General features: G+C 44.7%; 1 protein-coding gene across 1 annotated transcript; it reads right to left on the bottom strand.

Annotated features, from left to right (window-relative positions):
* Positions 1-5780: 5780 nt before the first annotated feature.
* NPFFR2 (neuropeptide FF receptor 2) lies at positions 5781-217665 on the bottom strand. Its single transcript, XM_085640853.1, has 3 exons — positions 217341-217665; positions 126132-126231; positions 5781-6663 (listed from the first exon to the last, which is right to left on the bottom strand). Exons 1-3 carry the CDS (start codon positions 217663-217665, stop codon positions 5808-5810), a joined length of 1281 nt encoding a protein of 426 aa, XP_085496979.1. The 3' UTR covers positions 5781-5807.
* Positions 217666-288358: the final 70693 nt, after the last annotated feature.

Below are 288358 nucleotides of genomic sequence, written 5' to 3' on the forward strand. Positions count from 1 at the left end.
TCATCAGCATAAGATATAATTTTGGCACCCAGCCCTTCCGCCAGATAAATCAGTGGAGTCATGTAAACATTGAAATGTAGAGGGCTCAGCGTTGAGCCCTGAGGAACACCTGTAGTAATACTTCTTGGTGTAGACGAAAAAGACGGTACACACACTTGTGATCTGTTGGCCAAAAAGGATTTGATCCAGTCCCACACCTGGCCTGAAATACCAATGATAGACAGGCGAGCTAAGAGCTGCCGGTGTGGAACCGTATCAAATGCGGCAGAAAGGTCCAGTAAAACCAGGGCCGCTCTGTTACCAGAGTCACAGCAATCCTTAATAGCCTCTGTTATCTCGGCTAAAGCAGTCTCTGTGCTTTATGAGGCTCTCAAACCGGACTGAGCCGGGTGAAGAGCACCAGACGTTTTGATAAACGCGGACAGCTGTTTGAAGACTGCCTTCTCGTATACCTTCGCCACAGGTGGTAGGAGTGAGATTGGTCGATAGCTAGCCAGGATGTCTGGGTTCAGTGAGGGTTTTTTTAACAGGGGTAGTAGCTTAGCTTGTTTCCATTCCTCAGGTACCGTGGCGGACTGCAGGGACAAGTTAATGACATTATTAACTTCGGGGTTGACTACTGTCGCCACTGTTGCCAGCTGCCTGGTGAGACAAGGGTCTGCCGGGGATCAGGATTTAAGTGCTTTAAGAATAGCCGGGGTATCGTCCAACGGAATGGGCGTAAATACTGTCAAAGTCGTGTGGGTGCAATCAGGCCCACGGACAACCTGGGACGTGTATTCTGTCAGGCCCAAGCCAACTGGCCCCAGGCTATCCTGAATTGCTTGTGTTTTATTGATAAAAGAGTCAGAAAGTTGCTCGCACCAGGGATTAGAGGAGGGGGCCACCTTACGATCTGCAACCGGCTTCAGAAAGCTCTGGACAATCGAAAAGATTTCCTTTGAGTTATTCCTGGATTGAGCAATGCGCTCCGCATAAAACTGACCTTTGGCGCTCTTAATTGCGTCATAGTAGCAATTCTGACATTTCCTAAGTGCTACTTTGGCCAGAGGGCAATAAGCTTGTCGCCAGCTGCGTTCTAAGGGGCAGATTTATGTTGCACTTGCGGCACTTTTGCGCCGCCATTGCGTCACTATTGTGACGCAGCAGCGGCGCAAATCCTGCGCCATGGAGCGGGGCATTTACAAACGTGACGCATCTCCCAGATGCGTCACGTTGTAAAGCCCTGCGCCACATGTAGGCGTTCCAGGGCAGGTGGGGGCGTTCCGGCGCAGGAACGCCTCCTAAAAGTGGCTGAGTGAAATCTACAAGATTTCACTCAGTCACTTTTAGGCCCATGCTGCGTCAAAACCCTGCGCCTGCTTGAAGCAGGCGTAAGGATTGACGCAGCATTGTACAGATAGGGCCCCCCAGATCATTGCTGGAGCTGCGTTGCGCTTGCGACGCAACTCCAGCAATGCGCCACTTTTCGGCACAGATGCGTCACGCATCTGTGCCGTTTTTGCCCCATGGTGCGCCGCATTATAAATGCGGCGCATCCATGGTGGCGCAGCTGTGGCGCATAATAACTGGTGCATCCCTGCTGATATGCAGGGATGCGCCAGTCGTCATAAATCTGCCCCTCAATTTTTACACGCTTTTTTCTGTTCTTTAAGTTCATTAGAGAACCAGGGTTTGGACGGGGTCATTCTTAGTCTCTTGTGGTCCTGAGGTGTAGACAGTTGATCCACTGCTCTCACAATCCAATTGTGAAAGCTTCCTACTGCATCTGACAGTCCCTCCCCAGCCAGTGGACATAATTCCATCAGAACCGTGCCAAAAGCTACCGGCTCTAGGCGAGGGGTAGGTCTGCCCTCAGTTAGCCTCAAGGGCGGATCTGGAGATGTAATCGACCAAGAAAAATGGATTAGAGAGTGATCAGACCATGTAACCGAAAGCTACCACACTTTCACAGAAGTCCTCGTAAAAGTCAGAAAAGTATTTTTTTTAAAAGATGTGGAGTATGTGGGTATAGGAATACATTCCCATTGTGTTTGTAAATCAGGCTGTGCTATGAGCTTCGCTCCGGTTACGGAGTTTTCCACACTCCGTGGTGCACGCAGAGTTCTGAAAAACTCAGCTCCCCAATATAAGACCACCTCCCAGCAAAATTTCTCAATACGGGCGGTCGCAGATGGTCAAAAGTGCTGCGATTATGCCGTTTGCGCTGATTTTGCAGCGCGGGAAAAACACTCAGCGCTAAAAATCAGCGTGAACGGCACGGCCTCACACTCTGCTGCTTGCCGAGTTCCACGCGGCAGATTTTTTTGGTCACTTCGTGGAGTTCCCGTGTAGCAGAACTTGTAGGGTAACTCAGCGAGCCCCGCCCAGGCCAACTAAAAATAAACAATTTTCTGTCACTTTCTAAATTCACAGTTCACTCTCTTTCCACGTTGTGAATGTTGGAAATGTTTTTCCCTTAGCAGCCTTAAACCGATTTCAAACGAAACGACCAGCATAAAGTGTTCCTATTATGAAACTTTGATGCCAAATGTTGAATGGGCGTGTGCTTTGAGTGTCATGTACTCAAAGAAACTTAAATATTACTGTGTGTTACAAAACACATGCCCCTCCTGAAGTGAGCTTGCACTTGTCCTGAGAGTTTTTGAAATGATCACCATGTGACATCAGACAAATGAAGGCCCAGATGTACCCAGGGCTGTCGGGTACTTGTGGGGAGCTGCAACATTTTACACTGAACCCGCAGGACTTTTTAATGATAAATCCATGCAATGATGTTCATTGCTTTCCACCACATGAGCACATGTGAAAAACTGTGCAAGCAAATAACAACCCACTATACGTCACCTCAGCTGGGGTTGGCGGCTCAGTGGACTAATGAAACCCCTTCAGATACCTGATTTCTGCTGCCAACAGCTTTTCATCCTTCTGAGTTCGATAAAAGGAGTGCCATTGAGCGGCGTAATAATAACACCCGTTAACAGTCCGTAGCGCCATGAAACCTCCAGGGGGTTAATGTTACTCTGCAAGTGCAGCTGCTATGCTCCCTGCCTTCTAAGCGCTTTAGGTATAAGCCTCTTTCTACTGTTGCAGATCGATACTGGTTACTTTCTCCCTTTAGACTATCAACATGCCTCCTTGCCATTGTATGTGTTTAGCTGAATTAAAAAGCTCCACAAGTTATCATGCCAATACTCTATACAAAGATGAACGGGTTTATTTATGGTACTCCTTTGAAGGGCTTTGCTATGCAGAGTTATTTTAAAACTTGAAACGTTTATTAACACCTCCGAGTGAACTTTTTCAGAAACCACTATGCTGATATAAATGTGGCCTCTCCCACCTTTCTCGGTGCCTGACACACAATAACAGCTCCCCAAAGCATTCAGGTTAAACATATTGTAAAGATCACGAACACTACCATACCCTTCCTCAAACGTTTCTATGATTTTTTTTATACCAAGAGGGAAATTCCACCTCCTAGATTATGTGACAAAAAAACAAATAACAACCGTTCAAATAAGCAGGGTAGTTGGAAATATTTGTCATTGATAGATTTATACCTGCATTTTGAGGAACATTTTATTTTTTTCTTAGATTTCCTGTATGTCGAGGGCGATTTAATTAATCTTATATATGAGGCAAACATTAAAACCACACAGTCCTTTAGAAGGATGTCATGTGAAACAGTGGAGCCATGCAGCAGCTGACTCACTATGCAACCATTTAAAAAAAGAGGTGCACAGGATGTGTACAAGTAACATAAAGGCCCTCATTACGAGTGATCTCCTAGGGACATATTATCAAGACAGGCGATAAAATTATCGCCGCTTTAGCGGCAGAAAACTGCCGCTAAAACGGCGATAATGGGCTTGATAATATGCTCTATGGAATTCCAATTGAAACCCATGTTAGATGTGAAGGACGTCTAACATGGGCTTTAATTGGAATTCCATAGAGCATATTATCAAGCCCATTATCGCCGTTTTAGCTGCAGTTTTCTGCCGCTAAAGCGGCGATAATTTTATCGCCTGGCTTGTTAATATGCCCCCTAATTTGGTGGAGCCAGCAGTTACCGACCCCCTTGGAGTTATACATCTCATTTCACCCACACAGAAAGGAGGAAGAGAAAAAAGGCAAACAGGCAGCCTTGACATTCCATTACTTCTTATTCAGCAGCTCCAGCAGCAGGCTCCAAATAAAGACTCAGGGTCAGATTCACAGAACTAATTTAGGACTAAATCCTAAACGTACTACCATTTTGGTATTCACAGAAGGCACTTACGCATTTCGGTATTCACAGAAGTTAGGAGTCCTAACTTTACTACTCCTAAACTGAGAAAAATCCTAACTTTAAGACTTTCGGTATTCACAGAAGGCATTTAGGAGTCCTAAAGTTAGGAGTCCTAACTTTACTACTCTTAAACTGAGAAAAATCCTAACTTTAAGACTTTCGGTATTCACAGAAGGCATTTAGGGGTCCTAAAGTTAGGAGTCCTAACTTTACTACTCTTAAACTGAGAAAAATCCTAACTTTAAGACTTTCGGTATTCACAGAAGGCATTTAGGAGTCCTAAAGTTAGGAGTCCTAACTTTACTACTCTTAAACTGAGAAAAATCCTAACTTTAGACTTTCGGTATTCACAGAAGGCATTTAGGAGTCCTAACTTCTGTGAATACCGAAATGAGTAAGTGCCTTCTGTGAATTTCAAAATGAGTAAGTGCCTTCTGTGAATACCAAAATGGTAGTACGTTTAGGATTTTGTCTTAAATTACTTCTGTGAATCGGGCCCTCACTAATTAAGCAGATGAGGGTGTAGTATTATGTATCTTTTGTAATAGTGTCTATGTATTGTGATCCTCTCTTTTTCCTCACACTTAATTATGAAAAGTCCGCAATAATGTCCAGGCGCTAAAACAGTGATATTTTACAACAGTTAGTGGGATAAATTAAAAAAGAACTGAATGGCCATATGTACAATGTACAATGTAAATCTACCTCCTTCTTGGGTTTTCAAATGTCAATCCAGGATTACCTCAATGCAGCATTACCTCAATGCAGCATGGCCAATCCGGAAGAGGAACGGGATACCCCACAGCCATGAGAATGCTGCTTTTCTGGTCTAAGCCTATGCAATTTGTTTGAGAGTTTTTGGGGTACTCTACATTGCCAAATGCAACAAAGGGGGTGATGCAATTGAGGCAGTTTTATTGGAGGAACACCTTGTGACTGTATCTACTGGGTGGCGACATTTCTAATCCGTGATCAGAGAACAGCGAGGTAAGTGAATAGACCATCCAGAAATTATGTTAATTGTCTAAAGTATTAGGGGCGTCCAAATGTACCTTAAATATTATATTGTCAGTATGTAACAACTTCCTTAATTGAAACCAGGCAGAATAAAACCTTTTCCACTCTTCCCTTTCATTTATACTTTTTTCATCTTGTGATATTTTTTGCCACAGTTTTTAGAAAAAGGAACCTGGTGTAGCCCTTTACTCTCATTGCATACCTTATAATTTAAATGTTGGGGAACTTCCTCTTTAGAAACTTTTACACACAGTACATGTTAACATCTGGTCAATACATGAGACACAGTGAGTAACTCTTCACCAATTAAAAGATTGTCAATTTACAAAAGCAAATATATATATATATATATATATATTTATATTGCAAAACAAATGACTGAATGGTTCATAATGTCTGATTTATTTTTCTTTTTTATGATAGTTTAAAAATGACAACTTATCCATGAAAAAAGGTTCATTTTGTGAAATTGTTTGTACGTTTCTGTAGAAATTCTTCAAGGCAGATCCTTCTGGGTTCCATTATTGGTGGAAAGCTTTTCTAGATCTTCCATCTTTAAGCTTTGCTCCTCCATGCCAGTACTTTTTTGGAGCAGATTCTCTTCATGATTGGTGTTTTGAGGAACTCGATCTGGTGCTACTTGACTATGGTTTCTGGTTGGTAAAATGGCATTACCAGTGGCTCTGTGAGAGTAGGTCTGCCTGGGACCTAATTCCCCAAAGCAGAGGTGAAGCTTGAAAGCTGCTTGAAAGCCACGACGGAAATTCTCATTAAAGAAGCCATAGATGATTGGGTTGACGCTACTGTTAAAAAAAGCCAACCAGTGTGCGAATGGGTAGATATAAATATTGATGATCTGAGACTGGTCCACTGTTAGATTGGCGTAGTCGGACAGCATCATCAAAGTCCACAGTGGAAGCCATGAGAGAATGAAGAGCAGAGCAATGATGATCAGCATCTTGATTACTTTCTGCTTCTTTTTGGGCACACCTTGGCGATGATCTTGGCCTCGCATGCTTCCAGATGGTCCAGCACTCTTGAAGAGAGCAATTCCAATACGAGCATACATGATAACGATGAGGGAGAGTGGAGCAAGGTAGATGTTGGCAAAAAGCACAGTTGTGTAGATTCTTCGCATTTCTGGATTCGGCCAATCTTCCCGGCACCAGTATATTGGTCCAGTTTTGTTGTGGTATCCCAGGATTACCCGAAAATTATTATCCTCTATCACATGGGACATGACTGCAGAAGGGCACATAATTGCAATCGCCAGAACCCAGATCACTGCAATGATCACGATTGCCGTGGTTATGGTAAGTTTCTGCTTAAATGGGTACACAATACATCGAAACCTGCAATGAGAAACATAATGTTAATATATTGCTTAATTATTCTCCACCTACAACAAAGAACCGACATGTAACTCCATTTGTTAAGTAACATTTTTAGCAAGGTATGAAATATTGCATATAATATATACAGAGGATTAATTTATCTTAGGATGAGCTGCAATCATCATTGTGCTGCAGCTTGCTAAGTGAGACGTGCTCAAACATCCAGACTACACAATCAACATTTTTGTGACACAGGTCCATATGTACCATTAAAAAATCTGAACGTTTCTAGTCTTTCTTGTTTGCTCACCAGACTCTATTTTTAAGGGTGTTCTGATAAAGTCTCATTTTAAATGAAGGTAGAGAACATGTTTGTTTTTGGCCCTGTGGAAAGGTTTGCCAATCACTGTGGGCCTGTAATTTTAGGACCTAAAAACACTAATGGGCAGATTGATCAATATTTCACGTGACACAATGCAGCAAGACAACTTGCTGGTCTGCGTTGTGCTGCATGAAAGGATGAGGGCAGGAATTAACCATATTTAACATTATATGGCGCATTCATGTCCTCTAATTGAACTGGTGCACTTTTGACTGCCTGGCGCCAATGCAGGCGCATTACATCATGGGGCAAGGGTGCCCGACTTGCAGGCAGGATTGTTTGTGTGCAGGAAGGGGCACCTTCCTGCACAAAAACAATCCTCTGAGGCGTTTTCCTCTCTCTATGTGTGCTGCAGAATATAGCATAAGTAGAAAGTGGGAAAATGGGGATAAATAGTGATGTCTCCTCATTACTCTTTCCTTTGGAAGGAGTAGCATTTTGATGCATTCCCGGGTCTACCACTCATGGTAAATCTGGGAATGCTCCAGAATACTATGAGTGGATGCATGGGAACACCCACGCTCTACACATGGAATGCCTCACTTGGGCAGAGTAACGCAAGGCAGTGACTTGTGCTGCCTTGTGTTACTCCAGTTTTACAAGCAACCCAGGGCCATGCAAGGTGGTACCTTGGTAAATCTGACTTTAGTGTTGCATTGGTCTTGTGTTACCTTGTGTAATGCAAGAGCGGTGCAGCACTTTGAGAAATCTGACCTTAACTTTTAAAGTAACTTTACTATTATATCACTTCAAAAGTTAAATAATATCAACATTTATTATGTACCATAGCAGAACATAGTTTTCTAAATACAGTCCCGCAAAAACATAGGAGACAAAATATTGACTACCACAATATTGTGAAGCTGTGTCTATAAGTAAGTATAACTGTGAAGTTGTTAAATTCTTAACTCCATATCTATGCACTTTGAAAAAACTGTGTTGTTATAGTTAGGTTAGAGTTTCCACAGACAGAGCATATTTTGTTTTGCTAATAACTTTGGGGCCATTTTACAAATCTGCACAAAATGTTCCCAAAAAAGGTCATCCGATTTGGCTCCCTTGTGGAAAGTTTTGTGTCAATCCATCAAGCACGGAGGGGGTTGTAAGAAAAATGGGTGAGCCCAAAAATCTTGATTTTCAAGGTAAATTCCCATTGTAAGCTTTACTGTTCGATAAAGATGAACAGGTAAACTGAATAAATCCATATTAGGCAAAAAGTTAGAGCTTTAGTCAGATAGTGTGCTTTTTGTGATTTGGTGTAAATGTGTTCAGATATTTTTGAGAATTTAACATTAAAAGAGGTGCTCGTGTTGGGCGTGAAGGTTAGGTATATCCAGTCGGTTGGTGCTTTGGGGGTCCAGGGGTATTGAAAATGTCATCAGTAGGGCATTCTCATTGGCCAAGCAAAATATTTCTTCAGTCAGTCATTTTGTTACCACTGGATTGCTACCAGTTCTGCGGTGCCTAGCAATCTTATGTCTGCTCGCAACTGATAAAAAAAATGTCGGCGCAGTAGCCAGGGCAGCTAACTCCAGAGCGCAGGGCTTGCAAGTCGATCCCCAGCGCCGGAAGCAGATCAGATCAGCTTATGTGACTCTGGGCATAGCTCACTTAGGGGCATATTAACAAGCCAGGCGATAAAATTATCGCCGCTTTAGCGGCAGAAAACTGCCGCTAAAACGGCGATAATGGGCTTGATAATATGCTCTATGGAATTCCAATTGAAGCCCATGTTAGATGCCCTTCACATCTAACATGGGTTTCAATTGGAATTCCATAGAGCATATTATCAAGCCCATTATCGCCGTTTTAGCGGCGGTTTTCTGCCGCTAACGCGGCGATAATTTTATTGCCTGGCTTGTTAATATGCCCCTTAATCTCCCCGTCAGACTCTAGTTCCTCGAGACCCTTACGGGTGATTAGTTTGTGCTTTACAAATACTGGGTTTACAAAATACTGGGTTTTACAAACGTTTTGAAACTGAAAGCCACAGCCTAATTTGAAATTTTCCTCTGCAACCCACATCAGATGCACTAAGCCTTTACCTTGGTTAACATGGAGTACTACTTGCACCCCAAATTTGACTGATTTATAAATGGTGAATATAAGTTGTATTTTGCACAAACACTTTTGACTCTAGGACATATGCTATTTCCATTCTATGCAGCCATATGGATACACACAGTTAAGTCTATGCTGTATATTGCTATAGGCTCCTTGTTAACAACTTTCTTCTTAAATTGATGTAACGGTTTATGGGGTAATGAGAGTAGCAATATCATGGATGATGGCAATTGAGATGACAAGGGGACAACTTAAAGTTAGTTTGTGAAAATAAAACTGGAGAGTTTTAGTGTTTTTTTCATTTCTAAAAGTTACTTCTCGTCTCATTTCAACACTGAAATGCAATCTCACGTTAACTCATCACCAAAACCACATTTTCATAGGAAATACATCTTTTGGATTGCTAATAACTTTAGTGCCCTTTGATAAATCTTCATCAAACATTTGCAAAAAAGCCTCCTCCACCTCAGCTCATTTATGGAAAGTTTTGGTGTGATTCATCAAGCAGGGGCCGAGAAAAAAGGGGGGTAAAACGTGTTTTCACCATCAATTTTCCATTGGAAAACTGAACAGCACTACAGAAAAAAGGATAAATGGAATCACTCCAAATTTGGCATAAAGCGAGCTCTTTACTCAAAAATCATGCTTTTTGTGATTTAGTGTAAATCAATTCAGTAGATTTTGGAGAAATTGGGGCTCAAAATTGTAGGAAATTGGGTTATTAGTTGTGTGGCCTGCACAAGTAATAGGTCCACAATCACCTTACTAGCAACCAAGCAACCCATTATAGCACTTGACTCTCTCAGAGTAGTGAGGCAGAGCAGTCCAAGGCCTACTCATGGGAGGTGGTATAGGCTAGTAATCCCCTATTCACTGACATACAATGATAACGCTCAATAAATGATTGTCCAGTCAGTTCTTTTTCTTTAGATTACACTACTAAATACTATACACTAATTTACAAATATCTATATTGGCAGATGGAAAATACCATATATGACGTTGTATAATCAATCAATTTCTTTATTCAGCAATTATGCCATGAAAGCACGTATAAAGTAAAAACTTCAGTACAAAAAAAACATTTAAAATCATCTCAGAGAATCATTTTAAAACGAATCGATGCAATAGCAGCACGACTATTAAAGTGGAAACATTATCCCTGGTGTTAACAAGCTTCACTACAAATCTGAGCTCAAAGTGAATAATAGACATAAAATTCATACAGTATCAGTCTGGTTACAAAGATACAAGCACTGGGTGCATTATAATCCCCAAACTTAGCCTAAAAATAACATTTGGCCATATTAACCCTTGCACAACTACACAATGCCAACTCTGTGACCAGTCAACTCGACATTCAGGGATAATTCCTTTCTGCCTGCGTCTCCACATATATAACAGGAAACTGGAAACAGCAAACACAATTGCAATGCTGTGTTGGATCTAAGAATCCTAGAAGCTGTACCAAAATCTATAGTCCCCATGTTACAGCACAGCAGCAGTATCCATTCCCTCCAATAGGCGTGATAGTGGGGGCAGAAAAAAACAACATGGTCGATATATTCTTTTACATCTGGGCAGAAGGGACAAGTCATGTCAAGTTCAGCAGCGGGATGTTGCAATTTGACGGTGACTGAATGAAGCAGCAAGGTCCAAATCTGAAATTTGATATGCAGGGCTTTGGTGAGGGTGGGCTCAATCACATCCAAATTCTCTCCAAAGGAGTGACATCTCTGAACTCAAGGAAGGTCAAGGAGCCCACCCTCCCTGTCCCGTGTAGCCCACCACCCACATGCCTCTAGTAGATCTTCTTAAAAAGCGACTTTGATATTCTGCATGCAGTCTCTGGATTCGTCCAAAGCTTCTCACACCCAAGCTCAGTCAAGAGGGATTTTATTAAACCAAACCATGGGATCCTAGCAGCCCCAGGGAGTTTTAGTATCTCATCTAGACCCACCCAAGGGTGGCTCTAAGTCTGCTGAGGCCCAGACCCTTCTCCAGTACAGCAGGGTTCCAAGACCTGCTCTATGTGCGAGGGGTCTGTGGCCTAATTCTAACTGGAGGGGAATGAAGGGGGTACTACGGGCAGGCTAGGGAGGAGTCATGAAAAACGATTCGCCACCAGCTCCATGTTGTTAACGTTCCCATGTCCCCATAGTTCACCTCCGTATAATGTCCCCCAAGTGCTTGTAACTTGTAAATTTGGATGGCCAGAGATATTGGCTGGCAACTGCAGCCCTAGAAGGCCCTCAGGAGGTCTACTGTGTAGTGCTCCAACCTGAGTTTGCACTTCTGTATCCATGATGCCCAACCAAAATGCTCCATGAGAGTGTACCCTAAATATTCAAATGCACAAACTCTCTCCAGTTGGACACCGTTTAGAGCCGTGTGTGGACAGGTCGTATGACAGGGGTTCAAGACCATATACTTTGTTTTGTTAAGATTAATCTTGAGCACTCTCTGGTTGCAGAAAACACCAAACTGGTCTAACAGATTTTGCATACCAATGGTGGAATATTGAGACCAGCAAGATGTAATCCGCAAACATGTTCTCCAGGACCTTCCTATTGGCCAAACTTGTGGCATCATGCTTACACAGCTCTAGTTGGGTCACCAAGTCATTAATATATTAAAGAAACAAATTTGGTGCAAGGAAGTATCCTTGTCTTACTCCCTGAGTAACTGGGATGAGCGCTGTCAATTCCCCAATGGAGCCACATCTGACCTGTGCATAGATATTCAAGTGGAGCCTACTGGTGCCATCTACAAGATATTTGGGGGCTCCCAAGCCAGTCCACAGGGCCTCCCTTGGGACAAGATCAAAAGCTGACTGAAGGTCGATGAAGTCTACGTAAAGACGACCACCTCCCATAGTGACATATTTCCAGTAAAGTAATTGCAATTGAAATACTTGGCTGGTGGTACTAGTCCCCCGCCCTAAACCCTGCTTGCAAGGGAGACAACAAGCCCACGTCCTCAATCCAATTGTGTAGTCTGTCCAGAATACTGGTAAAATACAGGACAAAATATGGACCCTGGATATCCTATCTGCTTTAAACAAATCACCTGGAACCTTGTCCCACCCTGTTGCTTTCTCTGGGGTACTCCAGCCTCTTCATTTGGCAACTTCACTGGCAGATATAGGACAAATATTCTAATAATCCTATCTGGACAAGGCCGTTCCATGTAGTACACTGTCCACACGGCTGACCACTGCTGAATCCATTGGCACAGCCGTGACCCAATCATTACAAGGAATGACATCAGTCACCCCATTCATTGTACATGCAACATTTCCTATGGCTTGCAGTTCCTCCATTACACATTCATGGTGGTCCCCCCATGTCACATGCATAGAGCCCCGAGAAATTGTCGAACCAAGTAGCTGCAGTAATGTTAAAAGTTAATGAAGCAGCGTGTTACATGCTGCTACTGGCTAAAATTTGCCAATAGAAACAATGGTCTTTCCCTTTAACTGTCATTAACAGGGCTTCCCATTTGGCTATTTCATACTCCTGCTTGGCCTTTGCTATTATAGCTTTATCAGAGGCCTTGGCTTCCTGAATTAAGGCTCTGTACCCACCTCTAATAGCATCCGTCAGGGTGCAACTGCTTAACCTACAAGCCTTGGTGTACCATGGAGCCACTTTGGTCCTTTTTGGGAGAGACAGAGGGCCATATTATCAAGGAACGGCGATAACATTATCGCCACTTTAGCGGCAGGAAACTGCTGCTAAAGCGGCGATAATGGGCTTGATAATATGCCCTTGTGAATTTCCACAGAAGCCCATGTTGACACCAGAACCAGGCTTTAGTGGCCGTTTCCGGCCGTTATAGCGGCGATAATGTTATCGCCGTTCCTTGATAATATGGCCCCTAGACTTCACCATAAACAGCTCTTTGAAGTAATAGAACATAAAATTGATAAATGCCGTTATAATCCACGCAAGAGGAAGCTACAAGTGAGTTCTCTCCCAAGGCCAACACAGGGCAGTAGCGAGTACCACATACAACTGCATCTGGATGGCCAGGGTGACTGTAATTACACTCCATCTCAACCTGTGGTGGTTACTAGTAGGTATGAGCCTTCTGTCAAATGGTTCATTGTAGTGGGATAAGATGTTAGGATACAATGGGCTCAATTTGAGATCCAGGGTGCTGTGCTTACTCTCCTGCTGCAGGATCAACTCCATATCTACTAATTGGGACCATAACCTAAAATACATAAGTATTTAGTTAATACAACTGGTACCTCCCTGACAATTAAAAGTATCCCTCCTCTCCTTATCTGAAGTTGTTCTCGCATTACCGGCTCCCAGCCCGTTGTTGAGGGCAAAGGTGTTTAATTGAAAATTCGCACCAGACCATTTTCTAATGAGCAAAGAGAGAGCCCTGGAACTGCCCACAGTTCGTCCTCTTCTCCACTGAGGATACCAGACAAAATGATGGATAGGTTGGCCTTATGTCCTTCATGTCTGCAATTATACAAACATAACGAACCCCCAAAGGAAAACTGCAAAACAATATCATTTACTTCAGATGTACAAGCCAGGGTGCTTTTAATCGAGGTTACAAGACACCCTGATGGCCGGAATTTCCCAGATGAGAAAGCTAGTCGATCAAAACTAGCTAACCCAGATCGAAATTGAGAAGTAACAGCTCCTGGAACATACAAATATCGAGTTGATCCACAAACTTACACCAATCACAGCAAGCAAGTTCATTCATAATGCCCGCAAAATTTTAGGAAATAAACTTGGCATGGATTGTGGCATAAGTCAAGTGGTTACCACTAGCAGACATACAAGGGACGGCATTCGCAGGAAATTGAGGGCCATCAACTGGGGCGTGTTGTAATATATTACCAATAACAGAAACGTTATGACCATCAAGAGCTGGGTGGAGGGGGCCATCCACTTCAAGGGGCAGAGGAGCATCAGCACGAGTACTTCCATAGCCCTTACCGAGTCAGTCGCCCTGAGCTGGACCAGGAGAGAGAGAGTCAAGGGTGAATATCTATTATCAGTGCAAACAAAACAATCTCTTGGAGCATTCTATCGGTATCATAGAATCCTTCTCCCACTCAACTGATTAGGGGGATTGGGTCTATAGAAATAACTTAGGGGCATATTATCAAGACAGGCGATAAAATTATGTACTTCTCATCTAACCTGAGCTTCAATTGGAATTCCATAGAGCATATTATCAAGCCCATTATCGCCGTTTTAGCTGCAGTTTTCTGCCGCTAAAGGGGCGATAATTTTATTGCCTGTCTTGTTAATATGCCCCCAAGAGAGACAATACCAGCAGCTGATTCAAGGTTGCCAGGCCTGCACCAGATTAAATGAGGTGAAAAGTCATGCACCTGCAATTTATTATCCTCCTCACCAGTAATATATCATCATACTCGGAAATGGAAAAGTCAATGTTCCATGCGAGCCAATGGCAAACTTTAGTCTTCAATTTCAGGTATTGGTATGATTCATCCTTACCAAAGGATAGTGGCTATATTCCAACCAAGACCGCCAAATAGGGACAACAGTCAGGAGGCAGAGTCAAGTCCAGCTGGGAGTGAGTGAGTGGAATTATGTTGTGAGTTTTGCTGTGACCTTTGCTCCTGTGAACGGAGTCTATTTACGCAATTGACACCGGCGTGTCCTTGTTCCGCGAAACCAACGGAACCACATCTTATTATGGGCAAGGGCCCTACCCCATGGATTGGAGTGGATGGATTTGCGGTCGAAGCAGGTGGCTCGGTGGGCAACAGTGATCTCCGTTCTGCCAGTCAGTTTGTGTTAATGTGTCTGACCCCAGCGTTGGAGGATAGTTAACCAAGGGGTTGCATGGGTGCGGGGGGTGCCAGAAGAAGATTTAACTTAGAAGTTAATATCCGAATGTCCTCTTCCAGGGCACATACCTGTCCACTAGAGGTGCAATTAAAGAAGTCACAATAGATTTGACTTGAACCATGGCGTTTTCTCAAACCAAATTAGTGCTCCATCTCTTTCACTATAGCTGGTCATTAGTGACATCTCAGCCTGCGGTGGACTTGGGCCTGTTAGTTTGCATGAGCTGGTAGAGGAATGAGCGGTAGACACCTGCTTGTTGGAGTGGCCAAGGACGGACCCTTGCTTGGTTTTCCTCTTCTTATGGCTGACGATTCAGAAAGACTAATGTTCGCATGCACATACAAGGAGGGCAACCTATCTATGGTCGGCAGGCAAACTAAACTAGTGACCCCGGGGTGGATGAACTGCAACAACTTCCAGAGGCCATCTCAGGGGATTCTAACGGCTGTGGTGACCCACTCGGTGTGAGGATGCTATGCCCCACCCCATATCAAGGGACAGGCGCCTCTCCATCAAATCAATTTCCTTGGCACCTACGCTCACTGACCAGGCCAGAAACGAGTCCAACATATTGGCAATTTGGGGTTTGCCAGTGGTGCTGTTCTTCCCTCCAACCAGTTTACTCTTGCCATTGGCTCTTAACCAAGTAGTAACAAGAGGGACAGTCCCTGACACCAAAATAGTGCAGTCAGAATAAACTCACCAGGATTGATGAGGATCAGCATTCCAAAAAACCAAATGGGATGGCCCAGTGCAGCTTCTTCCAAGTGATGATGGGCAAAGACGGGTCCAGTCTTGGTCCGGTCTTCTCCCAGGCAAAAACCTAGGTGTGTTCTGCGCTGTGGGAAGCGGTCCACACAAATGAGTCTGTCAGGAAGTCTCTTGCCCCACCTAGCACCACCGGCAATCTTAGGGATGAAATTCCACTCCAACACCACCAAATGCCAAAGGGAAGTGCAAGCAGGGAACCGCCAACTGAGGAACCTGTGCTGCGGGAAGCAGCGCTAATACGTGTGTCAGGTAGCCTTCTGCTCTGCCTAGAAATGAATGGAAATCTGGGAAAGAAAGTCCCTCACCAGTGCTACCAAATATCAAAGTGAAGTGCGGGTAGGAAACCTCCAACTGAGGAACTAAAAGGGTCACACAAACATATCAAGTGAGTCTATGTGTTTTGTCAGGGTTCAAGATCAACAAACCACATGTTAAGATAATCATCTTGTACTTAAATCATATTTTCAAAAATAATAATCCTACATGAATGCACGTATTAATACTAATAAAACATATATAATGGGAGCAGTAATCATTAGAAGAACCAGTACATTGTTTATAAGGAGTAAAATCTGTGATTATGTATTTATTTTGTACATTGTTATCCATTAATCCTTAATTATAAAAGCAACCCCAAGACAACATTACATTGTAATTCACTGAGCCATTGGAGAGCACTTCATGACATTTATTTGTCTTAACCACCTTCGGGCTTCCAAGCCATAAAGACTGTAACCATATACATAGCCCCTAGGAGAAACAGCACTGATACCTGTAGAGAAAAATCTCCAGCCTCAGTAGTGCTTACAAATGGGATGCAAATACTGGGGAATTGAATGTTTTGGAGTCCTCCCCAACTTAGGGTGGAGACTACTCAAAGCTATCTTAGGGAAAGCTACATCTTTCCCGATATTGTTGGTTGTGACCTCACCGTCTGGGGGCCACCGCAAGGGGAGAAACAACCAGAATAAAGCATAAACAATCAGGCCCACAGTACATTATGAGGTGCTCCTTCAGGAGTAGTGAATATTTTATTATTAGCTGTCCCGCTTAGCCGGGGGAGCCGCAGTTGTGGTTTTCTTGTTTTAAGGAGTGCCCGGTACCAGCTGGGTACCCCGCACCTGGTTCATGTTGGGGGGGGGTAGCCCAGAGAGTCCAAGCCTGTATGCCCATCCTGCTCCCTGCTCAGACCACACTCTCCTGTGCAGCTACGGGAGCCGGAAAGGTCTATCTGCCTGCCCGCTTCTGTGGGCAGGCGCTGGAGTCTGTGGCAGCCTCCTGCTCCCCCAGACACAGGCATGGGGAGTGGGGCAGGCTGTCCATGGCTGGGGCGAGCGATGGTGCTCCCCCCATCATTTTAGCATGCCCAGGTCAGGGATGGGGTCCAGGCCCCTTCAAGAAGTGCGCCCAGCGGATGGGGTCCCTGGGCACTTGAAAGGGTAAAGGAAGGGAGCACCATGCACAACCCCTCCCTGGTGCATGAATATAAAAATATCTTGGCGCCACCCCGTGGGCCCTGCCCCACCTCCGGGGAAAATGAAGAAATGGCAGGAGAGCCCCATGCGCTTTGTTGCCAGAGAAGGGTCGCCAAACTTCAAAATGCCATAACTCAGGCCTGTTGGGCCGATTTGGATGATCCTGGGCTCATTTTACTCCAGGTGGTGAACTCTGTCCACCAGTGGCAGCTGCAGCCACCCTCAACCTCCAAAGTGGTGCAGTCCTCAAGGATCTGGTTCTCCAGGCTCCATGCTCCAGCTCTCTTCCTGATCTTGGTTTCTGGGTGCAAGTAGTCCAGGGCTTTCCACCAACTGATCCTCAGGGCAGATAAGGGGGTCAGCCTCACTAGCCCTTGGGGAGACCCACAGGTCCTTGGGTCAACTGGGCAACATTCTTCGTCCTAAGTGGGGTTTAAGGGCTTCCTTCATCCAGTTCTCCATGGTGGTCCAAATATCCAGCATAAAAAGTCACTGGCAAGAGAGAGTCTCCCCCTTGTGCACAAGTTTCTATGGGTGAAAGGAAGGTTCCAGAAGTCAGAAAGCCCTGGCCAATCCTAGGGGGCTTTGTCACCTCTCCACCCCTATCCCAACCTTCCTTCACGACATGCTGGGACAGTTCAAAGCGATGTCATCCAGGAGTCAATGGTCATATCTGCCCCTGGGATCTCAGCTTCGCCCCACACTTGACATCACTGCCAGGGCCGTGCACACCAAAAGATCAAAGGAAGCCCCCCCCCCCCCGGGTTTGCTCCAGTTGTCTGGGCACACACTGTTTTCAGTGGGCTTTGGCAGGCCCATCTCTGGTACAGTGACAGCTGAGTTATTGATGCAGATCATTTCGCCCACTACTACTACAGGAGCTGGGTGAAGTGCTGTTAATTGCTCTTTTTCTGTAGGGAGGATTTTGTTCCTGGTGCTGGAGAGAAATGCAAATAACTGGGCACAGCAAGGTGACAAAATGCCTGGGCTCTGATCCTGAGATGAGCCAGAGAAATAAAAAAACTCTAGATGACCCATAAAGTGCACAGATATCATTTTGGAAGTTACATAATTTATTTTCTCACACCCCAATTTGCCGTCCGCACACATGTAAAAAGCCAAGTGCCCCTTACCCTTGCTGCGGCAGTATCTTAAAAGTGAGACACTGGTGCTAAACAGGCACAGTCCGTTTGCCAGACAATTTCGGTGGGTGAGTCACCTGTAGTTAGACTCAGCCACAGTAAAAAAAATGTCCAAAACCAGGCAATCCAAAAAGCAAAAAATCCAGGTATAGTGAATGGGTGGAACCCAATTGTAAAACAAAATGTATGTACATTTCAGGCTACGGAGAATCTGCAGACCCAACAGATCAACGGATTAGATCCAATTAGCTATGGTCAACATCAACAAAGATATTGAGGCAGCTATTTTAGGACTCGGTGACTCAGTCCCCTGTCTTTAAAAAACATATAGGAAGGCAAGGTAGGGCTTTCTGGACTCTCCAGGCCTGGTGGGGGTCCCAGAGAGACAACCATTTAGCCAAATGTAATTTCTTTTCTAACACGTGGAGCCAAGGTTTTGTGGTAAAAAATAAAAACAAGGGCGGACTCCCGCCCTTTTTAATGATCATCTCCCTGGGATGGTGGTATGCCAGGGGGGTCTGTGCATTGGTAATTAATTTTACCACTCTCCTGAAGCCACCCAATAGCCACTGGGACCCCATCTGCTGGGGCTCATCATATGGTTTACTGGGTTTTTGAGTGGGGAGTGTGGGGCCCAGGGCCTGATGCATACAAGTGGCATGCAGACCTCATCCCCTAGGACACTATATTTCCCTGTCTGCCAGAGTGCGGGCAGGGAAAGTGTCATTGCTCCCACAGTGTGGGTGGGAGCATAAAAGTATCACCATGCACTGCTTAATATGACCTCACATATTACATCAATCATGATATGTTCTATGACATCATTGATAACATTACTGATGATATCTGAATTTACATCATTGATGACAGCGCTATGCATGGCAGGGTGCATGTGAGATGTGAGGGCTATGACAGGATCCTCACACACTCTACTCCAAGTGCCCTTTTAAGATATGGTGCTGTGTGCAGGTGGGAAAAGGCAGCAAAGGTAAGTGCTAATATGCACAGCCAGTATTCAGAGAACTTCAGGCAGCCATGGGAAGATATCACTGTGCTGGTCAGTAAGTAATTTTCTGAGTCTCCTTCATTTGCCATGGAATTCTGCTGCCAAAATTATTCTGCTATCATTGTTTCCCTTACTTAGCTAGAATGAAATGTTCATTCATTTTGAGAAATTGTGCCTTTTCAACATTGAGCCAATTGCATTAAAATTGAAATTATATTATTTGTATTCAGTAATGTGCAATATCCTTTAAGTGCTTCTAATGCCATACTATATTATGAATTGAAACATTAGTTGCTTCTAAGCTGGCAGGACACCTTAACTTTGACCCTGAAGTAATTTGCATAATCATTGATTTGGGAAATTCATCTAAGGAGAGTGGAGTATATTTCATCTCCTGAGTCATCCCTGACAGTTGGAGTGCCATTTTGGACCCGAAGTCAATCAACACAGTTTTTTTCAGATTCCACAGTCTTTTCCATATACATTTATCACCTGCTCTGAGCAGGTGAAAACTGTCTGCAGATTTCTCAGTGGCTTTGCCTGGTGCATTTTAGCACCTGGAAATCCAGGCCTGGAGTTTCCAATTGGTAATACTGGCTGCAGGAAAACTGCGTTACTTAGAAACACCCCAGGCCTATTGACGTACTTGTAATGCAGTGCAGTGCAGCAAGCTATCTTTTTGCGCTACATGACAGGTACAGGGCAGGAATGTGCCATTTTAAAGGCAATATCGCACGTTCCAGCCTTTTCACCTGCACTGGCGCCCTTTTCGCAGCCTAGCCAGAGACATCTTAAGAGTTTTGGGGGCCCGGGGCAAATGTGTTTTGGGGGCCTCTGTTTGGAACAGCATTACATTTATGATCCCATTTCAGCTCTTTCAAGCCCTCTGTGGCCAGGTCACTAAGCGAGCACAGCCAAATTCTAAATGTGTTTACATCTAATATTTGGGGATAGTGACGTGTTTTCAATATTGTAACACAGCAGCAACTCACTAACACTACTACAAATAATCTCTGTGACACTCTTCCATTTCTTAAATGTGAGGTACCTTTTTAAGCTAAAAGAATTTTTTTATGGATTTTGCATTAAACAAACACATTTCTCTGCAAAATGTCTGTAGTAGACTCTCTCACATCACCCACATTAAAAAAATTAAGTAAATCAACATTTAAAACAATCTTTTTAAGAACTATTAAATGTCATCAAGGAAAGATTATCTGCAGAACAGAGATGGTTCTATCAGGGGGCCCCCAGAAAGGTTGAAGTACTGGGCCAGAGTCCACTTTGCCCATGCCTTAAAACGTCTACGAGCCTAGCGCCAAAGCAGGCACCCTTGCACCATGATGCAAGGGTGCCTGCAGGATTGTTTTTGTGCAGGAAGGTACTTCACAAAAACATTCCTGAGAGGCATATTCCTCTTTTTATGTACGTTGCAGAATGCAATATACATAGAAAAAAAAGGAAACAAGAAGAAATAAAGATATTTCTCCTCGTTACGCCTTACCTGAGAAGGCGCATCGTTTTGGGGCATTCCGAGGTCTACCAGTTCTGTTAAATCTGGGAATGCATCAAAATCCATAGGAGTTCTGTGGGAACACCCACTATACATGGAAAGCCTTCCCAAGGCTGAATAAGGCAACACAGTGCTGCGTTGCCTTACTCCAGATTTATGGAGCCATTCAGGGCAACGCAAATAATCACTTATAAGGTTTTCATTCTTGCACCACGACACATGGTGCAGGAGCGAACCAAACCTTCTTATAAATAGGCCCCCCTTAAGTGATATTAATGGAGGACTGCACTCTATCAACTTGCAATGAGGGCCACAGACATCTGTAGTCCTGCTATTGTACTGCAAACAATCATTCCAAGCAAGATTAGAAATGTAGGAGTGTTTTAGATATGAATATGATTTCAGACAAAAGTGTGGAAAGCAGTGGTTCATTTTCAGCTTCTGCGTTCATTGCAAACAGAGCAAAAGAGATTAAATCATCGGCATCCAGCATCCAGCATTTCAGCAATAGACTCACAATCAACCAATAGTCAGTAAAAATACCCCAGGAAAAAAAAGGTTGAAAATAATGAAGAAGAAATGTAAACAACGGAATGTAATGTGTTTGAAAAATGTTGTGCAAAATCCTGTAATGTTATTAAAAAGTAATGCCCAAAGGGAGTTCAATCTAAACCTGAGGGCCATTTCCGAAGTAAGGGGCATATTATCAAGCATGGCGTTACAATTATCGCCGCTTTAGCTAAAGCGGCGATAATGGGCTTGAAAATATGCCGCAGAGAATTCCAATAGAAGCCCATGTTGACACCAGAACATGGGCTTCTAAGGGAACTTCAAAATGCCATAACTCAGGCCTGTTGGGCCGATTTGGATGATCCTGGGCTCATTTTACTCCAGGTGGTGAACTCTGTCCACCAGTGGCAGCTGCAGCCACCCTCAACCTCCAAAGTGGTGCAGTCCTCAAGGATCTGGTTCTCCAGGCTCCATGCTCCAGCTCTCTTCCTGATCTTGGTTTCTGGGTGCAAGTAGTCCAGGGCTTTCCACCAACTGATCCTCAGGGCAGATAAGGGGGTCAGCCTCACTAGCCCTTGGGGAGACCCACAGGTCCTTGGGTCAACTGGGCAACATTCTTCGTCCTAAGTGGGGGTTAAGGGCTTCCTTCATCCAGTTCTCCATGGTGGTCCAAATATCCAGCATAAAAAGTCACTGGCAAGAGAGAGTCTCCCCCTTGTGCACAAGTTTCTATGGGTGAAAGGAAGGTTCCAGAAGTCAGAAAGCCCTGGCCAATCCTAGGGGGCTTTGTCACCTCTCCACCCCTATCCCAACCTTCCTTCACGACATGCTGGGACAGTTCAAAGCGATGTCATCCAGGAGTCAATGGTCATATCTGCCCCTGGGATCTCAGCTTCGCCCCACACTTGACATCACTGCCAGGGCCGTGCACACCAAAAGATCAAAGGAAGCCCCCCCCCCCCCGGGTTTGCTCCAGTTGTCTGGGCACACACTGTTTTCAGTGGGCTTTGGCAGGCCCATCTCTGGTACAGTGACAGCTGAGTTATTGATGCAGATCATTTCGCCCACTACTACTACAGGAGCTGGGTGAAGTGCTGTTAATTGCTCTTTTTCTGTAGGGAGGATTTTGTTCCTGGTGCTGGAGAGAAATGCAAATAACTGGGCACAGCAAGGTGACAAAATGCCTGGGCTCTGATCCTGAGATGAGCCAGAGAAATAAAAATTCTAGATGACCCATAAAGTGCACAGATATCATTTTGGAAGTTACATAATTTATTTTCTCACACCCCAATTTGCCGTCCGCACACATGTAAAAAGCCAAGTGCCCCTTACCCTTGCTGCGGCAGTATCTTAAAAGTGAGACACTGGTGCTAAACAGGCACAGTCCGTTTGCCATACAATTTCGGTGGGTGAGTCACCTGTAGTTAGACTCAGCCACAGTAAAAAAAATGTCCAAAACCAGGCAATCCAAAAAGCAAAAAATCCAGGTATACTGAATGGGTGGAACCCAATTGTAAAACAAAATGTATGTACATTTCAGGCTACGGAGAATCTGCAGACCCAACAGATCAACGGATTAGATCCAATTAGCTATGGTCAACATCAACAAAGATATTGCGGCAGCTATTTTAGGACTCGGTGACTCAGTCCCCTGTCTTTAAAAAACATATAGGAAGGCAAGGTAGGGCTTTCTGGACTCTCCAGGCCTGGTGGGGGTCCCAGAGAGACAACCATTTAGCCAAATGTAATTTCTTTTCTAACACGTGGAGCCAAGGTTTTGTGGTAAAAAATAAAAACAAGGGCGGACTCCCGCCCTTTTTAATGATCATCTCCCTGGGATGGTGGTATGCCAGGGGGGTCTGTGCATTGGTAATTAATTTTACCACTCTCCTGAAGCCACCCAATAGCCACTGGGACCCCATCTGCTGGGGCTCATCATATGGTTTACTGGGTTTTTGAGTGGGGAGTGTGGGGCCCAGGGCCTGATGCATACAAGTGGCATGCAGACCTCATCCCCTAGGACACTATATTTCCCTGTCTGCCAGAGTGCGGGCAGGGAAAGTGTCATTGCTCCCACAGTGTGGGTGGGAGCATAAAAGTATCACCATGCACTGCTTAATATGACCTCACATATTACATCAATCATGATATGTTCTATGACATCATTGATAACATTACTGATGATATCTGAATTTACATCATTGATGACAGCGCTATGCATGGCAGGGTGCATGTGAGATGTGAGGGCTATGACAGGATCCTCACACACTCTACTCCAAGTGCCCTTTTAAGATATGGTGCTGTGTGCAGGTGGGAAAAGGCAGCAAAGGTAAGTGCTAATATGCACAGCCAGTATTCAGAGAACTTCAGGCAGCCATGGGAAGATATCACTGTGCTGGTCAGTAAGTAATTTTCTGAGTCTCCTTCATTTGCCATGGAATTCTGCTGGCAAAATTATTCTGCTATCATTGTTTCCCTTACTTAGCTAGAATGAAATGTTCATTCATTTTGAGAAATTGTGCCTTTTCAACATTGAGCCAATTGCATTAAAATTGAAATTATATTATTTGTATTCAGTAATGTGCAATATCCTTTAAGTGCTTCTAATGCCATACTATATTATGAATTGAAACATTAGTTGCTTCTAAGCTGGCAGGACACCTTAACTTTGACCCTGAAGTAACTTGCATAATCATTGATTTGGGAAATTCATCTAAGGAGAGTGGAGTATATTTCATCTCCTGAGTCATCCCTGACAGTTGGAGTGCCATTTTGGACCCGAAGTCAATCAACACAGTTTTTTTCAGATTCCACAGTCTTTTCCATATACATTTATCAACTGCTCTGAGCAGGTGAAAACTGTCTGCAGAATTCTCAGTGGCTTTGCCTGGTGCATTTTAGCACCTGGAAATCCAGGCCTGGAGTTTCCAATTGGTAATACTGGCTGCGGGAAAACTGCGCAACTTAGAAACACCCCAGGCCTATTGACGTACTTGTAATGCAGTACAGTGCAGCAAGCTATCTTTTTGCGCTGCACTGCATGACAGGTACAGGGCAGGAATGTGCCATTTTAAAGGCAATATCGCACGTTCCTGCCTTTTCACCTGCACTGGCGCCCTTTTCGCAGCCTAGCCAGGGACATCTTAATAGTTTTGGGGACCCGGGGCAAATGTGTTTTGGGGGCCTCTGTTTGGAACAGCATTACATTTATGATCCCATTTCAGCTCTTTCAAGCCCTCTGTGGCCAGGTCACTAAGCGAGAACAGTCAAATTCTAAATGTGTTTACATCTAATATTTGGGGATAGTGACGTGTTTTCAATATTGTAACACAGCAGCAACTCACTAACACTACTACAAATAATCTCTGTGACACTCTTCCATTTCTTAAATGTGAGGTACCTTTTTAAGCTAAAAGAATTTTTTTAATGGATTTTGATTTAAACAAAATAAAGTTAATCAACATTTAAAACAATCTTTTTAAGAACTATTAAATGTCATCAAGGAAAGATTATCTGCAGAACAGAGATGGTTCTATCAGGGGGCCCCCAGAAAGGTTGGGGTCCTGGGCCAGAGTCCACTTTGCCCATGCCTTAAAACGTCTACGAGCCTAGCGCCAAAGCAGGCACCCTTGCACCATGATGCAAGGGCGCCTGCAGGATTGTTTTTGTGCAGGAAGGTACTTCACAAAAACATTCCTGAGAGACATATTCCTCTTTTTATGTACGTTGCAGAATGCAATATACATAGAAAAAAAAGGAAACAAGAAGAAATAAAGGGGCAGATTTATGAGCCCCTAGTGCCTCATTTACGCCGCCGTTGCGTCACTTTTGTGACGCAGCGGCGGCGCAAATCCTGCGCCATGATACGGGGTATTTACAACGTGACGCATCTGGGAGATGCGTCACGTTGTAAAGCCCTGCGCCAGCAGTAGGCGTACCTGTGCAGGGGGGGGCGTTCCGTCGCAGGAACGCCTCCTAAAAGTGGCTGAGTGAAATCACTTTTAAGCCCATGCTGCGTCAAAACCCTGCGCCTGCTTGAAGCAGGTGTAAGGATTGACGCAGCATTGTAATGATAGGGCACCCCCGAGCCTTGCTGGAGCTGCGTCGCGCTTGCGACGCAACTCCAGCAATGTGCTGCCTTTCCGACAGGAGATGCGTCACGCATCTGCCCATCCGAGTGCCACGGTGTGCCGCATTGTAAATGCGGCGCATCAATGGTGGCGCACGGGTGGGCAGATGCGTCGCAACTCTTCTGGCGCATCTCTGCTGATTAGCAGAGATGCGCCAGACGTCATAAATCTGCCCCAAAGATATTTCTCCTTGTTACGCCTTACCTGAGAAGGCGCATCATTTTGGGGCATTCCGAGGTCTACTAGTTCTGTTAAATCTGGGAATGCATCAAAATCCATAGGAGTTCTGTGGGAACACCCACTATACGCACATGGAAAGCCTTCCCAAGGCTGAATAAGGCAACACAGTGCTGCGTTGCCTTACTCCAGATTTATGGAGCCATTCAGGGCAACGCAAATGGCCTTGCGTGGCTTTAATAATCACTTATAAGGTTTTCATTCTTGCACCACGTCACATGGTGCAGGAGCGAACCAAACCTTCTTATAAATAGGCCCCCCTTAAGTGATATTAATGGAGGACTGCACTCTATCAAATTGCAATGAGGGCCACAGACATCTGTAGTCCTGCTATTGTACTGCAAACAATCATTCCAAGCAAGATTAGAAATGTAGGAGTGTTTTAGATATGATTTCAGACAAAAGTGTGGAAAGCAGTGGTTCATTTTCAGCTTCGGCGTTCATTGCAAACAGAGCAAAAGAGATTAAATCATCAGCATCCAGCATTTCAGCAATAGACTAACAATCAACCAATAGTCAGTAAAAATATCCCAGGAAAAAAAAGGTTGAAAATAATGAAGAAGAAATGTAAACAACGGAATGTAATGTGTTTGAAAAATGTTGTGCAAAATCCTGTAATGTTATTAAAAAGAAATGCCCAATGGCAGTTCAGTCTAAACCTGAGGGCCATTTCCGAAGTAAGGGGCATATGATCAAGCACGGCGTTAAAATTATCGCCGCTTTAGCGGCAGAAAACTGCAGCTAAAGCGGCGATAATGGGCTTGATAATATGCCGCAGAGAATTCCAATAGAAGCCCATGTTGACACCAGGAAATGGGCTTCTATGGAATTCTCAAGGGCATATTATCAAACCCATTAGCAGTTTTCTGCAGCTAAAGCGGCAATAATTTTAACGTAGTTTCTTGCTAATATGCCCCCAAAAGCCGCTGGTGGGGGCTTTTTTCTCAAAATGCCATTTCCCCAGGAGGAGGGAGCCCAGGTGAGCAGAGCAATGCGGAGACTGGTGGGAATGTTACTGTAAAGTCGAACGGTCAGCAGATTTTTCAAAATAATTTACCTCCTTTGGGGCATATTTATAATAACTGACGCATCTCTGCAAATCAGCAGGGATGCGCCAGTTATTTTGCGCCCCAGCTCCGCCATCATGGATGCGCCGCATTTATAATGCGGCGCACCATGGGGCAAAAACGGCACAGATGCGTCACGCATCTGTGCCGTAAAAGTGGCGCATTGCTGGAGTGCTCTGGGGGGCCCTATCTGCACAATGCTGCGTCAATCCTTACACCTGCTTCAAGCAGGCGCAGGGTTTTGACGCAGCATGGGCTCAAAAGTGACTGAGTGAAATCTTGTAGATTTCACTCAGCCACTTTTAGGAGTCGTTCCTGCGCCGGAACACCCCCACCTGCCCTGGAACGCCTACATGTGGCGCAGGGTTTTACAACATGACGCATCTCCCAGATGCGTCACGTTGTAAATACCCAGCACCATGGCGCAGGATTTGCGCTGCTGCTGCGTCACAAAAGTGACGAAACGGCAGCGTAAATGAGGCGCAAGTCAAACATAAATCTGCCCCTTTGTTTTTAAGTAAAGACACATATGAAGTGCAGTATGCCAGCAAGTGTGCATCAGTAGTATAAAAGCAGGGGAAAACATGTTTTACTTTTTCCATATAAAATGGACATTACTGTATTTGAGGCATTTCAGGGGATATAATGGGATGGGGCAAAATACAAAGAACAGTATTGTTGTAATCTTTCACCTTTGTTGGAATTTATATATCTATAGTTGCTAACTTTATTATTATGTGTCCTAATGGTATGTTCCGTGCTCCCTGTATTATTAGAACAATGGTTCCTTTCAGAACCCTGGGGAGTGTGCGATAGAATGTTGGGGAAGAGACTGAGGGAACTTGGACATGGCAGTTGGGAATCCTCTCTACTAAATAAATCTACGCTTGAACTTCTTGATGCTCCTACGGTCGTTATTTACTTCAAATATTTTCAAGGTTTAAGAATAATTTTGTGGAAAACATCCGGTTTTTTATTATTAATATGCGTGCCTAATTTAGACTAATCTAAATATGATTTGTGTATTAAGTTGATTAAGGTGCTTTCTTTTTACCCATGTTGTTTATCTCTAAGATATTTTTATACAGATCCAAACTTATCATGAGCCTGCAAATGCGTAGCCTGGAAAAAGCAGGCAATATGCATTGTGTTTCCTACTATATCACTAATGATATTGAACTCACTATCTTCTGCCAAGAAACCCTCTTCAAAATGTCCAGGAAGTGTTCATTATTTAGCACTGCAGCTGTTTTGATGATGCCTGCCTGCACCAAAGCGTTGTACACAGCGAGCCTCAGTTCAGAAGAAATACAGCGCAGGTGCTAAATTGCCGCTCTGACACTATCTCCACTCCAGTGTGTGACAATCCTGACAGTTTTGGAATTCTCTACTATTATTGTTTTTGTCACAATTTGGTCATGGCTACAATTTGAAATATATTATATCTAACAAAAAGGCATTTCTGCAACAGTTCAAATAGAAGTACTTGAGCTATTTTTAGAGTGTACGTACCTTCTTTCAAAATCAGTTCTTGACTCTATTTACCTCAGGGGACAAATTACTACTGACGATTTCTTTACTCCCTCAAAGAATGCATGTCGAAAATATGGACTACAGAAACATAATGGGGCAGATTTATGACGTCTTGCGCATCTCTGCTAATCAGCTGAGATGCGCCAGAAGAGTTGCGACGCATCTGCCCACCCGTGCGCCACCATTGATGCGCCGCATTTACAATGCGGCGCACCGTGGCACTCGGATGGGCAGATGCGTGACGCATCTCCTGTCGGAAAGGCGGCGCATTGCTGGAGTTGCGTCGCAAGCGCGACGCAGCTCCAGCAAGGCTCGGGGTGCCCTATCCCTTACATGCTATGTCAATCCTTACGCCTGCTTCAAGCAGGCGCAGGGTTTTGACGCAGCATGGCCTTAAAAGTGACACAGTGAAATCTTGTAGATTTCACTCAGCCACTTTTAGGAGGCGTTCCTACGCCGGAATGCCCCCCCCTCTGCTCCAGAACGCCTACATGTGGCGCAGGGCTTTACAACGTGACGCATCTGCCAGATGCGTCACGTTGTAAATACCCCGCAGCATGGCGCAGGATTTGCGCCGCCGCTGCGTCACAAAAGGGACACAACGGCGGCATAAATGACGCGCAAGGGGCTCATAAATCTGCCCCAATGTTACTAAAATACTGACGCCAAATTTCGAGAACGAAATTATCGACTATGTAAGTGCATATAGGGAAGTGTTGGACTTGGCCCTTTTTCAGGGTCATCCCTGAACTTTTTGTCTTCCTCCTAGCCTTTCCTGACATGGTGTTGGTGGTTTTAGGACTCTGGGCACTTTAGCACTGCTGTCCAGTGTAAAGGTGCATGTGCTCTCTGTGTTACTTATGGTAAGATTGGTCTACACCTGTTTGGCATATTTAATTTTCCTGTCAGTCCCTTGTAAAGTGGTATCTCAGATACCCGGGCCCGGTAAATTAAATGCTTGCAGCTCTGATTGCGCCAACCACCAAAGTAGCCTTTCAAACCTGTCTCAGGCCTCTGCCATTGCATGGCCTGTGTGCTCAGTGTTACTGCCACTGTGATGTGGCACCTAAAGTGTGTGCCTTGTCTGTGACCCCCCTTTTACTACATGTCAGTCACCCCTAAGGTAGGCCCTAGCTGGCCCTATGGGAAGGGTGTATTGTAGATAAAAGGTAGGACATTCACCTTAAGTGTGGGACATGTTCTGGTAGTGTCAAACTGCCATTTTGGTTTCTCACTGCTGAGAGGCTGCCCTCCCATAGGAATGCATTGGGGATTCCCTGATAAGTGTTTTAGTGGTAATTCCTGATATGAGAGGAGCAGCGTGGTCAAGTTTGGTATATTTGGAATAGTGATAACAAATGCTACACAATGGTGAGCGCAGATTTATTATAACTATTTTAGAAATGCCACTTTTAGAAGCTGGAATTTCTGTGTGCTATGTGTCTGCCTGCCTGATGTGGATTGTATGTCTGGCTTTGGAGTGACAGAGGCTGGTGAGGGTTGTTTGTGGCTCCAGGGAGGGCAGGGTGAGTCAGCGCTAGGCTGAATAGGGGATCTGCATTTGGAGTAGTGGGAGTAGTAGTCCCCTGACCCTGAATAGGTCTGTGCCTGCCTGGTTGAATGCCCCCCTGTGGTGTGTCTGATGACGAGCCCTCACTTGACAATAGGGAAGAGGTGCTGTGTAAACAGAGCTCCAGAAAAAAACAGAACCAGAACCAGAAGTCAGGAGTGGTCCCGGGGCAGGAGGATCTTCCAAGGCACATTGTTGGTGCATTTCCCCTGCAACCGGAGGAGTCCCGAAGAGCCCCAGAGAGTGGGGGGGCTGACCTGAGAGGATTGTTTTGTGCTTCCGAGGCACGTTTAGTGCCAGTGCCTTGATTGTTCATCCCAGCTGCACCGCAGTTGCGGGCAGCTACAACGTTTAGGCAATGTGTTGATAGGAGTCCCGGAGCGGGGCTCCGGAGACACCAATGGTGCTGGTGCTCATTTTGTTTGCCACAGCTGCACTGCGAGAGACAGCAGGCAGCTGCAACACGGGGGCATTTTGTTCATGATAAGAAATGAGTGAAATACAAGCCCCCACCCCCTGGTGCATTGCACACCTTGGCTATGCTGCTTTGGCAGCCAGAGGGCTAATTGAGAAGCCCTATCTTTGTTCCCTGACTTTCTGGACAGAGGGCATTTTGAGCCCCAGTGAAAGGCCCGTTGGCCTGGTGTCATTCTTTTTGGTGAGGCCTAATGAGAGGTATAGTATGTGATTTGTGCATAATGTGTTTATGCTTGTGATGCCTATGACATAATGTGCTTATGCTTAGGATAATTATGCATACTGTGGTCTATGCCTAATGCTAATGTGATATAATGCTGAGGTCATTACTGTGCCAGTAGTTACTGGTCTAAATTTCCTGACAGTGGCCCGATTGGCCCTGTCCTGTGTATATAGTCCCCTGTGAATATTGCCTAGTGCCAGTTCGCACAGTGCACATTGTGTGATTATGATTCTAATGTGTTTTGGATAATATGAAGGCAATTTTTTTATATAACATTTTTTGGAGTTTCTTTTGTAGTGTGTTGCTGCTGCGTGTGTATGTTGCGCAAATGCTTTACACATTGACTCTGGGATAAGCCTGACTGCACGTGCCAAGCTACCAAGGGGGTGAGCAGGGGTTATCATGAGCGTGTAACTCCCTTGCCCTGACTAGAGTGGTGATTTCTGCCTGGCTTAGGCACAAGGCCTAACCAACCAGAAATCCCATATCCAACAGGAAGCATTTATGAACTATTTTTAACTCTACATCTATGTACCTTGACGATGTATACCGTCAAGACACATAACTGTGAAGTTAGGAAAAGTAAACCAATTCTTACCGATATATGATGGAATAAAGCACCAAACTGTGACTGCCAAAAATTGTATTCTTAGTGATGTCACTTAGTCAGAACATAATTGAAAGTCATGCCTTGTTGAAGGAAAAGCTTTTTTTTTTAAAGAATGCCAACCGGGATATCACACATTATTTAGCGTAACTGTTCATTTTTAATGAAGAAGAACTAAATGAAATAGCAAGTATTTCAGTTTTGCCTTACCATTCATCCGAGCTCCTCTTTCATACTTTTTACGATAAATATACCTCTGTTTCAATGCTTGAGTGGCGCAGTTTTTTTTTATTTTTGCAGATTTATATAGCGCGAACTCGACCCAAAGCTATTGGAGCGCTTTACATGAGCATCAGTTACGTTACACAAGGATACTTTTGTTGCAACTCTGGACTTTTGCTGTTATCCTTCCTATGTATGTTGCCTGCTGACAAACAATCTCGGAGACTTCCCTTCTCCTGTTGTGATGGCTTTTAATTTTGCTAATCTGTCTGCAGGAATCACTAGGGGGCATATCAACAACAACCGGCGATAATTATCGCTCAGCGCTCTTAGCGTGAGGATAATTATCGCCGGCTAGCGTGAATTTTTATCGCTGAGATAGCGTGCTATTAGCAACGCTTATCTCAATAGCGATAAAAATCTACACGCTAACAGGCTAACGTGAGATTATCGCTGGAAACCCAGCGATAATCTCACGTTACCTTGTTGATAGGGACAGGCAAACTTAGCCATGATATCCTCCTTCCATAGGTTATCATGGCTAAGTCTGAAAATTAGCAGACGTAAAAAAGCAGCGTTAACCGCGATTAGCGCTGCTTTTTTTGTCTCTAACAGGGTTAGCGACATTCTTGATAATAGGAGAAATGTCACTTAGCGACATTTCTCCTATTATTTTACTCTGGAACGCCCCCTTTGCATCTCATTAGAGATGCAAGGGGAAGCGTAGAGTAAAAGGGTGCTAACATGCAAATTCGCGTGTTAGCACCCTGTTGTTGATAGGGCGCTAGTTTTATCTCTGCTTTTTTGGCTTTTAAAGCCAAAAAAGCAGAGATAAAGCCCTTGTTGATATGCCCCTAGGTTTTTTACTCCCAATGACTGACTGCACTGGCGATGGGCAATCATGGCTAATGTACTACGTCTCGTGCCTGCTTCCTTCATCAATAACCTGGGAGCCTACAGTGCAATACATGTTCAACTGAGATAGCTATAACGATGCTTTCAAACGGTTGTATGTTAGAAACGTTTGGACAAAAATATAGCCCTCCATTAGTATCTTAGCCTGAAACATCACTTTCAGAAATATCGTCCCATTGGGTGTAGATTTTCTATTATTACCTAAAATGTGGCAATATCTTGACCACAGTATCCCAGTATTGCGTTTATCTGTGAGCTGCAAGTGAGGAGGAGCACAAATTACTCCGACTTTACCACAAAGCGTTCAATAAAAGCTAATACTACTGGGCAACAAAGATGAAATGTTTCTTTTCTGAAGATCACCTTTGTGGTGATACTTTCATACCCACACACAGTGATTCAAGAAGGTAAAGTCAAAACTTACCCTTTATCTTCTGATAATCGATCTGGGAATTTCCAGTGGCCGCCTGTGCAGGTAAGCGCGGAAGGGCAGGGTGGGGGCAGGGGTGTGGGAGTGGAAGTGACAAACAACAGAATAGAGAAAATAAAATAAATACATAAAACCACACACCTTGCGTTGGCCACATTGCCGAGTCGACGATGCGGCTAGTGCAAGTTAAGTGGTTTTCAGTATTTATTTAATTAATTTTCCCTATTTCGTCATTAGTCACTTTCAACCCCACACCCCTATTCCGCCCGTCTCGTCTCACCGCCCTGCCATGCTTACCTGCACGGGCAACCACTGAGAATTGCATTGGAAATATCACAGGAAGACATGTGTCTTGAGCTGTTTGCTGTCCTTAAGGCTGAACATGACATACACATTTGGGATGGCTACTTCTGGCTTAGTGGGATTGATTTATTCTGCTCTGTGATGGCACAGTTCCGGTGAGTAAATTGAGGGATGTACTGGTCAGAGGCTCTCTTACCAGTAGTTAAGAGGTGAATATGGGCTTAGATGGATAGTAGCTGCTTTGGGGCTTGTTATACTGACATTTTACATGTGTGGAAACATTATTTGCGTCCAACATGCAATACATTTGATATTTAGAGTAAAGGAGAATGTGTTTAATGTAGTTTGGTCTCATTTATAAATCTCCAAAACTCTTCTCACCTGAATAATATTCAGATTATTTTTTGCAATTCTTAACTTCTTTCTACTTAGTTTTGTATTTTGTAACTTAAATGTATATATCTATTTATACGGTGCACCTGAACTCGTTGGTATTATGGCGCTTTACGTTGCAACATAATTTAACAAGCAGGCATTACTCAGAAATTGGGAAAGGGTTGATAAAGACAGTAGAAAAATATTTAGCTAATTGAATTTTATATTCGCAATTGGAGTCCGGTGAATAGATATTAAATTAGTTTTGAATCGCCTCAGAACATGATTTTGAGTTGCTGGCGGAACACTGGGAGTGGGGTCAATGTTCTGAGTTTGGAAGACAGAGGGGGATATTCTCAAGAATGTGTGATAATTATCGCAAAAATAGCTTAGCGCAACTCTGCACATCGCAGTCTGTTGCGGGAAAATAACGCCGCGTTAAAGTTGTATTCTCAACCCAGTGGCACCACGCGATAATGCGCCAAATGACCGCATTATAAGTAACGTGACACGAAACATGAACGTGAAAAAAGTTGCAATGTGGCCAATCGCGATACAAAAATCAGCGATAACCAGCGACTGGCCTGCAATTCCACGGGTCATGCATGAAAATGCACTATAAAAACACTGAAAAACACATTCAAAATAATTTAAACTGCGTAGCACCATGGAGGAAGCCGAAGCAAGTACAGAGGATGACCAGAACCCCACAAACCCCCAGGAGGACCAGCCTGGGACCTCAGGCTCACGGAAAGGCAAGGAGAAGAAGACGAGGAAGACGAGGTTCAGTTCGCAGGAAAACAGGATCATCATCACGGAGGTGATAGAACACCACCAACAACTGTTCGTCGCCACCAACGTGTCATTGGCAAATAAAAATACAATATGGCAGACCATCCTGGACAAGGTGAATGCATTCGGAGTGAGGAGGAGGACAATTGGAGAGGTCAAGAGGCGCTGGAATGATGTGAAGCGCAAAACCAAGAAGAAACTCGCTGACAACCATCAGGCAGCAATGCAGACTGGAGGTGGCAGTACAGCGGAACACCAGGAGCTGGATGAGATGGAGGAAATGGTGTCCACAGTCATCAGTGGGGATACGGTGGCAGGAGTTGGGGGTCCGGACACTGCTCGACATGACCTGACACAACAGCACTAGGATGAGTACCCAACAGGGACTGGGAGGGACGGGGGAGATGGGCACAATGGCACACATGCACAATTAAGTAGCGCACACTGCACACCCAAAATGACTATGGATCATGACCCTCATCCCCTTGGTACACTGCAGCACACATACAAACAGAAAGTAGGCCCCTGTTCACTATGGGTAGAAAGGGGTCCCTCCCCACACAGAACTAATCTTACAACCAACCCATGCACACGTGTGAAACCAGCAAAGCTGCGTGTCTGTGAGCCACACTGACAATGCAAGTGACACTGCATGACGATTAGCATGGCTGCAGTCCAATTATCATGACATGGTGCACGCCACGACACTGAGGTGGCTGAGTGTGGAACCCATCCGGAATGGGGCAGGTCACACTCTGACACATCCACGTGCACATACAACCTCTGGCGGCAACAACACATCTGCAGATAAACCATGCCCAAGAGTCCCAACTCCCAACAAAAGCCAAAATTAGCCAAGTCTGCAACATCTCAGCACTGTAGAAACACAGAAGTCAAAGGCACACTGCCTCAAAGGGATAGGGGGCAGCAAAATCACAGCTGCAGGGGCGACTCACCACAATGCAGCACACACACATAGCAACAACAGCACCTCAACATTGACGAAAATGTGGTACAAAGTGCAACACTTACACTGCCGAACAGAGGACACAACTGGTTCCGCTTGTGCGTAGAAACTGGCCAATCCCATCTAACATGGCAGGAAACTGTGACATGAGAATGTGCAACCTCGCATCCATGATGTAGTTCAAATGTCCACTGTCCCGCATCAAATATCCAGCTCCTCCAAAACAGTCACAATGTACATTGTTATGCAGTCTGTATGTAAACTTGAACAATGCGTCAACATACATGTCAACACAATGTTAAAATGCAGCTCCCCTTCACATTGCAGAGGGACAATAAACACTTCCTGCAGACCAGACTAGACAACTCATCAGTGATGATGAGGAGGACCTCCACACCTTCGACACCGACACCCCACAACAGCTCATAGAGAGCTACGGCAAACCACCTCCAGGAGCAGGGCAGCCCAGCTGCATCAAAGAGACCCCATCCCCTGCACAGACCACACAGCAGGAAACACCCACCACCACGGCTGGCTCCCAGCACCTCACCCAAGAACACATGGCATTCCAAGGCCAGGTGTTACACTGCCAGAAGGAGATGGCTGAACAGGTGCGGGTGTGGTTCAACCACATGGCAGCCAAACTGGATGACATACCTGGGGTCTAAGTCACATCAGGGACCACTCACACTCACTAACGGACACCCACAGTTTGCTCCATGGTATTCAACAATCCATGCCTGACACAGCTGAAGTCATGCCTTTGAGAGGAGAACAACTGTCTAGTCAGAGTGGCCTCAGCAATGTCAGCCGAGAGTTGGCACAGATGCTGAGAATAATGGAGAACATGGAGCGGATGCATGCAGAAAGAATGGCTGCCAAGGATGCACACCAGCGAAAAGGTTTTGGGATCTTCCATGCCCTGCAGATCCTCATCATTGCATTGCTGCTACTAAGGCAGTCGATGATGAATGCTGCTGGTACTTCCACAACCACATCTCCGGCCCCTGATGTGTCAGTGGCACACAGTGCTGCAGACCAAACATCAGCACCCAAATGTCAGACAGATGACAGAGAGGACGAAGATGTGATTCCACCTGTGTAAGAAGGAGGCAGTAGCAATCCTCTCCGCCATATGCCCTGTTTCAGCTTGGTGCTACCCCCTGCATCATGCCCTGTAACAACACCTCCCACTGTCCCCCGAAACACTCCGCGACACTCACCTTGGACCTCGACATGGACTGCCATATTCTGTTTGCTTAACAATGACACAGCAATCACTGTGCGGACTCTACTCTATCTCTTCCGATGTACTTGTCAATCCCTAAATGACTCTGGCTGGCCCTACACTGGTCTACAAAGTAAAGTGGGGTTTGCATGGCCATGTATTGCTCCAGCTCCGACACTCCACCGAATGTGAATAAAATATTAAAATTGACACAGATGTGTCATGTCCATAATCAATCAAGTATGAAAGCATGGATGAATGTAAGGACATTGATTGCACAAAAAGGTACACCCTGGGAAATGAAAGCAATGCGCATGTGTGACCGTGAAACACATTGGCAGTGAGATGACTAGGAATGTGTGCACTAGCTGTGGCCTCATTGCTCTGAAACAACAATCGTGCAATTTCACAACTTTGCCGCACGCAATCTTAGGAATAGGGCTGTGTATGAAATATCAAAGTCGTTGGCAGGCCTAAAGTAGTGTCCCCCATCACATTTGACAACAGAACATCTCTTCGTATCCTTACTCACACTCAACTGGGTGGACACAGCCTGTAGTGATGGATCACATTGATCCACATGGCAAGAAGTTGGACACCATACTCACATTGATGAAGACATGTAAGACATGTAAGAGCACAGGTCTATCAGCAACTATCCCCACCACAATGTCTGGCTCATCATCTGCTATGGTATCACTCTCAGGGGGTGCCTGCCGCATGCAAGACCAAGGTCGGAGGGGCAGATGTCCTTCCGCCTTATGTATTGAGACAAATGTGCTTTTATCCCTAATGTTAGTCTGACTACTGCTTGCATTCTGGAAATGTGATGTGGCTTTTGCGCTGCAAATGAGGCTAGTCCACCAATAGCGATACACACACAACAGTTGGCATGTATGAGCTAAGAACCCGAGCGGTCTTGCGCTCCTTGTGCAATACATTTGTGCGCGACCACCCTCCGGGTGCATGCAACATTGCAACATTGTCGATTGCAGGCCGTGTGGTGCCGACACTGCGATGGAGACACACACATCAGTTGGTTTCCGGTCCAGCCCAGATATTAACCATGCCCAGAGCCCAGGGATAATTATTCACACCAATACACTGACCTGGCGTACGCCAACCCAGCCTACTCGGCTTACGAATAAAGGGAAGGACGACGTTGCTACATTTCCCAGTTCTTCCCCACTGCCGGAGGTGACATGGCTGCGTCCGTCTGGTATATCACGAGACTCAATCATAAAGGGTCCATGACTTGCATTGCACAGACTTGGTGGCACAGGATATACTGCGGCTGGCACAGGCCTACGGCCTCGGGACAGTGACTTTCGGAGGTAGGGGCACCTTAAGTGCAGAGCGGGTGTGCAGCCTGCGATGATTCGCCATCCTGGCGGTCCGGACTAGTAAGGATTTGTGTGGGCCCTGCTGGACCGCAGTGTAAGCCTGAGCCAGGGGACAGCGTGGGCCTACTGCCATGTGGCGTTGCCTCGTGGTTCACAGAGTTAGTGGCACCTAAAGAGCTGGGCGGGTGTGCAGCCTGCGACGATGCCATGTGCACTGATATGATCTCTGCCATTGCAAAATCAAGACCCAAAATCATGTGTGTGACCTTTTGGCCCGCAGTGCAGGGCTGCATGATGTGGAGACTGCCAAGGTTGCGGGCCCCAGGCTTGGAGATTGCACCGGCACGTGGTGGGCCCTCTTGGAACAAGCTGGTGGTGGAAGGTGAGGAGTGAGGCACGTGTGCGCAAGGGCAGGCAAGCAATGATGGAGTGTGCAATGATATAAACTCTGCCTTTCATTAATCTGGACTCTATTTCAGATAACGGACCTGGTGGACTGCAGTGTATACCGGCACATGGTTGGAGACACACCGGTGGCAGCAGGTGAGCAGTGGGGCCTGGGTCCACAGTGTCTGCACTCTCTCTCCCTCTCCCCTTTTCACTGTTTCTCTCTCTCTCTCATTCTCACTCTTTCTCTCTCTCTCCCTCTCTTCCTTTCACTGTCTCTCTATTTCTCTTTCTTTCTCTCTCTTTATCTCTCTCTCCCTCTCTTCCTTTCACTGTCTCTCTCTTTCTCTCTCTGTCTCTCTTTCTCTCTCTTCTCTCTCTCTCTCTCTCTCTCTCTCCCTCTCTTCCTTTCACTCTCTCTCTCTCTCCCTTTCTTGCTCTCTCCCTTTCTTGCTCTCTCTCTTTCTCTCTCTCTCTGTCCTTTGATGAGGGCATGACACACCTTCTTATCTTGAATTTTGTCTTGCAGGCTGTGACTTACAGATAGTCCAGAGAAGACCCGCCATGACTCTTCCAAATAGTTGTATTGAGTTTAATTTGAATAAAATATTTTGTTTGGAAATTCAAAGATGAATGAATGATTCTCCTTTTTCAGACTACACATGAATGGTATTTATTGTAATGTGCGACATCAGGCGAATTGTTTTGATCATGATTCCGTAAAGTTGATGTGAAATATCTTCGTCCGGTGGGGGGGAGGCAGAGATCCTGGGGGTGGTAGCGATGGGTGTTGTGGCCCTCTTGTGGCTCCGAGCTGCATGATCAGTGGCTCCAAGGCATCTGTTGTTCTTCAGGTGTGTCTCTGGGCTGGGCTCCCTTTTCTGGTGCAGGTTGTCGTCCGACTTAACACCAGGTAAGAGCAGGTGTTAAATCCCTGCTGCCAACGTGCCTTATCACATGTTTTGGGATCTTATCGCCGATCTGGCTAGTCGTTGAAAATGTTGCGAAGTGGTGTTGTCGTGGCTTTTTGCACGGGAACGCCTACTCTGCATCTCATTAGCATTATTTGCCAGTGTCATCTGTGGCGATGTTTTTTGTGGCTGCTATCGCAGGAACACTGGTGATATCGGCTGTTAGCACCAGCTTGTGAATAGGGCGATACATTTATCGCCACTTTTGCTGCGATAAAGTGCCCTTAACTCGGCGATAAGTCCTTGAGAATATGCCCCAGAGATTTTCAAGCTCTAGTGCCAACCTCGAAAAATTATTGTTTCTGTGCTGCAGCTGTTCTGACTTAAGAAGGTTCGAGAATTTTTATGACCCCCTAATACTCTTTGAGGAACCATAGATGTTGAGAAGGTTTAGTTACGCAAGAAGTGATGACTTCTTCAATGACTTTAAGGCAGGATAGCACATTTTAAAGGTGTTGCTAGCTGCGATGGGTAAACAATGGAGATCTCAAAGTATAGGGGTAATGTGGTAGAAACTAGCAACAAAGTGAACAACTCTCACAGCTTAGAACAGCTCTAAATAGAACAAGGAGTGTCTGTGAAGCTCCAGTTAAAGTGGCACTTCCAAAGTTTATCCTTAATGTTGAAGTTATACTTTATTGTCTCTGCCTTCACTCATGTTTCTATTATTCAATTACTTTTATTTTGAAATGTTCTATATAAAGCACTGCAATTACTCTTTATATTGCATGTTCTGAAATAATAATACAAATTATGATGAAAAAAGAAGTTTACATGGGTGGATTCCATTGTAGTTGATTATTCTGACTGCCAATATTGGGTAATCACTTTGAAAAGAGTATCACTGATGAAAACATTTAAGCAGCGGATTTCAGATTTTAATTATTTTACTGTAAAAAACTCTGTCGTTGGATGACTGGGGTGTGAGCCCTGGTCAATCAGAAACCACAATCCTTGTCAGGATAAGGCACAAGCAAACCCCAAATTAACTTGTGCTCAACTCGCTGGTTGCTTGGCACAAAACAGTCAGGCTTAACTTAGAGGTAATGTGTCATGTATTTGTGCAACACTTCAAGTAACACAGTGAAAACACACAGCAAAAGGAGCCCACAGCAGATCTATAAATATAGAACTTGATTTAATAGATAAAACAAGACCAGAATAATGGAAATCCAATCAGTAGAACCGGAGATATTGAATTTGAAAGTCTTTAGAAAAATAGCACCAAAAGGCATAAAGTGCCAACTGTGGGTATCTGAAAAAAGAACAATTAATGGATGGAATGCAGAACATTGTCATACATTTACCCCAGTACAGATATCTGGGCCTAAACCCATGATTTTTTTGCACACATGTCATTCCAGTTTAGACCCAGCCATATGCAAATCAGTCTTGACCCTGCTGCCAAAGAGAACAGTTCAGCCCGAGCTACCAAGCCAGGTTCTCCCTGAACCAGAAACAAGCATCCTGGGACCAGTTTCAGAGTATCACCCCTCATCAGCCAGGTTAGCTTTGTGGTAAATTTAAATTACCTGTACTATTTTTATGCGGTAAAATTCAATAAGAATAACTCAGTAAAATAAGAGGCAGAATCCGTGGTATTCGAGGGTATAATAGGGTATTTATTCCTTACAAAGGAATGATGGTTCGAACCAGGCAATCGAGTTCCGTCACCACGAAGGTTCAGGAAGGGATCAGCAATACATTATTGACAAATTGGCATATTTATATTAAAGTGCATTACAGTAAAGACATATGCAGAAGGCGTAACAGCTGATAAGAATACACATACGTAATGAAAAAGGCGTTATAATAGGCGTGCATAGAGGCGTATACTAAAAACGTCATTATGATGGTGACACAAATGGGTGGATCCATAAAAGAATCCTGCAAAGTCAGCAAAAATACATGGCAGAGATGCGCGCGCAGCCGCATGACGTGTGATTGACGTGTAACTAGAGGGTGAAAGGAACTTGACATTTAGCCCTACATGAGGAGACAGAAGTCTGGGGTGTCAGGACAACCTAGTCCTAAATCATATCTAATATCTTGTGTTTAAAGAACTATATTATCTAGAAGGGAAGGTCTTCTTGGACAGATCCTATTCTATACTGACTGCTAGTGCGTGTACAAGCGTCTAAGTGTCTACATGAGATGCGAGGGGGCATGGGCCTACCATGGTAACGAGAGTCATGAATTACTTGCACGGAGACAGTAAGGCCGGGCCTTTTGTCCTGCAGCTAGAGGGATGTTTACCTAAGCTACTTAGACAGGAATGTATTTCTTGAGGAACGGAGCAGATAACTTGAAGGCTGAATACAATTTTGGCAGGCAACAGGCCGGGCTAGGCACCGTTAGCCGCGCAGGAAGTAAGACAAAGTTCATGGATACAGATGCAGGTCCAGGCTGGAGCATTCAGAGGCAGAAGCAGGAAAAGGCTTGATGGCAGAATTCAGGGCCTACCTTGCCAGAGCTGGAAAACGTGAAAAGTATACCATATAAAGACGGTGGCAAGGCATACTTAGGAACGGAATATCTGGCCCATTCATGGCAGATATGAAAGAGTACATATTAACGTTGGACACAATTGTATTTGCGTCTTCATAGCTTGAAGTGGAGGGAACATACATGTACTTGTAGCATGTACATGGAGCCGTTGGGGTCTAGATAGGGGACACAATTGACCATAAAAATTCATATTTCCTCATTCCCTCCTTGTCCCCTACGGACCCTCATGAAATGTCAATCTTCAGGAATCCATCAATCTGTTCATGTAACATCATTTGTTCTTCTTTCTTCTTCCGGGATCTTGAATGAAAACTTGAACGTGGAATACACGATGTGGCACACAGGCCGCAAATCGCTGGTCCACATTGTAGACATAGGCAGCAACTGAATACTATGAGAAGGCCAATACCTAGGAAGGATAGGACTTTCCATCCCCAGGCTGACAACACGCTCCAGAACCAACCGGACCATGTCCAGGTGCCTGCATTCTGATGTATCTGGTTTGCAATCTTGTGAAGACGAGTTATGGCTTTATATACGGATGGCGCGTTTTCTGGGATGAAAACACAGCAACTTGATCCGATGACCCTACAAGCTCCGCCCCTATCTGCTAGGATGACGTCAAGGACAAGACGATTTTGGAGAACAACAATCCGCATCGCAGACTGCTCCTCTGTTAAGTTGCCTAGGGCAGAGGTAGTTTCATTCACTACTGCTTCAAGGGTTCTGGTTAATCTACGTATCAGTTTACTGTTTGAGACAACACCTATGTAAGGGAAGAGACCTTTATTGAAGTCTGTATATTGTTCCCATGCTGTTTCGGTGTAGTCAACAATCGGGATATCTCTCTGGGGTCTATGGTGTACTAGATTGGTATTTCTATGATAATCAGGAGGGGCTAGGAAAACAGGTGGCAGAAGGAATGCAATGTAACAGGTACCATCCCAATCTAGGGGTAGGCGTATATATGCGGTGTGGCCACAGATGAAGTAGGAGTGACGGGAAGCTCTAAATATAGACTTGCCTTTATCACTGAATTCGATCACGGTAGTACATTTACTATGACCCAGGTGTACTGAACCATTCTTTCTTACACATAATTCACCTTTGACTGGTAATACGGACATAGCAGGCAAGACTATTGTAGTTTCAGATTCAACATTTAGGATCATGAGGTTAAGTGTAAAGTTACCTAATCCATATACTTCATTTTCTAGGTCAGTTCCTGTTCTTTTGGGAAGTCCCTCTTTGTTAGGATAACAGGCTTTAAGCAAAACTAAGTTCAGGTTTCCCCCTACCCAGTTGCTCTGGTATACTACAGTGTTTGAATCTAAAGAGTTAATCAAACTAAACCATGCTCCACAGGAACCATTGTGTGTAAACGGATACGGAAAGAGAGGCAGAACTCCTTTGTATTTCTGATAGGGAGGGAGTCGGCCACATATCCAACAATTTGTAGCGTTGCTGGTCTGATGGGAATGATGTAACATACTAATGAATGTGTTGTTGCGCAGCGCAAATCTATAGGACAACTCATGTGGAGGTAGTTCACTAAAAGAATGTTCGGCAGTAACATTGTAAGCACGCTTGAAAATAGGATAGTACATATGTAACAGTATACTTACAGCAATAATAAAAAGACTTAGGAAAAACATAATCAACAATGTCACTATACAGTGACTATGAAGTGATTTACAGTATGCATGTTTCTTGAGCTGTTTCTGTCTATTTTTCTCTCTCATACGGTCTAGAGGATACATGTCAAAGACTTTAATTCAACCGATTTACCTTGGAGAGGACTTAAACAATCGAATTGTCTGACTTGCTAGACCTTAGTTTCAATTTATAGTTCTCTTTTTCTGACTTTTCAACCAGGGGGAGTTTTGAGTCAGTCGGTGAGGGAATGCAGGGCTGGACGTTTAAATCCGATGGTAGTCCATGAAATTTCTTGATATGACTCGAGTGTAACCACCCCTTGCGACCCTCAATCTTCACGGCTGTCCTTGTGGTGAGAAGAACGAGCTTGGGTGACTGCCAACGAGGCTCCAGCGGGCTCCTCCTGTCGAAATTTCTCACAAGCACTAGGTCGCCTGGAACCACGTCATGGGGCTTCACCTCAGTGTTATCGGGAAAAGCTGCAGCTACCTGTGAACGACAAGATTGTAGTGCAGACATCAAGGAAGCCAGGTAATCTGTCAGCATATTACAATCAACATCAGTTATTTTACGAGGTATAGGCGTCCCCCACATATTTGGTGGCCTACCGAAGACCACCTCGTACGGGGATAGCCCTGTGCGAGAATGTGCTACCATTCTCATGTAAAATAGTGCAACCGGTAAAGCTACTATCCAGTCGACACCTTTCTCTCTACAGATTTTGGAAAGCCGTATTTTCAGGGTCTGATTATGACGTTCCACGAGACCTGCTGCCTCGGGATGTCGGACACAGTGGAATTTCCATTGATAGCCTAACAAGAGTGAAATGTGTTTCATTAGCTCGGATGAGAACGGCTGGCCATTATCTGAGTACACGATACGGGGCAAACCATACCGTGGGAAGAATTCACGAACTAATTGTTTGGCAGTAGTCGGGGCAGTGTAATCTGAGACGGGATACGCCTCTGTCCAACGGGAAAGAGCGCATACAACTACGAGGACATATTTGAATCCTCGACATCGTTCCATCTGGATATAATCCATCTGGAGGACTTCAAAAGGGTGATCGGGAGGTTGGAATCCACCCTGTTCTACAGGTACGCCTTTACCTGGATTGAACTGACAACAAATCATACAAGTTCGGACTTTCTGTTTGGCTGCAGCTCGTAAGTGTTTGTTGAACCAAATGTGTTGAATACTGTCTAACATGGCTTTTTCTCCTAGATGTGCTGGACTATGTATTGTGTTAATGATAACTTGAACCATTGAGTCGGGGAGAAACCAGATAGATTTTCCCTTCGTCATCCATCCCTGATCGGTTTGGATCCCTCCTAATTCAGTCCATTTCTTTATTTCCTCTGGTGTAGCATGTGTCTGTATGTCAATTACATCAAGAGCGGGATCCTTAACTGTCATGCAGTGTGTCGGCGTTGGAACTATTGTCTTTGTCAAGTCAGTTGCATGAGTCTGATTCTGTGCTGTTTGCTTAGCTGTTCGGTCTGCTAGGTCGTTACCCTGGGAAATAATATCGGTGACTTTTGTATGGGCTTTGCACTTCATGATAGATATTGAAGTAGGTAGATGTATTGCATCTAATAGAGCTTGAATGAGGGGACCATGTTGAATGTTGGCACCGTGAGAAGTCAAATAACCTCTCTCTCGCCAAAGGACTCCGAAGTCGTGTACGACTCCGAAAGCATAACGTGAATCTGTGTATATGTTAACTTTTCTATTCTTGGCTTGAACACAGGCTTGTGTCAGAGCAATAAGCTCTGCTGCTTGAGCTGATAATGTGTCGATACAATTTGTTTCAATGACTTCGGTGTCTGTCGTGACTGCATAGGCGGCCACTAACTTTCCTGTACTTGTTCTCATACATGAACCATCTACATAAAGTGTCAGGTCTGGATCTGGTAATGGGACGTCTGTCAAGTCTTGTCTGGGTTTCGTCGTAATAGTAATGACTTCAATACAATCATGTGCCAGTGGGTCTGTTCCACTTAATGGCAAAAGTGTGGCAGGATTTAATGTACTACAACGTCTGATTTCTATGTGTGGCTGAAACAATGTGAGTTCGTAACCAGTCAATCGTGCTATAGTCAAGTGTTGTGTCTGTGTCCGGTTCAAGAGAACCTCTACTGCGTGTGGTACTTGTACTGTCAGTTGATGTCCTAATACTATTGAATCGCTTTGTCTAATCGCTAGAGCTGTCGCTGCAACTGATTTCAGACACGCAGGAAGAGCCTGAGCTACGGGATCTAATGTGCTAGAAAAGTAAGCACATGGCTTGTGTGATCCTGCTTGTTCCTGCGAGAGTACTGACAAAGCAGTACCTTCACGTTCTGTAACAAAGAGTGTAAAAGGCTTACTGTAACATGGTGTCGCTAAAACAGGTGCTTGGCATAAAGCTTTCTTTAAGTCTTCAAAAGCTTGTGTATGTTCTGGAGTCCAAGGGAGGACAGTCGTTGTCGCTGCCTCCTGGGTTGTCAATTGAATGAGTGGTTTTGCTAAAAATGCATATTGGGGGATCCACTGCCTGCAGTACGAAGTGAGGCCTATGAAGGCCCGTACCTCCTTTTGTGTCTTGGGTGGTGGCATGTTTACAATTAACTGGATACGATCAGGTGTGAGCTGTCTCCCCCATTTGGACAGCAAGTGCCCTAGGTACACAACTTGCTGGGCACAAAATTGCAGCTTTGAAGGGGACACCTTGTGCCCCTTGTCGGCTAGGAAATGTAAAACCGTCAGTGATGCTTTTTCACATTCGGGTTCGCTTCGGGCGGTGATCAGCAGATCATCGACATACTGAAGCAGTGCAGTGTTAGCAGGCATGTGGATACTGTCAAGTTGTCTTTTAAGTGCTTGGCTGTAGATGCTAGGACTTTCTGTAAATCCTTGAGGTGCGTGTGCGAATTTAAAACTACATCCATTTAAACTGAATCCGAACAAATATTGGCTTTCCGGATCGATTGGGACGCTGAAGAAGGCGTTCTTGAGGTCAATTACAGTAAAGAACGTTGCCTCTGAATCAATAGCTGTCAGTAATGAAGAGATATCTGGGACCACGGGGTATTGTGGTACAATACATTTATTTAATTCTCGCAGATCAATAACTAATCGATATACTGGGGGTGCTTTTGGATCAGTTCGTTTAAGAATCGGAATAATCGGAGAATTACATACATTGGAGTCGGTTTCTACAACCACTCCTTGTGCAATGAGCTCGTCAATGATTTGCAGTAAAGCCACTACAGCATCTGGCGGTAACTTGTATTGTCGCATTCGTGGTAGTACCACTCCTGTTTTGAGTGTGACTCGATATGGTGTAATGTGCATGCAACCTACATCAGTGGGGCCTTGCGCCCATAAATGTGCAGGTAGATTCTGTAACCGGTGATCCATGTCTCTAGACACGTAGTGACCTTTAAAGTCACGCAAAAATAGTCGTACTCCGTCCGGAGAACAACATATTATAGCTCCTAGAGCTTTCAATGTTTTAATACCTAACAAGTTTTCTGGGCATGATTTCGTAAGCAATAGATCTGTAGTCCGTGTTAATGGACCGACTGTAAATGCAAGTGGTTGCGATACTTCGTTAATAGTGGGCTTTCCTGAAAAACCAAGGGAAATATTTTGTGAGCCTGAGAGGGGTGCCCCTGGAACTTCATCGTGACTTATAGTTGTTCTGCTTGCCCCGGTATCGAGTAGAAACTTTCTGTCTTTCCCTAATACTTGACTCTGCACATAGGGACCCTCTTGATCTACAGGAACCTCAATAAGGGGTAAGCCAACTTCCCTCTCCAGGCTATTTCATGTGTAGCGCTGATACTCTGGATAGTCATTTTGTGCATACTGGTACATCTGTTGTGTCGTGTTTTGTGTTGCGGCAATAGGCTGTGGCTGTTGTTGTGGTACGGTCTGTTGTGCAGCTTGCATAGGCTGTATATTCTGAGGTACTTGTTGTTGGATCTGATCCTGTCTAGGCGGACGTGGTCTCTCCTTGGTTTTACCCGTGGAGATATTATGTTTCAGAACTGCACAATCGTTTATATAATGACCTGGCTGTTTACAATAGTTGCATGTCCCTTTAACGGGAACCGCTGAATTACTGGACTGTGTCGCACCCTTTTTATGACCGTCAGCTGGAACTGACTGAGCGACAAGCATTTTCATTTTCGTGTCTTTCATACGCCTTTGTTCGTGTTCTTGTTCTTCTCTAATTCTATTCTGGTGATACTGTAACATTTGTAACATTTGTGAAGGAGTGTTAGCTTGCCAAGTGCTCTCAACTTTCAATACTCTGTTTTTAACCTGTGGCAGGGAATTCTCGACTAGTTTTGTTACAAAAAGGTGTGGATATGACTCACTATTTGCTTTCAGGCCGCTATTAATACCAAAACATTTTTCAAATCGGGAATAAAAATCACTAGTGTCTTCATCGGGTTTCTGTTTACAGGCTGAGATTGCTCCCCAATCTTCCTTTTTCGTAGTTAACAAATGTGGCAAGACTTGTACCAATAGACCTGGTAATGCTTTTGTTTTGCCCCCAAGCCCTACGCCTGCAGTTCTGCTATTTTCTTCAGTTTCCAATGCGGTCCAATCAATCTTTTGGTCTCCCACCTCCCATTCTTTTTCCTTGAGTTTCTCATAAATACCGGCAGGCAATAATACTTTCAATATTTTCATAATGTCAGGATAGGTATAATCACCCATGAGTAACATGTCCTTTAGTTCACGGTGAAAACCTGCTGGATCTTTGTCATGGCTGGGCACTAATTTTTTCATTTCCAATAGTTCTATTTTGGTTATGGGCGTGTACACAAACACGCGTCTAAACGTATTATCATCATTTCTGACTGGGTGTACTTCGCGTAAGGGGTTCTGTCTGTCTATGTGATACGTTTTTCTTTCCACGGTGGGAACTGAAACATGTTCTGGGCATACGAAGACAATGTACTGGTGCCGATATTCTAGAATTTCTTTAATTAAATCAGTACCTGAACCTCTCCATTTATTCATGAGTAATTCTGTCAGGATATCAGGTAGGGGACCAGGATCGGAGTGTTGGCTTCTATACAATATAAGGAGGTGTTGTATCATGTATATACCAGCTAAACGCTGTTCGTCTGGGGTAAGATTCAGAAACGTGTGTGCTAGCGCATCATCACTGTATTTTTCAGAACTGTCAGCACATTGTACTGCTGACCTGGCTAATTCTTGTTCGTCCATAGAATCGAGCATATGATATCCCCTTCGGTCTCGGAGTAATTTATCAGCAGCCTGGAATAGGTGTTCAGGGGACCTCGTATTTAACATAGGGGCTTGAAAATTTCTGTTACATTCTGGACGTATCGGACGTATTGGATCATTAAAGTATCTGGTATTGTTAAAAGATCTTCCCCTACCTACATAAGCTATCGTTTCTAATTGTCCCGTGGACATTTCTGATTCTTCCTCCTCCTCTCCCTCTGATTCAGTTTTGTCTGCCTCTAATCTGATTTTATGTATTCGTTCTATTTCTTTGCGGATCTTTCGGCACATAGCTACTATACACTTCTGCTTATCATGTTTCCCTTCTGATATATTCTGACCCCATCTGGTAAGCACTTGCATTTCATCCTGATCTACCTCAGGCCTATCTCTGTTTCTGATCAAACAGTTTATGAGGAAGCTTAACAGTAGTTTCTGTATATCTACTTTCTGGTATTCCATGGCCTTGTCAATACTTTCAGGGCCTCGCCCTGATTGGACAAAGTGATATATATTGTCCAGATGAGCAACCATTCCTGGTAGTGTCATTAAATATGTGGACGCTCGTCGTATACGTAGTGATGACAGCAGCATTCTGTCATTTTTACCGGGCACTGGATCATATCTACAATCCACAAGATGTTCCTTAAACATATCGGATCTTGCTGTTTGAGGTGTACGTTGGTTTGCTAAATCTCTGAAGGACAATTTATTTCCTTGCGGTGGCGTGGAAAAAATCGCTGTCGCACCTCCTGTTGCACCTTCTGAGGTGCTAGGCGCGAAAGGATTTGTTGAATGTAAGGTAGAGACGGTAGATGTAGGAAAAGTGGTAGGAACAGATGAAACTGTTGGAATGTGAGGAGGAGTTTGTTGTTGCGGAGTTGAGGGCGGATGATCTTGGGGTTGAGCACCATCGACAGGTGGTGTGTGTGGTGGAACATTAACATATTCGGGAGCTACATCGTCTAAATAGGAAGAGAGGAAAATGTCTTTTGCGGTCTTGGGATGTACTTTAATCGGGAGTAACGGAGGTGGCAGATCTTTCGGTATTTCCGGAGTGGCCTTAGGTAAACCTTCGGCCAGAAGAGGATACATACCACTCATAAGAGTGTTTCGTTGTCTGTCTACTTGTTCCGATTTTACTCGGGTACCTTCGTCAATTAATATGTTTTCTCGGGCTTTTTCTGAATCTTCCCTACTTTTCTCTTCCTTTCTGAGCGCTTTCTCTGTGCGCCTATGCGATTCTTTACGCCATAGTTCAATGGCATCTTTCTGTGACTGTCTGGCTTTCTTTTTCCACAACGCTTCTTCTATTCTCATGATGCAATCTGCATCCCATGTCCCAGCAGCGGGCCATCTCTGACTCTCTGCCAAATCCTTGGTGTAGTCCACCCATAGATCAAGATATAATACGGCATCTAGGCCATGTTTATGGTACATAAAGTACCCTGGAGTGTCCCTAGGTGGGATAGGAACAGCTTCCTCGAGTATCCCTTTTCTAGTTTTTATCTGTCTTAATTTTGAAAATAACGGCATCTTGAACCTTGTTACTTAATTCTTACTTGGTTTTTGAACACAATAATTACAATAAACACAATAATGAAGATCGAACAATCACTCATACCACGACATTTAAAACATATCAAAACATTTTAGAACGAACAATAATAATTAGAATAAAACTAGTTAATTGCATAATACTAAATATACTGTATGTACTGCTAAACAGTACAGATACACTGCTAAAACAGTGCAGACCAGGTCTGTGTACCCAGACCCGTCTTGACCGGCACAAACTAATGCGCACGTCTAGATGCGTCCCCAGCAACGGTACTCACCGGGAAGCACGGAACGGAAGGCCTCGGAAGTCTGGACTGGACTAGACCAAACTGGACTGGACTCGACTCATGACTTAGATACTTCGGAACTTCGGAACCTGGTGGGCCTCTGTATACCTCGGATCTTGCTCTCTCAGCTAGGCTCTGGTCGGGATTCTCCGCACTCCTCACCGCCTCGTCTGGGTGTTGATCGCAGCCTCAGTCGCCCCCGTTGGCCTGAGGGAGATACAGGAAATCCTGCGGGTACGCGTAATTGTCCATCCGGCTGTGGCAGAAGACTGGGTCTGCAACGCACCTCCGGCGCGTGGGGTGTGAGAGGTGTCCCTGTTCGGGCGCCAATTATGTGGTAAATTTAAATTACCTGTACTATTTTTATGCGGTAAAATTCAATAAGAATAACTCAGTAAAATAAGAGGCAGAATCCGTGGTATTCGAGGGTATAATAGGGTATTTATTCCTTACAAAGGAATGATGGTTCGAACCAGGCAATCGAGTTCCGTCACCACGAAGGTTCAGGAAGGGATCAGCAATACATTATTGACAAATTGGCATATTTATATTAAAGTGCATTACAGTAAAGACATATGCAGAAGGCGTAACAGCTGATAAGAATACACATACGTAATGAAAAAGGCGTTATAATAGGCGTGCATAGAGGCGTATACTAAAAACGTCATTATGATGGTGACACAAATGGGTGGATCCATAAAAGAATCCTGCAAAGTCAGCAAAAATACATGGCAGAGATGCGCGCGCAGCCGCATGACGTGTGATTGACGTGTAACTAGAGGGTGAAAGGAACTTGACATTTAGCCCTACATGAGGAGACAGAAGTCTGGGGTGTCAGGACAACCTAGTCCTAAATCATATCTAATATCTTGTGTTTAAAGAACTATATTATCTAGAAGGGAAGGTCTTCTTGGACAGATCCTATTCTATACTGACTGCTAGTGCGTGTACAAGCGTCTAAGTGTCTACATGAGATGCGAGGGGGCATGGGCCTACCATGGTAACGAGAGTCATGAATTACTTGCACGGAGACAGTAAGGCCGGGCCTTTTGCTCTGCAGCTAGAGGGATGTTTACCTAAGCTACTTAGACAGGAATGTATTTCTTGAGGAACGGAGCAGATAACTTGAAGGCTGAATACAATTTTGGCAGGCAACAGGCCGGGCTAGGCACCGTTAGCCGCGCAGGAAGTAAGACAAAGTTCATGGATACAGATGCAGGTCCAGGCTGGAGCATTCAGAGGCAGAAGCAGGAAAAGGCTTGATGGCAGAATTCAGGGCCTACCTTGCCAGAGCTGGAAAACGTGAAAAGTATACCATATAAAGACGGTGGCAAGGCATACTTAGGAACGGAATATCTGGCCCATTCATGGCAGATATGAAAGAGTACATATTAACGTTGGACACAATTGTATTTGCGTCTTCATAGCTTGAAGTGGAGGGAACATACATGTACTTGTAGCATGTACATGGAGCCGTTGGGGTCTAGATAGGGGACACAATTGACCATAAAAATTCATATTTCCTCAGCTTGACTCCAGTGGCATGGTTAGCACGGGACCCGCGTCTGGGCATACCGTTCCCATTAAGGGCGACAAATGCAAAAGAAAAAAAAACAATTGATGTACAGAATGCTGAAACAATGTCAAACATTCACACCCAATACAGAGATCTGGGCTTAAACCCATAGTTTTTTTGCACACCATGTCATTCCAGTTTTGGCCCACCCATTTGCAAATCAGTCTTGACCCTCTTTCCCATGGGAATAGTCCAGCGCGAAATGCCTGGTCAGGTTCTTCTTGGACCAGAAACAAGCATCATGGAACTACTTTCAGGGTATCACCCCTCATCAGCCAGGCTCGGTTGACTTCAGTGGCATTGGTGAGCACGGGACCCACTTCTGGGAATACCCTTCCCACTTGGGGCAACAAATGCAAAAAGAACAATTGATGGGCAACATGCTGAAACATTGTCAAACATTCACCCTCAGTATAGAGATCTGGGTCTAAAGCCATCGTTTCTTTGTACACCATATCATTCTAGTTTAGACCAACCCTTATGCAAATCAGTCGTGACCCTGCTCCCCATGGGAAAAGTCCAGCCCAAAGTGCCAGACCAGGTCCTCCCGCGACCTGAAACAAGCATCCTGGGACTGGTTTCAGGATAACAAACAAAAGGAGTATGCAGTTCCTAAGGGGGGTGAACAAACATGGGGCGGGATCCAATAGTGGCTAATGAGAGGGAGGATGAGGAATCCTCCTTTTCAGAATAAGGGCCTTCACACACCCAGCCCGCTGGGTGTCATGCTTCATCTCCGGGCATGCGCCTCGAAGGGTCGCCACTGAAATACACGAAGGGCACCCTCAGTGGGGGCTCTTTTTTTTTTTTAAACACTTTTTATTTTCATCAAAATTGCATCGGAACATAGCATTTTCATAGCCGTATCAGTGCTCCCAATACATCCACATAATATTGAGCAAAGTTTACATAATTTTGCTGCTTCTGGTTAGTGTCTAACCAACTGTGTAATACTTCACTAAGCTAAGGAACTACATACCGTGGTAAAATGAGATGATTGAGGCTAAGCGGACATATCCCCTCTAGCTTGCCATTGAAGAGGACTCAACTATTTCTGTTACCTGGGCCATCAGTGTTTGCCTTTCACGCCGCAGCTATATAGTCGGGGAGATGCAGATGTCCCCCCTGTATTTATTCCACTTTCCCCATTTATGATCCCATTTCCTGGGGCATCCTCATCCCTTGAACACTGCCTTCTCTGCAATCATTGCGCTATCTATGTCCTTTGCCCAATCACTTAAAAGCGGGACCGTGTCCACCCCCCATTTCTGTGCGATGTTGCATTTTGCGATGATCCAGCCCATCGAGGCCCACGCCTGCTTCGTCTGGAAGAGGTCAGTAGCCTCCCATATATTAAGGAGGCAGAGTTGGGGAGCTGGCTTTAGGGGTTTGTCACATGTCCTTTCAATTTGGCGAATGACTTTTTCCCAATAGTGCTGAATTTGTGGGCATTCCCATAGTATGTGAACAAAGGTGCCAGTTTGATTACACTGCCTGAGACAGAGCAGATCAGGTCGCCTACCCAGCCTAAACAGGAGCTTAGCATCAAAATTGACCCGGTGGAGGATTTTCAGCAGGATGAGCTGTAGCCGCATGGGAATGGCTACTTCCCTGGGGGAGGCCAGCGTGTCTCGCCAGTCTTCGTCATCTATACTTCCCAGGTCTGTTCCCAACGCACCCGTATTTTCTGCATCAGATCTGCATGGTTATTTACCAATTTCTTATAAGTGAGGGATATGGCCTTGTGGTCCATGGGGTCTAATAACAATTGGTCTTTTAGAGGTGGAGATTCAGGGAGAGGGATCCCTTTTGACAGGGCAGCCGAAATAGCGTGACTGATTTCGAGGTATCTAAAGATCTACGAGTCTGTCAATTGGTACTTTGTCTGGAGGTCAGCAAATGAGGCCAGCTTCCCTTTCACCCACATGTCCCCTACCATGGATATCCCTATTGTGTCCCATTTATCAAATCCAGTCCATTTACTAAGTTGGCCCAGTATATCAGGTTCCCAAAGTGAAGTTGCCTTAGACAGACGGTTATGCCAACCCAACTTTCTTGTGACTCCATGCCAAACCTCAACTGTATGGGCCATGGGGCCAGTCAAGTTAAGTTTACGGAGATTAGAATATAGTGCCCTATTATAGCCGCCCTGCCCCATGAGCCAGTGGTCTGTACGGAAATTGGGATCGTCATGCGGGCCAAACACCCATCTATTGATTGCTGTCAGTTGGGAAGCTTGATAATAGAGTCGTATGTCTGGTGACCCTATGCCCCCGTCGTACCATCCCATGGTGAGTTTGTTCATAGCAATTCATGGCGGACGGTCCTCCCACAGTAGTCCCCGAACGACGCTATCAATTTGGGAGAAGTAGGAGTCTGGGATAGGATTGGGAGCGTTCTGCAATTCATAAAGAAAGCGCGGAAGCGCGAGCATCTTAAACAGGGACCCCTGCCCCAGGAGAGTGGGAGGGAGAGATCGCCAGTGCAGGGCGTCAGATTTGAGACGTTGAAGAGGCCCCAACAGGTTCTGTTCGAAGAAGAGGTTAACATCTGGGGTGACGAAAATGCCCAGGTAGCGAAAGCCCTGGGATGCCACTGATATCTCATATCCCTGTGGATTGGATGGGGATTCGCCCCATAACACATACATCTGAGATTCGGACCCTGAGTGTGAGCCAAATATATGGAATTTGTGGAGCACCCGCCACAGAGAGCGTGCTGGAGAGGCCAAATAAAGAAGAATATCATCCGCGTATAGCGAGATGCGGCCCTCATGGTCCATTGTCCATTTAAGCCCCCGTATTTCTGGATCTCCCCTAACCCAAATAGCCAGTGGCTCTAATACCAGGGCGAAGAGGAGCGGGGACAACGGGCAACCTTGTCTCATACCCTGATGGAGGGGAAAAGTGGCTGAGCGGTGATTGTTGACGGTGACGTGCGCGGTGGGTTGTTTATACAGTAGCCCAATCCATCTTATCCATCTTATCACCTTGGGTCCAAATCCCATGCGCGCCAACACGGCAAAGAGAAAATCCCATTCAATTGTGTCAAATGCCATGGTGGCATCTAAAGATAACAGGATCGCTTCTTCCCCGATGGTACCAAGTCCCCCAAGGGCCCCGTTCACCCGTCGCAGGTTGCGGGCCGTGTTTCTTCCCGGCATGAATCCAGACTGGTCTGGGTGAATTACTGCGGTGATATAAGGAAGGAGTCAGTTGGCCAGGAGTTTGGCCAGAATCTTAGCCTCGATGGTAAGAAGGGAGATGGGGCGGTATGATTCACAGTCTTTTGCTGGTTTATGCGCAACTACTTAAGCGGCAGTGCGGATATCGGCTGGAAGGAGTCCAGTTCCAGTAGCAAGGTCCCTACGTCTACGTCACGTAGTGTCAGTCGCTGTAACCCTGGGGGGGGCATATACGGAGACTACATTAAGAACACGTCCCTCCCAGGTGCCCGTGACAGCTGAGTACCTACCCTGAACGTCGGTCCAGGTATTGTGGATTATATATGGACAGCCTTTTCGGAGGAGGATCCCCATCCCCCTGGAGCCTGAGGTGAATCCGGAGTGAACTACAATTCGATACCCCTTTCTGTTCAGAACCCCACGTGAGTTTCCTACTAGGTGCGTCTCTTGCAGCATCACAATATCACGCTCCTACCATTTGATATAGTGTAGTACAATACTCCTCTTAATCTTGTCACTAAGACCATTAACATTCCATGTAGATAAGTTAAGTACTAAGCCAGGTGCCATCAAATTGTTTAGTTGGGAAAAGTGAACAGCCCGATGGATCCGTCTGTTAGGGGGTCCCCAGAGCCCCCCTCCATTGTAAAATAGAGTCCATTTGGTGGCCAGAAACAGCTTAAGTGGATGTCAAATTCACAAGAGACATTGGGACCAGGTGTGAAACTGGAGAAACAAGCATTGTGATGTACCGATACAGAGAACAATTAAAAACATAATTAACAAACCTCTCCCTCCTCCCAAATTGGACCCCCCACCCCCACCCTGCCTCCCTGCACAACGGGTCTGAAACCACCCGCCACCCCCAACTTGCAGAGTGCCTGTTGCCTACCCTTGTCAACTTCGGGAACGTGAACAACCCCACTCCCAAGGGCAACAAGCTAAAATTCTAATAGCTAGCCCCAGCCACTAAGCCCCAAGGGCGAAACATACGTAAATGAATTTCAGATTATACAAAACAAAGACAGAGTATAGATATCAGATATATCCGGACATCTGAGGATCAAATAGCAAAAATCAAGTCCATCAGGCAATACACAAATAAACTACAGCTGGAGTACAACTGCTATTACCAGCAGAATGTGAAAGGCAAAGCGATTACCAGACAGTCCCTTTTATTAGCCCAGTGTTTGTAGTCACCCCACAGGGCTCTGAGAATCTGAATCAGAATGAGGAGGGGACCGTCTCTTTTAGTGCCAGTCGCTGGTTCCGCCGTCTACAGGTGTAGTTTTGTGTGATTTCTTACCAACTGTACACCAGCCATCAAGCCAGTCCCAGGCGTCCTCGGGTCTAGTGAAGAACCACAGCTTGCCATCTGATTCCACTCGGAGTTTTGCTGGGGACAACATGGCATATTTGATTTCCTAGTCTCTGAGAACCCGTTTCACTTCCAGGAAGTTACAACGTCGTTTCTGGACCCTTAAGGTGAAATCCAGGAAGAAGGACACCTTACTGTTTTCGAATGTCAATGGGGGGCCGCCTGCACAGTCTGAAGGATCACATCGCAGTCGCGAAAATTAAATACTCAGGCAAGAAGCGGTCGGAGGGGGCACCCGGCTTAGGCCTGACCCCATGTACACGATGAGCTCTTTCAATGGAAAAACACTTAAACAGGCCTCGTGGCTGAAGACGTTGTAGGATCAGCTCCTCTACGAACAGTTTGGCTGCCTGCCCCTCCGCTCGTTCCGGAATGCCAAGAATCCGAACGTTATTGTGCCTCATTCTGCCTTCATACTCATCCAGTTGTATGGTCATTGCCTCGTGAGAAGTTCGCAGTTCAGTCACCTGTTTTTAAGGAGGGTTGTATCAGTCATCAGTTCTGTAGTTGTGTTCTCAACTGTACTCACGCGATCCTCCATTTTCCTCATGTCTTACCTAATTAGGGCCACTTACGCGGCGACTGCATCGATCAAAGTTTCGAGAGAGGTCCGTACAGTGGTTATCACCGCTAGGATATCTTTGTTCGTAGGCTCCGAGCTCTCACTTTGGGTTGCGGCAGTGCTCTGGCCTTCCTCCTGATTTTTCTGCCACGCAAATTTGTACAGTTTGGCCTGCGTTGCTGTTCGCCTGCTGCGCCCGTCGCCATGTTTGCTCCTTCGAAGGGGTGATGATGGAAAGCCGGGATGCAACAGCTACTCACCGCCGCCTGCAGTGGGACTCCCCACACGGCCTGTCGGTTTTGGCATGTGGCACCCCAACCCCGAGCCAATGAATCACTAGTTAGTACCCCGCAGAAGCGCAGGTTGCTCTGGTCACCAACCACGACGTGGTGTCTGGAGGTCCCGACTCATTTTGCGATCAGTGAGTCACAGGTCTGATATCCCCCCCTCTGACAGGCACAAGGAATTCCCTTTGTGGTCCAGCCCCAGGACTGATCACCAGCTGGAATATCAATTCATATCCTCCCCTCTTGAGGTATATAATGGCAGCCTCCGCCGCACCTTCAACCGCTAGAGAAGGCCGCAAACGTCGCTGGACCCCACTGAGTATTTACGCTGGGGCAATGGAACTTGACGGGCAGCAAGCAGGTTGTTGTGGCCCCTCTGGACGATCAGCGCCTCGTGATGGGCACCGCGTACGATTGAGTAGCTATGAGGTCCTCTGGGGGTTCCGCGCATGACCGGGCCTCCATGTCGGCAGTGTCGACGGTCCTCAGGAACGCTTGTAAAGGTAGAGAGGAGGGCAGGATATTGATTGCGTTGGGTAAAGGGGCTGCGGGAAAAGCCCTTTCCGGGTCTCCAAGGCTCGTGCCACTGTGGGTAATAGCAGCAATGTGGGGGGTCAGCTTCAGCCTGCGTCAGATTTTTTCCCCCTCCCCAGCATCCACCAACCTGCCAGGATGCACCGCTGGACATCACCTGCGAGTCAGACTTTTCCTAGGGTGAGGGTGCCACTCGATCGCCTCCTCAGACACCAATCACGGCCCAGGCCTCAGCCGCGGTGTTATGTAGCTCTCGGATGCCGCGGAGCGACACTCTCCTCTGGCGCAGTGTCGCTGGGTTGCGCCGGCGTCTGGAGCAGCCCCACAGGGGTCCTCTCGATTGCTCTCAAATTTCACTTGCACACTGGGCAGCAGCAACGACCCTCAGTAAGACCCTCAAGAAGGAGAGTTGGCCAGGGCGTATCAGTTCATCCAGATATTTTGGGAGTGGTGCAGCGGAGCTCGGCTACCGTGCAGCCATTCCTGTCGACAGTTGGCCATGCCCCTCTCGCTGTGGGCTCTTTGGCGGAGATCTTTTATTCCTTGCCGTTTGGTGCAGTGTGTGTGAGGGACCCTAAAGTGTAGAAGTGCAGTGATGTGGGTTCTAGTAGACCATGTGAATTAAAACAGGGAAATAGGAGGATCAGGGAAACAAATTTTAATGATCCTGCCTCCCACCATGATTAAAATCAATGTGGTAACTGTCCACAGTAATGTTGCAGGCAGTTGCATTAGGATTTACTCGGTCAACATGTTTATTGCCTATATAGTCAGAGAGATCTGGCGGCAATTCTTCAGGACCTAACTAAGAAGAAAAATCTACACTCAATTCATTGGTAATATGGTGTATTGACCTAGTTTTACCAGTTTAGTTGCACCAGTGGCATGTGGTGTCCGTAGATCTAAAATCTAGTCAAGACTGGCCCCATCGGATTTCGGCATAGAATGGACTTGTTAAAGTCATGATTGTCGTTGTATCGTGCCCACTCGGCGAGCACCTACCCTGCGGTACCGGATCCTGGTTTTAGGGTATCACCCCCCATCAGCCAGGCATGCTTGACTTCAGTGATATGGTGAGCAAGGGACCCACATCTGAGCATACCCTTCCCACTTAGGGTGACAAATGCAAATAGAACAATTGAGGGAAGGAATGCTGAATCAATGTCAAACATCCATCCCCAGTACAGATATCTGGGCAAAAATCAATTGTTTTTTTGCACACCATATCATTCCAGTTTGGATGCAGCCATATGCAAATCAGTCTTGACCCTGCTCCCAATGGGGACAGTACAGCCCTAACGGCCAGGCCAGGTCCTCGTTGGACTGGAAAGAAACATCCTTGGACCAGTTTTGGGGTTTCACTCCACATCAGCCAGGCTTGCTTGACTCCAGTGACATGGTGAGCAAGGGACCCACGTATGGGCATACCCTTCCAGCTTAGGGTGAGAAACGCAAATAGGACAATTGAGGGACATAATGCAGAACAATGTCATAGTTTTACCCCGGTACAGAGATCTGGGCCTAAATCCATAGTTCTTTTGCACACCACGTCATTCCAGTTTGGACCCAGCCATATACAAATCAGTCTTGACCCTGCGCCCAATGGGAAAAGTTCAGCCTGAACAGCCAAGTCAGGTCCTCCCTGGATTGGAAACAAGCATTCGAGGACCAGCTTCGGGTTTTCACCCTTCATCAGCCAGGATAGCTTGACTCCAGTGGCATGGAGAGAACGGGACCCACGTCTGGGCATAGCCGTTCCACTCGGGGTGACAAATGCAAAAAGAGCAATTGATGGACAGAATGCAGAACAATGTCATACATTCACCCCAGTACAGAGATCTGGGCCTAACTCCATAGTTTTTTTTGTTCAATATGCCATTCCAGTGTGGACCCAACCATTTGCACATCAGTCTTGATCCTGCGCTCACTTGCAACAGTTCAGCCCGAACTGCTAGACCAGGTCCTCCCTGGACTGGAAACAGGCATCCTAGGACCAGTGTTGGGGTTTCACCCCTCATCAGCCAGGATAGCTTGACTCTAGTGGCATGGAGAGCACAGGACCCATGTCTGAGCATACCCGTCCGACTTGGGGTGACATATGCAAAAAGAAAAATTGTTGGACAGTATGCAGAACAATGTCATGCATTCACCCTAGTCCAGAGATCTGGGCCTAAAATCATTGGTTTTTGCTCACCATGCCATTCCAGTTTGGACCCAGCCATATGCAAATCAGTCTTGATCCTGCACCTAACGGGAACAGTCCAGCCTGAACTGCCAGGCCAGGTCCTTCCTGGACTGGAAACAAGCATGAAAGTTTGCATTGTCCAGCATTCCGTCCATCAAATTAGGCATACCCTTCCCTAAGTGGGAATGGTATGCCCAGACGTGGTTCCTGTGCTCACTACACCACTGGACTCAAGCTAGCCTGACTGATGAAGGGTAATGCCATGAAACCGGTCCCAGGATGCTTGTTTCTAGTTCAGGGAGGACCTGGCTTGGCAGTTCGGGCTAGACTGTTCCCACAAGGGACATGGCCAAGACTGATTTGCATATAGCTGGGTCCACAGTGGAGTGGTGTGGTGAGCAAAAGAATGATAGATTTAATCCAGATCCTTGTGACTGAGGGTGAATGTTTGCATTGCCCAGCATTCGTTCATCATTTGCTTCTTTTGCATATGTTGCCATAAGTTGGAAGGGTATGTCCAGACATGGGTCCCGTGCTCACTAAACCACTGGATACATGTTAGGCTGGCTGATGAAGGGTGATGCCCTGAAACCGGTCCCGGAATACTTGTTTCCGGTCCAGGGAGGACCTGGCTTGGCAGTTCGGGCTGGACTGTTCCCACAAAGAACAGGGTCAAAACTGATTTGCATATGGCTGGGTCCAAACTGGGGTAGTGTGGAGAGCAAAAGAATAATGGATTTAAGCCAGAACATTGTGACTGGGGGTGAATGATTGCATTGTCCAGCATTCTGTCCATCAATTGTTTCTTTTGCATATTGTGCCTTAAGTGGGAAGGGTATGCCAAGACATGGGTCCCGTGCTCACTACACCACTGGATTCAAGCTAGTCTGGCTTATGAAGGGGTGATGCTCTGAAACTAGTCCCTGGATGCTTGTTGCCGGTACAGGGAGGACCTGGCTTGGCAGTTTGGGCTGGACTGTTCCCACAAGGAACAAGTTCAAGACTGATTTGCATATGTCTGGGTCCAAACTGGGGTGGTGTGGTGAGCAAAAGAATGATGGATTTAACCTAGATCCTTGTGACTGGGGGTGAATGTCTGCATTGTTCAGCATTCCATTTATCAATTGTTTCTTTTGCATATGTCCCCCTAAGTGGGAAGGGCATGCCCAGACATGGGTCACATGCTCACTACACCACTGGATTCAAGCTAGCCTGGCTTATGAAGGGTGACACCGTGAAACCGGTCCCAGGATGCTTGTTTTTGGTCCAGGGAGGACTTGGCTTGGCAGTTGGGGCTAGACTGTTCCCACAAGAAGCAGGGTCAAGACTGATTTGCATATGGCTGGGTCCAAACTGGGGTGGTGTGGTGAGGTGAGCAAAAGAATGATGGATTTAACCCAGATCCTTGTGACTGGGGGTGAATGTCTGCATTGTCCAGCATTCCGTCCATCAATTATTTATTTTACATATGTTGCCCTAACTGGGAAGGGTATGCCTAGACATGGGTCCCGTGCTCACAGGATTCAAGCTAGCCTGGCTGATGAAGGGTGATGCTCTGAAACCGGTCCCAGAATGCTTGTTGTCAGTCCAGGGAGGACTTGTCTTGGCAGTTTGGGCTGGATTGTTCACACAGGAACAGGTTCAAGACTGATTTGCATATGGTGGGGTCTAAACTGGGGTGGTGTGGTGAGCAAAATAATGGTTGATTTAACCAAGATCCTTGTGCCTGGGGGTGAATGTTTGCATTGTCCAGCATTCCGGCCATCAATTGTATCTTTTGCATTACTAGTGATGACAACATTAAATACTAGTTCATTTTAATAGCCTCTACAGGTTTTGCATTATTATGTTTTTTGTATTCAAGGTATTGTTCTAGTTACTCTTTTCAGTAGCTTTCTTGCTCATGCTGTTCTTTCTTTCTCCTTCTTTCCACATTATCTCTTTATAAAATACAAGGGCTGGACTGGCCTTTTATTCCACTCGGCATTTCCCCAGTGGGCTGGAGCTCTAGGAGGATGGTTTTAAAAGTCAGGGCTGCTCCTGAGCCTCTGTCACTTTCCTCAACTCCCAAAGGTTAATTGCAGCAGACATGGAAAGGCTTCAAGAGAGAGAGAAGAAGGGAGGGGTAAGGTAGAAAGATAGCATTCAGAGAGGGAAAAAAGGGGAGAGGGGAAGAAGGGAGTGAGAACATGGATGTACAAAAGAGAGAGCTTATATAAGGAGATTATGGGAGTTGGGCTAGTTTCAGTATTTTTGCCATGGTTGCTTTCAGTTCCCCATTCTGGCAATGATCAAATAAATCATATTTGAGACTTCTAATCAGAGGAGAGTGTTGTATGTAAACACTCTAAGTCTCCCATGAGTGAGCATTGGGATTGAGGCATGTCTGATTACATGTAATGTTTTTTATGCTCTACTTGGGACCAGATCCTTAACTAATGCCTTTTTAATTATTAATATATCAGCTCCCCTATGATCCATCGACTCCAAGCATGACTTCCTACAACTTCAGATTTTAGTATCTCAAATATCTTTCTACATCCCAGGCTGCTGACCTGACCTTGGGGTTTAAAGAGAAATGCAGCTCCAGCAAGAGTAACTTTACCAACCTCCACGTGAAAGCCACAGTTTGAGAGAGTTTTAGTGACTTATAAGGTTCATTTAATTAGGTCATCATAGCCCAACTCTAAACGAGGATGAAAATTATGTTGGTTGTGCTTTAAGGCTTCCTTCAGACATCTTACTAAGGCCTTATCGCTTGCTTCCAGTTCTTGGTTTAGAACAAACACATGGGAGCAATACTATAAAACTTGAGGGCAGAAAATCCTAACTTAAAAAATCTTGCTATGGGACACACAAAATATAAATACCCCAACGGCTTTTCTGCATTTGATTACAGTTTGAGCTGTCCAAATATGTGAGCAACTGCTAGGGCCATGGATGCCAGCATGCACAACCTCAGAAATTGCTGACATGAGTGAATGATGGCAGTATGTGTAGAAGGAGAGTGGGGAAGTGTCGTCTGCAGCCAAGGTCTTACTCCCTGCCTTTTGTTTGGTAAGGTAGAGGGAGAGGGAGAGAGAGGCCCAGTGGAGGTTCCCTCTTTCTCTGAGTATGTGGATATATAGGCCTCGGATGAGGCACACCACAATTTTACATTAGAAATCAATCCTTAGCACACGTTATGATTATATATAGCTGGTAAGTATAGTGTGTTAGCACATGTAGACATATACATAAAACAGAAATTGGTCTTTCTTCTTCTCAGTAGTTCTTTTATTTGTGTGCGACTCTCCTTAGTCAGTCTTTAGCAGCCACAAGCCAACACGTGTTTCGTCGCTTGAAGGGAAAGTAGTCCCGCGACTTTTTCAAGGCTGTGTTACATGAAATAAAATAAAGAAATAAAAATAGTATATGTATTGTTTAACGCTGTGTACTATAAACAGAAAGTTCACAGCTCCCAAGTGATGAGCAAACACCCTTAAAAAAGGGGGCGTCTAGAAACTGTAACTATCTAGTTACAAACAGTGTATCATTTGTAAGGGTAAAACGATAGAACATACGTTGAAAATCCGTGAACAAATAAGGTAAGTCTATGATCCTAATAGAGATGGAGAGAGCTGGTAGTAGTGGTTGTGGTGTGAGGTGTTGAGCTATAAACATCGTTAAGAGTGATACGTAGTGGGTCATTGATAGTAGCAACAACAAGTGAAGTGCCACGTTTGTGTGTGTTCAAACGGCCCGAAGTGAGTGATTAAACGACTATGGTCAGGTGTGGCATTCCTTCCCGGTGTTTGTGTAACCACCATAATTTGATCGATATATATCTACCTATTTTCAGATTTGATGTATCATCTGAAAACATATAAAACACAAAGTTGGAAAAACGTCAGATGAAAAAACTAAAAGTGTCACCTGTTTTTACATATATGTAGTATTATTGGCTAAAATTAACATACTTAGTAAGCATGATACTTCCAAACCGCAGATTGTTTACGTATTGGCGGCGTCACTCTGTAAAACTCTCGTTATCTTCACTCAGTGCTAGAAATAAACATAAATGGGGCCCCATTTAATGCGTGGTTGGTAGCATATCTATATGAAAAGAATGAATTTAAAATGGCCAATAACTCGTAATTCGTAATGTCTGTTACTAACGAGGAAGGTATATAATTTTCACACCATCTATGAAAACAATTTTTATTTCGATAGTGGTTGACAATGCTAGAAACTATACCGTTCTAATAACTAAGTCCCAACTTAAAACTCTAATCTAATTTTCCAAAGGTATTTGATATGCGGTTCCCACTTTATAGAACGGCTCAGGTCTCCCTCATGGAATATATTGGTGACTCCCATTGATCGTTTAACTTTAAAAGAGCCCCAAACGTAACGACTCCGTTTACAAGTGCAATATTTGTCTACTGTCTTCAACCTTACTTAAATAAAGGATATATTCTAACAAAGTGCTCACCTTATTCCACCGTAGTGCATATATATGCGTGACGCCTGTAAATAGTGCCCGTAGTCGAGTGCGCTAATTCGCGTTTAGTTGCTTCCGTATTTAAAGTTAGTGAACGAGACCGAGTAATCTCGTTTGTGTTGAAATCCCGTTATCTGGTTTACCAGTAAAAAGAACAAAGGACTAGGAATGTCTAACGGTAATTTGGTGGCCATCTTGGAACGTATAATATAAAGAGTAAATACATCATTAATCAGATATTCTACAATGGTATGGATCAAAAGAAAAGTATTTCCAGTGCCTGGTGAACGTAGGTGAATACTTTGAATCGACCGGTCTCTCCATCAATTAGATTCATTACAATAAGGAGCTTAAAAACATTATCATGACGCATTAGTAATTAAAACCTACTAATCGTATCATTCACATATAGAATTGAATAAGAGAATGCGAAAGCAAAGGTTGCCAATTCGAAAGGACATTGAACATCACCTATGTTTTAAACAAAATATTATCATCAAATCCTTTTCACAGTGTTAGTTTGACTCGAAATGTCTGTCAACTGGGTTCAATAAAGTTATAAACATTCTCATGGATTGCAGTTCAAAAACTTAAGTGTCTCTAAATTTATCTATCTATTAATCATAATATGAATTCTATTTGGTAATAAGTACAAAGAATTTGAATACAACGTATTAAAAATATGTCATTTTTTTCCGAAAGAGCAGGAATCAGTATGTTGTGATACGTAAATCTTGTCAGAAAGCTATCATACAAAACATATTACTTCCCCAAGAAATAGTGTAGTTCATGGTCTATATTGAGTCCCTGTTCCACACTGTGAAGTTTGAGAATCCAAAGGGCCTCTTTCTGTCTCAATGTAAGTTCCCTGTTGCCTCCCCTCGGGTTGCTAGGGACATGTTCTATTCCGTAAAATTTGAAATTGCGAATTGTAGAATGGGCCGAGCAGATTGACATGTGTGCTGCTAGTGGATATCTCATGTCTCCCTGTTTGACCGCTCTTAAATGTTCACCTATTCTTTCTTTTTAATGGTCTAATCGTGCTTCCAATATATTGTTTTAGGCATTTGCATTCGATTATGTATATTACAAATTTGGTCTGGCAGTTGATGTTAGTTTTAATTTTGAATTTTTTGTCCCCTGGCCCTACAAACTCTGTCTTTTTGTCATCAGCCCATTTGCATGAACTGCAGTGTCCACATATGTAGAAACCCTCTGTGCGTTTACTCAACCAATTAGTTTTCTTAATAGGTTTGGGGTAACTGGGGCTGAGTACGTTCCTCAAAGAAACCCCTCTTCTGAATGTTATGTGAGGTTTGTCCGTAATAAATTCTTTGAGAGTGCTATCTGACTTGTAAATGCCAGTGCTTGTTCAGGCTCTTTCTCAAAATTACAGACCAGTTGTTATAGCCTGTGACTAGTCTGATTTTCTCATCTTGTTTTTTCTGTTTGGGTTTCTCTTTTTTCTGTGTTACTTTGTCAATTTTCTGCTCAGCTTTGGTTAGTAATTTCTTGCCGTAACCTCTTTTCTCAAATCTAGTCAAAACCCCTTTTTTATAGATTTGAAATTCTTCTTCATTGCTACAGTTACGCCTGGTTCTCGTTAGTTCTCCGTATGGGATTGAGCGTATTTGATGATACGGGTGTGCACTACTTGCATGTAGCAAGGAGTTGCATGCTGTTGCTTTTCTATATAGTCTACTATGTATCTTGTTATCGTGTATATAGAATTCCACGTCTAGAAAGGAAATGTTAGTTTTACTGAATTCCATAGTAAATCTGATGTTATATTCATTGTTATTGAGGAATTCCAAGAAACCCAACAGTTTTGACTGTGTACCCGTCCATATCATAATGCAATCATCTATGTATCGACCCCAGAACAGAATTGAGTCATTCCATTTTGAGCCTGATGGGCCCCAGATTTCCATCTCCTCGAACCAACCCATGAAAAGGTTGGCATACGAGGGTGAAAATCTGGAGCCCATCGCTACTCCTTGTTTTTGTCTGTACCATTGTTCCTTATAAAGGAACACATTATTATCTAGTATTAGTTCAACCATCTCTATTAGCATCTCAGTGTGAGTCCAGGAGCTAGCTGCCCTTCTGTTTAACATCCTCCTCACTGCTGTTATGCCAATGTCGCTTGTGGCTGCTAAAGACTGACTAAGGAGAGTCGCACACAAATAAAAGAACTACTGAGGAGAAGAAAGACCAATTTCTGTTTTATGTATATGTCTACATGTGCTAACACACTATAATTACCAGCTATATATAATCATAACGTGGCCTAAGGATTGATTTCCATTGTTTACTGCCTTTGCCCATAAGTCTGGGAAGTCCGGTGCTTCTTCCTACCTTTTAGCATCGTCAAAGAAGAAATTCAGAACACTGTATATGTGAATATTCTCTTGGCGCCGTTTACCTATAACTAATACCACCGTAGAGTCTTCTTAGCCACAATTTTACATGTTCACATTTAAAGTTGACATCTTTCTTAAGCCCTTCAGCGCGGCGCGGATTTCCGCGCCACGCTGAAGGTTCTGAGCGCGGGTGGGGCCATGACGGAACGGTTCCGTCATAAGCACAGCCCAACCGACGTGCATGACGGAACCGTTCCGTCATCGGCGTCGAAGGGGTTAAAAGGGGACTCGACATACATTTGCATACACTCGCATATAGGATAATATTGTTTGAAAGGGATTTGCTTAGATTTACACTTCTCCATAGGCATTCTGTATCATACTTAAGTTCACAGCGCAAAATGTTGATGTTTGTTGTTTTCCGCTTGAGGACAGCCGTGTAAGGGTAGAATCAATAATGATGACCTGACTGGGGCTGTGGTCTGGTAACACGGGTGAAGTTTATTAAATAAACAACCCCTTTTAGACAGAGGAGCATTTTTCTGTCATTGTAGAGGTCACCACATGCTAGAATTCCCGCCCAGAAGAACCCTATTTACCTTCCTGAGAGGATGATAGCCTGCCCTGCACAAGACTGTGCTCCCAGACGAAACATACCCACAGGTAACTGTGGAATTAGATCACCCTAAGGTATTCTGGCAGATTTGCACCCCCAAAGCCCACCAGGTTAGGAAGCGCTAGGTAGGAGTATATATATGATTATACATGTATGCTTATAATCAATGTAAAGGCACGATGCTTGGATTGTTCATCTTCTTTATGATTTTAGTAATGTTGATTATTCTGTTTTGTTTCCTTTTATTAATCATTGCAGTACACGTATTTTACTGAAGAATTACAATGCTTCAATAAATGATTGAAAAGCCTGTTCAAGTATTCCTTTGGACTCCCTTTGGGCTTGCATGAGTTACTTACAAAGGCGACTGATCTGCTACCACAATTTCCTCAGGGAGTCAGAGTTGTCATGCTCTAAGGTTGCACACTCTGGTGTCTTGAAAGGTTGAGAGGTCCAGAGGGGGCCCTGTGAGCTAGTCAGGAGTAAGGCAAACATATCCTGATGATGTGTGGAGACTCAGTCTTGCACAGTTTTGATGTTTATGTTGTCCAAACGCATAGTTTTACTGATAGAGTAGGAACCGTTCGACATTTATTTCCATGGCAACAACTATCACTTTGTCTGCAAACAAGTGACAGTATCAGCCACAGAAGGAAGGTGGGGAAAGACTGGTCTTTTCCTTTGACCATGGCATTCTGTTTCTCGTACTCCCTTTGCAACTCCATCCAGACTAAGTAGAGGCAGAGGAAAGAGAGAAACAAAGGATATGGGTTAAGACACTGAAATGTGGATAAACCTATGTTACAGTCCGCTGTCACTCTGTTGTCTTTCAGTGTTCCATTGTTCTATTGTAGCCTTTGATACCACAGTATATGCTAGCCATTAAAGCCTGCTCCAGTGAGGTAGGTCTGAACGAAAGGAGCACACCAATAAAAAGGAAGCATGACTTTATTGGCTCCCATAGACAACTGATAAGTCTATTAGGCTTTTTGAACATCCCATCCCATGAGGACTGAATATCCTAATTAAAATTTAAAAGTCTCTGAACTGGTCAGGGGTTTTAAAACCACTGTAACTCTCATCACTTTCTTCCTTCTCTTATCCACAGTTTCTATAGTCCATTGTTTCAGTTACTTCCACTTCTTTGGCTCCAGTAGTAAATAACAAACATGAAAAGCAGAGGATTTGAGGGAAGTTTTAACTGCCTCTGTATTTCTCTGTTTTCGTTTTGCAAGGGAGCGGGAGAAACATGGGCTGTGGTGGCTTCCCCCCACTCTCCTTCATTAAGTTTTGTCTATTACATTTATAGGGTGGGTAGTGAAATGGGGAGGTAGAAGCATCTTCTCTTTCCTCTCATACACTGTTTCTGCATCTCTCTCCCCTATGTAATGCTAGATTCTGAGGAGAGGGAGAGGTAGAGGGAAAAGGATGTGGATTAGGGCATTAAAACGTGGATAGCTGTGGATCCTTCCATGTGATTACACTCTGCTGCTGTTTCATTGGAGCTTTCAACATTCCAATTTTCTACCTAGAATTGTCAGTGCGAAGTAGGCCAGTTACATCCATGCATGCACAGCTTTAACCCTGCTGGAAGTAAAACTCAAGATTGTGCAACTCCATTTTTGGCAACTTTCCCTAGATGAAACTTCATTTAGCGAATAGTGTAAATTATAGTCTAGCAAATAGACTTCCTTCAATTACCAAATGTCCAGAGTCCTGGGTGTGTTCTCATTTCTAGAGCTGTTAAGGCTCTCCACTGCTGTGCGCTGCGCTTTGGTTCTTAGGCGCTTTATTATATTTTCAAAACTACCTGTTTTGTCTTTGAGTTTATTTTATTTATAAACGTTTCCCCTGTTTTTAAATCCCTGGCCACTCACTTGCATTTTAATTGTGCCCCTCACCGCGGTTTCAGCGGGTTCGTTCCAGCGCGTCTCTCACTTTCCTGTAATATTGGCGCCATCTTGGGGGAGGTAGGGGACGCTGATAGGACGCCATTGCAGGGAGCGCTCTAGCAGTCAGGTTGACTCGCTAGAGCCCTATATAGGCTTGATATGCAGGCGCGCAGCGTGTGCGCGCGGCGTGTGTGCCGTAGTGACGCCGGAGTCACGCCAGAGTCCAGCCCGTCTGCGCCCGTCCGCGCTAAGGACGGGCTGGATGGCGGGGAGACTGGATACTCTGACGGTGTGAACATAGGGATTAGGTATTCCTGGCTAGATTTAATCACTCTCAAGCCGCCTAAACTACCCTGTCATCATAGGAATGACCCGGAGTCGTTGCAGTCCTTTCTGGGCTGCCATTGTTTCCGGTCCTCCTCTCTGGTATCGGCTCCTGCTGCTGCCGCTACACGGGTTGGTCTGAGCAATATATCAAACACGAGCCGTAGAAGTGATAGAGGGTTTCTTATTAATGCGAGGTCATTGATTAGGAACAATCTCGCTTTTAAAGATTTTGTGTTGGCTAGAAAACCTGCCTGGGTTTTCATTACGGAAACCTGGGCCAAAGACTCCTCTGGACCTGACTTGGTTGAGGCGGTACCAGAAGGTTACACGCTGGTGAGGATGGACAGAGTAGGTCGCATGGGAGGAGGGCTGGGTATCCTGCATAGAGACTGCTTTTCCTGCCATGTTATCCCTATGTCGGAACCTCAACACCCCTTTCAGGCCCTCCAGTTTTCCATGAAAGGATCATATGTAGTACCATTTACGGGTCTTCTTATTTATAGACCACCGGGGACCAGAACAGAGTTTTGTCATCAGATGCTCAACATCTTAGAGTCATATTTTGGCCATGAGCATCTCACTGTTCTAGGGGACCTGAATTTCCATTTGGAAAATAGGGAATCCACTGATACACTATCTTTGTTGGATATTTTCTTGGGCTGCGGGTTGAAACAGTTGGTTAAGGGTCCCACTCATCTGGCGGGTCATACGTTGGATGGAGTCTTCTCTAATGACACCCGTCTGACCATTGAGACTCCCATCCCTCTCTCTTGGTCGGACCACTTTGCGATCCCCATAGAATTTTTGATTACTACCGTCAGTAGCAGGGGTAACGAGCCCAGTAAGATGGAACTAAGACGCAATCTCAAAAACATCACCAATGATGTGCTCGCCCCCAGGCTACTCAGTCTGGCGATCTCCCCTGAGGAGGACGTTGGCTCTGCAGTAATGAGGATGGACAGTGCCATTAGGACAGCGATTGATGAACTGGCTCCTGCCTCACTGCGCTATTCCGCGAGGAAAAGGCTTTCAGCCCCGTGGTTCTCGGAATCACTAAGACTTCTTAGGCAGGGGGTACGGAGACAGGAGCGTCTTTGGAGGACTAGTTGGGACTGGCATGAGAGGGACAATCACAAAACTCTTTTAATTAATTATAAGAAGGAGGTGATAAGAACCAAGCAAGAGTATTTTACCTCTCTTACCTCCTCACTCTCTTCGCCGAAAGAGCTGTTTAAGATAGTAGACACGCTCACATCACTGAAGATGCCTGATCCTGTTGTTAGTTCACAGCAGCTCTGCAATGATGTTGCCCAATTTTTTCAATCCAAAATTGTGGATATATACTCGGCATTAGAGCTTCAGAGGTCAGTACTTCCTACCTCTATTTGTCGATCTGTCTTATTGCCATCTTCACCTGAGGAGGTTTTCGTAGGGCATCTGTCCAGCTTTCCACCTCTTTCCCTCCAGGAACTTGAAGTCCTCTTGAATAATACCAGGTCGGGGTCTCCCCTAGACCCTCGTCCCTTGAAACTCCTCAAACAATGTAAGGAGACTCTCCTGCCTCCGCTACTGGATATTATGAACAAGGTTATGGAGGAGGGGACCTTCCCCCTACAATGGAAAAGAGCGGTGGTTAAACCTCTGCTAAAAAAAAAACACTTTAGACCCGGGGGTTCTTAAAAACTTCCGCCCCATCTCGCTGCTCCCAGCCCCGGCAAAGATGCTGGAAACTCATCTTAACCAGCACCTTGCAGTCTTTCTGGAAATCTCTGGCCTATTAGATCACTCGCAACACAGCTTTCGGAGAGAGCATAGTACGGAGTCGGCCCTCACCATCGTGCTTGATAGTATTCGCACTAGGGTTGATAAGGGCCAGATCACTCTCCTTATCCTGTTAGACCTTACGGCTGCATTTGATACCCTGTCTCCCTCAGTGTTAACATCCAGGCTGAGGGAGATAGGGGTGGAAGGGTCCGCACTTAGTTTGCTGACTTCCTTTCTTGGCCAGAGGGAACAGAGGGTTAAACTGGGGGAGTTTCTATCTCCATCCCTCCCTGTGCATTGTGGGGTCCCCCAGGGTTCGGCACTAAGTCCGACCCTTTTCAACATCTATGTGACCCCACTTGCCAGGCTTATTAGATCTTTTGGGATGGAGGTAGTCTCCTATGCAGACGATATGCAGATACTGATGTCTTTCGCCCAACCTGTCATTTCCGCTGCCTCCAATTTTAGACTCTGTATGGAGGCAGTTGCTCAATGGATGGTTTGCAATTCATTGAAGCTCAACGGCGATAAGACAGAAATTCTGATCTTCGGTGGAAAGGAGGATATCTGGTCGGCGGAATGGTGGCCGTCCTCGTTGGGCGTGTGTCCGACTCCCACCACCCTGGCCAGGAACTTAGGAGTCATGATTGACCCTAGGCTGGGGATGGACCAACAAGTAACTATCTCAACTTGTTGGGGCTTATTGAATATACTGCGGAAGATCAAACATTATTTGTCCCCCCAAGCCAGAAAACAAATTGTAATTGCATTGATAGGCTCAAGACTTGATTATTGCAATGCCTTATATTTAGGCATTAAAAAGGGTCTGTTAATGCGACTTCAAATGGTGCAGAATGCCGCTGCCAAATTTGTTTTGGATTTGCCCAAGCGGGCTTCTGCGTCGGCAGCTAGAAAGATTCTGCACTGGCTCCCAATTGAGGCTAGAATTTCATTTAAGTCCCTCTGTCTGATCTATGGGGCTCTGTCCTCAATTAGTCCTGGAGGCCTAAGGGATCTTTTGGTCCCTTACACCCCCTCCAGACATTTGCGTTCCGCTAATAAATTTTTGCTGTCAGTCCCCCGTGTTCGTAGAGCTAGGTGGGGTGGCAGAGCTTTTTCAACCCTGGCTCCGAAGCTGTGGAACACTCTGCCCATTGTGATCAAATCCCTTCCGTCAAAACAAGTTTTTAGGAAGACCCTCAAGACGTGGCTATTTGCCTAAGCCTATCCTTAGCTCTGGATTTGCCTTTTTTATGATTTTCTTTGTTAGGCGCCTTGATGCCTCCGGGCTTAGTTGCGCGTTTATAAATTTTATTTCATTCATTCATTTCATTCATTCAGGTGTATGAAAGTGGCTTGGCTGCCGGATAGAAGACAATGGGGCAAATTATCAAGCACGGTGTTAAAATTATCGCCGCTTTAGCGGCAGAAAAATGCCTCTAAAGCGGCGATAATGGGCTTGATAATATGCCGCAGAGAATTCCCATAGAAGCCCATGTTGACACCCGAACATGGGCTTCTATGGGAATTCTTAAGGGCATATTATCAAGCCCATTATCACCGCTTTAGCTGCAGTTTTCAGCCGCTAAAGCGGCAATAATTTTAACGCAGTTTCTTGATAATATGCCCCAATGTTGCTTCTATCTATTATATCGGCTGGAAATGGCAATAGTAGTAGTCATTGGTGAGTTGAAGATAATGAATGCAGACAGCTAAGCATCTTGTTGATATTGCTGGACATATTGACAGCATTCGGTACCATGAATCACTGAACCCACTTAAAGAAATGTGCATCAGTAGCTGTGGTGGCAACAGAGGATCACTGCTCATTCAGATCTTTCCCTGAGAACTGCTCACTCAAAAGGCTGCTGGGTTCTATGGCCTTTAATCCTGATGCCTTGAAATATTAGGTGCTGCAATGTAAGCAATGTCCATATAATTTTCCAGCATCCATGCATGCAAAATCTCGAAAATGTATAGCTATTGCTATATCTTCCTCTGCTATCTTTACAGCTGTTGGCTTCGATCAGAAAAGGCCCCTGAGGTGCATATTCAGTTGAACAATGTTCTGGCAGTAAAATAATTTGGAGTCTTGTGTTTTGGATTCAACATAGGTCTTGTTTGTGTCGGGTGAGAATGTTCATTCCTTCAGAGGCAGGTTACTTACAAGTGATCAGTTAATTGTCTATCATTTCTAAAATGTCTGTCTGTTGTGGTGGTCCCGCACCCATTTGTTTTTCTGACATGCCTAATTGAAAGGAACTTGTGTGGAGTGACTAAAGCTTTTTGTGCCTGTGGGCTTACAACTTTTTCGAGGTGACCTGATGCCCATTTTCACTGAAGTTAGTCTATTCTGCGTATCCCCACTGTCTGTCAGCAAGATTTACCCTTTTTGCAGCAACCAACCCATGAGTACGTTTATCTGTCAGGACACAGTAAATTCACCTTCCAAACTCCAATACACTGTCAGCTTCTTTTGAATGAATGGGATTTTTGTTTAGCTGTTTGTAAACAGTAAAAACTGCTGATTCATTGCATCGTTGAGCACAACATTGAGCATCCCCCATTTCTGATGTCATCATGAACATTGAGGTGCCGATCACGATCCTGTAAAAACCGGGTACGAACCGTCGGACGGAGCATATTCTCCGTCCGACGCGTACCCGGTCGTCAAAATCTACCAACATGGAATTACGATTCGCACGGAAACACCATTTCCGTACGAATCGTACAAAACCCCGACCGACCAAAATAAACATACAAATGCGATCCGGGAAAGCGCCGACCTGACGTCGGGACGCACGCAGCCTGCCATTCACGAACCAGGAATTACGATTCGCACCGACGTCATCCCGCACGGTGAATATTTTCCGGCAGCCAAAAACTGCCGGGAAATCAGGACGATGCGAACACGGAGTACCAGTACGCGATGGACAGACAGGACGACGCGAACAAGGAGTACCCGTACGCGACGGACAGACATGGACCCGAACCTACGTGTCATCCCGGCCCTCATAGCAGTCGACCTCCTCTACAGGTTACGACGCAGACGCCGCAGAAGGTCAGAACAACTAAGGGAGGGGGGAAAGGGGGGGGGGGGGGTGGCAGGACCAGGGCAGGCCACAAAACCCCCACCAAAGTCACACAGCACACATGCCCTGGACATACCTGACTCCCAGGCCCTGGTCACTACGAGGGGGTGGGGGCGTGTCCAGCTAAGCCAGCGACCGCCACAACGGAAGTTCTTCACGACGCGAACCTGCAACATAACCAGACAGGTACGTCCCGTACCCACGCCTTAAGAGCGTGGGTACGAGTCGTACCACACCCACACCTACGTCACCCCAACAATGGCAGGACGGCTCGTACCCACGTGGCAAAGGCCTGGGTACGGGCCGCACAAGCATCACATAGCGTGGGGACGGATATGTACGGACCGTACCCCCACCCCGTATGCATGGAGCGTACCCCCAACCCCAACAGTGTAAGTACGACACGTACCCCCACCCGCGTATGCAAGGAGCGTACCCCCCATGCCAACAGTGTAAGTACGAAGGGGGGTGGCCTAGTATGAAATTAACTAGGACTGCAATATGCACTGCTGTGAAGTTATTTCAAGCATTTAATTCATTTCACATCAAATTAACACTAATCATATTCAATTTTTTCATATGAGTTTCCACAATATACATAGACATTCAATATGTATACATTTGTTCAGTGATAGACACAAGTAACAAATTAAATAACGTTCCAAACACCCAATGCATTTCGGGACATTTGTGGTCCCTTCGTCAGGGGTAAACTGTTGAAGAAGAAAGGAGAGTATATGTCAGAATCTGCACGTCGCGTGGTCAGAAAGTAGTATTTTGAACTTAAAGTGAGGTATACGGTACCCTTGGGTAGTTCGCATATGTTACATGTTCATGCTCTAGGGAAAGAGTTCAAAAGAATAAAAGGTGAGGGGAGCTGGTCTCTCTATTGATTAGTAGAAATTAAAAATGCAAGGAACCCCGATGTCGTACCTGATCAATTGTGTCGTTCTATAAGATTTTCATGTTGCAACGAAAAATAATAAAGTCTGCAGAAATAAAAACTGAGTGTTAACTGCGCTGTGTGAGACATTGTATTTGAGTACGCTAATGGTTAAAGCGAAGCTCACCTTGATAACGGAAGTTCAGGTGGCGGTAAAAGCCGTGACTGAAGTTAAGTGTTACCAATCTGAAAATAAAGGACAAAACCTTATATTTCAGTCGAATCTGCAAGTAGAAGCCCATAAAAACGGGACCAGATGAAAGAGTTTGCTTACCGATTCGGAAAAAGATTCGTTGCGAAAATATGTTTCCACGAGCGCTCTCGGTCGCGGTTTGTAGCTCGTCAATTTCAGACGAGTTTATTGTCACGCTGCGAGCGTGGACATAGAGACTGAAAAAAGACTGGGAGCAAACATAATCTTGAAGAGAGACTCAAGTGCTGCCTGTAGCAGCGATACGAGTCTACAAAATATAAATAGTGTTTTGAGAAGTTTGTGTATAATCCGATTGTGAAATTAAATGAAAGTAGAACCATATAAATAATTTCCGGGGTAAAATGAAGGCGCACTAAGCGAGCTAGATGTGCGCGAGACCTTTGTCAATAAAGTTATGAAAAAATAAAGCCTCAACAAATGGTGTTGATGAATGTAATTGTGGGAAATAGTGTTTGATGGGTGAGTTGTCAGATTGTGTGACCACCAGAGTGTAGATTACCTGGTAACATTCAACAACAATATATAAGCGCTAGGCGTCATCAAATGATGTAAGTTAGTGGTCGTCTGAACATAGATTACATAATGAATTTCAGCAACAATATATGAGTTCGGAACGTAATCAAATAATGCAGGTCATATAATTTGTATAATCAATTTCAACATCAGCAATTTGATACGAAACATCATCATAAACAAAGATCAAGTTCTGTATTCTATTGCTTTGGGGGTTCTAACAAAAGATGCATGTGTGTGTAAAAGTACGCGTGTGTGTAATGACAGGTAAGAAATAATCGTGGGTTGAATGCATTGTAGGTATGAATGCTTTCAAGTTGAGTCGGGATCCCGAGGTGGAGTACGAGTATCAAATGTAGGTGTTAATTTAGAGAAAGCAAGCCATCTCAAATTTATCATTAAGTCCGTGCGGAGTAAGAGTTTTGAGCTTCTTGATCCAGAATGCCTCTCTTTGTAAAAGGTACTTTGAATTATCACGATCTGTGTGTTTTGGTACTTCTTCGATGATTTGGAATTTCAGTTGGGCAATTTGGTGTCGTGATTCCTCCCAGTGTGTCGCTATACTAGACGTCGTGCTTTTGGTGCGTATTTTGCTTTTATGTTCCGTCAGTCTAATTTTCATTTTCCTCTCAGTTTTGCCGACGTATAGTAGCCCACAGGGGCATTTGATGGTATAAATAACATTTTCTGAGTTGCATGTTGTGTTGCTGTGAATTTTAATTTTTTGACCCGTAGATGGATGCAATAAGATATCACCTGTGATTACGTTGTTGCAATGTGTACAGTTCCAGCATTTTTGTGTGCCTTTACTTGGTTCAAGAGTCCTTGTCGGTTTTTGTTTTTTGGATAGTAATTCTTTCAAGTTTTGGGCTCTTGTGAAGGCGAATAGTGGTTTCTCTTTGAAAAGATTTTTGAAATCAGTTTCCAATTGAAGTAAATTCCAATGTTTATTAATAGTTTGTTTGATCTTCCTGGATGCCGTAGAGTATTTAGAAACGAAGACTTACCCCTGACGAAGGGACCACAAATGTCCCGAAATGCATTGGGTGTTTGGAACGTTATTTAATTTGTTACTTGTGTCTATCACTGAACAAATGTATACATATTGAATGTCTATGTATATTGTGGAAACTCATATGAAAAAATTGAATATGATTATTGTTAATTTGATGTGAAATGAATTAAATGCTTGAAATAACTTCACAGCAGTGCATATTGCAGTCCTAGTTAATTTCATACTAGGCCACCCCCCTTCATTCATACCACGTGCCACGCAAGCATAAGGCAATATTGCACGCCTACCGTAAAAATCTCATCCCACCATCTAAAAGAAACGAGTGCGCCCACCACCCATCTTAACAGTGTAAGTACGACACGTACCCCCACCCGCGTATGCAAGGAGCGTACCCCCCACCCCAACAGTGTAAGTACGACCCGTACCCCCACCCGTGTACGTATGGAGCGTACCCCCACCCCAACAGTGTAAGTACGACCCGTACCCCCACCCGCGAATGCAAGGAGCTACCCCCCATGCCAACAGTGTAAGTACGACACGTACCCCCACCCGCGTATGCAAGGAGCGTACCCCCCACCCCAACAGTGTAAGTATGACCCGTACCCCCACCCACGTACGTATGGAGCGTACCCCCACCCCAACAGTGTAAGTACGACCCTTACCCTCACCTCGAATGCATGGAGCGTACCCCTCATGCCAACAGTGTAAGTACGACACGTACCCCCACCCGCGTATGCAAGGAGCGTACCCCCAACCCCAACAGTGTAAGAACGACCCGTACCCCCACCCGCGTATGCAAGGAGCGTACCCCCATGCCAACAGTGTAAGTACGACACGTACCCCCACCCGCGTATGCAAGGAGCGTACCCCCCACCCCAACAGTGTAAGTACGACACGTCCCACCACCCGCGTACGTATGGAGCGTACCCCCCACCCCAACAGTGTAAGTACGACCCGTACCCTCACCCACGGACGTATGGAGCGTACCCCCCACCCCATCAGTGTAAGTACGACACGTACCCCCACCTCGAATGCATGGAGCGTACCCCCCACCCCAACAGTGTAAGTATGACACGTACCCCCACCCACGAATGCAAGGAGCTACCCCCCATGCCAACAGTGTAAGTACGACACGTCCCCCCACCCGCGTACGTATGGAGCGTACCCCCCACCCCAACAGTGTAAGTACGACACGTACCCCCACCTCGAATGCATGGAGCGTACCCGCCACCCCAACAGTGTAAGTACGACACGTACCCCCACCCACGAATGCAAGGAGCTACCCCCATGCCAACAGTGTAAGTACGACACGTCCCCCCACCCGCGTACGTATGGAGCGTACCCCCCACCCCAACAGTGTAAGTACGACACGTACCCCCACCTCGAATGTGCATGGAGCGTACCCACATCTGTGTATGTCATGAGCGTACATATTGTGAAATTGGAGAGGTGGGTGCAGAGTCCTCCCAGCAGTGCCCTGAGACAGGAGGGGTGGGTGCCTAACACTCCCAGCAGTGCCCTGAGACAGGAGGGGTGGGGGTCCATCACTCCCAGCAGTGCCCTGAGACAGGAGGGGTGGGTGCCTAACACTCCCAGCAGTGCCCTGAGACAGGAGGGGTGGGGGTCCATCACTCCCAGCAGTGCCCTGAGACAGGAGGGGTGGGGGCCTATCACTCCCAGCAGTGCCCTGAGACAGGAGGGGTGGGGGCCTAACACTCCCAGCAGTGCCCAGTCACAGGAGGGGTGGGTGCAGATTCCTCCCAGCAGTGCCCTGAGACAGGAGGGGTGGGGGTCCATCACTCCCAGCAGTGCCCTGAGACAGGAGGGGTGGGGGCCTAACACTCCCAGCAGTGCCCAGTCACAGGAGGGGTGGGTGCAGAGTCCTCCCAGCAGTGCCCTGAGACAGGAGGGGTGGGTGCCTATCACTCCCAGCAGTGCTCTGAGACAGGAGGGGTGGGTGCAGAGTCCTCCCTGCAGTGCCCTGAGACAGGAGGGGTGGGTGCCTAACACTCCCAGCAGTGCCATGAGACAGGAGGGGTGGGTGCCTATCACTCCCAGCAGTGCCCTGAGACAGGAGGGGTGGGTGCCTATCACTCCCAGCAGTGCCCTGAGACAGGAGGGGTGGGTGCCTAACACTCCCAGCACTGCCCTGAGACAGGAGGGGTGGGGGCCTATCACTCCCAGCAGTGCCCTGAGACAGGAGGGGTGGGGGCCTATCACTCCCAGCAGTGCCCTGAGACAGGAGGGGTGGGGGCCTAACACTCCCAGCAGTGCCCTGAGACAGGAGGGGTGGGGGCCTATCACTCCCAGCAGTGCCCTGAGACAGGAGGGGTGGGTGCCTAACACTCCCAGCAGTGCCCAGTCACAGGAGGGGTGGGTGCAGAGTCCTCCCAGCAGTGCCCTGAGATAGGAGGGGTGGGTGCCTATCACTCCCAGCAGTGCCCTGAGACAGGAGGGGTGGGTGCCTAACACTCCCAGCAGTGCCCTGAGACAGGAGGGGTGGGTGCCTAACACTCCCAGCAGTGCCCATGGAACGCAAAGGGTGGAGTAGCCACAGATACCATGCCCACAAATGTCAGTCAGGTGCACAAAGACCCTGCAGTACATGTACCACATGTGTGCGAGGCTGGGAGTATACGCATGCATAGGGCCAAAAAGAAAACATGTACACATGAAGTCATGTCAATAATCCACATACACAAGTACAATGACTACCAAGGATGCCACGAATGATGCAGGTGGAGAATGGCTCAGCATGCATGTGCAAAGTTGAAGGAGTCCGTCACACACCAAGCTAATGTACACACAGCTCGGCGCTAAATATTGGGAACACCCTGCAGGGAAGAAGTCAGGGTACACAGAGGAAGGAAAACACCTTGGGACAATTGCAACATGCAGCAACTGCTTACATGAATTGAGAAAGCTAGCTAACACTGTGTGATGGCACACAGATCCCATGGTCCCCCCTATGAGCAGCACACTACTACATTTCCCACGCACCCAACACATGAACACCACCCACAACCATGTAGCAGCCCCACCGAGAGCAATGTCAGCAAAGCAGGAGTGTTCCAAGGGCAAAAAATAAATAGCTTTATTCAGCATGATCCAAAAACTGGTATGTAGGAAGTTCAATATTTACAAAGCCCATAGGGCAGTCCAGGAGTCACAGCTGGATGGGGGACACAGTGGGATGCGTGTCCCCTAGCTTGCCTGCACAGTTACAAGCCGTTGTCTTCCACAGGGGTGAGGGCATCAAGTGGGAAGGAACGAACAGGCACCGCAGGGACAGGAGGGTGAAGGGTAGGTGACGTGGGTGCAGGGATGGAGGACTCCACCACAGGGGGTGGGGCAGGGCCAAAGGTGGATTCTAGGAGCGCGCTGCACACCTCGGCAAGGTCCTCCAGGGACTCCCCTGCACCCAAAGGAACCACAGGCCCCAAGGAGGGGGGGGGGGGTCAGAGGGATGGGTCGCAGCGCCACTGGGGGAGGGTGTGGACAGGGGGGGGACTCAAGCACCCTGACCGTGGACTTCCTTGACCGCTTGCGGGGTGGTGTCACTGTGGGGCTCAGGGACAGAGCGGCCATGAAGGAGTCTTTGGGGGAGATGTGGCCAGGAGAGCTGAGGGGAGGGGATTTGGAGGGAGTGGATTGGGTGGAATGCGGACTCCCACTCTGGCTGCGTGTCACACGTTTGCCCCACGACCCAGTGGGTGTGCCTACTTCACCCTGTGTGTGCGTGTCAGGAGGTGTGCGGCGGACCTTCCCTGCTGGTGTGGTGCCTGTGTCTGTTGTGGTGGGTGCATGCTTACGTCTGTGTGTATGTGGGACAGGCATGGGAGTGGGAAGTGTGGAAGGGGCAGGGGTAGGGGGTGGGACGTAGCGCTGCAGGAGACCCACTGCTGTAGTCAGTGTGGAGTCTATGGACCTCAGCAAGTTGCGTTGGTCAGCCTGCGATGAATGAATGCCCTCCAAGTATGCCGCCATGTTGTTGAGGACCTGGCTGTGGGCATGGAGGACATTAAGGATCGCAGTCTGACCAATCTGCAACTGCCGCTGGATGTCCACAGACTCAGCATTGGCGGCAGCAGTGGAGACAGGGGCAGGGGGTGCGGTGCCTGGCAGGAAGGAGACATGTGGTGACCGGGCACATTGGGAAGGGGCACGAGCAAGTGGGAGGCGGCTGATGCCAATGGAGGGGGCGGTGCGAGATGTAGGGCTGCTGTCAGATGGTGGTGCAGCCACCGCCCACTCGGAGAGATCATCCTCGGACCCGTCAGCTTCATACTCTGTTGTGCCAGTCGACAGGTCCCCGGGTTCACTCTCCTCCGCCTCAGTCCCACTCGAAGTGCCAGGCTCGATGTCACCGCTGGCACTGGTGCTCGGTCCCTCCGCGCCGTCTGTGTCCATGTCTCCCTCCATGTCCCCCGACGATGCTGTGGGCAGGGTGAAGAGACAGAAATTAATCATACACCTGTATACATATGTCACATGAGTCAAATCTACTTAGGTCACAGTGCATAGCCTGAAACAAAGGAAGAGTTACAACTACAAAACAAGGTACAAATGTAGGCCCTGCAAGACACAGTTGTGTGACCCACCATGGCATGGAAAAACTATGGAGAGCATGACACAATAGCAAATGAGATTACATGGAATTTTGACTGAGGAGCAAGGCCCTGGGGACAATCCAGCACTGCATCTGCACCACACAGCGTGGCAGGCAATAGGGATGAGCAGGGACCACATCCAGGAACTAGAGGCACATGCAGCATAGGTAATACTGATAACATGGCCACCCTGACTGGCACAATGCACCATGAGTGTATGTCCAGACAAACATCACACACTGGCCAGTCCTAGCAAGGAGATGACAGGTTTTGACATGTAGGCCATGCCCGCACCACTCACCCCCTACATGAGACAAATCTGTGGAGACACAGGAAGCACTTACATCTCTTAGTCTGGGTGAAATACACATGGGATGCAAAAATTCAATATTGCACACAAACTACCCAAGTGCGCCTGTCCAAATAATCATGTACAAATTGGCATCATCAGATGATTGCAACAAGACACAAAGGCAATGGCCACCGTGAGTATGTAATTGGAAAATCAGGTCATGCTGGACAGTGGACACTTGTAATACATCTCACGTCAATATACATGGTGCCAGGGGACAATGGCACAGAGCACAACCTATGCTGTAGACACGGAGATTGTCGACATTCTCGGATTACACACATGATACCTAGGAAAAGATGCCCCTGGGGACAGTAGTGGCCACACAACTCCATGCTCCTGAATGGGAATGACTGCAACACACGCTAACATCCCTGCACTATGCGTAACGCACAATCATGCACATCATGTCACAGGCCACCACATGGGACATGCCTGCTGGAAGGCCTCGCACTCGAGAGATTAACTTCCATGTCTGGAATCAGCATTAGTGCCAACTGACATGGAACCCACAAGTCCAGAACTGGACAGGGCACAGGCAAGGTCACTAAACCTGTTACACACCACCCCCACACATGATGCTGCAGGCATTGTACACTTGGAGAAGGTGTCAGGCTACATAACCTTGTGATGGAGTGACTACACACAGACCAGGGAACACATTGCAAGGAGGGGAAGGGAGGCAGGAGAGCCCTGCAATACTGTGGGTAACAGGATCTGCACAGCACCATAAACCATGGAAGTGTATCCATGGAACAGTGCACTTACAAATGCTGGTGAAACACAACAAACACACACATGTACCTACCCCCTTCCGGCTGCTGCATCTCCTGTAGGCGCCTGTCCAAGTCAGGAAAGACCACCGCCAGCACACGTTTCTGGATGTGGGAGAGACGGCGGCGCCCGCGGTTCTTATGGCTCTCAGGTGAGTCCCCCAGCAGGACCCGTGCGATCCTCCGCATCCAGCACCGGATATCCTGCCAGCGTTTCCTCACCTGGGACAGGCGCCGCTTCCGACCATCCGCACTCCTCACGGCGCTGACGGCATCCAGCCATAACTTCTCCTTGGCAGAGGCGTCTACCTGTGAGGAGGGACAAGTGACACTACATCAATACACCTGGCACATGTCACAGGGACACAGATTAGAACACATTTGCTGTTTACAACAAGGCATAGTATGCATCCAACGCATTGCACCTTTGTCATAGGGACATGATCCTCGGGGGGAAGGCCAAAAGCAGTACGTGCCATTGAAAGGACACAGGTGGAATGAGGGCAACTACACAATCAATGATCCAGGCTCACACTGTGCATCACACCCACCCCTCCTGTCTCTGGGCACTGCTGGGAGGACTCTGCACCCACCCCTCCTGTCTCAGGGCACTGCTGGGAGTGATAGGCACCCACCCCTCCTGTCTCAGGGCACTGCTGGGAGGACTCTGCACCCACCCCTCCTGTCTCAGGGCACTGCTGGGAGGACTGTGCACCCACCCCTCCTGTCTCAGGGCACTGCTGGGAGTGATAGGCACCCACCCCTCCTGTCTCAGGGCACTGCTGGGAGTGATAGGCACCCACCCCTCCTGTCTCAGGGCACTGCTGGGAGACATCAGGCATTCCCCCCCCTGGGACCCTCCCTACAGTACATTGCATGTGTCTCACACCTGGACACAATGGCAGAAGTCACAGTCACAATAAAGGGACACAGTCTGTGCCAGTGGACACTGCACTCACCTGATAACCTGGTCGCCCATACAGCATGGGGTACCGTGGGAGGATCACATCCACCAAAGCCATGTTCTCCTCCAGGGTGAATGGCTGTGACCTCTCCACAGCCCTTGACATGGTTCCAGGGAATCAGTAGCAGCAGCTGGGTCGTGGAATACAGAGATGTGCAGGCAAGTGCTCCCTCATGGGACCTGGCTGCCTTATATCTGCCTTGCTGGCCCATCTCATGCACAGGAGTACAGAGTGATTGGTCACTCACATTTGCATCCTATGTTTCCTCCAATCCCTTCAAACCTAGCAGTCTGTGGGTTCTCAATCTGTTTTTTTCTCCTGCATGATGTCAGCCCCACTAACACATTGCAACAAAGTAGATTCATTCCAACTGACTTCTGCCGTGCAGCTTCCTGAACAAATTCAAAATTTGAACTTGGTCTCCATGACAACCAGCATGCATGTAGGCCTTAATACTTGTCCCTCATGTGTCCCCTATGGAATTTGGAGCTTCACACACAGGTACGGTGCATTCCGGGGCCCTAGGGCACCCCAAATGCATAGCAACGGCTCGTACACGCGTGCCTACGTTCACTATCACTATGGGTGTCCTCGCGTATGCGTACTCGTAGTGGTACGGGCCTTACACTCGCCTGTACACTCCCTATCACTACGTGTACGCATACGCGAGAACACCCATAGTGATATGGAGCGTACAGGCGTGTGTACGGTCCGTACCACTACGAGTACGCATACGCAAGAACACCCATAGTGGTAGGGCCGTACACGCGCCTGTACGCTCCCTATCACTGCGTGTACGCATACGTGAAAACACCCATAGTGATATGGAGCGTACAGGCGTGTGTACGGTCCGTACCACTACGAGTACGCATACGCAAGAACACCCATAGTGGTAGGGCCGTACACGCGCCTGTACGCTCCATATCACTATGGGTGTTCTCGCGTATGTGTACACGTAGTGATAGGGAGCGTACAGGCGCGTGTACGGCCCGTACCACTACGTGTACGCATACGCGAGGACACCCATAGTGATAGGGAGCGTACAGGCGCGTGTACGGCCCGTACCACTACGAGTACGCATACGCGAGGACACCCATACTGATAGGGAGCGTACAGGCGCGTGTACGGCCCTACCACTAAGGGTGTTCTTGCGTATGGGTACTCGTAGTGGTACGGACCGTACACATGCCTGTACGCTCACCATCACGATGGGTACACATACGGCAGCACTCCCAGTGATATTGGAACGTACACAGGCCCTCTTAGCAGCAGTACGGCGGTTTTCACACATCACAGTGGTGACAGGCAGCACACAGGAAGGAATAGGGCGGACATACTTGTCCATGGATGGACATCAAGGCATTGTCTGTGCATTACTACATGTGTGGGGCACAGGTGTGACAGGCTGTGATGTGGAACATTACTCCTGAGTCGAGAAGGCACCAGATGTATGATGAGATGTGTACAGATGTAATGTGTGACGGTGCAATGTGTGCCAGGCATGCCCTTGACTCCTTTGACATGTGTGCATGTCGTACTGCACACTTGGGATGAGCGTCACTGGCATGGCACGGACACCAACACACGGAAGTGTCCCCTGATGCCCGGTACAGGGGTTACCACACCTGACTTGTCACTACCCATGGTGCACGATGTGACTATGTCATGTATGTGTGGGGGCTTCCCATTAGGTTGATGTTGGAGCACCCTCAAAAGCTGCAGCTGTTGCAGCAACCAACATGTGTCTGTGTGTAGATTGACATTGCACACTGTTCCGCACACCATGCCACATGTGGTATCGGATGTGAGGTGCGTATGTATGCATGGGACACGGAGTAGCGTAACAAGGACATGTCTGCATCCTATCAATGAATGTGTGGTGAGTCATGACATGTGCACCTTCATGGCAAGGTGTGTGGGCTGTCCTAGTGTAATGTCATGTGACCTGTGGCTCTAGTGTTCCGCTACCAGTCTCTGCAATCGGCATCCTACTTCTGCTGATGTGTGGGTGTATGTCACTCCTGTGTTGCGTCTGGCTGTTCACTTGCACTGGGACACAGCTAATCCCATGGCATGGCATGTGGAGGTTCTCAATCTCCGTGTGTAGCTGGGTCTTGGTAGGAGTGTCAGCTGCCAGCCATACGTGTCCAGGACATGTGGCACATACCTGACTCCGTATGTAGCATATGTGTATAGACGGATTAACATGTGCTCAGTACAAATTATTTGTTGTTGTGGTGCACTCACTCTTCCTTGTCACTTCCAAATTACTGCAGAGTGCCGCCTCTTCCCCGAGCAATTCCGGACTTGGCTGCCATGCGGGAGAATGATCGTATCCGGTGCTACCGCTTCCCACAACGGTTGGTTCTGGAGTTGACGGCGAGACTGGCAGCACACCTGCAACCGCTGCACAGGTATCCTACGGCACTGACACCCAAGCTGAAGGTAATGGCAGCCCTACATTTTCTAGCCACGGGTACCTTTCAAAATACCATAGCTCATGTTGGTGGCATGTCCCAGAGCATGTTCTGCCGTGTGCTGCATGATTTCTTAGAGGCCATGTTGATTCACCTGGATGACTTCATCAAGTTCCCAACCCCTGAACAGTTGACTGGGGTCAAGCGTGGATTCTATGCCCTGGGAGGGATGCCCCATGTCATTGGGTCCATAGATGGGACACATGTTGCCTTGGTACCACCACACGCACAGGAGGTAGCGTACCGCAATCGGAAGCACTACCACTCCATCAATGCCCTTGTGGTGTGTCTGTCCAACATGGTGATTTCACATGTCTGTGCTCGTTTTCCAGGATCAGCATACGATGCCTACATCATGAGGCGTAGCAGGGTGCCTGAAATGATGACGCAGCTGCGCAACGAACGAGCATGTGTTGTTGGTGGGTACAGTCTGTCTGTCCTGTATTTTGCATAGCCTACCAGCACGACCGCTTCACCAGTTCTAACGATGTCCATGTGCTTCCCATGTAGGGGACGCTGGCTATCCCAACATGCCATGGCTGCTCACACCTCTCCGCAACCCCATCACGCCGGCCCAGCTCCGCTACAACACCGCCCATGGCCGGACAAGGCGAGTGATAGAGAGGACGTTTGGCCTGCTGAAGAGCCGATTTAGGTGCCTACACAAGACTGGCGGCGTGCTCCCATATGCCCCTGCGAAGGTCTGCAAAATCTTCATGGTCTGCTGCATGCTGCACAACATGGCAGTTGAGAAAGCTGTGCCACTCATCCTGGATCAAGATGACCAGGACCATCCACCCGTGGAGGACGAAGGGCTTGGCAATGGGGCTAGTGATGTGGAGGATGTGGAGCCGCAAGAGGACATCCGGACTCGGCTCATACGCGACTTCTTTGCTTAGTGGTGAGTACCAGTGTCTGAGTGTGCACACATTGCTCCACGTGTGGCATGTGTTGTGATGTGTGTCTCCACCTGCATGTATGGCACGTGAGTCAGAGGTGTGTGTGGGTGTGTCACTGGAGTGATGGTGGCAGTGATGGTTGTATTTCCCCAGTCATAATTGTGAACTAGCATGTTGTCATCCATACATGTGTCGAGTACATGCACATGCAAGTGGCTGTGCTTTTTGTGGCTGACTTCTTGTGTGTCTCTCATCCCCAGGTACTTGCGCATGCCGTCTGCTGGTTGCATTGTTGTGGCACTGCTATTCCTCATGGACACGTCATCGTGTGCTGACTCAGCGTTACACGCACGGACAAGTTTGGGAGTCTCCTTAGGGTAAGGGATGCATCAGGGGTGTATTGGGTGTGGCAGTTGTTCACGATGTATGCACACTGCCCCTGTCGATGTTTGGTTCCTCTGCAGCCATGTAGCATCACCATGGGACACGACATGCAGCTGTGTACACCTGAATAGATGGTCTGACTGGTTGAGAGTCATCAGTGATGGGATAGTGGATTGTGATGATGGCATCAATGTGTGTAACACTGCCCTCGGACACATACGGTTTGCATTGGCTTGACATGGTGTGGGACTTCTACATCAGCGGATCAATGGTGTATGGCAGTCTCTCCGTGAGCAGCTGTGGGTGTTTAGCTGTTGGCCGACAATTGTATGCCAGTTCCTTGGCTATCACGCATTTGTGCTGCAGAAGGGGGGTGCCAGTGTTGGACCCACATGTTACTCCACATGAAGTGTTCATGTGTACTTCAAGTTGCCTCTGCAATACCGACAACATGACTAATAAAGGTGTCCCTATGCCTCCAAGGTGCCTCTTCTCAGTCAATGCTGGTGTGTTGCCACGGTGCATCCAGCATGTCTGGCATGGTTTTCCCTGATAGTGGCTATGTGTCTATATGTCGAGTAGCAAGATGCAAGCTGTGTGTGTGGGCTGAGACTGTGTATTGTGCATCATGTCCATGACTGTGTGGGTATTGTGACATGTGCCATCGCCATGCATCCAACGTTGGCCAGGCCCCCATTCTCTGCATCCACCGGACTCATGCTTGCAGGACATGGTTCTGCCACCTGTCTACACATACCTGGGTGCCCCCCAGGACACTGGACTGGATCCCTGACCTCTGCGCATGACTGTTGCTGTACTCAATGTGTCTGTCAGCACGGTTGTGCGGCCACCCCCTCAGCTGGTTGGGCCCATCACGGGTGTGTATGGTGCTCCATGTCTGTCTTGCCTAATACACTGTGACCTGTGTGTCCTGTGCCAGACTCAGGCCCCAGGGTGTGGATGGTTGAAGTTAAAAGAGAACTCAGGCATGTTTAGACTTTACAAGACACATGTAAGGTAATAATGCAACCAGCAGGCATCTTCTCTTCATGGTGTGAATCTTTTATTTTGGGGGGGGGGGGTATGACGTGAGGGGCTTTCCGGGAGTTTGGAATCCAAAGTTCAGTAGGGGAGTTGGTGTCCTTGCCATTGGAAGTCCTCAGAGTCCATGCCACAGTCTTTGTCAACATTGGTCAGACAGTGACCAGCAAGGCCATGTGGTAGAGAATGTCTCTTGGTGCTGTGATGCTGTTGCTCCAGTGGGCCAGGTGCCAGGCCAGGTGTCCTGGGAGATGGTGATATAGCGCCGACCCTCACGGTCTTTTCCGTGGACGACCCGCCCTCCTGCGGGGACCCTCAGAAGCAGGCCGTGACGACGTCTGGGATGCTCCATCGGATGTTTCCTCCTCCTCCTCCTGATCCCTCCCTGTGGGTGGTGATGTTCTCCGCCTTCTGGCACAGGGAGGGTCGGCCATGTTGTCGGCCATCCGACGGAGTGTATCGTGAATTCCCGTGTACGCCGTCACGAGCTCAGCCTGTCCGTCCTCCATCCTCCGTTGGTGTTGCAGTAGACAGGCATGTAGCTCCGCATGTTGCTGGGCCTGCTGGGTCTTGATCCCCTCGAGGACAGACACAACCTGGGCCAGGCCCGTGGTGTCCTGCCGGTATGTGTCCAGGATGTTTCGGACATGGGAATACACCGGTTCCACAGCCAACTGGTCAGGCTGGCGCCTCCGCCATCCTCCACTTCCACCACCCCTGCCCACTTGCACCTGGCCTGCCCTTGTGGGCACATCGGGTCTCCGGGACCCCTGAGGGGTGGCATTGGCGTTGTCGCCTGCCTCCTCCTGGGTGCCCGGGACACCGTGTCCCTCCTGGCCAGCCTGGCTGCTTTGTGGTGGTGGGGCAGGGATCCTGGGTGTCTCCTGGGATGTGGCAGGAGTGGGGGTGGTGGTTGGCCCCGTTGTACCTGACGCAGGTGCTGCAGGTGGTTGGACACCAGAGGGGCCAGGTTGGTTGGGGTCGTCCACAGAGTGGTGAGAGTCGTCGCTGCCGGTGGGATCGGCCTGCCGCAGATCCGGGTCCTGTGAGTCTTCCCCCCCAGTGTTGGGGGGTGAACCACGAGGTTGACCTGTGTGTGAGAGAGACAATGTTAATTTTGGTCCATGCAACATCCATGTTTCATCAGTTTCAAAGTTGGCACATTTCCTCTTGGAATTAGGATCTGTCTTGCATTCCACTCACAGTGCACTTGTGCATGGTTGTGTCCCTTGGGCACCACTTTGGCCCCTTTAACTATGTGTGGCACAGTCTTACTTGCTGCGTCAAGTTTGACGGCAGTCAGCAGTGGAGTGGGCAGGTGTGGCAAGCCATGCATTGGCGCCTTCCGTGTAGCACTGTACATGTGCACATGGAGTGGATCCACACACTTATATAATGCAGGTAGCTGTCGTTGTGCTCGTGCACAGGTTGTGACATGGCCCTGTGTTTTGCCATGGAGAAGAGGGGGGGTTCTGGCACTGGCCACCCTTGGCTACATGCACGCAGTCTACCTGCTGACGAGCAGACATTCCCACACACCACAAGGCTGATTTGCTCTCCCTGTGTCTCCCTCCCTCTCTGTCCCCCTCTCCCTCCCTCTGTGTGTCAGCCTCCTCCTCTGTCCGTCTCCCTGTGTCTCCCTCCCTCTCTGTCCCCCTCTCCCTCCCTCCGTGTGTCAGCCTCCTCCCTCTGTCCATGTCCCTGTGTCTCCCTCCCTCTCTGTCCCCCTCTCCCTCCCTCCGTGTGTCAGCCTCCACCCTCTGTCCGTGTCCCTGTGTCTCCCTCCCTCTCTGTCCCCCTCTCCCTCCCTCAGTGTGTCAGCCTCCTCCCTCTGTCCGAGTCCCTGTGTCTCCCTCCCTCTCTGTCCCCCTCTCCCTCCCTCTCTGTCCCCCTCTCCTCCCTCTCTATCCCCCTCTCCCTCCCTCTGTGTGTCAGCCTCCTCCCTCTGTCCGTCTCCCCGTGTCTCCCTCCCTCTCTGTCCCCCTCTCCCTCCCTCCGTGTGTCACCCTCTGTCACCTCAGCCCAGCTTCCTGGGCACACACTGTTAGCAGATCTTTGAATGGCCCTTGGCTTGTTGATGTGAGTTTGTTTCTGATCTCCAGGCACCCATTGGGTGTAGTGTCTGTGTCTGCGCTGCTGCTGTGGTGGTGTGTGCTGCCACTCTTTCACAGTGTTGGCTGTTCATTAGCTGCTGTCATGTGCAAAAACGTGCCTTCACCCCCATGTGTTAATGCAAGGCGTCCGCCATTTGCTGGTGAGTCTTTCCTGTGTGGGGACACAGTGTTAGTCTGGCTGTGACCTAGGCCATATGGGCAGAGGGCATTGTTGTCTGCTTCTGAGTTGCACTATGTGATTTTTGGGGCCCACCCTCCCGCCATCCAGCTTATTGTGTCATGTGTTGGTGTCTTCTGTGGCCTGTGACTTGACATTGTCCAGCTGGGTGCATGGGGCATGGTGGTGCCAGTGGCATGTGCGTGTTCATGGAGTGTGGTTGAGTCATGCGATAGCTTGGGGTGGTTGCGTGCCTGTTTGTGGGTTTGGTTGTGGATGACGTTCCCCCCATGTGAGGTGCGTTGTTTGTGTACTCACCCGGGTCTCGGAGTCCTCCTAATCCCTCCACTGTCTCCACCGGCAGTATGGCCATCACCCTCTCCTCCCAGGGATGGTAGTGTACGGGTCTGCGGGACGGCCCTCCTCCAGTGACGTTGGCCTGGTTGTGTTCGTCCGTCATCTTGGCTCGGACCCTCCTCCGCAGATCGTACCACCTGGCTTGGCATTCCTGCTTGTTCCTTCTGGTGTCCGCAACAGCATTCACAGCATCGACGATGGTCTGCCACATGGCTGTTTTTGCTGCAATGCTGGTCTGTCTGACCAATGTTCCAAAGAGCTGTGGCTCGACTCTGAGGATTTCATCGACAAGGACCTCCAACTCTCGGTTACTGAACTTTGGATTCTTGTTGGTGGGCATGGTGAGGGGTGTGGGTGTGGATGGTGAGGGGGGTGTGTGGATGGTTGTGGGTGTGTGGGTGTGGTTGTGCAGGTTTGTGTGTGTGTGTGTGAATGTGATGAGGGGGTGTTTGTGAAGGTGGTTGTGTGAAGGTGTGCAAGTGTAAGGTGTGGTGAAGCTTGTAGTATGGTGCTGTAGGTTGTCTGTGGTGTCTGGCAGCAGTGAGTCTGTTGCAAAGGCTCATGGTTTGTGTGTGGGGGCCCTTTTTATTGGTCCATTGGTGGGTGTGGCTGTGTTTGAAGTTTGGGTGGGTGTGTTATAAGGAGTGGTGGTGTTTTGGGCCTCTGTTTGTTTTTGGCAGTTGCAGGTCAGTGAATGTGTTTTTTAAGTGGTTGTTGGACATGTTTTGTGGCTTTGTGCCATTCGAATGGTGTATTCTTGTGTTGTTTTGGTTTGTCCTGGTTGTGTACGTGCGTTTTTAGCGTGTGTACGGTGTGTACATGGGCCATTTGGTTGTACAGTGCTGTCCTTGTGTGTGGCTTGGTACGACTCGTACATGCGGTTGTGATGTTGGGGCCTGGGGTACGCTCCGTACTTAGGAGGTTGTGGTGGGGGTGCGACTCTGACGTACACGGGTGTACATACAGGGGGGTACGACACGTACAGGGGTGTACATACACGGGGTACGACACGTACAGGGGTGGGGGTACGACTCGAACGTACAGGGGTGTACATACACGGGGGTGGGACACGTACAGGGGTGGGGGTACGACTCGAACGTACAGGGGTGTACATACACGGGGGTACGACACGTACAGGGGTTTACATACACGGGGGTGGGACACGTACACGGGTGGGGGTACGACTCGAACGTACAGGGGTGTACATACACGGGGGTAGGACACGTACAGGGGTAGGGGTACGATTTGAACCTACAGGGGTGTACATACACGGGGGTGGGACACGTACACGGGTGGGGGTACGACTCGAACGTACAGGGGTGTACATACACGGGGGTACGACACGTACAGGGGTGGGGGTACGACTCGAACGTACAGGGGTGTACATACACGGGGGTAGGACACGTACAGGGGTGGGGGTACGATTTGAACCTACAGGGGTGTACATACACGGGGGTGGGACACATACACGGGTGGGGGTACGACTCGAACGTACAGGGGTGTACATACATGGGGGTACGACACGTACAGGGGTGGGGGTACGACTCGAACGTACAGGGGTGTACATACACGGGGGTAGGACACGTACAGGGGTGGGGGTACGACTCGAACGTACAGGGGTGTACATACATGGGGGTAGGACACGTACAGGGGTGGGGGTACGACTCGAACCTACAGGGGTGTACATACACAGGGGTGGGACACGTACACGGGTGGGGGTACGACTCGAACGTACAGGGGTGTACATACACGGGGGTACGACATGTACAGGGGTGGGGGTACGACTCAAACGTACAGGGGTGTACATACACGGGGTAGGACACGTACAGGGGTGGGGGTACGACTTGAACCTACAGGGGTGTACATACACGGGGGTGGGACACGTACACGGGTGGGGGTACGACTCGAACGTACAGGGGTGTACATACACGGGGGTACGACACGTACAGGAGTGGGGGTACGACTCGAACGTACAGGGGTGTACATACAGGGGGGTACGACACATACAGGGGTGTACATACACGGGGGTACGACACGTACAGGGGTGGGGGTACGACTCGAACGTACAGGGGTGTACATACAGGGGGGTACGACACGTACAGGGGTGTACATACATGGGGGTACGACACGTACAGGGGTGGGGGTACGACTCGAACGTACAGGGGTGTACATACAGGGGGGTACGACACGTACAGGGGTGTACATACACGGGTGGGGGTGTACATACACGGGGGTACGTCTCGGACATACGGGGGCTGGGGGGAGTGTTGGGCGCGTATGCGGGCACATGTCTCCATGGTTGCTATGGGAGTTCGGTGCGGACGGTGTTTTTTCCATACGGTTGTGACATCGGACGCACGGGATGGATCGTGATTACTCGGTCGGACTTGACTTTTCACATTTGTACGGTAAATCTTCCGAGGACGTGTCAGACACATTTTCCGACCCGAGGACGTGTGGGGAATAATTCCCAAGGCGGTTCGTATGGACTTTTTACCATGCGAATCGTAATTGGCAGTTTGTACGGCACTTGTATGATTCGTACGGTAAAAAGACCGGATACGAGTCGTACGGGGAATTTTTTTACCGGATCGTAATTGGCACCTGAATGTTTAGAAATACTGCTTAACCTCACCAACGCTTCCAAAACCTAGTTGTAGTGGAAGTGGATTCTGTTTTTCAGGATTGTGTCAAAATTCACAATTATATACATCACTTATCATTTAAAGATGTAAAAAAAATATGCAGCGTGCTTACCTGGAAGGTGGGGGAGGTTTTACTACTATTTTGTGTTACATTATCATCTATTGTGCTCTGGGTCGTGTTCTATTTAAATTCCCATTTGCGCTCTAAAAGGTTTCTATATATTCTTGATATTTTCTTTAAGTTCTCAAAACTGTAGCTCGACATTCCCTTCTTTATTTCACCTCTGTCTATTGCGTCTACTGTACCCAGACTTCCCCTACTTCCCCTCCTATGAGATCCGCCTTGACTGCTTGTCCATGTCTATCCACAGAGTCAAGGAGACGCAGGTGCCTACTTTACAACACAACCCAAGTCCCATCTGCCCTATTTAGTAGGGACCATCACGTAATAGCAGTAATAGAGCCTATCATGCAATGTAATAAGTGAAAAGCTGTCTTTTGCCCTCTTAGCCCCACCATGAGGAGAAGATGACACAATTTCCAAAAGTCAGACGAAACAGTGAGAACGTTTTTACCTGTGTGACCACAACACCCAATCACATCATTTCTACATGCTCTTCCAGCACCCGGGCCCTCTCCAGTTGCTTCACTTAACCTAATAATGTAGTAGATACAAATTCCACCCACCTGCATACCTGATTTTGTTGCCAGAGTAACTTGTGTAAATTTCTTTATTCGGTTACGTTCATAACCATAAAATAAAATAGAAACATAATACACATATAACAAGCATAAAATCAGCATCCACATAATATAAATGCAGAATAAACGTAAAATAATAAAATCTCAGATCGAATATCAAAAACATGAGAGCCAACACTAGCAGCAACAGTTTCAATCAGGCCTACAATGCCTCGATCCTAACACGGGGGCATATTTACAAGGGCTTTATCTCCACTTTTTTTGCTTACAAAGCCAAAAAAGCGGAGATAAAACCAGCGCCCTATTTGCAAAAGGGTGCTAACATGCATATTCGCATGTTAGCACCCTTTTTCCTAACGCCTCCCTTTGCATCTCTAATGAGATGCAAAGTGGGCGTCACTGAGTGTACCCCAGATGGACTACCTTGTAAATATCGCTGATGTTTACATCACGATATTTATAAGGCAACCCACATGATTTTAGCACACATTAGATTTTGGCAAAAACGGCCGTTTTCGCCAAAATCTAACGTCTGCTAAAATCCTGACTGCGCCATCCCTAACATAGGGGGTGGATTATGCTGATACGACTTGTGGGTCGTATCAGCAAGGTTATCGCCCTTTTGCAGGGAACATCGCTGGAAAACCAGCGATGTTCCCTGCAAAACGGCGATAACCTCACTATCTCTGGATTTTTTATCGCCCTGGAGTAACGCGTTGTTAATAACGCGCTACCAGGGCGATAAATGCCAGAAATAGCCTGCAATAATAAAATTATCGCTAAGCACTGCCAGCGATGATTATCGCTGGCCGTTGTTAATATGCCCCTTGGTTCTTAGAAAGGAGGATTCTGAGAATGTAATATTGTCCTTAGATAGGAGCTGGAGGAACAGGAAGGCAGGTCGAACCTGCATATAATTCAAAGATTTCAGCAGAGGCATAATAAATATTCTCCTAGGTGAGCTAAATTATCCTCAAAACATTATAAAATGTAAGGTGTCATGAGGAGAGACATCATCGCAGCCGCAAGGACCTAAAGAGCCAGGCGAGCTCCAACCACTAGGAGAACCCAGCAGGTGATGCAACAAATTAAATCTAAATCTGGTCAGCAGAAATCTGTCCCAATCACTAGTAACAATGGATAGGTATGGTCCCATGCCCTGGACTGTTTTTTAGAGCATATGTCCCCAAACCATGTGTTTCATCAGTTCTGTCTGCTCTCTTTGTAGGGATTTATATTCCAAAAACTGATCCCTCACCCACTTCAACTGTGAAGCGCGCATGGACTCAGGGCTATAAAATAAATACTCCACACACAAGCTATTGAAGGTGGCCTTGAGATATGCAATCCATGGGGTCTTGTCCACGTGGTCAAGGGCTGGCCAATCAGTGAGGATCAGCCCATTCAACTGAGATTCCTCCCTCCTCCAGACCTTAGTCCAACATAACAGTGGTCTGAGGGCAATTTTGTCTCCTATATGTTTACCCCAAGATCATTGTGCTAATAAAACGCCTGGGTGCCATGGGAGACACATAACACATGCGTTAAAAACAGGTTTTTAACAGTCTGGATATTATCAGCTTTCATGTATCCCCAGACTTCACTACCATATAGGGTCTTAGAAGCTCATTTAGCCTGGTAAACCTTGGTTAGAATTCTAGAGGGCATGGAACCCAACCTCTGGGCAAAACCAGCTACAGCACCGGTGGCATTGATAGCTCTGCTTTTTTTGCACCAATCAGGGGCTTTCGATTCATATTAGAGTCAGCCAGGGCCCTGAGATAGGAAAAAGCCAGAACTTTTGCCAACGTATGGTTTCCCACCTTGAATGTTTCAGATCTGGTGGACTAAGGGTTTTGCCAGTAGAAATGTTAATTTTGTTTTTTTTCCCCCAAGGAAAACACTGTAAGTGGTAATCTATATTTACTGGGGGACCCTGACCTGAATTGCATCATTCACTCATTCTAAAGTTTCTAGATTTCTTTTTGTATTTGACTTGCCATTCCTACCTTCAAACTGCTCAAGTATTAGCCGAACCTCAGGCCGCTATTCGAAGATATCACTGTACTGGTAAGTGATTTTCATCCTTTAAGTGCAGTGCTTCTAATTGCACACTATAACATGAACTGAATCATTAGCTTTTTCTAAGTTGGCAGGACACCTTAACTGTGACCCTGAAGTGATTTGCATAACTATTCATTTGGGAAATTCATCTAGTGAGAGTGGAGTATATTCTATCCCCTGGGTCATACCTGACCTTTGCAGTTCAACAGGGTCACCCACTGCACCACTGATAATTAACATCTACAGATTTCTTTTCTTCCTGGTCGTTTATGGATTTGGGTTAGTCTGCCACTCCTTTGTGGACAACATCCAGCTTTGTTTTATGTGTTGCCTGGGCCTGGCTGCTAAGTTGCCTTAAAATCCCAGCAATTTAGCTGTTTGAGGGAGAGCTTGTTGTAGCTCAGTGCTGCATATCAAAAGAAATAAACAAAGTCAAGCCTTTCACTGTTTTACATTCATGATGACTTCCACTGAGTGTGTTACATCCTTGTCTCTCTCAGAGTACTCTGCATCGATGCTAGGCCCTTTAGCAGTCCCAAATGTCAGCATGTAGTAGAAAAACGAATTTTTACACCTAAATGGTTCTCCAATAAGATGGAACTACAGAACCCTGTGTGTGCAATATCCAGCCCACCAGTACAAGAACTTCACTAGATGTTGGAGGGGAAGCAGACACACTTTGCAAAAAGTCACAAATGCTTCACATCTTTGCATACATTATGTGTATGTCATATGGTATTTATTACTGCTGACAAGCATCTGTGTTCTCTATGGTTCCATAGACAACAATTTCTGCACTTTATCAATGTAATGAGAAGCCAAGACTATAATCAGTTGTGACCTATGGGAACACATTATGATTGTGTACACTGCCCTTTCCATACCGAGGATGCAGTTATTGCAATGTGTGGTAGGATTGAGGACATTTCTGAGGATTAGCCATGTTTAAGGGTTGTTGGCACCATGGGAAGGGTAATCTGTTGTATAACTCGTGACACAATGGTCTGGAGAATAAATCCATTGGCTACCAAATCATCCCATGGGATCCCCACCTCTCTCAGCTGTTTCACACATTTAAGTGCTAGTAAGACATGGGGAATTGATAGCCCAGGGCTATGAGTGTGTCTCCTCTTGGTGTCAGGCCTCTAACCTCACATGCTACAACTGGACATTTGCTTGGTGTTAGCTCTACCACTATGCTAATGTCGGTGTGTCTACTAAATCAGGTGTATTTTGTGCTGGGAACCCTGGTCGTATGGTGGGTGGCAAGGCCTAAGGTAAAGTTGAGGTGATGCCTAGTCCCAAGTTTAAAGAAAGCCCCAATTAATGTAGTGTACACCAGGTAGCAGAAAAGTACAACCACACCTCTACCAAACTCAACAGTTATTAATACTTAAAATTGGGGATGACATATGTCTGTAAGGCATAAACATTTGGAGATTATATATTTAGTTCTTGTGACTGCAATCTGCAGCACACATAGAAAGAGGAAAAAGACTCTCAGGATTGTTTTTGCGCTGGACGGTGCCCCTTCCTGCACAAAAACAATTCCTTAATGCAACGCAGGCACCCTTGCACCATGGTGCAAGGGTGCCTGTGTTGGCACTAGGGAACCCATTGTGTGCCAGTGCATGGAAAAGGACAGGAATGCACTTTGTTACTTTAAATATGGCACATTCCTGCCTTTTCCCACTGACAGTGCAGTGACTTGCTGCGCAGGGCCTCTTTTTCAGAAATACGGACCCAAATATATATTGAGACAAATGGTTAACCTGTGCAATGTCAAATGGCTTTGCATGTCTGCTTATGAAAGTAAGCAGGATTAAAAGGGTGGGAACACTGCTTTATATGGGGGGCCATATTTATGGCCAAAGTCATGCAGTAAAGCGCAGCACAGCAAGCCGCCTTGCTGCGCTGCACTGCATGACAGGGAAAGTGCAGGAATGTGCCATATTTAAGGCAATTAGGCACGTTCCTGCCTTTTCCCCTGTGCTGGCATCCATGTGGCAGCCTAGCACCAATGCAGGCACCTTTTCACCATGGTGCAAGGGTGCCTGTGTTGTGAAGAAGATTGTTTTTGTGCAGGAAGGGGCAAACAATCCCCTGAGGCTGTTTCGTCTTTAAATGTGTGCATAGAGAAATTCAGACATTTCTCTTCGTTCAGCCTCACTTGAGGAGGTGTAGGTTTGCGGGGCATCCCCAGGTCTACCACTTCTGATAAATCTGGAAATGTGTCAAAATGCATGAATGTTGCGTGGGAACACCCATGGAAATGCCTCCCTGGTGCAGAGTAATGCAACACAGTGATTTGCGCTGGGTTGCATTACTTGAGATTAATGAAGCCACTCAGGGTCCCACAATTTGGCCTTGCGTGGCTTCATATATCTCATTTTTTGCATGGTTCAAGAGCGACGCAAAGGGACTCGAAAATATGTCTCAAAATGTTGAGAATTTCAGAAACTGCAACCTGCTGTTCAGACTCAATGAATGATTGCATCTCGGAATTATATTTAAAGTAAACATTAGGTAGAAAATGCATTCAGATGTCATGGTTCAAGAGCTTGGTTGCTGACTTTAACTGCTTGTTACAACTTGCCTCCATGGTTGTTATTTTATTATTTGTGTGAAAGCATTTCATTTTCTATATTAGAAAAAACATTTTATATCATTACTGCTGTCGGAGGCCTAACAGTGCTTAATTTGAGCCGGTGCTTTCCGGTGCTAAGCACCAGCACTTAATTGGTATCCGGTGCTCGGCACTGACACCTAATTGTCAAAACCATACGTAGAACAGTCTACCACATGGTGGCACTGCTCATCTAATTTAGAGATGGGCAGAACAACGGTTGTTTAGGAATACAATATACATCAAAATTGCAAATACCTGCCACCCCAGCCATTCCTTTAGCTTTGGGGACCTGGAATAATCTGAACTGTCACATTTACATGTAAGAGAGCTGATGAGTAGTTTTGACAGCGATGACAAGGGCGATGGGTGGTGCAAGCTGAAGTGGCCTCCCGGTCAGAGCCCTGGCACCTCATTTTTACAAATTAAGCACTGCCTAAACATGTAATATTGTTCTAACCTATCTGCACTCTGGTCCTACATCCCCAAAGGAATTCAATTGCAAAAAGGCTCCAATAGTCTATTGGATGTATTTACCACTATTGAATGATGGCATGTGCCTATGAGATTTGTCTAACTTTTAATTTTCCTACACTGCCCCTTCCAACTGGATTCTCAAGCATAACATATAAAGCACATGACTAAAAATCTATTTGGAAAGGTTTCATAAAAAAATTAAATGGAAAAAGATGTCATATGTTGATGTGTTTGGAATGGGAAACAGCATAACCAGTGTTTTAATATCCTGTAATACATAGACTTTTTTGGCTAATTGTTAGGGATATTGTACTGACAAATTCACTATTGTGCACAATGTATTCAAAGATTTCTATCAGAGAAAAGCATCAATAATTCCTCAAAGAGTTATGCCTGCCTTGCACATCACAAAATTATTGGAACTTTTCATTATTGCACCTTCAGAATCTCTGAATTTATGTTTATGTTTAGGTGCAGACAGTGCTGTAAAATTTAGCAGTAGACACTTAAAAAAAAAAGTTCTTTGGAAAAAGATCCACTACCTCAGTGCTTAATTTGTAAACAAATAAGTGCCAGGACTCTCGTCATTGCCCTTGCTATGCTGCCATTATTAGTAACAACACAACTACTAACATCACACTCTTGCAAGTGTGACAATTCGGACTATTTCAGGCCTCCAAAGCTATAAGAATGGCTTGGACAGCAAGTAATAGTCATGGGTAATGTATATTAAATTAATAATTAGCTGTTATTGTGGTCATCTCTAAATTAGCCAGACAGCGCCACCTTGTGTCAAACTGTCACAAGTACTGGTGTTGACAATTAAGTGCCGGTGCCGAGCACCGGAAACCATCTGCACAAATTAAGCACTGCAATCCCTTGAATCCTCTTAAAACATTTTCGGTTTTACCCACTATGCTTGTACTCCAGTCCTATCTGAGTCAAACTTTAAAAGCCTTTTCAACTCAAAAGTTCAACTGCCGTCATTGCCTAGAGGTGGGCATGATGCTAGCACCGAAGGCAGTGGGCATTGCATACGATGGCACTGGAGCCACCAGTGATGGAAGTCCAGAACTCCAATAGTGCCACAGATTGGTGTCCTTATACGAAAAATGTTGGGTACTGGCACTTATTTATTAATTCAGTTATTTATTCTGTTATGTATTAATTAAAAAATTAAGCACTTGGTTCAGACTGCAATGACGTTATCTCATTGTTTATCTGTGGGCAGTAGTTATACAAACGTCTCGACTGCGGTCTGGTGTGTTCAGAGATGTTCCGATGCATAGTACTCTTTGCTTTATCTGAACAATGCAGACTCACGTTGGACATGTAATTGTAAATGTATTTATATAGCTCTTACCAACCCCTGATGAAGCATTGCATCACTTTTTCTTCAAGTAGTATGCTACTCTGGAACCCAAGATAGTAGTTAGTAGGTTAGTATAATTTTCTTTTGTTTTGTTTTTTCTTGTGCATTAGTTGTGTTAGGATTGGGCTCTTGAATTCTTGTGTATTTAGTAGAGTTTTGGATAGGGATTAAATGATAGGAGTGCATTTGAAAAGTAGTGAGCTGTTTTCTAAGTAATGATCATGTATGCGAATGGCACGGCTAACCTGGAGGGGCAAAAGATTAACAAGGATGTTAGGAGTTCATAATAGTCAGAAGGTTTGGTATTTGTCAGGTGGAATGGGGTGGTATGGATGAAAGGCTTTTTTTTATAATAGCAAAATGTGAATAATTTACACGCACACATATATAAATACATGTTGCCTTCTGGCAGTCACCAGTAGGTAGTTATAGTTAGGACCTAGTTTCCCTAGGAAGAGAATTATTCGTTTTGCTATTATCTTTGGTGCCATTTGACAAATCCTTGCAAAAATTTCAAAAGGAATATGACACACACTTTAGTTAGAATCTTCAAAGTTTCATGGTGATCCTTCAAGTGGTGCCCAAGAAAAAGGGATGGTCCCAAAATGCATTTTCCTCATGTTAATTCCCATAGAGATTTTAGACATGACTACAGCCCGTACTGCTGAACGGAATTCCACCAAATTTGGCAGAAAGGTATCTGTTGGTACAGAAATGCAGCCTTTTGTAAATTGGTGTAAATGTGTTCAGTAGTTTTGGAACTATTAAGAAAAATCCAAACTTGTATATATAGGGACGCCGATCCTTTGAGGATCTGATAGTCCCCATGCTCAAATCTGATTGGCTGCCAACACTTGAAACCGAGAAGTGTTGACAGCTATCTTGAGACTCGGCTTCAGCAGAGTTCCCCCCAAAAATAATTTTTTTAAAGGAGCATGGGGCAGGGTATCAATATCCTGACCCCCTAGGCCTCTTGGGGGCATGGAGAAAGCATTTAAAAATAAATTCAGTGAGAGTCGTGCTGGATCCATGGCTCCCACTAACATTTTTTATAAAAAGGAGCGCAGGATCCCGCTCTTCTCTATTATTTAGCCCCTGGGTGGACCAGTTCCCAGGGGCATGTGGGCTTAAATTAAATGTAAAGGAGGGGGGTGCGCTGGGCCCCCGTCCTTGTGGCCCAAGGACTGCCACCTCCCTGGGGCTAATTGAAAAGAAATAGGGGGTCTTGTTAACCCCCGTGACCTGGTGACCACCACCTCACCAGGGCTAATTTGTTTGTTATGGGGGACCTCTCAGACCCCCCCCCCCAAGCTCCGGGGACCACCAGCTACCTGGGGCTAAATGCTATTTTTAAAATAGGAGGGGGTAGAGCTGCACCCCTCCAGGCCTGTTCTGCGCCCTGGGGACCGCCACCTTCCCGAGGCAGGCCCAACTGAATTAAAGGAGGTAACATAACATAACACGTGTATTTCTAAAGCGCGCGTTCACCACTACGGGTATCTTGGCGCTGAATAACAGATGTTTATTGTTACCCAACTCAATGGTACTCATTTTATCGACCTCAGATGGATGAAAGGCTGAGTGGACCCGCCGGGATTTGAACCTGTGACCATGAGGTCGAACACAGGCCCCTGCAGCAGACGCATTATTTCACTGAGCCACCAGACCCGGCTCCCGCAAGAGGCAAGAAGCCAGCAGGGACCGTGGGGGACTTCAGATGCAATACAGGCTGGGTGCCCTGGGAACACCCAGAAAACCATGGCCAGGCCCCGGGAGATGGGGTCCCCAGGGCCGAAATTGGTCAGGGTGGGAGGCAGGCTGCGCAGCCCCCCTCAATGGGTATATGAGTTTCTGAGTGAGTGTCTGAGTCACTGAGAGAGTCTGTGAGTCGGCGGTGGAGTCTCTGAGCAGATCTGTGAGTGATTGACAGAGAGTATGAGTGATTCTGTAAGTGGGTGCATGAGTATCCGACTGTGAGTGGGTGTACGTGTCTGAGTTTGTCTGTGAATGGGTGCATGAGTGAATGGGTCTCTTAGTGTCTCTGAGAATGTCGGAGATGTTCTATGAATGGGTGCCTGACTGCCTGGGTGGGTTCTGCTCATTTTCTTCCTTTTTTCTGCTCACTTCTGACCTTTATTTTCCCTCTTTCAGCTTGTTGTTGACTTTTATTTTTCCTCTTTCGGCTCATATCTAACCTGTATTTTGCCTCTTTCTGCTAGTTTCTGACATTTATTTTGCCTGTTTATGCTCATTTCTGACCTTTATCTTGCTTTTTTCTGAACTTTATTGTGCCTATTTCTACTCGGTTCTGAGCTTTATTCTGCAACTTCCTGCTCATTTCTGAACTCTTTTTTGCCTCTTCCTGCTACTTTCTGACCTTTATTTTGCCTCGTTCTGCTCGTTTCTGACCTCTAGTTTGCCTTTTCTTCTCATTTCTTGCCTATATTATGCCACTTTCTGCTTGTTTCTAATCTCTATTCTGACTCTTTCTGCTAATTTTTCACCATTATTTTGCCTCTTTCTGCTTGTTGCTGACCTTTATTCTTCCTCTTTCTGCGCGTTTCTCACCTTTTTTCCCTCTCTTTTTTCCTCCTTTCTCCTACCTCTCCCCCGTTGGGGACCGTGAGGGAGCCTCAATGCCCCCAGGGTCCCTGGCATTGCTCATCCGCACAGGGACCTGGTTTAAATAGATGCTTGTATTCATCTGTTTCCCTGCACACATATTTGCATGCAATGGAACTGATGAAAACTCAGCTTTCTGCAATCCTGAACTGTTTGACAGCTTCAGCTTGCAGAAAGCTATCTTAATCCTACTGAGGTGGTGGTCCCCGGGGCTACCATAAGCCCTATGAGAGGGACCGTGCGCTCCTACTTTTTTCAGCCCCCAATGCCCCCAGGACCTGACACATCTAGAGGCAAAGTAAAGGAACTGTGGGAGAACACATTTAAAAAAAATATTTAAAAAATCGCTGAAAAATCTGCTGATCCATGCATAGTTATTTCCAAGAGAATTTTTTTAAGAAAAGCTTTTTAGCCATGGCATATTGCTGGGTGGGGGACCACTGCACCATGAATAGGGGCTCAAGATGTCCCTACCCTGACCCTTTCTCTTTTTTATCTGTTTTTTCTGGTACTTTGCTCAAGCCAAGTTTCAAGATGGCTGCCAGCACTTCCAGGTTGAAGTATTGGCAGCCAATCAGATTACAGCACGGGACTGTTGGATCTGTGGAGGATCCACATTCCTCTATATCTATAATATTTTACCTTTAATACCTCTAAAACTACTAAATGTATTTATACCAAGTCACAAAATGCATGATCTGTGCAACCAAATCTACATTTCTACCAAATTTAGTATAATTCCGTTCTGCAGTTCGGGCTGCAGTCATGTTCAAATGTCCCATGGGAAAATGCCGTCGAAAAATGCATTTTGGGGTCTCACCTGTTTTTCAGCCCCCACTTGACATATCACTCCAACATTTTCAACTCAGCAGCAGAACTGACCAAAGTAGATTTTTGGAAAATTTCATGAAGGTTTGTCAAGTAGTGACAATATTATGGACAAAACTAAAACGCTATGGAAACTGGGTTCTACCTATAACTAGCCACTGGCGACCACCAATAGGAAACAGATACACACACACACACACACACACACACACACACAAGCACACACACAGCCATGATGCTTGTTAAAGATGGGTTTGCTTGATTAAACCTCTCTGTATAATATCTATTGGTACATTGATGCAGCAATGTTTACATGGTCTGCTGCCTTGTTTCTCATGTGGTATATTTGTAATGGTTTCAAATACCTGTTTATATATACATAAATATAAACAAGGCACTTATTGTATATATTGTTAGTAGGCGTAAGCCTTTATGTGGGCACCCATATGTACATAGAAGCAACTATTTTGATATGGTCTGGTATACGCATGTATCCTGTGGTGTAATCTATAATTTCTCTTATGGAAATGTATATGCTTTTACAGGAGGCATAGTGACATGCAGTTCTATAACAACAGCTCTTTTCCATATTGTGAGAAGTATAGTTTGTCATGTCTGAGAATACTGTTGTGGTACAGCCTTGAGTTGTGATTATAGTCATCATGTGGGGAAGAGACAGCTTATGACTAGTCTTCCTACCTTTACAGGTAAGGAAACCCATAGTTTGGCTGATTGAAAAGAGAAAAAGGTTCCAACCATGTTTTATTTATTTGTGGCAATTATGAGGCAGGGAGCTATTCATTTGTTGTATGTATATGTTGCTTTTCTTTCTGAAGAAGTGTGGTCCTTTACCATGTATTTCTTTGTGTATGAGGAAAAGCAACTTGAAGAAGTATCTTCTGGCAACTGGTAACCAGTATACCACCCTCTAGGCAGCAGAGATGTGTGCGTGTGGCTTTACATGTCGGAGGAGTCTAACTGCAGTGTTCTGAATTCTTTGTAGTCTTTCTATGGTGTTTGGACAATATATCGATGTAAAAATATCTTGAGGCAGAAATATCAGAAAAAAAATGTCGTGAAATACAAATATCATGATGCACAAATATCGTTGACAAGAATATTGTTTTTTTAGGTAACTAATATCATTTTAAATAATATAGATGTTTTTGTTATCATGTTCAAGAATCTTGTGGTTAAAAATTTTGTTTTTTAATTATTTGAATGTTTTTTGGTTGATATATTAATTCTATGTGCTACTATTGTTTTTATAAAGTTTTTTTTTAAAATGTAGCTTGTAATTTTAAATGATTTAGAATTTTTTATTGAATGTTTTATAGTAATTTTGTTGTAGTGGATTGTTGGGTTTATGGGGGATAGGGTGGGAAGTTAATTAATTTATAATTGAATAGCAATTATTTATTAGTTGAAATTGCTTATTTTATCTATCTATATATATATATATATATATATATATGTGTGTGTGTGTGTGTGTTACTTAAAAATGTTCATATTAACAGTTTAATCTTTTTCTGCATTCATGGTGTTGCTTAAATATGTAATGTGTTTGAAGTAAATTATTTTCCCTACTCTTGATTAGACTGCATTTGTAATAGTAAATTTGACACTTTGTCTGCTATTGCACTGTTTTGTGAGGAACTAGTAAATTGCAACTCTCCAAAATTCAACACTTTCCCTACTGTTTCACGGACTGGAGTGGGAATAGTAAATTTTACCCCTCCAACGTCCAACACTTTCTCTACTGTTGCACCTTTTTTCAAGCGACTAAAGGTTCCGCCTCCCCCACATCCTGATGAAGATCCTCTGAGATGGTTTCAAACTGCCACTAATGTCTGGGCCAAAACGTCAACAATATTTGTTGCCTGTATCAAAGCAATAAGCACCCTTGAACTTCTAAGAAACGTCTAGAACTCCTCATGGATGACCATTCTTTCATTTTCTTTTAGGCAGTCAGCTTACAGGCTGCTGTAGCATTGCAGTGCATGACTTATTGCATTTTACGTGTACAGCAGTTTATCACTGACATGTTCACTCCACACAAGCACTTGTGTCACTTTGTTCCCCCTTTTTGGAGCAACCTTTAATCCATTGTCCATTGCTATCTTCATGTACCAGTGGTAAAATATACAAAAATACATGCATTGTTGCAAATAATTGATTTTCCTTGATTGTGTTTTCTTTCTTCTTATGTGCTGTTTTTGATTGGATCTAAGTTTGACCATGAGATTTATTTATGCAACTGATTACCTACAGGATTTTTGTTTCTACTAATCATTCAACAGTAGGCAGTGTAAATAATCTCTTTTGGAGGTGAAGAGAGATTGTGCTGCAGGAGGGTGAGTATTGCCTATTGAAGTTGTGGGAGGTGTGATATTGTTGTTGGTGTTAACTGTAGGGAGAGAGAGGGAGTGTTGTTAATGGTTTTCATTGTTTTCTTACAAAAAGCTGAGGAGAAATTTGTTTTAGGTCTGGTTGTATGGGTGGTGGTGAGGGTGTTTGAAATGTGTGTTTGAAATGATGCAGAAGTATTTTTCTACAGAATTAGAGCGAAAATAGAATGAAGTGAATTTGCAAAAGTTGAGTGTGGTATGAATACTGCTTGCACTATTTAATAATAATCAATGCAAAAAATATGCAAACCGATGAGTCATGCCTCCTTGCACCAATGCCAAGTGCCTGTAAAATAGCCTCTAAATGTGGACTGAAAGGGGGTGAAGAGAAGGGAAGCAGCTCAAAAAATAAAAGAAGTGTTGGGAGCACTCAAATAACATAATATAATATAAACATGCAACTACTTTGTGGATATGGAAAGTACTTCAGTGATATGCGCTCTCAGGAGAAAGAAAATTACCCAATTACACTAGTGATTAATAGGAACTGGTACATTTAAATGAAATAGATTGATTTCAATTTCAGGGATCATTAGCAGTTAAGACTGTTTTTAAATTGATTTGAGGATGACATCCAAATCAATAAGGACAGCAAATGAGAATGTGCTTTTATATTATGTGGATGCTGACCTGTTTCTATTTAAATATTTGAGAGTAAAGTAGGCAAGAAACTATGGAGCCATATTTAGATCTAAAAAATATTCGTTATAGAAAGTGAACACGAAACTAAGCCACAATAATTCATAACAAATCTCAAATTACAGGAGTAATCAAGTTATTCTCTGTATCCATAAAAATGTTATTGGCCATAACATTGCTTTTAACCAGAAAGCAGGAGGAAGAAATGTATGGAATGCTGTTCAATACTAAAACAGAACTAAAACTGAAAAAAGAGAAGACACGCAAATTAACTTCATATAAGGCGCAAGGGAAGGGGGTGCTGGACACGAAGCGCAGTGCGCTAGGCCATGAGAGGGCGATCAGCGACAGTGCAGGCAGATCGATCACTGAAATTATGCCTGAGTGATTGGCACTGTGGCCCCTACCAGTCGGCAGAGAGGCTGTGCAACAGATGTGCAGGTGATGCCCCTGCTGCACAGCGCAAAGTAGAGGGCATGTCAGAGTGCATGGCCACAGGGACACCCTGTAAGTAAGGGAAAGTGAGCTGTGCTGCTGGGGCCCCTTCACACGCACACTGAACCGAATACGCCTTTCTTGATTCCCCCTGATCTACTGTGGGAGAGGGGGTTCACGTGGGGGTCTCCTATCAATCGAATGAGCCTTTGTGATGTTGAGGAATTTCTGCTGGCTGTCCCTGCTTGCTGCTGCTATGTGGAAATGACTGCCTCCCTCCCCATTGGGAAACGCTGTCTTTGGACTTGTACCTCATGCCTCGTCCAACATGCTCCTCATAAACACTGGCTGTTTCTGCCTGCCTGGGCCTACAGCAAATTCTTGGACCCCTGCAGACTGCTCTCAAGGTTGTGTCACTGAGGTGGATAGGGGTGCGTTATTACCTTTTCGTAGGTGGGGCTCTCTTGGGTCTGAAAGAGGATGACCAGTCGCCAGGCCTGCTGATGGTACCAGGTTCTGAGGCAGCTTCTTCAGACATGTATTAGAGGCTCTGGGGTGCCCCACTACAACTGTTCTGATGGACAAATCCAGGGGCAAGGAGGTGGGTGCTTACCTGAATCCGCAGGGGACATCCATATTGTATGCCACACCTACAGGAAATTATCCGGACAGCATGCCCCAAGCACTTCAACAGATGCTAGATAAAATCCTGTTGGCGATTGGGAATTCAAAGGCCTCCCTACAATTGCAGATTGGTTCTGTTGTGGAGGAAGTGAGCCTCTTGACACCTGACCATCGCAAACTCACAAAGTTAAAGAAATGGAAATAGTGGCAGGAGAACTTGAACCAGCACAATGACTCTTGCAGACTCAGCTGACAGACCTCACTGCTACCATAAAGGTACTGAAACATAGAGTGGAAGACACCAAAGACTACAACAGAAGGAATAATGTACGCATTTTGGATCTACCTTACGGGACTGAGGGTGCCGATATGGTCACTTACTTGAAAGAATGGATGAAAACTCAAATGGCTCCTACTGAACTCTTTCCCTTCCTTGCACTAGACCACGCATACAAGGTCCCAGCATGGCCTCCTGCCCCTGGATGCCCCCCTCACCTAGTGGTCGCCTGGTTGTTGCATTATAAAGACTGTGACATCCTGTTGCAGATGGCTGGCACAGCTGGCCCCTTTTACATAGACAATATGAGAGTGACGTTGTTTCTGGACTTCACTGCGGCTGTCCAGGCCAAATAAGCATCCTTTCTTGAAACTAAAAACAAACTGCGGGATATTGGAATCCGGTGTTCCTTGATGTAACCTGATGGGAGTGCTGGCTAGCATCTGACATAGGATTGGTTTTGGTCACATCCCCACATGGGCTTATGAACCATTGATTGGTATGCGATACGCTTGTAGTATTTGTTTCTCCACTTTGTTCTGTCCAAATCTGGACAGCTGACCATTGTCAGTCTACCTTGGGGTCAAGGAATTCTGGGTTTTCTTATTATTATGTGTATTCCAAGGCTGGGTTTGATCTCTATCTTGAAAGTGGAGGGGGCAAGATCCTGAGAAGGTTGTTTTCGATTTTCCCACACAACATGACAAGACCAATGATTCAGACAAGGGGAAATTACTCACCTGGAACATACAAGGAATGGGTAGAGCTGCACGAGGCCACAAAATATATATGTTTCTTAAACTTCGGTCTGAGCGCATAGCTCTCCTACATGAGCCACATGTCACTATTGAAGAAGCGCATCATCTACTGCAGTGCTGGAGGTGTGAGGTGTTTGCCACTGGTTATTCAGCCTATTCCACAGTTGCCTTGATTTGTGTTAGTGCGAGTGTACCCTTTGAGGCTCTACAGTCACATGTTGATAGAGATGGTACAAATATTCTGGTGGAGAGGAGGCTGGATGGGAGACCACTGACCCTGGGTGGCATCTATGGCCCCAATCAGCACTATTTGGCATTTTTCACCTGCTTATCTGCTCAGCTGCGGGGGTATTACAACTGTGTTGCTGATACATCGTTGGCCCATTCAGCCCTTCCTTTACCAGGGGCTTTAGCTCATAGAGTGATTGGGAATTCTGGGATTCAATTGTGTGCTGGCATCTAGAAGATGTATGGAGGGTACAGCATGTTGAAGACAAGGTTTACTCCTTCAGCTCGAGTCTCTATGCTTTTCATATTTACTTAGATAAGGTCAAGTGTTCCGCGTCTTTCTACCACTCTAAGACACCTGGGTCGCACCATTTTGGACCATAATCCACTTCTCTCAGGCATCTGGTTGGGTACCCCCAGGCCAATGATACCCATGTGGAGGCTTTTCCCTTTGGCTGTGGAATAAGCCTGGGCAAAGCACTATGCTACGCTCGCGTAGTTTGCGAAGTTTGCGCTACTTCGCACTATGCGAATGGCATGTAGCAAAGTGCAAACACGCGTAGCGTAGTGCAGCGGTCATTTTTTGCTTTTCCTCAACGTCAAGTTGGCGACCGTGAGCAAGCAAAATGACATCCCGGCGAGACTTTTTCCTCGTTCGCGATCAGCAATATCAAGTTGCTGATCGCGAGCTGGGAAAATAAACCTCCTGGCGAGATTCTCAACGCGGGGAGGTCAGGTTTCTCATTGCGAGTGGTCGCGACCGCTATCGATGAGAAACTACCAGCCCGCGTTGGGAAAGCTGCCGCTCGAGTAAAAATCTACTCGAGTGGCAGAAAACTACAACTCGCACTGTGCAAGATGCCGTTTTCAATGATTGCACAGTGCCGGATGCTTGTCCGCACTGTGCAATCATTGAAAGCAACATCTTGCACAGGGCGAACAGGGTATTACCCAGTTCGCGAAGTGCTACGCACAGCTCGCGTAGTGCGAAGTGCACTTTGCGAAGCTATGCGTAGCGCTACTTCGCGAACTACGCCCAGGGTTACTGTGGAAGATAACACATATCAGGATGGCCTTCAGGTGACCATCTCAGACTATTTTGAGTGTAATGCAGATACTGCCTCTGATTGCCTTGTTGAGTGGGAAGCATTTAAAGTGGTCATCCAGGGGCATTTCATGGGCTCATCTTTGGGGATTCAAAGGAACCTGGATCGAGAGCTGGAGTTTTTAGATGGGACTATACATGACCTAGGTAATCAAATTTACACTGGCCCAAATGTGATGGCAAAATTCACTGACGCCTGAGAACTTTACAAAGTCTTGTTGGAGAAACTCAGGTGTCACAATTACAAGGCCAACGTTGCCAGGGCCAATGAAGAGGAAGGTGAGGTGGGCAAGCTGCTGGGCTGATTGGTTCATCCCGATTCTTGCAGGAACCCTATAGTACCAGTGATGACTCTGAATGGGCTACAGGTCTATTCCCAGGTAGAGATAAACAGGATATTTTGTGACTATTATATACAGCTCTGCGGGGAGTGCCCAGGTTCCCCGTATCATAGGATTATGGCCTTTCTTGACCGAGACAGTTGGGGACTCTACCCCTCCCCATGCTCGAGTGTTTGGGGGGCCTATCACACCTCAGTAGGTCAATGGTGCAATCAGGGACAAGGCCCAGGGCAAAACATTGGACCTTGATTGACTCCCTGAATTTTCTTCTGATATCGCTGCGTGGCTAGCCCCACGCTTGGCAACTATGATCAATAAGGCCCTGAGTATTGTGGAACTTCTGGCTACTACAAGGGGCACAGTTTTTGTTCCTCTTCTCAAGATGGCTGCAAAGGGTGCACCCACCATGGCATACCTCCCCCTATCATTGTTGGAAATACATTTTAAAATATTGAGCAATGTATTGGGTGTGCGTCTTCTTCCCCATTGCGAACACTGATCCATCCCGACTGATGTGGTTTCATCTCCCATTTTAAGCACTTCTCTTAATCTCCGTTGCCTCTATTCCATGTTGTTTGCTGCCCAATCCATGGTGAAGCCCATGGTTGGCTTATTGGCAGTGGACCTGGAGAAAGCATTTGACACTGTCAGTTTGGAATATCTCATTACAGTCATGACTAGGATGAAACTAGGGGTGTCATGGGTGGCCTGTGTGCACCTTCTATATACTAAACCCACAGCCAGAGTCTGTACAAGCCAGGTCGTATCATCCTCTTATGATGTCTGCAGGGGGATTAGACAGGGGTTTCCTATGTCCTGTCTCATGTTTGACCTTGCCATAGCACCACTGGTGGCATACTGCCTGCTTCGAGGATGGGGGCGAGGTATCGGGGTGAAAGATACCGAACATCTGAACTGCATCTATGCGGACGACCTCCATCTTTATGTTTCCAATATGGACACGGATGTTCCATTAATGCTTCAATTGCTCCATTTTTTGGGTGAACTTTTGGGCTTAAGGCTGAACCTGGCATTTTTCCGGTGACACCCACCATGCCAGGTCTGGGCTTTCTGCCCCTTGATTTCGGTTGGGCCCCATCAACATTTTCATATCAGAGCATGCAGGTTCAACACACCTTAGATGATCTACGAGAGGGAAATCTTGGAGTAGTGGTACGGTCACTTAGGCGATGTGTCACCTTCTGCTGTTCCTTTTGACTTCCTATAATGGGCGTATAGCACTGGCAAAGATGATCATGCTGCCTCGCTTACTGTATTATTTTCCAACCTATTGGTTTGGTTACCACTCTCCTGGTTTAAACCACTAGATGCCTTGTTGCAGGAGCTTATTTGGGATTGAGGCCAACACAGAGTTTCCTTGGGCACACTTCAACGACACATTTTGGAGGAGGGCCTAGGAGCACCTGACTTTGAGCTTTATTATACGGCTGCTCAACTTCAATGAATTGCTTACTGCTTGGATGGTGTGAACCTGGCTGAACTGGGCTGCAATGGCAGCTCACTGATGAGGTTGCATTATTGGCCTTATTGCTTCGATACATGTCTGGGAGGAAGTTTGATGGAACACTCTTAGACACCAAGCTTCTATGTTGGCGGTTTTGTGTGACCCGGACTCGAGAGTGTCCCCTATTTGCCTCCTCGCTACCCATGGTGGGACTACCCATGGTGACCACCTCATGCTTTTCTCTGCGGCCCAGTTGACACACTAGATGGAGGCTAGTCTCTTTATTGTGGGTGACTGGTATGAAGCCGTAACACTGACGCCGTTCAATGTCTTGGTTGATACTAAAGGCCTGCCTCCTGGACAGTTTCTTGATTAGAAGTCCCTAGTTAGGGTGTTTGGAGATATATGGGGTGGAGGAGTGACTCAACCACAGCCGCATCCAGTTTTGGAACTGCTGCTAACATTGGGCAGAGACCGCCATTTGGTCAGGTGGTTATAGGGGGCTCTCAATGGGCTGGTTTGGAAATCCCTGACTGCTCTCCACCACAGATGGGAGACCACGCTGGGCCTTGTCGGATAGAGATTGGGCCCGGATGTTAGCCTCTCTGCATAAGATATCCTGCAATGCTCAATTTAAGGTTATCCAATCTAATTATTTGTATCAGACGTACCTCACCCTGAAGAGAGTGATTACTATTTATGGGGGCACGCCTCGGTGCTGTCCACACTCGCTTTTCAGAATGTGGATTTCTGTCACATGACATGGTCCTGTCCTGATGTGCTGGTGTTTTTTATGGCAGTGAATGATACACTACACTGGAATTTTCCCTGCACTTTAAAGGTTTGTCCGCTAGGCCTGTTTCCGCACTCTGGGCCCAAGAAAGTGGGTAATATGTTTCCGGATCTAGAATTTATAGTAGCTAAGAGGCTCATTGGTTGGAAAGCAGCCGCTGGGCCAGTGCTGGGCAGATGGGAATCGGCAGTACTGAACTGGGCAAAGGCAGAGGACCAGGTGCTGCTTTGGGAAGAAGCACAGAGCGTTCATAGACTCCCCATTGTGCCTTTGTGGGTGGAGGTGTTGGAAGCATTTGATAGTCTGGGAGATCCTGAGGGATCTTCTTCGGAGGCATCGATATCTGGGAGTGGGGATGAGGCACGTCCAGCTGTACCATAATGGGCAGTAGACATGGCTGCTGACTGTCAGGGCCCTGATAAGTTTGCCTTTTAAGGTGGTGAGAGTGCCATGCTATAGTGATATCAATGTATGTCTTATCCTGATCTAACTGTCTGCGCAGTGTACCTGCGGTGCCACCATGGGGTGGTCCTGACTCATAACTCTCCAGTCCCCTTTCTCCCCTCCTCATTACTTGGTCTCCTGTTTTCCTACTTTAAGGACTCAACCACTTAGTACTCGCTGTTTGTTTACTATTTATATTATTTTTATTTGTGTTATGCTTTCTTTGTTTTCTGGTACTTTTGTATTTAATTCTACTCAGGCAGCCACACAGCTATATTCCTGCCCTGTATATATTGAATTCACCGTATGTTTAATAGTATACAATGTGTACTGCATTTTGTGCTACTGTTTGAAGGATTCTGTGTTGCATCACTGTGTTCTGAGTTTCTTCTACCAACGATCAAACTTGGAAGGACCAAAACTCAATCAGATACAATGTTGTTATGTGTAGGATTGTACCTGTTTTGCTATTATTAAAAATGTTAATAAACATATTTAAAAAAAAGAAAATGGGGCAATGCTGTTCCTTTATGGAAACCTGTCCCGCTGGAAGTTGGAATAGTATAATTAACTGTTCCAACTCCAGTGTGTGCAACAGTAGGGATTGGAAGGTGTTGTAGTTAAATCCAACACCTTCTACCCCCTGCAACAAGCCATCTGTGTTGTACCGACATGCGGGGCAATGGCATGCGTTGTAACGCATGCGTTGTAACAGTTGTTTCCTCTCTTCACCAGATATCATTGGTTTCACCAGTGTGCTAGCAGGCTTAATAATAGGGCATCTCTTGATCAAGTTTGCAGTACTGCCCAGAGAGCCATGGTGTTAAGCTGTGTGACTCTAATATTCCAGATCGTGTGCCACCGCTATGGGATATAACGCTGCCCCAAACTGCCCTACCTAAAATCTGTTGAAGAACAGGTAGATATCCCAGCTGGGCATAATCAGTCAGCTACTTGTCACCCTCTTGTTTATGCTACTGACATGAGGGTTCTGATCCAAGCCATGTGCCACCACACAGTAGTTGTGCACCCTCTATGGTAATGTTGGGCCCTGCTCTGAATAGCCTCATTTTTGGCACAGTGCCTCCCCATCAATGTACACGAAAAGTGGATGGTGTTCATGGAGCAGGTCCAAAATGTGTTCAAAAGTCATGGATAGCACTGCTTCAGTCTATGGCGGAGAAGGTAAACCATATGTTCTAGGTGGCCCCCAGCGTAAAGTCAGAGATGGCCTACCTGCGAGAGTAGACCCATTCACTACTCACTACTATCCTCAGAGGGAGAATGAATGAGAGAGATTGCCATGGCACTTTCTGGGGACCATCTCAAAAGCCATCTCAGGCTCCCCTAACTGTTGTGTGTCCGGTCGCATTACTCTCTAGTGCCTCTGTTTCACTGTGCTAGCAAATGTTGCGGGGAGAGATTATCTGCTGCCAGCAGTACCTCTTTCTGCCATTCGATGCAAAAACCGCTTCATGAGTGCGCAACATGTGGAGCCATGTAGGTCCACGTGGGCAGGAACATTGTAACTCTGTGCAGCCGATTTGGACTCTACCTGTATGTTAAAGGGCCACGGCTAACTCCTCCCCTTACTGTTATCCAGAGCCTTGGCATTTTATTGGTGCAGTTTTGATGTCCAGCTGCTGCGTTATTTCGGGGTTCCGCGATTGGTATCAGTTTTTGATAGAGATAAGTGCACCAAGTCTCAAGATAATCTGGATGTTTTTTCACGACCAAGTGGGAAACAAAGCAACATGTGTAAGGTGACGGATCCAGATGAGGAGGTGGAAGCTCATATCAAACAGGCCTGCACCTCTTTCAAACTGTTTCAGCTCTTTGAGGGAGAGGGGGGCACATGCCCGTGAAGAAAATCCAGAAGCAAAGGAAGCTTGTGAGATCTGTCATGAGTCAGAACCATGCACAGTGAGTTGGCCCTTCCCACTGCTAAGGGAAAGGAAGAGGCTGTTGGCTTTTCTTGGCTGGGCCATTAGCTCTGGTATATCTGGGCTGTAATGCCCAAGAAGACTGCACCTCCATGTACAGCTTGGTTTTAGTGGCACTGTATGCATGGGACCCACATCTGGGAGTACCCGTCCCACTTAGGGCACACACGCTAAAGTATACAAAAAAGTGATGGATAGAATGTTGAATTAATCTCAGCTACTGGTAGTCACCCAGAGCCAAATCACAAACTATTGTTCTTTTGCACACCATGCCACCTCAGTTTGGACTCATACATATGCAAATCAGCTTTAACCATACTCCAATAGGAACAGTTAAGCACAAACTTCCAGGCCATGTCCCCCCCTTAACTGATCCACAATCAACTACCTGATAAAGGGGTCGGATTGGTGATTGTTTCCTTGCCGCCTGCCTTCTCCTGCCCTTTACAGGTTTCACCAGACCCGAAGGAGTCGTGGGAATGCAGATGGCACTAATGTGCTGCCAAACTGGCTCTCCTGACACTCACAGTAGCCAGCAGGGGGTTGGAGTCAATGCTGGCAGCCTGACAGTAGTTCTCATAGAACCACTATCAGCTTACTAGCACCTCTCAGCTCTTGCACTCAGGGCAGAGAGCTCAGATTCAAGTGGGAATGGGATCTTAGGCAAAACTGGTGAGGGAGGCATGGCAGGACGTCAGATACCTCAGATATTTCGGGGCATATTATCAAGGAAAGTTTCGCTGCTTTTCGGGCACATATCGCCGGGAAAGCAGTGATTTTCCTATCGCATTATCACCCAGGACTCGCTAACATGCGTTAGCGCTAGTATCCTTGCGATAGCTGCTGTTTATCCTGCGGCTTTGCATGTCAGCAATATTTATCGCTAATGATATGCAAAGTAGGCTTTCCTTACTAAAATAAAATGAAAACTGTCGCTATCACAACTTCCCTCTATTATCAATCTGGCCCTGGACCCGCATAGCGATAATAAAAGTAGCGCTAAGCGCGAATATCCCTGGTTTTTGAATGCCTGATTGAAACCTGACTTAGCCATCTTGTCAATGGGAGGTGGATGGTCAGGATAAGTCCACCATGGCTTATTATCAACGATTTCCCTATCGCTGCTTTTTTATCACTGTATTTCCAGCGATGTACAGGCATTTCGCCGCTATCGCTGGATTTTTTATCGCTTTGGAGTTAAGCGTTGATGATAACGCACTAACTCGGCGATGTAATCAAGCGATAGCCAGCGATATTGAAAATCGCGCAAAGCGCGCTTAGCGATAATTGTCGCTGCCTGTTGATAATATGCCCCTTCATTTTTAAAATACAGAGTAAGGGGTGGAGCTATCATGGTTTTTGTGGCAGGGTGCCATATGAAGCTCACTATGTATGTGGTCATATGTTTGCTCTTTTAGCTTTGAGTTATGTGTATAATTTCGAAGATTCTACTTTTAGCTCGGTGCAACATCTGACCATTTGTCTGAGAAGTTGATGCTTTCGCTTACCATTACGTGTGAGGTGTATTTTTTTCTGAAGTCCTTGTAGGTTGTTGAATTTATGCTTAAGTCTGTCGCCTTGTAGTTCTCCTCATGCTGTTGCCTGTTTCGTATCTCACCCACATTTTTAGGAAGTGCTTCCACAGTAATGCACGAGGGACTATTTTACATCTGAAAAGTACTCTGACTCGCTATACTGTCACATTCAATTATTTAACACCTATGCTCTTTCTATATAGAAGGCAATATTTTGGTACCTTTTCCCCAGTCTTGGCAAAGCCGATATTGTTTGTGGTAAATACTGTTGGTGCATGCATGTTGCATTTGTTAGCACATTAAATCCAGACCTTTTGGCTTTGTGGCTTTACCAATACTTGTCTATGAACTGATGGCATTTAGAGAAGATGTTTTAAATTATTTTCTAGAATTCGCTCAGAAATCACCATTGCGCCATTGCACAGAAAACTCCAAAATGCTACTGTAACCATGAAACAGAAGACAGAGCCTATGTTGGAAAGAGGACCATTACACTGCTTGTGTTTAAAGTGTGTGCTTAGGTCTCTGCATTTATGGACGACCTCTGCTCCCCGGGAAGTGTGAATCTTACAATTCTCTTTGCTGGGCCCCAGCACTAATCCCAATGGCCGAACTACCAGAGCATCCGAACCAGCAGAGACTGTATGTTGAGCCAAGATAACATTGAAGCCGAATTTTCAACAGCAAACCACCAGCTCAGCTTTTGCAATTATTAAAACATTATACAGCGACGCGACCTCTCTTCCACAAACCGACTACAAAAGGCCTTTGAACAGGAAGCCGGTTCACCCCTCTCAGCACTTCCTTGTCACAGCAGGAATCAGACTGAAAAGCCGGTCTCCTGTGGATGAATTCACAAAATAAATAACAGACACGTCGAGGCCGAGAGAGCAAAGAACGACTGTTGGGTGTTGATGGCTGCCATTTATGGATATCACACTGAAAAAATTATGCCTGGTAACGGATCGCGAGTGACTGCCAGTGGGTGGGATTAATACAAGCATTCATTCTTTCCATCACCTTGGGGCATATCAACAACTATTAGAGATAAACATCGCTAAGCGCGTTTAGCGATGTTTAGCCTATCGCTGGATTTCATCGCCGTGATAGCGCTGTATCAGCAACGCTTTTCACAACGACGATAAGAAATCCAGCGATAGCGGGGAAATCGATGTTTTGCAGGGAACATCGCTTTTTTTCCAGCGATGTTCCCTGCAAAACGGCGATAACCTTGCTGATATGGCCCTGTGGCCGTATAAGCATAATCCACCCCCTATGTTAAGCATAGGTAAGTCAGACGTTGGGGGCATATCATCAACGGCCAGCGATAATTATCGCTGGCCGTGTTTTCGTGCAAAATCCTAACGCCGCCTGTCGCCGGATTCTAACACCCAGTTAGCGCACTATCAGCAACGCGCATCGCCGAGGCAATAGAAATCCTGGAAATAGCAGCGATAGGCGTCAATATCGCTGGATTACCTGCGATGAAAACCTGCACTAGAGAAAAACATTGCTGATAGGGAGATGTGGACTTAGTATAACAGTTCACCTCCCATGATACACATGTCTAACACGGAAAATTAGTAGGTGTTAGAAACCGGCGATGTAGCCCGTTAGCGCTAGTTTCATTGTCGCTAGGCCGGTCAGCGATTTGATTGATTATAGGGAGAACGCCTGTTAGCGAATAATATCGCTGTAGTTCACACGGGAACGCCTACCTCACATCTCATTAGCGATGCGAGGCGAGAAGATTATGGGTGCTATGGCATGCATTCACACGTTAGCGTGTCCATGCTGATAGGGCGTTAACATTATCGCCGCTTTTCACCCGAAAACGGACGCAAAAGTGGCGATAATGTTAACGCCGGCCCTTGATGATATGCCCCTTAGTTTTTGGCGAAAACCTCAGTTTTCACCGAAATCTAATGTGTGCTAAAGTCCTGTGGGCTGCCTTGTAAATATTGCGATGTGCACATCAGTGATATTTTACAAGGTAGTCCATCAGGGGTACGCCCAGTGACGCCCACTTTGCATCTCATTAGAGATGCAAAGGGAGGCATCGGGAAAAAGGGTGCTAACATGCGATTATGCATGTTAGCACCCTCTTGTAAATAGGGCGATAGTTTTATCTCCACTTTTTTGGCTTTTAAAGCCAAAAAAGCGGAGTTAAAGCCCTTGTTAATATGCCCCCTTGTTGTTTGCTGCAGAAAGTTAGGCCTCGCTAGGGTTAGCAATCTCCTCTGGTACTTCCCATGCTGCTGCTCGAGTAAGTGTTTAAGAAGTATGGAGCAGAAACGCCAGGTAAACATGGAGGCAGCTGAAGGCCCTACTTATTTTCCTTGTTCACCGTCCTTTGCTCGTTCCCGTGCCCTCCTCTGCAGCAAATAGCAGGCTGCACGTAGGATAAGGTGTACAAGAGATCAACCCTAGTATGTCTTCACGGGTCAAAGTGCAGTTGTCACTTCTGCCTCCTCTGGTAATTTTGTGAATTAACATCCATACAGGAATGCTGCAGCTTTTTAAAAATAAATGGCATTAATTTTTATGGACAAACCTGTTTTTCTCCTGTACAGTACAGTTAAAGGGGAGAAGACTGTGATGAGCAATGGGCATCTTAACCAGACGACCCCACCTCCCAGCAATGTAGCAAGGCGGCCCTGGGCCCTTCTGCCAGCATTAGATCCCCTTTTTCTGTACTTGTAGTAAAAAAAATCCACTAATTGGTGTGCAGTGAGGCCCTCATAACCATACGCTCCAGTGCAACTGCGCCTGCTGAACTATTGTTAGCTACGCCCCCGCTGCCTCCATATGTATTATTCTGTGGTTTCTGCATCTCGCCTCCAGGAGAACAGTTTGAACCTCGCTTTGGCACTGATCCATCTTAGACATTTGCAACAGCTCTTTAGAGGCGTTCCTGACAATCATCAGAGACTGGTGTACCCTATGTGCACTCAGGTCTCAAGCATGCAGAACTCATGCTGTACCTTTTCATGGACTGTTCTCTCCATTTGTATACACCTATGTCTTTCTTTAACTGAGTGTCTGTCACACTAGCGGCAAGAGTGTCCAGACCCTGCCTGCTACTGGGGCCTCAGTCATGACATTGACTGTCACTAGCATTGCTTAAGGCCACCAGCGATCTTAGTCACTTACACCACACACTTCCAACAGGAAAAGCAAGGGATGCTGGCCCAGCGTTCTGCTTCCAAGGCCCTGCTGCCCTACCCTACCTCTTGTTCCCTGATCTGAAAATTCAAAAACAACTATAACGTACGTGAAACTATAGTAATTAAGAGACCATCCTGCAGCGGCCACTACCAAGGGCCTGCTTCTTCCCAAATAACACACATGGAAGGCCTGCTCCAGCTTCATGAGGCAGCCAATGACTACCAAACAGAAAAGGAGTGTGAAGTGACAGACCGCTATTCTTGATGTCCCGTCCTTACCCAAAACATATCCAGGCCCTGCACAGAAGTGAAATAGTGTTTGCAAAATAAGGATGAAAGGCTGGTAACTGAAGAAAAGGGCCCACATTTTACCACCCACCACCTACTTGAGCCAGACAATCAGAAGATCAATCAAGACCTGACTGTTTCAACTGACCTGAGCTGCCCTACCCCCCCCCCCCACCTCATCTCCTTGAGACCCTCACGGGTGAGTAGTGCGCTTTACCAACCCCTGATTGATTGATTGAGACATGACATGAGGGCCTGGACCACGAGAAGAACATTTGGCAAGCCACCATGGCAGTCCCAAACACCTGACGAAGAACCTACTCCCACCTCAACTCAAACGGCTTACACCAGTCCTGTTCCACCACAAAGCAGCAAAAAAATGATGAGTATAATCTGAGAAACTTCATCAACTGCAGAATTTAAGATACAGCTAAAGTCGTCCTGGTTTCTATGTGGGTCTAGAGTCCAACCCCAGGACTACTCTCCCAGCTTGAAGGCCACAGCTTGATGGGCACAAACACAAGGCTCCGAAGGGATCAAAGAAAAGAAAGATAAATAATGAATCGAGCAAGGGAATCAGAGGGAATAAGTCAACACCTATTTCTACACATTCAAGTCTGGAAGAAGCTGCTGGCTGCCATAGGGCTGCCTAATGCGCTCATGCTTGAGGAAGACGGCATGGCCAAGCGCCAAACAAAGTCCAAAAGAGTATATAAAATGTCCGTCGATGGAAAATATAGAGATGAGGGATCAGACTCAATCCCTTTAGCAGCCCTGCTGTTTCTCCCCACTCGTTCCCATAACTGCCACCCAGAGCCTTCTAACAAGGGAGGTGTCAGTGTGAATATACCTACTAAGTGCTCTATTGCAGCTGTTTCACAGCCTAACCGGTGTAGGTGCGCCCAGAGAACCAGGAAGGGATCCCAAAGGTCCGAGATGCTCGTATCTTTTCAGCGCTCTATGCAGTCAAGTAATTAAAAGTGGCTAAGTCTGATTTAATCACCCCACTTTTCACGTTTTTTGTCTTTGTAACACCCTAAGTGACTTGGGTCCATTGATCACTGTGGCATGGGGCTCAAGCTGCATTTCACTGATGAGGCTCCAAAGGCAGAAATTGGTCTGGGGTTGCTTGTTTTCCCATCTTGCCTGGTGGTTCTGGCTGGACCTTTCTTCTTGGAGCATGAAGAGGACTGAATACCATATCTGTATAGAGTTTCATACTGGGGAAAAATAAAGGACTAGAATGTGTCCCCAAGTAATTGCGGAGATTAAGTCAATCATTCTACCTACCACTTTTGTGTTGTTCTAAGTAAGATGACCTAAGTGAGATGTGCACGTCCAGATAGGGTCCCTTGCTTAGTGTCACTGGACTGAAGCTGTACCTAAGTGATCAGACCCAAAATCCTAAACAGGTATAGGCTTGCTTGTTTTGTCATCCAGAGAGATAATTTCTTCCTACAGAGGCAGGACCAATGCTGATTTTTCTTGCGGATGGTCTCTGTCTCAAATGGCACAGTGGACAAAAAATGGGGACTGGTATGTGGACATCATCAGTGTCTCACAATAAGTCAAGCATTCCATTCATCACTCATCTGTTTCTAACTGCCAGTAGTGCCACAGGGAATTCATACTGTGGTATACATTTGATAAAGACAGACAGAGAAGGTAAACACAACCCTAATGGGAACTTGGAGTCAGAGATCAGGCCATATGAATAGCTAATAAAGTAGGTCTTCTGGTTTCAGGGCTATTCTTGAGGTAAGGCCTCCACATAAAGTAGCTGGATCTATCCAAGAAGCTGGACAGGTCGATGGATGATAGAACTCAGCTGGTGAGAAGTATTTGGTTTAAGAGACAGTATCAGCGTTCTGCCCACTCTTCCTATTATTCCAGGTGTACCAAGCTGTACTGTGAGAAAACCACGTAAACAACACAGAACATTCCAGAAAGCTTCTACTGGAGCACCAGCTTTCTTTTTCTCCCTATGGGGCAATTAAGCTGGGGCTAGAATTCAGCTCATTCACATAATAATAATAATAATAATAATCCACATTTATAAAGCCCGAACAATCACCCGTAAGGGTCTCTAGGCGCTGGGGGCCATCGGGAACATTAAGCAAGCTATTGCCCAGAGTCACATGGTGCTGGGCTAATCTGCCGCCGGCGATCAAACCGTGATCCCTGGATTCCGGAGTCAGTCGCCCTGGCCGCAGCGTCACACCTCTTCCACATCCAGGTCGCTGTGCAGGCAGATTCCTCCCACTTGTCTGAAAATGGACTCCCTTACCAAAATTGAATTAGTGCTGTGCCTTTTCATTCATAGGGACATGGGGCTTTTATGGTTAGCAAGTTCCTCTCTCTTCCTGAATCCTTTGTGTATCTGGCTATCGAAGGCATGCATCTATCCAACAGTCAGGAAGATCAGTTGTGAAACATAACCGCACTATGTGAAGCGCAGGCGGTCAGCAGGTGAATGTGAATAGCAGTTAGCGAAACACTCGATCTATGTTTTAGGCTGCCAATTAAAGAGAACACATTTTAAGAAATGGGCAAATAATCAAATAATCAAAAGCTAATGATTTTGCAGCAAATTTGGAAATATGTTGGATTTTACTAGTTGATGCTAGAAATGCTGTTTTTTAAAAAAATGATAACGGCTGCCTAGCAGCAGTGGGAGGACGAAATGCGGATTTACCTTCCAGGAACTTCAGGCAGGGCCAATGTAACTATTTAAAAGTAATCTATCCAAAATATTTATTACAAATTCGACCTTACCAGTGAATTGACCTGTAGGAAATACTTCAAAATTCCCAAAATGTTAATTTGTAGGTGTTTCCTGTGCGGAAATAACATTTATGAAACTTAATAGTGTATAACAATGCTTTCCTATGGAATAGCTAACCCTGCTATAGTGAACATAGCTTTTGTGGCTTTTTCAATGTAAGGACATTTTTAACATTAAACATTTACAAGTTCTACTTTTAAATACCTTGGGGCAGATTTATGTTAGTCTTGCGCCCCTTTTACGTCGCCGTTGTGTCACTTTTGTGACACAGCGGCGGCGTAAACCCTGCGCCACGTTGCGCCCCATTTACATCGTGACGCATCTATGGAGATGCGTCAGGGTGTAAAGCCCTGCGCCACATTAAACCTGCATCAGGTTTAATGTATGCAGGGTGGGCGTTCCATCGGAAAAAGCCTCGGAAAAGTGACGCAGTGAAATCTACAAGATTTCACTCAGTCACTTTTCCGACGCTGCTGCGTCAAAACCTTGCGCCTGCTTGAAGCAGGCGTAAGGCATGACGCAGCATGTTAGGTATGGGCAGCCCCTAAACATTGCTGGAGTTGCGTCGTGCTTGCGACACGACTCCAGCAATGCGCCGCCCTTACGCCATCAGATGCGTCATGCATCTGTTTATCCTTGCGCCACGATGTGCTGCATTGTAAATGCGGCGCATCTGTGGTGGCACAAGGGTAAACTTGCGTGACGCATCTTTCCTGGCGCATCCCTGCTGATTTGCAGAGATGCGCCAGGAAACATAAATCTGCCCCCATATGCTTTGCCTTAACGGCAATAAGGCATATAAGGGTTACATCAATATTTAGAAGGAAGGTTTAGGCCTGTCAAAAGGGAAAATTTCACATGTCGAACTTGGAGTTAGGACAGGTCTCAACAGGTCATAGGCCTGCAGCGATGTATACACTATCTCTGTAGTGGATGGCTCAAAAAATGCTACAGTCCACTTGTGACTCATGTCAGTTTGTGACATTCAACTTAACCCCCCCCGCCCCCCTCCCCGAGTACCCGTTGGGTACATAAACTAGAGGCTGGTAGGTAAGTTAAATATGCCAATCAGGTGTATATGAATTTCATCATGCTTAAAGGAGCACAAGTACTTTACCTCTGGTTAAAAGGGGTAAAGTAGACAGAGTTCTGTAGCCAGCAAAAAGGGGTTCAGCAGAACTATGCAGATAGGTCCCATGTCAACGACAAACATACGTTGGAGCGAATCTGCTTTTGTTGATGCATAATGATGTACTCTACTTTTGCTTCACTGTGGCATAATACATATGTTTCAACTGACCCACGCCGACAATGTTCCAAATAAGTATCAGATGGATTTTGTTGGAATGCGTTCATGTAATTTATTTAATTAATTCTAAAGAACTGCTAGTTTTATGCATATATTTGAATGCGATGCTGACAATCGTTTTCACATGTACGCTACAGACATGATTTACTCTGCTTTCATTGTGGTTGTTGTTTGTGACTCTGTTTGTCGCAAGATAATATAACGCATACTTTACAGCCTATGATTGAGATCACAATCCCCCCCCCCCCCTGTGGAAGGCAGCCCATTCTATCCGTGCGAGCAGAAACGTGGATCAATGTAACCACTGAACCTATGTAGTAGAAGTCACCATGCTTTCAAACAATAGAGCGCTTTCTTGCTTTGGTACATGGTTTGCAGAACTCTATGAATGTCCTCGTGACACGCAATAACACAGGGCACATGGAACTTTATGTTCCTTATATATTGCTGTCAGTAACCAGTATTTTGGTATCGCTATTGGGCATTTAAATATAAAACAGTGTTGACTTGCCTTGATTGCTTCATCCCAGTTTGCATTAGAAATAACTTGTTTGGTCATAATTAATTTTATCTGAAGAGCACTAAAAATTAGAAAATGATATTATTGAGACTGAGTCAGATATGCTTTACTGATTTAAATTACTGTCTTAATATTTGATGACATATTTGTACATTTTAGGCATGATTAATACTATGTATTGTGGCAATATTTCGTTTGTGAAGTTTTAATTGTCATGAACATTCAAGGCTCTACTTAGCCGAATACAGATTCCTATTGATTCATTGATTGACTTACCTATCAACTGCAATGGCCACCAATGTGAAAACTGACGCAGAGACTGATATTCCTTGGACCATCCCACTCAGCGTGCAGACGGTGCTCCCAAAGGGCCATCCTATGACGTAAGAACATACAGTTTAAAAACATTAGAAGTACTTTAAAAAATGTTTTAAAAAATCTCAACTGACACTATAGGTATGTGCGTGTGTGAAAAAGAAAGAGAAAGGGGGAGCAAGAGAGACAGAGTGTGGCAAGAGTAGCAAGTCTAATAGCTGAGGTAAATGGACAGCTAGACGGAAATGACAACAAATGGATAGAGACAGATGGATGGATACATGTGCAAACAGGTGGACGGACAGAATGACAGATGGAAAGATAGAGATGTACAGACGAGCTTTGTGGTCTGAGATGGAGGGAGAAATGAGTGGACATCTGGCATGCAGGTGGGCAGTCAAACTGGGTGGCAGATAGGGAGATAGGAGAACCCACAGACAGATAAGAGAGATGGGCAAGCAGATGGGCAGAAAGATAGACAGAAAGATACCCACAGTAATCACATGGCAAATGGACTGCGCATGTTTACCGCAAGTGTCTGCCTTTTGAAATAAGGCTGGTGCGAACAGCCAGGGTAAGGGGCACTCGGCTGGTTATACATGAACATGTATGCGCATTTGCACATGTGAGACTACCCTCCTGCACAGCCCGGTAACTGCACAAAGGTAGACTTAGTGATACCAATATTGTTTCAACACAGTTCCAGTAGAATGTCTATCATCTGATACATATCAACGCCTTGTTCGGAATGCTGGATACGCATCTCCATTCAAAACTGCCCAAAACGTTTTCAAGTGACATATGGATGACTAACAATATTTGTCTGGGATTTTAATTGCACTGTATAAACCCCGATGAAGCTTCTGTGGTATGAGCAGAACGCGTTGGTTGTTTGGCTGTATTTTATAAAGCAAGAACGTTAAAGAATCTTATTCTATAACATGTCCCGACAACGTCTGGAGCTTTAATTTTGGACTCATTCAATCAATTGTGGCATAAGAACTGACAGTAAGATGTTACCTCCACTATTTGCGATAATTTAGTAATTTGGGTTTCGACGTATGACCAAGGGAGGTGGGCAACTCTTTTTGTGAGAATAATAAGAGAATTAATTGGCGATGCAGGCCATTAGCAGGACCCCGTGCACTATGTGTCACATTTGGGTCACACGAGGATGGTCACGGAGACTCCCGCCTCCGTGTAGCCTCAGGTGATCGATTGCTCCTCCCATGGCAATGGAGACCATCGGAGAACGCTGACTGCTGCGGTGCTGAAAACGCCGAAACGCCGATTTAGGAGAGCGGAACGGGTGCTGAAATCAGCGGGCTGCATTATGTCTAGGGTGACCAGACGTCCCCGTTTTCCCAGGACGGTCTATGTTTTTGGGGAAGTGTCCCCGTGTCCCGACACTTTTCTCCAAGTGACTCAAATGTCCCTGTTTTCAAACAGTGTCCCCGTTAAACACAGAAATGTCCCTGTTTTTCATTGTTCCGGTTGAGCATGCATGCGCATGCTCTCTTTGCACTGTTTACGGCATGTGTCGTCACTGAGGTGAGCGCTGTAGCAAGAAGGGAAATCCTTTGAAGAGAGACATTTTACACGCAGCGCCACCTACGTCATCGTGCCAGCCAAAGTTTCTTCTGTGGATAAAACAATATTTCTTCATCCTGTAGCTTGTATTCATAGTCATACAAACTTTTCAGTAGCCCTTATGCATACCGTGCAAGTATTAATGCATTGCTCATTGCATGTTTTATTCATAACCAATTGATGCATGCTTTGTGTTCTCCATATCAAAGCTATGACTTGACCTTTTGACTGACCTTTCAGATCACGGCAAACTGTTTAGCTGGAAGGGACTTAAAAGAGCAGGGTTAACGCCTGTGGGAGAGGCGAGCAGCGCTGCTCAAGCTTTTTGCTAAGGTCTTCACACTATTGCACTATGAGATGATACCAATGGCTAGAGTGCACTATACATACCCCAGTAAGGTAACATGACATCTCAGCAGTAACTACGCAAATGTGGGAGGACAGTGTGGTGGGCCAACTTTTGCCACCCTTAAGACCCTAAGGCAGTAATACCTGGAGAGAAGTTTTTTTTTGTACATTGGTCCATGGCTGCCATTTGGCAATTTAGCATTCCGCAGTTTACCTCCCATGCTTTTCTGTCATGAGCAACTAAGCAACATTGGTGAGTTGTACTTTATGTGGTGCTGACGTGCAGCTATAGAAATGAGCATTGATAAAGCTAGTAAATCTGGCGTTTGCTAGCCTGTGATGTTTTATTTATTTTTGGCAAATATATGCTATAGTCCTTAAAAGTGTAAATGCAATAAAAAGTACTAATGCTGCTGTGTGAAGGAGAGGGTTGCCAATAAAAGACCGCGGATTTGTTGACTGTAATGCTTCATCTCGGTCTGTGGAGGGAGCTGTAATTGTAGTCCTTTTTCTAGGTCTATGACAGCTGTCAAATAGTCCTACTTTTATGTTGATGGTTACTGCAAACCATAGTCCTACTTCTATGTCTATGACCTGTCCCCGTTTTTTGTTTTGAGAATCTGGTCACCCTAATTATGTCCCAAAATGTTTCTGACCTGGTTGCAGGCTCCGTAGAGCTCCATAGAGCCCCCGCTAGCGCGTAAAAGTCAGAGCAGCAAGAGCGCGATTAAATGGCTATATATTAGCTAAACCACGGAACTGCCAAAATAATTCTGTAATTTGGCAGTAGTATCAACTGGAAGTCGGGATTTTGAGAATAAGCGTTGGTAGTTGTACAAATACGCTACAAACAACTTAAAAGCCTCCCTAGTAGTGAAAATTCGGGCCAGCTTGTTTAATTTTTACATTATGGTTAGTGCGGGGAGCTAAGACTTTGGAGGTCAGGTACATTGGCCTATAAGTTAAGGAACCTAATGGAAGATGGAGAGGCACTCCAAACAAGTGAACGCAATAGCCAAAATTGAAGCTGCAACGGGGCTGAAAGCAAAAAAGCGCTTGATGCAAGCAAAAGGGACATCAGCATCATCCAAAGTGGTGAGTTCAGCAAGCCAGTTAGGCATGAACTCAAGTTTTGAGAGCTCTGTGTAAGATCTGGCGGAGCCACAACACGAGCTATTGCAAGAGGGAGAGGACCCCTCAGGCTCGATCCTAGTGGAGGGGTATACTGTTGGGGAAAAGGTACAGATCAACGCGACTAGTGAGGCTGCACCAGGGATGAAAAAAGTTGAGTTGAAGAACTTTAAAGATTTTCCTCCATTTACGGAAAAAAACACTCAGCCCACAGCCGCTCAAGCACCGCCATGCCTAGATACAGACTCAGCAGCAGCGTAAGAAGAAGCGGCAATTAATTCCTTGCAGATATTACTTATTTCTCCAAGTTCCCGGGTCCCGGCTCTGGCACCCTCGACACCTTCAGCTACAACTTGGACTTTGCTAGAGGATGGACGACCGGTGAATGGACAAGCAAGGCCTTCGGCTTCATCAGTTCAGCCTTCGCCCCCTGCTCAAACCTCCTCTGTCAAAAACGTCCTAAAGCAGCAGCTGGAGAGCAGGTCTCAATCTCAACTGCAGGAACCATCTCGAGCCCCAATGAAGAGCGGCCTGGAACTGACAGGTCCAATAGCCAGCCAGAAGAGTAAAGTTCAACAAATGGAATCCGAAATTCGAACTGGCGAAACCAATACACAACAACTTGAAATTAAAACCCTTCTTAATCTCATACTGGACGAGATCAGAGACATGAAAAAATCTCAAGAGAACGAGATAACCGCTCTTCATCTTCAGCTTGGGAAAATCGAGGAGGCTGTGGCAGGTATCCCTGCAAGATTTCAAGAAGCTGAATCAAGGATTGCTCAGCTGGAGGATCAGATGAGCTCAATACTTCAGAAAGTTAAATCGGTGATGGAAGACAAAATTGTCCTCGAGAACAAACTTGAAGAACCACTCACGCCGATCTAATCTTCGGATTGTTGGAGTTCTTGAGGTGTGCGAGGGAGCTAATACTCTCTTATGGGTTGAATCCTTCATTAAGAAAAAAGTGCTCCCTGATTTCACTTGAGACTTAACATTAACCAGGGCACATTGGGTTCCTGCTCATCCCATTCCTAACGCTAAATTCCCTAGTACAATTCTGACTGACTTTGCTGACTATCGAGTAAAAGAGAACATTCTGGCTAAAGTGATCCACCAGAGACAGTTTTTCATTAACAAAGAGACTAAATGTTGGATCTTCGCAGATATGTCTGTGGCAGCTGCGCATAGGAGTAAAGAGTTTGTGAAACTCTTGTATTTATTCAAGGCTCAGGGGGTCCAGGCGTCTCTTGCACAGCAATCTAAGCTCAGGGTGCTGGTTAGAGGAAAATTTACTATGTTTTTGTGCATAGAGGAAGCCCAAGATTTTTTGAAAGAGATCTCTTTGGTGAAATGAAGTTGGGGTACTCTTAAATGTCGTCTGAATTTGGGATTCTAGATTGAAGCGTTTCCCTTGCCGGGTGTGGGGGGTAAATCACCTAGGGTGCAGGTCCATGGCACCCAATAGTGCAGGAAGGGGGAGCGAGATGTGTAGGGTGGGGGTTGTGGGGGTAACCCACATCTTTGGGGGGTTTCACAGGGTTTGGGGAGGGTGGGTGTGGGACTATCGTAGCAAAAAGAGTAAAATGAGGAATTGAGTAAACAACAACCGTATTTAAGAAATAGAAATCGCTAGTAAATGTAGGATTTTGTCTGTCAATGCCAATGGCATGCTCAACAAACAAAAATATGGTGGGCTTATCAGGTGGCTCGCCTCCTTTAATCCCCATGTCTTGTTTTTCCGAAAGACACATTTAAAATAGAATTCGCTTAAGCTTTATCTACCGAAGATATTTTCAAACGCTTTCTTTGTGTCAGCAGGCCTGGCCATGAGAGGGATTGCTATTTATTTCTTAAAAAATCTGTCATGGGAGTTTGAACAAATTTGCAGGGATGCACACGGGAGATAGCTATGGGTAGTAGCGAAATTCAAGGGGAAGATTGTAAATTTTGTGAACTACTATGGTCCGGTTACAGATGATGCCTCAGGGCTGTTTAAATCAATGAGCTCTTGAGGGGGGCCCCGGTCAGAATATTATCGCTGGAGACTTTAATTATATACAGGATCTAAAGAAGGATACCTCAAATAAAAACAAAAAACAATTCAAACCAAATACTAAAAGAATCTTTGAGGTTATCAGGCAGGATTACCAACTAATAGATCCCTGGCGGAAAGCCAATGTTGACAAAAAAAGCTACACTTGCCACTCGAGCAGATATCAGACAACATTCCGAATCGATTTCTTTCTAACATCAAAATCCCTTCTTGTCGTAAAGGCAGATATTGGAGTCAACCCCTTCTCCGATCATTCTTATATTGGGCTGTGACTCGAGTTTGGCGAAGCAAAAAGGGAGCGACCCAGGTGGCAGATGGATCGCCTCCTTCTCCAAGATCAAAAATGGGTGAGAGTTTTAAAGAATGGATCTCTGAGTACATTAAGATCAATGAGGAGATGTCTGGACCCTTTGCGGTTTGAGGGGGGTTAAAGGCCACGGCCTGAGGTCAGATTATTTCGTTTTCGGCCGCTCAGTCAAGAGCTCTGCGGGCCAAAATAGCTGAACTCCAGGGGGCGGTGGGAAGGGCACAGGCTCAGAGGACTCTGTCACGTCCACATCAGTTGGATAGTGCTAGAAAGGCCCTGAGAGACTTTTTTGTTTTGGAGGAGATTACCAGCTCCCGATCATACCAACAAAAGGTATACGAAGATAGTCAGATGGTGGGCAAACTGCTAGCTAGCTCCACCAAAACTAAACAAGAAGCAGCTTTAGTTTCGAAGGTGATCAAGCCCATGACCAAAATAGAGGCAACAAATAGTGATGAGATTTCACAGATATTTTTGGAACACTTCCAGCAGCTCTACACCATGGAATATCCGGTGGGGGAAGACACCATATTTGAGTATTTCGATATTGTAAATCTTCCTTGACTATCTGATGTTCTGATAGACCAGCTAAAATCAGATTTAGAAAGTACAGAGATTTTGGCAGCCATAAAATCAACAGCCGGAGCCAAAGCGTGTGGGGAGGACTGGTTTCCTATAGAATTTTATAAAGCGTTCTCAGAAGAATTGATTCCACCTTTGAAAAAACTCTTCAATCATATTAAAAACAGTGGCCAGGTTCCCTCGTTCTTCAAGGCGGCAATTGTTGTTTGCGTTGCAAAAAAGGACAAGAGCCCGAAGGATGTTAATTCTTGTAGGCCAATTAGCCTCCTCAACTCAGATTACAAGATTTTAATGAAAGTGTGGGCACAGCATTTTTTATCGGCCGCACAGGAAATAATTCACAAAGATCAGGCTGGCTTTATAGCAGGAAGCTCTATGGCTACAAATACCGAATTTCTAATACAGGCTCTGGATTATTGCAATACCAATTCTATCCTGTCCTGTATTATGATGGCCGACGCGGAAAAAGCGTTTGACCTAGTGATTTGGAATACGTTGTTTTTTGCCTTCTGTAGATTCGGTATCCCTCCCCAGGTCATTTTAATGTTACGGAACATTTATCAGGGGGCGCAGGCTCAGGTGCGGGCCGGTACAGTAAAAATTAATCGGGGGACAAGACAGGGATGTGCGCTCTCCCAATGCTTTTTACCTTCTTTATAGAACCTTTAGCCATCAGAATGCGAGACAATATAGCTATTATGCCCCCAAACCTGGGTATGGCCAAACTGAAGCTTTTTGCGGACGATATTATTTTATATTTGAAGCCTAATAATGATACTTTGGAAATGGCGATGAGAGAATTTAGTACTTTTGAATTATTGGGGGGCTACAAAATAAATCAAAATAAAACAGAAGTTCTCGTCCTGAAGACAGATTTAAACTTTCTCCCAGTCAACCTCAAGGCACAAGCCGTAAATCCTGATCCTATTAGATACTTGGGGATTTATGTTACCAATCAGTACAAACAGATATATAATTTGTAAGGTACAATCAAGAAATTGTTAGAGCAGTGGATTTTACTCCCTCTGTATCTGGTAGGATGGGTATCTCTCATTAAGATGTCCATACTTCCGCTTCTTATTTTTCTTTTTATTAATGTACCCATTGGAATGAATATGGTATTTTTTAAAGAGATGGAAACACTGATCAGGCAGTTTGTCTGGGGAAAAAAGGCACCCAGAGTCAAGCTCCCATCACTACAATTAACCACTGAACAGGGAGGGATAGCTTTACCGCATATACAAACTTATTATGAGGATGCTTTTCTAGATTTACTAGCTTGCTTACTGGTACCTAATGGGCTAAAAGATCATTTCTTCGTGGACAAAATGGTGCATGAAACTGGTTCCCAGATTCTGATTTTTTTAAAAACCTCCAATCTTCCAAAAAAATCAAGATATAAGACGTTGAAGGACCACTCCACCCGACTTCAAGCCTTTTTTAAGGCGAGGGGCTCCTCTGGGCTGCATTACTTAGAATTGAGGGAATGTAAGAATCTCGACCTTCAAATGCAATCATGCAACTTGAAAAGTTGGGAAGGTTGTGAGCTAGGAGAGCTAAGATACATTTTAATTCAGAGTAGGGTAATTACGTGGCAGGAGGTGTTGATGAGGAGTAGCGCTCCGAGGAAGCCAGCTTTTTTGGAATATTTGCAAATCATCCATTTTTTGAAAAAGCTGAATTTTGTTTTTGATACGCCAAATAAATTCGTGATAGCCCTCTTTGGGGCAAAATTAAGTGGAGTTGAGAATTGGTATCGATTGCTACGAGATCAGGGCCAGCCTCCATTGATAGAGAACCATCTGGAAAGGGTGACCCGAGAAACACAATGTACCTTGTCTAATAATGAGTGGGAAGCTATATGTTGGTGTGGGTATAAGGCTCGGAGAGCAGCCAATTTTAAAAGAATGGTTTTCTTGTCCCGATGGCTGGCATACTTCACTCCGAAAGCACTCAAAAAAAGGAACCCGGAAGTTGAAGATAGATGCTTTCGATGGCAGGCGGAAAGTGAAGGAGGCTGGCTCCATATCTGTTTTACATGTCCGAGATTGCTGCCTTTCTGGAGGGAGATTTTCTCGGCTCTAAATAGGGCATTTAAAAAGATGATATTGCCGGAATCCGAGGTGGCCCTGTTCAGAATTTGTAAAGATAGGACGAATCTAAGGAAAGCTGAAGAAACTTTTCTCTTCATTGCCTCCTTGGTAGCCCACTCCTTAATTCTCCAGAATTGGAGGTCTAGGGAAGTTATTAAACGGAAAGGGTATACAGTTCCTCTATTTGTATAGGAGTGTGTAGAGTACACTCTCCTTTGAATTCAGACAAAGTGGGGGGTAATGTCTAGTAAGCCTGAAGGGTACTAGCCTGTGTAGGGTGGGGGAACCCACATTGGTGGAACTAAAACCCTCACACACCCAGCAAGCTAGGTGTCATGCTTCATCATCTGGGTTTTGCTCCTCGTCGGGTCGGCGCTGCAATTCCCGACGGGCACCCAGGGATGGGGCTCTTTGGCGGAGATCTTTTGTTCCTTGCCGAGGGTGAGTGCAAGTGAGGGCCAGGTAAGTGTAGATGTTTGTGAATGTGGTTTAAAAAGGGTTGGTTAGTCTGAATATATAATTTTATTCGGTCAGTAAACCACCCTGTTAAAAATGAAATATCAGCCTCCTCGTCACCCTTGACGTGGAGGCACTCTACACAAATATCCCACAACAAGCCACCCTAACTGTGATCGACGAGGTCCTACGTAAGGAAGACTGGACATCACCCACCCCGGTGTCTTTCATAATGGACCTAGCATCCCTAGCATTAACAGAGAATTTTTTCGAATTCAGGAATGAATTGTTCCATCAATGCCAAGGGACTTCTATGGGCAGTACATTTGCCCCTAGCTTAGCCTGCCTTTACATGGCAGCCTTCGAGGAGGAGATCATTCAGAGCCCGACTAACCCCTTTAATGAGAGTCTGATTATGTGGAGGCGATTCATTGATGACATCCTCATCCTTTGGAAGGGGTCTCTGAGCAGATGTGAAGAGTTCTGCCAATGGATCAATACCCAGAACCCCTATCTGAGATTTACCAACCACATCTCCCCCTCCCACATTGCCTTTCTGGACCTAGACATCAGATTGGAGTCCGGAGTTTTAACCACTAGCCTCTACAAAAAACCAACGGACAGGAACAGCCTGTTGTTGTATAGTAGTCACCACCCTAAAGCACTGAGGGATAACCTACCGTTTGGCCAGTTTCTCCGAGTGAGGAGAAATTGCAGTTCTGTGTCGGACTACAAGAAAGAGGCAGATACTCTGGCTAATAATCTAAAAGAGAGAGGGTACCCCTCCGCTACTATCAATAATGCAATGAAACGTGCAAGGAATAACCCTAGAGAGGCGTTACTTGAGACTAAGACCCGTGTACAAACCGAAACCTTGACATGTGTGACTTCATTTACCCCATCCTCCAACAACATGAAAAAAGTCATTAAGAAACATTGGGGGATTTTGGCGGCTGGGGATCTAACTCTACCGCAACCAAGGTTTGCCTTTAAGAGAACGCAAAACCTTAAAGACATTCTGATCCACACCAGACCCAAAAAAACAGCGCAGAATACCCAGGCCACCCTTTGGGGACTTCCACCAGTCACAGGACATTTCCCTTGTGGTAATTGCACATCTTGCCATCAGACGATGACCGTCAAGGAATTGGTTTTGTCCGATAACTTGACCTGGAAATTGGGACGTCACACAAATTGTAATTCAAGGAATTGCATCTATCTGTTACAATGCCCTTGCTTTTTGAATTACATAGGGATGACGACACGATCAATCAAGACACGCATCACAGAGCACAAAAGTAACATCAGATGCTCTAAGGAGACCACAAAATTGTATTGCCATTTTAAAAATCTTCACCACACAGCAGACTCCTTAAGATGGGTTGTCCTTGAATCACATCCAGGCATGACACCACAAACATTGTTCAGATTAGAACAAAGATGGGTCCACAAATTGGCTTCTGATACACGGGGTCTAAATGATGACATACCATGGGTTTCCTTGACTCACTGAGACCTAGAATATGCCTACACTTCACTACAGTCCCTATCCTCAAGTAAAATCCAAGCAAGGGAGGGGCACCATCTCATAATAGTGTTAGTGACTGGGCATATCCAGCAACCCTCACTAGATATCTCTGGCATACACCGACATGTCGAAGTCACCTCACATGTTTTCAATGCGCACTCCCGTGCTTATATACAAACTCCTCCCACGACATTATTCACACTAGTCGTGACCTTGCTATGTTGTTTGACAGGGATATCGGATGACGACGTCCTGTAGCCCTTTGTCACCTTCCAGGACTTTCCGCTTTTGTCACATAATGCATTATCCCTTCTCAAGATGGCGCCCGTAGTCAACCTTGACGACGAGACTGCCGTTTGAACTATTACGTCAGTGTCTAAATGCACATATCAGTATTCCCTTAGACCAGACGGTATTGGCCTTTAACTGATTAGCGGGAATTAGACCCGCTATACCTCCTGTTACACTTAGTTTTGAGACGCATTCCCTTGCATGTATCTGAGTTCCATTCATACGATCACACATACGAAGCGTGACTATTCTAGGTTCTTGATAGGGTCACATCAGATGACATATCTTGTCAGCTCATTGTTATCTCTCAAGGACCCTCTAACCTCCTTGTGATCAATACACGATCTATTACATGGTGATATACCCCTCTCCAAGATGGCACCCATGGTATCGCTGGAAACTAGGCTGCCTGTCTAATTTCCTCGCCAGTCTCCAGTGACCAATCAGTACCCGTCTAGCCTCATAGGATTGGCTTTTAACTGATCAGCGGGAAGCAGACTTCACTTCCCGGTTTCGGCGGAGCGGGGTAGGTTTACAACCACCCTTGGGCGACAAAACTGTAAGTAGTTGCTTTCCGTTCGTAAGACTGCATTGCACGAGCAGAGACCTACTCGTTTCCGGTGATCGGCGGACCGCGGCTGTGGCAGTGGCCCGATCCTTAGACTCCCTCCTGTCTCCCCCGTGAGACGCTTGGGGCCGGGGGTCGCGCCGCTCTACTGTCGGTGGTTCACCTGTCGCGGGCTCCGAGGGGAACTTTGCTACCTTTGCCCTGATTGGACATAGCATCAGGGACCATGCCTCTCCTACATGCATGAGCCTCTCGCCTCTTTACATTGTACCATTACTCACAGTAGGCTATCACGCAATCCCAAGAGGCTCGCCAAGTACCGACTGGAGTGGCACTTTCTAATACGTTAGGTGAGCATAACCGTGTTCAACGTAATAATCTGAGTGTTTTATATTTTAGATTTGATCACCTGACACGTACCTGCACCATGCATCCACCTGTGCATGATCACTCTTATTTAGCGCAAATTGTTTTCTCAGTGAACATGCATATGAGGAGTCCCAGGCTCCTATTTTGAAACGTATAGTTTTGACTAAGTGTGTGTTTTAATGTACTCTGTTGGCCTGTTTTGTTTCTTCTTCCCTTTTACTTTAGGCCAGTCCAGCACGTAAGAGTCTAGTTTTTCCGACACTTACCTAGGGTAGTTTCATCCAGATATCACTGTAAATATTAGCAACACACCCTCACAATCTTGTAGATAGTTATAATCACCGGTCCTGATGAATTGCCGCTGGATCCCCCTGACCTTGTAGGCATGAAACATGTTGACCACCTGAGTAGAGTAGAGTAGTCCCTGACCCATTTAGTCAAGACTACCGCCTCTCATTTCATTTTTAACAGGGTGGTTTACTGACCGAATAAAATTATATATTCAGACTAACCAACCCTTTTTAAACCACATTCACAAACATCTACACTTACCTGGCCCTCACTTGCACTCACCCTCGGCAAGGAACAAAAGATCTCCGCCAAAGAGCCCCATCCCTGGGTGCCCGTCGGGAATTGCAGCGCCGACCCGACGAGGAGCAAAACCCAGATGATGAAGCATGACACCTAGCTTGCTGGGTGTGTGAGGGTTTTAGTTCCACCAATGTGGGTTCCCCCACCCTACACAGGCTAGTACCCTTCAGGCTTACTAGACATTACCCCCCACTTTGTCTGAATTCAAAGGAGAGTGTACTCTACACACTCCTATACAAATAGAGGAACTGTATACCCTTTCCGTTTAATCACTTCAGGGCTTGTATACTGGACCTCATTAAATATAGCCCACCCGGTTTTTTAATTTTCCTCCATTTGATTATGAGGTCTAGGGAAGTTCCCACCTATGACAAATGGTTTAATAAAATGAAACGGACACAGGCTTTTGAAGAAGCCTATGCGAACCGGGTGGGAGCCTCCAAAAAGTTTAATAGGAACTGTAAATGTTTTAATAATTTGGAAAATCAGATGGAGGGGTTGTACGACCCTGAAAAAAAAATGAAAAAAAAGAGCCTAGGCATAGTACTATCAGTTCTTAAAGGTTTGGAGTAACAAGGAATATCTTCTTTTAGCACTTTAGTCTAGCAGTTTTGCTCTTTTGCACTCGCACTTTAGCACTGTGGCACTTTATAAGCTTTTCATTATTCAGCTGTATATATATATATGATAACTTTGTCTTTAGCGGCTTTTCTGTTTCTATTTTGCCATTTGTCGTAGGTTGGAAAGATGAATGAACTGTTTTACTAAATATTTAATCTCTTTGTCTATTCATGCTAATGCTTGTTCTTATGTTATTTCAATGTTCTCGATGCTCTGCTCAATAAAAATATTTTTTTAAAAGAGAATTAATTGGCAGTGCGTAGGAATAGCCTACAGCTGTCTATTTGGTATTTATAAAAAAAATGTATGCACGGAAAGCAAAACTACAACACCCAGAATGTATTTTGTGCTCTAAAGTAACTATAAGTCGGGCCCTTGACATGCTTTGCTAAATTACCTTGCATATTACACCACTCATGGCATGTTCTGGGATCTCATTGATAACATCACTGCAACATCTGAAATTACATTATTGATGGCAATGATGTGCAGGGCCGGGGTGCGAGTTATTGTTACTTTAGGGCATGAGTTATAGTTACTTGCGATAACTATAACAGGTGAATTTCAGTAGTTTTGTTAGTTTAAAATGGCATATTTCAACTGACATTTTCACAAAATTAAAACATCCCTATAACTTTTATGTGTTTTTTCACTGAATCTCTAAGGTTTTTTTAACATAAAATAAAATATTATTACAATTCCTGACTATAGTATTACTTTAACCTTTGATTTTTTCAGTTAAAATATATTCAGTGGCGGTCACTGGGTATTTATAGTTAGGACCACGTTTCCATAGGAAATGGATTTTATGGTTTGCTGATAACTTTAGCACTGTTTGATGAATCTTCACAAAACTTTCCCAAAAAGTCTCATCTGCCTCACCTTCCTCCTGGAATGTTTCGAGGTCACCCGCCAAGCAGCAGCAGAGAAAAAGTGGGGCCTTAAAATGTGTTTTCCCCAGGCAATTTTCCATTGGAAGATTGAACAACAATGACTTGAAAATGGCTGGATGGAACTACACAACAATTTGGCAGAAATCTAGATCTTAATCCACAAAGTGTGCTTTTTGCGATTTGGTTTAAATCCTTTAAGATGTTTTTGAGAAATGAAATCTCAAAATGTATTTAAATGCCACGTTTCCACTGTGAATCCAATGCGGTGGATCTGCTAGGTCCAGTACACATTGGCATTGGCTGACCGCATCCTGATGGAAAAGTTAAAACAGCCATCTTAGGACTCGGGACTTAGTCGCTGAGTCCTACAAAATAAGAGAAAATAAGCTATAAGAGGCATGGTAGGGTTACCCTGATCTCTTGGGTCACGTGGGGGCATCCCAGAGGGACCCCCTAGAGGTCAATTTAAAAAAGAAATATTTTTGAGGAGTTCCATAGATCCACTGCGAGCCCCAGTGCACCCTCTCTGGAGAATCACTGCGCAAATAAGCAGATCCATGTCACAACAAAGAGGATTGGCACCTGAGAGGAGTTGGGCACACATGTGGGTTTGAGCATTGGGCCTGGCCAGAGGCCATGCCCTGCAGCCAACCGCACACCACAAACAGTGATGGACATCTTACTATATATTAAAAGACCTATTGAAATGTATTTTAAAAAAAGATTAAAATGATGTTATGGTTAGCAATTGCAATTATACCTTACTTTACATTTAAAAAAAATCATAGAAAGTCACTCAAAAAACTCAAGGTTAATGCAATAATATAGTTATTTTAAAGTGTCAGTTAAAACATAACGGCACAAGTTAAAGTCAATTTAGTTACTTTAATCATCACCCCAGGGCTTTGGGCAGATACAAATAAATCCTCTCTAGTAGTGGCAGGCAAAGAACCATGCCTCTGCATATATTTCAGCTAATCTGGATGTTATTTGTACCGTGTAGGTCTGTTAAAATTCCACCGGCAACTTGTCTGTGCCCAACGATTTACCTCATGCATGCTCAATAAGAGCTTCTCTGATTTCAGGTTTTTTTACAGGGTCTCCCAAAGCTTGAAATCTTCAGCTTCTAAGTACACAAGCAGTACTGTATCCAAGAAAGTTTCTACCTCCTTCTGAGAGGTTGGAGCCTGCTCTCTTTGCAACTCCCAGTAGTGCTGTGTGTAAACCTCATAATCTTCATGTTTGGTGCTCACAATCTCACCCTCGTCATTCTTAATCTAAGAGATAGGGTTGTCCTCCCTTCAGGCTGTATCAGCCAGTCCAGAAGTCTGCCTGCCCTGACCCTCTCTGTGTGAGTGGAGTTTAAATGTTTGCGAGAGGTCAAAGCCTATAGCTTTTGCAATGCCTTGCATATTTCTCCCCCTCCTGCAACAATCTTGGGGCTGGCCAAGGGATCCTCTGGGAGCTCCTGCTCCAGCTCCCGAATATGGACTTCCAAATTGGACAGCTCCCCTTAGAAAGGTTATCTTAAATCCCACTGTTAATCACAATAGAGCCACTCCCAGTGGGTTGTAGCTAGTGCTGGGAGTGGCTCTATTGTGATTAACAGTTTCTGTTGGAGGCTGCCGACTCCCAGCACCCCGTGCCTCTGGTTCCGTCATCCCGGACCCTGTCTGGGTTTTGTGGTTACACATCTTAAATCCCACTGCCTGACTTATACAGTAGCCCTATACCAGTACTTAAAAGACATCCTACTCGGTTCTGGAATGGATATCCTGTATATCTGTATTGAAATGGATATCTGCCTACTTGAACCACTGCCTGAACTGCAATCAGCCCACCAAACACCTCTACTCTGTGTCCCTTTCTCTAACCCTCCCTCCAGCAACAAACCTAGCAGATGTGGAGGTTATTCCTTCTTCTAAATAGCAGCAAAGACGTGTATTGAGCTACCCTTTCATCTAAGGACCTCCCCGTTTATTTCAAGGTTCCGAAAGTACCTGAAGACCTGGCTATTCGTATAACCAACTGGACCCTACCAGCACCTCGATCCCCTCATGGGTGAAAAGGAGCACTCTACAAAGTTACTGATTGATTGATTGATTTAATTTCCAATGTGGTACTGGAGAACACCTTTAAAATTATATTTAAGACAGAAAAGTGCATAATAACGTATTTTCCTTTGGGAGTCTTTTTATTATGCATCACCATTCAAATATTAGGTTATTTCTTCCCAAATTCTACACCCAAGATATTTCTTTCCAAACGCTACAGCCAACATGTACTTCATCCTAATGGCCTTTTTCAAGGCCTAGTATACGTTTTTTAGAGAAATATCATAAAATATTTGGAGTCTTCAATGAAATTTTTAATGATAATGAGGAATTAGTTAGTTCGATACCTAAATATTAGATTTCCAAAGTATGAAGAATCCTTACTTAATGAGTGGCGCTCTCTATTCATCAGTCTCATAATAGTGGTCGGGTGTACGTTGGCACCCTGTGATGGATGTTAGCATTCCTAGTCTCAAAATGGTATATTGAAGGCTTAAGTTAGTTGTCCGTGAAAGTAATACTGATATTCCAAAGTAACGGTAGAAGGTGTAGCCCTAAATGTCTAATCCATCCAAGTCATTCCTGTGAGATGGTCATTTGTTTGATGATTAGTTCAGAAAAATTCCCCAATTGTGTCTCCTATAAGTTCCCAAAATGTTGGTTCCTGTAAGTGATGAGTTGAAGGTATCAAGGTTGGATAGGAGTCAATTGCTAATACCATAACATTTTCCGATAGGGTGCGGCCTAGGTACTCTATATGCGAAATATGTTCATTCATCCCCCAAGAGTGCACATCATGTTTTCCAGGCAGATGTGTAGATCATGTACTTGGGAGTGCAAAAAATATTCTCTCTTTTATCTATTCCTCACCCAACTCCCAATTTCGTATCCAGTCTCTGAATTCCTATGGCATTTAAATTGTTGGGGAACCAGCATGTGGGGGCACCAACCAATCTAAGTTACATTCTCTACACAAGTATAGTCCCCTTCCTGCACCAGCTGGACCTGCACAGCCTGTGACAGCAGCAGGGCTGAAGACTCAAGAAACTTGGGGGCATATTATCAAGACAGGCGATAAAATTATCGCTGCTTTAGCGGCAGAAAACTGCCGCTAAAATGGCGATAATGGGCTTGATAATATGCTCTATGGAATTCCAATTGAAGCCCATGTTAGATGTGAAGGACTTCTAACCTGAGCTTCAATTGGAATTCCATAGAGCATATTATCAAGCCGATTATTGCCGTTTTAGCTGCAGTTTTCTGCCGCTAAAGCGGCGATAATTTTATCGCCTGTCTTGATAATATGCCCCTGTGTTTGAAGAATACTCAGGGCATAAATGCTGCCGAATATGATTGAGATGCCATTTAGTCTTCCCTGCATTAAGACATATCTGCCTTCTTTGTCAATGTGAATGGCTGTGGGCTCTATCAGGACTTCTAGGGGCATATTATCAAGCACGGCGTTAAAATTATCTTCACTTTAGCGGCAGACAACTGCCGCTAAAGCGGCCATAATGGGCTTAATAATATGCCGCAGAGAATTCCAATAGAAGCCCATGTTGACACCAGAACATGGGCTTCTATGGGAATTCTCAAGGGCATATTATCAAGCCCATTATCGCCACTTTTGCAGCAGTTTTCTGCCGCTAAAACGGCGATAATTTTAATGCCGTTTCTTGATAATATGCCCCCTAGTTTATTCCAGATTAATGCACCTCTAGAGTATGAGGAGAAGCCAGTAGCATAAATCTGGCCTCTCCACCTCATCGTCAGACTAGTCACCTCTCCCACTATCAAGCGTGCTTCTTGTAGGAATGCCACTTCCACACCCATACATATCAGATAAACTAGTATTTTGTACCTTTTGTGTATTGACCACAGTCTCCTCACATTCCACATTAGGAACATATGTTTAAACATCATCCTCAATGATGTTGAGCCTGGCCAGAAATAGGAGCATATATCGAAGGCCAGACTCAGTCAGAGCTTTTTCAACCTCCAGAAATGATGCCCTCAATCATTCAATTCCATTTGTGAAGTCAGGAACAATTTCCACAGAGGTGTTCTCAATTGAAATCTACCAGCAGTTTGGGAGCACCTCAATATTAAATCTCAGTCCTGATATTGGAGTAGGTGCGCCACATACTGGTGTGGCAGTGCCCCAGGGGGATAGGCTTCGCCGGCAACCTATGCGCTCTTTAAGATGCATAAAAATGTGAGAAGTCTTGTGGAGACACCTCCCTGTCAGTCACTGCTCCAAGAAATCTACCATGTCTATCCCTTTTACAGCAAGCCCACTGTATAAATATTATTTTTGCAGCTGCGTCCGTCTGTATCTTCTCTCTCTGATCTGGTTCCACTTTTCTAAAATGTTGGTTAATCTGACCATGTAATGTCTCCAATGTTGGGTACAGAACACCAACAGCATCTTTGTTGTTGTTGACCTTGGTGATAAGACTTCGGTGATCAGCACACATTATGCTTGAATCTATAGCCACTTTGTCTATTGAATTTTTAAGGACCTCGTAGGACTTGCAATTTGTATTTGTATGCAGTATTTATAGAGCGCACTGGTATCCTGGTGCTAATTTTGTTAACATCATAGTAGCAGGCAGGATGGTGGAGGAAGAAGAGACACCAAAGAGAATACAGCTGTCCTCCTAGTCAAAGTTATTTTGGGGAAAGCCAGGTTATAAGGGCTTTCCTAAACTTAAGCAAATCAGTCTGAGATATTAATTGAGATGGTAACTTAATCCAGATTGGTGCATCTTTAATAGAAAAGGCACGTCCTCCTTGACGCACCCTACTGAATCTCTGTTCTTGAACAAGATTAGTTGTAGCTGAGTGTAGCAGCCTTCCTGGAGTGTATTTCCTCAGTCTAGTCTGTAGTATCTTTGAGCCCTTATTCTGGAGTGTTTTGAATACAATACAAAGTGATTTAAAGAGAATACTCTGTTTAATGGGCAACCAGTGAAGATTCCTAAGAGCATTAGAGGCAGAGAAATTCCGTGGTCTATTTATTGTCAGTTTGCCTGTAGCTACCCGAACTCTATCCTATTTCTTAATCAGTTAATTAGGGGCTCCCAAAAGAAGTACATTACAGTACTCCAACCTACTAAGCACTACACACCTGGCAATCAGAGATTTAGCTTGAGGAGGTAACAGTGGAAAACGTTTTCTGAGTCCCTGACGAAGAGCAAAGCAGACCCCTACTACTCCATTAGGATGCTTTTCGAGTGAAAGATGTTCGGCCAGCATTACTCCAAGGTTCCGGACCATCTCCGAAGAGCCAGGAGAAGTCTCTGTAGACTGAGGCCAAAAATTAGAGGGCCCAGATACTGAACCTTTACCGGAGGAACAGCAAAGGACCTCTGTTTTACCTCCGTTTAGTTTTAGTGAGTTTACACTCATCCAACTTGAGATGTCCATCATGCAGGCCCGAAAATTACTGATCAAATCAAACTGATTGTTGTTCAGTGATAAAATCAGTTGAGTATCATCTGCATAATTGATAACCTTGATCTTATAGGTTTTAATAAGCAAGATCAATGGCTTAATTTAGGCGTTAAACAGAATTGGACTGAGTGAAGAACCCTGTGGGACTCCATTTTGAGTAGTTCTGAAACTAGAACAGAAATAGGGTAGAGCCACAGCCTGGCAGCAGTTTTGTAAGTGTGATTTTAGCCATTTTGACACAAGACCACTAACAACAACTGAAGCCAATCTAGAGAGTAAGGTGTGGGGATTCAATGTGTCAAAGGCTATAAACAGGTCAAGGAGGACAAGCACCACTAACTGACCACTATAAACCATCCTGCACATTTCGTCAGTGGTGCAGAGTAAAGTGATCTCAGTGCCGTGGCCGGGTTTGAAGCAAAATTGCTCCCCCTTTAACAGTGAATGGTCCTCCAGATGGTGGGACAGAATTTTGCTGCGGCGTGGACCACCGTCTGAGCCATATTAGGAACCCAGGGCAGAGGAATTAGTAAAGGGAGGTGGGACATGTCCCCCCCCGCTGAGCCTAATTAGGCCCCAGTGACCCCATCCATGTGGACAAAATGTAAATAAAGGGATTGAGGAGTGTGTGGCACCCCTCCCTGAGGCTTTTTCGACCTCAGAGTCCCCATCACTTGAGGCCAAATTTAATTTAAAATAGGAAGGGGCATGCTACTCACCTCCCTGAGCCTTATTACGGCCCTTGGACTCCATTCCCTGGGCCATAGCTTATTGAATTAATTATTATTAATTATTATGAATTAAAGGTGGGTGCCTCAGTGCCCACTTGGGGCACCCACAACCAACACATAGGGGACTGTTAGGAGAGCCCCAGGACCTTCAAGGCCCCCTCAGTCCTAGCTAGCTACATGCATGGAGCAAGAGCCGGCATTGCTCCTGCCCAAAAGGAGCAGCTATTTTTGCTGCTTTCTTCCTGCGGGAGCAATCTATTATTCTATCTCCCTGCCCGCATCAGTGCCGGCTGGAACCAGACTTAGTGTTTGCTCCCGTTTGGCGGGAGATTTGAAAATGCTCCTGCCAGATGGGAGAAAATACGTTTCCCTGCCTGCTGCAGTGCGGGCAGGGAAACTACTGTATCTCCCCGGGACACAGCAAGTGAGCTGGCCCCAGGTGATGGGATCCTTAAGGTCTTTTTAAGGCTCAAGGAGTGGGGCCGTGTGACCTCCCTCCACATTTTAAATACATTGAACCTTGGGGATGGAGTCCCCATGGCCGAATACAGCTTGGGCATGGGGGTCATGCACCTCCTCTCTTTTCTTTTAAGACTCAGGGAAGGGGGTCACATGACCTCACTTCCCATACATTGGGCCCCAGGGGATGGGGTCACTTGGGCCCAATACAGCTTGGAGAGGAGGGCGGGCCACATGCCCTCTCCCCTAAATAATTTAATTGGGCCACATAGATGGTGTCCCTGCGGCCAAAATGGCACGGAGAGAGGGACCATGTGCCCCCTCCCCTTAAATATACTAAGCCCTGGGGAATGGGTCCTTTGGTCCCTAAGTGGGCTGGGGAGGGGGGACCCCCTGATGTCCCCTCCTCATATATATATGTTAGATAATGGCAGCTGCCATTGTTTTGTCACAATTCCACAGGATTCCTGCAAGATTGCTTCAAAATTTGCAATGTTCTTTTTTTTTACCCATTTTTAAATGCCTTTCTTTTGAAAATGAACAAAGAAGATAACCCACGTACCAAACACCCAAGTGGTAAATGCAACATAAATCATTCAACACAGTTGAAAAGTTGGTACATGTTTTTATTGTATTAAGTGTATTTATTTTTAGTAAGCAAAAATGGCAAAAGTGAATTTTTCAACAAACAGAGTGAACAGTTATTACTTGGGTTTTCTCCTACTAATGCACCTAGGCAATGCTGGTGGTAAGAATGTTTGGGACTGTGCTGGTATTCGGGGTGAATGTACAGGTGGTACAGGTGGTGGAGGTGGTGGAGGAGATGTAGGTAGTGCAGGTGGGCCAGGTGTCTCTGTATAATCTCCTGCATAAACTGGCAATCACAACAAATACCCTTTTGCTAGGACCCCCCTGCCGTCCCTCCCCCCATTCTCAATCTATAAACTGGCAGGAGAAAAAAGGCTGTAGCCTATGAATTTCTCCTTGATCAAGCTACATATTGTCATATTTAAGCATTATGGTAGAGTGCATGATACATACCACATGGTACATATTAGTTTTTTAAAAGTTTTTTTTTTGTTCCTTTCGTGTTAACAAGTTCGGTTCATTCTATACTTCATAACTGTTCCTTGATCTACTGATTAAATGTCATATCATCTAAAAAAAATAATGATCCATTGAGCTCCCCTATCAAACGTTCCAATTTATATATTTTAAGGAATCAGAAATAAAACAGTCCAAGGATTCTGAGCAACTATCCAACACCCTATAGGCAGAGAGTTTTAGGTTTAATTTTCTGTGGAACAAAGGCATAGCAAACTGAGAAATAAAGCCCTTTTAATTTTATAGTTTGCCTTCGTAATCTAAATTCTAATCTGACATGAGTTTGAACAGAGGAGTAGCTACCTGTGCTACAGCCGGTGCAAAGCATCATGGCCCAGAAGTGAGAAGGGGGCTCAACTACAACAGCCACTTAAGCAGGCACCTAAATGACCATGCTGAATTTCCAAAGATAACCGCGTATTGAAGATCACTTAAAATTTTGGGGCATATTTATAAAGTGGTTTTGCTTCACCCTTGTGCCATGCAAGGGGATCCTGAGCGACTCAAAACCTATAATGAGATTTACCAAGCCACTCTAGGCCACCTTGCATGGCGCTGCATGGCTTTGTAAATATGGAGTATAGTTGCATGGCAGCACAAGTCGCCGCCCCAAGGAGGCGTTCCATGGGTGGAGAATGAGTTTCCCATGCATCCATCCATGAATTCTGAAGCATTCCCATATTTACCAATACCGGTAGACCTGGGCATGCATCAGGGGAGGCGTAATGAGGAGAAATATCTTTTTTTCTCATTTTTCTTTCCTCTTTCTACGTGTGCTGTGCAGCACACGTAGAAAGAGGGTAAAAGCCTCAGAGGATTGTTTTTGAGCTGGAAGGTTTGTCTTCCTGCACACAAAGACAATCCCTATAACACAGGCGCCGTTGCACCATTAGTGCTAGGCAGTAGCCGTATGCCAGTGCAGTCAGAGAGCAGGAATGCACCATGACCGATATGGTGCATTCTTCCACTCTCTCTTTTGCGCAGCGCAGCAAGGTGTCTTGCCTTGTTATGTCAAATAATGATAAACATGGTCCTTTGTGTTTATCTTGTCACTTTAGCTCTGCATTCAAAGACAGAGGTCAAATGTCAGTCTAGTTTTCTGGCAGATTATTCTTTTAACATGTAGACTGTTGTTAACTTGTCTTTCCCTTATTGCAATGCGTGAGGATTATCTACAGTAAACTCTGTGAAAATCTTGCTGGTGTAAAAGAGAAGGTGTTGTATGTTGTTTTCTTCTAAAACACAATAAAATAAAAATACCTATACTTGAACAAAAGCAATATACAGTTAGGAATGCACATATTAAGTGATTTTTGTCTCATTCTAACATGTGGTGGAAACAAAGGTTTTAATAGGACAAAAACAAATCAAGCCACTTTACTTGGTGTTGCGCAAAAAACAAATAAACACTGAAACCCAATTTCCACACATTATCGTTTGGCCTCTATATAATTTTACCAGTGAAATGGATGTCTGTGCAAATTTAGTGGTCATTTGAATGAAAATGTACTCTCCTTAAATAACAGTGGCTACCACACTATGCTTTAATAATATATTTGTGACAGTGTGCTCTTAAATGTAACATCTGCAACATACTACACCCTTACCACCCTCTTGCTGAATGGGCGTGGCTCATTTGCGACACTTGTTCTTTGTGTGATGCTTGGATTTTTCAGAATACCTTTAGTTTGAAAATCTTTCCAGCACCACTACCTACTACGGCCACATGAGCTCTAACAGCACTAGGAGCTTGCTGTTAGCTCTGTTCAATTCACAGAGCTGCAGAAGTAAGACTCCGAGCAGCAGTATCTACAGAAGCACATGCAGGGGCACCACAAAGGCCTCATCGCCCATAGACTGCATGGCCGAGCAGTATGCATGTTCACTTTTGTAAATGCAGAGAGCCTAATTCAGCCCTGGCTGTCGGACGTCAGCAGAGGTCAAAGAAGGAGTGATGTCCATGCTGCTGGGCGGCTTCTGAAGACAAGACCGCCACAGTAATCACGGAGTTCAGCCATTACAGGAGCAGTGCAGATGATGGCAGTTAGTAAAAGAAGATTCACTTACTTAGGACAGAGTGCTTGAATTGGGGAAATAAATATTTGTGCATGTTGTTTGTTTCATGTGATGTGAAAAAATAAACAGGTAACTTTGCAACAACTTCTTGAGGTCAGTAATGCTCAATTCGTCCTTATTAAAATCAGATATAGGAATAGTTATCTTTATGAGAACCATAAGAAACTGCCCAGAACCTCAAAAATCAAGATATTGCTCCGTAGAGGGAGATACTGAGAGAGGGGATACTCGACTAACTGCTATACACAGCTCGGTAGTATGGGTAGGCGAGCCAAAACACTAATAGAGAGCCGAGTTAATGGTCTGTCTTCGCTCTAAAATGCTGCCTTAGCTGGAAGAGCAGAAGGCACATGCTGAGCCACGTAAACATTTGGAATGGAAATTGTGCAATAAATATTATGTAAAAATATGATAAAGTGTATTCAAAATTCAACAAAATATATTTCTTTGACAAGCATTTCACCTTAGTATATCAGGCTATATCACTGCATCGAGAGACATTTATTAAACTTGATCGTTTTTAAACATGAACTTAAAAACATTCATGCCCCCACATCCCACTCACACAACCATACCATTAGTGAACCAGGGGCCAGATGGACAAAGCTTTTTTGCAGTTACAAATGGCCCTATTTGCAGAGTTGGGCTGTTTGCAACTGCAAACAAGCATTTTACAATGTACAAAAGGCAAATTGCGATCCAAATGGCAATTTGCGTTTTGGTACCAAATACCTATTTGGGATTGGGAAGGGGCTTCCCTTTCAAACACCGAATTAGAATGGTATGTATTAATGTTTTGTGACCAAATTCTAGTTGCAAAACAGAAATACTTTACCACCAGTTTAAAACTGGTGGTAACCCCATTTACAAAGAGGAATGGGTCCTCTTAGAACCCCTTCCCTTTTGAGAATGTTAAAAAATACTTTTTTAACAACAAGCTGTAGTCCGTGGGGCCACTGCCTTCTGTTAAAAAATGAAAGTTTCATTTTGTTCTTTTAAAATGCATCTTGTTTTCCTTTAAGGAAATTGGACTGCATTAAAAAAACCTTGCTTTAGTATAAAGCTATCACAGACATGGTGGACCGCTGACCTCAGCAGGCCACCATTCCTGTGATGGCTGCAATTCCAAATGGGTCGCAAACTGCTACCTACCCCATTTATATGCATGAGGTAGGTCTATTCGCAACCCACTAGGAATCCCTAATGAAACTCAGAAGAGTGTCCTACATTTTGAATAAAGATTTCCTAATTGCTATTCTGAGAGAATCACAATTAGGAAATTGGTATGCCGATTGTTTGTAATTCTGGCCCTAAGAGACAAGTCAATTGTCACGTGCACCCTATATGTGGGTTATATTCTTTTTTTGCATGAAACAACAATATAGTCCACTAAGTAAAACACAAGAAAAGTTTTGTACCGCACACATCCTTACATATTTCAAGGTTTTCTCATACAAAATAATGTAAAAATAGGAGGCCTGAAAAAATAAAATAATTGCTTAGGATCACACAATTTGACCAAGTAATTGATCGTAGGTTTCCTGGTTTCACATTGTGTAATTCAGCCACTAGATTGGTATCCTTTTCTTGATCCTGTTGGACATCAAATTTTAATGCTCTGTCTATCATTCTTGTTACATGAGGTTAGATTGTGGATAGCAGGGAGAACCCACAAGAAAGTTCAGCTCATTTTGGTCTCAAGAAGACTTTGAGCTGGACCAGAGCCTAGCATCTGGATCAAGCCTTTACTGGCTCATTCACCTCTATATTTTACTCTGAGAATTCTGTCTGAAATAGGTTTAGATGCTGCTGCCAGTGTGATACACATTTTGTATGTGAGGATATTTTAGCTTCCTCTGCTGATGACCATCTTGTACCTCTGCTGCATGTGAGGGGTACTTACACTGGTGCCAAAAGCTTCTCATTATGTGTGTATTCACACATAGACGTGGACTGCGGCAGTAGATGCTGTCCATGTTCTTTGCATGAGAGGGATGCTTACATTGTAAATGGGTGTGAGGGACACATGTACTCCTGGCTGGTGCTACACCTGTTTTGGTGTGGAAATCTTGCAACGTCTGTGAGTTAAGTGTGCACTCATAAACTCTAGTGCTGGTCCTTTTACTTATACAAAATCTGCATGGCCCTGCAATAGCACATTTTTTCATGTCTTTGAAGGAAGTTTGCACTGGCTGGCCCTGCAGTACCCCACTTGTTCCATGCCTTTGATGCAAGTTTGTGCTGGCCCTGAGTACTTCACTTGTTTCATGTTTTAAAAGCAACCTTGCACTGGCCCTTTAGTGCCACACTTGTTCCATGTCTTTGAATGAAGATTGCACTGGTCCTGAGATACCACATTTGTTCCATGTCTTTGAAGGAAGCACGCACTGACTATCACTGCAGAAGGAAGTTTGGATGGGCTGGGTCTGCAGTATCTCACTGGTTCAATGTCTTTGAAGAGAACATGCAATGATCCTGTAGTACCACACTTGTTTCATATCTTTCAGGGAAGACTGGATGCTCTTCACCAGTGATGTATGTCCTATGCATGCGAGTCAAGGACCCATGTGCTCCTGCTTCCTGTGCTTTATCTATTACCGTGTGTTTTATACAGTAGCAGCTGCTACCAGACAAGTGTAGTGGGGTGGCGGCGGTGGGGGGGGGGCGATTGAAAAGAAAGAGAAAAAATATACCTGGAACGGCCAGCTGCCTCTCCTCCGTCCCCGTCCTTGTCCTTTTCCTGTCTGCAGTCCCGGATAGCAGCAGGAAGCACCAGGGCACACAGGCTCCCCTGAGTGAATCACAACGCTGCAATGCAGTGTTGTGATTGGTCTGAGTGCTGTGGTTCAGTGATAAGACGGGAACAGGGAGCCTGTGCATGTTCCTCACCAGGCTGTGTGATGGAGCCTGGTGGGAAACATACAGAGTGAGAATGACTGTTTGGCCAGCCCAAGAGGTCCGGCCAAAAAGTCATGAGCACTTAGGAAGTGTAAACCACTCCTTCCCCTACTCTGGCCAGCCCCGCCCGCCACTGACTGCAATAGGAAAAATAAAATGATAATAAGGTCATGTCATTATCATTTTATTTTTCCTTCTGAGCAGTGGGGCGTCGCTTTCCCGCCTTAGCGGCGGAGCCACCACTGGTTTTAGATCGATCTGGTCAAAAGACTGTTTTAGCTGTCTCACCAGCCTCATATTTTCTTGCTTAGATGATATGGGCTTTAGGTAAGCCCACTTCATTTATTCATCAGACAGAGTGTTATTTGCATATTAGTTCAGCCCTTAAGAACAGAATACATGCAAATGGCCAGAGGATCAGAACTCTTTAGCCGGTGGCTTTGTTGCTAATGTTTGGCTTTGCAAATTGACAACCGCTGAACTTTAGGATGCCAGGTAATCTGAGTAACAGTATTTTGCCTGCTTACTGTGTGTTACTCTACATCCAGATGAGTCACCCCATAGGAGATATTTCCTTTAGCTCATTCCCCTGCATCTCAACAGTAAATGCAGACAAGTGCTAACTGAATGATTAGAGAAGCACCTCTGCTGTCATTGTTGCTGAACCAAAACTTTCTTATGCAGAGGCCCAGGCATCATAGCTGCAAGCTGCAAAACTATACCAACATCTTGAAATGGTAGTCTACATACTCTATAATTTTTTACTATTCCAAGATGGCAGACCAGTGCAAAGCTTAACTTTTAAATTTGTTCATTGAAGCACATGTCCTCCATAATTATACACATTTTTACTGTTGTTTTTGTTTATTTATTTCTCTATTAATTTAGCATATGCTTGCACTACAAAAAAGCCATCTTATTTTTTTAGACGGCAAGTGGGACTTTTTTGATGTTAAGACTCTTCCCCACAAAAGTAATGAAAAATGAGACTCACGTAGTCTGCAATGCTGGTCCAAGTGGGGCTGATGGGAGATGAGATAACCTCAGTAGACATTCATGCTTCAGTGTAGCTTACTTCAAGAGCTTTGAGTTACACTTCAGGACCGAGACACCAGATACTCCGCCTGTGCCTCCTATGCCACCATCTGTTCAAACTCTGCTCCCTCCAAGCGAGCAGTGTACCTGTGTGCGAGCAGTGTGCTTGTGTGAGTGCAGAACTGCATTGTGCATTGTGAGGGGTACGCCTGATGTAGCGCTTAAAAGGTTGAAAATTGTAGGGGTGCGTTATATTCACTGTTAGTCGGCACCCGCATATAATCAAACGTGTACTCAGGTATTTTGAGTACGAAATGTATTAAGAGATGTATAAGTTTTATCGATTTAATTTAGAAGTGTTAGCAATGTACCATGATATCATGAATGTGTCTAGAGAAATGCATAGAGTTTAGTTTATATGAACGCAATGTGAAGTTAATGTGTAGCCTAGAATACGTGCTTGTAGACTGTTTAGTTTAAACATACATGAAAAGAAAGACATAAATGTCAATAGTGTGATTTAGACATGCTTGTGTAACTGAAGTAGTGGCCTGAATTCACATATATCGTTGAGGCGAAAGGCCTGTTATTTTCTTATGTTAGCCGAGGGCAATAGGCCAAAAGGATTTATTCCAGTAGAGGTTTTAGGCTGTAGTAAATTGCAAAGTTAAAAGATGTGAAGTATGTCTGCATTGCATGATCTCCCTCCAGGTGCAAGGACAGTTGCTCGTTAGTAGAGAAGTTCTTTGTTCACGAATTGACTTATGTAGTTAAAGCCAGACATGGGAGTGCATTGGAATGTGCCAATCGTAACTCCTAGTGCGGACGGTGTCTGGGACTCAAGGCCAAGCTGATGGACGATGGAACTGGACAGCGCTCGATGGAAAATTACTGAAAGACGACCCGGCTGAAGAGGAGGTGCAAGAGGGCGTGTTCTGGGATTTGGGGTTCTGTATTAGGGAAAGCGCCCCGAGGGTGGAGGCAGAACAGAGCAGCCCAGAGCAGAGAAGAGCTAGGCGAGGAGCTAGAGGGGGCAATTTTAGATCAAGCTCTCTAAGTGAAGACTTCTTAGGAAGTTTCACTCTGACACCTTTTTCTCGATTTGAGGGTCTCAAGGGATTGCTAAGTTGGGATGTCATCCAGTACAGAGTAGGGACAGAGATGGTATGGTCCAGTGTCCCTAATATCGACATTGGCTTGGTAGTTTTCTACCTCATGCTTTTAGAAATTGTGCTTTTAGTTATTTTTAGTCGTATGCGGATTCTTCGTAGAGTAGCATTTGTGTTAGTGCCTATCTACTTGTTGTGCCTCGTATTGAGGAGTTTGTATCTTCAAATTTTTATGCTGATAATAAAAGCCAGAGAGCCAAGAGATTAAGTCTCTAGTCCTTGATTATGACAAATTGCGGACAGCATTTCCCGATAATTGTGTTTATTCCCTCCACGCTATTGGGCAAGTAAAAAGTTCCATCCGACCAGAGTGGGTTCTAGTAGATAATTGATGGATACTAAAATGGGCCGGAGCAGTTGGTAGCAGAGACGGATGGTTACTTCTGATAGCGAGGGACGATTAGATTAGATAAGGATAAGTGATCCTTGAGGCCCATAGACGATAAGTGATGGTGATTCATCAGATGGTGAGCGGGAGACGACGGCGGCAGATGAGCATCGACGGTGAGTAGCAGTGCGGCAGGAAGCAGCAGTTCCAGGAGTGAGTATGAACAAAATGAGATGTTGTAGATTGCGGTGTTGATTTGTTGTGTGATGTCTTGTGGAGTTGATGTGTATGTTGAGTGATTGTGAGATCAGGCTGTGAGCGCGCGCAGCCCGGGAGTTGTGGTGTAGAAGACACCTGAGATAGATTTTGTTGACCACCCAAAGGAGATCGTGAGGTACCATCGATCACCTGGACCGAGATAGGGGGAGCGAACGTGTGAGTGTATGGCAACTTAACGCTGGTCGTGGGTTGTTGTGTGTGGATCGGAGTGTTAGTAACCTATCAGGGGAGATCTGTCTGGCCGGACGGGGGCAGACGGTCGCCTATAGAGGTCAACAAGGTCGAGAGACTGTGGACGAACAGTCAGAGGCTGTGGACGGACAGCCAGAGAAGTAACTTAATCGGTTATTTCAGTGTATGAATGGGACGAGAGTAGGCGTGAAACATGTCTGGAGAAGGGAACTGCTGCGAACGAAGGAAGGTGACGTCAGAGAGTGTCGCGCTGTGATAGGCCGATTGGTGTGAGTCGCGCTGTTATTGGAGGATTTAAGAGCAAGAAGTAAACAGAGCGCGAGATCGAACTTGCTTGTCATGAAGTGTCTTAAGGTTTTACGAGAATTGTGTAGAGGCGACAAGCATGTGGTCACTCGGAAGGGAGAAGAAGCCCCTCCCGAGGATACCCCAGCACATTACATGGCAAAGAATGTAGGATTACATACCATAGTTTGGATCGAGAATTGGCATAAGATTACACGAGGTGAAGGGGAACTAGCTTTCCCGAGGTATGGCTCCTTTAGGTTAGCGGTGCTGTATCAGTTGAGGTCTGTGATGGCGTCCTTAAGACCTTTGCCAAGGCCAACGCAGTTCGAAGCATTACATGCGTGGATTCGAGCAGCGCATGATAAAGAAAAGGGAAGGAGTTTGAGTTTGAGTTTAAAAATTCTTATATAGCGCTCTTACACCAGCGGTTTCATGGCGCTGTAACTGGCAGATCTCCTCAATAGGCAAGGAAGGGAGGTCGGGTAACAGAGGATTAAATGAAAATTTTGCTGAAGAAGTAGGCTTTAAGTTTCTTTCGAAACTGGGAATATGGGGTTAGGGATCTGAGATCAAGGGGTAATGAGTTCCAAAGGGTTGGGGCAAGGGTCGCAAATTTTGAGCCCCCCCACTTTTTCCGGCGAAACCGGGGAACTATCAGGAGGGATTGGGAAGAAGATCGGAGCTCCCTAGTTGGCAAGTAGGGGATAATCTCCGAAGAAATGAATGCAGGGGCCGTACCCAATCGAGCCTGGTAAGTGATAGATGCAAGCTTGAATTGGATACGTTCCCGTCAGGAAAGGATGAGAAAATCGATCAGGGCATTCCAGGATGCCAAGTGGGATGCAGCGGAGAAAAGATGGAGGGTGCAGGCGATTGAGGAAGAGAAACTGTATCCCTTATTGATAGACTCGACGGGGATAAGGCATGTGAAGGCACAGGACGAAGAAAGTGACTCCGATGACGGAATATTGGAAAGATTGTTGGAGGAGAGACCACCTCCTTACAATCCAGAAGAAGCAGGCGACAGGTGGGGCGAGAGAGGGGAAACTAGAAGGGTAACCATTCAACCCGAGACTCGAGTAGAAGGGTTGGTCTCGTTTGGAATAGAGAGCCCACGGAGTCAGTCTGAGGCTAGTGGCAGGATTGAGAGAGAGATGAGGTTACCAGATGCATTGAGGGTACCAGTCACCATTGGACCGATTGTGTCGATTTATAGTCCGGAATCGGAGGAAAGGGAGAGGTCCGAACAGGTAGCGGAAAGAACGAGAAGGGAAAGCGAGGAAAGTGGGTTGGAGGGGGCAATGGCCCGACCTCCAAGCCCTGTACAATGGAGCACACCATTGGTAGCGGTGTCAGATACATCTAGGGGCGAAGAGGAACAGAGACCAGTGAGGCCGAGAAATCTGATGGAGTCGAGGTCAGATTTAAGGTCGTGGGTACCATCAGAGAGGCATCAGAACTCGAATGCGGTCCAATTGGAGAGAGATCGGGCTAATTTTATGAGTCGTTCTGCTCTTATAGATGCACCGGAAGAGAGTAGAGAGAAGGAACCGGAATGTGAATATGATGAGGGACGTGGAGCAAGTTGTCAGGTGTTGAAAGGAGCCTTGAGAGCAGGGATGATAGACATAGTAAGGCTCAAGGCGGAGGTAGATGAAATAATATATGGAAGTCTACCTCTTGAGAGAATAGTAACATACAACCCGGATGAGCTGTTTTTTGTAGCGAAAGATGTGACTCGTAAAGCACGAATTGCACATGAGAAATTAAGGGGATTGGCGAAAGAATATGATGTGGATCTATCCAAGACCAGGGCGTTGCAAGGAAGTCATAAGATGCATTATACTGAGCTGGAGCTGGAGGAGAAAAGGGTTGTTGGATTAAGGTCACATGCCAGAGAACTGATTCTAGCCATGCGACCATGGCTGATGCTTGATAAATGGGAGGAGAGATGGTCTAAGAAAAAGACCTCTAAGGGAGCGGAAGGAGGAACTCCGGGTGAAGGGTTGCTACTGGCAAAGACTTTCCCTTTGAGGGAAGAGGCGAATGGAGGATATGTGCATGTACCATGGAGCAGGGGTGATTTGGCATCATTTACGAATGATTTTCCCAGGCTCAGGGAGAAGCCTGCAGAGTGGTACAAGCAAATTGAGCGCTTTGTTAAAATTTCGAAGGTATTATGGATCGATCTGAATACCTTATTTGATATTGTGGTTCCGGGAGATTTGTGGAACGCATGCAAAGTTGCCGTTGATTGGCCGGACTATGAGCCTGATAGGAACTTGGTTACGAATGGTCCGTCGCCAGCGGTGATGAGGCTGTATGATAAAGTAATTACCTGGTTGAAGTCGAAGGTTTCACCCCAAGACATTGATTGGGTGAAAATAGATAGGACAGTGCAGGAACCAAAGGAGACAGTACATGAGTTTTATGAGAGACTCTTGAAGGCTTTTAAGCAGTACAGTGGCCTAGACGAGCTGGAGACGAAAGATATGGGACAGTTTGTTTCTAAGTTCGTGCTGGGTTTGAAGTCCGAGGTTAGTCTCATGATACAGCAGCATTTGATCTGTTGGCAGAATAAGCCCGTGGATGAAATCTTGCGGTACGCCAGGTACTGCACGGATGAGATTGAGTCGAAGCACAAGAAGAAGAAAGATAATTTGTTGCTTATACAGATGCAAGCTGCTCAGGGACCGCCGAATGGGGGTCCAGTGGTAAGGAGACAGGGAAATTATCAGGTAGGAAATCAGAACGTGCAGGGTCAGGGAAGGCCAAGGCCCATAGACCCTAGGACAGGCATGGATGTAGCGATACTGAAAAAGACGACTGCTTGTCACCAGTGTCACCAGGTGGGACACTGGAGGCGCGAGTGTCCTATGAACCCCTGGAACCAGCAACAGATGGAGGGAGGAATAGCTCAGGTCCCTGGGGCAGAACAGGTACAGACGGTGACTACACCGAGAATGATGCAAGGGGGGACAGGCATCCCGCAAGTGCAGGTTCCCCAGCCACCCAGGATACAGAACATACAGCAGGGAGCTCGAACTTATTTGCAGATGCCCATGTTTGAAATAAGTGAGGAAAAGGATACAGATTTGCTGGCCCGGTTGAGTTTAAGCCAAGATGATGACTGCATACTTAGGGCCATTTTAGAGGTAGATCAGAGAGGACCCTTTGTGGAAGCAGAGCTTGACGGACACCCTTCTACCTTTTTGGTCGATACGGGGGCTACTAGGTCGACTATAAGATCAGCAGTAGTTCCGGGTGTAGCCCTTTCTGGGGAAAGTATACAGGTTGTTGGGTGGCGAATAAGAGGCTAGTTAGCCCTTTGACAGAACCGATTCCAGTCAGGATAGGAAACTGTAGGGATCGGCACCAGTTCGTGGTGTGCGATTCTAGTCCTGTTTGTTTATTGGGGAGAGACTTGTTATGCAAGCTCAATTGCACAATTTATTGTACCCCAAAAGGAGTAGAGGTACAGACAAGGGATGATGATGCGACCTTTAAGGTTGCAAATCAGCGGGTGTGTGTGGAAATGTACCCAGCCTTGACGGTGGAGGAGCTTCCACTTGATTTGAGGGACTCAGTGTCCATCGATGTGTGGGACCTAAGTGGAGAGGAGATTGGCTTAGTCAGGGGAGTGGAACCAGTGAAGATACAGGTCAAGCCAAACGCGGAATTCCCGAGGACCCCTCAGTATAAATTATCCCCTGAAACGATTGCAGGGATTAAACCTGTGATCGAGTCCATGATTAAGCAGGGAATACTGGTGGAAATCATGGGTAGTCCATGCAATTCGCCCATTATGGGACTGCAGAAACCAAGTGGGAAATTCAGGATAGTGCAAGATTTGCGAAAAATAAACGATATAGTCGTTCCATGTTGTCCAGTGGTACCGAATCCATCTGTGATCCTGTTTCAGATCCCATGTGAAGCTGAGTGGTTCACAGTGATTGACTTGTGTCAAGCATTTTTTTCGATTCCCCTACATGAAGAGAGCAGATTTCTTTTTGCATTTAGACTAGAGAACCGTGTGTTAACGTGGTGTCGTATCCCACAGGGGTATACGGAGAGTCCATCGATTTTTAATCAACTTTTGAAGAAAAACCTCGAAAATCTTGTGTTGCCACAAAACTCTGTTTTAGTGCAATACATTGATGATCTGCTTGTTGCGTCGGAAACAGAAGACGCTTGCAGAACTGATATGATTGCGTTGTTGAATTTCCTGGGGGAAAACGGTCACAAGGTGTCCCCAAACAAGCTGCAATACTGTTTACCGGAGGTACAGTATTTGGGGCACAGAATTGAGAAGGGTAAAAGAAAGGTGTCTCCAGATCGCATTGATGCGATTTGGAGAATGCCAGTTCCCTCGACGCAGAGGGAAGTAAGAATGTTTTTGGGAATGGTGGGTTATTGCCGCCAGTGGATCCCAAACTTTTCCTTTGAAGCGAAGCCTTTACAGCGGCTGACGCGAAAGGACGTAAGTGATCCGGTACCATGGGACGACGACTGCTTGAAATCATTTCTGAGGCTGAGAGAAGCCTTATGTAGCGCTCCTGCGTTGGGAATGCCGGATTACAACAAGGCATTCGCATTGTTCTGCTGCGAAAGAGAAGGTTGCGCATTAGCAGTGTTAACTCAGAATCATGGAGGTGTCCGTAGACCGGTTGCCTATTTCTCAGCTACCCTAGATCCGGTAGCTTCTGCGTTGCCCGGATGTCTCAGATCCGTTGCGGCAACAGGTGTCAGCATCGAGAGATGTGAGAGCATTGTGATGGGTCACCCTCTTACCGTACATGTGCCACATTCTGTTGAACTGTTGATGACTAGGACTAAAACACAGCACCTCACGAATAATAGGCTGACTCGTTATGAGCAAGTTATCCTTGCAGCCGATAATGTGATATTGAAGAGGTGTGCTGTTTTAAATCCTGCTACATTGTTACCTGTCCCAAATGTAGATGATAATGAAGATTGTGAGGACCATGATGTCTCGATGTGACTGAACTATGCACCAAACCGAGACCAGACATTGTCGATGAACCGCTCCCAGTATCGGATGAGATTTTCTTTGTGGACAGTTCATGTTTAAGAGACAATGTCGGTCGATTGAGAGCAGCGTTTGCTGTATGCACCATCACGGGGGTGGTTGAAGCTGCTTGTCTAGAAGGAGTACACTCCGCGCAGGTGGCTGAGCTTATTGCTTTGACTCGTGCCTGTGTGGCAGCTGATAAGATCCGTGTAACGATTTACACGGACAGCCAATATGGGTTTGGTGTGGTTCATGACTTCGGACAGCTATGGTCCCAGAGAGGGTTTATGACGTCTTCAGGTTCACCCATTAGAAATGGCGACTATGTGCGAAAATTGCTTGAAGCATTGCAAGGTCCTGATGAAATTGCTGTTGTTAAATGTGCTGCACACACGAAGGGAAATGATTTTGTTTCATTAGGTAAAAATTATGCCGACGAAGTAGCCCGGTTTTTGCAGAGCAGGGATGTAATTACACGGAGAACCACATTGTGGAAACTGAGGAGGAAACGGTGTATGACCAGATGTTAGCAATGGCAGACTCATGGGAGGAACTGAAGCAGCTTCAGGAAGGGGTCTCGGATCAGGAGCGAGACAGTTGGATACGAGCTGGATGTGAGAAAGGAGATGTGGATATATGGGTTTCGAATGATGGACGAGCGGTATTGCCAGAATGCCTGTTGAACCCCATGGCGAGGTTGATACATGGTGCTGTACATCTTGGTAGAGACGCAATGATGAGGGTGTTTCGTCAGGCTTGGTACAACCCGAAGTTTCGGGCAGTGGCCGAAACCGTGTGCCAGAGGTGTGTCACTTGTCAACAGATGAATGTAGGAAAGAGGACAGCTGTGACGTTGAGTCACATAGGGAGGTCAGGTGGACCTTTCAATAGGATGCAGCTGGATTTCGTTGAAATGCCGAAGTGTAATGGGTTGAGGTACATATTAGTGATAGTGTGTGTCTTTTCCAGGTGGGTGGAGGCATACCCTACATGCAGATGTGACACGCTCACGGTAGCAAAACTATTATTGAGAGAGCTCATTCCGAGGTACGGTTTCCCGACCTCTTTAGAATCAGATAGAGGAACTCATTTCCACAGTGAGGTCATGAAGTTGCTTTGTGCCGCCCTAAATATAGATCAGAGGTTACATTGTAGCTATAGACCAGAAGCTTCAGGGATAGTGGAGCAGGTGAATGGAACTCTGAAGGCTCGGATGGCGAAAGTGTGTTCGTCGACGTCCCTGAAATGGCCTGACGCATTAACTTTGGTCCTCATGAGCCTCCGAAGTGTGCCTGATAGAAGGACTGGATTGTCACCCCATGAGATTCTCATGGGGAGGGCGATGCGGTTGCCTGCAATACCTGCCACTGCTCTGATAAACATCACTGATGATATGATCCTGGACTATTGTAAAGGCCTTGCTGACGTGGTCCGTTCTGTGTCTCAGCAGGTGCAGACAGCAACAGTTCCAGCTGCGAGTGACCTGTGCCATGACTTATGCCCAGGAGATTGGGTCCTGGTCCGCAAGCACGTGAGGAAGAGTTGCCTGGATGCTAGGTGGCGAGGCCCGTTTCAAGTGATCCTCATCACGAACACAGCAGTAAAGTGTGGAGGTTTACCGAACTGGGTGCATGCTTCCCATACCCGTAGAGTTCTAGCACCCTTGGAAGATACAGCCCCTCTCCAGAACGAAAACCCAGCTGAGGTTGCAGAGCCATCTAAGAGGGTAAGTCAAGCTGTGAGGGTTGTTGAAGCAGCTGGTGGTGCACTGAATCAAGCTGAAGGAGAACGTGAGAGAAGCACCGAACCAGAAACAGGAGAAGAAATAAGAGGTGCAGTGGGCAGTACTGAATCGAGTTCTGCCGAGGAAGAGGAGAAAAGTGCACAGGGTATCGAGGGGAAGACCGGAGGTGCCAAAGAAGCAGAAAGGGTTTGGCCCGCAAGACAGAAATGGGTAAACCTCAGGTTGGCGCCGAGCACAGATCTTGCACCAGTTTCGGAGGAGCCAGAAGCAGAATCGAGTGACGAGGAGCATCCTCAGGGTACTTTGAGAAGGTCAAAGAGAACTAGAGTGCCAAGTCGGAAGTACGCTTCACCAGAGTGGGCATATCCAGTGACTGATGCCAGGTTTACCGAGCACAGGAAGATTGAGATCAATGACATTGGTCAGCAGTGCTCCGTTTCCGAGAGTAGAAGTGTTGCTGAGAATTCCGGGATTGGAGATCGATGGAATCCTGACCATCAACATCCCGAATCCACCATTTCTAAGCCTCATTCGTGGTATGATCTTGGACACTTTGGATTTCCCGACGTTCACAGTTGTGCCACCTCCACAAGAACTGACCATTCTTAAGCTTGAAATATTGCAGGGGGTCCTAGAACTGTTGGGACCAGCAGTTATTTTGGACTGATTCAAGAGTGTTGTAAAGCAGGGAAAGAAGATAACCAAGATCCGAGTGGAAGAAGAAAAAATTAGGGACTTTCCGTTGTAGAACGGAGAAAAGTTAGGGAGGTTTGCCAAAGTTCGCAAAAGAGACATTAATGAGAAAGAGACTTACCATTCCAGAGACTGTATTGAACATTGAGTATATTCCGAAGCTGGCAGATCCTGCAAACACACATCGTAGGGCTAGATTGATAATAGGCACATTGGTGGGAGTTGTGATAGCCACTATATTTGCAGTAGTGATAAGTTCGTACATGGTGGCCCACAGGCAGGAGGGGAAGGTTCAGGGAGCACCTACACCTATTACCCCAGGACAGAGAGGTGTCAGTATCAGAGATCAGAGAACATCAAAGTTAAGGGAGGATCGTAGACTCCATATGGATTTGTCGAAGGGTGATTTTAAACTCAATGCTTATGCGAAGTTGTTGTACGAGTATGTTGATGCGATGGATGTGAAGGATTGTCATGTGTGTATGCAGTTGCCTGCTTCAGTAGATGAAGGTATCAAGTATCATCATCTCCCATTGACATATGGGATTTCCTGTAGTTTATTGCTCAGTTTATTTTACGACAGGAGACAGTTCGAGTACTTCCTGAAGTTCCAGCAATCAAGCATTTGAATAAGTACGACTATTATAAGGAAGAGGACAGACTCCCGAAGTATTTTAGACCTACTGTGAAGCTGGATACTGCACATGCTCACAGGCATAACCTGACATGTGCATTGTCCGAGACAGAGAAGAAATTTATTGATCAGGTAGAGGACAGATATAGAAAGTTGACCCAGACACGAGACACCGGAGATAGTCCAGTAGATTGGACAGAGGAGGAGAAATCTCACAAGTCCAAGGGAAGCTATGGACCAATTGGACGTCCTCAATCAGCTACGGAGAAGGTTGCAGTAGGACATAGCACTTGCTCTCAGACCTTCACTATGGAGGCTTCTGTTAAGGACTTTATGCAAGGTCCAGTAGAAGTGATTCCGACAGTGTATTATGCATGTGGGAAGAATGCTTATGTCAGATTGCCTGCAAATTGGTATGGCATATGTTATTTGGCCATCATATTCCCGAAGATTTATCACACAGAGGACTTGGAGTTGTTAGAGACGAGACAACATTCTAGGAGACGTAGGACTGTAAAGGCAGGTGCAGTGATTGGTGATTTATATGGGGCAATGATACCTAGTATGGGTGTGGAGCTGAATGACGTGAAGATCAGAAGGTTGGCGACTGTAGTTGATGAGCTGTGTATGAATACGGCGAGGTCTTTGTTGTTGGTGACGTGAGAGATGTTGTCGATACGGAATATGGTTATGCAGAATCGCCTTGCGTTAGACGTGTTATTAGCTAAGGAGGGCGGGGTCTGTAAATTATTGAAGGTTCAAGAATGCTGCACATATATTCCAGACAATACGAAGGAGTTGGGGAAGTACATAGACAACATCACAACTATTCACAAGGAAATTATGGATTTAACGGAGGAGAATGTGTGGGAAAAGATTGGACAAGGATTTGGAAGAGTGGGAACATGGTTTGCGAATTTGGGAAGGGGATTTCTTGGATCGGTGTTGAAGCCAATTATCATTGCTGTGGTATTTCCACAACCTGCACTACACCTATTACCCCAGGACAGAGAGGTGTCAGTATCAGAGATCAGAGAACATCAAAGTTAAGGGAGGATCGTAGACTCCATATGGATTTGTCGAAGGGTAATTTTAAACTCAATGCTTATGCGAAGTTGTTGTACGAGTATGTTGATGCGATGAATGTGAAGGATTGTTATGCGTGTATGCAGTTGCCTGCTTCAGTAGATGAAGGTATCAAGTATCATCATCTCCCATTGACATATGGGATTTCCTGTAGTTTATTGCTCAGTTTATTTTACGACAGGAGACAGTTCGAGTACTTCCTGAAGTTCCAGCAATCAAGCATTTGAATAAGTACGACTATTATAAGAAAGAGGACAGACTCCTGAAGTATTTTAGACCTACTGTGAAGCTGGATACTGCGCATGCTCACAGGCATAACCTGACATGTGCATTGTCCAAGACAGAGAAGAAATTTATTGATCAGGTAGAGGACAGATATAGAAAGTTGACCCAGACACGAGACACCGGAGATAGTCCAGTAGATTGGACAGAGGAGGAGAAATCTCACAAGTCCAAGGGAAGCTATGGACCAATTGCATTAGATGAAGTGCAGAAAAGGAATTTGTGTATTGGACGTCCTCAATCAGCTACGGAGAAGGTTGCAGTAGGACATAGCACTTGCTCTCAGACCTTCACTATGGAGGCTTCTGTTAAGGACTTTATGCAAGGTCCAGTAGAAGTGATTCCGACAGTGTATTATGCATGTGGGAAGAATGCTTATGTCAGATTGCCTGCAAATTGGTATGGCATATGTTATTTGACCATCATATTCCCGAAGATTTATCACACAGAGGACTTGGAGTTGTTAGAGACGAGACAACATTCTAGGAGACGTAGGACTGTAAAGGCAGGTGCAGTGGTTGGTGATTTATATGGGGCAATGATACCTAGTATGGGTGTGGTGCTAAATGACGTGAAGATCAGAAGGTTGGCGACTGTAGTTGATGAGCTGTGAATGAATACGGCGAGGTCTTTGTTGTTGGTGACGTGAGAGATGTTGTCGATACGGAATATGGTTATGCAGAATCGCCTTGCGTTAGACGTGTTATTAGCTAAGGAGGGCGGGGTCTGTAAATTATTGAAGGTTCAAGAATGCTGCACATATATTCCAGACAATACGAAGGAGTTGGGGAAGTACATAGACAACATCACAACTATTCACAAGGAAATTATGGATTTAACGGAGGAGAATGTGTGGGAAAAGATTGGACAAGGATTTGGAAGAGTGGGAACATGGTTTGCGAATTTGGGAAGGGGATTTCTTGGATCGGTGTTGAAGCCAATTATCATTGCTGTGGTTTGTGTGATTTGTTTGTGGGGATGCGTGAAAGCTTGGAAGTGGTATCAAGGAGGCAAAGTTGAAAGAGCTCTTAGAGCAAATGAGAAAAGGATGGCGAAATTTCAGGATCAACAATATGAGAGTCTTAAGAGAATGGAGGGAGTTCGACATGGCAGAATCATGACTAGTACGGTTTAAATCAGTTCTAAAGAAGAAAGATTGTAAGGGTGTGATGACAGATGTCATCAAAGGGGGGAACTGATGTAGCGCTTAAAAGGTTGAAAATTGTAGTGGTGCGTTATATTCACTGTTAGTCGGCACCCGCATATAATCAAACGTGTACTTAGGTATTTTGTGTGCGAAATGTATTAAGAGATGTATAAGTTGTATCGATTTAATTTAGAAGTGTTAGCAATGTACCATGATATCATGAATGTGTCTAGAGAAATGCATAGAGTTTAGTTTATATGAACGCAATGTGAAGTTAATGTGTAGCCTAGAATACGTGCTTGTAGACTGTTTAGTTTAAACATACATGAAAAGAAAGACGTAAATGTCAATAGTGTGATTTAGACATGCTTGTGTAACCGAAGTAGTGGCCAGAATTCACATATATCGTTGAGGCGAAAGGCCTGTTATTTTCTTATGTTAGCCGAGGGCAATAGGCCAAAAAGGATTTATTCCAGTAGAGGTTTTAGGCTGTAGTAAATTGCAAAGTTAAAAGATGTGAAGTATGTCTGCATTGCATGATCTCACTCCAGGTGCAAGGACAGTTGCTCGTTAGTAGAGAAGTTCTTTGTTCACGAATTGACTTATGTAGTTAAAGCCAGACATGGGAGTGCATTGGAATGTGCCAATCGTAACTCCTAGTGCGGACGGTGTCTGGGACTCAAGGCCAAGCTGATGGACGATGGAACTGGACAGCGCTCGATGGAAAATTACTGAAAGACGACCCGGCTGAAGAGGAGGTGCAAGAGGGCGTGTTCTGGGATTTGGGGTTCTGTATTAGGGAAAGTGCCCCGAGGGTGGAGGCAGAACAGAGCAGCCCAGAGCAGAGAAGAGCTAGGCGAGGAGCTAGAGGGGGCAATTTTAGATCAAGCTCTCTAAGTGAAGACTTCTTAGGAAGTTTCACTCTGACACCTTTTTCTCGATTTGAGGGTCTCAAGGGATTGCTAAGTAGGGATGTCATCCAGTACAGAGTAGGGACAGAGATGGTATGGTCCAGTGTCCCTAATATCGACATTGGCTTGGTAGTTTTCTACCTCATGCTTTTAGAAATTGTGCTTTTAGTTATTTTTAGTCGTATGCGGATTCTTCGTAGAGTAGCATTTGTGTTAGTGCCTATGTACTTGTTGTGCCTCGTATTGAGGAGTTTGTATCTTCAAATTTTTATGCTGATAATAAAAGCCAGAGAGCCAAGAGATTAAGTCTCGAGTCCTTGATTATGACAAATTGTGGACAGCATTTCCCGATAATTGTGTTTATTCCCTCCACGCTATTGGGCAAGTAAAAAGTTTCATCCGACCAGAGTGGGTTCTAGTAGATAATTGACGGATACTAAAATGGGCCGGAGCACGCCTATGAGAAAGCAGGATTGTCATTGTCTCATCTGAGTGCAGGGTAAATTCAGCCGCGGTCGGTACTGGGTGTAGCTGCCGGGCGGTGACGTGGGGAGGGGGAGGGGGAGGGTGGGGGATAGTAAACTATGGATTACGGAGGTTTACGGGTAAGTAAACATATAAACTAATAAAACTTACCTGTAAACCTACGTAATCCATAGTTTACTACCCCCCACCCTGCCCCTCCCCCTCCCCACGTCCCCGCCCGGCAGCTACTCCCACTACCGACCGCGGCTGGGTAAATTGTCTACAGGTTGAAAGTTGCGCCTGTATGAGTGTAGACTGGAGCAAATGCCGGTGTGTGTGCAGCATAAGCAATGTGCCTATGTGAGGGCAGCAGTGTCAGTGTGGGGTCTCTGCATGTTATGTCTTTGTGTACATGCACTTTAAAATACCTAAATCTATTGGCTGGGGTACTACTTTTTAGTGTTATGGCTTTGAGTTGCGGAAATGTAGTGCAGGTTGTGGAAATACAATAGTCTGTATGTGAATGCTAGTGTGTTTTGAAATGGCACATGTAGACTCTGTCGATGAGGGCTGAGGACTGTCAGGTGAAGCTGACAGACTGTGATGTCGCCCTAGTGAGAGGGCCCAGTCCCTTTGCTTGCACTAGGGCCCATGGCAACCTAGATAAGCCTATGAGCTTGGCCTCTACATTGGGGTAAATTAAATGAAGCTCAAAATGCAGAATACTATGCAATATCAATGCAATTTACCTAGAAAAGCCGACTTTCCATAAATTAAGGCAGCATCAGCCCAAGGCCATAGACTAATGAGTCTAGATTTCAGGAAAGAAATATGGATTTCACAACCACATCTTTGCTCAAACCAAATGACAAAATAACAATACAGGCAGTCACTCTGACTTGATAAGGCCTCTATGCATCTGGAGCCACCTTTGATAATCCCTCGGCCAAAAAAACACAAACAGCTTTCTTCTTGTTCTATTAATCCAGAGCACTTCGAGCTTTGTAGGGCCCACTGAGAGTTGAGCTGTTATAGTAGTATCAGCCACGTTTTGCAGATTGATGTGAGTGCCATCCAGCTCCGGCAAAAATGACCTTGCTTAAGCTAGTGCCTGCAAATCTACCCCCCCCCCTCCCCTTGTCACCTGTGTAACCTATACAGTAGTATGATTAAACACAACTCAGACTAAGGAACCAATTATTATAGGTTTTATGGGTCAAATGATCATTAGTTGGCAAGTCACCATTAGTTGTGCCTAGCTATTATTGTACAGGGACTGCCTAGCACTCAATAGATTAAAGTTATCCCTTAGCCATGTAATCAATAAAACAGGCCTAAAGGCTCCTTTCCAGACATGAATCATATTATAGACCAACATTGATAAAGCTATGGTAATATTCAGTTTCCCAATCGAGTCTGAGTTCACTTTAATTGAGTTGAATAAGGTGCTCAGAGTTTGCCCAAGCTTCAAGATCGTCTACCAAATGCTGTGGATATAAATTAGGCTTCGAGTCTAGAAATGCAAAGTGGATACAGAGCAGGGGGAGGCACGATATCCCTGTTTAAACAATTAAATCACAGAGGGCTCAAAGAAAAAGTTGCAAAAAGTGAACATATAGGGATCATAAGAATTTTGAGTATCACTAATAGTCTGTTTGGGATGTCATTAGGGTAAGAACAGCATTTGCCCTTGTACCTATTAATTTAATCTTCATAATTTCATCGGAGAATACAAATCTAACGTGTCCAGGAGCAAAATGCACAGATTGCTATTCTACCTGCTTATTAGCAACATACCGAGCCTGTTTTATTCTGATGTAGAACTGTCACCCGAGCCCAATTGTCAAAATCAGGATTCCTAAAAATCCTTTGTCTTGCCCCTCTTGCAGATTTGATTTATTGTTGTAAATTTTTTCTACCAGTGCCTATTTAACCTCCCAAATAGATTGTCTATAACTCTTCTCTGTATTTTACAGATGCTTTCCCTCCTGCAGGTACCTTGACCTTTCTAATGAAATGGGGAGAGGATGTAGCCTTACGGCCAGAACTGCTGACTTAGGGGCGGGGAACCGGGTATAAGCCTCGGCGTCGGCTCAGCATCCTGTGATTCTGGGCAAATCACTTAGGGGCTTATTTATGAGCACCGGTGCATCACTTTTTATGACACACCAGCAGCGTAAAAAAGGCGCCATGGTGCGTCATATTTACAAAGTGACGCATCTAGGTAGATGCGTCACTTTGTAAACACCTGTGCCACATTATACCTGTGTCAGGTATAATGTATGCAGGGTGGGCGTTCTGACGCAAGTAAGCCTCGTAGAAGTGACGCAGTGAAATCTATGAGATTTCACTGCGCCACTTCTAGGGCGCAAATGCGTCAGTATCTTACACCTGCCTCACAGCAGGTGTGAGACTGACGCAGGCACATTGAAATGGGACTTGCCCATTGTAAATGACCCATTGCTGAAGTTGCGTCACTTTTGGAACACACTAAGCAATGCGTCATTTTTGCGCCTACAGACTAGTCAGAAATACTGACGTATCTGTGACTCCTTGCGACATGATGCGTCATACTGTAAATATGAGGCATCATTGGTGTCGCAAGGAGGGCGCAATGAAAAGTGAGGCATCACTGTTTTCAGGCAGCGATGCTTAACTTTTCATAAATGAGGCCCTTAATCTCCCTGTGCCTGCTAAAAATGAATGTGTCCTTGTGTAACGTAACCGGTGCTCACCTAAGGCCCTCCATACCTTCCGGTCGAGTTGGCGCTATATAAATCTGCAACAAAAAAAACAAAATAGCTTAACGATTCCATTTGGCTTCTTTATTTCATGCCTCATTTTAGGGGGTAATCTAGTCATTGGCTGCAATACTGGGCAAATACCTACAGCAAACTCTTGACTGATTCATAAGAAATCTAAAGATTGAATCATTTCTGTCCAAATGCAATCAATGGGGAAGAAGTTTCTTTCACCACTGCCAGGTAAACCTAGGCTATGACAAAATATTTCCAGAAAAGAAAATTATTTTTAGAGTTTACTCCCCACATAAGCCTGTTTAATCGAGATGCCCCTATTTGTGAACCAGTTACATGCAAGGGTTCCTACTACCTGCGAACACCCTGAATTGAAACTGCTCCAATCATCAACCCTTCATCTTTCGTCGGCAGTTTCAGATCCCCAGACTCAGTAAATGCAATCACAGTAGGATTTCCATCAGCATCCCAGGTGTGATTCACAGGCATGGGTGACTCACACACCATGAATCGAATGACTTCCTTTTTGTCCTCATCATTTTCCACCTAGGTCCCTGTCCTGAGGACACCCTAAGCTATCACAGGGTTGAAGTGCGTTAACATTGAATGTGAGGAAGTAGAGCCTCCATTACATATGTCTTTGGGACGTGATTCATGAAATCAGCTCCTGACCCACAAGGACACCTCTTGGCAAACCCTCACACTAAACACTTCAGATCATGTGATCGGAATACAAAGAAAATACTCATGGAATTCTCCCCACATGATGCAAGATACTTCATGAACCCAGGGCCGGCTTTAGCGCTGGTGGCGCCCGGTGCGACAGTCACTTTTGGCACCCCCCCATGACCTCCTCCTCATATTCCTTGACTACCACTGGGCACAAGTGTCTCTCATCTCTCCATAGCCCCTCTCTCACATACATTTCATTTGTTTTAAAGCACTGGTAAAGGATGGGTTTACTAATAAGAATATATATCTACCCAAACTAACCCTTTTTAGCAACACTGGGACTAGACAATGATAGACTGCGGAAAAAAACATAATCTCCTAACTATTTTATGCAGTTTGCATGCAGCTCTTTGATGACAGTTTGTAACAGTCGCTGTTCTATAGTAGGGCTGTATCTTATGTATTGCGGTAACACATGAATCTCTGTGACAAAAGCAGTAATCCACCAAGCTATACATACAAAATACAGATTTGTGATCTGCACAGTACGAGTTCTTTGCAGCAGGCGTATTAACCCTCTGTGCTACTTTATGCCACTAGACAAAACTCACCTCCCTCTCTAACAGGAACATTATTCACAAGAGTTATCTTGACATTTTTAGTGCTGCCTGAAATATGGATGCACAAGAAACTCTGCAGAAGGTGTTTGGAAATCATAAGTTCTTGCTAAGCACAGCGCTCTCCTCTAAGGTCAGCGCCCCCTACCCAGGTCAGCGCCCAGTGCGGCCGCACCAGTCGCACGGCCCTAAAGCCGGCCCTGCATGAACCCGTAATGTGTTTATAAAGAATCATGTATATGTGTATGTATTATTTTCTTTGCGCTTCTCACTACTGCAAACTAAGGGGCATGTTCACGAGGAAGTGGCGGTGAGAGGCGTTAGCCTCCTTGGCTTAACGCCTTTCACCGCCACTTCGGAAACGTCAGGCTGCACCCTATTCTCAAGAATGTGGTGCAGCCTGGCGTTTTCTCCTGCGACGGCGCTAAGTCTCACAACTTAACACCAACGCAGGCACCCTTGCACCAGAGTGAAAGGGTGTGTGCGAGCAGGGAGGTTTGTTTATGTACAGGAAGGTGTCCCTTCCTGCACATAAACAAACCTAAAATGCCGTTTGGTACCTTACATGTGTGCTGCTTCATGCAGTTACAAAACGGCATTTTGAAAAAAGGTTTGTTTATGTACAGGAAGGTGTCCCTTCCTGTACATACACAAACCATGGCATTTTGCTATTTCCATGTGTGCTGCACAAGGCAGCACACACAGAAATACCAAAAGCGAGCAAAAATTAAGCATTTCAACTCGTTTCACCACCTTAAGACCAGGGTTTTTCTATTCTTAAATCCGGTGCTGCCACCTGTTATCGACGCCCTTTATAATAGGTGGCAGCGTTGAATTCAATGGGTGTTACGGTGGTATGCCCACCGCAACACCCACTTCACGCCCCCTTTCTCGTTAAGTTTAGCATGAAAGGGGCCCTATTCTCAAGGCAGCATTAAGCCACTTAACATGGCTTTAAGTCACGTTAAGTGGGTTAACGTTGTCTTGAGAATAGGGCGGCTGGCCCTATCGCCACAGGAACGTCAAAAAAAGTGACGTTCACTTTGCGATAGGGGCTTGAGAATATGCCTCTAAGTATCATTTCAGACGGGTGGATATATTTATTTTTTTAAATGACAAAGTCCATGCACTTATACTTCGCTCCCTATTGTGATCCATATAATTGATTTAATTTTTATCTGCTCCCTAAAGAGGTTTTGTTTCCTACATAAAACATTTTTTTCTGTTTTTTATATATGTAATCTAAATAAACGTAAAAAAATTTGAAATTGTGTTCATTAGAGAAGAGCACATGTTTTGTGTTTTCTTTTATTTTATGTTTTATGTTGGTATTTTGTTCTCATGTACAAGATTTTCTTCATGCTGATGCTACGGAGGTAATTCCTTGTTGAGTTACCGTCTACCAATGCAGGAGCTCTGCGGGCTTTAGTTATTTTATTTATGTTTTGGAGAGATAAACCTGAAACGTTTGAATTTGAGGGAGTTAATGGTTCATGAAATGAAAGATACAGTTCAGAAGTCTCCTGGTTTGAAGTAAACACCACAGCGCCCACCTGAGTATCCAATAGTAACAGTGGACTGATGGATGCTGCTTTCTTATCATTTTGTGAATTCAAGAAAAAATGGGTTCACTGGTTTCAACAGTGATAGATCAAATGCTCTCATCATTATCTGTCTAGGCGCCTCTCCATTTTTTAAAATTATCAACCACTGGTAGACGCACTGTGGTCAGGGAAGCCAAATTAAACGCTGTATGGGGCACAGTGAAATGCCTGAATCTTCAATTTTAACTATTGTTAAACAGAGCAAGGTAAAATTGCTCAGTTTGGCATCAGAATAACATCAATTTAGTATTTAGGAAACGACCATAGGAGAGACTGCAGTACATATCCTTGAACATTCAACTTATTTAGTTGCCAATTCAAATCTGATATGTTTTGAGTTTAGCGAATTTAATAAATTGTTGAGTTTCAACTAGATCAGTAGATAAATTCTTGCTAACACATGCACTATAGGGTCTCCAACCTTCTCTGCAATAAGAGCTACTTTTGTAGATGAAAATAATTCAGAGCTACTAATATTACTAATGTGGTAACAGTGGCCACGTCAAACAAGATTACATTAGTGCCAACTAAGCAAAATTACCAGCCGTTATCACTTTATTATGTCAGGCAGGGTTGCCAGCAGTAATATGGAAAAAGCTTTATGGACGTTTGATGCTTATCTATGCTCAATACATGACAGCCATAGCTGCAAATTCCCTGGCACCAATGTAATATTATTAGTAATACATCTCCCCTGGGATGCATGATCAAACAATTAAATATAATCTTTGCAATTCTGGGATACCTACATTAATTGAACCAAAAGATTTGAATTTAGGAGGCCAGGCTGCACACTGAGGATCTACGTACAGGCAGCAGGAGAGCTTCCACAGTAGCTCACCAGCTACTCATTAGAGAAGCCTGCACTTGAAGGTGTCATCAAGTGCACATGAAAGGCGGACTGGTAATATAAAGTTTTATGTGCTATGTGCTCTTGGTGAGATAATTATTTGCACATGAGAGCTTACAAATTTTCCCCAAAATGTCTGATGCACTGTAGGAAAATAGATTTTTGCTTTAGGAGGGAGCAACCCCTTCACAAGCACAAAAAACAATCTTTGTCAAGGTGGACCACAAAAGTCACTAAATTAACCTGTGCTTAACCCCCCTCCCCCCAGGTAGCTTGGCACAAAAGCAGTCATGCTTAACTTGCAGGCATTGTGTTAAGTATTTATGCAGCACACAAACTGTAACAAAGTAATAAAGTGAAAACACATGAGATTTCCCACACCAATTTAGAAAAATAAAGTAAAATATAATTGTTATACCTGTCAGCCTTAGGGTAGTCTTCCCCCAAACACTTTGTCTTACTCCTCCATTTTTTGCTGATCTCATCTTTGCTGGCATTAGGACTCTGCACTTTACCACTGCTAACCAGTGCTAAAGTGTGTGTGTTCACTTCCCAAAAACATGGTAACATTGTCTTACACTGAATTGGCACATTTAATTTGCTTATAAGTCCCTAGTGTTACTGCATGTACCCAGGCCTGTAAATAAAATGTTACTAGTTGGCCTACAGCACTAATTGTGCCACCCACTTAAGTAGCCTCTTAAAACACTTCTCTGGCTTGCCATTACAGCCTGTGGCTCCAGTTTTAAAATGCACGTTCGACTTGGCAATGGAAACCTTTTGCCAGGCCTACACCTTCCTTTTTCATACATATAAATCACCTCTAGAGAGTGTATTAAAAAAGTTGGACATATACTTGTAGGTTTTACATGTTGTGGCACTGAAAAACGTCGAAATTATTTTTTTCCTCCTTTGAGACCTGCCTCTCCCATAAGATAACATTGTGCTACCTTATTACATTTAATAACTGCTAACTTTTAATTGAGAGCAGAAAGGAATATCGAGTATGGTGTCTAAAGAATTGCAATTTTAAAATCTATTTAATGGTAAAGTCGGGCTTTAAGTAAAAATCTGAAAACACTCTTTTTAGAAAGTTGACATTTACTTGTCCTAACCATTAGGTGCCTGCAGCCTCCTTCCAGGGTTACATGAGTAGGTGTAGCTGGTAGTTGGTCTTGAGTATTACTCCCAGACAGTGAAGTGTTGGCAGGATGGGCCATCTCTGACTTTATGAACGTTGCTTAAGGAAAAAGCTTGGACCTTCCAACCCGTGGTTTAATGGCCTTTGCGGGATCTTGTTTTGGTCTCCTAAGAGGGTTGAAACCTTTACTTGGCTATTTTGCACCAAAGGTCCGCCAAACTATTCTTCAGGCCACAATTGTATCGAGGTTGGACTATGGTAACTCCTTCTACTTAGGCGCCAATAAATCTTGTATTGCTCACCTCCAAAGAATTCAGAATGCTGCAGCCCGCGCCCTGCTAGCACTTCCCAAATCGTGTTTGGTTGCGAACCTTTTGCCTAAGCTTCATTGGTTGCCGATAGCGAAAAGAATCCATTTTAAGTCTCTGTGTGTGGCCCATAAAATTTTGACACAAGAAGGACCGCCGATTTTAGCGGATCTGCTTGTCCATTATGTGCCAAATCACCCTTTGCGATCGGCTAGCTCTGGTTCGGTCTGCACCCCCCGTTTTCATAGAGCCAGAGCAGGTGGTCACTCTTTCAAGGTTCAGGCAGCGCACCTCTGGAACTCCCTTCCGACCTCAATTAGAGGACTTCAGAACCATCTGGCATTTCGAAAGGCTATAAAGACCTGGATTTTCCCAGCGTAGGTTACTCTCTATGTTCTAGAGTGGTCTATTGGCTCTTGTTTAGGTAGCGCTGGGACGCCCCATCACTGTGGCAGCTATGCGCTGTACACATTTAAAAAATAAATAGGTCCAGTCCTTTTTACTCAGGCAGCAGGGTAGCTGAGTAGCAGTACGTTTTGCAGCAGAACAGTACAGCTGTTCTTCTGAGTCTTCCACAGGTTCCTAGGTGTACTGAAGAGTTGGGTCTGAGGGTCAATAGTTATATCTGTGGCCAGCCTTGAATGAGGAGAAGGTTCTGGAGGTTTCCACCTCAGAGAATGTTTGGAATTTCCTGCCTCCATGTCCTGGCCCTAACTTGTCACGGGGCACAATAGACTGATGTGAAACCCTTTGTTAGTGTGCTGAGGCAGAGTCTTTGTGATGTGTATGTGTGGTAGGATTCGGTGATGTGACGGGAACAAAAACCATTTTGTGAGGGGTCGAGAGTTTTGTTGCGCTCTACAAATTCAGTCAAGACTGAGTTAACATATAACTCTGTAGCCTTAGCTAAGAAAGGGAGCTGGGAGATCGGACGGAAATTGCTCTGGTCCGACGGCTCCAAGGACGGCTTCTTTAAAAGAGGTATAACTTTTGCATGCATCCAAGTAGCCGACAATACTGCAGAGGACACTGATAAATTAACCAGTTCTCTAATCGATGGGGAGATTGAATCGAGAACTTGCCAAAGCTGATCTGGTCTCAGAGGGTTAGCCGGAGATCCTGATTTAATTTTAAAACAGAGAGATTCAATCCCAGAAAGTGAAAGTGGGGGAAAAGAACACAATGTTAAATTAGAGAGGTTTAACCTGTCCTCAGGCACGACTATTCAGTTGATATTCAAGGTGGCTGCAGGGGGGCAGGCCGTTGGCAAGTTGTTATAAATAGTCTCTACCTTACGCACAAAGAAGTCTGCAAGTTCCTCACATTGAATGATAGTGGAAATTGGGGGTCAACTTTTTCATTAGAATGAAGCATGTTTTTTAGTAGGGAAAAAATCATTTTCGGCAGGTTATTACTCTCCAAATTTTTTGTGGCAATATATTCCGCTCTGGCTTTCCGAATCAGCTTATGATAAGATTTGATGGACTTCCGATATTTGTTTTTAGCTTCTATCTCGTATGCACGCCTCTATGATCGTTCCAATTGCTTACAGGCCTTTTTTGCTTCAGCCAGGGATTCATTAAACCACGGGTTGGAAGGTCCAAGCTTTTTCCTTAAGCAACGTTTTTCAGGGATACAAGTATCTAAGGCATGCGTCAGCCAATCCTGAAAAAGGGATGTTTGAGGGAAACTGTGGCTTGAACTTTAACAGCAAGTCTGAGAATTGACTGACATTCCATTTATGCCAAGGGCACTTCATCACAGACCGTGGACGATATGGCACCAGTTTCCCAGGCAGCCGAAGGAAAAAAGGGACCGAGGGTGACACAGTTACAGCACCCAGATTAGAAAAGATGGGATCCAGCAGATGCCCGGCAGTGTGAGTGCTATGTACCACACATTGTACCAATTGACAGGCCTCCAAATCAGCCAGAAAACAGGTAATCTCTGGCTTATCACTCTCTTCTAGATGAAGGTTAAAATCGCCCAAAATAGTGAAGTTTACCTACATCTTGAACCCAGGACCACCAGAGTGACTCAAGGGATAGTTGGCCGGCCTCCTGATCAGAGCCTATCAGGCAAAGTTACCTGTCATTTCTCTTTGTTTCAGTACATGTCTAAGTATGGCAACACGATCATAGCTGGTAATGATCATGATCATGACAATAAATAAACTGCCACACAAACAACATTTTGAGCCCCCGTTCTAACAATCAAACAGAATAACGCTATATAAGCATAAATAATTCTATCTTTCTGTCACTTCTCTCTTTCATTGGGGCATATAATAAAGAAAAAATTATCACTGCTTTAGCGGCAGGAAACGACTGCTAAAGCTGCGCTAATGGGCTTGATAATAAGCCCATGAGAATTCCAATAGAAGCCCAGGTTTGATGTCCTTGACACCAGAACCTGGGCTTCTATTGGAATTCTCAAGGGCATAGTACCAAGCCCATTATCGCCGCTTTAGCTGCAGTTTCCTGCCGCTAAAGCTGCGATAATTTTAACGCCGTTCTTGATAATATGCTCCATTGTTTCTTATGGAAGGTTTTTTTCACAATAACTCCTGATCACTACAATTGTATTCCTAAATTCATTGCAAATGTTACGTTCATTATTACTTAACTCTTGTGAAATGTTGGTGTTCTTGCACAAGTGAAACATGGATTTTCTAAAGAAGGCCTTGCTGCTTGAGCCAAATTACCAAGAGCCAGATAGGTATCACTTTAAGAAATCTCTTTACCTTTTAAGAGAGAATATGGTAGCTAGGTCTCAGTCAATAGCCAGATTATTTTTACATTTGTAATTAATGAAGCGACTGTAATTATGCGGCAGGGAAAGACCAAAATATGAGGCTGGGGTGACAAAATTATGTGGCAAGAAAAGGCAAATTATGTAGCATAATGTGGCACATTTTGTGATAGTGTTACTTCATTATTTTGTCACATCACATATGTTTACACTGTCTAGGCACAGGGTTTGCCTCATTAGTACCAGTTTAATTACAACCAAATACAGCAATAATCAACAGAAAGGGGACCAACCAACCCTTGTAAAGGGTCTTCCACAGCATGGCAATAATTGTTGTCACGTTTTTAATAACCTTTGATCCATTTTAACTAGAAACAAGTTTTCTTTCAAATCTGCAGATGATTGACTATGGGGCAAATTAAGCAAATCCATAATTATTCAGAAAATGCTGTGGCCAGAAAATTGCATAAATATATTGGCCCTAGTGATTATTTAGCTTAGTTATACTTAAATCCTTCACATTATAGTGTATCCATACACATCTTACATTATTGTTTTTCATAACCACATATGGTCCAATCTCCATAAGGATAACTAATTGCACAGCCAACATGATAAGGAACTTGAGCTTGTATTTCACAAATTTACACTGTGTGTTGCTAATATGCTGACACAGGAAAAATTTAATTATATAAGGATAGTCCTGGGCTTCCTTTCACAAGTCTGTAAAGTGTTACAATTCAAATGTATGTACACATTTCAAAGAAAAACAAAAACACATATATCTTACAGTGACATTTCTCTTTGGGATTTGATTATAAATATATTACGAGTTGTGAACTTAAGCATAGGATTTTTGTGAAAATTTTCTTCGCAATTCAGACCAATTCCCTGGCCCGCACATGTAATTCAATGAAAATCTGAGACTTCCATTCCTGTGCCTAACAATAGAATTTCCAACAACGCAGAAATCTAATGGTATACGCTTATGTTTAAAATATAAATACACCGTAACCTGTTTGTCAATATCTCGAAACTAGTTTAAATAATTCATAAACCCATCCACATACACCACCATACCCTACATGATGTTTGGATGTTTGGATGTTTTTCTAAGCAAAGTACATACTCACCACATTCGTTTTTTAGCACTAAGTACAGGGATGCATATTGGGTCTTAAAAGCTTCAGAAGGATTGGTGAATGGACAAAATTCAATAACTCTGTTGGCTCTTTAATATCACTCCCCTGGAAACACCCATGTGAAGTTATCACCTACATATCGCTCCCAATTACTGTGAAACATACCTCACTTGCAGTCTTTCCACTGTTGTAGATTCCATGTCTATGCAGAAACATTGGCTTATCCCGGTCCTGAGAAACTCCATTTTTAATTTCTGATATTGGCAGCAATTTCTGTGCACTACACTTGAACTTAGAAGAAGCTGAAGACATTGAGGGGGATATTCTCAAGAACGTGTGTTAATTTTCGCAAAATTAGCTTAACGCAACATTGCATATCGCAATCTATCGCTTGAAAATAACACTGTGTTAACGTTGTATTCTCAACCTGGCGGACCCATGCGATAGTCTCACGATAACGCATCAAATGACCACGTTAAAACTAACGTGACGCCCCAAAAATGTGAAACACGAACCTGAAAAAAGTTGGGATGTGACCAATCGCGATACAAAAATAAGCGGTAACCAGCGACAGGCCTGTAATTCCCACGCGTCATGCGGGAAAATGCACTATAAAAGCAGAACAGAAAAAAATGCAAAAAAAAATAAACTGCGTAGCACCATGGATGCACCCGGACTGAGTGCAGAGGACAACGCGAACCCAACAAGCCCCATAGACAACCAGCAAGGAACCTTGGGGTCGGGGAAGGCCAAGGAGAAGAAGAAGAGGAAGACACGGTTCAGTCGGCAGGAAAACAGGATAGTCGTTACGGAGGTGATAGAACACTCCCAACAACTGTTCAGCACCTCCAACGTGACATTGGCAACAAAGACGCAGATATGGCACACCATCTTGGACCATGTCAATGTAGTTGCAGCATTGAGGAGGACAATGGAAGAGGTCAAGAGGTGCTGGAATGATGTGAAGGGCAAAACCAAGAAGAAACTCGATACCAACATGAAAGCAGCAACGCTCATTGGAGGTGGGGGTCCAGCGGCACACCAGGATTTGGATGACATTGAGAAAATGGTGGCCACAGTCATCAGTCGGGATACCATGCCAGGAGTTGGGGATCGGACACTGCCCAACATGACCTGACACAACATCAACAGGGTGAGTACCGACCATGGACTGGGGGACGGGGGAGATGGGCACATTGGCACACATGCACAATTCAGTAGAGCACACTGCACACCCACAATGACTCCTGATTATGTCCCTGCTCCCCGTGGCACATTGCAACACACAAGCAAACACCAAGTAGCCCTCCGTACCCCATGTCCCCAAACGGGTCACACCCCACACATCACCAATATCAACACCAACATATGCACACGTGCGAAACCCAGCAAAGATGCGTATTTGTGAGCCACACTGACAAAGTAAGTGACAGTACATGATGATTAGCATGGCTGCAGGCCAATCATCATGTCATTGTGCACGCCACGACACTGAGGTGGCTGAGTGTGGACCACATGCGTTAAGGAGCAGGTCACACTCTGACACATCCACGTGCACAAACAACTCCTGACAGCCACAACACATCTGCGGACAAACCATGCCCAAGAGTCACAACTCGAACAAGAGCCCAATTCACCCAAGTCCGCTACACCTCAGCACTGTATAAGCACAGAAGTCAAAGGCACACCACCTGAAAGGGATAAGGGACTGCCAAATCAGAGCTGCAGGGGCGACTCACCCACAATGCTGCAAAACACACAAGATGATGGACGGAATGTTGCACATTGGCAAAACATTCACTCCCAGTCACAGATCTGGGTTTAATTCATCGTTATTTTGTTCACCACGCCACCACAGTTCAGACATGGCCATATGCAAATCAGTCTTGACCTTGTGCCTCATGGGAACAGTCCAGCCCAAACTGCCAAGCCATGTCTTCCCTGGACCGGAATCAAGCATCCTAGGACCGGTTTCAGGGTTTCACCCCTCTTCAGCCAGGATAGCTTGACTCCAGTGGCGTAGTAAGCACTGGACCCACGTCTGGGCATACTCTTCCCACATAGAGCAAACAGCAAAACACACAAGATGGTGGACGGAATGTTGCACATTGGCAAAACATTCACCCCCAGTCACAGATCTGAGCTTAATCCATTGTTATTTTGCTCACCACGCCACCCCAGTTCAGACATGGCCATATGCAAATCAGTCTTGACCCTGTGCCTCATGGGAACAGTCCAGCCCGAACTGCCAAGCCATGTCTTCCCTGGACCAGAATCAAGCATCCTAGGGCCGGTTTCGGGGTTTCACCCCTCTTCAGCCAGGATAGCTTGACTCCAGTGGCGTAGTGAGCACGGGACCCACGTCTGGGCATACCCTTCCCACATAGACGTGAGTCCCGTGCTCTCCATGCCACTGGAATCAAGCTATCCTGGCTGATGAAGGCTGAAAGCCCGAAACCGGTCCTAGGATGCTTTTTTCTAGTCCAGGGCGGACCTGGCTTGGCAGTTCGGGCTAGACTGTTCCCATGGGGCACAGGGTCAAGACTGATTTGCATACGGCTGGGTTCAAACTGGAATGGCATGGTGAGCAAAAAAACGATGGATTTAGACCCAGATCTCTGTACTGGGGTGAATGTATGACATTGTTCTGCATTCTGTCCATCAACTGTTGTTTTTGCATCACCCACAATGCAGCATACACACATGAGAATAAGAGTACCTCAACATTGACAACAATGTGGTACAAACTGCAACACTTTCACAACAGAACACAGGACACAACTGGTGCGGCATGTGTGTCCAAAATGGCCAATCACATCTGGCATAACAGGAAACTGTGAGATAAAAAGTTACAAGTACAACATCACATCCCTGATGTAGTACAAATGTTCACTGTCCCGCATCAAATAGGCATCTCCCCACAAACAGTCACAATGTACATTGTCATGCAGTCTGTATGTAAACTTCGTCAATGCGTCAACATACATGGAACACACTGTGAAATTGCATCTCCCCTTTACATTGCATAGGGACAATCAATACCTCCTGCAGAGCAGACCCTACATCACGTCAGTGATGATGAAGACGACCCCCAGGACATTGACATAGACAAACTCCAATGGTTAATTGACACCCTCTGCACCCCACCTCCAGTAGCAGGTCAGCCCAGCATCATCGAAGGGGAGCCCACCCCCTGCACAGACCACACAGCAGGAAGCACTCACTACCACTTCTGGCTCACAGCACCTTACCAAAGAACACATGGCATTCCAACGCCATGTGTTAGACTGCCAGAGGGGGCTGGCTGAACAGGTGCGGGTGGGGTTTGAAATGATAGCAGGCAAACTTAATGCCATACGTGGGTGTCTAAGTCCCATCAGGGACCACTTACACTCCCTAGCGGACACCTACAGCCCCATGCCCTCCAACAATCCATGGCTGGCATTGCTGGAGTCATAACTCGGAGACAAAAGCAACTGTCCAGTCAGAGTGGCTACAGCGATATCATCCATGATTTGGGAAAGATGAGGAGGGTCATGGAGAACATGGAGCGGATGCAGGCGCAAAGAACGGCTACCACGGCTGCACACGAGAAAGCTGTAGATGGGATCTTCCATGCCCTGCAGATCCTTATCATGGGAGTGATGCCACAAGACATTGTACAGATTAATGCTGCTGCTACTTCTACACTACAACAATAGGGCAACCCACTATTCCCCAAGGAATTGGGTATGTTCAATAACAAAGCATAAATAATCCTTGAGGATTCATTCACCTTTCATTAATTTTTTGATTTGTCACAGTAGTGAACACAATTCCACAGAACTCAGATAGGTTTTTGTATCACAACAAATTATTTTTTTATGTTAGAATTAATCTCTTAGCATGTTCAATAAATTCCATTGATAGAACATTGAATATTAGTCCATAAATCATATCATGTATGGCAACTAAATGATTACTGTCTCATTCTATATAACATATACAGTAGTGTGTGACACATTTTTGTACAAAAACATATGGGCAGTGTGGACAATCAGCCATATATTAAAATCAATTTGTTCATACAAATATAATTCAAAAGAACATCCACTGATAATTGTATATACAAAAAAAGTGTTGTTGCGTCGACGTTTCGGTCTCCAGCTCGGAAAATCAAATCCACAAGACCCTCCTCAGGACATATGTTGCACCATGAATCTAGCACAAAACAATATTTACACATTCAGTAATCAAAATGTATACACATTTATAAAAACCTAGGAGTTCAGAATCTGTATCGTCTGCACACTGAGGAAACCAGGTGTTGTTCTATATATAATACACCCTGTGCCAAAACTAAACAACGCAACCAAACTCAAGAAAAATTCATTAATCTGAACAAACGTTTATCACACCACAAGTGAAGAATTCCACCACATGGCTGGCAAGCAAAAACCACCACACTATAAAAATCCCTGTGCACAGAAATATATACAAAGACTCACTCGTAAAGACGTCAGGTATTTAAGACCTGTTCTCAATAACAGTGTCCTAAAAGACAATCACATTCAATCGTGACTTCAAGGAAATTGCCAATAAAAATCGTCATAAAGCATCATCGGTGACTGTCTGGTAATACTCTTACCTTCTGCCAATATAACACTGAATCTAGAATTAGAGCACATAAATTGCATAAATCAATAGTGCTCACCTCAATCAACTTCAAATGATTCAATACGTAAGCTCAATATTAATGTACTTACAACGAAGCCGGCACCTTAGTCTGCACCATTACTCTGTAGAATAAACGTAAAAAAATAGAATTACACTACAATTCAATATTGTACTTGAACCAAATAATCAAGGCTCAGGGTGCTGGCTCCGTTGTAAGTACTATCATATTGAGCTTACGTATTGAATCATTTGAAGTTGATTGAGGTGAGCACTATTGATTTATGCAATTTATGACCTCTAATTCTAGATTAGATGGGGGTAAGTGTAAGCCAGCCCTCAGGGAGTGGTTGGTGCTGGCAACAACTACAAAAGTGATCAGACATTCAGAAGTTCAAAGTTCAAACAGCAAGAGTCCATGACTTGAGCTGCACAGAGTTAGTGGCCCAGGATGCACTTCAGCAGGCCAGGCACACCGCCATGGGACGGTGACTTGCGGTGCAATGAGGTAGGGCCATGAGAGCTGAGCAGGTCCTCGTCGATGTCCAAGGTGAATGTCGCGGAGTGTTTCGGTGGACAGTGGAAGGTGTTCTTCCAGGGCATGATGCAGAGGGCAGAAACAGGCAATATGGAGGCTATGAATGCTACAGACTCATTCTTAACACAAAGTAAGAATCAGCTACATGATGATAAAGACAGTCCCCAGGCCATATACTCAGACGCCACCAAAGTTCAACCAGAGAGTGTCCATGAATTTCGGGGCACAGAGTTAGTGGCACCAGAGCTGAAAGGGGATGCAGTCTGTGATGAGGCCTGTACAATTACATAAACTCTGCCATAAATAAATCAAGGCTCAGTTCCAAATGTGTGACCTACTAGACCACAGTGTAGGCTGGAGGCAGCGGTCAGCAAGGGCCCACAGACATGTGTCATTGGGATGCTATGCACAGAGTTGCTGGCACCAGATCGAAGGGAGTACAGTGAAATAAATTCTGCCATGAATATATGACCTTGGACATCACGAAATCCAGACTCAGTTCCTAATGTGTGACCTACTGGACTGCAGTGTACGCCGGAGGCAGTGGTCAGCGCTGGCCAACCGCTGTTCAGCCAGCTCCTCCTGGAACTCTCACACACAACATTGGAATGGCATGTGGCGATGATTTGTGGTTGACGGAGGTAGAAGCACCAGAGCTGAGCGTGTGTGCAGCCTGCATCGATGCTGTGTCCTGCCTGGTCTGGACTGGATTGGATTAGTGTGAGGCCTGCTGGACCTCAGTGTAGGCCAAAGGCAATAGTCAGCAAGGGCCCACAGACACATGTCGTTGGAATGCGATGCACAGAGTTAGTGTCACCAGAGCAGTTGATGGTACTGTTCGATCACCTCCGTAGCGAGGATCCTTTTTCCCTCCGGACTGAACAGCGTCTTCCTCTTACTCCTCCCCTTGCGTACAATGATATGAACTCTGCCATCAATAAATCAAGACTCAGTTCCAAAAGTGTGACCTACTTGACCGTAGTGTAGGCCGGTGGAGAACGTCAACGAGAAAGGAGTTTTGAGGGCCTGTGTCGCAGAGGCTGTGATGGTCTGAGGATGCTGCCAAGGTCGCGGGCCTCGGGCTTCGAGCTTGCACAGGCATGTGGTGGGCCCTCTTTAACACACGCCGGTGTCGACAGGTGAGCGGTGTGGCCTGGTTGCGCAGGGGCGGCCATGACAGGTCTGGGGAACTGCGGCCTGGGGTGCAGCAGGCGAACATGAACGCCTGCACCGCCACTCACGGCGTTGGCCTTGTGGCGGGGTGAGCGGCGCTGCCCTGGCAGACATGTTGGCCATTCCAGAAGAGGACCATGCCCAGAGCAACAGGCGTTTTATTCACACCCCTATGCTGGCCTGGCATACGCCGGGCTAGCCCACTCTGCTCACGCTCACAGGGGGGAAGTAACAAGCTACATTTCGCTTTCTTCCCCACTGCCTGGGGTAACATGGTTGAGTCCACTGTTCACTACACTCCAAACACTAGCAGTATATGTCGACATGGACATGTCTGTGGTCTGCATACTGCAGTCTGTCCAGCACATCCACTCCACACTTGGCATTGTGTACATTCTCATTCATGGGCCACTTGCCTCCTTCGCACATGCCTGGTTCCCATCTCTCCCCAAAATATGCTATTGTGTGGCTGAGGTGCCATGCCGTTGATGGCTTATGTACATGACTACCCCAGGTTGCCACAGTAAGTTGTGCTGTCGTGTCTGGTAGTGAGTTTGTAACGTGTGCATTCCCAGAGTTGTGAGTTGCATGATTATGGAGTTGAGGTGTGTGGTGTGTTCATTTGGTACTTACCAACGAGCAATGCATTTGTGTAGGTGCCAGCCTCAAAACGCTGTTTGATGATGGACTGTCGTAAGATGAAGGTATCATGCACACTGCCTGGGTAGTTGACGACGACATTGGTGAAGAGTCCCCGGTGGTCCACTATTGCCTGCACATTGATGGAATGCGTGTGCTTTCCTTTGCAGTAATTGTGAGCAGTGTCGGCAGGGGGCACAAGTAGAACATGTGTGCAGTCAATTGCCCCCAACACGTGCGGGAAATCAGCTATGGCATAGAAGCCTTGCTGCTTGGTCTCCAGCTGTTTCTGCACAGTGTGTGGGAAGTAGAGGTGCTGGGGTACCAAGCTGATGATGGCATCCAAGACAGGTGTGAGAAACTTTGATAGGGCTGTCTGTGAGACTCCTCTGACTCTGGCAGTTGTTGGTTGGAAGGTATCAAAGGCCAGCATATGCAGCACAGCCAGCAGCTTACTCTGTGGAGGGATGTTGGTTGTCCGCTTTCTTGATACCATCAGCCTGTGGGCAATGAGTGCCAGGATGCGGAGGATGGTTGTCCTTTTGAGCCTGTAGTGGGCAATGACATCCTCTGGCGTTAAGTCTGTGAGGCTGGTGTGTTTTCTGAAGGTCCGCTGTCTTTGTCTGCGCTGCCTCTGTGGTAGTCCGGGGGGGCAGGGGGCGCCGGGGGGATGGCGGGCCTGGGGAGTGTGGCGGTAGGTGTTGTGGCCCTCTTGGGTGTCCGAGCTGCATGATCAGTAGCTCCATGGCATCTGTTGTTCTTCAGGTGTGGCTCTGTGCTGGGCTCCCTTTGATACTGCAGGTAGTTGTCCGACTTAACACCAGGTAGAAGCAGGTGTTAAATCCCTGCTGCTAACGTGCCTTATCGCATGTTTTGTGATCTTATCGCCGATTTGGCTGGTCATTGAGAATATTGAGAAGTGGTGTTGTCGCGGCTTTTTGCATGGGAACGCCTACTCTGCATCTCATTAGCGCTAGTTGCCGGTGTCATCTGTGGCGATGTTTTTTGCGGCTGCTATCACAGGAAAACGGGTGATAAGGGCTGTTAGCACCAGCTTGTGAATAGGGCGATAAATGTATCACCACTTAGGCTGCGATAAAGTGACGCTAAGTCAGCAATAAGTCCTTGAGAATGTGCCCCTATGTGCATCTGAATGTGGAACACCATCACCTCAGAGCTGCTGTTCTACCTTTAAGCAGCTGCACCGAAGGGCTCCTTAAGACAACTGTGTATATTGTAGTTTGAAGGGTCTCCGGGCCGTAAGTCTTTGATGAAAATATTCATGTAGTTAGGGTTAAATAACCTACTATTTTAAAGCATATGCAACACTCTCTGCAGTTGAGAAAGATGTGCTATGTTGTGGTAAATTATTGTCACTTAGATGCTCAAATACTGAGCATCTGAGTGTTTGATTCTGTACTGAAACATATAGAGCAAAATATGGAACCAGTGATTTCAGTCTTGACTCATATAGCAGTGTTACACACTATTATTTTTATGATTGGTTTATAGACTGTCTAATGAGCTTTAGCCATTAGAATGCATGGCCACAATCATCTGTGCCTAGCACAACAGGGAAGCATATACCTCGTTAAAGAGCTTGCCCCTTGTTCATTTCAGTTCAAAAGCCTTTATTTAATTTGATATAAATGCATAAACAAACAATAAATAATTAAATACATCATCCATGAATATATAAAATAGATTTCTGGGAATCTTTATAAAATGCTCAAGTAGTGTACAAAAGAACAAACTACATGGCAGGTCTTAAGTGCAAAATACAACAAAAGCAATGGCAACAGCACATACAAATGCCACACATCTCACCCAGCTGCAACAATTATGAGAAAACCACAATGAATAAACTATACAAATAAACCTTTAAAAATAATTATTAAAGGGTACAGGCATAAAACCCAAAGCTGCAAAATAACTAAGTTAAAATAATGGAGAAAAATGTTAAAAAACTGATATTCTTCCATGGATTTATGAGCTTATACCGCTGCATTAAGGAAGGAAACACAACTCAGTGTTATCCAGCGACGGCCAGCATAGGTAAGGATAGTGGGACAGGGTAGGGAAAAGCGGGGGGGGATGTCGACAGACCACAAAATAGATATTATTTATTTATTTAATTATACCTATTCCGTTGTCTGTCGACTTCCCGCTCCCACCATACTGCGTTTGCCTATGCCGGCCGCCACTGGCATTATCTAAAAGTTGCCAATAAATTAGCGATATTCTGCGCTGCTTGGAAGCTAAATGCTTTTAAAAAGGTTGTAAATATAAATTTAAAAAAATCTTAAAGAATGTTCAGAAAAACGTAAAATGTAATAGAGTCTGGGAGAAGGCATCGTCACACAGACATGCTGGCAGGCTACTGTATGTGCTCTGCCAGGAGAGGAAATATAATAATCACCAAAGTGACCCCAGCCCTGAAACAGACTAGGAGAGACCTTTACCACCTAATTAAAGGGAGATCAAGTCAATTCCCCCGAAGTGCAGTAAGGTACTCTGGCAACCAAATTAGCATGAAGGGTGTGAAGAAAACTAACCATTGAAACCTCTACCACCAGATCTAACAAAAGTAACTACTACTTGGTATGATCATGACAAACAAAGGCAGTGGACAGGTCCATAAAATCTAGGTACAGTGGAGAGCGATGTTGAACTTGCCTAAGATAAGATATAAATTCAAACACTGCTCCACTATATCCAACCCTGACCTGAAACCTTACAGACAGGGGGTTCATGGTGCTATTTTCTTCGGTCCAATGTTTAAGGAGAAAAAACACAACATTGTTTAAGATCTTCACAGTGCTATCAATTAGAGAAATGGGTCCATAACATCTGAGAACATTTTGGTTACCCTTCTTGAAAACTGGGACAATCACTGATACCGCCCAAGAACTGGGTAACCTGTTACTCAAAAAGATAGTGAACACATTAGTAAGCAAAGGGCCAAAGATCTTCTGTTTACACTTAATCAAATTGATAGGCATGCCGTCAGGTACTGGAGCCTTGCCCCCAGGCTTTGCTTAATAGCCAAAATAACTTCAGTTACAGTGGGTAACAAACATGCAGCACCCTCCAGGCTGCTCATTAGTAGCTCGGCTTAACTCCCAGCCCCCTCTGCTTGAGAAGGACACTAAAAATGGGAAGCCCATTCACTGCATGTGATGCTATAACACAACGTGCTTGTCGGGGCAGCCCTTTGTCGAAATCTTTTCATGATATTCCAGAACATTTTGCTATTCCTATTAACAGCAGCATCCTTCAGCATTTCCCAGTCCCACCTGAGCAAGTCACTTTTAAAAAATATACTTTTATAGTGTTTACGGGCAATGATAACTTCAGCTTGGATCTTGGGCAGAGATGTCAGGATCTTACTAAGGTTATGGTTAGCTACAGAGCATTCGGTACTAAACCATCCAGGAGACTCAGGAGCAGTCTTCATTAAATTATCTATAATACAATAGCTGAGATTCCCAAAATGGGCCAAAATAGTCCCCTCCCCTATATCCTGTGAAAAATATGCAAGAAAAGTCTCCAGATGTTTAGCAATGAGGGAAGACAGAAAGGGCTCTAGTGTCAGAAGAAATTAACATAACTTACAGACATCGTTGGAAGACAACGAAGGGGGCAATGCGTCAGCTAACCAGTGAGAAGGAGAATGCAGGAGCACAGAAGTGCCTCTCTGGACAAGATTGATTAAACACTGAGGATGGGGAATAAGTAACAGATTTGTCAAAGACCGTAGAAGAAGGAATGGGAAGACAGCCAACTTGGGTGCAACATGATAGAGCTTCATATTGGTTGGTTAATGGAACCCCCCTAAATAATCTCAGTGTACCATCATCACCATCAATAACAGCCGGAGGATTGAGCTCCAGGTTGGTATTGCAGCGACTGTCTTGCAAACCTCAAGACTTCCTGGGTACTGGGATGGATAGAGGATTGGTATGGCCAAAAGCGAAATGAGGTATATAAAAGAAACCCACCGTAACCATTGAGATCTTGGTCTTTTATGATCCTGCCCAGGTAGATAGGCCAACAGTCTGTAAAACAATTGTAGATGTCTAAAATGTATAATCAATCAATCCCCTTTGTGATTCTTGGGGGAGGCTGCAATTCACCCCACCCCGTGCAACAAATGAAACCCCTGGTAGCAGAAAAAGAAAACCAGCCATTTCAGAACCTTGTTAGTAAGTTGTTCACTGGGCTCAATTTAACCATGCAAGAGTTCAGGACCAACTATTAGAATTACCACAAAGGTACAGGCTCATGGGAGAGTTTAATGATATCTGTCTTAGGGGAACTTATGCCAAAATTCAATGTGTTTCAAAACCCTGATGGCTGGACCGCATCACAGTGATCATTGATGCTGGTAGATGAATGTGCTGTGGGTCGGAAGGGTACAGTTACTAAAGGCCTTCATTTGAAAACCCCTCCCATTCCCTAATATTATGAGCCTGTGAAAGTGGCATGAAACTAAGATGTCCTCCTTCCAATGGACCTATACTTGGGGATCAAACAGCAATTTCAACATTATCTCCTGAGTCCAAATCCTGACCCTGGATCTGGCTGGACAAAGGGTTCCTGAAAACAACCTCACTATTGGAGAGTGAGAGGGCCTTAAGCTGTCTCTCAATAGTTTTCAATGCATTACTGGAGATAATTCTGCTTGAAGAATCACAAAAAAATTATTAGAGCAATCATCCACAAGAGTCTTAGTCATAATCTGAATAGCACTATGGTAGACACAACTCCACCCCTTAGCTTTACACTTTGAAACTAGAAACCTTAATCCACCTCTTCTTGCTCTTAGCAGTTGGAGATCCAGGGATAGAGGTGTTAGTGGCTGGCAGCAGCAAACAGCTTAGATTTGACAAGATTTTATAAATAGTGGGTGTTAAGGCAGAAGAGCTAGTAGCCTGATCAGTGGTGGAAACAGAACCACAACCCATGGACAACCTTCTTTCAGTTAGAGCAATTTCATTATTGATAACACCCACTGTCCTCTCCAATATTCGATCAATGGATGTTATTTTAGCAGGTACCGTTACTAATTGACCAGTAGGTTTTCATTTGACCATGACGGAAAAATAGCACAAAATCTAGTATCCACACCACAAATAGCTGGCAAGACACTCAATATTCTGGAATGCAAACAGACCAGGTGTAATCCTCTCTCCTTCTTGGCCATGTGAGATAATCAGCAACAACACCGCTCTACAAGTCATGAGTGGGAGTAACACAAACCCCACAGTACCTTAGCGATAAAGATCCAAGGGGATGGTCAAGCCCAGCCTCTTCCAGGCTCTGACGTGTGCAAACAGGTCTGCTCTTAGCCCGGTCCTTGTCCAGGCATGTGCCTAGGCACGTCCCATTTACATCTTGTGCCACAGTAGACAGGGGGTGCTTTATGTGCCATCTTCTTGTTAATTGGACAGGCATCAGCTCTCAGTTAATATGCGTGTCCTCTCCCTCTGTGGTAATGAGCCTATCTGAAATTGCCACCATTGCTTTGTGACCTTATGGCAGAGTTTCCAAGCTGTGGAATTTGTGGATTAATGAATGACACTGCCACAATTGTATTAAGTAATGTTTTAGGTATCATAACTAAAGGTGTGCTTCATAACAAGCAGTATATGTAGGAATGGGTTGACTTTCCAGACTACTCCCTAGATACTCAATCCCACTCAGGTCTGATATTAGATCGTACAATTGCATGATGTATAGGATTTAGTGGCCGGTTGGAACCCTGAATTTCATTACCAATACATTTTGCAGTGTCTGGGACCACCGAGCATGCCAAATTGTTCCCCCTATTGAAGTTGAAGAGAGTGGTACAACTGCTAAATACATTTTAAGTGGAGCCTTCTGCTGAAATCTGCTGACAGACCCTGTTACATGTTGATTGCCACCCTGTGGACTATTCTGCAAGGTTCTTCAGGTTTCAGAGCAAGTTGTTAATTCTTTGGACTGGTCCACTTGTGTGTTCAAAAAATGAGAGGTGTCAAGATCTTCTGAAGCAGACCCAACATCGCTAGCCTGGATCCCAAAGGAGTTCTTGGCCAGTGCTCACCTTATGAAGATGTGTTTTTAGCACATATATGTTTGGTAATAATCACTAATCAATTTGTATGGAGCAGAAAGCACATCAAGGCAGATTGTAAAACAAAAATGTAAATTACTCATGCATGTCTACGCCTATGTTTGCAGTGAATGTCAGCCATTTTAGGCATTTGCTGCAGTAGTAGTCCTACAAAGTTGTGACAGTCATAGTTTCTTAGGAGTAGTTCTGGAATTATTTAATGAGTTCCAGATTCATCCCTTGCAAAGGTATTTGTGCATGTGTAAATGCAAGAGGTATACATGTACACTTAAACAAATATTTCGCAATAGTGACCTTGTAATTTAAAATGATTGGTTTATTGTTCCCTTAAGGGTAAATATTTCTACACATGGAGAATCCCCTTTCACATTTGAGGGTGTTTACTCCCGACTTCGAGTCTGGATACAGACTTAGTTTTGCTCTTCACATGAAAAAAACTACATATGCAGGATCAGAATGTGTCCACAAATATTTGGAAATACTCAGAAACTCAGAAGTTATAAGTATTTTCCGAGGCAATTCCAGGGAAATCTGCTCCCTGACCCAGTAGGTAGATATATTCACACATAATAATACACAATACTGGTGTAATGTGTGCATGGTGTAGTATTACACACTGCTCATCTAATGTTACAAAATATCGGAATGAAATTCTGAGAGTAAATCTCTTTAAGAGGGTAAATTAATGCCTCAGGACTAAATTTCCAGGGAAAGGAAAATCTGTTACTCAGTGTACATTCAAATGTACAACTCTTTCCTGACTCCATCGTTTAACCACGTAAAAAAAAATGAAATCATCATTGGAAATCCTATGCAACCTTCTTTTACTGAGTGAACATTCTACTTTTTCAATTGACTGGATCAAGACCAAACACTGGTCCCATTTGTTGGTTTTGCACCTTTACCAGATGCCCTTATTATCCAGGTATTCCCCAAAATAAATTTGACTTTACACAGTCCGAGAAGAGAAGCTTTTCCTGTGAGTAGGTCTTAAGTGCGATTTAATGCATGAAATTACCCAGACTGAGTCTCAAATATTTTTGGGTAAATAGTTAGGTCTTTCTCTAGACTAAGGGGCAGATTTTGATGTCATCTGGAAACTCTTCCTACCAAATCAGTTTCGTTTTTTTCCGACCAAATCGGGTTCTGTGAGTCCTACCGAACGATTGCGATGCTTCTGGACATTGTTTGGTCAAACTTGCATTGACATCAATAGGAGCCTGTGTTCCGAACGAGAACACAGGCTCCCATTGAAAAAAGGGGTGGTTGGGGAAAACCTTGCCCCCTGTGGCAGGCTCCCCATGGTGCCTGCCACACTGTACATGCATGGGAATGGGGGAAACATAAGTGCTCCCACAGGATCGATTCGGAGGCCCCCTGGTGATGGGGGTCCTGCTACAGGCCCCCAAAGTCAGATTCCCACAGGCAATTCATGTTGCCACAACCGATTTGAAAATGCTGTCCGAATCTGACATCCTAATCGCTCAGCTAAAAACACTACGATTCGGCTCCGAACGACTCGTTACTCCCAATGCCTTTCGGAACCAAGTCGGACAGGCCAAACGCTTTCCAGCAATCGTAATCGGTTGTTGGGAATGTGTACAAGTCGGTCGGAAAGGTGGGTTCTGAATCGGATTCGGACTAATTGAATGCCGTTCGGAGCCTTTTCCGGACGGCATCGTAATCGACCCCTTAGTTGTCTCTTATTCATGAATTTCCAGGAGCTTACCTTTTTGTAAATTAGTGACTTCAACCACAAACCTTCTTACAGTTTGGTATCTTCTAAACCTGCTTTATCATTTATAAAGTTTATAAGGCATGGAAAATGAATATTAGCCAATTAGCAATTGTAGATTTTAAAAGTAATCTACAATGTCTACCTTAAAAAAGCATTGCCTGTGAAACAAGCCAAATTTACTCCATGTCACTCATTCTGTTAGTTTTTACTTTTCAGATTGTCCCACCACAAAAGCTTACCGCTGCATATAGCCTTACTGTATTTTCATCAAAAATGGCTGCCATCATGAGGGACATAAACTTGCTAATTCTTTTATATGTTGGCCTTTAAATTCCCTATCAACTAAAATAACTTAGATATCATAACATCCACTAAATCTAGTTATTTGTCAATTTTAATTGAATATTGAATTAGTAATTTGTACATTCTTTCTTTCCCAGTGCTCTGACATACAATCAACAAGTTGCAATATCGCATCACACTCTACGTATTTTGCACACATTGGAACACAATCACTCAGCTTCACTTGATTTGGTAGTTTTTAAACAGTTGATTTGGCTGAACTAATCTTGGCGCAGAATGGTTTCTTCTTCCTCCCATCTTTGCTTCAAACCAGTTCAAAAGGAAGCAAGAGGAAGTTTGCAATCCATTCAATGGACACAGCATAGGAGTATTGAGCACACAACGGTGCCCTAGTAACAGTTTCAGGTTCAAATAAAGTGTACCATGCAGATAGGTGCAAAGACAAAGGGGCAGATTTACAAGCCCTGTGCGCCACTTTTGCGCCACCGTTGCGTCACTTTTGTGACGCAGCGGAGGCGCAAATCTAGCGCCATGCTGCAACAGATTTACAACGTGACGCATCTAGGGAGATGCGTCATGTTGTAAAGCCCTGCGCCACATTAAACCTGCGTCAGGTTTAATGTAGGAAGGGTGGGCGTTACGTCGGAAAAAGCCTCGGAAAAGTGACGCAGTGAAATCTACGAGATTTCACGCAGTCACTTTTCCGACGCTGGTGCGTCAAATCCTTACGCCTGCTTCAAGCAGGCGTAAGGCGTGACGCACCATGTTAGGGATAGGGCAGGTTGGAACAGTGCTGGAGTTGCATCGCGCTTGCGACACAACTTCAGCACTGCGCCAACCTTACGCCAGCAGATGCGTCACGCATCTGCTTGTCCTTGTGCCACGATGCACCGCATTGTAAATGCGGCGCATCTGCAGTGGCGCAAGGGCAAACTTGCGTGACGCATCTTCCCTGGCGCATCCCTGCTGATTTGCAGGGACGCGCCAGGGAACGTAAATCTGCACCAAAGAGCTTACATATCATTCCAGGAGCTTTGGGAATCTTTAAACAGTCAGATTCAGAAAAATGTTATTCTGTCTAGCTAGGCCATAAAAGTATAACAACAATAAATCCATCCAGAACATTACAAACCGCAATAAGATTGCACTGCAACCAGATTTAAATAAAAAACAATAAAAAGTAATTAACTACAAATTACCATAAAAATGTGAGAGATCTATACGGATACAAACGGGTAATAAAAGTGCATCAATTACTACAGAATCAGTGTCGCCCTCTGTTTTATAGCACATTGAAAGGAAGTGGCAGTTTAAAAACTAATTTCGCAGAGGGAAGAGTCAGCAAATAATTAAAAGCTGCTTTGCAATATCAAATGTTCACTTATTTTAAAAAAGGTAACAAGTCGAGTTTTCTCAGCAATGTATTCAATTTACAGAAAAACATAAAGTGAATCATGCTTTGTGCTGACTGATCGTCCCAGGGACAGGCAGGTGGGCTATGCAAACATGAGCCCTGACCAGGAAAGGCAGCTTTAAACTGTGCATAATCTGAGTCTGACTAACAAGATCTGTGGTGCTGATTATGCACACATGTTCGGTAAGGTTCAATGCCAGTGTTTACACAAATCTGCATATACGACTGGAGAGTAGCTATTTCAACAACCCTCCGAATTCTCTCTTCCATGTAACTGGCTAAAAAAGTGTTATTTTGAGAAGTGTGGGAGGCAACTGCCCCACTACTAGGAAAAGTAACAAGGTCTTTGCAACACAGACTTAAGCAAGTATCGCACATATACCTTACCCTTGGAATCATCAGGCCTCGGTCAAGTTTCAAACAGTCAGAGAGCATGGCCCTGTTGAATGTAGTCTGGCTCCTAGACCAAATTCTATGCCACAGGAGGAGCTGTTGAAAACTTAGAAAGCCATTCATGTACCCAATGTGAACCTTGGAGTGGCATATGAAAGAGCTGGTGCTTCTGGGGACAGATAGTAACCTTTTAACAAAACCATTCTCAATTCATTCCAGATTCTTTTGATAATTAATGCTCCATAACCGGGCCCCAAAGGAGGCAACAGCAAAGCATTTGGCTTTATAGAAGGCCACAAGCTCCTTGGTTGACTTATAGCCCAATGCACTGGCCTGGGCTAGAATATATCTCGTTACTACGCATTCCGTTGCAACGCATGCCTTTACCACGCATGCGTTACAACGGAATGTTTTACTACGCTTTGCCCTTACCTCGATTTTTCCTTTACCCCGCTTTTTCTTTTTTGGGGGGGAGACCCCCCCAAGCCCCCTTTCTTCTTTTTTTTACCTTTTTCGCAGGTCTCCGCCAACACTGAAAACGGACTGACGCATTTTTTCGGATTAGGAAGACGTTGTTCCGTAATGACGTTGCTTGCGTGGTAAAGATGGTCGTTGTAGCATTACGCTGTGTGAAGACGTTAACGAGGTAAGTGTACTGTTGTAAACGTAATGCGTAGAAAATGCTTCGTGGTAAAGGCTGTTTCCCCCTGGGCTATCGCCAGCAGGACATCACTGAATTATTTCTCAGGGGCAGCCAAGGATGCACAAAAGTGCACAAAACAGTACAAAATCTTTTTTTCATCATTTACTTTCCAGCGCTAAACTGGAAACTGGAAATAACGTAAAAGTTATTCGTATTACTTTGCGTCATGGGCGCGTGCCAAGGGTGGTGCATGGGCGTTCCCATGCAACCACCCATGGTTTCTCACGTTAAACCCAATTTACTAAACACAGTAGATTGGGTTTAGCGTGAGAAAAACTGCACCATTTTAAACTAGACACAAGGAAGGAGAAATGCTTCCATTTCTCCTTCCTTTTCTGACTTTGCGCATGTGTGCTGTACTGTGCAGCACGCATACAAAGTGGTAAAATCTTTCCCATTTTGTCTAGGCATTGTATTTTGTACAGGAAGGATACCCTTTCTGTACAAAACCTATGCTAGACTCACACACACACACCCTAGCGCAATGGTGCTAAAGTGGTGCGTGGGGCACAGCAGCTATAATCAGCGCCGGCACAAGGGAAAGGAAAAGAGAGAGCCATATCTTTGGAAATATGGCGCTCTCCTGTTCCTTCCCTGTCGCACAATGGAGCTCAGCCTCCCAGGAGGCTGCGAAGCATTGCTTGGAGATTTGCTAACTCTCCCCCAGTGTGCAGGGGAACCTAAGGACAGCTCAGCTAGGCCGTTAATAAAACAACCTGAAGTCTCAGTGGCAGGGCCCTAATCGAGCTTTGTAAATTGGGAGACCCAAATGTCAAGGGGGATCACAGTGTCAGTATCAGGGCTATTGTATTTCTCAAAATAGTTGCAATTAACTACTGCCCAAAATGCCTTCACATCCCTTAGCTTGCTTGCTTGTAATAGAGAATAAAAGGCTTCTTCTCTAATGGCACTCTTCCTTACTATGAAGGTGCTCTTATGTATAGATCTACAACTTCTAACCGCTTCCTGATCTCTGGGTTTCTTCTTTAGGGCAGCAAGCAGCTGGTTATGTGCCTTGGTGCAGTCAAGATTGAAACATTTGTTGGATTCTCTGGTACCTTACTTAACCGGGACAAAAAACAGTTCATAGGCAGTGCTGCAAATTCTATTAAAACTCTCCAGAAGCTCCAAGCCACCACCCTGCTTGTATATATCAACTAGAAATTTTACAAATCTGGAGGGGAAGAAACCACAAACTGAATTAGTTAGGTGTTTCATCGATCTTTTCCCACCTCTCGATCACCCCACGATTCCTATAAAATGTTAAAGGGAGAGGATAATACACTACAGTCTTGACAGCAAGGAGCGAGGCATGCAGTGAAAGGGCAAACTGTCTATGGTCACTCAATGGAGAGTCAGCAAGGCTATAATCCAGCACCCATTCCATTAGTGTCTGTGAAAAAATAATAAAATCAATGTGACTCGTGATGTTCCTCCCAACATAAGTGGTTGTGGTAACTGGTTCTGTACTTAAGAAGTCATAGGAGAAAATTAAAATGTTGGGGAAAAAATGTGCTAAGCGCATCCCCCTGAGGGTAGTGAACGGAGTGGGTAAGAGGGTCCGAGGAGTGCTCCACCAGGCCAAAGATGCTGCAGCAGAGAACTGACAAAGTCTCATATTAAAGTCCCCCAAACGTATCACAACATGACCCACTTGAATTTTTATAATACATGTTTCTATATCCTCTGACAGCAAACCTACAAAATCATTGTTAGAAGTGACAAAAACAAATTATCCAGTGACAGGCACGTTGATTGACACTGGAGCAAGATCAGCTGATAATACACAGAGTCACATTGCGACCACAACACCAGGTCAATTTAACCAGTCAGGTAGCGGCCCTGAGTGTCTTGTCCTTTCTCACTCTCAGCTCCAACCCCTGCAAAAAGGATAGAACAGGGAAAGCAGGCAACATCAAACAGATTTAGGAAGGGAATGAAACACCACAACAGGTATCTGGTAGCATATAAAGGCTCACAAGTTAAAGTGTGGCATGTGTATTTTAGTAAAGTCATAATTTTTTACCTGGTCACCCCCATTTCTTTGACTGATGCTGGTGGTGAGAGACTCTGAATGTGCCCTGGGCTCTGTTATCCAGGCCCATTGTCAGTGCTGTGTCCTCTAAAGGTATATGTAATTGGTATAATTCTGATTGGCAAAGACAGCCTACCTGTTAGGTGTGCACTGCTGTTGTGTCTGGTGTCATTTTAAAGGCAGACCTGCCTTGCAGGCTGGTTTTAAATGAGAACTATGTCCATATGCAACGTTGGAATTGAAAGCACTTCCAAAGTTCAAAATATCGGGCCCGATTCATGGAACTAATTTAAGACAAAATCCTAAACTTACTACCATTTTGGTATTCACAGAAGGCACTTACTCATTTCGGTATTCACAGAAGGCACTTACTCATTTCGGTATTCACAGAAGGCATTTAGGAGTCCTAAAGTTAGGACTTCTAACTTTACTACTCCTAAACTGAGAAAAATCCTAACTTTAAGACTTTAGGAATTCACAGAAGGCATTTAGGAGTCCTAAAGTTAGGACTCCTAACTTTACTACTCCTAAACTGAGAAAAATCCTAACTTTGAGATTTTCGGTATTCAAAGAAGGCATTTAGGAGTCCTAAAGTTTTTTCTCAGTTCAGGAGTAGTACATTTAGGACTCCTAACTTTAGGACTCCTAAATGCCTTCTGTGGATACCGAAAGTCTTAAAGTTTTGTATGCCCTAGTAAGGAAAAACTGCCAAAGTCATATTTGCTATTTTAGTGCTGCTTGCCCCATAGGTTAACACAGGGAAGACTAAATTAATTTTAATAACGTCGATCTTTGCATTAGAGATAGCTAACAATCCCTTCAGCATTTAAAATTATGGTCACATTAAATCCAACAACTTGCCAAAGTTGGATTTAATGTAACTATTACTGGAAAGTACTTTTAGAACTTACAACCCTGAAGTTACATAAAATAGCCCTGTAGAAACCTCTTCTGAATGGTCAGACTTTGACAGCCTGACCAAGCTGCTCCCTGAGTAGGTGTGAAGAGATCTGGGGCTGAATTTATACAAGATGATGCTGGAGCCTCGTCAGGTACCCCAACCCAGGATGCACAGCCCGATAGGTATGTGAACCAAAGAGTCCAAATCAACCAAAGTTTTTCAATCGTCTCCATCTTTATTTAAACAGTAATCCAAAGTAATCTTGAATCTCTTTTCTTCCATCTTCAATTAGGTTCAAAGAGTGCCATAACAGCTTTACTCCAAAAACCCATGCAGGTGCATATTTCCTCACATTTCAATGTGGAGATATTCGTCCTAATGCATTTCGGGCATACATATACCTTTCTTCAGTGGACGACAATAAATGTAAATCAACACATGAACACTGCATACACTCAATGTTAACATAAGAATAAAATAAAATACTACACCACGAACAGACTACCGGGTCCTGAAAACACGTATACCCTCTGTGAACACTTCACAAACCCAAGTGCAGGAAATAATATTCAAATCGCCCTTTGAATCATTGTGCTACCCTCTCTCTGCCCCCAACGAAAACTTTTCTTTACATTCTGTGTGTCATACATCCAGAAACCCATGTGCTACTTTAACAAAACCTAAAATGTGTGCAAAAATACAAATAAAACAAAAATAAAACATACCTTCACCAGTAAAAGATTCAGCATATCAAGCTGTGCGTGAAAACTCCATTCAAACCACCACTCATGTGTCTGACGTACATAAAAAGTCCTCATGTGACCATGGTCATGCGACCCTCAACCGCGTGAAAAACTCAAATTTCATTAATTCAAGAAAGAAACTTCAAGCCCCACTGTAACACCTAAATTATTTTGCTAAACAATTAACAACCAACTACAAGTCATGTGACCCTCAACCCCGTAAAAACAGAAAATACTCACATTTCACCCATTCAAGGAACTTCAAACCCCAATGTAACACCAAAGTGCTGTTGCTAGAAAATTCATAACTAACTACAAATTTGCCGATGGTTTACAGAGTATACTCATACAATAATGCAGACATTTATGAACACCAAGATCCACTTTACCCAAACATAAATCCTGTGGATCAATTAGCAAGTGTTCCCTTTTTACATGAAAATATGACCCTAATATGAACCTCATGTGTTTTAATATCCATGTTTCGAAACATTTTATCTCTGGATATTGGTTGCTCTCCAACTATAGGACGAAAATAAGTACATATTACAAAACCAACTGTGGTAGAATGCACACCAATATTAATGTAAGGCTTGAACATACTTGAAAGAACATTAACATTAATATTGGTGCACATTCTACCACAGATGGTTGTGTATTATGTGCTGAAATTATACAGCTATTTAGTGGGAGGAGATCTGCTTCCTGGAGAAGACAGGGGAAGGAAGGGGGCTGGGGAGATAAGCTGGACTTTAGAGACAGGAGAACGGATGTCATAGGATCCAGGCTAGTCCCACTTCCTCAATCCCCAACTAAGTGGGAGTCATTCTAATTAGATTAGGAGAGGGGCTGTAGGGGATTGTAGTCAGTTGTTATCAAAACCTCTGGGTTGGATTACACAGAAACACATATAAAGGAGAGAATTTCTCCATTTGTTTTTTTGGGAGTCAATCAGCAGGTCAGCAGTGGATATGTGGAAGGATGAAATTGGCTGCCCCAGGCCATATTTGCTCATTCATAGCTTAACCTGGTGTGAGAAGGGACTCAAACACTGGTGCAAAGAAGTCCAAGACCTTCTGGCAGTGTATTGGTGGGAGTCATGTCAATAGTACAGAGTTGATCCCCTCTGATGATGCCCCAAATGATTTGTGGTTGACAACAACAGTTCAAAACAGGGTGTGTCAAGAGCGCCATCGGGGTGGATCACAAAGCGTATGTTGGTGGTCGTGCTTGACTCCTTGAAGACAGTTTTGGTGTGCTGCATGCTGTTGAAGACTCCATTCTGAAGTCCTGCTGCCTCCTGGAATCCGACAGTGGACCAGACTCAAGTCCATCTTTCACGCTTGTGGAGGCTCCATGGATGGGCTGCCACAGGACTGTGTGTAGTCTGCGCTAGGGTTGGCAGAGCTTGCAGATCTTCAATTCATGAAATTCGTTGGAGTTACCTAAAAACTTAGCAGGATTATGCAGAGTTCTGTGAGCAGCAGAAGTTTGGTACCTCGCACTGCTAATGTTGCTTTTTAGTTCCAGGAGCTTGTCCTACGCTGTATAATCATCATAAACAGCACCACAGGGTGTGCCAGAGGGTGCTGCGTCTTCCTTCCGCTCACGTAGATTTTCCACTTGAGCGGCAGCTTTCTCAACGATGGTGGCAGCTTTCTCAAGGTGAGTGGTAGCGACCTGCCACGAACACCTGTATTGAGAAATCATGCTGGGACTCGTCCTAGCTCTTGATTTTCTCGTTCGTGCTTGCCAACTTAACATTGGTGAACTACTAGTAAGAAAAATCCACCACGTAGCAGATTTTTTCCAGAGCTCCGAGTGAGTTGGCAAAACTCATAAACTCCACCCGTGGAGCAGAGTTTACCACCTACCACTTGTCTACATAAGGGTTGCGTGTGTGCTGTGTCTGGGCTGTTGCAAGACTGATTTTTCAGTGTGTCATTGGCACTTCTTCCTTGTTGGTATAATGGTGGTGTTGGGCACCACATTTGTTGTTCGATGCTCCATGGGTGGTACTGGTGACTCACTAGACAGGGACTGGTTTGATGGAGTTGCCAGGCATGTGGTGAACTTGCACTACAAGTGACATCAGGAACTTAGAGTGATAATGGCCTGGTGTTTATAGTCGTTCTTCATAGATGCATCTGCACCCTTAAACCTGGATGCTCTGGGTTGCTGAGACACGTTACTGTGTCTGGAAGGTTATGATGGGCAGCATGGGGCTGAGCCTTGGTTCATGCATGCTTGCAGCTTTCTCTCGGTTTTCCTGTTGTGCTGTTGCCAGGTCATCTTTGTTTCACCTCAGTGGCTTGTTTGTTCTGTGGATAGATGTGATCCATCAGCAGCTTGAGTCCTCACAGCAATGCCTTCCAGACCTGGTCACTCTTGATCTTCCCTCCTTCTGGGCTTGGTCAGTCATCAGGTTTCCCAGTGTGAATCGACAGGTCACACTTCCTTCTCCTCTTTGTTCTTGGTGCTTTGGCATGCACCTTGTTTCCAATTATGCTGTTGAGACTTCTTGTTGCTTAAGCCTCAATTCCTTTGGATTGCACCATCTTCAGGACTGAACAACAAAGCCTCTCGGAGATTGACTGACTATAGACTACAGCCACCAGCCTCGGGTGTTGGACTCTGGCTTGGTGATGATCAGGACAATTAGCTGATCCAATTCCCCTTCTCTTCTTCTCCAGTGCTGTTCAGCATCTGGCCACGTGTCGTGTGTTCCCTTTTCCGGGACTACCTTACAGCTCCTACTACATGGGCAGTAGGGAGCTGTGGTTCTGTATCCTTTCCACAGGTGGTTCAGGACTTGCACCTTGAGGGAATGCAGACATCAGGCATGGTTTGTGAGGTGTGATACAGCGTGCCTTGAGGGTGAGGGGCAATGTTGTTTTAGTGTCAGAACCACAGTTGAGGCATTGTGTGCTTCAGTCCATCTTCTGTTCTGACTCTAGTTTTCTTTTACTTCCCCCAGCCTCGGTTCATTTACATCTGGCAGGCATGGACAGGCACAGTGGTGGCTCTGGGGTATGTCAAATTAAATCTCTTTAGTGAGTGGCACTCGGTGGGTTGCACCTCGTGATCCTCATGTCTTCCTAAGATGCCTCCACTTCTCTGTTGTATGAAAGTAGAGCCAGAGCCCTCTTCTCTCTCGTGCTGCTCGACTTCTATGACCCTCTTTTTATCTGCATGGGCACTGGGCTTTGGGCAATTTCATAGTAATGCCGAAAAGGACTGGTAAGTCTGACGGGAACCGTCCAGTACAATGGCGCTTCGAGGGCACGGATATCATGCTATGCTGAAAACTCTAGGAACGGAGCGGATCTCACTGCCCAGGCCTAGTGTTAGTGCAGCTTCTGGAGGGGGGTGTAGGAAGGTGCATGCACATGGACAACAGGTGGCAGTGGTGGGGGAGAGAGGCAGCAAGTTGACCATGCAAGGGGAAGCTGGGGTAGTGGCAGCACCATGGATCATGGAGGAAAGCTGGGAGGAGGCAGGAGCACACATTTGAGCAACAGAAGATGGGGTGAAAGGGACAGGGGCAGCAAGCAGAAAGGAAGGGGCAGGAGCAGTGGCAGTACAATGAACCACAGAGGGCAGGAATGACAGAGTAGGGATATGCACATGGACAATGAAAGGCAGGGTAAGGGGGCATGGGCAGAAAGATGAACATGCAAGGCAGGTGGCAGGGGCAGAGGCACTACAATGGACCAAGAAGGATAGAAGGGCGAGGGCAAGGGCAGGGCATGCATACAGACAATGAGGGGCAGGGGGAAGGTGCAGGAGCTAGAGCAGCAAGCTCACCAGGCATGCCAGGCATCAGAGGACATGACAGTACATCAGATCACAGAGACAGAAGGGAGGGTGCAGGGGTAGACACATAGGACAAAGACAAGATGAAAGGGAGTGGGGGCAGAAAGCTGACCATGGAGGGCAAGCCAGCATGGGCAGCAAACTGACCATGCAGAAAATGAATGGAGAGCAGATGGGAGGGATGCAGAGGCACGAAACATACCACAGAGTGCAGGAGGGAGGCAGCAGGTGCATGCAGACTGAGACTAGAGTACAGGCAGGAAGGGGGCAGAGGCAGTGGCAGCACACTGACCATGGAGAGTAGGCTGCTGTGTGTTGGGTACCCATAGGGCATGGGCCTAAGCAAACCCCATTGTTGTGCATGGCTGAAGGTCATGCACAGCTGGAGTGTTGCCTGAATATGATTTTTTTTTCTAAAACTGAAATTCAGTGGGAGAATAGAGAGTTATAATGACGTGTGTAATTATGTATGGTAATCGATTATCCCTCTCATTAAAAACACCCCAGAATTTCACTGAAAAAAACAAAGGGTAAAATGACATTATATTTAAGTGTTGAAATGGATTAATACTAACATTTATAAACCAAAAAGCCCCACTGAAATCATTATAGTTCAGTGAACTAACTGTAACTTCCGCCCCACCATACACTGCTTATGACCTCACATATTTCATCACTCATCACTCAAGACATGTTAAATTACATCATTGATGACATCATTTATGACATCTCCAATGCTATCATTGATTACATCACTATGACATTACTTATGACATCATTCCATGATTGTGACAGTTTGCTAAACACTTTTCATATTCAAAGGTATTCAGAGAGGTACATCTAGAGACAATTTTCCTGAACCCCTGTAGTGTGAATCAGTATAATCTTTTGCAACATGTAGAACATGAAGCATATCTATGAAATAACCAACAGTTAGGAGATATTATGTTTTTTACTGGTATTCAGTTGAATAAGAAACATTAATGTGACCAGAAATGTGTAAATGACTCCCAAGCGTAATTTACCTTTGTGAATTGCCCCGGTAATGTCTCTGTAAACATTAATGCAATCAGCAATTTATTAAACCTTGGATACTGTTCAAATGAGTGTTTGAATATTCTTTACCTTAACAAATTGCATTTGACACAGAATTTTAAGTCAATAGCCTCACATTAGCCAGTGATAAGGCATGCCCAACCAGAAATTCTGCACAAACCACTGTACTTTGTCAAAATTCCTTACACATATTCCTGAAGTGAGCAGAATGCAGTGGCGTAGTTAGCTGGGGGAGGGGGGGGTGGGGACGGTCCGCCCCAGGCGGCACTATTTTGTAGGCGGCGGCACGTGGTAGCAGCCTTTATAATTTATTTGGGGACACTCACTGACACTACAGTAGAGTCAGTGTCCCCAAATAAATGATAAAGGCCGCCGCCACAGTGCCCGCTCGCGACACCCATGTGAAGAGCAAGCGCACCTGATTGTAAATCATGCTGCCTGCAGTGCAGCATACGCAATGTACCCTGTTTGTGGTTGTTGTGGGTCCCATCCCAGGGCCGTCAATCTTGTAGCGCGCGAAAGCGCTACCAATGACGACCCTGGGCATAATGTTTGGTCAGCCCTCGCATTGCGCTGAAAAGTAGTGTGGCAGTGACGCGTCACGTGCTCCACCACCACGCGCTTGCCTCTTTTACGGCACAGGCAGCACAAGGATTTTGCTGCAGGCATCAGGATGATTTTTCTGCCAGCTGCGGTTCGCATCGGACCATCAGCCGGAGGAGAGCAGTTGCGTCACCGCGGTTCGATTCAGAATAGTCAAGTTGTTTCAGGTGTGCCGTGACATCCATCTCCACGCCCCGGTGTAATTTCCACATTGCACCTGGCCTAATATGGGGGCCTGCTTTACTTAAGTTGCTCTCCCGATCATAGTCATTCACCCCAAAATTAGGGGACGTTCACTTGTTGGTTTTAATGTAAGCGACTAAGCGGGTGATTTTGCGTTATTAGATCTCCCCCTTAGTGAGTTGCAGCAGCAGTTAACTGCGTTAGCTAATTATGCCCAAGAAATAATTTAATACAAAAGTTAAACAAAGTAATCGTCATTGGAGCAAAAGACTTACATTCCCATTGCCGGCATATAAACAACAAACTCCATAGGTGTGTAAGAGCTATCAGGGCTTTAAGTGGGATGACAAAACTGGGGGTAGGGGGTCTCTCGAAGGGGTGTGGCCAGTGTGATTAAGGGCATGGCTTAAAACACGTAAACTGAAAATCTGTGTTTAGCATAGTGTGCCACCCGACTTATATTTTGCTGTTTCTGTCATTGTATCCAGATATATGATTCAACAAATAACATCATACCTACAACAAATCAAGACTATTGGCTTTGTCAATGGTAGTTAGTTGCATAAGATAAATAAGCAGCAACTATGGCTTGTATATGATCTTACACTTAACGCGCTGGTGACACCACGACAATGTTGCTGCTCCTGAGTTTCAAAAAGAGAAGGGAAATCCAAAGAGAAAATGACTCTCTCAAAAGGATTTACCTTTCCCTACAGTGTTCACCTGGCATGCTGGAACTTCTCCACTAGTGAGAAGTGAGTGCTTTTGCCAGGGCACAAACCAGAGCCCGATAGAGACCTGTTCGTAGGCCCCCTTTAAAAAACTGCAGGTGCTTAGCACCGGTGAGACCCGGCCCACTTAAAGCCCTGAGAGCTATCAATATTTACGAATTACAATAACCAATACCTTTCCTTAGTCCTCTCATGCCCAATGTCACTTAGCTAAGGAAAATGATGTTGGGCGTGGTATTTTTTCAGTTTTTTAAAACTTTATATAATAGAGGCTTTTTATTTCTTTTAAAGGTGCTCTCACAAACAATACTGTCTCTAGTGCTCTACACAAGTGAAAATCAAATTTCTAATTTCTTAGCCAAATCAGAAAAAAGTGGAATTCCACCTCTGGAAATGATTTCTAACCTTAAAAAAACAACGCTGATCAAGGCTATTCAATATGAAATAAGTTTCCTCTGAATAGGATATAGACACCAGCAATGTTCCCTCTAATTATTTTCCTCTGTGTGCGGCAGAGTAAGGTCTCTGTGAGCTGCAGCCAAGGCTATGTGCGCCAAGAACCTGACCACGCGTGTAGACCAAGGCTTTGCGTGGGATGAAAATACTCAGGGATCTTTCAAAGGGGCGTAACCAATGGAATTAAGGGTGTGGCTTTAAAGCAATTACGCTAAAAATATGTGCATCGCATAGTGTGCCACCCTACTGATATTTTGTTGCTTCTGTCATTGCATCCGAATATATAATACAAGTAACATTACACCTACAAGAAGCCAAGACTACTGTCTTTGTCAATGGTTGTTTTTTGCATCAAGTTGTATATAATATTGAAAATGCTTCCGCTCTTGTGGTTGGGTTGTGGCTTAATGCTCGAGCTGTCAGTTTAGGAGATGGGTTTTTAGTTTCGGGTCAGCCTAACATCCTGTGATTCTGGGCAAATCAATTAATCTCCCCATGCATACAAAAAAATATATAATAATAAATCATGTAAAGCGCTCCAATACTTTAGGGTTGAGTTCACACTATATAAAAACTTGCTGCATTTCTTTTCTAAATGCGGGGTAGAAACCATAACAGATGGAGAAAGAATGAGGGAAATAGAGGGAAAGAGAAAGAGAGGGCAGAAAGGAAGAATGAAATATAGGAAATATAAAAAGAAGGAAGAAACTGCGACAAGAAGGAGAGGTCAATATAAGGATGGATACAAAGGTGAAAGGTTTGAGAGATGGAAGAATAAAGTTATATTTGCATACGTGGGTGCACGTAAGAATGGATTGAAGGATGAATGTTTGGATAAATGGATGGAAACCTCGAAGGAAGGGTGAAAGGATGGGTGATTGATAGAAGGTGGGTGAAATGATGGATGGATGGATGGAATGGTAAAGGAAGGATGGATGGATTAGATGAAAAGACAGATGGATGGGAGCATGAATAGACAGGTGAAATGGACGCTGGATGAAAGGCTTAAAGGGTCAAAGGCGTAACAAGAGCTTGTGGCGCCCGGGGCTATCCCTCAGATTGCCGCCCCTGGGAGGGGGGGTTGCTGGGGAAAAAGGACAGCAAGCACTTGAAAGAGGACCGAGAGACACGTAGTATTGCCGCTAATAGTTACCTCGATCATGCAAGTTACATGCACTTACATGACACGGTCCAAGGCGACACAGTTGAATACACCGGTGACTGGCAGTCACTAGCAGTACAAAAGAGAACACACAGACTGCACGATCTATCTGGGGACTCAGAAAAACCGCATGTGACATCCATCAGAGAGCTGTGTGAACAATTACCTGGTAATCCTCTCAGCACAATGCAAACATGCACATACATGACACTGTTCAGGGATCCATCATCTTCAGCTGACATTAAATGACCATTCATCATGGTCCACCCATTAAAGCAGTGCACTTTGTGATCTGCATGGTACATGCTCTTTGCAGCTGGCACATTAACCCTCTGTGCTACCTTTCCAGGAGTCAACCCTTCCACTAGACAAAACTGGGATCTCTCTCTAGGAAGAACATTAATCACCAAAGTTATCATGACATTTTTATTGTTTCTGAAAATTGCTGGAGGTCAGGAAGGAGGCAGCAAGTTTTTTTAAACCATAATATATTTGCAAACACCACGCACCCACCCGAAATAGCTACCCAGTGCGGTCACACCGTTCGCACCGCCCTAACCTGCTCAAGGTTCATGTGACCTCAGTGACAGAGACACAGTGACTGGATCACTGTTGCTCTAGGGTGTGCTGCTTCGTAGGCCTGCCTGCAAGACTGGAGATGAACTTCAGTATGGATTGTGGTGGACAGGCCTTCAAGGTTAACTCACAATTGACACCACTAGGCTGCACCTGCTTGTGCTAAGACATCAAGCCTACTAAGATCTAGTGGGGCCTTGTAAGGTCTAGCATGGGAATATGCTCCCTCAGTAGAGTGGTCTGGTGGACTGGTGGACTGGTCATGAAGGCTGAACCCAGTTCCCCAGTTCCAAATTCGACAGCTCTGGCCATAGTGCCACATCCTCTCCCCCACTGAACACCATACTGCCCCACTGAGAGAAACTTGCACTGCCTTCAGCTACAACCTAATTGTGCCCGCTATAAACACTTGGATGTGGCTCAATTCAAATTATGCACTTGATAAGAGTAATATGCTGCCTAAAAAAGTAAGAGCAAACACTCATAGGGAATGCAAGATTAAGTAAATCATGTGAAATGTAAGCAGAAACAACATGGTTACCTTAACGATCTCTCACTCACTATTCAGAAATCAGCGAGTGGTTTTACCTGAAAAGTAAAGGACATGACTACAGGGCCCTGAAGGGAACCGTTTCAAAGTCCATTGCTTATATCCTTACATAACGTAAGCAGTATGGTTTAAAAAGATCACATCCATAAACACAGAGCCATGGTACAAATTTTGTTTTCCAATCCACCCATCAACCAGGTATTGCAGTCCCTCCAGGAATGGTACACTTTCCCAGCTGGGGACAACAATGCTGTTCAAAGAAAGACTAGAAAACAAAAGTAGCGCTTCAGTGGCAAACTCTGTAAAGTGAGGCTGATGTATTTGGATGTGAATAAAACCAATCTGGCCACTTTGCAACTGTCTTGCTTTATTTAGGTATGCATTTATTTTTCATATTTAAAACCTTCTATTTCTCTCCATCCCGCTGCACTTTGGAATAGAAACATGTCAGAAAAAGGGCATTTCCCGCAAGAGTGTTTTTCTTTTTTGGATCCATTTCACAGGGAAGCAACTAAATGAAAGTAGGAAAGAGAGGTTGTGAACCGTTTCTTCAAGTTACGGTTTTCAGTAAGTGAGGAGCAAGACAGAAAGAGAGGGAATAATAGGAAGAGAGGGGGGGACAGCTGCCAGCACAAAAAAGAAGAGGACATTGCCCGAGTCCTATTCCTTCTCTGCCCGTCCCGTACGTCCACGAAAGCAAGCCGAGCCTTATCTGAATGCCTTTGTCCGCTCCAAAATAGTGCCGCCTGGGGCGGACCGCCCCTACCGCCCCCCCTAGCAACGCCACTGGGCCTTTGTGAAAGGATTCCTGTTAATCCCAGCGCCCGTCATGCGCTGCAATTAACAGGAATATTTTCACAATGACCCACAATCAGCACCGCGCTGTATTTAGAAAAGAAATCAAGCAAGTCCGAAAGCACGATGTGTAAAGCACACGTCGTGCTGTTGGACTTGATGCATGTCTTTTCTCAATAGAGCGCGTCTGGGTGCTGATTGTGGGCATTTGTGAAAGTATTCCTGTTAATTGCAGCGCATGACGGGCGTTCGGATTAACAGGAATCCTTTCACAAAGGCCTCAGGCAACCGGTAAATTGCCGTTTTTCGCCGCTTGCGTTTTAAACGCGGGCGGCGGCGAGAATGTGTGCGTGCTTCACATGGGACACTGCGCGCTCAGTGCCTTGAAGGTGCGCGGGCACTCAGGCGCACACGTTAGAGGGAACATAGGACACCAGATAGAACACCGAAGAGAAGAAAACTGGGAAGAGCTGTGCAATGATGTTAATTTGAAATTTTATTTATCAAACATATGCCTCTGTTGCTAGATTTTCTCAGATTGACAAAGAATGATCGCAAATGAACTGTCTAATAGAGCAGTGATGAAATCCTGGCTAATGTTTCTAGTAAAAAACATTGGCAAGAAGTGTGACACACATCCTGCATCAGACACGGAGAATATAGGGGCATATTATCAAGGACGGCGATAATGGGCTTGATAATATGCGGCAGAGAATTCCAATAGAAGCCCATGTTGACACAGAACATGGGCTTCTATGGGAATTCTCAAGGGGATATTATCAAGCCCATTATCGCCGCTTTAGCGGCAGTTTTCTGCCGCTAAAGCGGCGATAATTTTAACGCTGTTTCTTAATAATATGCCCCATAGTTGCTTATTTGCCAGTTTAGGATGAATTGAGATATTTATAAAAGCAGAACTTGATGCAGAGTTAGTAAATGTTATATGGATTTTAAATTGGTGGGCTTGCAATTGGAGATTATATATGGTTGAAATGTAAAAATATTAAACATGTCTTCTCTAATACTAGATCTTTCATAGATTCACATGGTTGAAATATTCGCCATAGTCATGCCTGGAACTCTTGGTAAACAATGTTAACATAGTAGTGTACATTATGACTCAATAACATTGGGAGACACTGATACAAGTGTGGAGCGTGAGGAGGGGGAAGCATTGGAATCACAAGTTTCACCCAATAGTGAACACTTGTCACGGATCTAACTGGACCTGACGGTAGTCCCTTTGAACAGGCGTTGCATCAGACTTGGGTCTTAAAATCCCCCCCCCCCCCCCGTTGGCCGCACACATGCACGTTGTGTAGTAGTAACATGTACGACAGAGGAAGGGTTTTTGTTCTTTCTTCTTTTGCTCACGAAGTTGAGAGTACACATTGGGCTCCCCTGTCTTGACTCTGCACCCACCACACATACCTAAATGAAACTGTATGTGTCTACTGTCACTATGCTGCAATGTTAGTTCTCTGTATTTTTTGTTGATGGCAAACTGAATAATCAAATAAAAAAAACACTCAACAGAAAATTGCAAATGCTCAGGGTGCTGTGTGCAGCCCTTTACAACTGCGAGTTCAGATAGTTAGCACTTACTTGCACTAGTTAATAGACCAATAAAAAACTAGCATTCCAATGATACATGTGAGAAATATTTGGGCCCGAAATTTGACAGTGAGGTGAGATTCAAAATTCGAGTCCGAGACTTAAGCTCACACAATCACAGCGCTGCGGATGCCATGGGCGGCAGTCTGAGGGATAGCCCCGGGTGCCTCAAGCTCTAGCTACGCCTCTGGCAGAATGGCATATACCATTAGGACATCACTGACAATCATACTGTGCCTTGAACCGTTTGTGAATCACCCATATATTATACATTCTTCAGCAATGCATAATGTCTGGAAATAAATATCTGACCTTATAAATCTCTGATTTATATAGATAGTGTTGAAAACATTAAATGACAACCCTTTAACGATTGCATGGGCAAAAAAAACAACAACTGAATAATGTATTGTGCAGATAAGCTTTCATATTTCTCACACATTTTGGCCACAAGAATTTGATTTTAGTGACAACGTATTTCTTAAGCATATCTGTAATTCACACTAATTGGACTCCATCTCTATTATCTATCCATCAGCACATGGTTTTAGTTCCTGTTCTACTTTAATATGAAAGATTGTTAATATTTTGAAATCAGGTACCATTAAAGAGATTGCAAATAATCTAGATCTGTACAAATACAGCTCAGTCTCAACAAACACATTTAAAAATGGTAATGATGTGTAAACATGATTAGTCTGCTTCAGCCGACCAATTTTTCCACTTGTGAGTGCAGATAGATTCCCATTTCTTCACGATCTCAAGCTGAGGGCACTCTTTGTATTTTGTGGAGGTGACTGCCTCAATCAAAACTCTGCGATTAAACTCAATGTTCAGGTGGCTTAGTTAGATTGCAAAACTGGGGAGTCACAATTGTAAAACCCTGTGACCAATCAACAACACAATTTTTCCTAATTTAAATTTAACGAGATGACTTTTCCTAAATACATCATATTTCTGAACAATGATTCTTAAATGGTCATTTTTTCTCTCACACACTATTGCTCTTTTCAGCTTTAAAAGAAGGAAGAATTGGTGCTTCAGCTGAGGCAGTGTTTGACTTAAGAGACAGTAACTAAAACTCCCTGGAATCTGCACAGAGCCACCACTGACTAATTCTGCCGGGATACATTTCGCAATGTACAGAGAAAATATTTTGATATTCATCTATAATTATTTTAATTATTTTTTTAAATTATGTCTACCCATCTCGGAAGGACCTTTACCCACATTTCAGTGTGAGGATAACTAGTCTCTCCATAAACAACAATTTATTACTGCTTCCTTGGAGCAATTGACATTGCAAGAGGTGTTGGCATTCCTCCAGGTATGGGCAGGAATCATGCATTTAAGAATTTGAGTGTTATTTTGTAAGCGAACAAAGGGGCATATCAGCAACAACCGGCTATAATTATCGCTAAGCGCACTTAGCGCTAGAATAATTATCGCCGGCTAACGTGGATAAAAATCCTAGCGCTAACTGCCAAACTTGAGATTATCTCTGGAAACCCAGCGATAATCTCACGAAGTTTGGCATTAGCTTGATGATAGGGCCTCACATACTTAGCCATGATATCCACCTTTCATAGGATATCATGGCTAAGTCAGTCCTGAAGCAGGCGTATGGAAAGTAGCGATAACAGGGGTTATCGCTACTTTTCTTGCCGCTATGCTTCATAGCGTGGGGCTTGATGATAGGAGAAATGTCGCCTAGCGACATTTCTCCAGTCATGTCAGGTCAGGAACGCCCACTTTGCATCTCATTAGAGATGCAAAGCTGGGCGTTAAGAATCCGGGCGCTAATGCAAGGTTTCATGCGATAGCGTGACCTTGCTAATTAGGCGATAAAATTATCGCCACTTTTCGCCCGAAAACAGACGCAAAAGCAGCGATAATTTTATATCACCTCTTGCTGATATGCCCCAAAGGACTCTAACACAGCAGCCAGAATTACAGATAAAAGATCAGACCCAGTTACAGGTTTCTCTATTAGTTTAAGTATTTGATAAAGAGCTTTCTGTAAAGCTGCCAACGTTTCTAAAGCTTGAACAGAATCCCCTGCTAAATGTATGGATCACACCAGAGAGGCAGAAATTTTATTTTGTTGCAGAGATGCTTGAAAAGCATTTGCAGCAGCACTACTAATTAGAGTGCTAACCCCTTTATCCACAATCCCTCAGACTTGATTCTGAATACCTGATTTAAAGTTTGGGGACAGATAGTCCATCAAAAAGTGACTGATATCCTGTCCACCATATTGAAAGTGTATTTTGATATAATGCACTTATAATAAGGTGAACATGATATCTTTCACATTTGTGATGGAGTACCCTTCGCTAAACTATAAATCAAGCCCTTAGTCTTCCCAAAAGTGTGTTTTTTTTATCTGGTAAAGTACTGTAATTTACACTAGATAAAATGAAGATCACCTCTGCTGCCTGCTTCTATATAGAGATATGATTCACACTTGTCCTTGCAAGCTCAAATTCAAATTAAAGATTGATTCCAGAATCTGAAGCAATTAGGTCTGAATCCTCTTCTGATCTCTCAAAGTATCTTCTACATGTCTTACATCATTCAATGAGAAACAGTATTCATAGCTCCATTGTGCTTGTTTGAATTTTGGTTGCTGTTAGACACCAACAGTATTAAGTCCCTTACCTATGCACTGTTGATTCCTTCCTCGTGTATTTTAAATCAAGCAGCAGGTGCACACAGTACCTTTTCACAAAGTAGCAGTAACCTCACAATAAGAATTTGGGAAAAGTACTGCAGACTTCAAAAGTTCAGTTGTGTGTTTCCCATCTACACAATAAATTTAGAGACCAGGCAAGGTGAACTGCATGGTTCCATTAGTATGTGGTAAGTGGGAGTATCCCAGAATAAGACTATTTTGGGTTACGGGTGAACACATGCCAAGTCGTCCCCTTAGGAACTCCATGCCATTCTTGGTGAGCACAGTTTGCCACAATCCAGGCCTCCATAGTCTCTACTAATGGAAAGTATGCACAGCAGTCAGTGATGACCTCGGGATAGGGTTGGATTGGGATCTCAATGAGGCCCGGGCATCCCCCCCAAAAAAGTGGCCCACAATCCCCCCATAAAAGTGGGCCCACATTCCCGGATCATGTAGTTTCATTTTAAAGCCTATAGAATCAGTGACATTAGTGAAAACTAGAAGACCTGCAGTTTGGGTGAAGGCAGGTAATGTGAAATAAAATGGTCCAAGGGCCACAGAACCTCTTTTGACAAGCGTTGCCAATCGGCCGGTATTTAAATCATCCAAAGCCGGTATTTTATCCTCTGATCAATATGAATTTTAAACAGTAAACATTAGGCGAAAGTACTTTAAAGTATGTTTTAAAGCTGCTTTACTGATCTATGACTAATAGTTAAACTAAAGAAATGCATAAAAGCCATTTTGAACAAATAGCCTTTTTTAACAGTATTATATAGGGTGAACTCGGCCTAAGGGCATTAGAGAGATGTATATGAGCACTAGTTACAATACACAAGATCAAAATATTTTTTATTAGAGGCCTTGGGAGATTTAATTGATTTGCCAAGAATCACTGGATGTTCAGCTGAGGCCTGTGCCCAAACTTTGGGGCATATTATCAAGCCAGGCGATAAAATTATCGCCGCATTAGCGGCAGAAAACTGCCGCTAAAACGGCGATAATGGGCTTGATAATATGCTCTATGGAATTCCAATTGAAGCCCATGTTAAATGTGAAGGACATCTAACATGGGCTTCAATTGGAATTCCATAGAGCATAATATCAAACCCATTATCGCCGTTTTAGCGGCAGTTTTCTGCCGCTAAAGCGGCGATAATTTTATCGCCTGGCTTGATAATATGCCCCTTAGTACCTCAGTTCCAAAGTCGGCAGCTTTGGCCCTAAAGTCACATCCTCGCTATTGTGTGGACAAGGTGGCCTCAAAGCGAGGCCTGTGCAGATACACCCCCCGTCAGCTAGGTCTGAAGATATTGGGGCCAGGGTATAAAACCTGGCCCCCAGCGAGACGGTGGTCGCTTCTCTTACACAGCCCCTTCACAGCTCACCATGCACACAGGGTGATGGCCTCGCAGGGGAGGTGTCAAGAAAAAGCACCCAACTGCTTTTGGTCCGGGAGGGGGTGGTAGAGGTGTAGATGGATAATAGTCACAAAATCACCTGGCCCTCTAACAAGGCCCCTGCACACAAACCACCCCCCCTCCACCACCGCTCACCATGACCTGATTGTGATGGCCAGGCGGAGGAGGTGTCAGGGGAAAGGCACTGTTTCTGGGCCGAGTGAGTCACATGAGGGGCCGAGGTGAATGTGGCCCATCAGCCAGAGCAACAACTGGCCCCAGAGAGGCCATTTTTCAGACTCACTCCCTTCCTTTTCCATCATAGGGTGAATGCAATAGCCTGGTAGGGGAGGAATGAATCGGATGCCCTAAAACAACTGCCTACATGTCACCCTTAGGCACTAGCCCATCACCCAATGCCCAACTGCCCTCCTTAGCAATCAGACCCTACCTTTTGATGGCATCCACACTCCAATGCAATCCCCAGACATCCTCCCTAAAATGTAATAAAGGTGAATCATGGTAGCAGAAAATTCACCCCAACAGTAGAGCCAAGGGCATGAATACGCAGAGCAGATGACACAGGGCATCCAAGAATGGTGCTGGAGGGCACTGCATAATTGAAATGAATATTGAATCTAATGGACACACCAAGGTGCTTGACCTATGCTTTGCAATTGCATGAGCAAAGATCATTACCCCTCTAGATGTGTTTTTTTTTTTAGCTATGAGCAAAATTGCCATCTAAGTCACAGCACATGGCACCAACAAAATGTATCATACTTACAAAAAGCACAGATTTTTGCTTTACACATTTTCAGGATATTTCCGCAACAAGTAGAAATTCAATGGAAAAACTGGTTTCAACGTACCTGCAATGATATTGTCCAAAAGAGTTGTTGGCACACAAAATATTCCAACCAGCAAGTCGCTAATTGCAAGGTTCAAGATGAAGAGGTTGGTAACTGTGCGCATGTGCTTGCTGGTCAGAACAATGAAGCACACCAATCCATTCCCAAGCATACAGAGAACAAATATGAAGAGATAGGATATAATGAAGGCGGCCACCACAGAAGGTTGATGCAGGTAGAAATCGATATAGGAAATCCCATCCTCATTTGTTGCATTATAACTTCTATTAAACGTTAAACTGGGGGGCCATGGTACTGATGAACTGGAGTTCCAATACGCTTCCATTTCGTACCCTAAAGATAAAACATAGATAAGAACCAGCATGTTGGTAAAAGTCCCAAGTGAATAATGCAGAATCAACATTCCATATTAGCACTCATTTCCTTGTTCTCTTTCTAATGTGTAGTTTTGGGACATCAGCATCCAAACGAGCTTCTGCTGGACACAACAATAAAAGGTACCCACACATTTATTCAATTGAGGACCATGGTTGCACTAGTCTGGATATTTGAATAATGGTAAGTGGTCTTCCCTTGCCTGACCATATATTGGACCACATTTGAACCAGCAATGGATCCGTCGAACAGCCTTGCTGGATCAGATATCGGATCAGCGGTGGATGACTCTGATATTTTTCTACGTGGCAAGATATTGGATCAGTGGTGGAGCAGTGGTGTCCCTCTACCTGGCCATAATGGATCAGTTTTTTTTGGTACCATTTCCTTCTTTGCATATTGTTGCTTTGCTTTATTTGTACAACATTGGTACTCAGTGGTTTCCTGGCCATTTCTAGTGGCACCTTTGATGTAACATCAGGAACACTGTTCCAATGTATAATATCCAACATGAATAAAGGCCCTGAACCTGTTATGCTGTCAAAGGCACTTTGCCTTTGGAGTAGATTTAGTCCTCATCTACTCAATGCAAACAGTGCGACCCTCGTGAGGGTCAACAGAAATACCACTGGGACCATGCAAGCAAAAGTGAAGCTTGTACTATGGCACTGTGGAGTACCACTGTAACAAAAAAAAATTACAAAAAAATGGAAACTCTGTGGTGGGTGTTTGTGGGGGTGCACGGCTGTGGGTGTGGGCCAGCAACAGTGGATTTGGACATCTACAGCCAACCCCAAGCTGTGTACGGCTGAAGGCTGTGCATGGTAGGAGGCTGTCTGCCTGTGGGGGGGTTGGGCGGAGGGCCAGGCCTTTGACCCTTCTATGTGGTCAATCCCTCGCCACACGTTGGCCAAGGGCCAAGGGCCAAGTGTGGAAGAGGTTGGCGACCCACAGGTGTTTGGATGCAGGACCAGAGCACAGGCCAGGCCCTACGGTTAACCCCAGGCACAGCCAAAGGCCATTTGTGGTGACTGCGCATGGTTTGCTGGGAGTAGGGCATCTCCTACTCACCTCTCCCTAATCACCTCCAATTTACTAGTAAGTGTTCCCCATTCTCCAGCCACTCCCCCGAGTTTGTTCCACAGGTACTACTAAAATGTTTACCTCAGTGTATGAAGACCTCCACAACCGGCTGGAGAAAAAATAGGATTACTGGAGGTGGAAATCTCCACATGTAGGTTTATGAATGGCATTTTATAGTATGTGAATAGCACTATTATACTACTTCTGTGTGTAACATAAAGTGTAGTTTGTGAATAGGCCCCAATAAGTTTTTTGTTAATTTTCACAGTGATGGTCACAGAGTAATGAAATGTATATTCAGGGGCAGATCTACAATATAGTGCTGCAGCGGGGCAACTTCCAAAACACGGGAATGCAACATATTTACAATATTATGTCACATTCCTGTGCTCTCCCCTGCGCAAGAGCACAAACTGCAGCCATGCGCTGGCGCAGGCACCCTTGCACCATGGTGCAAGGATGCCTGAGTCGTGGGGAGATTGCTTTTGTGCAGGAAGGGGCACCTTCCTGCACAAAAACAATCACTACAGGCATTTTCCTCTTTCAATGCGTGCTGTAGAATGCAGCACGCTTTGAAAGAGGAAAAAACGAGGAGAAATGTTTTCATTTCTCCTCGTTGCACCTCGCTACGCCTCCCCGGCGTAGTATGGACACGCATTTCCAGATTTACGATTCCTCTTAAATCTGGAAATGTGTCTCGTTCCATGGGTGTTGCATGGTAACATCCACAGTAACACCCATGGAACGCCCTTTCCAAGCAAAGTGCTGCGTGTGAAGGGGCCATATTTGCAAGGAGAGGAAAAGTCACGCAGGGTGGCTTTTCCTCTACTTGTAAATATGGAGAAGTGAAATGCGCCTCCAGTGCGTCACAGAAAGTGACGTACTGGTGGCGCAGGGGGCTTGTAAATCTGCCCCAAAGTATGTAGTATATTATTCTTTAGCTTTTTTCCTTAAAAACTGCAGATGCATCTTTCTGTCAAAAGCACAACAAAGTATGTTTTAAATATTGTCACTGATAGATGTCCTGGATCCCACACAATATATTTAAACTAGTCAAAGGTGAAATCCCAAAACATCTTTTTGGATACTAAAACCCGAGGGACAAAATGTGGAGTGATAAATACCCTAAAAAGTCATGCTGAAGCCACAGGTTGTATGTAAAAAAATAACAGCCTACCACCAACACATTGCTCTAGTGGCATTACTAGGCAAAACCATTATGATCCTATTTCCGTCCACAATTCTCCTGAAACGTTTGTGTCTGAGAATCAATGAGTCACACCTTCCGCCTTCAACAAAAAATCTGCAGATACATGCACTGTATATTGTCAATCCTTGAAGTAAACAGCATTCACAGCTCTGTTCTCCATTGTCCTATGTAACCAACATCTGTACAATATGACATTTTATCTATAGGAATATACTAATTACTGTTAGAAAAGGGAAACATCCATTACAACGCACTACCTTTACAACGCAACATCCTTGACATCGCATGCCATTACAACGCAGCCATTACAATGCATGTCACTACAACGCATGCCATTACAACGCATTCCACTACGACGCATGCCATTACAACACATTCTAAGGTAAGTAATGGGCAATAGTAATTTTTACCCCTACACTATCTAACACTTACCCTACTGTTGCACTCACTGGAGTGGGAATAGTCATTTTTACCCCTACACTTTCCAACACTTACCCTACTGTTGCACTCACTGGAGTGGGAATAGTAAATTTTACCCCTACACTATCCAACACTTGCACTACTGTTGCCCTAAAAGTATTATGTGTTGTAATGGTATGCATTGTAATGGAATGCGTTGTAAGTGTAGTTTCTAAAAATGCGTTGTGATGGCATGCGTTGTAAAATCATGCGTTGTAATGGATGTTGCGATGTAAAAACTGCATTGTAAAGGCATGCGTTGTAAAAGTTTGCGTCGTAACGTGTGCTATTCTTAGAATGGGAAAGAGTTGCTATTCCTCAGTTTTAACACACAGGATCTATATGATAGTCATGAAATATGCAGCATCACTTTACGGAAAATGAAGCCTCAGGTTTACAAATGTATCTTGCAAAGCAGTGCAGCAAACAAATTTGCTGCACTGCGTTGCCCAAAGGGAACAACACAGAGCCATATCTAAGAAGTTTGCTTTTTCTGTTATCCTCTGCACTGGTGCTCTAGCAAAGCTGCATTCATTGTGCAAGGCACATCATTAAACTATGCTGCAGATGTGTGCATGGTCTAGCATGAAATTTGTACTGGAAGCATACCCTTTCAGAAGGCTCCTACATATTGGATGTATGCTGTGCACCGCAGAACACATGCAACGTATCACATTTACGGAACGCTGAAAACATTTACGCCAGTTTCAAGTAAGATTCAGTTTTTTTATGCAAAACCTCTCCTAGCTATTCTATTGGGCTTTGCATCAAAACCCAGAGATGTTTGTAAGAATCCTCCCTAATAACACTTGGAAATGCAAAGTGGAACAAAGCAGCACAAAATGTTAGACTCTTATAAGCTTAGCATTTAACTCCCTGATATCCTTGTGCTCCACCTGTTGTTTTAAATATTGTTCTGACTCTGTATTACATGAGGCTTTGCTTATGCTTGTATTTCACTCTTGAGGTTTCAGACCATATAAATCATAAAGCTTGAAGATCTTGTCATTCATGCAGGGATCTTACTTTTTAGTCTAGTGGATCACCTGTCACAGTCTCGCCTTACGGTAACCTGCATTGCTGCAACAAGCACATTTCACTATTCACAATGTACCTTGAAGTTCCAGGGGTTCTTTTGAGTTGATGGAAGTGCTAGGCTTCCGAGGATGGAGGCTCAGCTGGTTTTATCACCTAAAACCTGTCTCAATAACACAATCCATCAATAGGTCACTGGGTCAATAGTGCAGAAGGCCCGCCCTAAGTAATACAGGCTTTCCGGAGAATATTTCCCGCCCCCTGACAATGGTGGGACATGATGGCCACAGAAAAAAAAACACACAGCTGTCCCCAAGGATGGGGTGAAAATTTCTGCTTGTCAAAGTCTTTGTATTTTTTTCTCTATCAGAAACACAATTCAAAATATGGATAGGCTCAATCCAAATCACACTGAAACATAGTTCTATGAAAGATTCTGTCCGTATTTAATTCTTTAATGAGTCAAATCACTTGCTACCTAAATCAGGACTGGCTTATTTAATTCACTAGTGTTACACTGTTTTAACATGTATTGGGGCAATTGTTGGCTGGGGGATAAGGTGAAGAAAGTTATTTGTTCAGGGCAATAAATATGAAAGGTCAAGGTGTTGCCAGTGCATATTTTTAGAAAACATCTTTTTTTCAGACTATGTTTGTACTTGTTACCACCTCAGTTCCTTACCATTGTGTAGTCAGGAGACTCTGACAGTGCTCCACCTTTTGTGGTGCACTTTCAGTGCACCTCTTAAGGGCATGCTTGCCTCTGTGCCCATGTGGGTAATATGGCACGGGTGCAGACGCAAAGTGATTCCCTCATTTCCATGGGAACATGCCCCCATTCAAATAAGGTAATGCCCTCTCTCGATATCTACCTGTATTACAGAATGGCCTAACAAGTGTCTGCAGCCTCTTCTGTGATACCAAAGTGCCCCAGGGGCTCGCAAAGTGGGTGCAAACGCCCAGTGCACCCCAGGAGTACTTTGTGTAATACGGACCCTATAAGTATGATGTTGGATATTGTTAAGCCCTGGATCAAAACTGTAAATTGCCTAATTGATGAAAGACAATACTCAAAACTTTAAAATATCTGATAAAAATCAGTATAACATTGCAAGTGTGTAACATGCTGGATCTTTCCAATAGAAAATGAATACTTAAGAGCATCAGGTGCCGGAAATTGGTCAACAGACCTTATGTAATTTTTCTTTGTTTCCTCTCTAAATCGACAAGCGCTTGATGTATGAATAATGGGTAGGTTTTAGAGTGCCAGAAAACTTCAAATTAGCTGGTGACCTGAAGCTAAAACGTAACTCATGTTGTTGCTAAAATGCTGCATTCTCAATGAGGGAAAAAACAAAAAGATCATCAAAAAGATGATTATGGGTATTACCATTCAATGAAACAGAAGTCTAAGCCAGTAACTGTTTGATATTTCTCTCCAAATACACAGTCATTCAGTTAATATTATCAAAATTCTTGAAATATAATGATTTTTAGTCCACTAGAAGTCCCATCTCATGTTGTATTAGAGTCAAATCTAATGTGACTACTGGTTGTTTTGTGTATTTTGTGTAACCTTTTTGTAGTGTTCTCCTCCAGGTTTAGAATACTTGGGCCATGATGTTCTGGCCTCAAGATTCCTTGTAGAGTGTTACCTTTTGAAACAGATGTGACAGTTAGCTGTGTGAGGGGTCTGCTTAAGCTGGTTGCTGCGCAGCACCTGCTAATTCATTAAACTTGATCCCTTGAAACTACCTTAAAGTGATGTGACTTACTACAAATTACATGGCGACGATCGGTCACAGGTGTCTGCAGAACACACGAAAAATTAGTTTCATCAGCGAGTCGGAGAGTCGGCGCTTTGAAGGAAGATAGCATCACACAGTGACTGATGCTGGAAAGCAAGTGTCTCCGCCGGAGCTCTCAAGAGGTACTGTTTTGTTTTCTATTAAGCACAATCGTAGCAGCGGCAAAAGAGGACAACAACTTGATCCTCACGTCACGGCCCGTCTCGGATCGTCCGTGAAGGTTGGCGTTTCAGTTTTCAAAAAGTACGCCATCTTTCATGTACACGCAACATCACAAGAAGATTGAAAGTAAAAAGGAATCTTCAGTTTCTATGGAGTCTTGAACTACGTTTCACGTCGGCGCCATCTTGTGGTTGGCGTAATTTCACACTTCCTCATTATTTTTATCGGATCGGCATTTTCTTTGTGTTGAATGTCATCATTTAATTTTCTTCGCGACATCTTCATTTCTCTACACGTTCGACATCGATGACACGCACATCATTTGTTAGGATTGTTCCAACTGCGTGTTCATTACCGGTGACACGCACACCTTTCTGCTACATTTAAGGTACTTTTTCTTCAAAATTTACTCTTAACCCCATTATTTAAAATTGAACAGTCTTTACTAAATCACGGTGATACGCACACCAAACGCGCTAGCCATTCACTCGCCACTAATTGTATACATATCTTGGAGGAAGCTTGTGAATATCATTTTTTTAAGACGTTTTACACAGTATAGTTGAACTTTCATTATGCAGTCTGTTTCTCCACCTCCACCCTTTCTTGAGACACTGGGTGAACCTCCCATCTCATGGAAAAAATGGTATGACGCGTTCATAACTTATATTGGTGCTATAGGTGGTTCGTGCTACAGAGCTGAGAGAAAGAAGTGTCTCCTATTAAATGTATTGGGGTTCGACGGAAGAGACATCTTTAAACATTTACCTCCTTTAGTACTTACTGCTGATGATGAGGAGATTGATGAATTTCAAGAGACTGTTAAAAAATTGGAACTAAGTTTTGACTTTCAATCCAGTCTTGTTGTTGAGAGGCATACATTTTTTAAGAGAGAACAGAAAGTTGGTGAAAAAGTAGAAGATTTCATTTCCGCACTGCGTATTCTAAGTGCAGAATGTCAGTTTGAGGGGTTTAGAGACCAATTGATAGGAGACCAAATATATTTGTAAATTTACTGACAAAAGCATTCAACAAAACTACTCTCCTTAGGTAATCCCATGCTGGAAGAGACCATTTGTATTGCGAAAAGCATAGAACTTTCAAAGTTCTCAGTAAAAGAACTAGATGAGAAGTCTTCACCTACACCCATCAAAGAAGAATCTATCAGTGTTGTAAGGTCAAAGGACGTAAAAAATAACACCTTTACACGTAATGACAATACGTTTTTCAAACAAACAAATATTTGTTTTAAATGTGGAAGTTTTCCTCACTTTAAATCAGGACGTCCTTGTCCTGCAAAAAATTTGATTTGTAGAGCGTGTGGTAGATTGGGTCATTTTGGAAAGTTTGCCAGAACGGGAGAAGTTTTTCTTCTCCTCAAGATGCTAAACAAAGCCCTAGTTCTTCTTCCTCTGTTGCTAATATGTCTGTGTCTGAATTCATGCCTAATGATTACAGCAAAATTCAGGATGATTTAAGGGACATGGTTGTTGTTGTTGGAGATGTGAATGCAGAATCTAACGTATTTTCTGAATGTGTGGATCCTTACGTGGATGTGGAAATTGGTAATAAGAAGGTTTGTTTGTTAGTCGATTCGGGTGCAAGAATAACAATGTTAACAAAAGAAAAATGTATAGAAGTTTGGGGTTCTCATTCAATACAACCTCCAGATAGATCTCCCGTTTCTTACGAAGGGAAAACTATTGAACTAGCAGGATATTTTGAGGACTCTCTATAATTTAGGGTAAGGAGCATTTTTGGCAAAGTTTATGTAGCCATCAAGGGATTAAATATCCTTGGGTGGTTCCACCAGGGACTTTTCAAAATGGTACTTAGACCAGGTACTAAGGACCAAGTCTCTATTCTTCGTTCAGACGATTTCGTAGACATTTTGACGGAACGTTTTCCAACTGTTTGTGGTGATGGTCTCGGTCAAGTTAAAGGCTTTGCTCATGTCATCAAGGTCAAGAACAATGCTATACCAGTTAAACATAGGCTCAGAAATGTACCATTTAGTGTGAGAAATCAGCTAGAACAAGAGCTTAATGGTCTCTGTAGGAAGGGAATTATCGAGCCTATAGAATCGTCCCTTTGGCTTTCTCCCTTGGTAGTAGCTAAGAAAATAAATGGTGAGATTCATGTTTGCATAGACTTGCACAGTCTTAATGAAAATATTTGGATTGATTCACACCCCCTTCCAAAGATTCCTGACATGCTGTCACTAATTAACGGTTCTAAGTGGTTTAGTAAGTTAGACTTGGCATCAGCCTATCACCAAGTTGTTCTTGATCCCTCTTCTAGGCATTTAACTGCTTTCGTCTCCCGTATTGGGACTTCCCAATACTGCCCTATGCCATTTGGGTAGGCCTCTGCGGCAGCAGTCTTCCAGAGAATCATGTCAAATTTGCTGAGAAATATCAAAGGTGTTGTTGTCTTCCAAGACGACGTTTTAGTTCACGGTGAAACTTGCAAGTCACATGATGATACCATGTTTTGTATTTTGGAGGCTTTGCGTGATGGTAGTGTTGTCTTATAAAAAGAAAAATGTGTTTTCAGAGTACAAAAAGTGGAATATCTAGGTCATGTCCTTTCCGAACATGGAGTTGAACCTAGACCAGGTCTTGTAAAAGCTATAGTTGAGTGTCCTCCTCCCAAGAACAAAGTTGGCCTAAAGTCGTTTATTGGCCTGTGTGAGTTTTACTCACGGTTTATACCGGATTATGCTTCCAGAGTTCAACGCCTTTCCAATATGATTAAGAAAAGTGTTCCTTTTAACTGGGATAATCTTTGCAATGATGTTTTTGAGTGGATCAAGCGTCAGCTAATTAGTCCTAAGATCCTCAAACCTTTTGACCCAAATGTTACATGTACTATCACAGTGGATGCCAGTGGATTAGGTTTGGGTGCTGTTCTTACCCAAAACATCAATGGGAATGAGCACACTTTAGGTTATGCTTCTAGAGTATTGTGTGGTTCAGAATTTAACTTTGCTGTCATTGAGAGAGAGTTGTTGGCGTGCTGATAGGCTATAAGAAAATTTAGTCCATACATTTGGGGTAAACATTTCAAATTGCGCACAGATCACAGTCCTCTTGTATCTACCCTCTCTGGAGATAAACTAAAGGAACATACCCCGAGGATTGCACGTTTGTCTACTAAACTTTTGCAATATGATTTTGAGGTGACTTATATTCCTGGAAATAAGAATGTCAGAGCATATTATTTTTCTAGGTATCCTATCAAATCTGACAATGAGATTGTTGATGATGATGACGAGGAGTGTTTTGTTGCTTCTCTGGGACTGGACGAAACGTGTGCTGTTAGTGAAGCAGAGTGGAGAGATCTACTTTCCAAAGATGTGTTACTGTGTGAAGTTATCAGTTGTGTGAAAGGTGGTTGGCCAAGGGAGGAGAATGCTAATTTTTCCCTCCAGACGTTTGTTAAAGTTTCCCCTGAACTCTCTGTTGAGGATAGCCTACTTGTATGTGGTGATAGAGTAGTTCCTCCTGACATGCTAAGAACAAGGTTAATTTTAGGTGCACATGAAGGTCATTTAGGGAACACACTTACTAAGAGAAGATTACGTGAACACTTCTAGTGGCCACAGATGGACAAAGATGTTGATACATTTGTTGGAGAGTGTGTTGTCTGTTCTAGTTCAGAAAAGAGTTTGAAATTTCGTACACCTCCTCTTCAATCCATTGAGTTACCTAATAGGCCTTGGGAAAAAATTGGTATAGACCTAGTTGGACCTTTTAATATGCTTCCTGCTAATTCTAGGTTTGCTATTGTGGCAATTGATTATTACTCTAAATGGCCAGAAATACGTTTTATCAATGAACCCAATTCAAGCAGTGTTATTGATTTCTTGAAAGATATTTTTTTGCGAGAAGGATTTCCTTCCACTATTGTAAGCGACAATGGAGTACAATTTACTAGTCATGAATTTGATTGTTTTTTACGCCAGGTGGTATTACGCATTCAAAGAGTACGCTCTATCACCCACAGGCCAATGGTTTGGTGGAGCGTATGAATAGAGTACTTAACAATTGCGTCCAGTGGGCCTTGGCTGGAAGGTGCAATGTACAAAATGCTGTGAGATCAATGTTATGGTTTTATCGCACTACTCCGCATTCTTCAACAAAAGTTTCCCCTTACGAAGTACTACGAGGAAGGAAACCTTGTTCCAAAGTTTGTCCAGGATGGATGTCAAAATGGGTAAAAATTGATTCTTTGTGTGATGTGGATTAGTTTGTGAGACATAATGTGACTCAAGCCCAGTCACGTCAAAAACTGTATTTTGACTTCAGGAAAAGATCTGTTTCTCAACCTATTTTTGTTGGAGATATTGTACGTATTAAGATCCCTGTCCATGACAAGAAGGGCAGCCCAAAGTTCTCTGAACCTTTCACGGTTGACAAAGTGTGTAAAAACGCTGTAAGAGTCAATTCTAAGAACTGGTGGAATGTTTCGAGAGTTGTGAAAGTCAATAAGCACATCAATCAAAATCCCCTGCGTAACCAAAATATTGTTCCTTCTTCCTCCCCTGTTACGGTGGGCTTACACAGGAGTTCTCGGCAACGTTTTGTTCCTGCTAGGTATCGTTGAAGCTTCTTTTTTTCCTCCACTGCTTTTCTTCTTTCTTTCTCTTCTATTTTCTTTAATGTCCTTTTTCCTCCACTGCTTTATTTTCTTCTTTCTATTCCGTTTCTTTTGATTTGTTTATGAGGAGGAGGATAATGTAGTGTTCTCCTCCAGGTTTAGAATACTTGGGCCATGATGTTCTGGCCTCAAGATTCCTTGTAGAGTGTTACCGTTTGAAAAAGATGTGACAGTTAGCTGTATGAGGGGACTGCCTAAGCTGGCTGCTGCGCAGCACCTGTTCATTCATTAAACTTGATCCCTTGAAACTACCTTGAAGTGATGTGACTTACTACACTTTTCCACCTACTTAACGTCTTTTGCATTTTATTTATCCGCCTGAGACTGGCTAGAGCAGAAAATATTTTGTCTGAATCCCCACCTAATATGTGCTGTAGCTGAAATTTTATTTCTACTCAAATCCATCTACTGCTAGTATCTTAAGTGCCTTTTGTACACAAGGTATGCCCTAATGTACAAGTTTCATGCAGATGATTGCTCGGAACGTGTTCATCAACTCCTAGTGAGTGGTCATACTTTCTTGCATCGATCTGATAACTGTCAGGCCACAAATTATAGGAGTTTAAAACTAGCAAAGCTTTATCAACCTTTCAGGTAGTATGGTGGAGCAGTTTCCATGCATCTCCACGCTAGACATAGTTATATGTAATAACGACATTACTTTATTAAATTCTGCATCAGTTGAAGACTACTCCTCAAGTGCATGGGACCGACACTTTTTAGGTAGTTTTAATTTCTGCAATGCCTAATTTTAGCTAGTGATTTCAGGTGCGCGTCACCAGCACTTAATTGTCAACTATACCAGTCAGCCACATGGTGGGGCTGGTTGTCTAATTTAGAGTTGAGCACAAGAATAGTTGTTTATTAATTCAACATCTAATAAAAATTACTAATACCTGCTGACCAAACAATTCTTTTAGCTTTGGGGGCCTGAAATGGTCGGAATCGTCACAATTGTAGGGGTGTGATGGTTGATAGTCGTATTGGTGCTGTCTCTGGCCATGCTGGGTAGTGAAAGCTCTAATTGTCTCCTGACGAAGGCCTTGGCAATTATATTTTTACAAATTAAGCACTGAAATGTCTCTCCTGTTTTAGCTATGCTCCTCACTTTCTAAAGATTCAAGTCTTTGTAAACATTTCTTAGGTAAGAGATGGTGTGAGGATTACACACGCATTAAGGGTTGCAATTCTAAGGAATGGCTCCCTATGACCCAATTAGCCAGTCTCTAAACTTGTCTGAAGGAGGGTCTGAAACATCCTTTGTCCATACTATACCGAGATAATAGCCACAGCAACATTTATGATAGCGTAAAAGGGAACATCTTTAATCTGAATTTTTTTCCTGGAATGCAAACGTTGTTGAATTTGAGCAAAAGGAAGTGCATTGTCCAATAGCTTGATGTATTGAATCTCTTTTTAAGAAATATGCCTGGCCCCTACTTAGTATGAAGAACAGGTTTTTCAATGAATTAGAAATGTCTATGCTTCTACTTTGGTTGTATAACCGCGGTACGCATGGCTAAACCACGCGTGCCTCTACAATGCTGCCCGAACAACAAATGCATCTTAACAAGCATTCTTTTACCACAAATGCCATTACCACACATGCCATTAACCACGCAATTTTGTGGTAAAGGCATGACTGGTAAAGGGATATGGTTGGTAAAGATCACACCACAGCCCTCCTTGCATGAGCCCTCAAAACAACCCTGACCCTCCCCCCCGAGCCCTAAAAACAAGCCCGACCCCTCCAAGTCTAAAACCAACCCAACCCGAGCGCTAAAAACAACCCTGACCTCCCTGAGCCCTAAAAACAACCAAGACCCCCCCGGACCTAAAAATAACACCAACCCCCTTGAGCACTGAAAACAACCTCATCCCCCGAGCTCTTAAAACTACTCCCACCCCTAAATAATACCCCCACACCCCTAAAACAAGACCCCAGCGCCACTTACCAGACTACATCAGGGAGCTCCCTCTCCCAGTCCTTTCTCTTCCTGTGCCTGCCCATCCGCACATCTAGACCCTGCACGGTCTTAACCCTGCATATGCATATGCATGCATACTAGAGGTAATTCTTTGCATTTGGGGCACACATGGCAAAATGCTGGCACTAACACATTGAGGGTGATTCTAAGCAAAAATTAAGCTAACTGTGAGATATAGCAGGAGGGCAACCATGACAAAATGCTGGGCTTACCAGAGATAAATATTGACATACGGGTCACCAATGTTATATGAATGACATTATTAGCAAAAATTCTGAGACTGCCAAATTATATGCCTTCCCAAAATGTAGGCTATGTTTGGAATACAGGGGCATCAATAGCACATTTTTCGAAGAAGGTGGTCACCTCCTGGAGAGTGTCAGGTGTCGTTTGCTTGGCACACTATTAAATTAATGGTATATATAACAAATGTCTTTACAGGGGATATCATTTTTAGCAAACGTTTGAGAAAAATTTGTTTTAAAATGCACATTTTGACCCTACCTCATTCATAATTTTCTCGGGGAAGAGAACTCGTCCACATCCTCCGTAGATTAGGTCTATCTCACTTGCTGCGCTCACTACAATTTAGGGCAAGCATAGTATTGCACCCCACCACCTTCAAAGATCATGTCAGAGTCCTGATAAAGATGTATTGAAGACAGATATTTGTATTGTGGTATATTAATCACACAGGTATTATGGAGCTGCAGAAATGACAATCATGTCATGTCATCCAGATTAAGGTCAATTGACATCACTTCCTGAAGAGAAGATTCAGTCAAAGGCCACACCTCATCACTTCGTTTGATGACATAAAGGTAAAAGGGTATGTGATTTCACTTCCAGTGCCCAAGATGTTTTGATGATTTGTCATCCATGCCCACAGATCCAGCATATTCCAGAAAAATGCAGAATATTTTCCAAGCACACAAATATTTTTTATGACAGCCAGTAGTACAGTTTGGAGCATATTTACTATAATTGCACACAATGCATCTCAGCTTTCATGCAATGCAGGGCAGCAAGATAACTGACTGCACTGTGTTGCGTGAAAGGGAGAGCAGAAATGCTCCAGATTACGAAGATAAGGAGCATTTGTGCTCTCTTTGGGGCAGATTTACAAGCCCCTTATGACACTTTTACGCCGCCGTTGCGTCACTTTTGTGACGCAGCAGCGGCGTAAACCATGCGCCACGTTGCGACTTATTTACAACATGATGCATCTAGGCAGATGCGTCACGTTGTAAAGCCCTGCGCCACATGACACCTGCGTCGGGTTTCATGTGGGCGTTCTGTCACAGGGTGGGCGTTCCCTTGCAGGAAAGCCCCGTAAAACTGACGCAGTAAAATCTACATGATTTCACTGAGTCAGTTTTACGACGCTGCTGCATTAAATCCTTACGCCTGCTTGAAGCTTGAAGCAGGTGTAAGGAGTGATGCACCACGTTAGGTATGGGCGGCCCCTGTGCATTGCAGGAGTTGCGACGCGACTCCATCAATGCGCCGCCCGTACGCCACAAGATGCATCACACATCTTCCCCTCCTTGCACCATGGTGCGCCACATTGTAAATGCGACGCATCTGTGGTGGCGCAAGGGGGGATTACGTGACACATCTGTTCTGGTGCATCCCTGCTGATTTGCAGAGATGTGCCAGAAGTTGTAAATCTGCCCCCTAGTGCTGACGCACTCTGCGCTGCCTAGCGCCAACGCAGACACCAGTGCATCCTAGTGAAGGGCATCTGGTTTGCGTGCAGGATTGTTTTTGAGCATGAACAGATATTTTCCTGCACAAAAACAATCCTTAGAGGCATTTTCCTCTTTCTATTAGTGATTCAGAATGCATCATGCATAGAAAAGGGAAATAAGGAGGAGAAAAAAAAAGTTGTTGTTGTGCCATCCTCTGGGAGGAGTATCTAACCCCACAGTGTCAGGATTACAACCCTTTGTAGATCTGGAATTGTATCAAATCAATGGATGGATGCACAGGAACGTCCATGCTCCACTCATGGAATGCTTACCACAACGAAATGTAATGTAGGACAGCTTTGTAGATCTGACTGAAACATGTGTGTTGGATTTGTAAACCCTACTAAAGCCTTTTTGCTAACCTTGCGTTAGTAAAGCTAGGCCTTCCTATTTCTGTCACGGACATTTTCCGGATAGTAAGCTAGAATCAGTTTTTCCAGTAACAGTTTTGCGGTCATTACCACAATGTATTATATCTAGCCATAACTTCGAACAGCATTATGCACTTTTTGGGTTGCTTTTTGATGCTGCTTTTTTCTTAGAGATGCATAATACTAAAATGTAAAGTAATGCTACAATCACAATATATTACCTATATGTTTACGCATGAAATGCTGGCTGTTGTTCCTTTCCACCACAGGTACTGCATTACTATTCCTGTGCAGGCAGACACAGGTTAAATCATCCAAATTTCAGATTCATGTTTTGTCGCAGCATTTCACAAAGAGCGGTCAGACAGACTTTTTGTTGTTAGGAGCGGCCTGCTGGTGTCCGCACACTGAGAACCAGACGCGCCAGTATTAGCGTGTCTGAAACAAGGATGCAGGAAGCGCCAAGGTCTCGGTCGATGCTGTGAAAGAGCGGGAGGAGGGCTAGTTGCCAAAACGCCTTAAAGAATAAGAGGACATATGTGTTCCTTCCATCGCGATTTCATGCAGTGTCATAAATTGTTTGTACCAGCCGGCAGAGTGAGCGCATGCTGTGGGCACGTCTCTAAATTACATTTAACCATCAACACGTTGTTGCCTTCACCCTTTTTGTTCCCTAGACTTCATTTGACATCGTTTTCAGCATAAAACGTGTACAAAGGAGGAAGATGTTGATTAGAAGCATTAAAACATGGGGCCATATCAGCAACGGCCAGCGATAATTATCGCTGGCCGTGCTTAGCGATAATTTTCTTATCGCTGGCTATCTCTGCTTTTTCTCACCCTGGTAGGGTGTTATCATCAACGCGCTGCTCCAGGGCGATAAAAATTCCAGAGATAGCGATGTTATCGCCGTTTTGAAGGGAGCATCGCTGGTTTTCCCTGCAAAAGGGCGATAACCTTGCTGATACGACCCTGTGGTCGTATCAGCATAATCCACCCCCAATGTTAGGGGTGGCTTAGTCAGGATTTTAGCAGACGTTAGTTTTTGGAGAAAACTGCTGTTTTCTCCAAAAACTAACGTCTGCTAAAATGCAAGGGCATCCTTGCTGATAGCGCAAAGACGCGTTATTGCTCTCCTGACATGTAGTGTATGTCAGGAACGCCCACTTTTCATCTCATTAGAGATACAAAGGTAGGCGTACTGTAAAAGGGTGCTAACATGCGAATACGCATGTTAGCACCCTCTTGCTGATAGGGCGTTGGTGTTATCTCCGCTTTCCTGGCTTTTAAAGCCAGAAAAGCGGAGATAAAGCCCTTGATGATATGCCCCATACTTAGGCAAGAGAGGGAATATAATGTATTTTTCGTTCACTCTGATCTTGGCCATGAACAAATTATCAGCTTGGGGCTTGCGATGGGACCTGAGGGCAACAAAGTGGCTTTTGTTTTTGTGAATCACAAACACTCTCAAGGGAGTATCATCTTAAGGATTTCTGGGCTCAAGGCAAGACATATTTTGGGCCCCTCTGTACAGAACAACTTTGAACATGTTGACCATTCCAGTTGAAGCAAGCCCAGCTGATTTGAAAAAAAAAAAAAAAAGAATTATGCTTTAAACTTTCAGAAACGGGGCAGGTAAAATCACCTGAAAGTTCAAGGTGCCTACACAATGATAACAGAAAGCTTGAACAAACATTGATGAAGTCATTTCTTTTCATACTTCGTAGATCTACATTTTATGTCTTGCAACAACATTTTCTGTAGAATTCAGAAACATACTGAGAGGTACAAAGAGGACGAGGTAAGCAGAGAATGAGAGATTGGTAAGGTTTTGAAGTGTGGTAGAGAGCTAAGGATAGGAAAATATAGAGAGGGACAGATTTACAACAAACTGACGCATCTGTAGAGATGCGTCAGTTTCCCTGCGCCAGCCTGCGACACCCTTGCACCACCATGGATGAGCCGCATTTACAATACGACGCACCATGGAGCAAGGATTGACGGATGCTTCAGAAATTCTGATGTATCTGTTGGCCCAAAAGTCATGCATTGCTGGAGTCGTGTTGCAAGCACGACGCAACTCCAGAAATGCAGGCCTATACTTACTGTACTGTGTCACTCCTTATGCCTGCTTCAAGCAGGAGTACTAGTTTGATGCAGTGGCGTCCTAAAAGTGGCGCAGTGAAATCTTGTAGCTTTCCTGCATGGGAACGCCCATCCTGCATTCATTATACCTGACGCATGTATAATGTGACGCAGAGCTTTACAACGTGACGCATCTCAATAGATGCCTCACGTTGTAAATGGGCTGCATTGTTTACGAACCACTGCGTCACGAAAGTGACTCAACAGCGGCGCAAAAGTGTTGCAAGGGGCTTGTAAATCTGCCCCAGAGAGCGTAGGGTAATATGTGTGTAGTAGAGAGAGGAGTAAGGTAAAACAGAGATGAGTTAGAGCTAGAGGCAAAGATAGATAGGTGAAGAATAAGGGATGAGTTACAGAGATGAATTGAGGTGGAAAGAGAGCTGAGGTAGAAAAGGTGAATTCAAAAAGAGGAGGTACAGAGAACAATGAGGTAGAAAAGAGAAAATTATAGGTTGAAATAAACAGGGGCAGGAAGAGTGAGTGGTAGAAATAAAGGAATGAGGTAGTAAGAGAGGTGAGGTAAAGCGTAAAGATATATAAAGAGTGACAAGGTCAGGTAGGAAATTAATGATAAAGTGAATTGAAAGGGTAGGTAGTGAGACAAAGAGATGAGTTAGTGAACAAAATCAGACTAGGAAAGGGGTGAATAAAGAGAGTGGTAAAGTACAGAGAAGAGTCTGATAAAGGTGGAGAGAAGAGAGATAAAGGGAAAGAATGAGAGACATGGGGTTGATATTGCTGGAGTGGGGTTTTCTTTAAAAATCGTATACCCTCTCCATTTTGCATGTTTAGATTAAAATGAATAATTAATTAATAGTAATTGTATTAATGGTTTGCTGTGGCAATTGACCAACATTACTAATATAAGAAATACACGTGGGAATTGCAGTTGCATGGCCTAATTAATGACGTAAACTAAATTTGTATGCATATTAATAATAGATATTCAGAAATTGCATGATTATAGGTTGCTTTTGTGATGTATTTGTGATTTGTGCTTTATTAATGTGAATATAACCTGCATTAAGTGTTGCTTCTGCTAGATAAATACATACACATATGGGTATTAGTGAGGGGATAACAGATTATTAGTCATTTATATGTTTTAATTACATTTTTTGTGTTTCTTTGCTTAAGTTAACCATTTGGTGGCCACAAAATGGCCGACCTCCCTATTAGACGAGAAACGACTCCATTATGAGCATCTCTGGGTGAAGTGCGCATGCGTCGCCATCAGCTGCCGCGGCCTCTTTACGACCCCGACTCAACTGTGCCAACCAAGCTTACACCGGGCTTGCGGCCAGCTGCTCTGAAAGAAACAATGAAAAGATACTATTGCGTGGATTGGAACTATATCTAAAGACACATTATATGTATGGGAAAGAAGTCGAACTTTCCCCAACAGACCAATGAGATTCGTTCAAAATATCATTTGTTACACCTTGGAATGTAAATTTCACTATAAAAATGGTAGACTAGAGAGGTTGGTTTGTCGAGACCTTTCAGAAGATTTGCGATTTCCTGACGTTATGCTGACGGAGAGGACGGTGACACTGCAGGACAGCTGTTTCCTAAGACTCTGACAGTATGAACGGATGACCAAGATTTTGACTTAGAGGGCGATTTTTAGCCAGAATAGGTAACTATGATGATCTATTTTGCTTGATTAAAACCAGAGACACGAATTTCAATTATTTAGATAAAATTTAATATTCATTACAAGAACTGTGTGGGGTCGTTATTATTTGAGGAAATGTATTTATGTAAATAATGTTATAGATTTTGTTATCACTTCAACCTGCAGCTAGTAGATCCATGGCCTATTCATGGGAGGAGTACTAAAGGTGAAGTTTAGATCTTTATGAATAGGGATATGTGAGTACTCTCTTCCATTACAGCGAGTGGAACAATCACCTCCTTGAAACAGGTTATTAGATGGATGTATGTTGGTGTTATGGGCCCCACCAGCAAATGTAGTGATTGTGTATGATCTATGATCTGTGACGAAGGGAGGGATTTTGCATTCCGCGCTGCATCAGTTGTTCTTGGTAGCAGAGATATGGTTTATTACTGTTTTGGTTTAGTGATCATTGCTTGTAAATAGCTAATTGATTATTGATTGGTATTGATTTATGTACTAACACTATATGTTGAGTTGCGTTGAGTTATATGTTGTTAGCACGGCTTCTGGGATGTAGGAAGTCGGAAGTTTGTAACAGTTCCTTAGCAGAGCAAAGGTAAGCGCTGCTCTGGGGAAAGACGGAATTGTTGTTGCCCTGTAGGTACACAGGGGAAACGTGTGACAAGTGAAGTTGCACGGCGCATTGTCTGGGTTCGATTCGGCAGCATCGTTGTGTGTTGCCATTAGAAATATTCGCGGTGTGAGAGAAGTGTGTATGAAAGCGAAAGTTACCTGTGAAATTTTGGTCTTTAAGTACCAGGAAACCAATTGGCATACCGATAACGCTTATCACTGAAAAGGTAGCAGGTGTTCTCTGAGCTTGTTAGAAGAACAAAGTAGAGGGAAGCGCTGCTTTGTTAACCTGTGTCATAATTCTGTAGTAGGACAGACTGTTCGCTGTTCTCGGAAAAGACAGGATTCTGTGCGTATGTACTACATTTTCTTGTATGAACGAGTGTGAATGTAAGGCATTCGGGTTGATTGCGAAACTCTAGGTTTATTTCTAAAATACCAGAGAAACAATTAGCTAATGATTGCTAGAAGGGTGAAGTAGAGGGATTTGCTACTTTATCAACGGAAGTAACGATTCCGTAGTAGGGCAGAGGTAAGCGCTGCTCTCGGGAAAGACGGAATTCTCGTGAGAAAGGTCTATTGCTATTCTTTGGTTAGCGAAGTGGACAATGGAGATGTTCCAGTGTTGTTACTAATAGAATTGTAAAAGTTGCAATAAGAGTTCACAGAGCGGTTTTGTAAAGGAGGGGTAGACAGGAGCAAAGCTGCCACAGCGGCTGCTGACGTCAAAACGACCACGCTGGGATTGGACAGTGGGTCAGAAGTGTAAAACGCCCCGGATTGGTGCGTTAGTGTAAAGCCGCGCTGGGATTGGAGAAGTACAGGATGACGTAAACGCTCTTCATTGGTGCGTTAGTGTAAGTCGCGCTGGGATTAGAGGACTGTGAAAGTGACGTAGATGCTCTTGATTGGTGCGTTAGCGTGAAGTCGCGCTGTGAGTGGACAGAATAGCGGTACAGTTGTAAGAGACTAGCGATACACAGAAACCAAGAAAATGTATTACCAGCCACCAGATAGGGAAAATAAATCCTGGTTTGGTAAAGTTAAAAGGTGGTTCAAGAAAGATAAACAGGTCAAAACTAGGGAAGGACAGTTCATTCCTTCACCGAAAACCCCTGCAGCTTTAATGATTGCGAAGTATGGATATCATACTTGCATTTGGGTAGATAATTGGGTAAAATATACCAAGGACGATGGAGTCCTGGCATTTCCAGAACATGGTTCCTTTAATTTGGCTGTTTTAAGTAATTTGCGCCAAAAGATGATGTACTTAGAACCAAGACCTAGACCGACGCAGTTTGAGGCATTGACAGAGTGGGAAGACGAAGCACATGAGCGAGAAAAGCAAAGAAATGGCAGAAGTTACAGATATCTGTTTGGCAGGTCATATGGACATGAAACGCATGATGATCGAATGAAAAGATGGAGGAATGCAAGTATGACTGAGGGTATGTTTCCTGTAAGAGCGGTAGGAGAGAATGAAGGAAGAAAATGTGTGGAAAAAAGGAATAATGTAGAATCAAGAAGTTACGGAGCAAATGATTCGGATGATGATGTGTTGGATGATGTGTTTTATAAAAATCCACCACCGTACCGACCAGAACCAGAAATGTTGACACCAAATGCCCCAATGAGAGAAACATTACGAATTATCAAGACTGAGACTATGTCACCAGATTTAGGAAAAAGAAACTCCATCAGAGAGGTCGAAAAGAGATCGGAGAATAAAATAGATAGCGAAAATTCAGCGGAATTGGCCAAAACAACTCTAGAATTAACAGAGAAAATAAGAGAATTAGCCAAGAATCTAGAAGCTGTAACAGTTCCAGTGACTATAGGTCCAGTAATGCCCATTTTTGAGAAGCAAAAGGATAGCGAACATTGTTTAACGGTACCATACCGGAACAATAATGTGGGTGAGAGTCCAGAACAAAGTCAAATGGAGAATCCATGGGGACCGACAGTAAATATGTTTGAACCACATGTTTCAAATAATCCCTTTATAAATCAGAATTATGCTGAAAGGAGTAGAACGACAGTAGAAACTTTGTTGGAACCCCAGAGAAATCCAGAACAGAGTAGCGTAGAGAACCCGGTAGGACCATCTGGGAAGAACTGAGTGAATGGTTAAAAGGGTTGCAGAGACCAGATAAAGATTCCCAGTCAATAGATGTGACAAAATTGCGGATGGTATTGGAAGAATTGATTGTAGGGACTATTCCGGTAGAAAAATTAAAGTTTTATCAGGATGAGGAGCTGTTATTCCTGTGCAAAAGTGTGACATGGAGAGCGAGGAATCTGCATGAAAGACTAGGAGAAGTTGCGAATGAAATGGGTATAGATATTGATAAGGTAAAAGCCTTACAGAAACCCTATCGAGTTGATTTTACTGAAAAATACATTGAAAATCTGAACACCACAGGACAGATAGGTCAGTTTAAGGACATAATCATTGTATTGAGAAAATGGGGAGATGTGGATCAATGGTATAGAAAACGAAATGATGCCCCAGACAGGACAGTTTCGGCATTCCCTGTTAGAGAAAAAGAAAAGGTAGTGACTGAATACCCCATGAGGGAGATCCCAGCAGGAGGATATGTACATGTCCCATGGACAAGACAGGACATTTTGTCATTTACGAATGATTTTCCTCGACTACGCGAAAAGCCCGTCGAGTGGTACAGGTAGGTAGACAGATTTGTAAAATTGTCAAAGGTACTGTGGATAGATTTGAATAGTCTGTTCGATATAATAGTACCAGCAGATTTGTGGACTGAGTGCAAGTTGATGATCAACTGGCCAACTCAGGAGTACCCTAGGGATCCTAAGACAGGAGCCCCAGACCCTGAAGTAATGAAAAAGTATGAACAGGTTATGGTATTTTTCAAAAACAAAGTGCCCCCTAAAGAGACAGATTGGGTAAAGATTGATCGAACGCATCAGGAAGCAAAGGAATCAGTACATGCATACTATGAGAGACTAATTCAAGCTTTTAAGCAGTTCAGTGGAGATGAGAACCTGAGTGATAAGGATTTGAATCATTTTGTATACAGATTTGTATATGGTTTACGCCCAGAAATTGGTGACATGATAAAGCAGCATACAGTTGATTAGCAGAATAAGAAAATAGATGAAGTACTGAGACATGCTAAATATTTCGGTGATGAAATTGAGGCTAAACAGCGAAAATTAAAAGAAAAGGCAATGTGGGCACAAGTAAAGGTAGCTGAAAGGCAGGAAGCTCAATTGGTCGAACAAGCAAATAACCCAGGAACTAAACCGAGATTTGGCCCAGGAAAAGTGAAAGGTAATATAGAAGAAGCTAAAAAGAAGTTCCCATGCCATAATTGCGGTAGGTTAGGGCATTGGAAATCCGAGTGTAAATACCCTCCAAATACTAATAATGAAAATGCATCATTGAATCCGCAGGTGCAGAATGAGGTGAGTGGTCAACTGCAGTAACAGCAGCAGGTGGATACTTCACAGAGTCAGGTGCCAAAACCACATTTCCCGCAGAGCAGAAACACTCAGAAGTATAGTAATGAATTGGGATTATACAATGAAGAACAGGTAAATAAACCGCCGCGCGCTCGCGCCGTTTCACAGTATTGGCTGCAACGCGATGAGAGTGACTCAGGGGAAAGCTATTGACGGTGCCGAAAGGAGGAAGAAGAGTGCGTACTTGGCGCAACTCTAGAAGTAGACCAGACAGGACCATTTGTAGATGGGAAGGTTAATGATGAAAATATTACTTTCCTAGTGGATACTGATGCTACTCGATCAACTGTTAGATAAGCTGATGTTAAGAATCTTCCTCTTTCGGATGAAACAACCCAAGTGGTTGGTGTGTCCAACAGACAGTTAAAAACTTTTTTGACAGAACCAGCGAAAGTTAGTATAGGGAAATTTACAGAGACGCACCGCTTTGTTGTGTGTGACACCAGTCCGGTGAATTTATTAGGTAGGGACCTGTTGTGCAAGATGAATTGCACTATATTATGTACTCCAGATGGAATAGCATTTGAAACACCAGATGAGGATGTGCTATATAAAATGACTATAGCTAACAGAGAAAATGAGGTAACTGAGACTTATGCAATATTCAACCCTGATGAATTACCTAATGAACTAAAACAGTCAGTGAAGGCAGAAGTGTGGGATTTTACCGGAGAAGATGTAGGGTTAATGAGAAACGTAGATCCAGTCAGGATAACTGTGAAGGAAGGAATAAGTTATCCAAATGTCCCTCAGTACAGATTGACATCGGAGATAATTGAAGGGGTTACTCCAATAATTGAGAAAATGATCAAGCAAGGAATTTTTTTTGAGAAATCATGAGTAGTCCATGTAATTCACCGATAATGGGACTGAAAAAGCCTAATGGGAAATTCAGGATAGTGCAAGATTTGAGAAAGGTAAACAAAATTGTGGTATCATGTTGTCCTATTGTTCCAAACCCATCAGTAATTCTGTACCAGATTCCCCATGATGCGGAATGGTATACAGTGATTGATTTATGTCATGCATTCTTCTCTATCCCATTGCACCACGACAGTCAGCCAATTTTTACATTTCGTTTTGGAGAGCGGATTTTGGCATGGTGCCGAATCCCACAGGGGTATACAGAGAGCCCCTCAATATTCAATCAATTGTTGAAGAAATCTTTGGAAAGTCTGCAAATGCCTGAAAGTTCAGTACTAGTGCAATATATCGACGACCTGTTGGTGGCGTCGAAAACGCGCGAAGCTTGCGAGGTAGACACAATAGCACTACTGAATCATTTGGCAGACGGAGGATTGAAAGTGTCACCAGCAAAATTACAGTTCTGTAAGAAAGAAGTACAATATTTGGGACATAAAATTGAGAAAGGACTGAGAAAAATAACAATAGACAGAATCAGAATTATAAAAGGGATGAGAGCCCCCATGACCAAAAGAGAGGTGAGAATGTTTCTGGGAATGGTGGGGTACTGCCGTCAGTGGATTAGCAACTTTTTCCTGATTGCAAAACCCTTGGTGCGATTAACAAGGAGTGATGTAAAAGATCCCCTTGATTTGAACAAGGAAGAATGGGCAGCATTCAAAAGATTAAAAGAGGGTTTGTGTGAAGCACCAGCAGTGGGCATGCCTGACTATGAGAAAGAGTATGAGTTATATTGTAGTGAGAGAAATGGATGTGCACTCTCTGTGTTGATCCAGAAGCACGGAAGGTTGACGAGACCAATTGCATATTTTTCCTCAATGCTTGACCCAGTGGCTGCAGCTTTACCTGGGTGTCTGAAAGCAGTGGCTGCAACATGTCGAAGTTTGGAGCAGAGTGAAGGTATTGTAATGGGGTATCCATTGAAAGTGTTTGTACCTCATGATGTGGCAATTCTTTTAATAAGGAGTCGTACTCAGTATATGACACATAGTCGGCTGACTAAGTATGAGAAGGTCATATTAGGTGCAACAAATGTGATCCTTGCGAGATGTGTGAATGTGAATCCTGCAACGTTGTTCCCTGATGCTGAGAATGTGGAAGTGAGAGATGAAGCAGATCATGATTGTTTGGATGTGCTTGAGTACTGCACAAAACCACGACCAGATATAAAAGATGTACCTCTGCCAGAAAGTGATTTTGTGTTGTTTGTTGATGGGTCATGTTTGAGAACAGATGAAGGAGTGCTAAGCGCAGCATATGCAGTATGCACGGTTGCAGCAGTGATGGAAGCATCTTATTTGAAAGGAGTGAGGTCAGCCCAAGTAGCTGAACTCGTTGCTTTGACCAAAGCATGTAAAATTGGGAAAAGTGTGAGAGTGACTGTGATAACTGACAGCCAGTATGGCTTCGGGGTCGTCCATGATTTCGGCCAGCTTTGGCTGCAAAGAGGTTTCCTGACCTCAAGTGGAACCCCTATAAAGAATGCTGAAGTGGTTGGGAAGTTGATTGAGGCGATACAGCTGCCTAAACAATTGGCTGTGGTAAAATGTGCTGCCCATAGTCAAGGTAGTGATTACATCACTACTGGGAATAGGAATGCAAATGATATGGCACAGCATTGTGAACTGAACCAGAACTCAGTAAATCGGGCCAAGGAGAGAGAAATGTCTTCTTGCTCAGTAATGTTTACTAACACAGTAGGAACCTGGGAAGAAGTGAGACAATTGCAGGAAGAGTCAGGAGATGAGGAAATGAAACAATGGATAAAAGCAGGGTGTGCACCAAGAGAGAAGGACCGGTTGTGGGTCTATCGAGATGGAAGACCAGTAATGCCTGATAGCATGATGTCTACCATGGCACGGATGTATCATGGCCAGGGACACATAGGGAGAGACGCCATGATAAGGTCTTTTAAGCAGACCTGGTACAATCCAAAATTCAGACTTGTAGCAGAAAGCCTGTGTCAGAGATGCCTGATATGTCAGCAATACAATCCTGGGAGAAAGACAGTGGTGAGTCTAGGAACCATAGGCCGGGAAGGTGGAATTTTTACCAGAATGCATGTTGACTTCATTGAAATGCCTCCGTGTAACAGACTGGGGTATGTTCTGGTTGTAGTTTGCCTGTTCTCCAGGTGGGTGGAAGCATTCCCAACAAGAAGAAATAATGGGATGACAGTGCCAAAGCTAGAGAATTCATCCCTAGGTTTGGGTTCCCAGTGACTCTTGAATCAGACAGAGGAGGATATTTTCATAAAGAGATTGTAAAATTGATTTGTGAAGCATTGAATGTACAACAGAAATTACATTGTGCCTACCGACCAGAGGCTTCTGGTGTGGTTGAACAGATGAATGGTACAATTAAAAACAGAATTGGGAAAATGTGCTTAGCCACTGGTATGAAATGGCCTGATGTCTTGCCTCTTGTTTTAATGACCATTAGAGCAACACCAGACAGAACCACAGGGTTAAGTCCTCATGAAATAGTCATGGGACGAGCGATGAGGCACGTTTACATTCCAGTCAACAAGCTGATGACAATAACTGATGACATGGTGTTGGAATACTGTAAAGGCCTGGCTGACGCAGGTCATTCTGGGTTTCATCAGGTTGGAGCGGATGCCACCACCCTTGAAAGGAAGCCAGCCCATGATCTGAGCCCAGGAGACTGGGTAAGGATAAAAGTCCACAGAAGAAGGAATTGTTTGCTTCCAAGGTGGGGAAAACCAAGACAAGTCATTCTGACCACAACAACAGATGTGAAGTGTGCTGGAGTGAAAAATCGGATCCATGCCAGCCATACTTTGAGGATACCAAATCCAGTTGACGATACCAAATCCAGTTGACGGCAAAGGAAAAGAGTACTATGACGAATCAGAGTCAAGTACTGAATCAGATAACGAAGAGCCAAAAACACAAGAAAATCCTGAAAGGGGGGAAAAAGAACCTGATCAAATATTTGTCCCCAGAAGTATCTCTCTGAGAATACGATTGCAGATTTCTGATATCAGTTCAGATTCTGAAGACGAACAGGGAAGACAAGGTCCCAGAAAAGAACACAGAAAGAAAAAAGGAAAAGACAAGCAAGAAGCAGTGAAAGAAATTCGAGAGAAAGAAGTTTCAGATGAAAGACCAAGAGAAATTCCACCCAAAATAATAGATCAAAGTGAAACAGGGACAGGTACAGAGAGAGAGGGACAGATTGCGGAAGACCCCCGAGGAGGTGTAGGGAACTGCAACATCCAGCTAGGTGAAGGGACACGTAGCTAGCAGGAAGATTGCGTGTCGGAGACCCGAGGAGGGACAGAAGTAGGGAAAACAGTGGTGGAAAAAGAAGTTGTCGAAAAGAAAAAGCAAGTTGAGACAGAATCTGAAGAGAGTGAAAATGAGATACCAGAAGGACGAGTTCTAAGAAAAAGAGCTTGGAGAGAGGAAAAGAACAATAAAGAAAGTAAGCAGAAGAGAGTCAAAAATGACGAAGTGTGGGCAAACAAAATAAAGAGATTGAGATATCGGCTGACACGAGTGAAATCACCAAGAGCAGATCAGGTGAATGAAGTGACAAGCCAAGAGACAAATCAAAAGAAGAAGAGATTAATCAAGAAGAGGGAAAAAGAACAAGGAAACATAACCAGAAGTATAAGTCACCAGAATGGACGTACGTGGCACAGCCTGAAACGGAGGAAGAGGCAGATAGTCAAGGAAATCCAGAGGAGGCTGTACTGAAAGTGGTTGAAGAAGAGGAAGAAGCAGGAATCCTGAGAGTTATCTTATCCGACATCGGAGAAGAAGAAACGGAAGATCAGGAAATTCTGTATTTGGATGAACTAAAAGAAGAGAAAAATGATGAAATGCCAAACTGAGGAAATCTAGAAAACTACTGATGAAGAAGTAACAATTGAATCAAACGATAGATAATGGTAGAATTAAGTAGGGCCTTAGAGGCCTAATATTAGAGAACTAGTTGCGAAAAGAAAAGGGGCTAAGTCAAAAGACACAGTCCAAAATTAACAAGATGGCAAACATAGATAATAGTAAAAGTAGATGTACATTCATGAAGAGATGGTGTAAAATGTGTTGTTGTTCTACAGGATTATTAATGCTTCTATGGAGTATACTTGCTCTGCTGATTTCTTTTAAGGTCACTATAGATACACTAGAAGGACACACTGAAAACATTACTAACATAAAGAAGATTCCAAAAGTAGTTCTGACTAGAATAGATAATAAATATTTACATAAGGATAGGTCTATTAATGATTTTTCAAATAATGTGTTTTCAAAGTTATTGTATGAATATGGAAAGACCATGGACGTAAGGGATTGCTATGTATGTATGCAGTTACCTGCTTCTGTGTCAGAGGGAGTGACATATCAGCACCTTCCAGCAACGTATGGAATAGCATGTAGTATGATAGCAAGCTTATTTTATGAAACAGGTAAATTAGAATATTATTTTTCAGATGTAGATAACATTTTTGCGCAAGTACCTGCTAATAACAAACTAAACAAAGTAAGACCTGCTAAGGTATTAGGTGAATTTTTCTTAGTAACTAAAGAGCTAACATTAGAGTATATATTTAAAAATAATTTGACATGCAGTTTGAAGAATGTAGAAAAGACATTCCTAGACATGGTCGAGGAAAGGAGATTGAAAATGAAAAGAACGGGATCTGAAGGAAAAGGGGAGAAAACAGTCTGGGATGTAGAGATGGAAAAACATATGAAGGGAGAGTCTAATCCAACTTTAGCTCTAGATTGGCCTCAGAAAGGGAAACTGTGTATAAGAAGGAATCAAACGGCGTACGATAATCATTTTGTAGGGAATAGTGAGTGCCATGATACATATCGAATCATAGGTGGATGGGGATTTAAAGGTGGAAGAGATCCAGTCTTTCCTGGACTTTATTTTATTTGTGGGAACAGGGCATATTATCGTTTGCTGATATGAGCAGTTACAATCATTAGACAGTAGGCAAGATATAATACGCACAGCCTAAGCAGTAAAAGTAATACTGCAATAGCATTGTCTTTCAGCTATGACATTTATTCATATATACATACATACATAAATAACACAGGCTAAAAAGTGAATACTCGTCTGATGCTTCCAAATAGTTCTACCCCAGTGTACCTAACCTAAGTGAAGTACAAGGTAAGAGTAGGTGCTGTTTCCTATAGTATGATATATACTAAGTTTGTATGCCAAGAGTCCCTCTAGGTTCTTGTCAACGCCATACCTTAGAATGAGAGAGGTGGGAATCTCTTTCGGGGTCTCAAACTCTAACACCCTGCGAAGGGAGTCAGAACACTGGAAGCTGGATTCTCTGTGAGCAGGGATGACAGCGTCTGGTCAGTGCGTCAGACTGGGATATGGTCTCTTCCGAACTTGCCGTGGCGAACCATGCAGTCAAGTCGTGCCAAGACGTGCCGTGGTTTGCCATGGTAAGGGAAGATATATTTATACCTGGAAGGTATTTAGGAATGCTAGCATTGACGTAAAGTCGGGCAGAGGAAGACATCATGTATGAACCCTTAAGGAATAGTAGTTCATGCATAATAGATGAGTTCATGGAGAAATCAATAATCCTAGCTAGGGAAAGTCCCGATGGCTTAAGGGTCTGGTTTCTAAGAACTTATTGTGACGTGGGATGGACGGATGTAGGTGACCATGCCTGTATTTGGATAGCATGGCAAATGCCTAAATAAGGACTGGGATTCTATGCCTAAATAAGGGCAATGCGAATTGTGCCTATATAAGGACATGATTCAGGGAAACCTATGTACGGGCATCTAAATCAAAACACAACACGCACTCCTTTGACGAATGATCGATATTACTAAATGCTAAACATGCTAAACACATAAAAGTGAGTATCACATGTTCACTAAAAACATTTGTAAAAGCATACTAAACGAAGTCGTTTTTTTAAAGCCTTTGCTCGACATGAAATGCAAAGGTGCTGTACATATGAAAGCAATGTTTCATTCTAAGCATATATTTACAGTGAATGCTAAGTGAATGAACCGAAACATATACACATATGTAATGAAATGGTCTAGTGGTACAGAAACTAAAAAAGTTCAGAGCCATTTCATGTCATGATTACATATATGCGAAGAAACGTGACAATGTGTCCCTGGAAGTATTTCAAAGAAGTCTTCTCTATGAATAGTTCTACTGTAAGCAGAGTTTGTAGCCATAAAAGAAAAAGTCAATATTCACAAAAAGGTGATCGTAGGAAAGTTCCAAATTTAGTCTTTTGTTTTGAAAATAAAAAACAAATTGAAGGCCAAATTCATAGATTACATGGTACACTGTGAGCCAAATCAAAAGTTATTTGAAGATGCTGGAGAAAACATGAAATCCTCTAATCCTGTAGACAAAAATGTGTCTACCATTGTCGGTGATAGGTCGATTGCCTCATTTAGAAGACTAACTGCACATAGATGTGATGCATCATCAGTAGCAGTGTTTGTTGCTGATGTTACTTGTGTGCCTGTTGATCCTTCTCGTACCTCAGCAGTAGCATGTTGCGTCTGAGATCTCAATGAATGCCGTCATCAGGATCGGTAGCCTCTGGGGACAACACAGAGCATGGGCTGTTATCGGGTCCAGCAGAGTATTGATATCCATTGGCATGACTGATGGGAGTGTTAAACAGATGTCTAGCATGCATTCTTCTCCGCAAAGCAGGCAGCGTAGAACAGGTAACATGCAATCTTGCCAGATTGGTCTGAACGACAGAAACCATGTGGTATTTAGTTCTCGTAGACGAGGTAAACCCGATAGTTGCACTATGTGCTCACGACACTTCCTTTCCAGGAGAGCATTCTCCAAGGTGCTGGGAGTGACGCTGGTGGAGTGGCTTGCCACAGCGTAGCAGTAGGAATAAAAACAGGATTCCTGCAACGAGTGCTAGAATTAGGGGCAGACCTCCAAACACCGAGTGCATCAAGTTTGGAATGATTCTGAGGACTGCTTGAAAAGGTGTTAACAGTCCTGAACATATGGTCCTAAATACATGCACAATACCGCTCGTATCAGACATGTTCAAGATACATGCCAACATTTCTGTGAAATGTGTAGGGCAATTTGTCCTTAACAGAGCCTGTATCTTAGCCTAAGTCCTTGCGACTAGTAGATCATAGGTTTCGTTGGCCAAGGTCAAAGGCACGGTTTGTTGTTTAAGAATGGCTTTTATTCTGCTTAAAGTATCAATTTGTATAGCAGAGATGTTCAGTGAAGGCCACAAAGGCGACTCCCTGACTGTGTCTATTTTGGGGAACAAGACTTGCATACAGCAAGTGACCCTGGAAGTAACCGTTACTAGATATGGGATACCTAGCAACATGCCACAACAGCTCTGATCATTCGACATGAGGTAACTCCCATTTGAAAGTTGTCCAAACGTTGGATTAATCACAGCAGCCGGTGAACCTTGCAGGTGGCAGGATAAATTTGCAGTGGAACCGCTACAGGCCCCATGTAAACTAATAACCCGACATATGAGTGAACTGCTTAGTGCATTTTCACAGTGTGTACCGCTAATAAACACTTCACTCCCCCCACTCCAACATCTGTGTGTGTAAGGTAAATCCCAGGATGTCCTGATGTATTCTTTACCCAACCTTTTATATTTGCCTACCGGCATGTGTCTAAGGCAATACTGAAAATGGAAAGTTGTAACAGGCAGAGTTATTTTGCCATGTATGATCCATACTGTAGCTGGTTTTTCTGCTACCGTAAATGGCAATTTTTCCAATTTTTCAATGCTCAGCACTGAATACTTTACTCCCCTTGGTGCCAGTTTGATCTGTTTATCAATGAGATTGTAAACAGAAAACAGAAAAGACGTGTTGATGAAACGCCAAGGCATATAGCCTGCACGCAAGTTTTGTAGCGTCCAGCCTAATAACAGAATAGAACGTAAATGAGACTGGAAATGACGCAGCAGGACCAAATCTTGTTCCACAATGTCTTTAGCAGAGGATACAATGTTGCCCAATGAATATATCCTGGATGACAGAGTCGTTAACCCATTGTCAACCACAGCAAGAGATTTCTCTAAATTAATACGATCAATTTCTCGTATTCTTTCTGCAGCGTCTGCTTGGGTAACCTTCCATATTTCATTATAAGCAGCATAGATGCCGGCATATATGAAACGTTTTTGACACAGTTTTCTTGGACCTAGCAAGAATTCCCTAAGGTCTGCATCTTCTTTAAGTAAAGATAAGTGTTGTTTCACATCCTCTAGTGTAGATGTCTGCAGCCAATCAAGGCATAGTTTTCCTACACTGTATGTTGTTACTACCCCTGGATGCTGTCTTTGAACATATCGTGGGTCTGACCTATTGATTGTTAAACCTTGTATTTTGTTCAGGAATCTTTCTTGACAGATGTTTGTGTCTGAGGCCAAGAGGAACCATTTTTCCCATTCGAAATCTGATCTGTCGTTTTGTAAAATAGTATGTACGTCGACCACCCCCTGTGTAGTGCTATTACTTGCAGTTTTAGGTATGGACAGTGTGTTCATGTCTTTGATCTTGGTTAACCTAAGGCAAGACGTTTGTTGGACAGTGTCATTCAAAAACATTATCTGCTGTGGGATGATGCAGGCTCTAAACAAAGCCTCTGGCCCCTGTACTTTCCAATCTTTTGTACCCGAGACAGATTTTGTATCAATTGTGTTTTTCCAAAACTCAAAACCCTGTCTAGGCAGTTGGGCATTAAAGGCTGCAGAATAAATCTGTTTTGTATTAGTTAACATATTTTTCGTTCCTGTTTTGTTCACATTTTTAAAGTAAAACATTTCTGGATTGGATGTATTGTACCCTGAAAAATATGGAAGCTTCATTTCAAACGATTTTGAGCTACCCCTTGGTGGTGTAGGACAATGTTCCCATTGGTTATACATAAATACATTTCTAGGTGTTGCAGATGTATGCAAGAAATGATGACCATAGTGGTTGTAACAAAAAAGCTGTTCATAGTCAGTTGAACCCTCTAAGTATTCATGGTTAGAGAATGCAGTAGACCTTTCTAGATCAGACATCAGGTTATTAACAGTCTCAAAGTCCCAATCATCAGAATAGGTACTGGAGGTAATAAAGTCACTTAATGATATCTTAAATAAGTGTGGAATCTTCAAAAGTTCAGACGGACCGAATATATCATACTCCGTTTTGGCCCAAACTATACAATCTTGTATAGGAACAGCTGTGATGTTCACTGCTGACAAGTCTCTTGCTTCACGATGGGATGATTTGTGTGGTTTCCAAAATACGTTCACATTTTTACTTTCTGTGTCCAAGTGAATATATCTTCCATTTATCAGCATGCTGAGAGTCATTACTAAGGCTAGCCAAAGCAGAAAGATAAATATTCCAGAAATATTCCATAGTTCAATCCATGATGAAACCAGATAAGTTTTTTTACCTGATGAAAGAAGTATTATGCTTGTTCTTTGAAAGTTCTTTTGGCTGGCGTCGTTTCAGGTTCGCTGGGATCCTAAGAAAACGTATCAAAGTTAATGAAATAGCCAGAGGCAGTTCTGTCAATGGTTGATATTGCATCAGGATTCGTTGAAATCGCTGGAACCAGTGAATCACTTGCTACATTGGTGTAGACAGGTGTATCAGATCGATTTGATATTTGGGTTTCAAGAGGAACTAGTTCCATAGCATTGTTGCTTAGTCCTTCATTGTTTACTGTTGGATTCTCAATGGTGATGAGTCTTTCAGTTTGAACCTCTTGGATAGTAGCTAGAGGAGTGTGTCTGCTACTTGGTTGGAGTCCACAAGGCCTACTGCTTAGTATTGGCGACATAGTGTGGTTTGATGAGGTCGATGGACACAAATGTTTTCTCCATTTTACCAGCAAGGGGCAGCAGAAGTACTGTTCTTGATCCGTGGATTGCTAGGACAGGTACTGGTTGTCTGTAAGAAGGTCCAAATTCCTTCTTGTCCGCAATCTTTTCTCTGACTAGATCCCCAAGCTTTGGGATCCAGACAGGCCTTGCTGGGATGGCTGGATTTTCCCCAGTGGTGGTTTGTTTCAGGAAAACGTTGCTTTGGTTCGATCTTAGTTCATTTAAGTCCTGTAAAACAGCCAAACGATCTTTGATATCAAATGGTTTATTTTTCCACCACTGTGCCTTTACATTCGAGATCAGGAACCCACATTCTTGTCCCAAATAGGACCTCATATGGAGTGAACCCCCTAGTGAACTTCTTGGCAAATTGTTTAATGAGCGTTGGACCCCATAAAGATGTTATAGACCGCTTTATGTCCCGGTTTTTCCTTTCCACAACAGAATTTCCCTCAGGATGGAATGGAGAGGAGTACCGCAAAGCAACGCCCAAACTGGCCATGGCTTCTTTGTAAGCCCAAGAGCTAAACGCAGGGTCCTGGTCAGAGTGTAGCGCGTTTATTGCGTATGTGCCGATAAAGACTCGCAAATCTTTTATAACAGTTAGAGCGTCAGCCGAGCGCTGAGGCCACATCCATAGGAACCTTGATTTAGTGATTTTGGGATAGCATTTGTCCAAACGTACGCCTGCGCGTAGATAGTCTAATGCTGTCTAACAATGGTGTCTGTACTGGGCAGGCTATTTTGCAGCCTGGTGTCCAGTGGCGTTCTGCACTGCGATCTCTATTGCAGTCTATGCAGTTATTGATGAAGATGTGAATCAGTGTATTCATTCCAGGCCACCAGTACCTCTCTTTTAATGTTAATATGGTTTTAGAGATCCCCTGATGTGACAGACCCTCTCCCAGATGTGCTTCATAGATCAAAGCTGCTCTACGTTCCATATTTGGAAATACCCTAACCCCCACTCCAGGGATTCGAGCAAACGGAACGTTGTTCGCATCAATTATATACAAGTATTTGAGTGGAATTCTTTAGGTAGCGCTGCATGCTTGAAGCATTGACAGCCAAAAATATCTCACTTTCTATTTTCGTTTTTGAACGAGTGATAGCAGCTATGGAAGCCGTTTGCACAGCCCCCTCTGCGGCTTCGTCAGCCAATGAATTCCCTGCAACGTGAACGCCATCACGTTGATGACTCAGCGTGTGTATCACGAGAGTGTTTTGTAGTCCTTTTCGCAACTGAACTACTTGTTCCCAAAGCGTTTTGTGCTTGATTGTGCCACATGTTGCATCTTTGAAACCATTTTGAAGCCAATTCTGTAAATATTCATTATATGATTGAACACAGTAAAAATAATCGCACACCATAAGTGTGGGGAATTCGCGATCCGTATTTTTAAGTGCCAATTTGAAGGCTTGTAGTTCAGCTCGCTGAGTTGTACAAACTCCTAGAGATTGTGTTTTAGTGACCATCGGTCAGAATTTACCATTACGCATACGACCTTTAACGATCTCGCATTCTGCACTGTAAGCTTGCTTACTTCCCGTAGCGGGTTGTGCTGATCCGTCAGTTTACATTTTTTTTTTCGCACTATTAGCAAGGTCACGCTATCGTGTGAATCCTTGCCGCAGCGCCCTTTCCCTTAACGCCCAGCTTTGCATGTCTAATGAGATGCAAAGTGGGCATTCCTCCCCAAAACAACGTGAGAAATGTCGCTAACTGACATTTCTCCTATCAACAATGTGACTGCTAACCTGCAGAGCGATAAGAAAAGTAGCGCTAACCGCGGTTATCGCTACTTTCCTTACGCCTGCTTTCAGGCTGACTTAGCCATTATATTCAATGGAAGGTGGATATAATGGCTAAGTCTGCCCTCCCCTATCAACAACATATCGCCAATCGTTGTGCGATTATCGCTGGATTTCCAGCGATAATCGCACATTTGGCAGCTAACTCTGGAATTTTTATCGCCTCGGCAATGCGTGTTGTTGATAACGCGCTAACCGGGCGATAAATTCCAGAGTTGGTCGGGGATAAATATGCAAGCGCTGGCCCTTGATGATATGCCCCGCAGTTCTGTAACTTATTTCCTATAATAGCTACAATGAACCCAACCCTGTTGGATTCATTACAACTATAAATTTGACACTTCGACTTATATTTTAGCTCACTCCTGTCAAAAGATAGACCTTATTAATGTTAAATTAAACCTTCCCATGTTAGCCTAGAGAGCTTATGTACTATAATGGGGAAAATAAAATTGGCAGTTTTTCCCACACTGGGGCATATAAAATACATTTTATAATGTCCCTGCTTATTTTAACATGCACCCTTCCCTTGGGGCACCAAGTGCAGACCTTATATGTAAACATAAAGTGCTATAACACTTTGGAAGTACCTTTATTTCCAGCCCACTTCAGAGTGCCAAAGGCCTTCTGGCACTCTGGGGTCCGAATTAGTTTCTTGGGCTTTTTCTTTGAGGTAAGTTCTGTCAGGGAAGTCAAAATGGTCTCATAATTCTGAATACACCTTCTGTAATATCCAGTCAGGCCTAGAATGGCCCTGACCTGGGTCTTAGGACCCCCCTAATCCAGAATTTTCTACATTTTGGGCTGGAGAGGTTGTGCATGGGCTCCACCTACAAGGTGGCCCAAGTACACAACTGAACTCTGGCCTATTTGATAGTCAGGCCTGCCTGCTGCAGGACATGAAGCATGTTCTTCAGGTGGACCAGGTGGTCCTCCCAGGTAGAGCTAAATAAAACAATTTCACCCAGATAAGCTGCACTGAAAGTTTCCAGCCCATACAGGACTCTGTTTTCAACCTTTGGAATTTGCAGGTGCCTTCTGCAAACCAAAAGACATCACCTTGAATTGAAAGTGACTCTCTGGAGTTGAAAATGTTGACCTGACCTTTTTTCCTGTACTTGGGGCAATCTGCCAGTAACAAATGTCAAGTCAAATGTACTCAGGTACTTTGCAGCCCCTGACCTATCAATGAGCTCCTTGGCTCTAGTTATAGCATGATCATCAGTCTTAGTGACTGCATTCCAACCTCTGTAGTCCACAAAAACCCTTAACCTCTTCTCCCTTTGGGGATAAGGTTTGGGTACCAGCAGCATTGGGCTGCCCCATCGCCTGTCCAAGGGATTAATCGCCCCAATTCCCGCATCTTAGCTACTCCAGCTTTGATACTGGCTCTGCCCTGGTCAGACAATCTGTACAACTTATTTTTGACAAGTAGGCTGTTACCAGTGTCAACATCATGTACACACCAAGTGGTGATGCCTGGGGTCAAGGAGACCAGCACAGGAAACTGCTCCAGCACTTGCTTACAGTCTCTGTGCTTCTGGTCTGTCAACTTGAAAAAGAGTACAACTCCCAGCCACTGGCCCATCTTGTACATTGCTGGAGAGGAAGTCTGGCAATGGCTCAGTCTCCTCCCCCCCCCTTATTCAATGACCATCAACATGGTATTTTCTGCCCTCTCTTGGTGGGGTTTCAATATGTTCTCCCTGTGGGGCTCCCTGGAGGTGCTAAGGTGCACCAAGCAGGTGACCTTACCCTTATTTTTAAAGATTTGACAGGGCCCAGTCTTCTCATCGTGGAAGGTCCCGGGAGCTACAGGCTTCAATACCTACACCAATTGTCCTGGATGGAATTCAAGGATAGTAGCCCTTTGGTCATACCAAAGCTTCAAGAGCATTTGGCTGGCCTCCAGGCTGCTGGCTGCTTTGCTCATGTACTCTGCCATGCAAGATTTCATGCCTAGTAAAGATTCTAGCACATTTTGTTTGGCTTCCTTGAGAGGGTTCACAAAGAATCTCTAACCAAACACAATGACTCTCTTACAGGGCGCCCAAACAGTAACTAAAAGGGGCTAAATCCAACCCTTTTCTGTGGCACCTTGCTGCATGCAAACAGGCGTCATGAGAGATGAAATTCCCATCTCCTGCTGAGTTTGTTAGACAAAACCATGATCATATCTTTCAGGGTCTTATTGAATTTTTCCACCAGACCATTTGTCTGGAGATGGTATGAGGTGGTAAACTTGTAGGTGACACCACATTCATCCCACATCGCCTTCAGGTAGGCAGACATAATGTTTGTGACCCTATCTCCGATCACCTCCTTTGGGAAACCTACTTTGGTGAACATACCAAGTTGAGCCATAGCCACTGTGGGATCAGTGACTGTCCTGGGGGGTATTGCCTCTGGATATCTTGGCGCATGGTCCACTATCACTAAGATACCCCTTTTGCCTGAGGCAGTTGGTGGGTCTGGTGAAACAACAATGTCACTACCTACCTTTTCAAAGGGAGTCCCAACCCCTGGCAGTGGTACCAAAGATGCTTTGGCTAGCCCCCTGTCTTGCCACTGGGTTGACACGTTGCACAGGAGCAACAGAACTCCTTTACTTTGGCAGACATGTTGGGCCAATATAAATGATTAGCCAACATATTCCATGTCTTACTCTGTCCCAAATGTCCTGCCAAGGGGAAGTCATGGCTCAAAATGAGGAGGAATTCTCTGTACTTCTGGTAAACAACTAACCTCCTGCTGGCCCCTTGCTTGAGGTCCCTGGCCTCAGTATAGAGAACTTCATCCTCCCTGTAGACTTTGTGGAATCCACTGACTTCACCCTGCTCTTGCCTGCAGGCAGTCTGCCTCAATCACCTCTCATTGCCCCTGACACAAGTCCTCTCTGCAGGGTCCACCAGCTCTTTGCAATTCTGCCAATTCGGACACATCTTGCAAGGGTGGAATCCCTACCTCAGAGGTCAGATCCTCCCCCTAGGGTCAGATTCCTCCTGTACCTCTGAAGTTATTTGCACTGGCACAACACACCTTGTGCCCTTTCTGTTGTCCTTGGAGGCTTGGCACAACAGGGTCCAAGTGTCCAGAACTTCCCTTCTGTGCGGGAAACAGTGTATACAATGCTGCTATTACCACCCAGGTAGGTTACAACGCGGTTGTTACAACGACCGTGTTGTTACCACACGTGGCTTTACATCGCAAGTCTTTTCTACGACTTGCACTAGGTGACGTGCAACACCAGGGAATGTGTTGGATTTGAAATCCAACACCTTCCCTGCTGTTGCGCTAACTGGAGTAGGAATAGTAATTTACACTATTCCTAAGTCCAGCGCATCACCTAGCGCAAGTCATAGAAATGACTTGCGATGTAAAGCCACGCGTGGTAACAGCGCGGTCGTTGTAACGACCGCGTAGTAACCTACTGCGTGGTAATAGCACGCTTTGTAACGTGCTATATTCTTCTGTGCGGTATGCGACCTAGTCACAGCACACACCCACTCAGGGAGATTTAGCATTTGTGCATGGACCTTCCTCTTCACCTCTGACCTGTCCGAAACTTCAAGATCATTTCTCATAACACACTCTACTGGGAGTGTAGGAGACACAACTATCTTCTTAGGACATGTCACACCTCCCCAATCTCAGCTCACCATTGCCGTGGGATGGGGCTTGACTCTACTGTCTGCATAAGGTACCTGGGGGTATGCACCAGGTATGATATGCTCTGGAGAAACCAGTCTCTCTATGATGATGGTCACACTAGCTCCTGTTGCTCTCAGAGCCTCAAAGTCAGTACCATTGATTTTAGGCCTCTGCCTATACCTCTCAATGCTGGGAGGCAAGGCGGCCAGGGCTGCAATTTCCACCCCAGCCATGGAAACTAAGGTTACCTCTGTGAATCTTTTCCCATCACTGGGACAACTTCCACCCACACCTACACTAGCGCTCCCTGTGGACTACCCACCTGTAGGGTGCTTCTTTGTTCAGACAGCATCTCCTCTTTTGTGTCTTGACTGAGTACCGTCATATAACCTCCCTAAATTTGAAAGGTCAAAGAACCTGACAGCCCTAGCAGGGTCAAAGGACTTCCCCTGATAACTCACCTGCCCTTGAACACGGATTGGCTCAGGGATCCTCCTCCTTGTACAGGTGTCTTTGGATCTTTAGTGGTCTATTTCACTTTTTTATCTTAGTTACCGAGGGCTTTCCCATGTGAGGAGACGTGTGCTCCTTTTTATTGATCACTCCCCTGGGGTTTCTTGGAAACCCTAGTTCTAACCCACTTATCCAGTGTCACCCCCAGATCCCTGGGACCAGACAGTCAACTAGACACTGGTGTAACTTCCTTGAGGGACAATTATCAAAATATGCTCCTTCACAAACAAATTATAAAGCCCCTCATAGTTACTTACCTTGTTACCCTGCATCCAGCCCTCTGGTACCTTCACTGAGATGTCAACAAAGTCCACCAATGATTGGGTGCTGACTTTTTGGGTGTTCATGAACTTCATCATATAGTGCTCTGAGGTAAGACCAAACTTTCTGATCAGACACTGTTTAATGTGGGAGTACGATTTTGCTTACTCCCTCTCTAGGGTCAGGAGCTTATCTCTCCAAGCTACTGGGATCAACTCCCACAGGAGTAAACCCCAATATTGAGAGCTATCCCTTCTCATTCTAAGGGCCCTCTCAAATGCTGTCAGCCACTTGTGCATGTCGTCTCCCTCCTGGTACTTAGGGACAATCCCCTTAGGCAGCGTCGGGTCAAACCCAGGACCCAATGACACCGCACACGCTTCTTCGCTGCCACCTTCTCTCTTTTCTTCCTTTGCCCGCTTCTTTTTCCCCAGGGCCAACTCCTGTGCCTCAAAAGCCATGTAGGCTAACTGGGCGTCAAACTATTTCTCCCCGAGGGACAGGCCTACTCCTCCTGTTGTGGGTCCTCTCTCCCCACTAGCCCCAGGAAAGGCTCTGGTTACTGTTTGAGTTTACAAGCATTCTTCCTCATTATCACTGAGGTCTAACACTGAGGTCCTCCTGAAGGTTGAAAGGGTCATCGTCCCCCTCCCCTTCAATCCCTGCAGCTTCCTCTGTTTCTAGTAGCTGGCCTCTGCCCCGGCTTCAAGGGACTTTATCAGCTATCCTTTCCTAGTGGTGGTAGACGATGGTAACTCCCTAGATCCACACAGCCCTCTAACTATACTACAGTGAGTGTGGATAGACTAGCCAGATCAAGCTCCATTGTATCCATTGGTATGGGTCACGCAAAAACTTTGCCAAAAATTGAATTTTAATGAAGTAATTTAAAAAAATAAGTCAAAATTAAGAAAAGCAAATAAAAAAATTAATTTTGGTCCAGGTCAATCTAATGGATTTTTAAAGATCTTCACTTAAATGATGCAAGGTGTGGCTAAACACAAGTACTGGATCCTGCCAATGCACACCACATGTTGGAAGGTGGTATATTAGTAGGTACAAGTAGGCAACTACAGTTAGTAATAACACCACAATCACAAATAAGGCCCAGTAAAGTCTCAATAAATTAATCCTTGCTCAACCCTTGGTAGCTTGGTTCACGAGCAGTCAGGCTCAACTTAGGAGACAGGTGTGTAAAGCATTTAAAATCACCAATGCTGTAAATAAGAAAGAAACAAAATACAATCAAAATCCAACATTTTATCAAAATAGGAAATATATTTATGATTAAAATGACACCAAAACGACAAAAATCCAATGTAGGGCGATATGAATTTTTAAAGATTAAATGCAAAAATGTGCTTTCTAGTGCTAAAAAGCATAAAACGCCAATCAAGGACATCTGCTCACGCTTGACTAGGGCCAAGTCAAAGTTTCTGGCTGACTGCAATTGAACGGGGGTCAGATACAATGGGATGGTTGGGGGCCCATCAAAATTTTACCTTCGCACTCAGTCAATTTTTTTATTCTTTTTCTCTCAATGTCGAGCGAGTCTCCTTGGCAGGACGGGTTTCAATTTGATGATGGTTACTTTCTTCAGGGCAAGGCCTCAATGATTCCTGGAGGTCTTGGTACTCGGAGTCAATGGCAATAATCCTCAGAGCTTTCTGCGGTGTAAACCTGAAGTTCAGGCTTAGTCATGGTTCAATGCCACCGGCTTGACCCTCAACAACAGGTTGACCAACTTATGGAGTTTTTTTCCAACAATTCTCCCAATGATACTAAACTTTTGGATCTTCTTCCAGAAGGTAATTTTGGGGTCTTGAAGTGTCTACAATACCAGCCAAGGTTCCAGAAGTTCTGAGTTGCTCCTAAGGAAGTTGGGATTACAATTTCTCACAATGCACCTGGTCAAATCCTTAAACGTCCACTGGATACTGGTCAGCTGGGATCTTCTTGATGGAGTTGATGCAGTTGACTTCTTGAAGCTCTTTTGTACCTGTTGCTTTCAGTTAGTCCACTCCTTAAACTTTTAAAGCAAGACAAAGTCCTCTTTTGTGAAGTCCAGAGTGTGCAGTGGGTGCAGTCCTTCTTGGTACAGAACCAGGGGTTCAGCAGGGTAGTCCTTGTAATTCTTCTTGTTTCCTTGCAGATATCTGTGTTGCTGGGCAGCTCTCCCATATTTATCCAGGTTTCTGGGCTGGAAAGAAGGGGGACCCCTAACCAATGGGGTGGAGGATGCCACCTTCTGTGATGACCACTTCCCCTGAAGTATGGCATTTTCTTTCCCAAAAAGCACAATTCCATAAAAATCAAAATAAATAAAATCTCTTCTGGGGGTTTAGGTCTGGCTAGCCCATCCCACAGGTGTAGCTAAGTTTTCCCTACACTTGCCTTACAGCTCCTCTCCCAATTCAATTACAGGGTCTTCCACCTGGCTGAGGGTGCAAGAACTACTGGGATTTGCCTGGTTCCTGTCCTCACTGTCTTTCTCCCTTTGAAGACCAGTTTGGCTACCAACCCCCTTCCTGTCCTGGCATCTGCTGCTAAAGATCTCCTCTCACCAGATATCTCCCTGTGTCTCAGCCCAGGGCACTTCACACTTCATTAAGGCAGCTTGGCTCAGCCTATTAAAGGTTAGTCAATCAGAAGAGGCTACTACAGGGCTGAATTGGGTAACTTTACAAAAGGAGTTCTATTACCTCTTTCCTATAATAGTTATAAGAAATCCAACCTTGGCAGTTGTTTGATTCATTGCTACCTTTAATTTGACACTTTGAATTATATGTAAGCTCACTCCTGTCAAAAGATAGACCTTATTAATGTTAAATTAAGCCTTCTTATGTTATCCTATAGAGCTAGTGTACTACAATGGGGAATACGAAATTCACAGTTTTTTCCCTCACCAGGGCATGTAAAACATCTGTTAAAATTTCCCTGCTTATTTGAACATGGCACTGTTCCCTTGGGGCACCTAGGGCATACCTTAGGGGTGACCTATATGGAAAATAAGGTAGTTTAAGACTTTGGAAGTACCTTCAATACCAAAGTCAATTTTTGGACTTGGTTTTATAATAAAAACAGCCTGCAAGGGCTGGCTTTTAAAATGACAGCAGGCATCACAGCAATGCACACTTAAGTGCATTAAATCTACTGGACCTTTAAACCTACGTGCCCTACCATATACTAGGGAGATACAGGTAGGTTGTCAGCAATCGTTGTAATTAAACCTAATTACCATATACCTTTTAAACAGAGAACTGGCCCTGTGCCTGATTGGCTAAGCCCAGGGCACAATCAAAGTCAGTAACTATCAGTATCAGTCAAATAATGGGGGGGTGATCAGGGCAAACAGGATGACTTTCTCACAGAGAATTAAGAACTGTGGGACATATTATCAAGGCTAGACGATAATTATCGCTTAGCGCTCTTAGCGCAAGGATAATTATCGCTGGCCAACTCTAAATTTTATCGTGGCGATAGCGTGCTATCAGCAACGCTTATCTCCAAAGCAATAAAATTCAGAGCGCAAGCTGCCAACTGTGCGATTATCGCTGGAAATACAGCGATAATCGCACAGGGTTTGGCGATAGCTTGCTGATAGGGCAAGGCATACTTAGCCATGATATCCACCTTCCATAGGATAGCATGGCTAAGTCCGTTTCAAAGCAGGCGTAAGGAAAGTAGCGATAACAGAGGTTATCGCTACTTTTCTTGCCGCTATGCTTCTTAGCGTGAGGCTTGATAATAGGAGAACTGTCTCCCGTTATTCTGGGGAGGAACACCCACTTTGCCTCTCATTAGAGATGCAAAGCTGGGCGTTAAGGCAAAGGGCGAAGAAGCATGGATTCACGCGTTAGCGTGTCCTTGCTAATAGGACATTCAAATTATCGTTGCTTTTCGTCCGAAAACAGACGCAAAAGTGGCGTTACTTTTTTATCGCTTTGTTGATATATGCCCCAAAATGTGTTAGATAGAGGAGATCATGAGGGGTGGGGTAGAGACAGGTGCACTTGAGAGACAAAGGTGAGGCAGAGAAAGACGAGGTAAAGAGAGTAGAAGTAGAAAGAGAAGTGGGAGATACATCCGGATATAGAGATAAGTAAGTGGTGAGGTTGTAGGATGTGAGGTGCAGAGAAGTATATTTTTGAGAAATAGTTGAGTTATACAGATATTTCAAAAGGGAGACTTGATTTAAGGAAATATGTTATGTAGTTAGAGGTGTCATGATTGGCAGAGAGTGGAAGAAAGAGAAATTGATGAAGTAGAAAATGTGAGGTGAAGTATATAGAGGAGAATGAGATAAAGATATATGAGGATGAGAAAGAGAGGTGGAGAGTGGTAGGGAGAGATGACAGAGGTAGACGTGAGGTAGATGGGTAAAGAAGTAAGGGGCATATCAGCAAGGGCCGGCGATAATTATCGCTCAGCACTCTTAGCGTGAGGATAATTATCGCCGGCAAGCGTGGATTTTTATCGCTGAGATAGCGTGCTATTAGCAACGCTTATCTCAAAAGCGATAAAAATCCTTGCGCTAACTGCCTAAAGTGAGATTATCGCTGGAAACCCAGCGATAATCTCACGAAATGTGGCGTTAGCTTGTTGATAGGGACTCACAAACTTAGCCATGATATCCACCTTCCATAGGATATCATGGATAAGTCAGTCCTGAAGCAGGCGTAAGGAAAGTAGCGACAACAGGGGTTATGGCTACTTTTCCTGCCGCTATGCTTCATAGCGTGGGGCTTGATGTTAGGAGAAATGTCGCTTAGCGACATTTCTCCTGTCAGGTCAGGTCAGGTCATGAACGCCCACTTTGCATTAGAGATGCAAAGTGGGGCGTTAAGAATAGGTGCGCTAATGCAAGGTTTCACGCATTAGCGTGACCTTGCTAATCAGGCGATAAAAGTATCCCCGCTTTTCGGCTGAAAACGGCCGCAAAAGCGGTAATAATTTTCTATCGCCGCCTTGTAAATATGCCCCTCAGATAGAGAGAGAAGGATGGAGATTTAGTGATTGGTGAGGTAGAGATGAGGTATAACAAGACAGAGATAAAGTCAGAGAAGTGGAGTAGAGACAGGAGAAGTAGAACGAGAGGAGAGGTGTAGGAAGAGATCCTGGTTGATAGAGGGAGGTGTGGTAGATAGAGGGAGGTAGACAGATACACGCAGAGAGAGGTACAGAGGGGTGAGAGCACGGCAAAAGAAGGAGATGAGAGAGAGCAAGAGATATGTGAGGAGAAAATTAAGGTAGATTTAAAGATAGAGAATAGTGCAGCAAAGATATAGCAAGAGAGACACAGAGTCAGAGATAAAACAGCTTTGTACATACCATGCTTAAGTGAGGTGAAAAAGGTGAAGAGTCTGTTAAACAGTCTTGGCCAAATAAGCATTACAAGGAACACTTTACAAGAGGCGTGGTCTATGTAAATATAGGTGTGGCCTAAAACAAGACAGCTAGAATCCAATTACAATTAGTGTTTTTGTAACTTTTTCTCATTGTGTTCTCCGTAAAAGGAAAAGTTTGGATGAGCAAGAAATCTCAAGACTCATTAACAAGCTCTGTGAAAACTCGCATTGCCTTCAGCAGCATTGCCAGAGCTCTCAATTGAGTCCAGTTCTGGTCACCATTCACACTATGAACTCATCGAGACACACAAATGCACCTCAGTTGTCAGTATGTGAGGTACAAGATTCAAATGTTGTATGAAACACAGGAATACAGAAGCACAACATCTGGTTTAAAGAACATTATTAGGGAATAAGGAAACCATATACCACATACCGTGCAAAATGACTTGTAATGTGTCAAATGTAAGCAGGGTGTGCATTACTGACCTGGATTATCTCAAGTGCTTTTACACTCATTGTCAAGAAAGAGATCAATATGTGAGAAATGGCCTGGCCATTTATTTCACTGAACATTAAGCATCAATGGGGTAAACCTGGATTCCTCAGAACCAGGATATCAAGTAGCACATAAACAAGAAGTGGTTCTGTCGGATTTATATCTTTGTTAATTTCCTGAATCAACAGTTGCACAAATGCATATATAGTAAATTAATTCAACATTAGCATGTAGGCCCAAAAAACGCCGTAATTTGAGTAAACGACATTATTGTAGTAAAGTGGAATTCTGATGAAACAGATATTCAAGCAATATACTATTCTGATACAGGACCACATTCAGTGGGAACCATGTCTCTGAGGAGGAGCCCCATGTTTATTGAAAATTAGGACTCAATACAGAAAGAAAAAGGCATTGATTAGTCAGTTATTTCAAAATCCTCAAAATGCAATAAATGTAAAATCAATTCCAAGGGAAAGTAAGCCCTAATTTAGTCAATAGCCTATTATTCCAAATACGGTCTAGCACAAGGAAAACGAGAATTAAGGAGCATTTGTCATAACAACTCCTCAGTAAGGCTGGAGACTGGGGGTCAAATGTTCTAAATATTAAACTAAGCATTGCTTTGTGAAGTCAATCTCAAAGAGAATTGAGGAAAAGCACTGGTCTGTCTCCAAAATGGTGAGCCTTTATGCATTTCTTGTCTGAAAAAACAATGCAGTCCCTGTGGTCTGACAAAAATAAATGGCATATCAGAACGAATGAGTAAATTAAAATCCTGTCAAATGGTAAACTTAACATTTACCCTAGTTCTAATTGATATGCTGCTGTATGCCTTACACAGAAAACAATACTGCATTGAAAATTTAAACATCACCTCAGTTGTAAAATCTGTCTGCTCCAGGAAGAAAAGGAACAAAACATTACATTTCATAAATGTTACAGTGCAAGCAGACCACTGAGCTGACTGCATTTCTTGCAATTAATATGCAACCTGAAGGTCAAGTGTGAGCTTTGCAGTACACTGGCAGGGCAGTTGAACATCAGTTAGTATAAAGCTCTGGAAAACCACACACATTAAAATGTCAGTTCGGGCTGGACGGTTCCCATGAGGCACAGGGTCAAGACTGATTTGCATATGGCTGAATTCAAACTGGAAAGGCATGGGGAGCAAAAAAACGATGGATTTAGGCCCAGATCTCTGTACTGAGGTGAATGTATGACATTGTTCTGCATTCTGTCCATCAATTGTTCTTTTTGCAACTGAAAACACAGCAGGCCTAAAGCCGTTCTCATGTCAAACTAACATAACTTTCTTATGAAACAGGAAAACATTGCATTTGCTTCTCTTTAGTATTCATCAGTGTGCAAAATAATTTATTGTGGAATCTGCTCCCACACAATTCACACCCATTTTACAAACTGTGGGCCGTTTAATGATGGGGTTTGCAAGTTCAGCGCACTGTCAATTCGGAAACAGTGAGCAAAGTTTTCCTCTTTCTGTTTCTGAGTTGTGTTATCAGAAAATAATGCACTAACTCAGAGAAATATTGGGTTAAATGAATTCAGTTTACCCACAGCAGGTGCTCACAGTGCTTTGCACCAGCAAAGCCCATCATGATACAGCCTTGAAGCATTTCTAGTACCTCACTGTGGGCCATATTATCAAGAAACGGCGTTAAAATTATCTTCTCTGGACCGGAAACAAGCTTCCTAGGACCGGTTGGCAGTTCGGGCTGGACTGTTCCCATGAGGCACAGGGTCACACTGATTTGCATATTGCCATGTCTGAACTGGGGTGGCAGAGTGGGTTAAAGAACGGTGATGGTTTAAACCCAGATCAGTTGACTGGGGGTGAGTGCTTGCAATGTTCAACACTCCGTCCATCATTTCCTTTGGTTTTTGCTTTGTTCGCCAAAAGTTGGCAGGGTATGCTCAGGCGCGAGTCCCTTGCTCACTTTGCCACTGGATTCAAGCAAGCCTGGCTGAAGACGGCTGAAATGCCAGAAACCGAACCTAGGAAACTTGTTTCCGGTCCAGGAAAGACATGGCTTGTCAGTTCGGGCTGGACTGTTCCCATGAGCACAGGGTCAGACTGATTTGTATATGGCCATGTCAGAACTGGGGTGGCAGAGTGGGCTAAAGAACGGTGATGGATTAAACCCAGATCAGTTGACTGGGGGTGAGTGCTTGCAATGTTCAACACTCCGTCCATCATTTCCTTTGGTTTTTGCTTTGTTCGCAATAAGTTGGCAGGGTATGCTCAGACGTGAGTCCCTTGCTCACTTTGCCACTGGATTCAAGCAAGCTTGGCTGAAGATGGCTGAAATGCCAGAAACCAGTCCTAGGAAGCTTGTTTCCGGTCCAGGGAAGACATGGCTTGGTAGTTCGGGCTGGACTGTTCCCATGAGGCACAGGGTCAGAATGATTTGCATATGGCCATGTCTGAACTGAGGTGGCAGAGTGGGCTAAAGAACGGTGATGGATTAAACCTAGATCAATTGACTGGGGATGAGTGCTTGCAATGTTCAACATATACAATAAAACCAGTTAAAATTGATTAATCTCAACAAGTTTGCAAATTCCTAGGGGCAGATTTACTACTTCTGGCGCATCTCTGCTAATCAGCAGGGATGCGCCAGAAGAGTTGGGACGCATCTGCACACCCGTGCGCCACCACTGATGCGCATGGATGGGCAGATGCGTGTCACATCCCCCCCGCGGAAAGGCGGCACATTGCTGAAGTTGCGTCGCAAGCATGTTGCTGCTCCAGCAAGGCTCAGGGTGCCCCTATCCCGAACATGCTGCGTCAATCCTTACGCCTGCTTCAAGTAGGCGCAGGGTTTTGACGCAGCATGGCCGTAAAAGTGACTGAGTGAAATCTTGTAGATTTCACTCAGCCACTTTTTCCGAGGCGTTCCTGCACCGGAACGCCCCCCCCCCCGTGCAGGAACGCCCACATGTGGCGCAGGGCTTTACAACATGACACATCTCCCTAGATGCGTCACGTTGTAAATAGCCCGCAGCATCGGCGGCGCAAATCTGGCGTAAGGAGCTTGTAAATTTGCCCCCTAGTTTTTAGCAACGGGCATAAAAAGGAGACAACACAGAAACAGGCTAAAGGGTCAGGCAACATTCGTTAAAAAACACAGGGGCGTACAACATTGTCTGAAGTTGTGCTTGCCCATGATTGGAGGTAAAAATCTATTACGATGTTCACAATCAAATGTACAAAAAAATAAAATGTGTAGGTCAGATTGGGACGAGGTACCATCGCAAGGACAGCACGAGAGATCATGGGTAGAATAAGTGCCAGTGGGGAAACCCAACATGCACGGAGTGAGGTTTATGCGAAAACTAATTAAAATGAATCTATGGCGGGGGTTTGTTACAAATACCAGATAATATGGTACCCCCTCACCATGCATTGGGCCCTCAAGCTACTCTCGGACCGTTACTTTATTGATCTGGGTGGTGAGTCTAGTTTGGGCTGAATATTTTAGGAAGCGGCTTTTTGGGCTTTTTTTCGATATGATCGAACATTTTTCTGGGGTTTCGAAGAGAGTCCCCAATCCAGTGCGTATAGTGTGTTTTTGACATACGTTATCCATGGTATCCTCTGTGCGTGTTCTAGTGCCAAACAGTCCACAATAAACTGTTGGGTGAGGTTAACTATGTCTCTTCTCCATATGGAATGCCATAGAAGAATTGGTGCTGCATTTAACTGATCAGTAATATAGGGGATGTTCAACTCATAATGTAAATTAAAATTGGAACAGCTGATGGGGAGGTTCGTCAGTTATTTTCCAGAAAATATCTTTGATTGTTTGTATTGCCTTTAAATTAACATAACCCCATACTCCCGCTCCATAGGAAGCTACTGTGCTAGATTTGGCCCCATATACTTTTTTGACCTTGTCTATTTGTCTTGAACCTAGCTTTTTAGTAAACGAGAGAATAGCATTAATGATCTTTTCTAGCATAATCCCTCGATTCATCACCATATTAGACCATGATGACATATGGTCAAAAGACACCCCTAAATATGAGAACAACTCCGTCTGCACCACTTTCCAATCAGAGGAGAAAAAGGAAGGGAGGTTTGTCACCTTATGGCCTGCAACTAAAATGAAGGACTTGGCCTCATTTGTTTGCAAGTCTAGACTTTGCATATAGTTTATATAAATATCTAGCAATTTCTGGAGGGCCCTTCCCGTGAGTACAATTGTATAATCGTCTGAGTATAATAGGATTGGAATACGCATCTTGTTCATTGTAGGGACGTCCAGGGGTGAATCTAACAATTTGGCCTCTACTCCATTAGTGTATAAGGAGAACAAAAAAGGGGTGAGAACGCACCCTTGGCGAACCCCCCTGGTATTTGGAAAGCATCTGGTGCACTCCCCCTGTTGTCCGTAACATACACAGGATTCGGTCCTCAGACACAACTGTCTAATGAATGTAATTTTTGATTGGTCTACCCCCATTTCCTTCATGATCTTCCAAAGAGGGGAATGGGTAACGCAGTTGAAGGCTGCGCTTAGGTCCATGAAGGTCAAGTATAAATTACTTTGTTCAGTCTGAGTATACTTAGCTAATAGCAGATCCAGGTTTAGACATTGGTCTTGTGTGCCTCTGCCCTTTTAAATCCATATTGGGACAGAATCAGGATGTTATTTGTCACTGCCCAGGCCTCCAATCTGTTTAACAGTACTCTACCCATAAGTTTCGCTGCACTATCAAGGAGGGAGATTGGCCCATAGTTTCTGGGGTCAGACTTATCTACCTTTTCATGGATGGGTATTAAAATCGCTTAATGCATGATTCAGGCGGGCCAACTTTGGCTATTTCGCTGAATACGTTGGTGAGCACGGGTCCCCAAAGTTCAGGAGATTCGGTAAAAAGTCTATTCGGGTGCCATCTAGACCTGGAGCTTTGTTACTGGTGCATTTAGCTAAAGCTTCACTTATCTCCAAATGGTTAAATGAGAGAACGGTATTGAGAGACAAGTCAGGGTCTTCCCACAGCGCCAGAATTCCCTCCCTCTTAAAGTTAAAGATTTTACCAAAGTGCTCCACCCAGGAGTCTTCGCCCACATGATTGTCTAGATTAGAGTCTGTGTATGATTTTAAAAAGGAGGGGTTAACCACTGCCCAGAAGTCCCTGGAGTTATTTGTGGCGGATGCTTGGTACAGTTGTTCCCGAGCTGCTTCCTTCAATTTTTTTAGCCTATTCTTCCTGGCCGTGATGTACATTAGGTGGGTGTGTTTGATCAGGGTTGGGTTTCTTCGCACACACTTAAGGGTTTGATGTAGGTTGGAAAGTGCTTTGGTGCAGTGCTGGTGGAACCACTTCACGCCCTTTATTTTTGGGGTCACACCACTCATCTATAGTTTTTTTTACCTCTAGCAAAATTGATTTGAAGGCCACAATAGTGCTCGATGGGTCAGAATTTAAATCAAGACAGGTGCCTATTTCGTTTTGGCTGCTAGATACTACACGGGGATGACATCTGCCCTATCGATTTTCTCCCACTTAAGTATGAGCCCATTCTTTCTTGCAACAAATGGTTTTATATGTGAGATATTGGAGCCAAGGATTCCCACCCAAGACATTTGGCACGATACGGCTGCATGGTTGCTGAAAGCTAAAAAATTAGCTGTAATGTTAGTAAAAGCCCCTCTCAGAGAAACGGAGGCAATTATGAAGTCAATAGTGGAACTATTTAGAACGGAACGTAAGGTCGTTAGTGGTTGGCTGGTGGTTTCGGACATGAATTTCATTATCTCCAGGTTTTTTGTGATAGTGAGCTTATTTAATTAATTACCATACTGGTTGTGGCAAAAATGCACACAACCTACTCTGTCCTCATCCGTTAGGCCACATAGTGAGTTTAAGGCAAAGGGGCAAGAGTGTAGGTTAAAATCACCCATTGATAACACTCCCGGGTCTTTTTTACAGGTGTTAATTAAAAGATTAATTATTTCCTCCACTATGGTTGCAACTTTATGCATCTTGCCCCCAAAAAGGTTATTATAGAAATTAATTAATAAAACAGAGTCACCATAAGATGTAGCATATTATAATATTGAGACTCGTTATGAGAGGAAAGTACTTTAATTCTCAATTCCAATTGAAGCTCAGGTTAGATGTCCTTCACATCTAACATGGGCTTTAATTGGAATTCCTTAGAGCATATTATCAAGCCCATTATCGCCGTTTTAGCGGCAGTTTTCTGCTGCTAAAGCGGCGATAATTTTATCGTCTTACTTAATAATATGCCCCTAAGTTTCACCCCGTGAGTGCCAGTCCCTTCTTTTGGATATGTATATACATATATTTGTTGAAAATTGAAATAACGATGTGAGTAAGCATTCACTAAAGACATGAATTCCCCTTATATGACCGAGTTTCTCCTGTTATGTTGACCAAAGTCTGGACTCCATTTTGTATTGTCATGCCTCCACGTGCGTGGCACGAGAAGAGTCCTATCTTCGTGTTAGTTGCTCTTGTAATCTGCCTAGTAACAGTCTATAAATAGTCCCTTTGTCCGTCTGGCGCATGCCCAGACTTGACCACATCTGTTATCAGTTAGTCCTTGCTTGACCATGTTTTCGCAGGCTCAGGAAATTAGTTACTCCGCCCACATATTGATTCTGTATTGAAAATGTCCATAAAAGGCAATACTCCTTGCTTCATGTTGTATCCACCCACTTATGAGCCCCTCTGTTGTGTATAAAAGGGGACCGTGTACGCAAGTTCTTTGTGCTACCCTATGCAATACTGAAGAGTGTTGTATGGGTTGTAGGACCACCCTTAAGGGTTAATAAACTTTGTCTTTGTACTTTGCAGTTTCCGTGCCAACTTCCTTGTAGATTCCATTTGCAGGAGAGCGAACCCTTGTGTCCTGCTGGCCTAGCTGGGGCCTATATTCATCAATTGGCGCCCGTCACGTGGGGCTCATCGGCGACTCGGATGCCCGAAGGACTGGTCGTGACGAAGGTGAGGAATTTGGCCGGGGATGTGATCACTGCCAGAGGCACTTTAGTCCTGGCATCCCGAGGTTTTCTTCCTCCCCTTCCGAGCTGACCATCTGGGTGGCGCCGGTCCTCGACTGAGACCTCTTCTGTCGGTCCTGCCGTGACAGCCGTTTGGGCGAATTTTGGAGCTTGGCAGTTGGAATCTGTACACTCTTGATTGGTAAGAACCGCTGTACGGTACTTGCTCCGAGTTTTTGAAGCCGGGTTTGGCTATTTGAGTTTGATTTGTGATGACCGGTCATATCTTGTATTGATTATTGTGAGAATATATGCGTTGCAACACATATAGGCAGGTAATGTGGAGATATGTCTCCGAAGTTGTGTAAATTTGAACGGCACAACTTTTAAGTGCCATTTTTGATAATACTGCATATTTTGCATTATTTTTGAGCATGCCTGCTTTTAGCGCACTCCGTAAGTGGTGCTGCTGCTTTGGAAACCGGTTAAACCTTGAGGAATCTGCTCCAGCTCCCCCAGAGGGGACTCCTAATAGGGATATGTATGTGAAGCATGGTCTTTCCTCTATAATGTACAGCACAGTATGGAGGAAATACACCAAGAAGGATCCTGAGTTACGATGGCCTTTGTATGGATCATTTGATATGCGTAAGATTGAGTATGTGGAACAGTGTATGTGTAAACGGCGTGCTCGGCAAGACATGTTTGAATGTGTGCGATTATGGGTGAAGGAAGTGCGTGAGCGAGAGAAACGTGAGAAAGCGCTGTTTGATAAAGAGCAACGGAAGAATGATCATGTGCGAGCACAGGAAGCGAAGCGTCGGGAGGAAAGAGAACAGACGGAGAGACAAGAGAAAGAGCGTAGGCTGCAAGTCTCGGGTCAATATGCTGTCCGTCAGTCACTTTATCCTGTCCTTACTAATCTTGACGATGATTTTTATTTACTAGATCGCTCTCCGCCCCCTTATGTTGGCGCGTCTGCCCCGAGGCCACAGGATTCTGGATCGGCGTCGGGTAAGGTAGACACGCGATCCATGTTATCGGTTGACCGAATGGGTGAGCTTCGGCAAGTTTCCTTTCATGCACTTAAGGGCAAGTTATCCCTCGCTGAATTGTTGGACTCTTGGGAAACATGGCAGGATAGAGAGAAGTTGTATTTTTTGGGACACTTTTCTGATGAAGTGATTTCTGTTTTTCGGAAATATTCGGCAGTTTTTGAGCCTGATGATGTAATATTAGATGCTAAAGCATTGCGTAACGGTGTTTTTTCTCCCTCTAAGGCGCCTGATGCGGCTCGACGGCTGTTTGCATTGCGGGACGCGGCGAGTGACCTTAAAGAGAGTGCGCGCCTAAAAGCAGAGGAGGAAAAGCAGTCGGATTCACGTGTCGGTGATGACCAATCATCTACCTCCCACTCAGATAAGAGTGACCTAGTGCATGCTAAACCAATGCGAGAGGCGGCACCTTTGTATGTTCCGCCTAAAGGAGCGGGAACTAGTGCGGATATTACCTCCACTGATGCTAAGGGATATTTTGTGTACAATTGGGTTTATACTCCCTGGCATAGGGCTGATGTTATGGCATTAAAGAATGCGTTGCCTGATCCCCGCAAGAATCCAGCGGCCTTTTACGAAGAAGTCGAGGGGGCCTTGAATTCTTGTACTATGACCTTAGCAGATATAGATCTGTTCTTTGGGCTTATTTTACCACCGGATATGTGGCGATCCGTACGGAAGGTGGACGATGTCGCCGCTTTTAAGGCTCGGTGGTCTGAACTTGAGGATGAGGATAGGGAGAGGAAGCCCGCGCAGAAACCACCTCAGATTATCCTAGATCTCCCCACTGCTATTTTGACCAAGTTAAAAACAATCATTCCCCCTAAAAAGATTGACTGGAATATGTTAGCTTCGTGTAAACAGAAAGTTGATGAATCAGTTGCAGATTTCTTTACGCGCTTTGAGGAGACATTTCATGATTTTAGTGGTCAGTCACTTACGGATAATACGGGTCGACACCTCTTTGCTGATAAATATGTGGCGAATTTATTACCGGCAATAGCAGCCCGCCTAAAAGCGAGTGAAAGTTCTTGGTCCACCGCGTCTCCGACAGCCCTCCTGAATATAGCTCAGTATTATGAGCGTCAGGAGCAGGAAGCGAAGGGGCAGGAGGAGAAGAAGTCGAAGGATTTAAAAACGAAGGTGATGTTAGCGCAAGTGTATGGTCCGCCTCGTCGGGGTGTTAATAGAGGTAGGGGAGGATCTTATGGTCCTCCTTTGGGCCGATCTGATTTGAATAGGAATCAATGTGCGTATTGTAAACAATCGGGACACTGGGCCAGAGATTGCCCGGCGTTGTATGCATCACGTCAGGGGCATAATCAGGGTGGACCGAGAGGTAGAGGGGGGTTTTCGAATTTTAGAGGGAATTCTAATGATCACGCTCGTTTTGAACCTACCGGGCAGCAACGAAATAGACCTAATGTCTTTGATCGACAGAACCAGTACCAAGTGTCAGGGACCGACCGCTCTGGGTACCATGATTCACAGTATGCATAGGAATGCGTTGGATGGGGGTTAGAATCAGTTGAGGTGCCGGTTGATCAGAAGGGTCCTTATGTATCAGCGGAGGTTTTGGGTTCTACTGATCAGTTCCTAGTAGATACAGGAGCGACTCGTAGTGCGCTGTCTAAACAATTGGTTCCGAGGGCTCCCCCATCTGGCTTAATGGTTACATCGGTAGGGTTTGACGGTACACTCTCCCGAAGCCCTCTTTCTCGACCCCTCACATTTCAGGTTGATTCTTTTTCTGCACCCTGTCCGTTTTTGCTTGCCCCGAACACGCCGGACAACATTATGGGTCTTGATATGCTCAAGCACTTCAGAGCTACGATCCGCTGCTCCCCCGCTGGTGTGCGTGTGATATTAAATGATAATCACCCTCTGTCTGAACGGATGTGTGTGGTGGCAGAGGATACCGTGTTAGCAACTCTCCCCCGTACTTTGTGGGCCATTTCGGATACCGATGTAGGACAGATGGTGATTCCGTCTGTCCATATTAGTGTCAAGGAGGGGGCGGTGTTACCACGCCTCCCGCAGTATCGTATTTCCCAGGAGGGGGAGGAGGCCCTTATACAGATTGTGCAGGATTTGATTAAGGTGGGAGTAGTGGAGGAAGTTCCCTACAACGTCTGTAATAGTCCGATTCTACCCATTTTGAAAAAGGATACGGATGCCAAAGTTTATCGGTTTATAATTGATTTGAGGGAAGTAAACAAGATCGTGATACCTCAGTATCCAGTGGTTTCTGATATCACGACGTTGCTTACTTTGGTCCCACCTACGGCGACGACGTTTTCAGTCATTGATTTGAAAAATGCTTTCTTTTCGATTCCTATTCATCCCGATAGCCGATACCTTTTTGGTTTCACTCTGAATAATAGGTCTTATCGATTTTGTAGAGTTCCTCAGGGCTACACAGAAAGCCCTAGCATTTACAGTCAAGCTTTGAAAAGACAATTGGACTCCTTTGTTCTGCCCGAGGGTGTCGCCCTCATTCAATATGTCGATGACATCTTGTTGGCGGCTGACACTCCGGAGCTGTGTGAGAAAAGCACGTTATCCTTGCTTTCCTTCTTTGGCATCTCACAATCACAAAGTGTCGAGGAAAAAATTGCAGTTCTGTAGACCAAAGGTGACTTATCTGGGTCACCTTTTGTCTAAGGAGGGGCGTGCACTCACACCAGATCGTATTCAAGTAATTTTGGACACGCCAGTGCCTTCCACGCAGAAGGACGTGCGTGCATTTTTGGGTCTTGTTTCTTTTTGTAGGCAATGGATACTAGGGTTTTCACACATAGCCAAGCCATTGTTAGCCCTTTTGACAAAAGACACACCTATTCCGCTTCCTTGGTCAAATGAGTGTGACACTGCCTTCCAGAAATTGCGACAGGCCCTTTGTTCAGCACCAGTGTTAGGGACTCCTGATTATACAAAACCCTTTTCGCTGTATGTGCATGAGAAAGATGGATGTGCATTATCAGTTTTAGTGCAGATGCATGGCGACAAGCAGCGCCCTTGTGCGTATTTTTCAGCTGTACTTGATCCTGTTGCCCGAGCATTGCCTGGTTGTTTTCGCTCGGTGGCGGCGACAGCTGTGTCAATACGCCAAAGCGAGGGAATTGTGTTATCTCATAAGCTGTTGGTATTAGTCCCCCATGCTGTTGATGCCCTGCTTAATCAGACAAAGACGCAGCATTTGACCACTGCCCGTTTAACGGGATATGAGCTAACGCTTTTGGCTCCTCATATTACGTTAAAGAGGTGTGTAACGTTAAACCCGGCTACATTGTTGCCGTTCCCGGAAGCTCAGTCTGAGGCACGGAAAGCACATGATTGTATTCTTGTGACTGAGGAACAAACAAAGGGTCGTATTGATCTCCAAGATACGCCCTTTCCAGATGTAGATGGAGAATTGTGGGTGGATGGATCATGCCTGAAGCTACCAGATGGTACGACTTCAGCAGCGTATGCAATTACCACACTGTAGACAATAGTGGAGACAGCACGCATACCACAGAAATCAGCTCAAGCAGCGGAACTGATAGCATTAACACGAGCATGTGAGCTCAGTACAGGATTGTGTGTGAATGTTTATACAGATAGCCGCTATGCTTTCGGAGTAGCGCACGATTTCGGCCTACTCTGGAAGGAGAGAGGGTTTCTAACGTCGCATGGAGTACAAATAATGCATGGAGAGTTAGTTCACAACCTTTTGACTGCATTGACATATCCGAGGAAAATTGCTATCATTAAATGTAGTGCCCATAAGAAAGTGGTTGATAAAGTCGGAGAAGGGAATGCTTTGGCAGACCGGGTGGCACGGGAGACTGCGATGCAGCCCGGTGCTACTGCCATGTATGTAGTAAAGTCGCAGGTAGAGAGATGGCACGATGCGAAAAGAGAGGTGCTGGAAATACAGAGGACCGCTTCTGACAAAGAGCGGGAGCAATGGTCCAATGATGGAGAATTGGATGATGAGGGTTGTTGGAGAAATAAGCAGATGGATAGATGGAAGCTACCCACAGCTTTTGTACAACCTATGGTTCAGATGGCACATGGGCTAGCACATGTTGGAGCTTCCGCAATTGTAAAATTGCTTACCCAAGTCTGGGAGCATCCAGAGATTGCTAGCACGGCAAAGAGGGTGGTGCAGACCTGTATGATTTGCCTGAGGTACAACCCAGGAAAGGGTACTCGAACTCCAGCAGGAGGATTTGCGACACCTACTGCACCCTTTGAGGTTTTGCAGATGGATTATATCCAGCTTGAGCGCTGTAACAATTTGAAGTATGTTCTAGTAGTGGTATGTGCCTTTAGTAAATGGGTCGAGGCATACCCTACGAAAGATAATACTGCAATGACTACCGCCAAGATGCTATTGAAGGAGTTCTTCCCCCGATATGGTGTTTGTAGACTGCTGTGGAGTGATAACGGACCCCACTTTATAGCGGATGTTATAAAGTATGTTCTGAAGGGTCTGGGCATCACTCAGAAGTTCCACGCAGTGTTTCACCCTCAGTCTGCAGGACTGGTCGAGAAGTATAATGGCACACTGAAGCTCAAGATCGCTAAGATCCAAGCTTCGACTTCCTTGACTTGGCCAGATGCTTTACCGCTGGCATTATTGTCAATTAGATCGATACCGCACTCTCGAACTGGTCTTACACCGTACGAGATTGTTTTTGGACGCCCAATGAATATTTGGGGTCCACCACGACCTAAGGCTGTGTATGATGTACCTTGTGTAATGATGAATGATTATCTGGCACAGTTAACGGATAACTTGGTTTCTATTCATCAACAGGTCCGGGAGGCGCTCCCTGATCGGTCCACCGGCGAAGGTCACAGTCTCCGACCTGGAGACTATGTCATGGTGAAGATTTTTGAAAGGACGAACAGCTTGGAGCCGAGATGGGTTGGTCCTGAGCAAGTCCTACTTGCAACGAGGACGGCTGTGCGGGTTTCCAACCGAAAGAATTGGATCCATTCCCTGCACTGTCGCAAAGTGCCGCCCGGATTGGTGGAGCCTGCTGTATTGACCGACCATCGAGAAATTCTGACTGCAGAGAAAGGCCGTGCTGTGGAACCGAACGACACTAAGGAGCTCTTTCCGGACCACGTGATTCCTGGAGAAAGGCGATATCATCTCAGACCGAGGAAGTGAATTCTTCAGTTTCAGGACACGTTGTCAGAACGGCCCTTGGGTTAGTGAAACGGAGAGCCAATGAGGTTCTGTAGCGATCCGAACCTGTGAATTCAGTATCATAGTACTGACACGATTTTGGTACCAATGAACCGCAAACGATCCATTGTATACGTGACAGTGTTTTCGCTGTGCAACTAGCACGAATTCACTGGAAACTAGGGCATTCTCTCTAAAAGTCACGGCATCCATTTTAGTTACGGCATCCATCTTGTTTCTTGCCCTCACATAGTCAATGAACGGACGATGACCCCGGCAGAGTCACCTTGTTAAGGACACGTAAGCTCGAGCCCCGAGAAAGGCTGACGCTACATGACTAGGCAGAATCAAGTTGCCTCCCTTGCCTGAGGCCAGTCCTGCTATACTGGTTCTCGTGTCCGTTGTCCTGACTGAAAGGCCGAAGACGGTAGCCATGCCCGTTTATGATCCATAAACACCTCTTATCCTACATTTCAATCCTTTGCACCTGGCTCTGCTCCTTTCTTTCTGGGCTTTTACAATGGGGAGGTTACGATTTTTATGATGGGGAGGATCAAGTAGAGAATGAAAAACTGTCGAGAGGACCTGATTGAATACCGAAAACCCACAACTAATCATTGCTTGATATTTATTTATTGTCTGTTTGGGATACCGGGTTAGGCATGAGAAATATTCGTGTAATGTTGCCCCAAGACATTTTTCTTGTATTTAAGAAGCAACCCACTTAATGCAATTGGACCAGCCTTGTAGATTCTGCCTCTGTGTGGTTCCTATGATTTCTGTATCCCTGCAGTAAATAAACCTTGGTCTTTGACGCCGCCATCGAGAAGCCCGTGTCTCTGTTTATTTGTGCACCGAGACAGGAGGAACTCAGGGGTCTTCGGGTGTTGTTTCCCTGACACCTCTGGACTCTTAAAAGTCCAGAACCTCAAATTGGCGCCCACGTGGGGTGACGTCATCCGGTACCGGTCCAAAGCCTGAAAAGTTCGAGAAGTTTCGTGTGAAGATTCCGGAGGGAGGTACCCCGCTTCATCGATCCCTGCATGTCGTAAAAGTGGCCCGACGATCTCTTCCACGAGGGTTCCCGTTCCCAGACGGCTACAGAGGACCGCTGCCTTGACTGTCGCCCTGTCTTGGACCCGAGGTGCAGACCTTAGTACGGCGAGACGTAGACGGGTTCTCCTTGGTGACGTCTTCCACATTTCAGTTAAGTATTAAGTGGGTTGTGCTCAGTTTGGTTATTTGGATACGTTTGTTTTGGATTTGTAGATTATCATTGGTTGCTCTTGGTAAGATAATCTTTGTATTTGGTATTGGTTCATTTTGGTAGGCCTAAGTTCTCTGCGCATTTTTTGGTTGGAATTTGTCCTTGTAGTCATGACTAAGGGTAACAATTGTTTTTTGTCCTGGTTACGTTGCAACGGAGATTCACGGTTGGAGGACTCGTGTTTGGTTCCTCCGATTGGGACTCCTACATATGAGCTCTATTGTAAACATGGTGTGGGTCCTATTACGTATAATGAAGTATGGGTCCGTTATACCAAGAAAGATGGTGTCCTTAGTTGGCCACCGCATGGTAGTTTCGAAACAGAAATTCTAGATAATTTAGAAACAAAGTTGTTTAAGAGAAAAGCCCGGCCGGCAATGTTTGATTCTTTTCGCGTATGGCGCAAAGAAGCCAAACAGAGAGAAATTAGGAAAACGAAGAAAGAACAGAAAGAGAAAGGGTTGACCTTGATGGAGTCTGCTAGGCAGCTGCATGTCAACGAGACCGAGAAAGCAATAGAGATAGAAAATAGAAAACACAATTTGGCAATTGATAAATGTTACCCTGTATTGCCATCTTGTCCTGCTAAGCCGATAGAGGACCCTGAATAGGACCCTCTGTTATCTTATCTGTTGAGTTCACCTCCACCGTATGCACAGGGTATTACAGCACCACAGTTACTACCTGTTGTACAGCCAGCTGCTGGTCAGCATGGGATAGGTGCTCCACTTCCTTTTAATCCAGCTCCTGTCTTTCCCGTGATCAATGATCCCACGGCACCTCCTCTTCCTGGGTCGCCTATTCCGCCTTTGCCTATCATTTCGCAAACTGCTTTACCTACTACTCCTACCCTTACTACTTCATCTGCTTCAGCTGCCCTGTCCCCAAGCCCTGTCATTCTGACTCCGCTTTCCGTTCGTCGGAAGATAACCGACTCTGTAACTAATATCTTAACTCCTCTCTACGGGTCTTTAATTGGGACCCCCGTTTCTGACTCTATACAGAGACGTAGCCAGCTTCCTGGTCCCGAGGAACGAGACACGTTAGATTCGACAGCTCTTAGGTGGATGTCGAAAGCTGCGAAGTATGATGCACGAAGAGTGTTAGACACATTTATGCAATGGAATGAACCAACTCAACGTTATGTTTTTGACGTGATGTGTTCTCTTGTGCGTGAAGAATGGGAAGATGATGAATTAGATTCCGTCCCCTCGGATTTAATAAATATTCAGCAGAAATTCGCCGCAGGAATGGTGATAGGTTCAGAAGTAGGGAGAGCGATAGAATTGATTTTAGCCTATCGGGATGAGTCCCCTTTTAGGGCGACAAGAGACCCTGATGGTACACCGATAACTACGAAAAGACGAGGTCAATATCCGATGAGGGAAGTTCCACCGATATGGCGTGATGCAGTTCAAGCTGATGCGGCTCTGGGTATTTTGGCTGCTCCGGCACAATTCCAGAGAGTGTGGATACACATTCCTTGGAAACGGGCTGAAGTATTAGCAGTAAAACAAGCATTACCAGACCCTCGTAAGAATCCTGCTGGTTATTACAAAGAATTAACGCAGACAGTCCAAGCGTGTATCATGAATTTGGCAGACATTGAAATGCTATTTGGTAATGTAGTACCACAGCCTATATGGGCTAAGATTCGACAAGAGAACCACCCAGTCACCTTAGGAGGTGATTGGGCAGCTATCGTAGCGGCAGACGCACAGCAGGTTGGCGGAGCTAAACCCGAACCTCTGATTGCTGACTTACCTGGCAGAATAATTAACCTGATGAAAACGCTGATGCCAGCGTTACGAGTAAATTGGGATAAACTATCAGCATGCAAGCAAAAGAAGGACGAAAGCGTCTCTGACTTCTTCACTAGATTTGAAGAGACTTTCGTAGACCACAGTGGGCAAGATATGAGTACCGAGGGAGGTCAGAGATTGTTTGTTGACAAGTTTGTGTTTAATTTACTACCTGAGCTTAGTAACAAGTTAAAGGATTCAGAAAGTGCATGGGCAGTGTCGACGACAGCACAGATACTTGCAACTGCACAGTATTATGAGAATAGAGAGAAAGAAGAAAAGGAAAAGTCAGAAAAGAAAACGAAAGATTTAAAAACCAAAGTCCTTTTGCAACAGGCATATCCGCCTCGTTCAAATCAGTCAGATTCACAGCAGCGACCCCAGTTTCAACAGCAGCCACAATTCCAGCAAGGGACGGCCCAGAGATTTAATTATAGTTTTCCCCGACAACAGTTAGCATGGAATCAGTGTGCCTATTGTAAAAAGGAGGGTCATTATAAGAATGAGTGTCCAGTACTACACCCACAAACTAGTGGTGTCCCAGCACAGAGAGGTCATGTTGGGTTTATGCAAGCTCCTAGACGTAGAGGACGTGGTACGATGACACCACAGGCTGATCGCCAATCGAATTATTTCGACCAGCGAAATGTACAACCTACGCAGCCAGGTAGATCTCCGCAGTACCATGTTGAAGATTACTACGATCATAATGAAGAGATTCATAGAAGCGAGCAATAGGACAGCCGCAGGCAGAGAGAGGGAGTAGTATCAGTTCCAGTTGATCAGAGTGGACCTTATGTCGCAGTAGCTACCTCAGGCGTGGTCGAACCGTTTCTGTTGGATACTGGTGCGGCAAAAAGCTCAATCATGCATGCGAAACTCCCTGGCGCACCTTTGTCCGGCTTAACGAACACTTCAGTAGGTTTCTCAGGCGCCCCTGTTCACAATCCTGTGTCCAATCCTTTATCTATCTCTGTTGGGCCATGCAAGTTAGAAGCACCCCTTATCCAGAAGACGTGATTGAGGAAACTAGAGGAAACGTCTGCAATAGTCCTGTCCTGCCGATTTTGAAACGCACTGACCCTTCCAAACCTCCAATCTACAGATTTGTGATTGACCTCAGAGAGGTAAATAAAATTGTGATTCCACAGTTCCCAGTGGTACCAGATATCACCGCATTGTTGACGTTGATTCCTGCATCGGCATCTTCGTTTACGGTGATCGACTTGAAAAATCATTTTTCAGCATTCCCATAGCAGAAGAAAGTAGAGACATTTTTGGTTTCTCCTTAGGAGGACGCAGTTTCAGATTCAAACGCGCTCCACAAGGTTATTGTGAAAGCCCTTCAATTTATAGCCAAGCATTAAAAAGTCAATTAGACGCTCTTGTACTTCCTCATGGTGTTGCTCTGATCCAATACGTAGACGATCTTTTATTAGCCGCTGACGACAAGGAAACTTGCAAAGCAGCTACAATTTCTTTATTGCATCACTTGTCAGACTTACATCACAAGGTGTCACCTTCTAAACTGCAATATTGTTGCCAAGAAGTGACCTACTTAGGTCATCTTTTGTCAAAAGAGGGAAGAAGGTTGACCCCAGAGAGAATCAAAGCAATTTCGCAGATGACTGTACCAAGCACACAAAGAGAAGTGCGTGCGTTTTTGGGTATTACGTCATACTGTAGGCAATGGATCCCAAATTTTTCTCTCATGGCGAAACCATTGGTAGCCCTGACTGGAAAAGGTGTTCCAAGCCCTTTGCCATGGTCTGATGAATGTCAACAGAGCTTCTCCGACTTGCGTAATGCGCTGTGTTCAGCTCCTGTGTTGGGTACTCCTGACTACAGTAAGCCGTTTACTCTATATGTCCACGAAAGAGAAGGTTGTGCATTGAGCGTATTAACGCAACAATTTGGCGACAAGCAGCGGCCCTGTGCATATTTTTCATCCAAGTTAGATCCGGTAGCCAGAGCATTGCCAAGTTGTTTGAGAGCCACGGCAGCAGCCGCAGTGTCTATTCGACAGTCTGCCGGATTAGTCATGAACAACATGCTAGTAGTCATGGTTCCACATGCTGTGGATACACTCATGAATCGAACGAAAACTCAGCACCTCACCAGTGCTAGATTATCAGGCTACGAGCTGACACTATTGGCAAGCCACATTCAGATCAAGCGATGCAACATATTGAATCCAGCAACACTGTTGCCGACTACTCAGGAGTCGAGTGATTCAGAGCCCCATGATTGTTGTTTCAGAACTGAGGAAGAGACAAAAGGTAGAATTGATTTGAAAGATACTCCGTTATCAGACCCAGACGGCACGTTATATGTCGATGGGTCCTGCTTTAAACTCCAGAATGGTGACGTGACGGCCGCGTATGCAGTTACGACTTTGAGCACGATTGTTGAGGCTGCAAGAGTGAGTCAGAATTCTGCCCAAGCAGCAGAATTAATTGCATTGACGAGAGCGTGTGTTTTAGCTGAGGGAAAGAGAGTGAATGTGTTTACTGACAGCCAGTACGCCTTCGGCGTTGCACATAGTTTTGGGCGTCTCTGGAAAGAAAGAGGTTTTCTCACGTCTCATGGAACTAAGATCCAACATGGACAGCTAGTCAGCGATCTATTGGAATCCCTGACCCTACCGAATGAAGTTGCGATTGTGAAGTGCAGTGCACATCGAAAGATTACGAATGATGTTGGCCGAGGGAATGCATTTGCCGATGAGGTTGCCAAAGAGACGGCCAAGAACATGACGAGCCGAATGTATGTTGCAACGTCTGCAAGATGGATTGCTGAATCAGGAATGTGTGAGAATACGATTGACAGTGTGAAAGCAATCCAAAATGAGGCAACTGAAAATGAGAAGAATGAATGGAAGGAGAAAACGGGTAAAATGGATCCAAGTGGATGTTGGATTGATCTGTCTGAGCAGCAACGTTGGATGTTACCTGACGCGTATGTACTTGCGGTAGTCACGATGGCACATGGAGCGGCGCACATCAGTTCGAAAGGGATCTGTAAAATGTTAGCTCCAGTATGGAAGAACGATGGAATTACTAAGTGTGCGGAAAGAGTGGTGAAAAACTGCATGGTATGCCTGATGCATAATCCTGGTAAGGGAACCCCAACCCCAACTGGTCATTTTGCTCCCCCTTCTTGTCCCTTTGAAGTGATTCAATTAGACTATATCCACATGGACAGGTGTAACAATCTTAAGTATGTCCTAGTGGTAGTATGTGCCTTTTCAAGATGGATTGAGGCATACCCATTAAAGGATAACACTGCCATGTCCACTGCCAAAATCCTCCTCAAAGAGTACTTCCCTAGGTATGGTATGCCACGGATTGTTTGGTCAGACAACGGAAGTGAGTTTGTAGGGAAAGTTATGAAGAGTGTGTGTGCAGGTCTAGGAATTGTACAAAAATTCCACAGTGCGAATCATCCACAGTCAGCAGGTTTGGTGGAAGGGTACAATGGCAACCTGAAGTTGAAACTTGCGAAAATTCAAGCTTCCACTGGTCTCTCTTGGCCAGACGCACTGCCTCTAACTTTACTGTCCACCAGAGCGACTGTACACTCTCGAGTAGGGCTTAGCCCATATGAGATTGTGTTCGGTCGTCCTGCTAATGTTTGGGGAGTCCCTAGGCCAAAGGAATTCAAACAGATCGAATACCCAATATTGATTGATTACCTTTATGACTTGACTGCTAAACTAAGCCTTATTCATCAACAGGTATTCGAATCCTTGCCTAAACTGCCGGAGAGTCCAGGTCATACGTTGAAACCCGGCGACCAGGTTGTGGTGCGGAACTTTGAACGCACCCGAAACCTTCAGCCAAGATTCGTGGGCCCGTTTCAGGTCCTCCTCGTAACCAGAACTGCAGTACGGCTAGCTGGAAGGAAGAATTGGGTGCACGCCAGCCACACAAAGCGTGTCCCTCTTCCACTCCCCTATGACAACTGGGTTAGACGAGGAATTGGTGTGTCCGAAACAGAACCTGTTCCTAGGCACATCCCTTTCAGTGATGCAGAGTACCTAACGGACCATCCACGAACCGAAACGCAGAACTTTGGCACCTCAGCAGAAACCGCTCCTTTGAATCCTGAACCAAATATTGCACAAAGTGAACACTTGTCTCCTGTGGAATCGAACATTTCTGCACCTGTGGACCAGCTATTTCAAGACCAAACAAGACCCGGAAAGTACAGATATAATCTACGTTCTCATGTTATGAACTAATGACATTGCATTATTGCCCTTCTGTTTAAAGACTGTAAAACTGTTTTGATCATACTACATTCCAGTCAATCAGGAAGTTTGCTAGAATTTTTATTTTTTTATTTTTGTTTCTTTCACCTTGCCATCTGGGTTACCGTAGGGTCGTAACGTGTGCCTTGTTTTAATTTACAGGGAATCAGACATTAGGTCGGTTTCTTCTGTTTGTCTTGGGAACTCCCAGGATAAACAGAGGTAAGTTTCTAACAGGTACAAACCATCCGTTGCGAACGGTTGTAGAAGATGGAGCTTCCTGAATTACGACGGGTTAAAGTCATAAATGTGCACAAGACAAAATTATATGACATATTGTATAGTAAATGTTTCCTAATGCAATGTGCCCTAACACTTCTGATTGTTTTTATAACTCTAGTAGGCGGAATTATCTTTGGTATTCAATTGATCTTTGCACCTGTTACGTCCACAGTATCTCCCCATATTTCTGTTTCCCCAACTATTGGTACTATTCACTCTTTCCACCCTTTTCCTGCTCACGAGCAAGCTCGACGCTCTGAGTTTATAAATAACACTTTCATTCAGCTCTTGCATCAACATCAACTAGTGGTTAACACAACAAACTGCTGGGTATGTGGCCTGATACCACATACCATGGACAAGGGCATCCCTTATTTGGTTCTGCCTTTCAGTTATAATGGATCATTCTGGGCATTTCAGACCATGTTCGCCTATGCTCTAGAGACCTACCCTCCACGACCTCCGCGTTCCACCCGGTATAACTCTGCTAATAGAGCCTTGATAAAAGGAATCACTGATATGGTGAGAGATGTCACTAATACTCCGTACATTCCCAAGGATGAGTTGCGAGTTTACATGGGGTGGAACATTACAGAATATGGCATTACTCTGGGTGAGAACAAACGTAAGAGCTCAACTCCGATCTGGGTCGTACCCCACCAAGGTCAGGTCTGTTTGCAAGGGAATGGGAGGAATCCGAAGGCTCGACTGGGGAAGAGTGACTGCATTGAAACATACATGTTCCCGTCACAATCTTCCCCTGCATTCTTAGCCGCTAAGGGTACCTATTTTGTTTGTCAAGACAGAGCATATACATGGCTGCCCGCTGACTTCTCAGGCTCATGTTATATCGCTCAACTGTTACCTCCGACATACACTGCTGCACCGGATTATCACAAAACGAGAGTTGTGAGAGGTGTATTCAGTAAAGAGGATACTGCTGGCCAAGAAGCAGGAGACTTTTTCAAAGGTTTCCTCCCATTCTGGGGGCCTATGGTCAACAGTAGAAACCTGCGTCAACTAACACGAGTAGTTGAATCCACCATTATTGCAACTACAGGTGCCCTTAGTAACCTGACAGCTGAGCTTCAAGCGGATCGCCTCATGACGTTACAGAACCGTATGGTTCTTGACGTATTACTTGCAGATCGAGGTGGGGTATGCAAAATGATCCAATCAAGTTGCTGCGTTTTTATCCCAGATAATGCGCCAACAGTATACAAGGCCATCTCTAAGTTACACAAAATCTCCGACTCCATTCACGTAGAGGAAGGTGACTGGTCACTAATGGGATGGTTCTGGAACCTGTTATCTGCATGGGGGTGGAAGGTTCTAATGGTCATTGGTGTTACGTTAGTATTTTTATTCTCGTGCTGTCTCATTATTCAGTGTGGCCCTGCCTTATGTAGCGTTTGTGTTTCATCATGCGTAAGAAGACCACCTGTTTTCAGAGATACGCCACGGGATAGAGTAATGCTACAACAACATATCAGTGACCTGATGAACATAGAACTGGACTCTGACATAGAGTGAGTTGTTGCCTATGTAAGGGCAAAAGGACGGTCTGAGGTTCTGTAGCGATCCGAACCTGTGAATTCAGTATCATAGTACTGACACGATTTTGGTACCAATGAACCGCAAACGATCCATTGTATACGTGACAGTGTTTTCGCTGTGCAACTAGCACGAATTCACTGGAAACTAGGGCATTCTCTCTAAAAGTCACGGCATCCATTTTAGTTACGGCATCCATCTTGTTTCTTGCCCTCACATAGTCAATGAACGGACGATGACCCCGGCAGAGTCACCTTGTTAAGGACACGTAAGCTCGAGCCCCGAGAAAGGCTGACGCTACATGACTAGGCAGAATCAAGTTGCCTCCCTTGCCTGAGGCCAGTCCTGCTATACTGGTTCTCGTGTCCGTTGTCCTGACTGAAAGGCCGAAGACGGTAGCCATGCCCGTTTATGATCCATAAACACCTCTTATCCTACATTTCAATCCTTTGCACCTGGCTCTGCTCCTTTCTTTCTGGGCTTTTACAATGGGGAGGTTACGATTTTTATGATGGGGAGGATCAAGTAGAGAATGAAAAACTGTCGAGAGGACCTGATTGAATACCGAAAACCCACAACTAATCATTGTTTGATATTTATTTATTGTCTGTTTGGGATACCGGGTTAGGCATGAGAAATATTCGTGTAATGTTGCCCCAAGACATTTTTCTTGTATTTAAGAAGCAACCCACTTAATGCAATTGGAACAGCCTCGTAGATTCTGCCTCTGTGTGGTTCCTATGATTTCTGTATACCTGCAGTAAATAAACCTTGGTCTTTGACGCCGCCATCGAGAAGCCCGTGTCTCTGTTTATTTGTGCACCGAGACAGGAGGAACTCAGGGGTCTTCGGGTGTTGTTTCCCTGACACCTCTGGACTCTTAAAAGTCCAGAGCCTCACCAATGAGGCAAGGGGGGGATCAGCCCTGCATTAGTGTAGCGACACCCGTCTTGGCCCGCTGGTGAAGAAATCAACCGCTGCCTAAGGGGAAGAGTTCTGACAACCTTTTAGTTTCAGGAAGATATTGATTTATTTTTTATTCTGACATGGAGAAAAAGAAAATCCTTTGTGCATCAGGTTTTATGTTTACAGTAGCTATTGTTGGGATAACCACATGGTTTGTGGAGGATGTGACTCCTGCTCGAAAGTTACTCGTGTTGACTACTCCAGTGCCTGAGGAGCACTACTTCTATACACTACCGTATCAAGAGTTGAAGCATCGTCAGTCTTATTTGAATAACACTTTCATCCAGATGTTGCATCACACCCATGTTGCCACTAATGCTACGAACTGTTGGATATGTGGCATGATGCCAGCTCACCAGAAGAAAGGAGGAACTCCGTTTATACCCCTTCCTTTCTCTCATAACGGCTCCTGTAGAGCATGGTACACCTTACTTTTTGCCACCCGGAAACCTACAGTGGGACGATTACTCTTCAGACTTAATAGGGAATGTCATCAAGATAAAGATGGATATCCGCAAGCGAATGGGACAATTTGGGAATGGGAAGAGTATCGACCGGACAATGAATGGATTCCTTATATTTTCACGAACACCAGAGACACTGTGGGGAAAGACCGATTTGTGATTCAAGTGGCACAAGCTCAAGCGGACCTGTGTGTCCAGAGTGTGGGTTATATTCCTGTTGGTGTTAGTGATTGCATCACTATTTTAAATATCGACAGGTTGAATAACAGTACCTTCTTAGCATCCCATAATACATACTTCGTGTGTGGAAATAAAGGTTATTACCGTTTGCCAGCCGGTTGGTCTGGAGTATGTTATGTAGCATTTCTATTACCTCCTGTATTCTTGGCACCTGCATCTTATCATAAAGATTTGAAGTTGTTGAATAATGTGACTGTAAATAGGTATAAACGTACTCTATCGATTGATGACGTGGATCAGACTGACACTAGTCTGCAGCAGTATATTGATTTTAATTTAGGATTGTTTTTCTTTGTTGGAGCTGCCCTAAATAGTAGGAAAGTTCGAAGGTTAACAAGAGTGGTAGAGGCTGTGACAAATCAAACTGCTGCTGCTCTTGGGAATCTTACGGAAGAATTACAAATTACTAGAATTGTTGCATTGCAGAATCGCATGGTGTTAGATGTTATGTTAGCTGACCGAGGTGGAGCTTGTAAAATTATCGGAAGTAGTTGTTGCGTGTTTATTCCTGACCACACGCCATCAGTTTATAATGCTATCAATAAATTGCATAAAATCGCAGCTGAAATCCATACAGAAAATGGTACTTGGACCTTTTCTGGATGGTTTTGGGCACTGATCACCACATGGGGGTGGAAGGTCCTAACTGGTCTCTGTATCATTGTGGCAATTTTGTTTTCTTGTTGCATTTGTATTCAATGTGGTCCTTTACTCTGTTCCCTATGTGTGTCACTCTGCATTCCTGATAAGAAAGCTATTGCCAATGTCACTTACCAGAAACATCTGACTAAAGAAATAGAGGAAATGATGAAGATTGATATATACGATGATTATCCTAACGAACCGGATGTCTTCAGTAAATGCTGAAAGGGTCGTCTGTTGAAAATTGAAATAACGATGTGAGTAAGCATTCACTAAAGACATGAATTCCCCTTATATGACCGAGTTTCTCCTGTTATGTTGACCAAAGTCTGGACTCCATTTTGTATTGTCATGCCTCCACGTGCGTGGCACGAGAAGAGTCCTATCTTCGTGTTAGTTGCTCTTGTAATCTGCCTAGTAACAGTCTATAAATAGTCCCTTTGTCCGTCTGGCGCATGCCCAGACTTGACCACATCTGTTATCAGTTAGTCCTTGCTTGACCATGTTTTCGCAGGCTCAGGAAATTAGTTACTCCGCCCACATATTGATTCTGTATTGAAAATGTCCATAAAAGGCAATACTCCTTGCTTCATGTTGTATCCACCCACTTATGAGCCCCTCTGTTGTG

This window comes from Triturus cristatus, chromosome 2_1, assembly GCF_964204655.1.
Source record: "Triturus cristatus chromosome 2_1, aTriCri1.1, whole genome shotgun sequence".
Taxonomy (NCBI): Eukaryota; Metazoa; Chordata; class Amphibia; order Caudata; family Salamandridae; genus Triturus; species Triturus cristatus.

Coding starts and splice junctions, on each gene's coding strand:
- NPFFR2 (XM_085640853.1), bottom strand. CDS start 217,665: ATGGAAGCGTATTGGAACTCCAGTTCATCAGTACCATGGCCCCCCAGT. Junction 126,232..217,340: donor TTTGGACAATATCATTGCAG/GTACGTTGAAAC, acceptor CTTACGTCATAG/GATGGCCCTTTGGGAGCACC. Junction 6,664..126,131: donor GTGGCCATTGCAGTTGATAG/GTAAGTCAATCA, acceptor TTCTCATTGCAG/GTTTCGATGTATTGTGTACC.